Source organism: Lepisosteus oculatus, chromosome 23, assembly GCF_040954835.1.
Source record: "Lepisosteus oculatus isolate fLepOcu1 chromosome 23, fLepOcu1.hap2, whole genome shotgun sequence".
Classification (NCBI taxonomy): domain Eukaryota; kingdom Metazoa; phylum Chordata; class Actinopteri; order Semionotiformes; family Lepisosteidae; genus Lepisosteus; species Lepisosteus oculatus.
In genome coordinates, this window is record NC_090718.1 from 12,699,334 (window position 1) to 12,937,607 (window position 238,274).

General features: G+C 44.1%; 12 protein-coding genes and 6 long non-coding RNA genes across 31 annotated transcripts; 11 read left to right on the forward strand and 7 right to left on the reverse strand.

Moving 5' to 3' along the window:
• Nucleotides 1-1,548: 1,548 nt before the first annotated feature.
• ilvbl (ilvB (bacterial acetolactate synthase)-like) lies at nt 1,549-14,333 on the forward strand. Its single transcript, XM_006642231.3, has 15 exons — nt 1,549-2,090; nt 3,314-3,515; nt 3,994-4,121; nt 4,850-4,988; nt 5,591-5,702; nt 6,045-6,144; nt 6,629-6,726; nt 7,523-7,659; nt 7,911-8,045; nt 8,828-8,942; nt 9,598-9,767; nt 10,645-10,715; nt 11,457-11,528; nt 11,778-11,883; nt 12,280-14,333. Exons 1-15 carry the CDS (start codon nt 1,977-1,979, stop codon nt 12,456-12,458), a joined length of 1,878 nt encoding a protein of 625 aa, XP_006642294.2. The 5' UTR covers nt 1,549-1,976; the 3' UTR covers nt 12,459-14,333.
• Nucleotides 14,334-14,759: 426 nt separating this feature from the next.
• ei24 (EI24 autophagy associated transmembrane protein) lies at nt 14,760-24,017 on the forward strand. Its single transcript, XM_006642230.3, has 11 exons — nt 14,760-14,899; nt 16,329-16,462; nt 17,534-17,679; nt 18,625-18,685; nt 19,131-19,197; nt 19,953-20,077; nt 20,164-20,283; nt 20,970-21,081; nt 21,696-21,807; nt 22,158-22,232; nt 22,551-24,017. Exons 2-11 carry the CDS (start codon nt 16,421-16,423, stop codon nt 22,711-22,713), a joined length of 1,023 nt encoding a protein of 340 aa, XP_006642293.1. The 5' UTR covers nt 14,760-14,899; nt 16,329-16,420; the 3' UTR covers nt 22,714-24,017.
• A 2,123-nt stretch (nt 24,018-26,140) lies between these two features.
• stt3a (STT3 oligosaccharyltransferase complex catalytic subunit A) lies at nt 26,141-36,799 on the forward strand. 2 transcript variants are annotated; one of them, XM_069182707.1, is made up of 18 exons: nt 26,141-26,247; nt 27,990-28,111; nt 28,438-28,498; nt 28,676-28,797; nt 29,479-29,624; nt 29,861-29,951; nt 30,059-30,165; nt 31,027-31,191; nt 31,486-31,666; nt 32,218-32,373; nt 32,617-32,708; nt 33,391-33,546; nt 34,022-34,210; nt 34,586-34,702; nt 34,852-34,954; nt 35,317-35,505; nt 36,213-36,328; nt 36,462-36,799. In XM_069182707.1, exons 2-18 carry the CDS (start codon nt 28,024-28,026, stop codon nt 36,498-36,500), a joined length of 2,118 nt encoding a protein of 705 aa, XP_069038808.1. In that variant the 5' UTR covers nt 26,141-26,247; nt 27,990-28,023; the 3' UTR covers nt 36,501-36,799. The 2 variants fall into 2 exon arrangements, with proteins under 2 accessions (XP_069038808.1, XP_069038809.1); XM_069182708.1 differs by lacking the exon at nt 26,141-26,247 and adding an exon at nt 26,262-26,370.
• A 7,004-nt stretch (nt 36,800-43,803) lies between these two features.
• fam118b (family with sequence similarity 118 member B) lies at nt 43,804-56,624 on the forward strand. 2 transcript variants are annotated; one of them, XM_006642229.3, is made up of 8 exons: nt 43,804-44,313; nt 46,184-46,267; nt 46,627-46,879; nt 50,220-50,447; nt 51,020-51,148; nt 51,561-51,858; nt 54,902-54,964; nt 55,334-56,624. In XM_006642229.3, exons 2-8 carry the CDS (start codon nt 46,191-46,193, stop codon nt 55,345-55,347), a joined length of 1,062 nt encoding a protein of 353 aa, XP_006642292.1. In that variant the 5' UTR covers nt 43,804-44,313; nt 46,184-46,190; the 3' UTR covers nt 55,348-56,624. The 2 variants fall into 2 exon arrangements, with proteins under 2 accessions (XP_006642292.1, XP_015192881.1); XM_015337395.2 differs by lacking the exon at nt 43,804-44,313 and adding an exon at nt 45,602-45,687.
• Nucleotides 56,625-57,877: 1,253 nt separating this feature from the next.
• Nucleotides 57,878-69,482, reverse strand: srpra (SRP receptor subunit alpha). 3 transcript variants are annotated; one of them, XM_069182576.1, is made up of 14 exons: nt 69,109-69,482; nt 67,973-68,056; nt 67,140-67,303; nt 66,397-66,554; nt 65,554-65,740; nt 64,979-65,132; nt 64,487-64,617; nt 63,990-64,108; nt 63,452-63,538; nt 62,373-62,545; nt 61,185-61,401; nt 60,146-60,309; nt 59,609-59,707; nt 57,878-59,121 (listed from the first exon to the last, which is right to left on the reverse strand). In XM_069182576.1, the coding sequence occupies exons 1-14, from the start codon at nt 69,229-69,231 to the stop codon at nt 58,993-58,995; spliced, it is 1,989 nt and encodes a 662-aa protein (XP_069038677.1). In that variant the 5' UTR covers nt 69,232-69,482; the 3' UTR covers nt 57,878-58,992. The 3 variants fall into 3 exon arrangements, with proteins under 3 accessions (XP_069038677.1, XP_069038676.1, XP_069038678.1); XM_069182575.1 differs by having other exon boundaries at nt 64,979-65,135; XM_069182577.1 differs by having other exon boundaries at nt 64,979-65,129; nt 69,109-69,481.
• Nucleotides 69,483-69,520: 38 nt separating this feature from the next.
• foxred1 (FAD-dependent oxidoreductase domain containing 1) lies at nt 69,521-80,962 on the forward strand. Its single transcript, XM_069182580.1, has 11 exons — nt 69,521-69,946; nt 70,961-71,181; nt 72,377-72,487; nt 73,202-73,320; nt 73,847-73,941; nt 74,901-75,002; nt 75,394-75,431; nt 76,286-76,446; nt 77,509-77,638; nt 78,193-78,297; nt 79,066-80,962. Exons 1-11 carry the CDS (start codon nt 69,796-69,798, stop codon nt 79,318-79,320), a joined length of 1,488 nt encoding a protein of 495 aa, XP_069038681.1. The 5' UTR covers nt 69,521-69,795; the 3' UTR covers nt 79,321-80,962.
• Nucleotides 80,963-81,167: 205 nt separating this feature from the next.
• cry5 (cryptochrome circadian regulator 5) lies at nt 81,168-89,526 on the reverse strand. 2 transcript variants are annotated; one of them, XM_069182579.1, is made up of 11 exons: nt 89,156-89,526; nt 87,921-88,146; nt 87,083-87,277; nt 86,666-86,784; nt 85,784-85,938; nt 85,438-85,578; nt 84,847-85,014; nt 84,343-84,483; nt 83,562-83,713; nt 82,866-83,086; nt 81,168-82,618 (listed from the first exon to the last, which is right to left on the reverse strand). In XM_069182579.1, exons 2-11 carry the CDS (start codon nt 88,133-88,135, stop codon nt 82,527-82,529), a joined length of 1,599 nt encoding a protein of 532 aa, XP_069038680.1. In that variant the 5' UTR covers nt 88,136-88,146; nt 89,156-89,526; the 3' UTR covers nt 81,168-82,526. The 2 variants fall into 2 exon arrangements, with proteins under 2 accessions (XP_069038680.1, XP_069038679.1); XM_069182578.1 differs by having other exon boundaries at nt 87,921-88,160.
• Nucleotides 89,527-89,539: 13 nt separating this feature from the next.
• Nucleotides 89,540-93,632, forward strand: tirap (toll-interleukin 1 receptor (TIR) domain containing adaptor protein). Its single transcript, XM_015337403.2, has 4 exons — nt 89,540-89,867; nt 90,680-90,724; nt 91,288-91,875; nt 92,656-93,632. Exons 2-4 carry the CDS (start codon nt 90,718-90,720, stop codon nt 92,955-92,957), a joined length of 897 nt encoding a protein of 298 aa, XP_015192889.2. The 5' UTR covers nt 89,540-89,867; nt 90,680-90,717; the 3' UTR covers nt 92,958-93,632.
• LOC138224624 (uncharacterized) lies at nt 92,303-93,831 on the reverse strand. 2 transcript variants are annotated; one of them, XR_011183087.1, is made up of 2 exons: nt 93,742-93,831; nt 92,303-92,970 (listed from the first exon to the last, which is right to left on the reverse strand). It is a non-coding gene; the product is annotated as an uncharacterized lncRNA (long non-coding RNA). The 2 variants fall into 2 exon arrangements; XR_011183086.1 differs by having other exon boundaries at nt 92,303-93,013; nt 93,742-93,829.
• Nucleotides 93,832-94,251: 420 nt separating this feature from the next.
• dcps (decapping enzyme, scavenger) lies at nt 94,252-112,364 on the forward strand. Its single transcript, XM_069182581.1, has 6 exons — nt 94,252-94,455; nt 99,110-99,260; nt 106,967-107,112; nt 108,433-108,546; nt 110,547-110,657; nt 111,986-112,364. The coding sequence occupies exons 1-6, from the start codon at nt 94,252-94,254 to the stop codon at nt 112,250-112,252; spliced, it is 993 nt and encodes a 330-aa protein (XP_069038682.1). The 3' UTR covers nt 112,253-112,364.
• A 3,720-nt stretch (nt 112,365-116,084) lies between these two features.
• st3gal4 (ST3 beta-galactoside alpha-2,3-sialyltransferase 4) lies at nt 116,085-150,997 on the forward strand. 6 transcript variants are annotated; one of them, XM_069183126.1, is made up of 11 exons: nt 116,085-116,444; nt 128,999-129,070; nt 135,465-135,537; nt 135,851-135,928; nt 138,583-138,680; nt 139,750-139,813; nt 140,242-140,337; nt 142,102-142,291; nt 143,123-143,266; nt 147,005-147,157; nt 148,040-150,997. In XM_069183126.1, exons 2-11 carry the CDS (start codon nt 129,049-129,051, stop codon nt 148,127-148,129), a joined length of 1,008 nt encoding a protein of 335 aa, XP_069039227.1. In that variant the 5' UTR covers nt 116,085-116,444; nt 128,999-129,048; the 3' UTR covers nt 148,130-150,997. The 6 variants fall into 6 exon arrangements, with proteins under 6 accessions (XP_069039227.1, XP_069039223.1, XP_069039224.1 ...); XM_069183122.1 differs by lacking the exon at nt 116,085-116,444 and adding an exon at nt 117,212-117,679; XM_069183123.1 differs by lacking the exon at nt 116,085-116,444 and adding an exon at nt 117,223-117,679 and having other exon boundaries at nt 135,854-135,928.
• Nucleotides 150,998-164,373: 13,376 nt separating this feature from the next.
• On the forward strand, nt 164,374-198,843 carry LOC107075620 (uncharacterized). The gene is made up of 5 exons (XR_011183123.1): nt 164,374-164,545; nt 170,987-171,121; nt 174,826-175,003; nt 185,767-185,874; nt 198,290-198,843. It is a non-coding gene; the product is annotated as an uncharacterized lncRNA (long non-coding RNA).
• kcnj5 (potassium inwardly rectifying channel subfamily J member 5) lies at nt 173,082-192,126 on the reverse strand. Its single transcript, XM_006642223.3, has 4 exons — nt 191,690-192,126; nt 185,021-185,103; nt 182,605-183,484; nt 173,082-174,468 (listed from the first exon to the last, which is right to left on the reverse strand). The coding sequence occupies exons 2-4, from the start codon at nt 185,087-185,089 to the stop codon at nt 174,062-174,064; spliced, it is 1,356 nt and encodes a 451-aa protein (XP_006642286.2). The 5' UTR covers nt 185,090-185,103; nt 191,690-192,126; the 3' UTR covers nt 173,082-174,061.
• Nucleotides 198,844-199,329: 486 nt separating the features above from the next.
• LOC102692378 (potassium inwardly rectifying channel subfamily J member 1) lies at nt 199,330-206,592 on the forward strand. 2 transcript variants are annotated; one of them, XM_015337389.2, is made up of 2 exons: nt 199,330-199,524; nt 204,107-206,592. In XM_015337389.2, the coding sequence occupies exon 2, from the start codon at nt 204,131-204,133 to the stop codon at nt 205,250-205,252; it is 1,122 nt and encodes a 373-aa protein (XP_015192875.1). In that variant the 5' UTR covers nt 199,330-199,524; nt 204,107-204,130; the 3' UTR covers nt 205,253-206,592. The 2 variants fall into 2 exon arrangements, with proteins under 2 accessions (XP_015192875.1, XP_015192876.1); XM_015337390.2 differs by lacking the exon at nt 199,330-199,524 and adding an exon at nt 201,578-202,695.
• Nucleotides 206,593-208,424: 1,832 nt separating this feature from the next.
• On the forward strand, nt 208,425-227,123 carry LOC107075616 (uncharacterized). 2 transcript variants are annotated; one of them, XR_011183113.1, is made up of 5 exons: nt 208,425-208,711; nt 225,826-225,982; nt 226,123-226,174; nt 226,398-226,452; nt 226,876-227,123. It is a non-coding gene; the product is annotated as an uncharacterized lncRNA (long non-coding RNA). The 2 variants fall into 2 exon arrangements; XR_001477121.2 differs by lacking the exons at nt 225,826-225,982; nt 226,123-226,174; nt 226,398-226,452; nt 226,876-227,123 and adding exons at nt 212,260-212,416; nt 212,545-212,596; nt 212,835-212,889; nt 213,285-213,530.
• Nucleotides 214,423-215,921, reverse strand: LOC138224876 (uncharacterized). Its single transcript, XR_011183335.1, has 4 exons — nt 215,835-215,921; nt 215,298-215,350; nt 215,105-215,155; nt 214,423-214,685 (listed from the first exon to the last, which is right to left on the reverse strand). It is a non-coding gene; the product is annotated as an uncharacterized lncRNA (long non-coding RNA).
• Nucleotides 222,057-223,916, reverse strand: LOC107075622 (uncharacterized). The gene is made up of 2 exons (XR_001477135.2): nt 223,525-223,916; nt 222,057-223,368 (listed from the first exon to the last, which is right to left on the reverse strand). It is a non-coding gene; the product is annotated as an uncharacterized lncRNA (long non-coding RNA).
• Nucleotides 227,124-228,018: 895 nt separating the features above from the next.
• On the reverse strand, nt 228,019-230,679 carry LOC138224744 (uncharacterized). The gene is made up of 3 exons (XR_011183165.1): nt 229,429-230,679; nt 228,538-228,745; nt 228,019-228,284 (listed from the first exon to the last, which is right to left on the reverse strand). It is a non-coding gene; the product is annotated as an uncharacterized lncRNA (long non-coding RNA).
• Between the last annotated feature and the right edge of the window lie 7,595 nt (nt 230,680-238,274).

The window sequence follows — 238,274 nt, forward strand, 5'->3', positions numbered from 1 at the left end:
CATCTCAAGGCTCGACTGGAAACTCCTGGACTCTATTTCCGCTCGATGCAAACCCACTCACTCCCCACCAGATAAGGATTGGCAATGAGAGCAAAATAAAAGCAACGCAAAGGTGAAACGCAAATTTTCACTGCCAGCGAGTCCAGATCTCCGTCAACTACAGTATACAGCAGCTCTGCTTCTTTGCATTTAATCAGACACACGGGGAACATCAGATTGCTAAACAGCCCAGTTACACAAAGCACGGCTTCAACCTTCTGATGTTGCCAGTGGTCAGAAACAGAGCGAAACCGGGCTTGACCCACACTGGGACAGGAAACCGGGTTGCGGTTGTTCATGGTCTGAGTCGACCACTAGAGGGTGCTCTTCTCTTTTAAGCAGAATTTCTACTCCTATTCCCATTAAGGTGCAAGGGAGTTTTTAAAAAGGACACAGCTAGGAAATACTGAGACATGCTAGTTAAAAGCCTCTTTGAAAGAACAAGTACAGTAGTTGCTTGCTGATGTTCGCCTTTTACGGCTACATCCAGAACTCTTCTGATTAGGGTATGATATTGGTGACAATTTGGTGACATCCAGGTGGATGCTGCACATTGGTGGTGGTGGAGGGGAGTCCCCATTACCTGTAAAGCGCTTTGAGTGGAGTGTCCAGAAAAAGCGCTATATAAGTGTAAGCAATTATTATTATTATTATTATTATTATTATTATTATTAATAATAATAATAATAATAATTTTAATTTCCTTTTCACACAAAAGCACAGAAGATACTGGTATTAAATGCAAAATCGCCCCCCACCCGGCCAAACAGAGAAACACAATTGCAGAACTGTTACTCTCGCACCAGTAACAGAGCGCTTGAACTCGGCAGACGGGGTCACTGCAGGTCAAAGGCACCGTGCACGGTCATGTGATCACCCGAAAAACAAGGCGCTATATGATATAGTATATCTCCGGAACGAAAGCAGGTCAAACGCTACTTTCAACGGCACAAACAGCACTAATGAATGAGGTGGACTTAATTGTTTGTGCTGTCTGGGGGGGGGGGCAACTTCACGGAGCTAGATAAATGTGTTAAAATACTGTTACTCTTTAATTTTTGAATCAGGAAAATGAGTTTTATCTTCTCGTCTTATGGGTGTATTTGTATCCACTTTTAAGTTGCCGTTTTTGGGGTGAACGACTACGCACTCAAGTGTAGCTATTTTATTTCTAAATGTAACGTTTTACCAAGGGCTGTGTATTAAAGTACACAATACTTGTCATGAAAACCGTCGGCGACGTTTATGTTTTTATCATAACTTTGACAACAAAAAGAGAGACTCACGAACCACATTCAAAGCTTGTGACCTTTGCCTCGATTTCACTCGGAACCAGGAAATACATCCCCGTAGAGCCTGCCCCTCCACCGACACTAAACCAAGCCTCTTTCTTCCTATTGGCCACAGGTCCCATCTATCACCGCAAACGGCGCTACGGCTTGAATTCACAAAACACTTTAGTGATCACAAGTCCCATAAGTGCTTTTTCTGCGAAGACCTTTACGGAAATTGCGGAACCCCCTGTGACAGCTGAAGGACTTCGGTCTTTCCAAATGGAATCGGGACCAGCGTGCTGTTGTGACACTTTCAAGAAGTTCTGAAGCTTTCATTCATATTTGTATTTAAAAATCCTCTCCTTTCGCCCATGTAATCGGGCGCGTTGGGATGATCTAACTCTAGGAAAAGCATGGTGTTGCTTTAACTTCTGAAGAAGCTGAGGAAATAATCATGAACGTACCATTAGGTTGCTTTTAAGTTAACTTTTTATGACATTTTTTCACTTGACTTAAACTACGTTTTTGCAGTTTGTGTCTATCTTGGGTTGTTTCGATGTATTATTATACAGAGTGCCACATGGATTGCAGTATTTGACTTTGCATCGGCTACACGTTGCCTTTTCGCTGTTCCTATACATTTGATTTCTCCGAGCAGTTGCAATGGATTACTGGAGTAGTATTATTACAGCGCTTGGGTGCCTCTGCGGTTGCGCTTGTGCGATTTTGGCGTTTGCAGTATACAAGCTTGGAGTCATCTACCAGTTCTTCCACAAGGTAAGTGCCTGTTCTGCTGGCTTCGTTTAGGACAGCGGGTTTGTCCGACCCGTCATTAAATCGTTTCTTTCTGAAACTCTGAAACTGTTTCTCACTGTGACCATTTAGGCAGGCCATTTGTTAAACTAAGACTAAATTAACAAAGCCAGAGAATGTCTGGTACCCGAGTTTGAGAATACACCTATTTTGTGAATACACAGGAAGTGTGCTCCTCCACGACCAGGATTAGAAATCCCTTGACTGGCCCTTCGGGAATGGAGTTCTATGAATGGAACAGATTACTTTATCTTTTGTCTTTAGATGTAACTCTGCTTCTTAAGAAACAGGTTACCTATAGGACTGACTGGGTTGGGGGTCTCTAGCAGGCCCTTGCTTTGGAGCTTAGGGGGTCAGTACAGTTGAGAAGAGATGCCTGAGTTGGGAGAGTGTAGTGGTTTCCATTCACTGGGGTGTCCTGCCAGGTGCGGATTCACACATGCTCGACCAGTTTAGCAGGTAAGGGGAGCAGACTCAAGTCTTTCGAAATCCTGCTCTTCGCTCCCTCTTGGGTGAGTGTGTGAGTGGTTTCGGCAGTTTGGACATGAAAAGTTGGAAAGTTCTTTAGTTCTTTCGCCACCTAGGGGGACCGCGTGTCTCTGTGGTCATGAATAGAGCAGGAGACACTTCTTTACCCAAAGTGGTGTGGGAGTGTGGAACAGGTTTCCCGCCTTGTTGCTGAAGCTGATACTCTGGCTTCTTTCAAGAAAAAAAATAGGATGAGATCCTCCACTCAGGACAGGAGATGCTTCTTATCACAAAGGGTGTCCGGAACAAGCTGCCCAGCTGTGTTGTTGAAGCCGATACCCTGGCTTCCTTTAGATTTACTTAAATTACCATTCATTATTCAGGTAATTGGAGTAGGAGCCTCCTACTCCTAGCATCACCTTTCACGAAAACCTGATCAAGTCTCAGAATCAAAGGGTCAACAACTGGAAGTCATTTTCCAGAAGGTCAAAGGGCAGTTCCCTCTGCTATAGGGCAATCTGCATCCTGTTTCATTGGCGTTCCTCAGTAAACTACCTGAAGAAAGGTTTGGGCTTAGTTCTGCAAAGCAGTGCAAAGGGCCAGGTGAGTTTCCATGGCCCGGCTCTATAGGCTTTCCAGAACTAAGACTTTCTAGGACCTGGGCTGGCTGCTCAAGACAAGCCTAAAAACCCGGTCTGCGTGTCCCTGCGGTCTCGTAGGCGGAGTCAAAGAGCCCGCGCCATGGTGGCGAGAGTGTGGCGGAAGTCCTGCGCTCCCACGGCGTGAAGTTCGTGTTCACCCTGGTGGGCGGCCACATCTCGCCCATCCTGGTGGCCTGCGAGAAGCTGGGCATCCGCATCGTGGACACCCGGCACGAAGCCACCGCCGTGTTCGCCGCGGACGCCGTCGCCAGGATGTCCGGTGAGATCCGCACTGGTTGCTCGGTAACCCCACCCCCGACCCCTGACCCCCGACCTTGACCCGGACCTGTATCTGCGCAGGTTTCCCTTTTCTTGGAATTGTCCCACCCAGTGCCAGCTTTTAAGCAACCCGCTGCAGAGATCGTGCTGTGCTTGGTTTGGTAGATTTTGCAGGAAAGCACAAAACGCCCACCTCATCCGTTGTTTCTGTTGGATTTCAAGCTTTCCTGCGCTCTGTCAGACTGCAGACAGGTGGAGAGCGCTGCAGGCCGAGAAACAGACCAAACGTCAGGTTGTTCTTGCACGTTTCTTTCCCACTTCAAGCTTTAATTCAGCTGCTTTAGGAGAATCAGAAGGCCCATCCCGCCCTAGATCCTGCAGTAGCAGGAGGCTATACTGTGTCACTGGCATGCGGGAGGACTGTGTGTGTAACGAAGGGTTAATTCCATCGTCTCTGTATCTCTCTCTCCCTTGGCCAGGGACCGTTGGCGTCGCCGCGGTGACTGCAGGACCAGGCCTGACCAATACCGTGACGGCAGTGAAGAACGCACAGATGGCCGAGTCTCCCCTGCTTCTGATAGGGGGAGCAGCAGCTACTTTGCTGCAGGTTAGCTGTTGACCTTTCCTGTACCCGTGCAGAAACAATTTCGAGAGCCGGGACTCGAGCATACGGTCCTGTATTTGTCTGTCAAAATAAAAATGGAAGGTGTTAACCGGCCTTTCTAAGTCCATACCCGTCGGTCACCTTTTTCTCTGGGGGGCGGGGGGGGGTTGTAAGGGGTAGTTATTTCTTCGACAAATGATTTTACACTTTGCCCCCACCGTGAACCTTGTCTGAAACGTATACTGTAAAACATCCTGTCCCTGAAGCCTGGGATACGAATCCCTGTAGTCAGCACGTTCTGACGTTGTGATTGCAGAAAACAGAAAATCAGACACTTTTTACATGTCTTTTTCTGCACCTTACAGCTTCAAAAGCATGTACGATTACTATTAAATTAATTTCAGATTTTATTTCGGAATTGTAAAATCCTAACTCTGTACGGAATGAGCAGGAATTTGCATTGCAAAGCCGGCTGTTCCCGGAACCAAAGATATTTTACTGGAGAGCCCAGGAAAAAGTGACATGATCGTGGTTTTTTTTTTTCATTCAAAAGTTTTCCATCGAAAGAACAGAGGTGTGTGTAGTGGTTTGAGATGAGAGCTCGTAGCTGACGGCATGTTCGGAGTGGCGTGCGTTGCTGATGGCAGTCTGTGGATTTCCCCAGTGGGTGCTGCGTGTGTGGGGTACTGTACCTCCTCTCTGAGTAACCCTCCCACCTCCTGTGTTCGCAGGGTCGGGGGGCTCTGCAGGACATCGACCAGCTGTCGCTGTTCCGCCCGCTGTGCAAGTTCTGCGCCTCGGTGCGCACCGTCAGGGAAATCGTGCCCGTGCTGAGGAAGGCCATCGCTGTCGCCCAGTCTGGAACGCCAGGTGAGTGCCCCCTATTTCAAGAGCCACTTCTTCGGGACCAGCAGGCCCAGAATCCCACTGCTGCACCCCTGGAAATGAAAGAAGCACCCTGTAGGCTGTTACATTATCAGCATGGAAGACGTACGTGTTGGTGTACAACCTCACTGTTATTGTGGTTTCCTTAGACAGGGAATACTCAGCTGGTGCACACTTAAGGATGGTGGCTCAATGTCTTTGTTTTTCAGATATACATCTATCATATATTTTCATGAACTGTTACAGCTGTGGGTCGCAGTTTTCTCTGCTTGAGGGTAGCAGGCCTGCAGGACGCGATGCCTATTAAGGCTGACGTACCAGGACGGTGCCAGTGTGTGTTAATCTGACGTTGTTGCTGTGTCAAAAGAGTCGATTGTCTTTAGAGTGGAGGAGTGGTTAGGCCTCTGACTGGTTACTGAGAGGTTAGAGGTTTAGGCACTGGAGCCAAGTTCTTCATTCAGATTGCTTTAGTCAAATATCTGGCTCTATACAGTGAGAATCTGCTGCTTCAAAAGGCATCATCCAAGTAAATGAATATTTGACGGTTTTGTAAGGGCTGATTGTTGGCTTTCTCTGTGTCTTTGTAGGCCCCGTGTTCGTGGAGTTTCCCATCGATACTCTGTACCCCTACCATCTGGTGGAGAAGGAGTTTGCTGTCAAAAACGCCCCTAAGGGATTGGTGGGCAAAGCTATCGCCTGGTAAAGAATGTTTTCAGGAGCCATTACTAGTCACTGCTTTCTGTGTCGCAGTCAAACGATTGCTGCTGCTCTCCTCCTCTGCTCTTCGCACTCCCAGGAATCTATTCAAGTTACTGTAGCGAACACGGGTTCTCGGGGGTCTCTGCTCTTGCCCCTCCTGTCCCAGTTCGTCCCCCGCCTCGGGATCGGACCCCAGTCTCTGACGTCGCTCAGCAGGGATATTGCCGGCTGAGCTAAAGAAGGTCTTCCTCAGCCCGGGGGGCCAACATCATCTGGTTTGTGGAATCTGTAAATCTGGATTTCAGATCATGTGAAAAGCTGGCCTTTCCTGTCTCCACTCAGGTATCTGCAGAATCATTTAAATAACCTGTTTGCCGGAGCCTGGGAGCCTCAGGACACCTCCCCCCTCCCTGTACAGATTCCCACGGCAACCGACCAACAGGTACAGTCGAGCTCAACCTCAGACAGCTCACAGAGGTTTAGCACCTGTACAGGTGCTCTTGGTGAGCCAGCCCAGTACAGAACACGGCGTGTGGGATATCTCTCTGGGAATTTATTCAGTCTTTTTCTTGGATCATTTATAGGTGGTATGAAAAGCGCTTTGACAGCCCATTGACAGCGTCATGTGCGTACTAGTCTTTATACAGGACAAAGTCATAACACTAGGCCCTTCAAGTGTGATAATTCCTCACTGTTGCCTTAGGCTTCTCTTAAGATGTACCACATGTTGTTCCTATGGGTTTATGTATGACTGGAAAAACTTCAGTTCAGGAAAATGGCCTCTCCCCTTGATAATGAAAATAGCACACTGAATGCATAAGTAATGGAGTGACTTGTTCACTTTGGGGAGTTGAAAGGGCAGGGAAAGGAAACGCCCATGATGTGCTCGTGTACAATAATGACGCCAAGCCCCCCTGCGCACTCAGGTCCAGCAGTGTGTGGAGCTGGTGAGCCGGGCCAAGAAGCCGGTCATTCTGCTGGGCAGCCAGGCCACTCTGCCCCCGACGCCGGCAGAGAAAATCAGGTGGGGACCCCTTGGGTTGGCTTTATGCGTAACAGGCTTTCCCGTTGAAATGTCCCCTTTTCCTCTTCAACTCAATTCAACTTTATTTGTCATTATACTTACACAGGTGCATAGTACAGTGAAAAGTGTTTCTCATTAGTCACTCAGGTGCACTATATAAATAGAACGGAAGATAAGACAATAGACAGTAACATAATAACAATAGCAGTGTAATCAAAACTGTGCAAATACACAAACAGAGAAAGAATACAACAAGACAAAAACAGTGCAAAAGTAATTCGGGGAACAGTGCAAAAATAGTACGGTGATTAAAAAATATTGCAACTAATACAGTTTTAAGTACAATTTCGGCTTACATTCAGTTGTGTATGTAGTGGTGTTGGAGTACAGTCCTTGTGGGTACAGGAAGAAGTGAGGAGAGATCATAGTATGATGGGAGGGAGTGGGGGCGTCACCAGCTTGACGGCTCTGGGGAAGAAGCTATTTTGGAGTCTAGTTGTGTGCGACTGGAGTGTCCGGAACCTTCTGCCAAATGGTAGGGGGCAAACAAGTTATAAACACTCTGAACGGCCGCCTTTGATTTGGGCAGTCGTTTGTTGTTTGGCCGTTTTCGAGTGAGAAGCATTCCAGGAGTCTAGTGGCAAGTCTAGTCAGCCTGGTCAGGAGTCGTGCAGCGGGACGGGGGGGCTTTTTAGGGGTGCGAAGGGGCGCCCGCAGACAGTGGGCCTGTGGACGCCCGTGCGCAGTAAGACCTAAAGCAAAGGTTCGGTCAGCCGTGTCCGTCCGCCACTTTCAGGGCGGCGCTGGAGTCGCTGGGCATCCCCTGCTTCCTGGGTGGCATGGCCAGGGGCATGCTGGGCCGCGACAGCGGTCTGCACATCCGCCAGAACCGCCGAGACGCCCTGAAGGAGGCCGACCTGGTGATCCTGGCAGGTAGGGCTCCGCTTGCCGGAGGGGTCACGTTCTCCACCAGCTTTGGCAGAAACCTCCCTGGCCTGGATAGCGTCTCGCCAGCGTAGCTGCAGGAGATATATGCGGCCTGGCCTTCACGCTGGGCCTCCGTACGTTGTCCCAGCTGGTTGCTTGTATCATTTTGTTAAGCGGTGGGAAATGACGGGGGCACGGGGTCAGGCAAGGGGCGGCAGTGATTTTTTCTCCCGAGTGTGCTGTTGTGTCCCCCCCAGGCACAGTGTGCGATTTCCGCCTGAGCTACGGCCGTGTCCTGAGCCGGCGCAGCAGGATCATCGCGGTGAACCGGGACAGGTCTCAGCTTCTGAAGAACTCGGATATGTTCTGGAAGCCCACCGTCGCCATTCAAGGTACGGCTCACTCTGTCAGCGACGAGCATTACGCAGGGATTGGACGGAGAATCGGGAAGAGATGAGGGGCCTTTGGTGACACTGCTGTACACACAGCTTTTGAGACGTGAACGAAATGCACACCGTTCACAGAGCTTTTCACATGCAATGTTTTCATTTTTAATCGACTGAACCGAGAGGGTTTGGGCAGTCATTTGATTGAGTGAGAGGACCCCGGCTCTTTATCAGCACCCCTGAATGAAAAGTAGACCACAAGCCCGAGGAATCGAAGGTGAGGTGCGTTTTAAACAGGCGCATCCTCACACAAAGGATTGTTGGAGTCTAGACCACACTGCCGAGCTGTTTTGGTCAAAACTGACACTCTGGCTTCTTTTTCACAAAATGGCAGTATTGGATTCTTGAATTGTTTGGCTGCTAACTACTTAATGAGCTAGAAGGGTCAAATGGCCTCTTATTTGCAGCCTTTCTTACAGACGTGTCTTAGTTTCACTGAAATTAAATACTTCCACTAAAATACTTTTTTTACCCAAACGTGGTCTTTGGAGCCTTTATGTTCTTTAGAACCAAATCCTAAAACATGACCAGGTTACCTTGGACGGCAGAATGGAGTGTTTCAGGTGGTACGGAGGGGCTCCAGGGTTCTGTCCTTACCGGAGCTCGGTACGGAAAAGAATCAGGCCCCCATTCTGATCATCTTCCCCAGACCAGTGTCTCCAGTGGCCTCGGTACGATCGGTAAGACCAGGAGTCCTGCAGCCTTCTCATGCAACTCTTTGCTTCCAGGAGACGCTGGCTCCTTCCTGCTGCGTCTCTCGGAGGGCCTGAAAGGTCACAGATGCCCTCCAGATTGGCCGCAGAGCCTGAAGGAAGGGGACTTGGCCAAGGAGAAGGCAAACAGGTACGCTTGGTCCCAGAAACGGTGCCGTGCTGGAGCTGTTTCTGCTTGCTCTTCACAGTTCATTGGCCCGAACTGAAACGCAGCAGATTTGTAAGTTACCACACTTGCCTTGGTGAAATGCCAAATATTGGCCTAGCCAAGCAGGGGGGGTTACTTTTTCTGTAGAAGGGTCCTTACTGAACTGTTTCTGTTCTTTACCCCTCTGCTCCTACTGTACTCAGTACCCCCCTCTACTGTCTCCCATCATTGTGTATTTTCATTGTGCATTTCTTGTGTATTTTTTCTTGTTGTTGTCATTCTATAAAGCGCTTTGAGAAACCACCTTTGAAGGTGCTATATAAAATACAGATGATGATGATGATTATTACTGCCAATGGGGCTAGAGAGTGCCACCTGTCCCTAATATTTTGTTTGCAATTGTGGTAACCATGTTTTTCAAGTCTTGTACTCAAGACTTTGATAAAACTAAGATCAGGACTGTTAACGTTATCGTGAATGCCAGAGTTTCCTCTGTTGTGCAGACCTGTGACAGGTGCCAGCCGAAGGGTAGGCAGAGAAGATCTTTCCGGTTAATATTCCGCTTCCTGTGCTCCGAGCCGGGACTCCTGCCCTCCTGCCTGTCCTAGTGCTTCCCTGTGTGTCCTGTCCCCCGCAGGGAGAAGGCGGCCGAGAGGACCGAACGGCACTTGAACCCCCTGCGGGTCCTGCACCGGGCGGAGGAGCTGATGGCGGAGGACAGCATCATCGTGGCCGACGGGGGCGACTTCGTCGGCAGCGCTGCCTACATCATGAGACCCAGGGGACCTCTGCGCTGGCTCGACCCAGGTCGGTCTGGAGCCCTGAACCCACCCCGCCACAAACCAGGGGCTGCGACAGCCTGTTCACACAGAACATTCCTCTGCCCTCTCCTCCACATGCTGAATCAACAACTGCGTTTATAGTGATATTCCCTTACATTTACTGTATAAAGCCCCTTTCCGGACACTCCACTCAAAGTGCTTTACAGGTAATGAATACTCCCCTGCATCCAGTGTGCAGCCCATCCTGGATGATGTGATGGCAGCTATAGTGCGTCAGAATGCTCCCCACACACCAGCTCTCAGTGGGGAGGAGAGCAGAGTGATGAAGCCAGTACAGAGAGGGGGGTTATTAAGGGGGCATGATTGGTAAAGGCCAGGGGGAAATTTGGCCAGAACAGTTTGGTTTGTCTCTGTCTTGCTGCATGTACCCCTAAAGAAAAGTGGTGCTCAGTCAGCCAACACTGAGTTCTGCTTTGCTTTTAGTGGAGAAATTTATTTTTTTGTTGTTTTAACTACGAGTGTGAAGTATGAAACGTTTCCTAAGTGTCCCGTTTCCTCTCCTGAGTCCAGAAAGGTTTCAGCTTTTGTCAAGGCCAGCATGTTTGTTAGTGGCGGCGAGGAGAGGATTATTAAAGGACCTTTTTGCTCTGATAGGACCTTTTTTTTCCATTTAAAAAAAAGAAATATCGAGCTACACTCTGGCAAGCAGTTTTGCATCAAATGGAAAATCAGACACTGTTACAGAAGTATAACTTTTCCAGGACCTCCTCAAGTGACTAGGATCATTATTCTTGTAACGTGGCTATTAAAAATGATGGGGAGGCAGTCCTAAGTCTCTTGCACTTCTGGATGATCCCAGCAACAGAATACAATGTTTTTCTTTCTTCTGTCCTCCTCAACAGGTGCTTTCGGAACCCTGGGTGTTGGTGGGGGCTTTGCACTGGGAGCGAAGCTCTGCAGACCGGAGTCAGAGGTGCAATACAGCTGCTATTTTGCCGAACAAACACCTGTCACTCTTGTTTTCTCAACAGCAACTCACACAGCAATCACGCAGTTAGCTGCACATGACCGAAAGCTACAGTGACTATTAAACACACAGAACTTCTATTGCTTGGAAATGAATGGTCCAGTGAAGAAGCTGTAGTTGTCTAGAAAAAGTCGTATCTGGGGTGATCTGCTTTTGTAAAAAAATCGAGCTAGATTTTGATCATTCGTGCCCCAAACCTTTTATTCTTGGGTGAGTTTGTTTCTTTGGTTTTTGTTTTAGAGCACTTTAACCTGTAGAAGTTCAAGTAGGGAGCTGCGTCGGCACATTTAGGATGCAAAGGAACAAGCAAAGGTTTATTCCACTCTGAAAAGAAAAGACACAACGTTCAGGTGTCTTGCCTCCACACCCGAAACGTTGTCTCTTGTCTTCTCTTTTCAGCATGGAATAAACCTTTACTTGTTCCTTTAACCTATATTTCATTATGCGGCACTTGGCCATCCTTCCAAAAAAATGTTCTGGACAAATCCATCTGGACTTGGATGTGACAATGGAGATTAGCAAGGATCTGTTCTGAGGAATGTCGCAAAGCTGTCTGGGTGCAGCCGTCTCCTCACACGTCTGCAACTGTTTGGCACTGTGCTGAGACCCCTGAGTGGGCTGGCTGTGTGTGGAAGGTCACCCCAGGCTCGTCTCCCAGGGGCTGCTTAACCAAGGCGACTCTTTCAGGTGTGGATCGTCTACGGAGACGGCTCTCTGGGGTACAGCGTGGCCGAATTTGACACCTTCACTCGCCACAAGGTACCCTTTCGCCCGACATCTCAGTTGCTCACCGTCTTGCATCCTCCCTTGGGATCTGCAGGAGTGAAGGGAATTTAAAGCACACAGTCTGTGGTGCTGGGACACACAAGGGGGGAGGTGTGGGTCCTGTTGTCCCTGCCTTTGAAGTCTTAAATGGGGAACGATGCATTGGCCTCAGTTTCCTCCCCCCGCGGACAGGTATTTTCCAGGTAGCTAGCGCACTCTTTTCTCCTCTCTTCCCCCACACAGACGCCTGTTATCGCCCTTGTGGGGAATGACGCCTGTTGGAGCCAGATCTCCAGGGAGCAGGTGCCCATCCTGGGCAGCAACGTGGCCTGCGGCCTGGCCTTCACAGGTCAGTGCCCCAGCCCCTCCGTCCTGCAGCAGCATGACAAACGGTTCACTTCCGGAAGCCATTTTTTGTATGACGCTGTCCTGAAAGGCTTTCAAGCAGATAAAGCGGGTTAAAAAAAAAGATTAAAGCTAAAGCTCATATACTGTACAACTATAGTAAATAAAGAACAATGAGTTATTGTGCCACGTAAACAAATGTAACTATTATTCCTTTACACTGCTGAGCCTGTAGGAAGAACCCCTATTTTTTTATGTTGGTACCACTAATCCAATGATTGGGTTAGTGCCCATCATCAGCCAAGAAAGAGTGTTCAAACTGTTTTGTTGACAGGCCGCCCCGTTTGAGCGGCGGGCTTGTAAAAAAAAAAAAAACATGGCTTCCGTTTCTTGCGCGCAGATTACCATGTCGTTGCCGACGGTTACGGCGGGAAGGGGTACCTGATTGGACGCGAGGAGGAGGGCCGGCTGGATGAGGTCATCGGGAAGGCGCAGCAGGAGTGCCGCCAGGGCCGCGCAGTCCTGCTCAACGTTCTCATCGGGAAAACCAACTTCAGGGATGGGTCCATCTCCGTGTAGGGCTGTGGGCAGAACCTGCACTTTACTTTTGGTTGCTTTTGTTGTCTTTCCTCTTTGGTGGGGTTTGTGCGCTGCGACCTTCTAACTAGGAACCCAGAGCTCCCTAGACAGCTACAGCAGGTTAGACAGCCTGTCCATGTCTTCTTGATGTTCCACCTTTTCTGAAATGAAGACGAAATGGCCTGGGGACTTTCCAGGATTCAGTCCCTAATTCCAGACTCCAGTGGGAAAGAAACATCTTCAGAGGCAGTGTCATGATTAATTTTCCTTCTGTAATCGGCCGCTTATTTCTGAAACCCCTTGCTACCGTAGAGAAGCACACTAAAAATGGTTGTACTTTTGACCAAGAAAAAGGGAAATGACTACACAGTACAGAGACTTTAAAAAAAAAAGACAACTGTGAGCCTGGATTTACTGTCATTTGAAGTTTTAATCTAGTTCATTGTTTTCCGTGATGCATTTATTTATCAAGCGAAAATGTCATTCTCAAAAACAAACACGCTGGCTTTAAGTTGGGGTTTTGTGTTTCTTCATCACTTTCTGGCTGTCCTTTCGCCTTTATTATTCTTAAAATAATAGTGAGAAGAGAAGTGTGTCATTGTGGATGCAGTTTAATTGAACCGAGTTTAAATTAAATCACACTGTAGTCCTATCTCATGATGTTTTTAGTGTGCTAAATGTCCCTCCTGAATACACAAAATACATAACGCAAGAAGGCTTAATGCCAGTGAAATCTCTTTCTGTTTTAATTGTTTGCTTTTAAAAAAAGATTATGGGTGTTTGAAGATTGTACTCTTACCTTGTGCTTTTACCTTCTGAATGTAAAGCTCATGAACTGTGTAATTATGGTTGTCCACTTGCAATAACAAAGGTTATAAACAAACTTTTCATCAGTTGCTAGCTAATTACCCTCACAGGAACAGGGTTATTGTCCGTGCTGTTTGCTGGCGCTTAAAACACACGGCTGAAGTTAAAATTGTATCCTAGTTCAGATTTACAGGACGGAATTGGGTTGAAAATCTTCCGAAATGATGCAGAAGCATTTAGTTCATGTGCAAGATTCCAATTCTATGCATCGAAGTGGATACTTTACTGTACTCTACTGTGCAGGCTAGCGTGTGCCCTTCATTTATTTAAATGACACTTTTTTTCCAAGGAGGGTGATAAGATCAGATCACTTTATTAGCCATATATACTTTCTTGCATTAGGAATTTGTCTAAATTGCTCTCCATGAGAAACAGATGGGGAGAGAGAAGCTTGGGGTCAGAGAGCAGGGTCAGCTATTGTACAGCACCCCTGGAGCAGTTGGGGTGAAGGGCCTTGCACAGGGGCCCAACAGAGTAAAATTCCTCTGCCGGTTGCAGGATTTAAACCAGCAACCTTCCAGCCACAGGCACAGAGCCACACCACCCAAAACCTGGCTCTCGCCTTCCAGCTAATCTTCACTGTAGTCTGTGATTTTTGGGATTGTCATTGTCATCGTTCTATATTGAACAGAGAAGAGTCAGAAATATGAAAATACAATACATTAATCCCTCTGTATTGGCTGACACAGAGAAGGTTCTTGAGTTTGAACTACCACATCTTGATGGGATCTGTTATGCTAGCAAGTATTCTGAATAGACCTATTTTTTAATTTCATTTATAGCTAATCCACCTGGTGGTGAAGGGTACTAAACAGGTTACTGGATAACTGGGAAACGTTAGGTTTATTTGTGGGGTGACAAAGCACTGACACCTTACCAGCTTTATCTTCTGGGGGTGGGTTTGCCTTCTGCCTTAAACAGAGCTGACCACAGGGTTTCAAAAAGAATGTGAGAAGTATTGGGAATAATTTGTACTTTCTGATATTCCAATAAAACAAAGATGTTAAATCTTTTGTGTCACTCTGTTTAAAAAGTTTGCCATTTCGGTGAAAAGCTGATCATTACAGTTGTAACACTGACTGGAGGAAATCATGTGGGCGGGTTTTTGAATGTGTTAGATCACAATTTTCCACTTAGATTTAAAGATATGGAAATACATGCCTTTTGGCATATTAAGTAATGTTCTACAACGAAAATGGCACATCCACATTATTTTTTACATTCATAATTTAGTGCACCGTTAAGCAGTTGAATATGTTTAAAATGTACACTCTTTAGTGCCTCAGCAAAAAGAATAATATATAAAATAATGTAATATATAATCCATATTTTTAAACAGAAGTAGACTACCGTATTTCGTATTTCCCGCTCCGACCACCTTTCGGTTCTATTTTGACTACATATCCCATGAGCCTAAGTATCCGCTGATATGGAGCATGCGTACTGCTGCACGGTGGCGGGCCTGGTCGCGCCAGGCTGGGGGTTGTTTTTGTAAATGTGAGAATCGCAAAAGGAGTAAATTAGAGAGCTACAAAAAAGGCGAAGGGAGTCTTTAAACGAAGGAGTTACATGAGGTAAGACAGATCAGCAACAGTCTGATAAGTCCGGTGCCCAAAATGTTGCTTTTCGGGCTGTCGCTGGAAAAGGGTTTCATGCGGGTAGCTGTTGTGTGTGTTTTTTGAGCTTTGCATGATGACAGCTGGTTAATGTATATATGTAGAGCTGTTGAGAAATACGTGACTTGATCTGAACAACAGCAAGATATTGAGCTGCTGAGCTCTTAAAAGACAGTGAAGGTGGGGGATTAACATCTCTTTGCTTTTCGCGAAACATAAACGTGCAATGTGTATTAAATGTATGACAACTAATAATATAGATTGATCGATTATGCTATGGTGCCCAACAACAAAGACATTGTGTCAGGAAATATGCATCACTTAAAACTCCGCTAACTGGAAGCTTGCTAGCTGCTTAATGGCTTTAAATGTCTTTATTCTTGTCTGTGCTTTACTTTTTTCGTTGAATGTCATTCTCCCCTGTTGGACTTTTATTTTCTCGGTTTTTGGTAATGGAAGCACTTAACCTTGTTTTATTGTGAAAAGTGAAATCCTCTCTGATCACTACGTTATAACCGTTCCTTCTTCTAACCTTTACGTTGTTTTAACCTGTTAGACAACCATGAAATCGAAAGTTATTTGATGTTCATGTTATGGATTTGATGTTGGCATAAATGACCATTAGACTGCGTACTTTTGAAACAATGGGTTATAATACATATACACTGTAAATATACACACACGTGATCCCTATATCATAAGCCATAAATCAGGATCGTTAAACACATATTTCCGCGTCTGAGATTTTGCTCTATGGAAGGACCCAAGACAAGCGAGTCGCTCTTTCTGAGGACCCTGAGAAGGTTTTCCTCTATTTTAATGTGACTTTTAAAATGTTCTTTTAGGAAGCGATTCTACCCTTCTGTTACTGGTGAGCTTTGATACTAATAATTATAAATTCCTATTTAAGCCCATTTCTTAATGACAGCTTAAAGTTGTAGCAACTGTTTCCGTTTTCATCTTGAATTCAATCAACGAATGAAGTAGCAAGATAGCATAGTCCGTTCCACGTCTAACTAAAACGGTGCTAATGCCGAACTATGACAAACTATGAATGACAAACTAGCAACATAAACGGCGCGTTTGAGGCCGTTCCTTGTCACAGTATGGGGAATGAAAACTGCGGGTCATATCCCCATAACTGTAAGAGCCCTTCAAAGCTCATCTTTAAGACCTATTTATTTATACAATCCAGCCTGTACAGAAGGGCAGATCCCAATAGGCTTTGTATTTCAAAACCATGTGAATAAGTCTTTTCCTGGAGCAATTTGCACATGGGCTACTCGCAGAAGAATGTGGGGGAACTGAGCCTGCTAACTTTCTCTCTTAACAGTACCGGAGTCATGTTCTTTGCTCCTGAGATAAAGGAGTCTTTGCTTGCTTGCAGGTTCTTGGGATTTCTCCTGGCCAGCATGAGTGCTTCCCAGATTCCAAACCCCTCTTCCTTCTGCAGTTGATGACTTGGGAGATGAGCCAGTGATGGCAGACAGTGTCAGGACCTTCCTTTATGGTGTTGCAACGGTCAGGAATCACCCTCTGTCTTCCCGTTTTTTTTCCCACGTTTCCACCTTGGGAATGTAGCAAATACAGTAGAGAATGTTTCCTCTGTTAAGACAGTACTAAACAAGCTCTCAAGTATTATGTGAAGATCTTAATTCGATAGTACTGGTTTCTTTGATTGCTATTTTGAAAAGTGGTAAAGCTCTTTGGCTCTGGAATTCAGAATTCATTGCTCATTTCAAAAAGCAAAATCAGAATAAATTCAAGGCTGCACATGAGGCAAGTCGGAAATCTCGGCAGCAGTCAGGGCTGCACGGTTTTCCTTTTGCTTGAATGAAAAAGGAGGAGCTGCTTGTGTTTCCCAACCTTTAAATAAAAAGTTTGTACTCTTGAGTTGTGGCTTTGTGGCTGAACCGTTATTCTATGAATGTATCTCACTTGGCATTCTTGGAAAAAATGTATTAAACTGATGCCTTTGTATTGAATAAAACCAGATTTACATGCCTCATATAAAACATTCAGTTGACAACATAGGAACATCAGAATATTCACCATGGCTGCATAAACAATTTTGCAAGCTGTTTTGAGTTACTTTTCCATCAGAGGAGGCATTCCTACACCAAATGAATACTTTTTGTTTTGCCTAAAAACCCAGCCAATAAAGGGTTAAATTCCCGAGAAGCACTTAAAGGAAAATCCCGGTCAGCTGGGGTGTGAAGTTGGCTGTGAAATATTTGGAAACTCCAAACCATAAACTCCCCACACATCCACAGTAAAATTGAGAGACTTAAGCAATTGCTTTAAATGATAGCGGCCGTAGAAATGAACACAGGTTTTTAGTTTAAGGACCACCCAATGTTACACAAATATAAGGACGCAGAGAAAATGGCAAAATACCCAAATGATTGCCGCTTCAAAACTGTTTTCGGATTTTACGCATGCTCCCAACGGAAGTGTGTTCCTTGGCCAGCACAGCACCTGGCAGGCGGGAGAAACTGGGTTTCCGGCCAGCCGTTGAGAGACGGGGACCCCTTGGCCCGGGGTTGCCCTCCTTCCCTGTGTCACGCCTTGCCCGTTTCCATGCCTCCCCAGGGGATTAAGGATTCCATTCTCGGGATCGGGACCATCTCCAAGCTAGATGCCCGCATTCAGCAGAAGAGGGAGGAGCAGAGGCGGCGGCGGGCCAGTGGCGCGCTGGCGCAGAGGCGGGCGCAGAGCGAGGAGCGCCGGCAGGAAAGGTAACCCCCCCCAAACCCCGACGGAGAACGGCCGCCCCATTGTGGGGAAGAGGCCCAAGGGGTGTTTGTCGCACTGTGGTTCCACTTTCAGAGGCACCTTCATTGCACACCACAGTGTGTTTCACTTGAAGTCGGTTCTCTGCCCTCTGGTTCCCCCTTGAGCCCTGTGACGTGGCAGGTCTAATTCTTTAGCTACGTAATTGTATGACTTTTAACCAGATTGCATGGTGTTTTAGAATAATAATTGCTCACACTTATATAGCGCTTTTATGGACCCTCCACTCAAAGCGCTTCACCTGTGATGGGGACTCCACAGCCCCCATTATCAGCCCCCACCAGGATGATGCGACAGCAGCTACAGTGTGCCAGTCCGCTCACCTCACATCAGCTATCAGTGGGGAGGAGACCAGAGTGATGAAGCCAGTTCAGAGACGGGGATTATTAGGAGGTCTTGACTGGTAAGGGCCAGGGGGAAATTTAGCCAGGATGCTGGGGTTACACCCCTACTCTTTTCGAGAAACTCCCTGGGATTTTTAATGACCACAGAGAGTCAGAGTCAGTCAGAGAGCCTTTAACAGTATAGTGTCCCTGTCATGATACTGGAGCAATAGGACCCACACAGACTGCAGGGTGAGCGCCCCCTGCTGGCCCCACTAACACTTCGTCCAGCAGCAGCCTTAGTTTCTCCCAGGAGGTCTCCCATCCAGGTACTGACCAGGCTCACACCTGCTGAGCTTCAGGGTGATATGACTGCCGGCAATAGGTATATTATAGGTAACTGTGATTTTAATGAAGTGAATTAGCTTAATTGACAACTCGGGCTGGAACAAGAACCAGAAGAGACGAGGTCTCCCAGGAAGTGAGTTAGACAGCCCAGCAGTAAACAGCTGTAGAGTGGATAAAATTCTTCCTTGCCTGACTGTAGTGTTGTGTGTTTTCCCTCAGTGATCCCAAGTTAGCCAGCCGGATTCTGCAGTGCTGTGCGTGGAATGGAGGCGTTTTCTGGGTAAACGTTTTTTTTCGTTCTGTAATTTGTAGGTGCTGCCACTGTAGAACTGTGAACTCAAATCAGACTGCGAGCAATAAAAGTGAAATTTTGTTATCTAACAGTTGTGTAGTCATTTGCCATCATTGTGCGTGTACTTGCATGGCAAGATTATTTTCCTGGCAGTAACTATTCATTTGTTGAAAAAGTGACATTGTGTAAAATCTCAGGTGCATCTGTAATTGTGAACAGTTTCTGCAGTAAAATTACAATCCAGGAGTTTCTACTGTTCATTTTCAGTAAGTGCTCCATCAAGAGCTCCAACGTTACACAATCTGAATAGGAATCGAAACTTGCAAATGATTTTATGATGAGAATATGTTGGACGATGAGGGGTGTGAATGTCTTGAAAGAAATAGCAATATGTGTAGGATTTTATGACCGTTTGTTTTGTTTTCTCTCACAGCTCAGTCTATTCCTTTTCTACCGGGTGTTTATCCCACTTCTTCAGACTCTTACGGCAAGAATTATCGGTATGTGTCGCTTCTCGGGTCAACCTCCAACTCTTTTCCGTGCGGATTCATTGTTCCGATGCATCCCGGCGTGGCTGCGTGGAATCACCTGGACTCCTGTAGCTTACAGAGCGACGTCTTGTAACTCAGCAGTATGAAGTGGAGCCAGAGAGGAAGAGAACAGCCTGTGGGCGGTGCACGGGTTTTCATAGGAATAAGCACACGTTGAATACACATTGAGATATGTTCTGCCTACTTCCTGTGCTGATTGTGTGCAGATGTAATTTGGCCTGGATAAGGGCGTCTGCTAAACCAGTAATGAAGCTGCCTTTTGAATTCTATTTATATGACTTTTCTCCTCTTTCCATCTTCCTGCTGGGTGGTGTAGCTGCCTAGGCTACATTTTTGTATATACTGTTTACACAAGGCTTATAACCCTTTACGCAGCTTTTATATTCTAGATCCAGTTCAAGTTTATTGCCGTATGTACCTTTGTACAATGAAATGCTTACCTGCGTGTATTCCTGATTAATGACATGAACATTAACAGGGTAGCAGCTATCATTTTAACCAGCATTTAGAAAGCAGCTGTGTGCAAAAGTTCAGCAGTAGCCGTATTTTGAGTTCAGGGCACAAACTGAGGAGTGTGCCTGGGGGCGGATTTAAGAGGAGGAGCTGAGGAGTCAACAGGGGGTCTTGTTTTGATCGGTGTGATGCAGCAGCAGCAGCTCCTGTCTTGGCTTGTAAGATCTCCCAAAGTCTCTCATCTTTTTCAGGCGACCCCTCCTTACACGGCGACGTCTGGTCCTGGCTCGAGTTCATCCTGACGTCCGTGTTCAGTGCCCTCTGGGTGCTGCCTCTCTTCGTGCTCAGTAAAATTGTCAACGCCATTTGGTTCCAGGTGGGGTTTGAACAAACTTCGCGTTGAGGGCTTTATTGCGTGGGGGAGAATGCAGTGTTGAGAATTCTTCTGATCCTCTCCCTCAGGATATTGCGGATCTTGCGTTTGAGGTGTCAGGCCGGAAACCTCAGCCCTTTCCCAGTGTCAGTAAGATCATTGCTGACATGCTGTTCAACCTCCTGCTGCAAGCGCTCTTCCTCATTCAGGTGCTCGTCTCTGTTTATTTGGTATTCCAGATGCACTTGGCTTAAATTTGGCCAGCAGCTATATCACCCTGCAGCTCTCAACTGGCTTACCCACTGAAGCTCAGCAGGTGTGAGCCTGGTCAGTACCTGGATGGGAGACCTCCTGGGAAGCTATGGTTGCTGCTGGAAGTGGTGTTAGGGGGGCCAGTAGGGGGCGCTCACCCTGCGGTCTGTGTGGGTCCTACTGCCCCGGTATAGTGGGGGGAGGACACTATACTGTAGTGGATGCCGTCTTTCGGATGAGACGTTAAACCGAGGTCCTGACTCTCAGTGGTCATTCTCGATAAGAGTAGGGAGTTATCCCGGTGTCCGGGCCTAATCTCCCCCCTCGGCCTTTACCGTGGCCTCCAAATTGTCCGCATGTATGATTGGCCTGCACTGGCCCTGGGATGGACTGGTGTCCCATCCAAGGCGTACCCTGCCTTGCGCTCGTTGCTTGCTGGGTACACCGTGACACCTTATGGTATAAAGCGGTTTGGCCAATGACGTGACATGACCTGACATGACTTTGCTCAAATTGCTTAATCTCCATGAATGCTCCTTCCAAGTGTTGAGACTCTGCTTATTAAAAATCCTCGACCGGTTTACCCTGTGCAGTCGGGTGTCATCTGATTCTGGTGTGATGGCGTTGCTTCTGTCCTTTTCAGGGTATGATCGTCAGCCTCTTCCCCATCGACGTGGTTGGTCAGATGATCAGCCTTCTCCACATGTCCCTGCTCTACTCTCTGTACTGCTTTGAGTACCGCTGGTTCAACCACGGTGAGCGTGCACTTCAGGCCAGCAGCAAAAACAAAGAGCTGCCGGCCTGCAAGCCACCCATTTCATCTCTGGGTATTGCTCGGCCCTGCTGTTGAAATACACATTGTCAGTATGGGGGGGGGGCCCTCCCGTTAGCTTTTAGGAAGCTGATTTCCAGAAAAATCCCGTTTCAGGAAGAAAACGGGTCATCAATACTTAAACAATCAAAACAAAACCATTTGTTTCCCCGGTTTCTCTGAGATGTAAGGCTTTGGAACGTCTCCTGCAAGTGTTTGAATTGAGATGCTCGATCTAGATGCAGATTTGCCGCAGCCTGTGGCATGAATGTGTGACGTGTGGAAATAAATATTCTGTGTTTTTTGAGCTGAGGCCCATTACTGAGTGCGGGGCAAGCAGCAGGAAGGAAGCACAGCCGTGCTTTCTAAGTACAAGACATGCAAAAAATGCTCCTTAAGACATAGTTGTGATTGATTTATGTGAGTTACTTGTATGCATGTTCTGGTGATGTAGTGAGAGTACCAAGTAGTCTATAGCCAACTGAGTGCCAGGATGAAGTTGTGTTTCTCGGCTTCATATCTATGTACATTCATATCCTGTTTTCACCTGTTCCATAGGTATCGAGATGCACCAGCGGCTCTCAAACATAGAGAGAAACTGGCCCTACTACTTTGGTTTTGGTTTGCCAATGGCTCTTCTCACTGCCCTGCCATCTTCCTATATCATCAGGTATGACTGGAATGTTTTAAACCTTTAAGGCTGTTTTCGTGCCTCTGGACTTGAGTGCAAATAGAGCCACCCTATAACCCAGATGTTAGCAGCTCTGTGTTGTGAGACAAGTGTGACTGAGATTCTTCAGTGTGGCGCAGATTCGCCTGCTGGGGGTTTCAGTGGTGCCATTCGCTCTTGCCTCCATACCCAACAGCCACCTCTCTGATTTTCCAGAAATCCGTGGGCTCATGGTGAATTCAATGCCAATCGAAAGGCCAGTGTCAATTCCAAAGGGGGGAGGGCTTGTGGAAAGAGCTTTTCTTAACCACAAACATGTCGAATGATTATGCCTTTTCTTTCTCTCCTAGTGGCTGCCTGTTCTCAATCCTCTTCCCTCTCTTCATCATCAGCGCAAATGAGGCCAAGAGTCCTGTCAAACCTTAGTGAGTCCCACACTCCGTTCTTCCTCCTGCGCCTGCAGAAATCTACAGTTGTTTAGTCAGCTTTAAATCTTGAAATCCGCTGCATGTAGATTGTATCGGTTACCTCCTGGAATTCTAGATTCCCTCTCCTTGCATGTGAACCCTTTCATAGACGGTGTTTGAGAAGCGGCGTAGTGGTATTTAGAGAATGGTAAGAAACAAGGATGTTCGCAGTAGGCTTCCTTGAAGGTACTTTTACACTGTGGGTAGGGCTTGCTGCTGGTTTTCCAGTTAAACACCTCTGCCTCTTCGCCTTCTGTCCCCCCCCACCTCCTCCAGTCACTTTCAGCTGCGTCTGTTCTCCCTGGTGGTCCTCATCAGCAACAAGCTGTTCCACAAGACCATGAACCTGCAGTCTTCGCTCACGGCCGCGGCCCCCTGTGAGCGGCTGGCCTCTCCCCGCGCCTCCCCGGCCCGCCAGCGCCCCCTGCTGGCACAGTGAGGAGAGCAGGGAAGGGCAGCCTGGACAACGACACACTCCACGTGGCCCTACCGGGGGTCCCGGGCTTCAGACCACTCAGGCAAAACAAGGTCTCAATGGCTCTAGTTTCATTTCCTGGAATTGTTTGTTGTTGTTGTTGTTGTTGTTGTTTTTTAGACTGATTCACGCTGGAGGGTTTTCTCGTCCTGTTTGAAATGAATTAGGAGCAGACGTTCTTTTTTTTTTTTTTCCAAGAAAATGCTACGGTTTGGACTGCTCTGTGCCTGAGACCGCTTGTGTTTCGTTTTCCAAGGGGGCGGGTGGTCTGAGGAGTGTGCAGAAAATGTGCCATTATGCCCATGTTAATAGTATTGTTCCAGCTGACGAAAGCACAGACACCACTTGTGCACAAGCAGATGTGCAGACTTTTTGTTTTTCTTCCGTTTGCTTGTTTACATGCTGAAGCTTCTAACCTGCAAACTCCACCCGGTGGTCACAGCTAACCCAGGATCAAGCGGACTAGGAAATCAAACTCAGACGTCCATGTGTTGTGTGCAATAGTCTAGTTCATGCTGCGCTAGTACCAAGGAGCAGGGAAATTAGGTAAAAGCGAGCGTTACTTAAAGTACACCAAAAAAGCCATCCAGATGTCCTGTTGGTGGTGTCACAGACGGAAACACATAGGCTGTAGTATTACTGTGAAGTTGCCTCCAAGCATTTTCTTTGCCTGCCAAGATGTGTGTTTGGTGACGTGCTGTCTTAAAAGAGGAATGGATGCAAGCAGGTCTTTCCTTCAGTAATTTTAGGGTGGCATCTTTATGGGATGTCAGCGTTCTAAGTACTTTAATGGTCTGGGTGTTGATATGGCAGTTTTCTCTCTATTTGGATCAGACTGCGGTTTGGTTTTCTTTTTTAATACCATTCTGAACTTCTGCACAAATTCAGGGATTTAGCAACTGCAGTGGACCTGAAGTTCCCCAGACCATACTCTGTTCCCATGTAGTAAAAAAAAACTCCGAAGATGAAGACATCTTCTGTTGGCTCTGGGGAAAAAATCTTTATCCTCTTCAGCCCCTGGCGCTGATCTGGACTTGTGGAAGATGACGTTTTCCCTCCTTCCGACCCTAACGTTTGTGTAGTGACATGTGGAAGTACTTGAAGTGGGTGGTGATGACATTGAAAGAGAGACTATTTTCCTTCACGTGAGAATTACACTGTATGTTGTTATTTTAAATAAAAACTGTATAAGGATTGTCTTGAGGGGAAAAAAAACAGTTTGTCTGTTGTCCAGGAATAAGATTAAAGACTTTCAATGACCCTACAAACTTGTATTTGTTAGATATCTTTAGAATATAAGTGGAAGTCTGTAGAGAGATCAGTGATACATACCTTGAATGCTGTAACGTTTTTGTGAAGAGAATTGTCCACATTGGTAATTCTGTGTTGGATGCTTAAGCCTTTGTCCTTTTGCATGTCTGCTACTTTTGAGGCAGGGATTTCAGGTCATCCTCAGTGTAAGAAATAGAAAGTCCGAAGAAGCTTCATGTTTTAAGGAAAAAAAGTGCCTCATTTTGAAGTAGAAGCTCAACTGTTCTCAACATTGGGCTGAATGTTTTTTTTTCCACAAAGCCAGCCCTTGCACAGCAAAAATAACCATTTCCTCTTCAGATGAGCTTGCCTCCGCCATGTGCTCCACTTCGTATCATCGGGCTCGTTTCCCAGCTCCAAACAGCTGACTCCCATCTGCCCTGCTGTATGGGTCTGATACATCAGGTCAGCGTGGTAGTGTCTCGGTGTGGGGCAAGAACACAAGTAAGACGTGTCGTATGAACAGAAATCTGTCCGCAAGTGGACTTTCGTCTAAAATGTTATTTTTTGGCGTGTGAAGTTGATCTCAGCCTGCATGAGTCCAGGTGTTTATAGATATGGTCATGGTAAAACCTGCCTAGGGGGCAATGGGACCCTTCAAACAGACAAATAGGTACTGCAAACAAAACCGAAGACACTCTGCCAAACTCCCAAAACTGCTTCTGTGCTGCTCGGTCTTTGAGCCCAGATCAACTGCCCGCATGGCAGTGCTGGATAGTAACCACATGGTCCAAAGTTCAGTTTTAGCCTCATCCGAATAGTTCTCGGCTGTTCTGCTGCTTCCTGCCTTGCACATCCTGCAGGTGCTTGAGAAGCAATGGAGCCACTCCCTCTGGTCTTCGCCTTGGCGGGGCTCGGATGCCTTGAGTCTGTGTCTCTGTGTCCGTGCGCACACGTGAGGAAAGGCACAAGCGAGGCACCGGCAGCGTCTCGGAACACCGGAGCAAAGTGAGCTGGGACTCGGCTCTGAACCTTGTTTGGTGAAGTGGTTCTCTGTGATGCCCCAGTTTCCGAAACCTGGTGGCTCGTGGGACTGCGGCTGACCGTGACCAGGATTTCCCAAAAGGAAGCTCGCAGTTGGCTCGATATTGCTGTGGGTAGGTGTGGGATGAGTCAGTTGGCACACTCGGGGCTTGCAGTGAAGCGGCAATGCCTGCAACCTCCCAGGTGCCCTGCAGGCTTCGCGCGGCGTCGGAGAGGGAGGGACAAGTCTCTCCTCAGTCACTTCTGGACCTGCCCAATGTCTCTGGCTCTCAAAACATGAATGGCTCAATGGAGGGGTTGTCGGCGATACACAAATCCGCAACAGAAGAAAAAAAAACTGGTGTTTCTTAAATTCATAACAAAAAGTGTTTACCCGTTATATAGGTCTGTAACAGTTGTTAGCTCTTGATGGTACTGTTAAAGCCATTGAAATGACTGCAACAGGAGCATACAAAGCCAAGTCTGCAGGTTAACTGTTGTGAGTGAAGTTTTGTAAAAGTATTATGCATTTCTTTCAATAAACTTTATTACGCTACATTAACATAAACTGAAAGTGTCATTTATCGTCCCAGAGTACGTGCAATCAAGGTTATCTGGCTCGGGAGTGAAAACATGGCCCTGTTTTTGTTGGAGCGAAAATTAAGGGCAGACCATTCGGTGCTCCAATAATGGGAAGCTGGCCAAGTGTTATCTTTGGGTGCCGGATATGTGTGGGCAGCTGGGAATAACCTGGCGTCCTGAATTATTTCTTAAAGGGTTGTGCATGTTACTTCCCTTGAAGGTGTGTTTTCGGGGAAGGGGAGTACGTAAGCAATACTTCGGGAGGGGAAAAAAACAGTATTACTGTATTTCTGTACGATAAACCCTATGCGTTTCATTAGTAAATCGCCTCCAACGTCGCGGGGTCGCTGCAGTGAAAGCACTCCGCTTTGAATTCGCTTCCGCTCCTTACTAAATGGGACACGTCACTGCTGGAGCAGCAGAGAAACTTGACTAGTCTTCGTGGACGCGCCTGCCTGGCTGTTGATGGACGTCTGCCTGGCCAATCCAAAAGTGCCCAGCGTCCCGATCGCCGAGGAATAGCCAATAGAAGACTGCACCGGCCTAATGGGGCGGGGCGTAGCCACTTTCAGGGTAGTGTGAGTCGGAAAGGTTTAGTGTGAGAAGCTGGAGCCGTGGAGGGGTTAGAGGGACTGATAGAAGGTAATTAACACAACTAATTGTTCAGTAAGACAACATCAATTTTCACAACATCGCTACAGCATGTGCAGCTGAAAGCCCGACAGCGGCTGTTGTCAGGAGTCAAAATAGAGTATTTTTTTGCAGGTAATTTAGAAGCTTCTGTTCCATCTGCAAGCCATCCATACGTAGCTAACTATTCTAACCAGCACCTGGATTTGCACAAAAATTACCAAGCGCAATAATTAAGATAACCGCGAAGCATGCGTGCATTTAGCGGAGTTGTAAGAGGTTGTGGGGTGTGGGAGAACAGCTGCGGTTTACTTTAAAAACGTTTTGACAAAGCGATATTCGTTAACACTGGCATAATGCAACTTTCTTGCCTCGTATTTTATCGTTTCTATTTGTGCACTAAATTCTGTTCCTGTTCTGTTTTTTTTTAACTGGAAAATAGGCCAACAGAAGGTCACATTCCTGTTTTGGGGTTTGAGTAAACAGTTTACCGACTTCACTCCTGTAACCGCCTTAGTTTCTTGGACACGGGTTGCTTTTGTAAATCTTCCTGAATGCCGGAGCTCTTAATTGCTTGTAACCCTCAGCGGTGACTTCGATCAGATCTCTTCCTCTCTGCAAGTTAGTGATTTATTCTCAGGTGCTGTGAACGTGATCCCAAGAGAATCCTAGGGCCCGGACTCCTATCTCTAAACATCGTTTTCTAATGTTTCTTATCCCGAAGACCAGTGTAAATGAAAGCTGTTCTCAGAAACAAGCGTGAGAAACGTTTCGTTCGGGGTGTTTTAAGTCGTTGTGAGAGCAGTTACTTTGCTGTAATGCTGTTAATTTCCCATTTTTATTTAAAACCGCTTTTACTATCCCTTCAGTGTTTTATAGATTTGTTTCCCCCCGCCTTTTATACAGTCTATAAAGCCTGCATGCAGTCTGCTTTAGATTTTAAACAGCAGTGTCAAGTTAAATCAAAGTAGTCCAGTCCTGATCCTGGAGGGCCAGCGTGCCTCCAGGTCTTCATTCCAACTCTGCTTTTAACCGTGTAACTCGGGTTTAATTATTGGCTGAATTCAGCCCATTTAACAGCTTCCCCCAACTCTTCAGGTGCAGACAAACTTAACCATCCAGTGCCAGGATTGCACATCCCTGAGTTAAATAGTGTGGGGAAAAAGAGAATATCATGCTCTTTGTGTCTCTGTGTCTTTGGACTGGTGTTTTAAAAGGAGTTTGAACAGTTGTGCTCTGAATACAATGTGAGAATCTGCAAATCCTTAAATTCAGGAGGTGATGGGATGTGAAACCACATAACTGTGTATCGTACCCGACACCAGTGCTGTTAGGCAGCGGTGTGGCAGAGTGGATCAGGGTCTGGACTCCTCACTAGAAGGTTGTAGGTTCTGATCCTGGGGCAGTGCTGTTATAGGCTTGAGTAAGCTACAAACGTGCATCACTTTGGGTGTAGCCAAGCGCAAACCATAAAGAACGTAATAAAAACCCAGGCATCCATCTTGGAAGACTACACTGTGCCCCTCTATCTCTCTCTCCCTCCATCTGTCCCTGCACCCGTGTGCTTTGAGTGTATCATGCACTCACGTGAGCCACCATTTCACCTGAGCCTGCTGAACAAACAAGGTGCTTGGGATTGTCCTGTACATCAAGATGCAGGCCTGAAATTCTGAGGCTCTTGGCAAGAGGATGCCCAGCAAGTGCAGCTCTCTGTTCGTCTCGCCCCTCTGACCACTCCCTTCCCTCCTCTGCAGGTGTTAAGGTCGAGAGCCCCCTCCCCGTGCGAAGATGACGAAGTTGGGCTTCCTCCGGCTCTCCTACGAGAAGCAGGACACCCTCCTCAAGCTGCTCATCCTGTCCATGGCAGCAGTGTTGTGTGAGTGTCCGACCGTGACAAGGAGCGGGACGGTGGCGGTAATCAGCAGACGGTTTGCCCATATCCAGCCCATATTGGCCCCTGCCAATGTGAAAATGGGCATCGGTGCTCTGAGAAATGGCTTCTGGACTTAGCTGGAAGGCTGTGGGTTTGAATCCCTGATGGTGTTATGCCCTTGAACAAGGCGCTTCACTCAGTTTGCTCAAGTAGAATAATGCTCAGCTGTACAAATGATTACAAGTTTGGATAAAAGCGTCTGCTAAAATGAATAAGATGAATGTGCCGCAGTCGGGGTGACCTCTGACCTCTGACCTCGTGTTCTGCAGCCTTTTCCACCCGGCTCTTCTCCGTGTTGCGGTTCGAGAGCGTGATCCACGAATTTGACCCGTAAGTTTGTTTGTTTTTTTTCTGTCTTTTACTTGGTCTCCTTGTGTACCTTGTGTACCTTTTAAAAAAATAATCACGTCTAGTCCGGGGCTTTGGTCTTGAGGGGAAAATGCTTCAGTTCAAAACGGCAGTTGGATCACAGTGTGCGCACTTTGTGTTGTGTGTTTGCGTTCCCAGATACTTCAACTACCGGACCACCCGCTTCCTGGCAGAAGAAGGCTTCTACAAGTTTCACAACTGGTTCGATGACCGAGCCTGGTACCCCCTGGGGAGAATTATTGGGGGCACTATCTATCCAGGTTGGGCTCTAGAGGTTGACAGAGAAAATAGTGCTTTGGTATGCAGTCAGTCTGAATCTGGGATCCAGGAACTGCAGATTATTACACTTTGGCCTGAGGGGAAGGTTACATCCTAGTTTAAAAGCAGTTGACGTGACTCCTGCGTGACCAGGCATTTGTGGAAAGCACCTGGAGCGCACACAGCTATCCAGTCTTATCCACAAAGATAGTCGGTGCTTTTATTTGAAAGTGCTTATGCTTTGTCTCTCCTGATGCTCCTTTCTTTTTCTGCTGGAGAGCGGAATGCGATAAAAGCTTTCTGTCATGTAATTTTAACAATGGAAGGTAAAGCTACCAACTTTGTGAAGCCCTGTTTTGTAGTTGGGGGGGGGGAGAATTGTTGCTGTTTTCATCTGTTGGAGAGCTGCCACTGTGCAGTTAGTGCAGTCCTCGCATAAGGCATATCGGGGCAGGCCCGCGTGTTCATATTGTTTGTGTTCTTACACGCGATAATGCCAAGTGACGTGTTTGCTTAATTTATGGGGACACTAGAACGCCACCCGAACAATGAGACTTGGTTGCTATATTGGTTAAGTAGATTTTTTTTGCGCGTACGTCCGTAGTGTTTTGTTCACGGCGTCGTGCTCTCCGGGCTGCTCCGAGACGGGAACTGACAGCCTCCCCCTCTCTCCTGCCCCTCAGGGCTGATGATCACCTCGGCGGCGCTGTATCACATGCTGCACTTCTTCCACATCACCATCGACATCCGCAACGTCTGCGTGTTCCTGGCGCCCCTCTTCTCCTCCTTCACGGCCATCGTCACGTACCACCTGACCAAGGAGCTCAAGGTGAGGCACCCCCCGCGAGGTGGGCTGAGGATGGGCACTGCTAATGTGCACAGTGCAGACACAACAGAAGGAGGCGCAAGTACCCTGTAATATTTCTCCCAGCACATTTGACTCCAGCATCTGATTCATCTAACCCAGCAATTCGCAGGATGTTTTCAGCGTATAAGTGACAATATACCCTTTAAGAAAATCCCTGTGTCCTCGAGCCTGTGTTTGACCACCCGTCTTCTTCCCAGGATGCAGGTGCTGGGCTCCTGGCTGCAGCTATGATCGCCGTGGTGCCAGGATACATATCGCGTTCAGTCGCCGGCTCCTACGACAATGAAGGTACGGGGGGTTCAGTAGCTCATTGCACATTTCTTAGGGTCTCGCTTGCTTTTTTTTCCCCCCTGCCGTCAGCCAATGAAGACATTAAACGCTTTCTCATCCCACAGGTATTGCCATATTCTGTATGCTGCTGACCTACTACATGTGGATCAAAGCGGTGAAGACTGGTTCCATCTACTGGTCCTCCATGTGCTCGCTGGCCTATTTTTACATGGTGAGCAGCAGAGACAGTTTTTCTTTGTCAGGCCGATTTTAGAAGTAGGTCGCCTTGGTCAGTCTCCTGTGTCTGAAGCCCTTAATGTGAAGTGTAATGCCATGAGGGGTGTCTGCTGTGCTAGAAAGTGTTCCCGTTCTTGCACAGCAGAACTGTTCCCCTGCCCAGGCTGGAGCAGGGAAGGCTCTCTGCGTGAAGGAGTGACTTCCCTGTGATCTTGATTAAGTTCGGTTCAATTTATTTTTATATAGCGCCTTTTAAAACAAGGTTACCCCAAGGCGCTTAATAATGAAAGTAACCATACATTTTATGAAGACTGAACAGAAAAGACCAGAAGACAACGGAGAAGAGGAATGAAAAACTCCTTAGTAAGGAGAAAAAAAAACCTCTAGGGGTCCAAGGTCAACTGGCTGCCCAACCCCTTTGGGCATGGTAACATTATATAATTAAAACAAAAAAGGAAATAAATAAATGAGGGTATTAATCCATCCATCCATCCATCTATCCATCATGTCTTCTGTATGTCAGTACTTTATGCAGATCATTGTAGACCAGCAAAATCCTCCTAAACGATAGCTATATCCACGATGTCCCTCTTGGATCCATGGCAGTGATGCAGCATCCAACTCAGATGATGCCCAGCCTGGGCAACATCCGGACATGTGGGGAGGAAAATAGGATAGTTTGGTCAGAACAGATGTATCTACCTGGTGGGCCAACACAGAGACACACAATGGCATGTACAGCAGCACCAGCAGCCATGGTGGCAGCAGGCTGTGATGTAAGGTGTGAGTAGGCTAGGCGGAAGTAATAGGTCTTGATTTGAATTCAGTGCCTGAGCCGCGCTCCTGTTGGTTGCAGGTGTCCTCCTGGGGCGGTTACGTGTTCCTGATCAACCTCATCCCGCTGCACGTGCTGGTTCTGATGCTGACGGGACGCTTCTCCCACAGGATCTATGTGGCCTATTGCACCGTCTACTGCTTGGGCACCATCCTCTCCATGCAGATCTCGTTTGTGGGGTTCCAGGTAAGCTCTCTGCAGCAACTGTGAATCTGTCATTTAACTTCATTGCTTGGGAGGGGTAGGAAGAGTGTTGTTTCACTTTGGGGTTTTTTTTTAATGATTTTGTTTGACCACGCAAATGCAGGAGATTGATCTTGGTGGATTGGGCTCTAAATCAACAGTAAAGTGATCAGAAAATGGGATTGTGATCTATTTTGTTGTGTGTGGAACGGGTCCCCCCGATACGTTTCTTTTTTTTTTTTGTCAAAGTCGTTATTTCCTCTGTCCCACCGTCTCCCTTTCTGTCCCCTCGCTCAGCCGGTGCAGTCCTCCGAGCACATGGCCGCCTTCGGCGTGTTCGGTCTCTGTCAGATCCACGCCTTTGTGGATTACCTGCGCAGCAAGCTGAACCCCCAGCAGTTCGAGATCCTCTTCAAGAGCGTCATCTCTCTGGTCGGCTTCATCCTGCTTTCCGTGGGCACAGTGCTCATGCTGACCGGTAGGGGGAGCACTTTCATTTGTTGGCTTTCAGCCGGTAGCTAATAATAAGCTAATAAGCTAATAATAATGCCTTACATCTCTGTAGTGCTTTTTTGGAAACTCCACTCAAAGTGCTTTACAGGTAATGGGGAAGCCCCCCTCCACCACTAGTGTGTAGCACAGGATGATGTCACAGCAGCCATAGCGCACCCGTATGCTCACCAGTTATCAGTGGGGAGGAGAGCGGCCAGGACACTGGGGTAACACCCCTACTCTTCGAGAAATGCCATTGTTTCTGTCATATTCCAACTAATTAGACAAATGTTTCAGTACCTTTCTAATTCAAGTGGGCGGGTGATAATTTATGGACAGCTACAGAAACGTTTGTGAACACAGTGCACACAAGCTGGACGCTGTTCAGGTTCATCCGTTTTAAAACGGCACAGCCCATCCCAAGGTTGAAATGGGATTATTCAGCAGCTCATTCTTACTTACTTCCTGCTTGTATCTTTCTTTGTGGAATGAGGCTTTTTGGGTTCTTAAAGCTCCGTGGGATCTTGGTGTTTTCAGGGAAAATCTCCCCCTGGACGGGACGCTTCTACTCCCTGCTGGATCCCTCTTACGCGAAGAACAACATCCCGATCATTGCCTCCGTGTCCGAGCACCAGCCCACCACCTGGTCCTCCTACTACTTTGACCTCCAGCTGTTGGTCTTCATGTTCCCAGGTACAGTGCCAGGCTTCAGCCAGGAGCTTTTCACTTTGCCAAAGTCACTCAAAGAGTGACGGCACTAAATTTCACACAACACCTAATGAAGCCTCTCTTTGGAGGTGTAGTAACCTATGTTGTCTTCATTGACATATCAAAACATTGTCTAAGATCCAGCTTTGCACGTGGGCAGATTCATCAGAAGGATGAATCTCGTTTCTGGTCTTTTGTTCTGATGTGTTCATTTCCCTTTCCTCCCAGTTGGGCTGTACTACTGCTTCAACAACCTCTCAGACGCCAGGATTTTCATCATCATGTATGGCGTCACAAGCATGTATTTCTCAGCTGTCATGGTAGGTTGGAACTGCCGTGTACTGAATAACAATCCTTTTCCGACTCCTGATTTAAGTGGCGATCGTCTTGTTTTAAGAAATAAATGTCATCTAGCATCCCAAGGAGCATCTTTTGGGATTAGTTTGCACAGGGGTTGGGGTCCTTATATTCCACTGTAAGTCAGGTGCCTGCTCCAAAGTAAATGAATGAGATGGGTGGTGTACCCACAGTGTACGAACCAGGTCCTCCTCATGTCTCTGTGTGCATCTGCCTGTCTCTGTGTGTGACTGTCCGTGCATGTGCGGGCGTGCGTCTGTGTATGCGTGTGACTGTCCGTGTACATGTGTACATGTGTGTGACCGTCTGTGTATACGAGATAAGATAAGATCACTTTATTGGCCATATACAATTTCTTGCATTAGGAATTCGTCTTTTCGCATTCCCCAGCTTACTCTCCATGAGACACAGACAGGGAGAGAAGCTTGGGGTCAGAGCGCAGGGTCAGTTATTGTACGGCGTCTCTGGAGCAGTTGGGGTTAAGGGCCTTGCCGGGTAGGATTCCTCTGCCGGCCCCAGGATACGAACCAACAACCTTCCAGCCACAGGCACAGATCCTTAACCACAGAGCCACCGCACCGCGTGTCTGTGCGTGCGTGTGTCTGCGTGCACACACACTATCCCTGATGGGGCCGCTCTCTGCAGGTGCGGCTGATGCTGGTTCTGGCCCCAGTGATGTGCATCCTCTCGGGGATCGGCGTCTCCCAGGTCCTCACCACCTACATGAAGAACCTGGACGTCAGCCGGCCCGACAAGAAGAGCAAGAAACAGCAGGACTCCACTTACCCCATTAAGAACGAGGTGAGTCGGGTGTCCTGGGTCCGTAACATCTGTAACGCAGCGCTGTTTACGTATGATAGATAACACATGACAGACAGAAGCACAAAAGATACAAAAATCGCAAACTGCTGTGAGCATCTTAGCAATGCCTAGCCTGTACTATGTGAAAAGTTACAAAAATCTGCCTGTTGATGTTGCGCAGACACCTCATTGCTTGCACGTGTTTTAAAGTGAAGATTATGGAGAGGGAAAAGGAGGATTTTTCTGGGGTGGCTATAGTGTGTCTGCTGAGCCTTCATACTGTTGACACCCCAACAGCTACCTCCAATCTGTCTTAATTAAAAAGGAGACAATACACTGTACAGATTTAAATGCTGCATTTCGGGCAATCTAACAAGGTTGTGGCCAGCAGCACCTGGACGTAGCTTGCCCATCGAGAGACGGGGGTGCCTGCTTCTCTGTCCACGTCGGTCACTCTCCCCCTCTCTCTCGGCAGGTCGCTAGTGGGATGATCCTGATCATGGCCTTCTTCCTCATCACCTACACCTTCCACTCCACCTGGGTGACCAGCGAGGCCTACTCCTCCCCCTCCATCGTCCTGTCCGCCCGCGGCGGCGACGGCAGCCGCATCATCTTCGACGACTTCCGGGAGGCCTACTACTGGCTGCGCCACAACACCCCCGAGGTCCGCGCGCCCACCCGCCCCGGGACCGCGGTGTTGTTGCATGAGCCCACCTTCCCCCGAGTCTTTTTTCATAATTATTTTAGCAGGAAACCGTGACAGTTCCACAAGCCACTCCTCTTTTAGGCTAGGATTAAAAAAAGTTATCGTTCGTCGTACCAGACTGGTACTGCAGGGCTTAGTAGCAAGATACGTCTTCTAGTCGGGTGAAAAAGTTTTAGAAATGAGCCTTCTTCATTCAAATGGTAGATTAAAAAAAAAAAAAAACGTCCCCAACAGATCCAGCGAGAGCACTGTCCAGCGAGAAGGCTAGTTTTTGTTGTCATCGTTGGCATGTGCTCTTACCCTGTCGTTTGTTTTGGGGTTTGTTTCCCGCAGGACGCTAAGGTGATGTCTTGGTGGGATTACGGGTACCAGATCACAGCCATGGCCAATCGAACGATCTTGGTGGACAACAACACATGGAATAACACGCACATCTCCAGAGTGGGCCAGGTGGGCAGGCTCTGTCGGCGCGTTCTCAGATCTGCACCTCCCCTGTGTATTGTCGGCCTCGGGGACGCAGACCCGCAGGCGCAGGAGACTTCTGGGATGCGTCTGCGGGTTTCATATGTCATTAACCAGACGGGTGTCCTCCTTGCCAGGCAATGGCTTCGACGGAGGAGAAGGCCTATGAGATTATGCGGGAGCTGGACGTGAGCTACGTCTTGGTGATATTCGGAGGCCTGACCGGATACTCGTCAGATGGTAAGGAGAGGACGGTGCCTGTGCCGCAGTTCGGGGAATCTCTGCAGTGCGGTCATCTGGGCATGCATTTGACCCTTCCCTTCTTGATGTAGTCCTGGGCGGTGTCCTCTTTTTGATTCTGTAGACTAAAGGAATTTCAAAGAACCGCAAAATTCTGTACGTTTTGGTAAGCGGTACTGTTTAAAAGGAAATCCTCCTTACAAAAAAAAACGAGAAGGGGGTGATTGGGCATTATCTTTACTCAGAAGTTGGTTTTAACGATTTATTTCACGTTCCTGAGAAAAGAAGAGGTGTGTTCAGATTAGATTCGAGTTTGTTTGTGCGTAACCCCCAAGAGCCCCTCTCTGACGTTGCCCCCTCAGACATCAACAAGTTCCTCTGGATGGTGCGGATCGGGGGCAGCACGGACACGGGCCGGCACATCAAGGAGCACGATTACTACACCCCCACGGGCGAGTTCCGCGTGGATCGGGACGGCTCGCCGGTGCTGCTCAACTGCCTGATGTACAAGATGTGCTACTACCGCTTCGGGCAGGTCTACACCGAGGCCAGTGAGTAACCCGCGCCGGGGCTGGGTGGGGGCGTGGCGGGGCGCGTTCTGGTTGTATGAGTGACCATTCTCAATTGTATTGGGAACATAGAAAATATTTCCACTTATGGCACGGGGGCCGTACCTGGTTACGTTAACCCCATCTTTCAGTTATTCCCAAGATGTCGTGTACGACAGTGGGCATCTGTTTAAGTAGCACTCGAGCCAGGTCAGGAGTAATGACCCCAAGCCACTGTCAAATTTCCCAGGATCCCCCGCTGCTGTGTCTTGAATGAAGCCAGGGTATTGCTTCAGTCCCATGGCTGGACAGCCTGTTCTGCACTCCCAGAACCCGGTCCACCTGGGTGAAAACAGGCAATCCAGTCACCAGACCATATGGGAAGTGCCGCCTGGGTGATGTCTGGCAGCCATTCTGCACCTGCACCACACAATCGCCTTCCTTCGCAGGAAGTGGAGAAGCGAGCAATTGCTTCGGCAGTTCAATTAAGGAGGATTGAACAAGGCCCGGGTGGAGTTTAGCCAGGAGTTGAGGATCATCACCCCTACTTTTCCAAACCGCGCCCTGGTCTCTTCCATGACCAACAGTCTGAAATGTTCAGATGGGTCAGGGCTGTGGATTGATGGCTGCCGTACCTGTGCACAGACAGACAGACGGACGTAACGTTGTCTTCCTACTCTTTTTCATTCCCCAACCCCCTGTCCTTGCAGAGCGCCCCCCTGGCTACGACAGGGTACGAAACGCGGAGATCGGCAACAAGGACTTCGAGCTGGATGTGCTGGAGGAGGCCTACACCACAGAGCACTGGCTGGTCAGAATATACAAGGTGGGGACTCCCTCCGACGTCACACACCAGCCCCGCACCCGGAGGACTTCTCAGCATTGGAAGTCTAGAAGAGACTCACGATCCTGTTAATAAAATGGCATTTGTCTCTCTTTCTCTCTCTCTCGCTCTGCAGGTGAAAGATCTGGACAACCGTGGTCTGTCTCGGACATAATCCTCACCAATCTTCAGCTCCTCACAATCTCAGCACACAGCACTGAAGCCTTCACCTGTGAGACCTAGAACACGAGCTCAGTTTCTTTTTATACTTGCGTTTGTAATTGCAGAAAGAGATTTTTTTTTTTATTTACATGTGGGGATGGGATGCGGAATGGAACGAGGAGAATCGTGCGAAACGTCCAGCTTGATATGATTGATGCGGTTTCTGCCATCAGGGCCCAGGAGAACAAAATTGACAGTCGTGGGCTTAAAGCTTTTACTGTGGGCAAATAAAGGGAGAAAATGGGGTGAAAACCTTCTGCGTGTCTTTCTTTCCATCTTTTATTTTCCGTTATGTCACTCTTATGTCAACAAGATCAGGTTTAATGGTTAAAAACGTTTTTCTCAGGTATGTAGGATAATGTTGCATTTCCACCTAGAGACAATTCTCATTTCTCCCAGAATTTCAGATTTATTTCATCGAGTTTACCCTTGCTTCCTTACTTAAGTAAATCAAAGGCCAATGGGATAACATTTGAAGCTCTTTTGAAACTGTGCTTCCTTTATAGATCACAGCATATTTTTTTTTTCCTGTCTCACATCCAACCTGTTAACCACCAGCTGACTGGATACAAAATTTTCATTTTTATCTACCTCTACATATTGTGAAAATAATTCCCCCAATCGGCTTGGATTCACAGCTAGCACTGCAGAGAATTGTGAATTAGTTTGTTTGACGGTTTCTCTGGATTTTAATGGAATGTAACAGTCCAGCTCCAAAAGAGCAGTGAGCAAAACTGACGAGTGTTGGGGGAGTTTTAAATCTCTCAAATCCTTGACTGAATGGTTTTATCAAATCACAACTCAGGCGTTTGAAATACATTTATGGCAGTTTTTTGTGGCCAAAAATAGTCTTTATAAACCCCTACTGTATATTTATATATAGATGGATGTGAACAAAGACGAAGCTGATCACCGGCGACAGAATGCTTAATAAAAGAATAATTAAACGTCACCAACTGATTCATTGTGCCCATCAAGTGCCGTATTTCAGAAAAGATACCAAACAAAAAGAGATCCTAAAACAATGATGCTTGTAGTCTTATGAAGATGGTACAGGAACCACAATCCAGTGAAGGAGGGGGGGAGTGAAATAGGTCATCTTGCTCCTAGTGCTTCTTCCATGCACAGGGATTTTAGGAGATCATTGGTTAATTTTGAAGTGTCATTCTTTTTGTTTCCCTGCTCCTAGAGCTGTTGATGTTTATATTTTAATGATTGTATTCATAAATGTATTTGTTTTGTTACCATAAACCAGTGCTGCAAAGATTAGCTATTCTATCCAACTGGAAATGGTGTGGTACTTAATGTTGGGTTGCCAGTCGAGAGTTCCTGGCTGTAGTTCATGCCACTTCAGCAGATCACAGCAGAAAATTTCGAATGCTTTTGACATTATTATACTTGTTGAGTCTGCGAGTCAATCATGACCCCAGCTTCCTGACATTTGAATTCAAAAGCTTTTGAAAACCTAGGTTAGGGTTTTCTCAACAGCACTAATGTGGAATTAAGTGTTAGGAAAGGGTAGGCCATGGAACTCCAAAGATTTTCACAATTGTCTTTTAATATACTGAAGCTGCAAAACATGCATACAACACAAATTAATAGTGCAAAAATATCCCTCTTCTTAACTAAGCTTTTTTAGTGTAGCTCATCCCTCTATTGTTTATCAGAAAGCCACTCATAGTGCTGAAAATCCCAGTTTTCCCACCTTCTGCCCTGTTTGTATGGGATGCCAGAGCCACAGCGAAAGGCAATTTAGAACAGCCAGTTATCCCAGGCCAGCATGTTTTCAGGATTTGGAAGGAATCCACCCAAACCTGGAAAGAACATGCAAATTCCACGTAGACATCAAAGCCCAGAACCAAACCCGAGAACCTGGAACTCCGATGTAGCAGAGCTGTCTTGCTCATTTCTGGCTGTCAAGAGCACCTGTGTCTTGAACTCTCCGGCTTCTTGACGACAAGGAGTATTTCAAGTTGTTTAGACGGCTGACGGCTCCGGCGGGTAGAAGAAAACCTCAATGAAGAACCTTACGGGCCTCCAGGATCGATGTCGTGCAGCGGTGGGACATAAACAAGGAACACTTCTCTGTATTATCCACCAGAGGGAGACACTGAGCTAAGAGACCTTTTATAAGAATGATACTGGCTTCAAGAAGCCTTCACCGTGTAAAAGGACGAGTTCACATCGTTCCCGAGGATAAAAGCGGTATGACAAATTATAAAAAGCGATAAAACGTCCGATTTTCTCATTGTACGTTTGTTGAGATCGTGATTTCATTTCCGTGACTAGCCTATGTACATCTCTATAATATCGAGAACACTGTGTATCACGTATGCAAGTCCAGTAGGACCTGTAGCATTATGTTCACTATTTCACGAACTAGGGAAAGATGTCAAATTATTGTTACATGTTGGATACTGAGATCATTTTAATAGTCAAGAACTTAGGTTGAACGGCGATGGTCCTACAGCACTAGAGACACAGATTCCTGTTTTAAATCCAAATGAGAAGGGATTTAGCTACTGCAAACGTAGCTGTAGCTGCAAAAGATACTGTAATATACTGTAGCGATAGGTAATACATTAATATAGCGTCTATCGTATTTTCAGTTTTGTATTCTTGTTACGTACTATATCAAAAAAGCACTTAAAACAAATATTGATTGTTTTCCCCACCCCTACCTTTATCATTCACTTTGTCCATGCTCATCCAAGTGTGCGATAAAATCCTTACTTTACGACGAAGACTGTAATCGTCTAAAATGACATAGAGCCGTTTTTTTATTGCACTAAAAGCACCCTTCTTTGATCTTCGACACCCAAAGGCACCGCTTCGCCCTACTGTAGGCAGAAAGCGTGTATTGTCTTACTGGTAGAAAAGGTAACGCCGTCAAAACTCACGCTGGCTTCTCAAGCTCAATGCCAGGGGGGAAAATGAAACCAGGCGCACCGACAGTACGGGGAGGCGCGCCCTCCTTCTTCCCCTGCCTGAACTCCCGGCGCACTCGGTGAACCCGGGTGCTCCTGCGACGCGGCACCGCGCAGCGCTCTGAACTCGCCCGACCTCCCCGGCGCACCGAGGCTCCGCGGTGCGCTGCAGTTCGCGCGGGGGCGAACCCAGGACACGACCTGCCGTGACCTCGGTCAGGGAGCGCAGCGCCTCCGGTGCACTCGGGCGGAGCGAGGGCTCCAGCTGCCGTGTCAAACACAGAGCATGAGAAGCTCCCAGCGGGCAAAGCAGACCCGGCATCGCCCTCCCTCGGTTTTGGACAAAAGGATTTTTGAACACCTTCGCTTACTTAGCTTGCGCCCTGAAAAACAGTTTTACTTTTGTGCAACGGTCAGATAACGACACTAACCCCGAATTCACAGTTACTACATCGGACTGTAGTAGTTCGGGTGGGTAGCTGCGTCAGCATGCGTAGGCTGCAAAGGATCAAGTGATAGGTTTATTCCATGCTGAAAACAGAAGAAAGAAAACACAGCGTTTCGGCCGTGGAGCCTTCTTCAGGTGTCATACTACTACATCGGACTGTTTAATGTGCAGGAGGGCTATCCGTCCAGGAATGGCGAATAGTACATAGTGGCTACACTGCGTGTCAACATTATTACGATCTTGTTTGCTCAGGTGGACCGATTTCTTGCAGTAGTTTATCCTTATGCTTACAATCGTTATACATCTAGGAGTTATAGAAGTTTTTCCTTTCTGTTGGTTTTACAACTATATTTTATTAACGATTCAGAACCTCGTTACCGTCGATGTAGCTGCAAAAATAAACGTGTATGCTCTTTTGTCGCTTCGGCAGCTATATCACCCTGCAACTCACAACTGTCAGCCCCACTGCAGCTCAGCAGGAGTGAGCCTGGTCAGTACCTGGATGGGAGACCTCCTGGGAAAAACTAAGGCTACTGCTGGAAGAGGTGTTAGTGGGGCCAGCAGGGGGCGCTCACCCTGTGGTCCATGTGGGTCCTAATGCCCCAGTATAGTGATGGGGACACTATACTGTAAACAGGCACCGTCCTTCGGATGAGAAGTAAAACCAAGGTCCTGGCTCTCTGTGGTCATTAAAAGTCCCAGGGTGTTTCTCGTAAAGAGTAGGGGTGTTACCCTCGGAGCCCTGGCTAGATTTCCCATTGGCCCTTACCAATCATGGCCTCCTAATAATCCCCATATATGAACTGGCTTCATTACTCTGCTCTCCTCCCCATTGATCGCTGAGGTCCTCCAGGACTGGTATTTGTAGGAATCCTAATTTAGCTAGACGTTTGGGGGAAACTCTGGGTTAAATGGTGTGTTTCATCTTCAATAAAATAAAGCATTTAAAGTTTCCAAAAGGGATGTTGCATTATAATTATTGGGAGCTACAGTATGGCTGTAGCTCCAAATGTTTTAAATAGGCAGAACGCACTGCCCCCCTGGGATGGCGCTCTCCCGCTGTGCTCGGGGAGAAGCAGCTCCCCTAGCTGTAATGGTGACTGGAGGGGGTTGGAAGTGAGGAAGTGAATGGGTTAAGGGAAGGGCAGGGGCTGAAAGCACTGTGCGTGTGGAATTGTGTGAAAGCGCCTTTACAGTTTAACACATTTAACACAGAACATGAGGTGTTTCCCAAGCCTGTTCAGTATAGCAGATTGCCATTTGATTACTGCTGTGACTAAGTGACTTGGTCTATCAAGTCTTTTTTAAAATGACACTTGTCCCAGTCATGCATCTTGGTGCAGTGGCTCTGGGGCTCAGGATCTGCGCCTGCGGCTGGAAGGTTGCCAGTTCGTATCCCGCAGCCGGCAGAGGAATCCTACTCCATTGGGGCCCTGAGCAAGGCCCTTAACCCCAGCTGCTCCAGGGGCGCTGTATAAATGGCTGACCCTGCCCTCTGACCCCAAGCTTCTCTCCCTGTCTGTGTGTCTCATGGAGAGCAAGCTGGGGTATGCAAAAAGACAAATTACTCATACAAGAAATTGTTTATGGCCAATAGAGTGATCTTATCTTGTTGACTCAATTAAGGGATTTTTTTAAGAGCGTGGTGGGAATGAAAACCAGGACAGGAATGTCAGCTTCAAGAACCCGGATTGGAAATGCCTGGAGTTGAGTGGAGGGGGTGGTGCTGCTGCCTTGAGCTGTTAGGGAAGGTGAGAGCAGCCTTAGCTCTTCCGTTTCATGCAATTCCAGGACTTGCAGCCTTCCAGCCCGATAAACTCGTGCCTGACTGTAACCTTAATTACTTCAGATGTTGAAGATCGCCTTTGATAATAATTTTGTAGTATTATAGAATTATTTATTTTTTAATAATATTCCACCACTGAAAATTAAGTAAGACAATACTTCATCTCTATTGCCGATGTGTTTCCCCCCATAAAAGCCGGTTTTAGACCAACGTGATATGCTGTATCTGCTCTGTACTGAAGGCTGAGGACGATTAGAGGGCAGGCGCATGTGTGATTTATCCGCCTGCGGCGATTACTTTAATTTTCGAGTTGAGCGCGTTTATTCCCTAATAATTGAATCGTTTAATAGCGTAATCACTTCGTAGAGTCGTTGGTGATTGCTATTTAAGACTTGATTGTATATTAAACACGTGAAAATTATTACTTTAATTAAAACGGCGAAAAGGTGGTTTGAATTATTTGCGTAATTGACTGCGTCTCGCCACGTGCGGATGTGAAGCTCGGTTTCTACCTGAGTGGCTAAGAGTCACTGGTGACGTCAAACACACAGGCCTCTCGAATCGACTTTGATCAGTGGTTAATCGGTTTTTCCCTGTTTAGGCACCAGGTGTCGCCCTTTTCCTAGGTTTTGGACGGTTTTTGGTTTTCGTGCGCAAGCGACAGCGATGCGATTTGGTTTGTTCTGATCGGAGAAAATTAATGTTCGTTACAAGGGTGCTTCCGGTGGTTCTCTTGGCACTTTTTTCAAAATGAGATTTTTTGCGCATATAATTGAACATTCAAGGAAACGGCGTTGAAACTAAATGGTTTAAGTGCCTCCCAGCTGCTGAAAATTCCTAATTAAGGATTTGATTGGCTACCAGTTGATCCAGGGCTTTTCAATTCCGAGCAGGATTTCTGACATTTCTAAATTATTCAGTAGTAAAGATCCATGACTGCTAATTAATAGCTCTTTTTAGCAGTAATAGATGTATATAAAATAAATGATAAAAACGGGGGAATTAATATTTAATGCGTTCAGGATACAGAACTGATTATCTGTATCTTGAGATACACTTTGTCTACATAGAGATTAATCATACTGTATACAAGACGTCCAAACAAAAGATTTGCTGCCCTTAGAAAGAAAATCATATAATAAATTGTCCAATCAGAACTGAATATCGGGCGTGGCTTTTTTGGATTTTGCACTACTGCAGTCCACACACGTGCTCGAATAATGTAAGAAGTTCACGGAAAAAGACACCGTGATACATATGATACAGTATACTACAAAAATGTCAGTGATGACCTAACGTTTTCTTTAAAAACAGAAGCAGATTTTGATCATATTGATATTATAAATACTCCTGATCCCCCAAACACAAGCTCAACATTATATTATTATAAGTAATGGGTTTATTCCATGCTGAAAAAAAAGAAGAAAGAGAACACAACGTGAGATTGTGAAAGAGAACACAGAGCCTTCTTCCACGGCCGAAACGTTGTGTTCTTTTTTTCAGTATGGAATAAACCTAGTACTTGTTCCTTTGCAGCCCACGCATGCTGACGCAGCTACCCACCTGATTATATTATTATAATTATTATTGTGTTATTTTTCTATGTACTAAGGCCTGAGCGACACTCACTGGCAAAGCCTAAGGCGTCAAACTAGTCATTGAATCAGGCTTGGTATCTAAACTGGAATATTAACTTTGGGAAGATGTACTGTATTCCATACCGATGTACTGTATTATTATTATTATTATTATTATTATTATTATTATTATTATTATTATTATTATTATTATTATTATTATTATTATTATTATTATTGTTGTTGTTGTTGTTGTTGTTGTTGTTTGATAATATATAATCAGAGTAATCGCGGATAACGGATAAATCTTCCCTTTTCTGAAATTCTGTTGTATCCCATTCATTTAAGAAATGAAATTCTAGCTGACTCTGAACATGCCTTTATGACACCGGGTTGTTTATCTAGCCCTCGCGTCACAGTCCTATGTCCTGCTTTAATTGACAAGAACTATTGACTTTGCCTGAGTACTGTTTGCAAAGCCTAATTGCGCATGAGATGCGCTGAGACTCTGTTTCCATGACAGCTCCCATGAACAGTTTACGTGCGCTTCGCTAGGAAGTGCATCCAGTTGCACATCAACAAGTCGCTTTTACCACCACCTTGTAAGGTGATGCACCGGACACAAATCACTGGCTCTGGGTCAAGAAAGGGAAAAGCAAAGAAAATCCTTTCCCCTCAAGTGCAAACGCACGACTACTGAAGTCTATAACCGAAACTAAAAGAGCAACGTATTCACTCCGAGCTCCAAAGCCGTCACTGGGTTTTAAATGGTTTTGCGGGCTCTCGGGTTTGTCCCTCACGGCGGCTCGTAGTTGAAGTACCTGAACCGACCGGTTGCTGTTTTTTTAAAGGGACAGAAGCGACAGAGGTTGCGTGCAAAAGCTCCGGAACGGACAGCAACTTTTACCATGACGAAGGAAGAGAAACGCGGACTGCAGATGTTTCAGAACTGACGACTCAAAGAGGAGGGAAAGAAACCCCCGTTTTAACTGGGTTGAATATCTCGCACCTCTGGAGTTATAACAGGGGTGAGTGAAGTCCATTTATGCCTTTAAAAAAAAAAAAGACCAAAGAGGAATCTCAGCAATTATAAACAGCAAGAAACTGTCTCCCAGAAATCACTTAAATAAATTAAGTTAAACGTCTCCAAACATTTTACAATTAGCTAGCAGTCACTGTGCTAACTCTTTTTCCGCTTATTTTATTTAGCAGACGACGAAGGGTGAAGTGTTTTGAAGACGTCTAGCGCACACGATGTATAGATACAGTGCTGCGCTGGGTCACACGTCTGTGGTTTTGCGTCAATTTACTCTGAAAAATTAAACGGATTTACTTTCAGAGTTACGTCTCAGAGCCCCGAAAGTTCAATGGCTTTCTTGTGAGGAATAATTTCTATTTTCTTTTTTAAACAAAAAGAACATGTAACATGTAGCTCTTTGTAGCCACCCTGGTGTATTGACAACGCAACAGCTGTCGCTGAAGTCGGGTACGTCGCCTACATTACCAGTAACATCGGGGAGGAAAAAAAAAAACTTTTTCAGTATTGTTGAGCTCATGATACCCGAAAGGTAACCTCATCTCGGTGAAGCCTGAGCTTCGGGGGGCTTTTGCGTACCCGTAAATGACCGATAACACCAATACCAGCTGCAGCCCTTTATTGCAGCTGCTGTTGGAGAAAAAGATGGATAACCATGGCAACGGGGCCAGGGGGAACCGAGAGGGCTCCGCTGGAAGAGTTGACTTCGTCACCATTTGCACACACCTGTTGAGGCTCCTTTTCCCAGATTCTAGTAAAATACGGTCAGATAGGAGAGTAGTGCTTGCAGGCTTGAGTAGAAGCACTACTGTAGCAGCTGCCTCGGAAAGGGGAAGTCGGCTGTAGGTAGGCTTACTGAAGCTGTAGCTTCTTTGAAGGCACAGTTTGCATGCTGCTTGTAAGAAAAAAAAAACATTCCGTTCCACTTTTAGTTTCTTAGATTTGAATTGTCCACGTTATTGCTCTATTTTGTAGCGAACGGTTTCGTATAAAAATCTCTCGGTGCCACAAGAAAAATGTGGCATTTGACATTTGCTATTGTGTTTTAAAGCAGTGGGACAAAATGTGGATGCTGCCGTAATTTTCAGTGGTGGATGGAAATATGAGAAGTCAGTGCCCCCCCCCTTTCCTTTAAACAGGCCTTGTACTGAGATAAAGATGTTATTTGTGGTTGATAAGCACAGGCATGAAACACTGGGTACTGGAACAGCAGCACATCTTCGAAGGAGGTCTTGTTAGTGTCACATAGACTCGGGTGCCCTGTCCTGACGTCTTGGAAACATGTGGCCTTGAAAGAATTGAACAAGTTTCAGATTCTTGTCTTATATGTGTTTGCCGAGCTGCTGGAGGAATCCAAAGGCTGCAGGTGATCATCTTATCTGCTGTTTCTGTTTGCCTTGCTTGTCCTTTGTGTGTGGGCCCACTGAGGGGGGGGAGAAGTGTGTTTTTTTTGTTAGAAATGGAAACAATTATTGGCAAGGTCCTCGACAATTCCATTTTGTGGAAAAGAAACAAAGAACGGAATGGATTTTCATCTCAAATGTGTATCAGAGTCGTTCCAGCGGACACTTGAGTTCCAGAAATACAGCGGTGCAGAGAAACCCTCGCTTCATTTCCTGCTCCTAAAGTCCCCCGGGTGGCTTAGAGATGTACAGATTGGCGTTCTGGGGAAAACAAATCAAAAGTCAAGATTATGGGAGACATTTCTTTCCAGCCATGGATTTGGGTTAGACCTGTCTTGTCCCGTCTAACCCCATCCTACCCCTGTGTGCACGGTTCTTTGTGCAGTCGGCTGTTTGTTGTGATGACAGGGGCTGTTTCCAGCTTTATTTCATGGTGGTGTGACTGCGGTTGTGTTGCAGGAACTGGATGGCCTCGGTAGCACCAGTCAAGACAGAGAAGCGACCTGCCTCTGCTGATGCAGACTCCGCTGCCAAGAAACCCAGGTAGCCGCGCGCCTCTAAGCGGTGCTAAGTCACCGTTCTAAGACTCTGTTGCGTTTGCCTTTGGGCTTGCGTTTCTTTGTGGTGTCGATCATTTTGCAGAAAAATCTGCTGCTGATATGACAAAGGAAGTCTGTCAGCTGTTTCTTTTTTTCCAGGGCCTTCCCACTAAAGTCGCAAACAATGTTGCGTCTTTAATGATTTTTTTAAAAGCAAGCCGCCATAAGTCTCTTGTCAAAATAAATCTGAGAAAACGATACAATACTTGCCCTGTCTAGAGTCTTCTTTTGAATCATGGCTCAAGAACCGATGTATTGCAGAAACGCTCAGCTATGCGTCTCTTGCCCCGTGCCGCCCCGCAGGAAGCTCCTGCCCAGCCTGAAGACGAAGCGCGCCCCCGAGCTGGTGCTGGTGATCGGGACCGGGGTGAGCTCGGCCGTGGCGCCCCAGGTGCCGGCGCTGCGCTCCTGGAAGGGGCTGATCCAGGCGCTGCTGGACGCCGCCAACGACTTCGACCTGCTGGAGGAGGAGGAGAGCCGGCGCTTCCAGCAGAGCCTGCAGGAGGACAAGAACCTGGTGCACGTAGCCCACGACCTCATCCAGAAACTGTCGCCGGTAAGCAGGTGCCCGGGGGGCTCCCGCACGCTTCCTGCCCCGAGCTCCTTTCGCTCTCGTTGTTGCTTTCGGTCTTTCTGTCGTCGTGGAGAACGAACGTCCCTCGTGCCTGGTCAGTCAAATTTGAGATCAGGACATTTCCAGCTGCAAGGTCACTCCCTCGTCTAACCACTTTATCCAATAGAGGCTTGCGGTGGAGCTGGAGTCTATCCCAGCAAGCAATGGGCGCGAGGCAGGATACCCTCTGGACGCGACACCAGTCCATTCCTGCGAATCCTTATGGATTTGTTTTTTCTGATGCGTTTGCCTGTTCCATATATCTAAACCGTCAAAAAGTCTTATTGTAAGGTCGAAGAGCAACAGAAAGATGCCTTTATGGGTAACTCCTGATTCTAAGTATTTACGAGATGTATCGCGGTCCTCCTCGTGGCACATGTTACAAAATTATTTCTAACATGTGACAACAAAACTTGATCTATTTAGATGTTTTATGAATTATGTTACTGAGTTTACAGAAAAAAACTGCACTGAACTGGCCTCTGCAGAGAACCTGAGATGAACTTCCAAAATAAAAGAGAGTCTTGGGGTTGTTACAAACTGATCTACTATTAGGGAACATGGAAATGCAAAGTAATACTGACTTGTCATAGGTGCTAATGTAGAGATGGTTTTAAAAAGCCAACTGGGTAAACACTGCTGTGCTATGCTGTGCCTAGAGAACAGAAGCAAGGAATTTAGAAAAGGCATTTGTTTTGTGATTTCTTGTTTATCTAAAGCCAAACTATGTGACCTTTGTTCCTGTCGCTTCCTGTATCGGTCTTGTCTCTCTGTTCAGTTGTGGTTCATTTGTTTCATCACACTGCATTTTCCAGAGCAAATGGTCCACTGTTGCTTGGCAGCAATTTGCTGTCTTTCCTGCTTTAAAATCAATTAAAGCATAGTTTAAGAGGCACAGTCATGAAAAGGGACTCTATAAAGTACTGTTCTGTAAAAAATGTGACAAGGGGGCATTGCAAAGGCCTTGTAAGAGCTGTAGAAAAGAGAATGCATATATAATAATAATAATAATAATTGCTTACACTTATATAGCGCTTTTCTGGACACTCCACTCAAAGCGCTTTACAGGTAATGGGGACTCCCCTCCACCACCACCAATGTGCAGCATCGCGAGTAGAGTCAGCTTTTATGCTTTCTAGCATTTACACAAGGATTGTGTATTCACTAGAAGGTAAGGTTTTCATACCAAGATTGGAACACAAAACATCACATACCTAGTTATCGTTGCAGTTATTTACATTGGTGTGAATCCAATCACGGTGAACAGGAGACAGATGCCATGTTGGTCATGTTATGAGAAAGCCAGGGAAAGAGTGGATATTTCCAGTGAGGATTCGAGTAAAGAAAGGCTCAGTGTTTCTGTTGCAACTACTTGTAAAAAAATATCATTTCTGGCTGGTTCAAGGCTGAAGTATGTTTGTGTGGTAAAATCTATATTTGGGTTTAATCTCCTTGACTAATATGGATGTGATTGCCCGGAGTTTCTGGTCTGACAAAGTAGACACCTGTGCCCTGTGGTTATGTGAACTCGGCCGTTAAAAAGGTTCTCCGGTAGGGCTTTACTGAATTGCAAACTGTTTGGCAACAAGAGATTCTTGACTATTGGAATTGTCTTTGTGGGTTTTGAGGATGGGGAATTGTAACAGATGCACAATATTGTCTGAAGTTAATTTTGGATATGCTGTTATGATGTGCTTCAGTCAAATGAAGACCCACAGGGGTATCCAGTCAAAAGAGTGTTTTTCTTGGATGTGTCAGCAGTTGTCTTTGACCTTGCAGATGTGATTATAGCAGTTTTTCCATTATTTTGTTAGCTGTGCCTCTCTTGTTCATTCCTGCTTAACCATAGCATTAGGGAAATTAACCTGCTGAGCTGAGCAGCATATCTTCAAAAGGGGGAAATTGTCCACATGAAAATGGTGTTATAATGTTTTGGTTTGTTTTTGATTGAGGTTAATCATGCTATGCTAAAGCTCTGCAATCTCTTTCTCTTTGCTTTGTGCTGAAGAAGCATTGTGAAGCTGCCCCGCTGTGCTGAAATTCTCTCAGCTGTGTGTTGTGACCTGAATCTTTTCAACAAGCTGATAATGCACACTAGAAAAGTACATGCTTCCTTAGCCCAGATTATGCCTGGAAGGTTTCACAAACAAAGCTAAAAAACTAAGAAAAATAACTTTTTGTTTTATAAACATGCTCCATGGCCTCTGACATTAAGCCTGCTTGTTTACACACACAACTTTTAAGACGCAAGTTGGCTTTCTGAATGGGAACCTCACGTCTCTTTATAATTTTGTCAATGTGAGTTTTCTGTTCACAGCACCCAGATCTTTCTTACCGACAAACATCCTGGGGTGATTTTCTCCTCATACAGCTGTCACTTTTAACGAACAGCCAAAGATTGACATGTTCTGGGTGACCTGAAGGCTCATCTTTTATAATCGATGGGTGATTTCCAGCTGAGATAATCTCAGACTTCTTCCAGATCAAGACAGGGTGGCTTGAAACCTTATTGTGACCTTGTGATAAATTCTGAAAGATGCAGCCTCTTCTTTTTTTTTTCTGTCTTCCTAGAATGTAGTCTTTATACCACTTTAGACTATGACATTTACCTGGTGCTAGTAGGCAGTGGTAAAAGTGGCTATCGACCAAAATTAATCTTCACTTTAGTCCATTATCTCTGACCTTTGTGTCTCTGTGCTCCTGTTGTCCTGTTAATTTGACAATGGATGAGGTTTTCAAAGCTATTCATGGAAGCTTCTCTCCTGTGCTTCTGAGAATTGTTACCAAGTGGGATCTGAATGCCCAGCTCAGTATAATGAGATTTCCCTTGGCCAGACGGTAATCCTGAGCCCAGTCAAATGGCTCACTTTAACATTTCCGCCTGCGTCGGTCATTCTGGCATTCTTTCCTGGGTGCTCATGTCGAAGATTCCCACACCAGGATTTTGTTCCCGCCCCCTCTCCCCACCCCCCAAGTTAAATATTTCAAATTGGTATAAACATTCAGTTAGTGAAACAAAGAAAGTTGTGCTAATAATTTGAAATAATTTAAATGAGTTGTGAATCATTTTGAGATGATTATACTATAAAAGGGCATTACAGCAGTAGGGCATGATTCGTATCCTTGAGAACACTCCTGTCTTGAAGTTCTCTTTAATCCCAGCTAATTAGGCTCATTAATTTGACCAGTTTACCACTAACGTTCCAAGGGTCTTCAGCTGCTGATGATAAGAAGGGACCCAGCTGGCTGATGACCCTGGACCGGCCCTCTCCTCTCTCCACAGCGCACGGGTAACGTCCGCTCCACCTTCTTCAAGGACTGCCTGTACGAGGTGTTTGACGACCTGGAGTCCAAGATGGAGCACGCTGGGAAGCACCTCCTGCGCTCGGTCCTGCAGCTCATGGAGAGCGGGGCGCTGGTCCTCACCACCAACTTCGACAACCTGCTGGAGATCTACGCGGCTCACCAGGGCACCAAGCTGGAGTCCCTGGACCTCACCGACGAGAAAAAGGTCCCCCCCCCCGCTACCTGCCTTCTGTTCTGTGGTGACCACACAGCTACAGCTACGCATGCTTCTCCAGAAAAGCCTCGTCCTCTTTGAGCAGCACCTGTTTCTGTCACTGTCTATCACTAGTGTGCTGGATAGTTATTTCACAAGTCGAGTCTGCAAGCCGTATGAATATAATGACAGTGGTGGTTACTGGGAAGCACCCATGAAGATATATATGCTCACAGCATAACTCATTGGTAAAAGTTGTGTGGCTTGTTAAAATATTGCAAGTTCAGTACTGTAGACTTTTAATAAGCAAAGTTACCAAAGATGCACTGTATAGCTTTTCATGAGGAGTGTTAACAAACCAACAGGGTTGCGTCTGGTTTTATACACAGGAAGTATGCTCACTTGACTGGCATGCAGCACGAGTGACTATTATAAAGCCGGCCTGTACCATATACTGTATGTGGAGTCTGCATTTCAGACAGAATGCGTGTTATTTTACACTGTGTCCCGTGCTGAGCGCCCTGCGCGGGCGAGGGCCTGGCTCACGCTAACGCTGGGCGCGTGCCGTGTTCTGTGTGGCACAGGTGCTGGAGTGGGCCCAAGAGAAGAGGCGGCTCAGCGTGCTGCACATCCACGGCGTTTACACCAACCCCAGCGGCATCGTGCTGCACCCCGCAGGGTACCAGAACGTCCTGAGGAACACTGAGGTCATGGTGAGGGGACTGGGGGGGCAAGCCGGGTGTGCTTCCATTTGAGCGATAGCAGCAGGCGCAGCTCCTCCGTTTCTTAGGAGTACAACATTCTTACACCAAGCTACGTTTATACCTGTTTTGTTATAAAGAATCGACTCTTTAAATGTGTGATATTTCTAAAATGTCACATTGATCTTCCACACTGCATAGGTGAGTCCAGAGTCAGTTTAAATGTTTCTCTTTGTCATGAAACATCAGGGTTTATTTATTTTTTGCTATGAATCTAGCACGAAGGAAACCGCTAGCACAGGAGGTGCCGTCTTACCTTGGTGTGAGTTCTGGTTCTGCGGTTTCTGAACTTTGCCATTCCTCTGTAATTGATGCCCGCCTACATGTGGTTTGTTTTGTTTTGTTTTTCGCGGCCCCCGCGCAGAGGGAGATCCAGAAGCTGTACGAGACCAAGTCGTTCGTGTTCCTGGGCTGCGGGCGCACCGTGGACGACACCACCTTCCAGGCCCTCTTCCTGGAGGCGGTCAAGCACAAGTCGGACCTGGAGCACTTCATGCTGGTGCGGCGCGAGGACGTGGGCGAGTTCAAGAAGCTGCGCGACAACATGCTGGACAAGGGCATCAAGGTCATCTCCTACGGCAACGAGTACGCGGACCTGCCGGAGTACTTCGAGAGGCTGGCCAACGAGATCTGCACCCGAGATGTGGCCGTCAATGGCTGGGGTGGGTCCTTTCTGCACACACTCTCCTCCGAGAGAGCCCGATGAGATCTTAGTTTAGCAGTGCTGGACTCATCAGTGGAATGAGAAGATGTATTTGGCAGTGTATTCACCTAAGCACCTAATATAACTTAATACTGTTAAGTAACTTTTAAGTTAACCTTTTCGTTTTTTAACGATCTGAAACAAACGGGAGATTTTTGTCAAAAGCTCACTATTTAAGTCGGCATTAATGGGGCTGATTTAAGGATATCTGCAGTGCAAACAACTGTGGATATAATATCAAATCAAATCAAAGTTTATTTATCAAATGCACAACAATACGGCCTGCAGCAGTAGTTGCTGGCAATGAAATGTCTTTTTCTGCGAGCTCACAAAAATTACTAGAATCACAAAAACACAAAAATCACAAAATTGAGGTTACATTTTTGAAATTGAATAAAACTCAATGTGAGTAGAGCTGTTATGTGTCCATGGTGTATGCAATATATACATCTAGTGCAGTTATGCTGAATATAGTGAGAATTGTGTGTCCATGTAGCCATTAGAGGTGATTTGCTAAGGAGCTACAGGTTGGCTGTTTAGCAGTCTTATTGCCTGGAGGTAGAAGCTGTTGTAGCAGGGCAATTCAGTGAAATGTGCGAAATTTCACACTGTGGAATGTGGAAGCTAAATTTAAATGAGCCAAGGTGCACAGTTTTATGTAGCGCAGTTAGGCTAAAGAGTGTAGCCAGTATGTTGGGTTATTTACTGTGTGAACAGCCAAGAGGTGAGGTGAATTGTGAATTCTGGTAGTATTAAGTAAAATCTGTGGAAGATTGGGAGGAAAGTACAGTTTAGCACTAAGATTAATCTCTAAGCAGGGAGATAAATCCCTAAGCATGAAGTATATTTTGTCTTGAAAGGGTTTAACCAAAATCAGGTATGCTACCAAAGAGGCCACATGATGCACACTGGTAGGGAAAGATGATGCCCTTAGTGCTACCAAGAAACAGTCAGCCAGGTGATGAAATAAGAACTGCAGTACAGGCCCCTGAGAGAAACAATCATCAGCATTAAAGCTGAAACCTCTGGCCAGGCATGTATGTCCATGTAAAACAAATGTGCCCAGTGCCTCAGATATTGGAATTGTCCTGGGGCACCAACACAAAGTCTTCAAGTAGCAATGCATGAAATATATGAAGTATATGATGATCCCTTGCAGCTGAACTATATCTAGGTCTATAAAAGAATCCGGTTCCTCCTAGAAAAGAATGAATGCCCTGTAATACGGATCTTGGGGAGCTGAGAGAACAAAGGGTGTCGAAGCCCATATTTTGGGTATAAGAACCCCTCAATCAGCAGAGGACCAGGAGAGTGGATCTTAGCTGGGGCCATCAAAGGAATGAGCATATATATATATAGATAGTCTTTCCTAGCTCTCCAGAGGGATTTTCTCTACTCCAGAATGTGGAAGCAGTCACAGAATTGTCAGAGTTTCAAAACAGAAGACAGATAAGGTCATGGGAGAGAACCTGTGCCAAAAGCAAGTCAATCAAAGTCTCGTCGTCCTGAGCAAGGGACATTTTGTACCACTCGGGGAGTCAAAAGCTCATGAGGATTTTTGGGGAGGCCTGGATATGAGGAGCTGGAAAACTGGGGATAATGCACGGTGTGCCTAACTCTCTGCTGTCCCTGTTATCACATTTTCCACCATTCACCAGTAGCTAAATTTCAGCAGTTTTGCTGCATGTTCCCCTATTGTATTAGGTCAGGGTGTTAGAAAATAAATGTGAAGCTAGATAAGACAAGTGTTATTCCTATTGTAAGGGAAATTGTGGTAAAAACAATAACATATAGAGTTGTATGATCTGTTTGGTTTCTAACTCTGGTCCTTGAAACCTACATGCCTTATGGTTATCTCTGTAGCTGACGTCTGTTACAATATTGAACCCTAAACTGACCTAACTATAGCGCTGATGAGATTTTTTTAAATCTGTTCTCAAGGAAGGTGCGGGTTTGCCTGATCGTCTTTCCTAAGTAACTTAGGCAGACGAAATTACATGAAAGTGCTGTCGTGCACTAGCGGCAAATTAAGCCGCAGGTGTGCGTCACTGAACGGTGTTCTGAAACTGACAACTCAGACCAATTAAAGAACAGAAACACTTCCTGTATCCTGTAAGGTTCTGCAGTAAGTTGAATTGCACTTTTAGGTATGCTGTCAAGATGCTAAACCTCCTTTCATTCCTGCAGTATATTGCTGCTGGAGCGTAACTGTCGCAAACATGAGTTTAGGCTGCTGAGGTTTGAAGGCCATTGCCGCAATCTCAATTGAAATAAGGAAGTTAGTCTAAACCTTAGTTCATGCTTCTGTCATACGTGCAAGTGTGTAACCTACCTATTGTAAATTTTATATTTGGATTGTAAGTTGCCTGGACGAGCGGGTCTGCTAAGAAAAAAGTAGCGCTACTTTAAGGAAACAAAGGGAGTTGATTTAAGCAGGGCTGCAATACAATTGCGCACACCAAGCTGTCCGCACCACCAGCTGAAGCTGAATGGAAAACAATGCTTATGTTGGAATGTAGTTGGGTTTTTTTTTATGTGTTGTATTATGTAATACAGACAAAAGAAGGCACGAAAAAGCGAGGGATAAAATGCAAAATGTTACACGTTTCAATTTGAGTTTGTGTTGTAATTGCAGCCTTTGTTATCAGTGCAGCACGATTTCTTCACATGCTGTTGGCGGATATCTAGTTTTTCCTTTACTGATTGTAATTTTCTTTACATGCAATATCCTTGCATTTCATTACAGTGTGTGCACAGCCTGGGGCTCCAGAACCCTGTTCAGCTCCATTCTCTTTTCTTGATATAAAGGCACATGTTGTATGGACTAATTAACCCATTTGAAAACGATGCAGACCACCAGGTGTGAGCATTTATTACTGCATTTTTAGCTGACTGGGTCAATGGTTGTAAGGATGCTGTCCAGTTTGAGTGTTCAGTATCTGAAGATCCATTTGTTCACAACCTCATATCAGTCCCCATTTTGCATCTCTCATGTCCTGCAGGATCCCCAGATCAGGAAGATGTAAACCAGAATGGCTTGAGTTCACAGAACAACCTCTTTCAAGGTAAAGAGAAGCTGCACTTACAGTGTGTTACTTCATTTGCCTCCCTTCAGAGATCGAGTACTTGACAATGCCAGTAGCACCTACAGCTGGACTACAGGCAGAATGTATCAAAAACAAATTACGCTGTAAGATATTGAAATTAGGATTCTAATCATCATCATCATCTCAGATTTTTCAGATGCTCCCATTAACTGCACCTTTTTTTTTTCTGTCCAACGCAAACTTTGCATTTTGCCAAAAAGGTGTTTGGCCAAGGTTACAACATTTTGCTTTGTCTGCACGTTCGCTGTTCTCAACGAAGGGAGGTTGTTGATTTTGATGCATGCTTTTTCTCTGCATTCAGGTACTTCTCTTTCTCTTTCCCTCTAGACTGCCATACCTGACAGAGGAATGGATGGGCTGTGGGGAAACAACATCTGCGCTCTCGCAGATCATTAACCTGCCAGCCTGAAACCGGAGCTTAATTCGATGACCAGGTCCAATAACGCAAAAGGACTGTGATCTGATCCACGAAAGAGACCCACTCTGGCTCTTCCAAGAAAGAAGAAAAATCATACCATTCCTCTCCAAAGCCACTATGGTTTTGTGTGGCTTCCATCATATTGCAAATAGCAGCAAGGGAGGAACAGCCTCTACACAGAGCCAAGTTCTAATCATGCGTAATTGGAAATGCTGTCCTCACAATGTCATGGTTTAGGCTCCCTTTCAAGAAAGAAAAGAGTAAAAAAAAAAATGTCAAGATCTGCGGTTAAGTGTCAGAATGGCCTTGCAGACAGGCTCGAGTGAGGTGTTTCTAGGATCTGAAAAGGGTGGAAGCTGTCTGGCATTTTGGCAAAATGTTTTATGATCTTTGATGTAGCACCAGACTGAGAGGCTGTGATAGGGGAAAAAAAAGCTAGGGATTGGATCCCCCTTTGGAACTGTGAATCATCTTTGATAAGAAAGCCATCGGTCAGCAGCCATCATGCAGAATGTCAATATGGCCTGAAACCGCTTGCACAGGGAGGCAGGGAGGTGAGTGACGCCTTATTTGTAAGAGGCTTGTTTCCTCCATGACGTGAGGTTTGCTCTGAGTCTCTCTAGGACACACCAGGTTGTTTCCTTTTGACAGACCAGGATCATGGGCTCAGTTATCATTTCTATGATAGAGCCTCCAAAAAAAGCAATATCATTTCTCTACCAAAGGCCTGAGCTGCTTGTGACATAGTTGCTCTAACTATATCATGCTGGTGTATGGTTTTCCTGCACAGGCCCTGGATGTGTGCGTAGGAGTAGTCTTTTATTCAATTTAATTACCATTTTGTCTTGATGTCGAATCCTCCATTATTGTAAAAACAACCACTTATACGAAGTCCAGCGGGATGATCAGTACACAGACAGGTCCATCCAGTTCCTCTGAACTCTTCTGGTTTTAAAAGTAAAAGCTTTATTAACTTTTATTGACTTATTTTCTTAACAAAGGAAAGAGCTCTTGGTTTGTATACTTACACCCTAGTATGATGATTTTGTTTTGCAATCAAAAAGCCAGGGGTGGTCTTCTCTGTACTATGAAACGTTATAGCTTTTATTTCCATAAATTCTTTTTTTTATTTTTTTTTTGTAGGGATTGAAATTTGAGTCTTTATGTCACGACTTGAAATAAAAAGTTTTATTTCCCCCAGGTGATGTTACTAAAGAAGCATGTTGCTGAGTACTGCACAGTTCTGATTCTTTGCTGTACGTTTCCCTAATGAACCACAGGGGCAAAATGAATGTGATCGTGGCAATTCTGCAAAGAGCACTCCAATTGATAAAACCCCAAGAACAGCCACCCCATGAGGAAGAATGCGAAGCAGGAAGTGCTGATATCCGTCACCTTCACCAGAATTCTGTTCTGCTTCAAGTGCTGTGAACCACCACTATATTACCAAAAAAAGCCTTAACCACAGATCCAAGCAATGCCCCAGGCTTTGAGTGAAAAACAGACTAATTCCCTGAGTTTTATTCCCAACTACAGGACAACCAAAATAAAGACTTGGGTGCCCTGAGGAGCTGGCAAAAAGGAAATGCAGGGCTTCTTGATAGTTGATGAAGGGTCGAGACAAAGTAAAAGCAAGGTCAACGAAGAGGGTTAATACCTTTTGCATATCAAGGTTACTAATTAATATCTACTCCTTCAAACACAAAATTGAATTTTCTAGAATGTCTTCGGTGCAGGTAACATGCTTAATTTAACTAGGCATGGAAGAAAAGAATCCCAAGGCTTTATATGCAGAAATGAAATAGAAAGATTTAAGGCACCGTTTCCAGGAGACAATAGAAATGCAGACAATGGAGAAGACGTGGCTGCCTTCGTCCATCGTATTATAGTCCAACCTATTCAAAACTATGAGGAAAGCGAGACAGACTTCTCCAGTTTTCCACTGGAAATGTAACTTTACATTTCCAGTTAGCTGGTAGCCATGAAGATGGAACACTTCATAACACAGCAGGTACATGCTGTAAATAAATGTTAGTAAATAATATATTCATAACTAATAAATTAGTGGCTCTTTCACAATGCAATACTAGAATTGTGACTTTTGCAGGTGCCAACTCAACAGAAGCATGCCATAGGTCGCCAAAGCACTCTTTAGCTTTTCCCCCACATCAGTCTTGCTGTATAACATATTGCTGTATTTTAATGGCGCTTAAGTAAATTTTGTTCTATGCCCTTGCTTTTGCAATATAAAGATTTCTACCATCTAGTCAAAGAGCACATTGTCAGAGAAACAGCTTGTAATGTTCCACACAGCGTAACACAGACCTGGTCATTTCCAGCTTCCTATTGCTGTTTGACAAACTTCAAATAAGAGCCCACAGGTTTCCATATGTGCCCCTGAGATTCACCCTCCCCAACCCCCCCCACCCCCCAAAAAAAATAAGAGCCACGGGAAGGCTATCATAGCAGCTTTATTTTAACAAATGTATTACATTCTCATAAATTATGACATGGACTTTTCTATATAGCTCTCAATTCTCTTTTATTGCACTACTGCATAAAGGGTTTGGAAGCTTCAACACCTTTGTATTGTAAATTCTTTTAGACTAGACTAAAAAAAAATTCAGTCACTTAAACAGCCCACACCAAAGGTGTGTGGGTGCCTTTAGCCACTGAGAGTTACTGGGATAAAAGACCTTTTGTCATGTAAATGCCCACCCCCCCACCCCACCCCCAACAAAAGAAACAGAGCAGAGGACTAAGGCTCAAATCATGGATAAGTCATTGGAATTTCCATAGCAGGTACCTCAAGGTGCAACAGTAAAACCTACAGGCAGGATCCCTCACAAGATCTGAGACATTTCAGATTTCATAGCCGGGCTGAGATTATCTACTGCACAAAGCTGTGAATCGGTGGAGAGTAATACAGGCACTATGGTAACTTCTTTCTCCAGGGGTTTGACTTTGGCTGGATTCAGTTGTGGTTAAGACCGGATTTTCCAGACATAGGACTGCGTCTTCAGAACACCGAATAGAGTTCTGCTGTGAGCTGGACAGCTAGTTGTGATAAACAATAGTTCTGCCTCGCGATCTTCAAAAATGGACATCAGAACAAGAGCAAACAAAAAAAATAAATAAAAAACAATGCCACTTTAACCATTTGCCACTTTTAAGCGATTTCGTAAAAAGTCATCATTCCCTGAACTATGACAGAAAACTAATTTGTGTTGATAAAACATATTCAAACGGGGATACAGGAATTCTCAGCTTCAGGTCTCTTGCGTCTAGCCAGCCCCCAACAGCCGGAGCAGGGCTGAGGTAAACGTCAGCTGGACCCCAGGTCTCATAAGGAGAAGGGCTCAAACAGGAGGATCTCACAGTACAGTCTCTTCCCAACGACGCATGCTGTCGTGAGCAGGGTTCGGTTCCACCCCATGTCCAAACGGTGCCAAGCCTGTGTGTGTCATGTGTGCACATGGTCTGTGGATGTGAAGATGGAAGCTGCTGCAGGACTGGAATTCTCAAAAGCGGGCGGCCAGGGGGAGAGCGATGGCGGTCGCGTCTCCCTCTAGGCCTTCATGAGGGCGCCGACCACAGCCTTGGCGTTGAGGCTACGCAGGTCGCTATAGGTCTGCCCAGTGCCCACAAACACGATGGGCTGGCCGGTGATGTACGTCATCGAAATGGCAGCCCCCACCTGAGGAACCACAGAACAACAGAGGAAAGGGGTGAGAAACCCAGGATCATGCCCTTAGTGGGGACTGGGAAATCATGTTAGATCATAAGGTCACTAATAACTCCTTACACTTATATAGCGCTTTTCTGGACACTCCACTCAAAGCGCTTTACAGGTAATGGGGACTCCCCTCCATCACCACCAGTGTGCAGCCCCACCTGGATGATGCAACGGCAGCCATAGTGCACCAGTACGCTCCCAAAACATCAGCAGATTTTAACACTGCATTGCAATCACCCCATTACTACAGCCAGATCCATCTTTCTATGTAAAATATATATTTAGGGATTCTTATTTTTTCCACCCCATTTAAAAAGAAGCTCATGGTTTTATCTTTCCCCTCCCTTTGAACCGGGAAAACTAAACCCCCTTAACCACTTCATATAGGACTTCCATATAGGAGAAAAATGAGTTCCTGAACTGAACTGTTGCCTGCTGCTATACAAACCTTGTCGTCGATGGTGTCGAACTTGGTGAGGACGATGCCGTCGATGAGCCGCGGTTTATCAGACATGGAGTGGTCAGCCAGGGCCTGGTTAAACTTGACCTGCGGGGGGACGCAAAGCCACAGCCTGACTTGTGGGGACAAAACGCGCACCAGATGCCCACAAACCCGCAAAATGACAAAAGCAGCACGGTATATACTGTCCGTGCTGAAAAAGACCAGCATTCTTAAGATTCTTGGATCCTGAATGAGCCTGAAACAGCGACTTGCGGACAAGCACAGGAGCGCCCTCTCCTGGAATGTTACCGGTAATGGCCTGCAACTTGAAATGCGCCCCTCCCGCTTTTCAAATCAAACAAATAAAACACACCAATCAAAATGAATAGCACAAGGCAGCAGATACATTTCATAATATAACTCCAATAGTTCCCCCCAGGTAAGTCAAGTGGGGAGGGGAAAAAACTTGAAAAACGTCTCCCACTTAGCCTGCTCTCTCTCTCTCACTCACTCACACAGAGCAAGGACGCGGCGGGCACTGACCAGCTGGTCGACGGCCTCATTGCCCACCAGGGCCTCCCCCACGAACAGCACCAGGTCGGGCATGTTGACGGCGATCAGCTTGGCCAGGGCGGTCATCAGGGGGGCGTTGTCCTGCATGCGGCCTGCTGTGTCCACCAGCACCACGTCAAAACCCTGGTTCCGGGCTGAGCGGGGAAAAAAAGCAGGTCTTTTTTTGCTTTTCTGCAAACAAGATCTCGGCCTGGCAAAGCCAAACAAATCTGCTAATGGCACGTTTGAGCCGTAGTCTATATGTGACAGCATAACATTAAAAAATAGGAAAAATAATAATTCCTGATAAGCTTTATAGCGCTTTTCTGGACACTCCACTCAAAGCGCTTTACAGGTAATGGGGACTCCCCTCCACCACCACCACCAGTATCCCCACCTGGATGATGCACCAGTACTCTCACCACACACCACCTCTTAGTGGGGAGGAGAGCAGAGTGATGGAAGATTTCGAGAAACTCCCTGGGATTTTTAATGACCACAGAGTCAGGACCTTGGTTTTACAGTTGCAAGAAAAAGTTTGTGAACCATTTCCAACATTAATTGCTCATAAAAATGTGGTCTGAAAAAGTAGGGCTACTAAGTCACAATAAAAGACAAACACAATTTGCTTAAACTAATAACACACAAACAATTGTACTTCTTGTCAATATTTAACACTCGTTGAGAAAGGATTTTTCTTGCAACTGTACGTCTCATCCGAAGGACAGCGCCTTATAATAGTACAGTGTCCCCGTCACTATACTGGGGCATTAGGACCCACACAGACCGCAGGGTGAGCGCCCCCTGCTGGCCCCACTAACACCTCTTCATGCAGCAACCTTAGTTTTTCCCAGGAGGTCTCCCATCCAGGTACTGACCAGGCTCACACCTGCTGAGCTGCAGTGGGGCTGGGAGCTGCAGGGTGATATGGCTGCTGGCAAATAATCGTGTCTCTTCAACGACACTGAAGCAGTCTGAACGTTTTGATGTGTATTTAACTGAAGCGAAGGGGCTGGGGGCCTGCGGTTACCGTAGGCGATGGCCTCCATGGCGATGCCGGCGGCGTCCTTGCCGTAGCCCTTCTCGTAGAGCTGCACGCGGGGCCGCCCGCCGGCCTGCGCCTCGGGCGGGTGCAGGGCGCTGAGGCGCCGCTGGTGGGTGCGCAGCTGCTCCACCGCCCCGGCCCGGAAGGTGTCGCAGGCGGCGATCAGCACCGTGAAGCCGTTCTCGATGAGCCAGAAGGAGATCTGCGGAGGACGGGGGAGCAGTGAGACCGCAGCTACCGTCCTCTCAAGCTGCGACGGGCTGATAAGGACGTTTTCTTCCCCCAAACGTCTGCCTTTGGATTTTGGCACATACCCTTGGCTGACCACCTCGAGATGAATGCAAACGGCCCGAGAGACTGAAATGTCTGGGATCAATTAACTCCGCACTATCAAAACGACCTAGAGGGGTCCAACGGGGCCTTTGTGACCGTTCTTACGCTGGGGCAGGCTAATGATGACACTAAGGCAGTGTAGTGTAGTGTATTATGTTCACACTTGTTTTTTTCCACCTTTTTTTTACATTTTTGTAAATTACACCTGGCGTGTGACCAACTTGGGATGAATTTAACAGCTCCAGCGACTGAAACGTCTGGATGAAACCCTGGGATCAATTAACCACTCACTACCAAACGAGCTAGAGGGGGCAAATGAGTATTTTAATAATAATTCCTTACACTTATATAGCGCTTTTCTGGACACTCCACTCAAAGCGCTTCACAGGTATTGGGGACTCCCCTCCACTTGGATGATGCGACGGCAGCCATAGTGCGCCAAAACGCTCACCACACATCAGCTATCAGTGGGGAGGAGAGCAGAGTAATGAAGCCAATTCATAGATGGGGATTATTAGGAGGCCATGACTTATAAGGGCCCATGGGAAATTTGGCCAGGACACTGGGGTTACACCCTGGGGTTTTTAATAACCGCAGAGATTCAGGACCTCGGTTTTACATCTCATCCGAAGGACGGCGCCTGTTTACTTTTGTAACCATCCTTGAGTTCTAAAGGCCCCGGCCCATCTCAAGGAGCTCGTTTTTGTACTTCGCCAACTCTGAACTCCAGCTCTGGTTTCGCGCTCCCCAGAAGGGGCTCCGCAGTTCCTCAAGGGGCTCCGCCGTTCGGATGGCCGAAAGGCGTCTTTGGGTGGTGCTGCCAGCTCGGCGGCCGCTGACCTTGGCCAGGTTGGTGGACTTGCCGACGCCGTTCACGCCGCAGAAGGTGATGATGAAGGGCCGGCGCTGAGCCTGCGCCTCCAGCACGTCTCTCAGGATGTCCACGCGCCGCTTGGGCTGCAGGATCTGGACCAGGGAGTCCTGGAGGGCCTGCTTCACGGTGGAGGTGACGGCTGAGGGACACACACACACACACGTCACGCGCCGAGAGGGAGACGGCTTTCCGCACAGAGGACAAGCCCCCACCTCACAGCTGCATCCCATATAAGCAGCTTTCACACAGACGAATAGGTAACAGGCTGGACCAACAGCCAAGCACCCAAATCTGTGCTGTTCGGTGCCATTTACTGTCTTTGTCTTTTTTCAACCTCGAAATACCAGCGGACCGGCGCGTGAGTGCACCCTCAGGCCTAGAATCGGACTGAAAAACAATAATTGCTTACACTTATGTAGCGCTTTTTTAAACACTCAGCTCAAAGTGCTTTATAGGTATTGGGGACTCCCCTCCACCACCACCCGTGTGCAGCCCCACCTGGATGATGCTCCAGTACTCAGTCGGGGCGGGGCATCATCATGACCACAGACCTAGGTTTTACATCTCATCAGAGGTTTTTATGGCCTAGTGTCCCCATCACTATACCAGGGCATTAGGACGCACACAGATCGCGAGTGAACGCCCCCTACTGGTCCCACTAACACCTCTCCGAGCAGCAACCTTAGTTTTTCCATCAGTACCATCCAGGTACTGGCCAGGCTCACACCTGCTGAGCTTCAGGGCGTTGTCAGCTGCGAGATGCAGGGTGACATGGCTGCTGGTGATATTTCAAAGCGATTGAAAAAAAAACGGGCGCTGTGCCACACTGTGTATCGGATGCTCACCACAGACCTGGGCTGAATTAGCACATTAAGTATGGCACCTCGTTGTAAGCACACTGTCTCTTCAACGATGCGTGAAGATCCGATCAGACTACATCAGCGCCAGTCCGCCGACCTCTGAAGCCGTTCACTGTCAGCGCTGTCTGGCATCAGACCCTACGACGCACACTTCCGAGCTCAGAGGCGTCGGCAGGGGTACTCACTGGTGAAGGTGCCCATGGCTTTGCCCTCCAGCTTTTTTGCCACAGATTCGCAGAGCTGAGAGGCAATGTCGGCTGCTACATTCTTCGCTGCATGAAAAAAAAAAGGGGGGCATTTGACAAACGAGTTTTAGCTTTGTTCAGGTGCCATAGCAGAAATTTTGAACAAAACCTCCAGCACCATTCCTGTTTTGTAGACCTGCTGCACAGTCAGCTTATGCCTCATAATATGGATATACAAGTGACCATTTGAGATAAAGAATAAAACTGCAAACAGCTCTTACGCCCAATCACCCCGAAGCACGTAATGACGAAACGCACTTCTCATTCTCAAGCCTCAACATAGCGCCTTACTGAGTAAAGATGGGGTTTTTATAATGAGAGGGGTCAAACAGTCCTGTACACTCTTCATTCCCAGCTAAAATCGATGTGTGGCTGAACCGCCTTAACATTTTCTTCAGCCTGTTAGCAATGTTTTTTTTCCTGCAAATGCAGTTCCTGGACAGGTCAATAGTGCACTGCCCGCCGCAGTCTGTCATACCGATGAGATGGTCCCTCATCTTCTCCAGCACAGGCTCCATGTCCTCCTGGGTCAGGCTCTTGGAGCCCACGAGACCCTTCAGCATGCTGAACATCCCCCCGAAGCCTCCTTTCTTAGAGCTGGGAAAAGCAGAGAACGATTAGTCTGTCGCAGATTTCTAAAACACCTGTTTCTACACTCAAGGCACAGGGTTTCACATAATAACAGAAACTGCACCCGCACGCGTCTCATCTGCCTGAACACCGAAGGAGCCACTCCACTGTGTGCACTCTGCACGCGTCTCATCTGCCTGAACACCGAAGGAGCCACTCCACTGTGTTCACTCTGCACGCGTCTCATCTGCCTGAACACCGAAGGAGCTACTCCACTGTCTTCATTCTGCACGTGTCGCATCTGCCTGAACACCAAAGGAGCCACTCCACTGTCTTCATGTGCTCTTTCATGCCTAAAAATAAGCAACATCTGTTTTTGCTGTAAAATGACAACCCCTGCCTCACCTTTTCTTACTGGCACTGGAGACCACCTGCTCCTCCTCCTCCTCCTCTTCCTCCTCCTCCTCCTCCTCTTCCTCGCTGGACTCGTAATCCACCGGGCGCAGGTCTCCCCCCATGGTACCAGGCTGCACCCCCTGATGGAGACGGGGAGTCTGGGGGTCAGAGCGAAGTCACGCAGCAGGCTGCCACCTCCCTGACGCCCAGCTCCCATTTGACTTGACAAGCTCAAACCCCCGTTCGGCCAATACGAAAAAATGCCGATAATCCGAACGCCTTCGTGCCGAGAGAAGATTACTGTGCTATTAAGAGCAGGGATGACAAAAATCAGTGGGAGTTAATGATTCCATTTCATTTCCACCCCGTACCGATTTCCCTGCATGGAGTCCCAAGCTTTGACTGCAGTATAGATTATTATACCCGACACTGAATCTAATTCCAAGACAGGGTGGACGCTGACCCGACTGTAACCGGCCCCCCCCCCAGCCAGGCACCTACCAGGTCGGCAGACGTGTCTTCCAGCGTGCCCTCCCCGTCCTGGGTGCCGTTGAAGCTGCTTTTGCTGTAGTCCAGGTCTCTGCTGCTGCTGCCCCCGTTGTCCCACACGCGGTTTTCCTTGCCACGCGGTTTCGGCGGCCGGGGGGACTTGCTGCTGCCGGGGGAGAGAGCGGAGCAGCCCTGAGACACGAGCTGTCTCGCCCCCACCTCCCCGAAACACATTCCTGCTGGCGGCTCAATGCAAACGTGAGCCGAAGTGTCTCAGCGAGACTTGCATGAAGCAAAGTGACTTGGTCGTAGAGTTCTAGGAGAAACCTGGATAACCGTCTCAGATCAGAGGAGGGGAGTCCCCCTTACTTGGAAAGCGTTTCGAGAGGAGTGCCCAGAAAAGCGCTATACCAGTATATGGAATTATTATTAGTCATCGCCCCATCTCTGCCTAGGAACTCAAATCAGAACGTGATTTTATTTTAAAGAACACATTTTACTGCTGTAAATGACGCTGACGAATGTCACCGGCCAGTCCTATGCCATCTGCCAACACCCCCCCACCCCCTCCCCCGCCGGCCCCTCACCTCTGCTTGTCGGGGGCCGTGGCCTTTCCACGCTTGCGGAAGAACTCCTCGCGGTTCCTCTGGATGATCTCCTCCGAGCTCAGGCCCTGGCTCCCGTTCTCCGCGGCCTTGAGGGAACTCTTGGGGGCACTCTTGGGGGCCCCCCCCCTGGGCGAGTCGCCCGCCGTCTCCGCCGCGGGAGCAGGAGCTGGGGAGACAGTTATCAGGGAGTTAGAAAGTGCTTTATACTTGGCATGGCGCATTGCGCTTTGAGCATTCTGAATGGCTGGACTGGCATGTGCAGTAAGTGCACCAGCATGGTCCCATGAACACAGAATGCACTGAATGTATTAGTGGCTAATTGTATTCTAATTAGTAAAGTGCTGTTTGCTCGAGATCGAGAGCATTGTAGCTATGCATCAGTCAACAGTGATTCTTTCTGATTGGTGAGATTCCTTTAAAAGACCCTTTTTTTCTAATATTTTGGATTCATAAAAATATGAACTGGGGAAAATTAAAAAAAACTGGTGTCTCTCCCCCTGCCAACGCGGGGCTGCAGAGCTCATGCCTTCCTCTTGCATTCCAGAGCTCCGCTGTCAGAAGGCTCCTGATCTCCCCCCCCCCCCCCAGGACATTTTAAATAGCAGGAAACTAAGAATCCAGCAGCAGCAGGAAGCACAAAGTGAACCGTCACAACTGCCCTCCAGAAATGATCTGAAACCAAGAGTGTCGCCTGAGACCAAAGCAGCACAAAGCCTTTTCTCTGGGTGTCCTACTGTGATAGGACCAAGATGCCCAGAATGAAAACTGCCATCGGATCCCGACGCCCACCCCTGCCGAGCCTCCGCAAGCAGAGAGCCTCACCTTCCTTTTTGGCCGTTTTGTTCTTCTTGCTGCTCTCCTTTCCTTTGTCCCCTCCCTTTGTCTCGATCATGGACTTGACCGTCTTCTGGGATTTCTGGGACTCCTGGAAGGTCTTCATGGCGACAGGGGCGCGGGCCTTGCTGCTGTCCTCCGCCTGCCTGCGAGAGAGAGAGAGAGATCACGGCGTCGGGGCAGGGTCGGGAAAAGCCGGAGAGGAGGGGCAGCGCCTGGGTTTGGCCCAGGCTGGCACAACAAAATCAAAACTGCGCTCTGAAAGGTTACAGAAAGCATATCGGTGTATCTTTTACTGGAACGGAAGGATCACAGAAAAGAGTAGGGGTGTTACCCCGGCGTCCTGGCCAGATTTCCCCTTCGCCTTTCCCAGTCATGACCTCCCAATAACCCCCATCTCTGAACTGGCTTCATCACTCACTCACTGATAGCTGGTGTGTGGTGAGAGTACAGGCATACTTTGGCTGCCGTCTCATCATCCAAGTACTGCTACACACCGATTGGGGTGGAGGGGAGTCCCCATTACCTGTAAAGCGCTTTTGAGTGGATTGTGCAGAAAAGGGCTACACAAGTATATGAAATTATTATGAATTATCATCCCATCTCTGCCTAGGAACTCAAATCAGAATGCGATTTTGTTATTCCAAAATTCTTAACACACTATACGGCTGGATGCGGGACTTCTGAACGCTATAAATGACTCTGACGAGTGATCCTGTCAAAGGGCGTACCGAAGAAGCTGCAGGAAGTCACTCCCGAACTCAAAAGTGTAGCTGAGCAGCATTAGGGCTCCTCTGTGCTCCAGCTCGTTCTTGTAGCGGTCCCGGAACAGCAGCTGCACGTCGTCTATGAGCTTGTCCACATACGTCAGCGTCAGGATCTTCTGGAACCCAACCTGCACCGCACAACCAAACAACGCGTACTGATTCGGAGCCCGGGAGCTCCGAACGCACGAGTCACAGCGAGCAAACAAAAGGAGGGAAACTGCTACCGAAACTCATTCTGGCCCCCTGTCAATCGCATCTACTGACAGAAAGATCTTGGAAAATGGAGGACACCCCCCAGGGGGATTCATGCTTCGAATTCACAGAGTGCAGGTGTGTCGCACTACGTTTCCCTTTCAGATTAGTTACCACCAGCGTCCTGCAGGGTGGTCACCCGGAGTTTGAGAGCCGATCACAAGAAAGGGGCAACAGATGAACAAGGACAACGAACAATCAGAGAAAAAAAGATGTCCACAGCGTCATGCTGCGTCAAGGAGAAAAATGACTTTGAGGTAATAAGATCTCCATTGATTTTGCAATTCACTGCCGGGGGTGGTGGGTGGCAGATGCTGACTTTAGGTCTATGTACTGAATTGATCTGTTTTGGTTTTCTTTAAAAAAATACAAGTCTACGCCAGTCTGTTAGCCAAGACATTCCAAAATAACCGTCTAAATATTAAAGACATTGTTTCCCTGTCAGTGAAGACCAGAAAAGCATCAAAGGGGGAGATTTTTAAACCGATTTAAAACCTTTCCCTCGGAATTAAAATGAACCACTTGTACAACACTAAATTACTTACAACGAACACCAGCTCAAACTCATTGTCCAGTTTGTACTTGAGGCTTAAGGAATCGTAGGTGAAGGAATTGTTCCCACTGCGCTCCTAGAAAAAAAAAAGGCTGCATCAGTACTAGAAGGTTTTATTATAGTCCACTCTCGACAACCAATTCTCCCCAACAGCACAGTCTGGCGCTCAGATTGCTTCACAACACTATGGGGCACAAAGCACACTTCAAAGGAACAAGTAAAGGTTTATTCCAGGCTGAAAAGAGAAGAAAAGAAACACAATGTTTCGGCTGTGGAGCCTTCCTGAAGAAACATCGTGTCTCCTTTCTTTCTAGCACGGAATAAACCTTTATTCGTCTCTTTGCAGCCTCCGCATGCCGACACGGCTCGCTACCTGCACAAAGCACGCTTCTATGTCCATGTTAAGCTCAAGAGTGACAGACCACACAGAGCATGCTTCTGATCCACCTCATCAGAACAGGAGATCACAATAAACTTTTCAAATGAGAGGATCTTGCTGGGGTTCACTAGTGCCACCCATTTGTAAAGAATCGAAGCTTTTACTTGAAAACAGCCAAGGTCAGCTTCGACATCGCCGCTTGCTCCACACTCCTACCACTCTTTGTGTAAAGGGCCACGGCTATAAGCACTGCTTACGACAGGCGCTTGCAGGCTTACTACGATTACAGCTCATTTTCTTCCCGATATTTGTGACACGAACACACTGGAAAATATTTAAGGGATCTTAAGACCCTGCTCAGGCAAGGCGTTAAGAAGAGACGACAATTACCAATTAAAGAAGACCTCGCCCATCTACCATAATCAGCAAAAGGAATAAACTAATGATAATGAGTTGCTGTTGTTTTGTTTGCATAAATCAAAGCACGTTCAGACATGCAACTCCATAAAGCTGTCACTTGGAAAAGCCATAAGGAACGGAAAACATAAAAACAGGACTCGATTGCGAAAAAGCACAACTTGCTTTTTAAAGGACCAGGAAAAGGGTGCGCATTTGTTGTTTGCAATCAATGTTATCTGGGGCTCGTTAAACGATCCCAGCTCGCTGCAGCCAAGCGAACCTCGCCGCCGGCCGGCTCCCCCGGCGCTGACAGCTGTCACGCTGGGTCCGTCTCTCCGCGTCGCCGTTACCTGCAGAATGACGGAGCGGATGAGCGCATTGACAGGCCCCGTGAAGGACCCGCTGGCGCCGGCCCCCTGGAAGCACCACAGCACGATGCCTCCTTTGCTGAAGATGGTGAAAAAATCCAACATCTTGCCACACAGCGGAGTCGAGTTCAGCAATAACACCACAGGGAAGGGAAAACAAAGATCGGAACGGCACAACAGAACAATAAATAATAGATACGTGCTCAGACTGGCCGATAACACCGTGCCCCGCGGAAAGCGGGCGACCTGATCAGATTAAATTTTGTTTTAAGAAAGTAAAAAAAAAAAAAGAGCGAGGGACTTTCCCCCCTGCCTTATGCAACTCGGCTACAGACACGTCACGTCAGTTGCACGCAGGGAAATGACGTTTTGTTTCCGGTGAAGCCCGTACCCACCGGACTTACACACCCTCTTGTCATGTGATCAGGGACTTCGGTTTTACGCTATTAAGACGCGACCAACAGCAACCTTGTAACGTGATCCGGGAATGAACCTTAAGAGTCTGGCCTGTTGGCTTCTAACATCTTAAATCACGTGTTTCTGGCTCCGCCGACCTACGGTACCAATGAGAGGGCTCCCCTCTGCTTCACTCGGGGCTGTTTAGCTAGAATACGATATCTAGTACAGCTGTACAAGTCATTTACTACTTATCCAGCCTGTGCGTGAGAAATGGCAACGTGGAGCGGTTGTTTGCGGGTCGCCAGAGCCAGGACTGGCACCGTCAGCCACGGCTGCAGGTTCGTTGAGCATGCCCTCCGGACACCTGTCAGCCCCAGGGGCTTCAGCACCGGCAAAACGACCCGACAGGACTTCTTTAAAGGTGACTTCTGTTCGTTTTTTCCCCCTAAGTACGCCATGCATTTGCTTCTAAGATAACAAGAAATCATCTTTGCTGGCAATACATTATTATTACTAAAAACACCAATACCTTTTCATGTTTTATGTGCTTACTGTTAGATTATTAACTGTAGTGTATGGTTACTAACAAATTTATCTTTGAGCTATGAGGGGCTAAAACCCAGCAGTGAAGAGAATCGCGGTCAAATATTTCATGCATAGTTCAGTTTCCACTGAAATAGCCGTGTGTCATAAAATGAGATTTCTGTTAGAATGAGATGGAATGAAATCATTCATTAGCAGTTGCCATTTTATTTAAAATACTGGGGCAAACATTTTATCCAAACTAGTGACAAGTTGCCCGCCAGGTGCATGTTTGCACTGGGACAGGTAAAGGTTTATTCTGTGCTGAAAGGAAAAGAAAAAAAGAGACACAGCATCGTCACACACCTGCTCCACAGCGATGACTGTTGTCTCTCTTTTCCTTTCCATACAGAATAAACTTTTCCTTGTCCCTTTTGCAGCCTACGCATGCTGACCCAGCTGTTTGAAGTCAGACCTGTAGTCCCCAGTTATATCAGACATGACGTCCCGAAAGCACTGGGACACGGTCTTGATTCTGCAGTCCCACTGCGTGTCCTGGGCTTTGTGGAGCGGTGCTTTTGCTAAATGTTTGACTCAACGAATTAATCAGTCATTTCCACATGCAAGTCCTTGGTGCTGATTAGCTCAGACTTGAACCTGGTTTCCAGGACGAAAGATGAAAGGTGACTCCCCCCCCCCCCTTCCTGGGTGGGCCTCCAGACTGTGATAGGGATGCACCCAAGCCCACAGGGCTGATCCCCTCTTAGACAGCTGGGGGGGACTGGAGCAACTGGTAGAGCGGCAGTGTCTGCAGCAGGTACTCGAACCTGCACCCCCCCCCAGTAAACACCGCAGCTCAGTAATGTCACCGTCACTGAGCACAGCCCTGTCCTGTCCTGTTCCTCCCGCGCAGATCTGGAGGCGCAGCTGAAGGCGTTCCGGGAGAAAGCGGCCGCGGTTCTCCCCACCAGCGGCTGGACCCCCCCGGAGATCAACCCCGACCCGCCTCCCGAGCGGGCCGACGTCGTGATCGTGGGCGGCGGGGTGGTGGGCTGGTCCGTGGCCTACTGGCTGAAGAGGAAGCAGAAGTTCCCGGAGAGGTTTGAAGTGGTCGTGGTGGAGAAAGACCCTACGGTGGGTGCCGGCCGACGGGCTGGGGAGAAGTGGAAGAGAAATGGCCTTAATCTATATATTAATAATCCTGCTTCCTATACATTGCTGCAGTGTTCGCCTTAGGGTGGGCGAGTCGTACTTGCATGCACAGTTAATGTTATACCTTATATCCAACGTGTCGTCTGTGTACAGTACAGACCCCTGCATCGGAGGGGCTGATAATCTGGTGAGTGGGAACACAGCCGCTGCCGAATGGTTACAGAGGCACTTTTAATTAGCATGGCCGCCATTCCTCCCCCAGGGGGCGCCCCACTACTCCTGTCATTAGTTCCGGGATTGTTGCCGTGTTCCCCAGGTCTGGCCTGTTGTCTACTGTTATTTAAAGCCTAGCTCCAGTCCTCGGGGCTCAACATTAGGGTACGGGTGTCATGAAGGCCGCCTAGCACCAGGAAACCCTACGTCCGTCTCCTGAGGGCATAGGCCTCATCCCCGACACCTCCCGGGGTCTGAGCCTGGGGTCTGGAGGATCTCCCCCCGTTATCCCAGGATCTCCACGTTTTGCGGTGTGTTTTCCCCCTACCAGGGGATTTTAACCCTACTCGCATCAGAGGATGGATTCATTGTTAATGGACTTTTGGACTGTGCCCTGACCTGCCTTTGGACCTGCTCGGATTTGGATGCCATTCTTTGTCTCCCCGGCTCACTGTCTCATGGACTGTCACTATTCTTTTGTGCACCATTACCCAGTTTTCCCATACCGCGCCTCCTGTTTCCTCCAGCTCTTACCCAATCACATAGGCTCCACTACAAAACCCGACACGGACTGCAGACGACGTCCGTAACGCTGAAGGGGTTTTTTCCATGGATCTCAAGCTCAAAGAAGTGCTGTAATCGTGATCTCCTGAACCCAATGTGTGGAAATAACAGCCTGAAAAGGTTTTGCAGAGGAAGGAGCAAGGCACAGCTCTAGCAGTGTACCTTATGACAGGGTTATCTAATAAATAACTCAAAACTGTACTATATTATATTAGGGTCCTGTTTCAGTTAGGAATCTCAATTTTTGTTTCTGTTTGGTATCACGAAACTGATTGAAAAAGGAATTCCTTCATTTGCAAACTGTATTGGCATTGTCCAGACCACAAAATACTACTATTTCGGCTTGTAATTTTTTTTTTTATTTTGGAGTCATTTCTTTCCTTTCCCTTTTCCGTTGCAGTATTCCCAAGCTTCCACTGTGCTCTCTGCTGGAGGGATCCGACAGCAGTTCTCCATGCTTGAAAACATCCGCCTCTCTCTGGACTCTTCCATGTTCTTGAAGAACATCAATGTAAGAGCATGGAAGGTGTTAGCAAGCAGACCAAGGCTATAAGGAGTTCATATGCCTTTTCTTCCTAGCATGTTACTCGGATTAATTGCCAGGTACATTCGTTGAGCATCGGGAATTGGGGTAACCAGCTGTTCCTCGATAAAGTGTTGGGACAGGAATTGACAATCAAGGAAAAGGCCCACATTTTGTATAGCTTATAGCACAAGGCTGGCTGGTCCTGGTCCCGGAGAGCTGGGAGAAATTATTTAATTGCTTTCGTAAAGTTGATAATGAGCTGATGAGACAGAATTAATATCTGTAGACATGCCAGCTCTCCTGGATCAGGGTTTACTGCCCCTGCTAAAGCAAGTTGCCAGTAGTGTCTCTTAACTGTCTCCAAAACTTGAGCACATTGCTATTGCAAGTGGTACTGGCAGACCAGTAGGTGGCTCCACTTCCTCCAATCCAATATTCCAGTATAGTGAAGCAGAGTACCTTGCTGTAGGAGGTATAGGAGCTTCTATTAACAGGCAGACTGCTTAAAAAGAATTAAAATACAGCAGAATACAAAGGAAATCTTAGTTTGTGATTTGTGCTATCACTGCACTGTGTCAAAATTGAGCATTTTTATTTTAGGAAGCTTCCCTTTATGCTTTGGTTGAATGTGTTATGGGGGTAAAACGTTTGTGCTCTGTAACATTTTGATAACCAAGGTAATTTCCTTTCACTCTCCAGGAGCATCTTCATGTGTTGAATGAAGATCCAATTGACCTGCAGTTCAATCACTCGGGGTATCTGTTCCTAGCAAGCGAGAAAGGAGCTGAAGTGATGGAGGAGAACCATCTTCTCCAGAGGTGATTTGAAGAGTGGCTTCTTAACCTCCCAGATGCTGAAACATCTGTCCGCCTTGGCTCCATGCAGAAAGAGTGCTTTCATATGTGTATTGGCCCAATGTTTTGTGTCAGAGTTCACTATTCTTGAATATGTTTTATTTGTACACCTAAGTTCAAAAAGGTTGGCATCCAACCGTTCAGTTGAATCTCAGGTGCTCATGTCTACGAAGTCCTTTAAAGTTGTGACAAAAATCAATGTTCTTACCAACTAAATGTTCAGTTTGGTTTTACCTTTACTGAAAGTGCTAAAATGATTGAAGTGATTTGCCTTAGTGCTGCAGGTGGCATTCTGTGGGAGTCCTTTGTCAGTACACTGGTTTAAAAAAGAGTCCAGTGAAAGTGGTCGGAAAATCACTCTCCTCCGAAGCAGCCGGAGAAATTCCTCTTGCACTGCAGGGCCGATTTCCATCGCGACGGGACTATAATGAGGTTTTCGGTCTGAAGCCAGGATGGCCGGTATGAAACGATGTGGCTGTTTGCCTTTTAGGAACGTCGGAGCCAAAGTTGCTCTGTTCTCACCAACGCAGCTGAAGGAGAAATTTCCGTGGATCAACACGGATGGTGTGGCCTTGGCTTCATACGGTAATTCAGAGTTCAGTTTTGCCCTTCTCAGAAGTTGCCGCGCACTGTCCTAAAGACCATGGAAGTGAGACGAGTACAGGTCTCCCTGGCCTTGCTGGGATTGGCTCATGGGCCCAGAGCCACGTGGCGCCTCAGCTGCAGCAGAACTCTACAATGTCTGAGTTGCGGGGGGGGTGGAGTGATGTCACTTCTGCAACATGCTTGGTGCGTTGAGCCCTGTTTTACATAAGGTGATGCCCGTGACCCATGACGCAAACGTGCGAAAACCCCCAACCTTTCTTGACTGAGCTGCTGTCTGGATGGGTCACAGTGGCCCAGCCCCTGATTCTGGTCATTCATGTCAAACCTGTCACTAAAGGCACCCAGTATTGCTGCAGTACAGGTTTCTGGACCGATATCTCCTGTGGTCTTCATTCCAGTCAGCCTAAGTCTGATTTACGCTTGCTCTGAGCTGAGGGTTTTGGGAGAACAGTGGTTATATGGTTCTGACCCTGTTAATTCATAGACTGCAATACTGTTCCGCCACCTCTGCACAGCATTTGCCATTTACCTAGTGCTGTGTGTGGTCTGTTCTTGAGCAGGTAGGAACTCCACGCCCCATGAATTCAGGCACTGCCTTTTCTGATCATGTGTGACCCATCAGTCCAGATGCCTCTCAAGCTGCAGCCGTTTTGTCCCTGGAACAGTATTTGCATTCGTGGTATGTGAAGACTACGTTGTCATAGGTGTTGCATGGGAACAGTCACTCCCAGTGGTACTCCTGAGATGATGCACCTGATAGTTTGCACAAACTCTATTGAGGAAACGTCAAAAGAAAATGCATTTAGCATTGTTTCCACTTCATGAACCTAAGGTCACATGCTTGCGATTTTGCCAGCTTGTTGGCTTGCTTAAGAGTCTTTAGCTCATAGATGCTGAAACGTATCATACCATAGAGTGTCTTTGTTCTTGCATTGCAGGCTTGGAAAATGAGGGCTGGTTTGATCCCTGGACTCTGCTGAATGCTTTCAGACGCAAAGCAATGTCTATGGGAGTCCACCAGTGTTTTGGAGATGTCAAAGGTCAGTGGGTACTGTCCTAATTAAATCCCGCTCTTTGGCACTTTATTCTTATCCGTAAAGCTGTTTGCATTCAGAACAGAAGTTAATGTTGTACAAAGGAGTGCCAGTATTGTGATCAGTAGTAGTAATGCCATTTTATGTTCATTCATATATACCAAATCTTAATATGAATCCACAATTAATTACCACCTCCCAGTCCATCTCATCAGATCACTTCCTAAATGTGGTTGAGTTACCCAAGTCTTTGCTTCTGTGCCACTCGGCACAAAACAAAATCAGTCCCTCAGCATCGCGATTTTTTCAGGAAAAGTCTTTGGTTTAGTAATATTTGCTAACCGACCCCAGTTATGTGGCCATTAAATAAGATGTCTAATGCTCTTCTGCACTGCAGGGTTCAAGATTGTCAACAACAAGATTCACAATGTCATCGTAAGTATTGTGGCTACAGTTGAAATTTTTTGAGTAATGAGTAATGGAAACGCTGCTTTCTCCCGGAGAATCATTGATTTCTTCGTGTTTGGAATTTTACAGAATGACCGTAAGACATACTGGAGGAGTGATCTAGCTGCCTTTGTTTGGCAAAAGCAGAAATACCCCTTGAGTTTCTCTGTATTACCGATTTAATTCCTGAATTATTATCGTCTTTTCCCCATGCAAAAATAACATTTGCACTGCAATGGAAACCTTTTATCTCGTCTTCGCTCTCTGAATGTGTAACATCTACTGTCGGATCCAGTTGCCTGAGGATGCGGTCATCTTGTAGTGTGCCAGAACAATATATTCCTGTCGTTCATTCAGAATGTATGGCTTTCCCAATTTTGCTTTATTGTTGACATTGCAGACGTTGTAAAACAGATTTGTAACCTCACAGCTTTTGTTTTCTGGGCGACATGTACTGCAAAGAAACCAAACTGGTTTTGTCAGAGACCCTTTCATACATGTCTTACTGTTTCGGTGATCTGGTTACTCCTTTTACATTTTCTGTCTTTCCTGCGCTGTGTAATGATTGTTAGCTTCCTCTTGACATCGCAGACTGCTAGTCAGGGCTGCTGCCATCAGTATTATCAAGCAGGTAGCTGCATCAGCATGCGTAGGCTGCAAAGGGGCAAGTAAAGGTTTATTCCATGCTGAAAAGAGAAGACAAACAGTGGAGCTTTCTTCAGGTGTACTATCATATCCATTTCCTCACAGAAGAACAAGAGCAGGCTCTTTGTGTGAAGTCAATGGAATCTCTGGTTCTCCATCTTTCTGTGGGAGCTCTTCCTCGTTCTGTACCCACTCAGGTCCGCATTCCCAACAGCCTGGAGCAGTACTCCATAAAGTGCAGCGCGTTGGTGAACGCCGCCGGCGCGCAGTCCGGGAAGGTGGCGGAGCTGGCTGGCATCGGCGTGGACCCCGCCAACACCACGAGCAATATGCCTGTCCCGGTGGAGCCCCGCAAGAGGTACGTGGCGTCGCCGGTTACCCACCCTCAGTCAGTCCGGTGTGCAGCTTGTTTCTTCCTTCTCGAGGAAGGAGGACGTAAACTCTACATATTTATTGTGTCATACAGGTGTCTGTGTAGTAGAAGTCTCTTTATTTCATATGCATATGGAAGAACAGCTAGTGACCACCAGACTCAAAAATAAGTAACTAAAGATGGTCTTTTATACCTTAAAACAAACAAGTTGCTACGTCACTTTCTGAACAAATGATAAGACAGCAACACATGCCAATATTGTAATTAATTATACCTGAGTTGCAGACTAGACAACAGTAAGTTCTTTTCATATGTTCTGGGCACACAGCCAGCTTACCAAATACATGCCCTTTATCTCACTGACCAAGGACAGGCAGTATATTTACATATTTGGGTGCAAAGCCAACGTCTAGCCACTAGACTGCATAGTTTACAAAAAATGATATTATTATCTCACTTCCCAGGTGTCTCCCTTATCTCTTCATATTCCCACATGAAGAGGACAGGAATTTAAATTCACATCATCATTATTACCTAGAAATATTGTCATATGCTCTTTGGCAGGGGAAATAAAAACACCTCTTGTTTTCTCGTTTGTATTTTCTGAATGTCCTCCAGAACATGGTGATGCAGCTGGAGCAAACTGAAAATTCTGTTTTCTGAACATGAGCGACAGATTAGCAGCTGCAGATGTTTCACAGGACAAAAAAAACTCTTTAGCAAGCGGAGACGTTCGGTTTGTCTCCTTGTGTAAAGACTGTCCTCAGTCCGCCGTAAGGTGTATCGCTAAATGAAGATTAATGGTAAGATGGCGGGTGCTACAGCTGAACTGAAAATAAATCATGTAGCTTATTCCCTCCTCCCCCCCCCCCCCAGTCACTGGGTGTAATGCTTCTTGATTCCCAAACTCTGGCAGATGTAGCCCAGTGTATCTGTCCAGATGCAGTATTCAGGACTGGTGAATCGTTGAAAGCGGAAAGGGTTCACTGGTGACTTCAGGGTTTTGGAAACGTGCTTATTCTGTGCACCCTCTCAATCCCCCTCCAGGTACATCTATGTCGTTCACTGTCCTGATGGGCCTGGGTTAGACATGCCCTTCGTCATCGACTACTCAGGCTTTTACATCAGAAGAGAAGGACTGGGGGGCAACTACATTACAGGAAAGTCCCCTGAGGAGGTGAGCAAGGAGGCTGGACTGGGTGAAGACTATGCATAGTGATGCAAAAACATAATTTAAGCAGACTGCCAAGTTACATAGAGAGTATCTTCTTTGAGGGTGCTCATCTGCAGCAGTGAGTTCCTCGGGTGGTTTTCCCAACGCAGAAGTCAAACGATTTAGAATCTCTTATGACACTCTTGGATGTTCAGGCGTTACGAATTGATCAGAAACAATGCAAATGAGATTTAACGAGAAGCTCACCCGTTTTAATAACCTGCTACCCGCCGTACAGAAGTGTTTGCTGAAGTTGTCAAATATACAGTAAAACACTCTTAAGATGGTTTAATTCATTTTTAATAAACTGCAGTCATTTATGAGTGATTTAATCCTACACAGTGAGATGCTATGAATGAGATGCTGGGCCTGATCTACTGTAGTTTACAGCATAATCTACTGTTTGGATATGAAATGCTTTCTTTCTCTTGCTTCTCTGAGGTAGAAAGTACAAATGCTTGACAATTTCTGGTCCAGAGTTTTATACCACACTTTGCCAAATGTTTGCTGTTGTTCAGGAAGAAGAGCCAGACACCAGTGACCTGGAAGTGGATCATGAGTTCTTCCATGAGCAAGTGTGGCCCAGATTAGCCAGCCGAATCCCATGTTTCGAGAGCCTGAAGGTGGGTCAGTGAGCAGAGTGTAAGAGATGAGGTTTTAGTACTTTCATTGACATTTGCATCCTGCAGCTTCAGTATATTATTTTAAAAGTAAGCTCTTTGTCAAAAATATGCTTTCCATCCATCATTGCTGCATGTTTATGATTCCTATATTAAGGAAAATTGATTTCTAAGAACAGAGGATCTCATTTAGACAGTGGCTTGATGGCAGTGATAAATGAGATCCACTGCATTAATAACCAGTGCCTGGAGAGCTTAAACTACACAATCTGTTTTCCTTTATGTAGCTATGACTTGGATAGCCCCTGCAGCTGCCTGAAAGTATACAGACAGGACTGAAACCAAGGAGAGAAAAAGAACATGGGATTAAGCTCTTCTTGTTCCTTACTATACACCATACTGTAAAAAAGGCGCTGTCCTTCAGATGTGACGTAAAACCGTGGTTCTGACTCTCTGTGCTCGTTAAAAATCCCAGGGCGTTTCTCGAAAAGAGTAGGGGTGTAACCCTGGTGTCCTGGCCAAATTTCCCCACTGGCCTTTACCAATCATGGCCTCCAAATCATCCCCATCTATGAATTGGCTTCATTACTCTGTTCTCCTCCCCACTGATAGCTGATGTGTGGTGAGCGTTCTGGCGCACTATGGCCTCCGTCGCATCATCCAGGTGGATGCTGCACATTGGTGGTGGTGGAGAGGAGTCCCCATTTCCTGTGTAATGCTTTGAGTGGAGTGTCCAGAAAAGTGTCCACTGTTTACTTGCCTCTCCACCAGGTGACCAGCGCGTGGGCCGGTTACTACGACTACAACACCTTCGATCAGAACGGCATCGTGGGGCAACACCCTCTGGTCGAAAACATGTACTTCGCCACGGGCTTCAGCGGGCACGGCCTGCAGCAGGCGCCCGCCGTGGGCAGGGCGGTGGCCGAGCTCATCCTGGACTACAAGTACACGACCCTGGACCTCAAGGCGCTGGGCTTCATGCGCATCCTCACCAGCTCGCCCAAGCTGGAGAGGAACATCATCTGACCAAGCGACTGTGGACGGAGGCGGAGGCGGTTCGAGAGAGTTGTACGTGGGGTGGCAAGGGGGGGGTCATGACAGATTCATTATTTTGTTGGGTAAGAAGATATCAATAGACTTTTAACTTGTTCAGTAACAAAACGGTTGTTTTTGATGCTTAATACAGGAAGCTTTTTTAAAAAAAATCTGATCATCAAGGTTGTGGTTTTAGTTGCATAGACCACCCCCCCACCAAGGGTCACTTATGTTTTCACAAGAGAAGGACACATCCAGCATCAGTGTAGTCATCGCCAAAAAGTCGCCAAAACTGGTCAGTTGTTTGATGAACACCAATCCTCCAAGCAGACAACAAAGTCCTGAATATAACGTTCAACACAATTTATTTTGCAATATCTTGACGTGTTGCAATAACGCTACAACGGCAAGGTTAAACAGGCTTCTCGTGACTATGAGAGCTGAAGGCGGCGATTGCCGTGGTGTACGGCACATCGCCTCGCAAACTCGTCCAAATCCAGAGCTTCGTTGAGACTCCATGCTGAGAGCCGCTGTACTTGTTCAAGGAAGAGGGCATGGAAGTGATTCTTCACTAGCTGAAGAGCTGGAAAAAAACTCCCTTCACATGTTGCACTGCTGGCCGGCACTACCACAACTGTTTTACATAACCGGAACAGCTCAAGAGAAAAAAACCTCTTTGTACGGATCCAAAAAGGTCAGAAGTTCGATCAGACAGGATGGATGGTCTTTCCCACTTTTTGTTTGTCGATCCAATGATCTCCAAGTTTGATGCACTTGATTGTTTGAGATCCTCAACATCTGCTCCCAATGCATTTGCCAATAAGAGAATAGCCCCCTCATTTAAAAAAAAACATGCTGCTTGATGGATTTAATGCCTGGATACCCTTCATGATCTCACAATCTTTTGAGTTGGAGAAACACCTTTTCATTTCACCAATCATACAGTCAATGCCGGGGGGTAATGTACTTTGAACTCAAAAAACTTTAACTGAATATTTAGGCATTTTTAACAATCTGCTAAAGGCATTTCATATTATATTATTATAAAATAATTTCATATTATATTATCAGGTTTTCACAAGCCCTTTGTACCAAGGCCAGAGATTGTAGAAATCTGACTGCTTGTGGTTGAAGCCACCATGAGCTGTGAATGAAGTGGCTGTTACAGGAGGTGGGTGTCTGATCTGCCTCACCTGGAGCAGCCAGCAGGTGGAAGTGTGCCGCTGCAGTGCAGATATTCCCAAGGGAATTTTCACTCTTCCGGCAGGGCTCATTCCCGTTAATTTGGGCTGTAGCTGAGCATCAGTTTTCTCTGCCTCCCACTACATTCCTGCGTCTTCAGTAACTTGCTTCAAATATTTTGCCTTTCCTTTTGTTACACAAAATTGTATACTATTAAATTGGTTTCAGTGCTTATTAAATTGAGCTAGTTTAGGAAAATGTGTACAGTTGGGCTTTTTTTTTTAAACTTACTTTCTTTGTATTTAATGTTTTAAGTCCTACACTAGAGTGAATAAGGAGCCCCCCTCTGGGGAACAATGTGTAGAGAGAGAAAGACTTCAGGAATCACCAGTTTTGGGGAGCGCAGGTTCCTTTCGACAAAGGCACATTAAATTCAATTTTCCTTCAGAAACGACAAATCTTGTTTGATTTCTGCTGTCGTCTTAACCAGATCTAAGTATTGAAAAATGTACCGAAAATGAGGACATTAATTTTTGAGGGTCCAGTGAATTTGGGGCATCTGCTATAAAGGGTTATTATCTCATGGTAGTGATTAGGTATTACCTTATTCACTCCTGCACAGCTCCAATCACTACCCAAGAATGACAAGAGCATAATTATTCCCATCTTTCTTTACTGGCACCATTAGGAAGGACATAGCAAAAGACACAATTTTGGTTTGTACTCGTTACAGGCATGTAGCAAGAACTATAGAAAAAAAAGTTAGAAAAATCTACATGTGACAAAAACTTGTGTATCTACAGGATGCTGACATCTTCCTCTTCAAGGAAAGGTGGGAGAGCAACAAAAGGCGAACTGGCATGATATTCAGTTAAATGTGCAATTTCAACAGCTCTTGGGCTAACATTTTCACCAGACGCTGATAAGACCTTATTTAGAATACTGTGTACAGTTTTCAACACCAGTTACATAGCCTTAGTGAAAAGAGAAGACAAAAAAAAAAGAGTAGGCAATTCAAGTATTGAGATCAAAGGCACTGAAGACTGGACTTTTTCCTTAGTTAACAGTGAAAACGGACCGAACAGTGTGAAAACCACAAGGAACCACATTTAAAACACAACAGAAGGCTCTTTTCTTTTTTTTTTTTACACAAAAGGGCTGTGAATGTCTGCAACAAGCTACGCATTCAAGATGTCAAAGCCAACTGGCTTTTTTAAAGACAGTTGGTTGAGGTCCTTCGGTCAGTTGGTTACTGGCAATCAAATGACATTTTGGACCAAACAGCCTCCTCTCATTTGTAACCTTACTTAAGTGTGTGGTTAACAACTATTTTAAGTTATTTCCAAACCATATCAAAAACTTACAGCTCAGGGGTAAGCTAAATGTTTATTATTTCCTAGCACAATTACCTTATTTTTTAAATTGCGAACAGTGAGCTTGGTCTTCAGGGTTCACACAGCTGTCCTATGTACCTCAGCAACAAAACATGGCTAAAGATCCTAATAATAAAACAAGCAGTACTATTAGTTTACAAGACAGTTTTTAACCCCCAAGCTTTTATATATTTATACCAATATTTCCAGAAGACAACAGAAGGTATATAAATACCCCCATCCATCTAACCATTTCACTGAAAATGGTGTCACGGGGCAGCCGAAGCCTATCTCCAGCCTATTGCAGGCTGCACACACTCACACCAGGGCCAATTTTCCCAGAAGCCAGTTAACCTACCAGTATGTCTGTGGACTGTGGGAGGAAACTGGTACCCTGAGGGAAACCAGGTGAATATTGAAAGTCTAGAACTGGACCCAGGGCCCTAGCGCTGCAAGGCAGCAATGCTAACTACTGTGACACCAAGCCACCCTGTATATAAATACTCTTGCAATCTAAAATGTCATGGGAAAAAAAACTTCCAAGTAAAAGGCGTACAGCTGTGCTTTACGACCCTTCCTGCCTCATCGAACGCCCTCTCCTTCCATGTGCAGGACACATTCCTGGAGGCCCGCAGTCACTCGCTATCCACTTAGCGTCATCTTCTCTTCAACAGAATTTCGCTTTTGTTTCTTCGTCAGCAGGTCTGCCACTGACTGCCCTTTGCGTTTCATTCCTGGAAGAAAAGGAAATACACTTTATCATCATCATCCATTCTGAAGGGAAGAGTCAAGACGGTTAAATGCTTATTTTTCTTTTCACTTGGCCCTAGGAACCGCAGTTCAACAGGAAAACTGGTCAGGCTCAGAATCCGGCCAGTGGAAGCATAAGGAAGTACTCTGCTCTGCGGACACCTTCCGTACGAGAATGTTAAAGTTGCACTTGGAAACTGTTCCAATCCTTCTCCGTGTCCTCAGTCTCACCTTTCCCCGTGCCCTCTTGCTCGCCACCGAGTTGGGCACGCCGTGCGTATGCCAGCTTCATCCTCTGGATGTTCTTCTTGCTGACTACATCATGGTCCACAATTGGCCGGGGGTAATCTTTTCCCACAATGCACCCTGCTTGCTCTTGGACGCTGCGTGGCGCCTTCCAGGGCTCGTAGATATATGCCGATGGGAACTTTTTGAGTACAGGCAGGTACTTCCTATAACAGGATAGAGACTGTCAAGGAACTCCCTCCATTCCCTAAATCAGGGAATAAAAGCCATAGAATAGTGGGCACTGTTTCTGAGGCACTAACGTACCAAAGAAGGGATTTCTTATTCCTTTATATTAATATGTGAAGGTCAATTTGCGATTTTGTTTATATGCCATAAGACAATAAATCTTCAATAGGTGTCGTAATATCAACTTGACGTGAATAAACGAAAGAGAATCGAAACCCAGTTAAAGAATATTTACTTTGGCAAATGGTGCAACTGTAAATTTAAGAGCAATGAAGCCTCATATGAAATGTATTCCGCGGGTCTTCCTCAGATTGTCTGCATTAATTTGTAATTAAACATCCGTTATATAAAAAAAAATGCTTCCCAGTGAACAGCTGACCATGCTCTGGACTTCAGAATGTCCCTGCTGCTGCTCAGCGAGGCCCATGGGATGAAGTCGGGGCTCTGCGGTACCTGATGTAGTCCCCGTTCTTGTCCGTCTTCTTCCCGAAGGCGATGGGAGAGTAGACCCTGTAGTACTGGTGGAAGAAAGCGCTGGCTGACAACCACTGCCAGTTGCCAGCGTTCAGGGCCCAGTCTGCATCCAGCAGCAGCTCCTCGAACACCTGAAACAGGTACCAGACACAAGCCCCTCAGGCCCCACGTACGCGCTACAGAGGAAAGGGGGCGGAGCCAATCATCAAACTGTAATCTGTGACTGTCAAGGGGCGGGGGGGTGGAAAACCTATCTGCCTTCAAAACCTAGGACTATAATCTGCAAGGCCAACATTTGTCTTAGTAGTGTAGTGTTTGGTTAACACATACTCTTTGATAACGTGTACAATCACTTAAACGTTTCATTCAGATGAAGGCCATTAGAAAAGAAAACAGACTCTCAGCCTTTCCCTGCAACACATCTTGGAATATTTTGTGGAGAAAATATAACCTTCCGAGGAACGATAACAAAAGCAAAGCAAAGCAAGGCGAGTGGTTTTTTGTCCCAGAAAATTTCATTTATAAACAGGCACTATGCATCGGCGCCGACGCCAACCCCAGGCTGTGAACCTATCCCTTCATGGGCTGCAGTCCGTTTCCTTTTAATGGCGCTTTTCTATCCTAGGAAAAACCGATGGCGAGCATGTAGTTAAAAAAAACTTGTTCGATTAAGGAAAATGGAAACGGCAGGGGTTGGGGGGGATAGAGAACGAGGCGTTTGCGAACGGGACAGAGCAGCACAGACGGCTTTCCTCCTGACCTTCTGGCCCTCCTGCCAGCTGATCCAGAGGTCTCCGCGCGTGAGGAAACAGGCCACGGCGTGCCTGGCCAGGTGATGGACCCAGCCCTCGGACCGCAGCTGGGTCATGATGGCGTCGATGAAGGGGAAGCCCGTGCAACCCTGTGACACACACACACGCACGGACACTTGTGGGACAGAACGAGCAGCAGCGCTTGACGTAACCAGCCAGCCTGAAGAGCAGGCAGGCTGGGATAACCCATTTTCACTCGGGTAACTAAATTATTCAAAACGGGGATGTTCGAGGAGTTGGGTGGTGTTGGTGTGCAAGATGAAGAACCTTCCTTAGAGAGCCTACAGCTCGTGAGTATTGGCCATGGAGAGACAAGACCCTCTTGGCTCTTCGAGAGCACCTTTGGCATTGCTCATCACGGCCTTTTCACTCGCACTAATACGGGGGGGGGTCTTCCTTGGTTCTGGCGGCAGTGGGGGGTTCAGACTCACAAGCCCCTCCCGATCGCTCACCTCCCGCCAAGCCGCCAGGTGTTCTCCGTTCTCGTCCCAGTCGATCTGCACACAAACCGGGTTGCCCTCCATGCGGTCGAAGTTGGGGATGCCCAGGCCGGCGGTGTAGAAGAATTCCCTCCACAGCAGCTGGCCGTGCAGGGAGACGGGGGGCTCCGAGTGCTTCCGCTGTAGGAAACAGACTCCAACTGTGCTCAGCCTTAACAGGACACGGCACGGTGTGCCACATCGTAAGAGACACAAAGCAAAGCAGGTGGTGGCTTGACCTGCTTGGACGTCTGGAAGGAAGAGGCTTAGCTTACATATAATGGATGAAGCATTAAAGCCGTCCAGGGCCAACCAGGAGGCAAGTGCCAGTTACTTTTAAGAAAATGGTTAGATAAGGCTCCATTCTTGCGCCCAGCTAACACAAAGCTGACAAAATCTTGCGCGGAGAAAGCACCAGGGGTGTGAGCAGCGTTTTAGACGGCATCCCTCAGTTCTGCTTGTTCGTTTAGTTTTGTACAGAGCTGAGAGATAAGCAAACCAAGCAGCACGTCTTATGAAGTTCACGAGGGGCGGTTTTATTTCCAAAGTCGGGCAGACCCTCACCCCGCGGTACACGTCGGTCAGTCTCCACCAAAACGTGCGCGCCGACAGGCAGCCGAACTTCAGGTAGGGGCTGAGCACGGTGGTGCTGGGGCTGAGGGCGTTCGGCTCCGTGTTGGGCTTCTGGAAGCCACACACCCATGCCTGGGAAAGCAGACAATTCAGGTGAATTCAAGACCCAACCAAAAACTTGTTCGTGTTATCAACGGAGCTTCACAAGAAATAAAAATACTCTGGATGTGAGGCTTAACCAATTGATTCTCTCTGCCTCCTTCATTGTTTAAGTACAGCTTAAAGGGAGCCTTTTACAACACACATGTCCACCCTGCCCTGGACGCGCAACAGGTACCGTTCTCTGCATGTGTCGGTCCAGCCGGGACAGAGCCTCCGTCTCACCACCAGGGTACAATTCAGGACCAGCAGTCCGGGGATCCTGCCCCAGCTCCTCCAGGGTGGGGACCCCAAACTCCTCATCATGCCTCTCCGAACAGGGGGTGCACACACCTGTGGGGGAGTGGGGGGGGGAGAATATCAAAGGGAGCAAAATCCCCGTTCTTGGGTGTACGTACTAAAAAGACGCAGTAAACTGGATGACTACAGACACGTGAAGGTACAGTTAGTAGGAAATGTTGCACTATGCAATGAAGGGGTTATGGTACGTGTGAGGTAGCTCACTGTGCAATCACCTCCTGTCTAGTCTACATTTTTGAATGAATATTCATGAAAAATGTCATTGATTTTAAAAATGGGCATTGAGGCACGGTGGCACTGGGGCCTTGGGTTCAGCTCTTGGGGTGCTGTCTGTGTGGAGTTTGTATGTTCTTCCTATGTTCATGTGGGCTCCCTCCAGGTGCTCCGGTTTCCTCCCACAGTCCAAAGACATGCCGGGAGGTTAGCTGGCTTCTGGGGAATTTGGTGCTGGCGTGAGGGTGTGTCCGAGTTTGTTTCTGCGGGGGCCATGCAACAAACCGGCGTTTCATCCAGGGAGCGCCCTACCTCGCAACTGCTGCCTGCTGGGATAGGCTCCAGCTCCCCCGCAGGTCTGTACTGGATGTTAGAGAATAGATGGGCTTTGAGGGCGGGGCAGGGCCAGACCGCCTAACTCACACCTTCTCCACAACAAGCAGTTCATCAAAGTGAAGAAGGCTGCGCACACTTTCCGTGAAGCTTGAGGATGATAAACCCGCAGGTCCAGAAGCGGCCTGTGCTACTGCCAACGAACGCTCGATACCTTTCATGTCCTCGGCCGTCGGCGGTGGTACGGGTCTTTTGGGCGCACCGAGGGTTTTCAGCAGAGCCTGCAGCCGGTTATACGTCAGAGGAGCTTTCCCATTGTTCTCCACTAATATCCTGGTACGAGAAGAATGGGAGACAACCATTTTTCACACTTTACAAGGCTTTGAGCAGAGGTACCAACATGTTATAGACACCCAGGAGGAATAACTCCTGACCTTTGCGACAGTGTAGATTTCCCACAATGCAATCTTTAAATCTGTGATCCACAGACAAGCCTTCATCGATTTTTTTGCCTGGCCGTGAAACCCTTGGAGCCACGTGAGCCCTGGTGGACCCCGATATGCGAGAGCCTTCCTCGCCGTTTTTCGGAGACAAGACCGGGGATCAAGCCCCGGGTGGATGGCCGCAGTACCTCTCCGTGTCGTACAGCGTGTGGGAGACCTTCTGGATGACTTCCACGCCATGCTCCTCCGCGATCTTCCCCACCTGGGCGTCTCGCTGCCGGGCGTAGGGCTCCGTGTCCACCTCGAAGGTCAGCCGGGTCACCTTCCACTGCTCGAAGAGGCGAGGGAAGACCTCGGCCGGTGACCCCCGCACCACAAACAGCCTGATGAAACAGGACCGCAGGTCACCCTCAAGTGCGTCCGTTCATATACCATTGCAACACTTCAATTCCAAGTCTTCCTCCCCACCCGTTAACTGAATAATGGGGGCGATCTTCAACAGCAGGAAGAATTAAGTCAGGGGTGTTTAACACTTATCCTGGCAGAGGACTGTCTGCAGGTTTTCTCTGGTCTTGTCCAAGCTGCAGCACCTGAAGAACTGGGAAAAAGTGTCTAATGGGTTCAATTATTCCAATAATGAGCTGATTGATTTTATAAAGAACCAATTAGAATGGAAATCTGCAAACAGGCCACTTTGGAGCAGGACTGGGCACTCCTGAATCGAGTCACTAAAGAAAAGGATGGACATGGCCCACACTGGGTGTAGCGGAGCAAGTTTGGACACGGTGACATTATCGCCCTCCCTGCACGTAGCAGGGACCTCAGCCGCCTGGGCTGAGGGAGGTCTCCTTTAGCTCATGCAGCTGGTTCCCTAATGCGTTATGCCAGAGACCCGGGTTCGCGCCCCAGGTGTTGCGGGACTAAACGGGCGGGGTGGAGTGGCAGAGGGCACGAGCCCGCGCAGAACCGCGACGGTCACATGGGCACCCATCTCTGTTTAGCAGGCCGATCCAGCTCCCCTCTCACCTGGAGCCGAGCTTCCTCAGGTTACCGTCGAGGTCCTGGAGAGCCCGGAGGAGAAACCGCCAGCGGTTGACGCTCACCCGCGCGTTCTTGGGGAACCAGGGGTCCAGGAGGAAGACGGGCCAGAGCTCGGCGCAGTCCCGCAGCGAGGCCAGCAGAGCCGGGTTGTCGTGGAGACGGAGCCCCTTGCGGAACCAGTGGATGGAGCGGTGCATCATGGGCCTGGCGCCTGGGTGAAGGACACTGCTGGTAATTAGCGCGAGGCAGACCGGGAGCACAGAGGTTAAGACATCCATCCATCCACCTTCCAGACCGCTTCCTCTGGTTAAGGGTAGTGGGGGAGTCGGAGCCTATTCTGCCTAGCAACAGGCGCAAGACAGGGCACACCCTGGCTGGAACGCCAGTCCACTGCAGAGCAGCTACACACTCACAACAGGGACAATTTTCCTAGAAGCCAAATGACCTACCAGTGTGTCTCTGAGCTGCGAGACCCACTCGAACGCAGGGAGAAAGTACACATTTCCATACAGACAGCACGCCAAGTCCAGGATTGAACACAGGGTCCCAGTGCTGCCAGACAGCAGTGCCACTGTGACCACTGCGCCCAAGGTTAAAACTACACGTGGGAAAATTACAGTCCCAGCACTCCACTGACACAGCCTTATGGATGAGGCCAGCACAGTGCTCTATACTCTAGTGGGAGCACAACACAGTCACTCCAGTGTGCAGACTGGAGCAGGGCGTCATGCATGGGTGAAACCTATAGTAACAAGTATTAAAGTATATGAAACGAAATACGAACCGAATTAAAAAATGATAGAAAATAAAGTAATCTTTAAAACAATACCTTACGTATTCCTATGAATGTTACAGCCAAGAGCCGGGACATTATTGTCAGAAACCTTTTGGAGTACATCTAATTATTTTGAAAAAAACCATGTTCCATAGTGATTTCATACACATCTTTATTTTGTAGATCTTTGTACAAAGCAAGGAAAACGGGTGCATGCCTGATTTACTTGAAAATTGTTTGTTGTTTTTTTGGAGCTACACGCGTTGTGTAACGCAGTAATTACACAAGCATGACAGAAAACAGGGCACTTTTTTTTAAACCGTGCGTGGAGGAACCGGCAGATTACAGGACCGTGAAAGTGCAAAAAAAAGAGTTGATACAAAGAAAATGGTCAAGATTTAATAAAGCAACCATTTTAATATTTAAATATAATTAAATGGCAAACCTGGCAAATGCTTCCAGCCAAATCCAGTCAGAGTCCATATACTGTACCAGTACTAATTCCCAGATTCCACTTTAAAGACTGAGGTTCGAAGATTATCATTCAAAAAAAAAAAACCTGCCCGTGAAAACACGGTAGAATTGTTCATTTGCTTGACGTTTCCTTCTTCTTGTGCACCGACTTGCAAATTACTTAACCAGCATCCTGCAGCCTGAACAGTGTTACAAAACTCACCGCAACCCATGACGTCAGAAGAGCGAGACAGAAACTTCCAAGAGCCAATTAAAGCGCTCAATTCGGTGCCCATCTCATATGTACACTACATGCATGCACACGTGGTGCCGGTTCGATGCGATCAATCGCTGAGGTTTAGAAGCAGGCGAGAGACGCTTGAGGGTGCACAAGCGACGATACTGTGTGTGGAGGGGGTTATTGACAAGAGAATTCTGCGGCTCCCCACGATGAGTGAAATGAAAGCAGCAGATGACATTAAGACTCATTTACAGTGTGTTTTCGGTTGGCTGCCGCCCCTGTTGAACTGTTTTGCGGAAGGAAGCAAAAGGGGCTCAATGCCCGTCTCGGCACTGTTATTTCATTTGCTAAACACAACAGGAAGTAAACTTTGCAGGCTGCTAGGGGAAGTATAAACGTCGACAGTCCCGAAATCTCGGTTTGCATTGCTCATGATTCGGTCACAGGTAGAGTTTTCAACGCGGTGAGTTGCTTGTGCTGTGAACCCTCATCTTCTCGTTTTTTGTACTTTAGCAGCATTTTAATATGGGAAGAAACTGGGGGGGAAACTCCAATACGTTTTCGGTACCAGCAGGCAATAGGTGTGCTGAGGGTTCTAGTCCCTGTCATCACACGACTCTTTTTAAAATACAAAATGTTAAGTTCTGGAAGTCGGAGACTTCATGAACCTCACTTTTGGTATGAGGCGTCGGAAGGCGAGAGAGAAAAAAAAAGCAAAAGTATGATTTTTAATTGTAACGGATCTAAAAAAAAAAAGGCAGAAGGAATCCTGCAGGAAAAAACTGACACGTCACGAGGAGATATAGTTCTGAAAGCAACAGTCGGGTATACTCGATCCGTTGGTAATATTGCCTCGATATCCTATGTAGAAAACAATGGTCTAACGTTACTCCCTACTTTAATAAGATGGAAATGCAATATAATAATAATAATAATTGCTTACACTTATATAGCGCTTTTCTGGACACTCAACTCAAAGTGCTTATTGATATTGCCTGAACACTTGAAAAGTATCAAAGCAAAATATGTATGTGAACTGAGAGTTCTGATTTGTAGCAACCGCTGTTTATCTTTTTTTGGATACCTTTTCTCCCTTCTTTGTATTATGTGATATAAAATCCAGTACAAGTGCTTATTAATGAAGAAAGCTTAGTAGTCCACTTCTGTTTCTAGCGTGTGAGCAGGGAGCAGGTAATTGTACTGTACACTTGGGCTGGTGAGAGTTACGGGCCCCTGCTAGGAGACCTTTAATTTCTCTCTGCATCTGTCTTGCAGGAACAATTAACAACATACAGACGTCTCCCACTGGAAGCATGTCCTGTAAGTCACACGTATGCTCATTCTATCACTGCCTGGTATTTCTTATCCACAGAATACAGTTTTAGTCTTCCATCCATGAGCAGCAATATCAATAGACAGTTTTGATGGGCACGCACCCACTTCATCATTTAGCATTCAAATGTGCAGACTTCCAACAATTCTCACATTTTATGCACAGGGGTTCCCATGACTGTCACCATCTGTCACGAATGAGGATCAAGCCATTTGAAGGAGATCTTTAAAGGGCAGGACCCCAACTGATCCCCCCCCCCACTTCCTGCTGGACTGAGCTTTAAAGAATTTAGGAACAAGTAAAGGTTTATTCCAGGCTGAAAAGAGAAAAAAAACACAACGTTTCGGCTGTGGGGTCTTCTTCGGGTGTCTTCTCGCGAACGGTCGAAAGGGTGTGTTTCCTTTCTTCTCTTTTCAGCCTGGAATAAGCCTTGACTTGTTCCTCTGCAGCCTACGCACGCTGACGCCGCTCCCGACTTGAAATAATTGACTCGGCTGGGGATGGTTCGGCACAAAAGGGCTTCTCCCAACGCGTTCTTCCTTTCCACCAGTCAGCCTCTGGCGCATCCTCCCCCGCAGAAAGAGAGGCTCTGCTCCAGGCTCCTCGGCAGATGAGAAAGAGCCCCCCGCGGCATCACGCTCGTCCTCCTCCTCCTCCTTCGCGGACTACTCCTCCTTGGCTTCCCCGTCATCCTCCTGGTCTCCGATGCCGGACCTGCGGAGCAGCGCCCGGTGGAGCCGGGATTACGACGTGTGCGTGTGCCACAGCGAGGCCGACGTCTCCGAAGCCCAGCTCCTGGTCTCCCACCTCGAGGCTCGGCAGCCCCCGCTGCGCTGCTTCCTGCACTGGCGCGATTCGGCCCCGGGGGGCGCCGTCCCCACCGAGCTCTTCCGGGCGGTGAGCAGCAGCCACTGCTGGGCCGTGCTCATCACCCGCAGCTTCCTCGGGGACCCCTGGTGCAGGTACCAGGTGCACCAGGCCCTGGCCGAGGCGCCCATGGCCGACGGGAGGCTCATTCCCATCATGCTCCAGCTGCCGCGCGCCGAGTACCCCGACGAGCTGCGGTTCTACTACTACATTGACGTCACCCTGGACCGCGAGAGGGGCTACGGCCTGGTGTACAAGAGTGTGCTGAGCTGTGAGTCAGCGTAGCGCCGCGCTTTCCCCAACGGAGAGAGGGGGGGCCCCGCAGTCGAGGGACTGGCCCCGGCACAGAGGCGGGGCAGCGTGGTCCAGGTGTTCCTGGTTCGAGCTCGTGTCACTGGCCAAGCTGGGACCAGGTTAAGTGGCCAGCGGCACAGTTATCAGAGCACCGCCAGGAGCTCCCCCCCGGGCTCGTAGTGCACCAGCAGCTCCTGTGACGTCAGGCTTGGAGTGACGTCAGTAAGAGACACGCTGCCTCTCCTATTGACACTAACTCTCTTGTCCGGCGCTGGGCAGCTCGAGACGGGTGGGGGGGTCAGAGGAGTGTAGAAACGGGTTCATTCTCTCCCCTTGCAGGTGTAACCGGCGCCTCGAAATTGACTGTGCACCTTGATTATTACTTCTTTTTTGTGAAACGGGAATGACGATTCCCGTGTTACGTTTACAATTCAGCCTGGGGAAACTACCGTTAGCATTAAAATGTCGTGTTAGCACCCAAACGATAAAAATATTTTTTCCCCCAGTTGCGTACTAGTACAAGTAAGATTGTATTAACTATTATTTATTAAAGCAACCATTTACCGATAATATGATAACACTGAAATATTTAAGACATCTTTGCTAAGATGTTGCTGGCCAAAACATCGAACTTTTTAAAAAAACATTTCTGCGTGTATATTACCGTCTTACAATTTCACACGGTTTAGTGGTATGACGCGGAGGTCGTGTGGAAGCCATGCTCCTCTGTTTAAGAAATATCATCTCTTTACTGTAGACCTGCTGAAGGTGTGTAAAACCGACGGCAACAGTCGGAGCTCCGGCCGGCACAGCTGCCCAGACTCCCAGCGCTCCCTAGCGGTCGACGGGCTGTCCGACCTCGCCCCTCGCAGGGTGCAGCCCTGCTCCGGAACAGCGACGCCTTCCCCCTCGGAGCCGGAGCTCCTACACAACCCTGGGTCCCCCCAGCCGGGCGGAGATGCGGCAGGAGCCGGGGACTCGCAGGCAAACGCCTCTAAACGAGAAAGACCGAGACCGCCGATCTGCCCGACCCGGATGGCGAGAGACGCCGTCGGGTGATGGAAGTTACCTCCTGGGGAGACGGGAGAAGGGTATCGCATGAGAGAGCGTGGCTTCTGTGGGAGACAGACATATGTAAGGGGGATACGATTGTGGGGCAGATAACACGGCTGAGATTACCCTTTCTGCCTACCGATAAAATATTGCAGGCAAAGAAAAAAAAAACGGAACGAACTGTCTTTTCATATTTATTTCGGTTCCTCGCCAGGAGTTAGTTTGTGTAATGCACATGAAGACAAAATTAATAGGAAGACGCAATTGCTGATTAACACCTCATTTCTCGCAATTGTAACACTTAAGTAAACCTGACATTCAAGATTGCGCGTCTACTACGCACAAACAGTGCTTGTGCGAGTCTTGTTGTTGTTCTGGACATGCAAATATAATACTTAAACCTGACATTTGAGAATTGCGCGTTTCCTACAGGCAATACGACATGCGCACTTTGAAAGGGGATACAGATTTCCACGGCATACTGAATTCGACACGACACGGCTGAACTTGTACACAGCCGGAGAAATAAGCTGAGCAAGTAAAGGTTAAGTTCGGCTATTTCCTGTCGTTTTAAATATGGGCATTGACATAACCGTGTCGAGCGAATGTACGTTACAGAAACTGCCTTTGCTTAAAGGTATCACTGGTGACATTGTTTACAGAAATAAACATTGAAGTTTATTGAGTTGCACCTTTCTTTTTCAAGCATCGTTAGAGCTGTCGTTTATTTTGAGGACAAGCGACAGATTTGTAGAAGGAAAGAGTGGCTGGTTTTATCTAAAATACTTACAGAACATAATGTGTGGTTGATTTCTGCTAGTCGTAATGCATCACCGACTCTCATCTCAAACACTTTTTTGTTTTGTTGTTGGTTTTTTTTTTTTGTCCGTGTGACGGAAACCGCCACGACGCGCACTTCCCTTTATCATGAATTACACGGACTTGCAGTTACAATAAAATAGGGTTGTCACGTATGCATACAGAAAAGGCCCAGTTTCACAAATGATCAATCCGGACAAGTCGCTGCTTGCCGAGGACGTAAATGGGCAATGCGAGGTGCTCACGTCACATCATTTAAAAAAAAAAAGGGTAAAAGCTTAGTTATTGGTGCAATTAGGCATTGAGGATCAGAACTGGGCGCTGTGGTCTTGCAGAGCAAGATGCCGCGCTGTTTTCAAAGACAGGCCTGTGTGGGGCGCTCTTGCAAAGGGCCTCAGTGCAGCCGGAGAGCTCCCGGGTTCCTCGGCGCCTCTTTGTTAGTCGCAGAGGATTGGCTGTGTGCAGGCTTTTCAAAACCGTGATGGCGGACGCGAAGAAGCGGAGGAGGGACAGCGAGGTGGACTGCCCGGGCGCGGATGGGCAGGACGGACAGGAGCACCGCAGCGCCGAGGCCCCGGGTGACGGGGAGCCCGGGTCCGAGTCCGGGTGTGTGCTGGCCGGGTTCCGCACGGAGAGGGTGTTGCGGGAGTCGGCGCGGGAGAAAACCATCTTTCTCCAGGGGAAGGTACAGGACAAGTGTATTGCACTAACCATAAACAAGACCGTGTTATCATTTAGGACTTTTATTCATGCCTCGCAAATGTACGGCAGGGACCGAGGTGGGGAAAAAAAAGAGACTCTTCAACTTAAGAATGAAAGCTTCAGCAAAATCAGGCGAGGCGATGAATGTGCGGCTGAGACCTTCTTATCCTGGTCCTGGAGATTCCCAGTCGTTGGTAACCTGCTTTTAAAGTTTCAGCTCCCGTCCGATTAGTGATACAAGCCATCTGTTTAATTAAAAGCACTCTGGTGCTCGAGGGCAGAAAAGTTAGGTTTTGGTCTCGGATGATCTCTAAACTGTGCAGCACGGCGGTGCAGGGTTAAGCATGTACGACTTCGTAGTGCTGTGGCGCTGGATTCAATCCCAGGAGTTGTACTGTGTGTGGAGTCTGTTTGGTCTCCCCACGTGCCCCATGTAGTTAATTGGCTTCTGGAAAAATTGGCCCTGGTGTGTGAGTGTGTGTGTCTGTGTGTCCTGCGATCTAGTCCAGAGTGTATCCAGAAATCTGATCTTGGTCTATTAAGTGTTGACTGACTTAAATTAAGAAATGGTGCTTGCCTGTTGCCTATTTACCGTAGGTATTTACATGTACAGCACATATTGACAGGTGTATTAACCACTCTAGATTGCAGTTTCATATTTGCTTTCTACTACTCTACAAATTTCTTGGAAGTGAATTAGTTAAACACTTTGCACGTTATAAAAAAGCGGGAACAACTGGTTACAAGTTATTGCCTTTATTGCCATATTAGGTTAAAATAAAGAGTTATTTTAAGTAGCGGTCTGAGGCACTAGAGGATTCTAGTTGAAAGTTTTTGCTTAGAACTCATTAGGACCTGTGATAAGCCCTGTATTCCAAACATTGTTTAGTTAACCACTTTTTTTTTTCTTTGAATGCTTTTGTCCTCCTGGCAAGCAATAGCCACAAGGCAAGGTCCAGCCTGGATGGGACAGCAGTCCACAGGACACACACAAACACACTTGGGTTCAAACCAAGGTCAGTTTTTTTAGAAGCCAACCAATGAACCAGTATTTCTTTGGACTGTGGGAGGAAACTCATGTGAAGGGGGGGGAACATCCAGACTCCACACAGACAGCACCCCAGGTCCAGAATTGACCCCAGGGCCCTAGGGCTGCAAGACGGTAATGCTAACCACTGCGCCATCGTGCCAGCCTGAACACTTTTGTCATGAACAGAATTATGCAAAAAGAGCACAAGTCTTAGAACAGTATTGTAAGGAACAGATTGAGAACTGTTAAATAAGGTTTACTATATCCAATTCCATTCTGAAAGCAAAGCATCACTGCTAACAAAATGTCTGTTAAAATCCTGAAAAATATTTTTCTAAAATATGTTACTGTAGTTCAGTATTATTGTAGTGCAGTGGTAAAATAAGCTATAGTTTTTTTTTACAATAGAACCATTTTAACTGGATACATCTTATGGATAATATATACCTCTTCATAACATTCACCTGTTAGCTGTATGACGGAGACATTATTCAAAAGGGGTCTTAAAATTCAATCTCGGATTTTTTGCATCCAAAGGTTACATTCCACAAGATTTTGCAGGAAGAGTATTAACCTTCAAAGTAAATTTCTCTTGTTTTTGTCACATTCCTTTCTTTAATTTATACACGTCACTTACTATCAGACCACTGTAGAGTCTCAGAAGTTAGTTGTAATTGAGGAATAAAAAACTGGGAAAAGTTCTCAGAGAATCAGAGTAATTCAATAACTGTCTTCAATTTTGTGGCGCTTATGGCCAAATGTGAGTCTCTTTCAATTTCAATGTTTCTATTATTAAAGCTAGTATATGTATGTGGAGGAAAAGTGTTTGTACACAAATATCCACGAAACGTTCTCTTGTTTTATAAACTTAAAATATGTTTTTATAACAAAGTCACAATTTTGTTAGAATTCAACACAATAAACTTCCTGATGAACATTAAGGTTCCCAGTGGTTCCTGGTGACCCACACACTATTTTGATAATAATAATAATAATAATAATAATAATAATAACATTTCAACTGTTTGTTCCCAGCTGTGAATCATGCTGTAGCTTTGACAGTTTGTATTTTGTAAGTGAAATAAAATCCCAAACTTGTGACCGCAAATATTCCAGTGATGCAACTTTTTTGTTCAAATAAGAGCTGTGTGGGTCACCAGGGTCAGGACTGGGAACCACTGATATATTTTTTTCATCTATCCATCTGTGCCCTCCCTGCTTCTCCCAGTACGGGGTCGCAGGGAATCTGGGAAGCAAAGGGCGCAAGGCAGGGTACACCCTGGACAGGACGCCAGTCCATTGCCGGACACGCACACACAGACACACACTCACACCAGGGCCAGTTTTCCCTGACCCTGCTAACCACTGCGCCATAGCGCTGTTCTTTTTTCGGCTCTTTCAATATGAAAAACAACAGTTGAAGCACCTTTTTGTCTTGTAGGTTAAATAGTTTTTGTTCAGAAAATGACATGCCTTTTTGCCCCGTTAGTTCACCGTGAGGGACACCTAAATGAAAATGAAGCATCATCAGAATATTGCTTCTGTCTTTGATAAAAGTTCCTGACCAAATGAATTATGAGATAAATCTCCTAACTGAGAGCCACGTTTGTTTCTTAACTGGAATTAAAACTTGTTTATTCGTGGTGGTGGTGGTGGTTCTGAGGTGTGACGTGAAATGGTGTGAACGATTTTTTCCCCAAAGCTTTATTGAACAACAACTATTGCAGACAAAGGAGAAAATGTATCCAATAAGGTGAAGTGAACAAAAAAAAACTACACAGAAGACGTTGTTACCAGTTTGAACACAATTATTTAAAAGTCGTACATCCATCAATCGTTTTTGCCTCATTATTTATTTATATTTTCATACGCCGAAAACGAGACCCTGCAGTTAATTTAGTAACCGCCAGGTGGCGCTTGTAACTGTGCTATAGAGCTACCGGCCGGGATGCATCCGGTAGTTTTTGTGCCCGTGGGCATCCCTTTTGTCGAAGTAACGAAATTGCACATTTTGTGAACGCTTGAGTGGCATTTAAGCGGTACGAAATAAACAAGTGTTTAAGGGGACTCATCTGACGAACCTGGGTGACGAATGGGAGGAATTACCCCTGGGCTCTCAGAAAACAGATCCGAATCCCCCCCACATTAAAACATTTAAACCACTTTCATGTTTTTGTTTTCAGAATTTATTTTTCCCCCCACTATCGTTCCTGGGTGCAAATTGTTCTAATTCTTCACTGTTACTGGGGCAATTTACAGGATAAACTAAAACACGTCCGTTTAAGCCGTTTTCAGGTGCGTTTTTAAAACCGCTAATGCTTCACATTAATTTATATTAAAATTTAGTAACTTTTAACATTACTATGTCCTATTGAATTATGTCCAGCTACATTTTTCACAGTTATTGTTCTTTTCTACCTATTAATGGTTCTGTTTTCTGTGCTACAGTGATTTAAGGTTCCAGCTGAGTTCTACAGCTCCAGTGCTAATTGATAAGTTAATTGGTCTTCTTGCCTGTTTAGACTTTTAGTTGAACTTTTCTTCGGTCGGTACAGGGTTTCAGAAACGCTGAGTTCTGTTTTCAACAACTTTTCCTGCACTTGTTTCCCATCTCCCTGACCGAACAGCTGGTACTAGTTGACCAGTTAATGACAAACGGCCGTGAACAGACAGGTGGGGGTGAGAAGCATTGTTCACATGCAAAATGAGTGTTTTTCCTGCTGCAGTGGACAAACTGGTTGCTTACACAGGGCAGGGCAGGTTTCGGCAGTTCCGAAGTTCTGAAACTCCAATATTGCTTTTCGGGTTGATACGAGTGGGTTGAAATCACGTTTGATATTTTAAGGGTTGAACGCACGATTACAAATACCAATCGGTCAAAGTGCATTTATCATATGCACAACAATACAGCGTGATCTTATCCCTTAAATACGCCCTCTATAGAAGATTGGAAATGCATTGGCCCGTCATTAAGAACTGGCCTGGAACAGGATCCAGAAGACATGGTGTTCATTTACATCATTGTAAAAGGGAATTAGTTTACAGCTGGCTTATTTGGTTAAATAAAGGAATTTTTTTTTGACTGAGTAATAAACCTGAATCTACAGTTGTGGCAGGCAGGGTTGTGTGAGCTGGCTCTCCTGTGTATATTTACATAGCTGTCGGTCTTCTCTAGTGTGATTTCTCTTGGGCTGGCTCTGTCGTCTTAAACCCAGGGTGCCTCTCTCCAGGTCCAGCGTGGGTTGTAGGTCTGTTTAGAACAGCTGCAGTCCTTGACAGCCATCGAGTCCACTTCGCGCAATAATGAGCTCACTGTGCTCGTTAGGAGCCGAGCTGGAATAAAAGCCTGCAGACACGTCCACACTCCGGGGTTAAAGTTGAGCAACACGTTGAAAAGGCTCTTGTTGTCTGGTAGGAGGCGAGAGATGAGATCAGGGATGACTGCAACATGAAACTTGATCTCTAGAATCAGAATCGCAGAGGCATGAATTTCACAGAATGAACACCCCATGAAACGGTCTCGATGGGGGGGTCAGTACATACTGAATACATTTTTTTTGTCCCCCTTGTTTCTTCATCCGCCTTGCTGTTGGCCGCGTCCCCAAAGTTGGCGGAGCAGGAGGCGGTGGTGATCCTGGAGAAGACCCCCATCCAGAAGGACGCCCTGGAGGAGCTCTTCCGGAGCTCCCGTCTGGAGCTGGAGATGAGGAACGACATCTACAGCACCTATTACCTGCGGCCGCCCGCCCATCTCAGTGGTGCGTCTCAGAGAAAACCCTTCTCCGGCGGGGGGGATCTCTCGGAGTTTGATTATCGGGAATATTTCTCAGTCATTCGGGGGGGGTTGGAGTGAAGGGTAATGCACTGGTTAACTCTGGAAGGTGTTGAAAGAATATGTGCTCATTAACTGGGTGTGGTTTTCTCCGTGTTTATGCAGTTTCAAGTGGATTTGCCAAATGTACCCGAGCGCAGGGAAATCCTGGCTTGTGCATTTCCTCACATACCACATGACAACACAAATTGTTGGGGGCAAGAACATAAAACCATAGCATGCGATTAAGCGATTAAGCATGAGATTAGTACAGAATACAAGAGCAGCAGTCTACAGAAGGGTAATAAACTGATTTTCAGCAGCATTCAAATGGCAGCAGTGTGCAAAAACGAGTGGTGACTATTGTGAGTTCAGTGCAGAAGCAATGGGCAGTAATGTGAGGAGTAGGAGGATTAAGAGGTGGTGTTCAGAAATCTTACGGCTATGAGAAAGAGGCTTTCTTTAAACCTGGAGGTTCAGGCTCCTAAGCGACATGGCGCCGGAGAGAGCCGATGTGTTGGCGTGTGGCTCCTCGCAGATTGTCTCTCGTGTCGTAGTTTGTGTCACTGTTGTTCACTTTTAGAACGCTACTCTGAAGTATATCAAGCCTTTCATCTGCTTTGCTAATGTTTCACACTCGTTCGTCACACTTTTCCCAGGGTCTCGCGAAGTTTCCTGCACTTCTTTGCCAGCTTTGCTTTGCTTTTACCGTGGTACAGTATTCCTGGCTTTTTCAAGAGAAAGAAAAGTCTCAGTGGAGATTGGGATTTGGTTGGCCAGGAGATGTTATGGCCGGTTGGGGAGAATGTGATGTTCTTAAGTATTGATGAAACCAGGTATGCGCTCTCTTTCATAACAGCAAGAAGAAGTTCTGGGAATATCTGTATCTTATCTTTTCTTATTTGGCAGTGTCCGACAATATTTAGAGTTTTTCTTGTAACAGAAAATAGAGCTACATACTGCACGTGATAGGCACTGTGGTAGAAATATATTCTGTTGATAAGCAAATGTTGTCCAAATTGTTACACTGATTTTGTCGTAATGAATCAATATGCCTTTAAAATAACAAATGTGACAGGCAGCGCACGGAAAACCTTTCTCCGAATGAGTGTGTGCCATTTCCGATAACTGACTCCTCTTCAAAATGCTCACAGTTGTGTTTATTTCTTTTTTTCCTCTTACTTATGTGTCTAGGCTTGGACGGTTACGCCCTGGTATATCTATCCTGCATTCCTTCTCTGTTTTGGACGAAAGGGCCTCTGGATCACTTTGGGTGTTTTCTAAGGACTTTCTGGGCTCTGTTGTGGTGGTTCAAGGTTGGATTTTCACAGTGTCCTTTGGCAGAGCTACATGCTTTATTGCTGTGTACAACCGACACATGGAACAGAGCTTTACCACATTGACTTTGTGCAACAGATGAATCATTTGAAACCACTGTGGTTTTTGTGTGGCCCAGGTTGAAGTTGTGGTAAATATTAAAGAACCTCAGAAGACCAGAGCTGAAAATCTGATGGAAAGCTTTTGGCCATGATGCTCCATATCGCTGTGTGTTGAGGGGGGGGGCGGGGTACCACTAATATTGCTTAAATGATACTGAACGTTAAACGGCTATTTCATAAACCATATTGGTATGAGTCAGTAAACAATGAGTAAGCACAGGTGGCTACAGGCCATCTGCTTAGAGACTCCATTATGCCGAGTTATGTTCTGGTTTGGAGGGTGTTTAGAGTGTCCACTGCAATTTTCCATCAGTAGGACGTCTGTCTGTGAGGCAGGCCTGTGATTGGGGTTGGCCTAACGACTAATACCTTCCAAGAGGCGAAGGACTAATGTAAGATGGCCGGCAAGTATATGAGAAGCAAGGTAGGACATAGCTCGGATTGCCCTTAGCTGCACCCAGGGGGAAATGTGGGCTCAGGCACTGCCTGTCCTTGGAAACCATTTGGAAATAGAAGTTCGTCAGTGTTGCGAAGAAATGTTTGAGTTTGCACCTCCTTCCTGGTCTGTTGTCTCACTAGTTCGGGAAAACAACTGGCCTGCTTGATTTCATTTCCGATTACAGGTGACATGTCATCTGGTTATTTGGAATTGCCATTACTTTTTTTATTTACTATTTTATTACATCTGGCAACAGTGAGGATATTTGGGTCGCATAAGACCCATTGCTGTTTTACAAGCAGAGAAACTGATAATAAATGAACATGGGGAAAAAAAAACAATTCTAGCCTGATTCGAAAGTATGGATATATCATATATGCTTTCTGTTTTTTTGGTTTTATTTTAGGCTTTCATTTAAAACCATTATAGCAGTTAAATGAATCAAATAAGGTTATGCTGATAAACAGTGTATATACATACGGTAAATATGAGAAAGGAAAACAAATTCAGATTGAAATGGAAATAATGAGGTATCCTTTAAAGGGCAACTAAAATATCTTTAAAAATAACCAAACTGCTAGCACATGACAGTAGCTGCTGTGATGGAAGGGAAGGACTCAAGACTAAAGAGTGATAAGATAAGATCACTTTATTGGCCCTATACAATTTCTTAGGAATTTGTCTTTACACATACCCCAGCTTGCTCTCCATGAGACACACAAACAGGGAGAGAAGCTGAGGGTCAGAGCGCAGGGTCAGCCATTTATACAGCGCCCCTGGGGCAGCTGGGGTTAAGGGCCTTTGCTCAGGGGCCCAGCAGAGCAGGATTCCTCTGCCGGCTGCGGAATTTGAACCGGCAACCTTCCAGCCACAGGCGCAGATCCTTAGACACAGAGCCGCCGCTCCGCCCCCCCCCCCAAACGAATCGAACTGCTTGGAAGGCAGCTCTGCTCACCACTCTACAACCAATGCACACAGAATACCTCAACATGAAGTGTTCATGATCTTGTGTTCTGTAGTGCGTAGTTGCTGGCTATTACAGGTTAACATTGCTGGAAAAGCTGAACAGGATCAGTGGCCTGAAGAGTGGGGTTCCGAGGTAGTACAGGAAGTTGATCAAGGTGATGTCCGTGATCAGGTGGTTCCAGCACTGGGGGGTACAATACAGGTGAAGGCACAGCCTGGGGTGAACTCATCCAGGCAGCCAGCAGATGAAAGGGAGAGAATGACCTGCACTTTTCTGTAATGTTGCCTTTTTTCCTCTTTGCATTTTGGATCTTGTCCAATCTCTTACTTCTCCACGGGTTTTCCCTGTCCATGGTATAAAACTGTGCCATGGGAGCATCAAAACATCTGAAAGAACAAAGACGGTTTGAGAACACTGAGTAGGCTGCAGATCACTGTGTGCTTGTAATCACCCAGACCTCTGTGTCTCATTCAGAAACCTTGATAACTGATAAGCCAGAATGAGACACAGAAGCGATCCTTGCCAGGCAATTTTTTAAATGTATCCCTTTTCGTATCTTTTACTTCTGAAATGATCGTCATAATGGATTACGGAGATTAACAGGCATTAGAAATTAATCTGCCCCAGAATCGGTCTGCACTCAGACTGGCCATGTTTTGTCTGCACCGCCTGGCTGTTTTTTTAATACACGTGGAACTCAAGATTAATCTTGGGTAGGTGAGGTTGTTCTAAGAGGCTTTTGTTGCTCAAGTTTTTTTTTTTGAGGTTAGGGCTTTGCTGCCACAGCGAAGGCTATGATTCATTGCCCGGCCTGAAAGCTCGCTTTGTTTCTGCACAAATGTGACACCCTTGAAGGTAAACAGAGAATTTTGAATAAAAAAAATAATAAACTGGAACAAAACTGAATTAAATGGAAGGGACAGGTGGAGATTCTGTTGAAAGGAAGAAGGAAGTACAGTAGAGTGAAAAAGAGAACTTAAGGGAAAAAAATGTTTAAATACCAGAAAATTAAATGCTTACACATAAATGCCAGGATTATGAAGGAAACAATACAAGAGAGAGAAGCTACTGTAATAGCAGGCAATTGCAATGATTTTGGATTCACCAAAATATTTAAATTAGTTAGATGTGGCCTCATCTCATTGGTAACCTTCCCACGTTTTGTCGATTTGACCCTTAATTGGAGTTTAGTTCCTCGTCCAGCAGGTTGGCAGTCAAAACTGCTGGGAAGGGTGATGCACAGTTTTCCTATGCTTTCCTTTCAGGTTGGTTTGAAATTGCTGAAGATTAAGAAATAATAAAAAAAAACACTTCCAGGTGATTCAGTATCAATGCAATCTCACCTTGCAGGTGTGAAACATCTTAAAACGGCCTTACTTTGGTCAGGCAGGTGCTTTGCAAAGGGAAATGTTTGAAGAAGGATGACGTCAGACTGAGCAGGAACTGCTCCTTGAAGACAGTTTCCAGCTGTCATCGTACTGCCTTTTCACATTGTATCTCTGTTGAGTGAACTTTCTAAGCATGGCATAATGCATGGTCATTTTTCACTTCTTTGTTCATGTTTGACATTTTATTGTTTAAACCCCTTTGAGTGTATTACTACTGGATACTGAGGTCTCCTTCAACAGCTAAGCTTTTTTGTTCTGCAAATCTAAGATGTAGTGCCATACGGGTTAGTAGGAATTGAGGGATTTCATCATTCTGCTTTGCTTAGACATTTCTGTCTCGTGTTGCTGCCATCGCCTTGAACTGAACAGCATTATAAACGACGGAACTCCAAGCACACTAAATGTGAACAGCTTTCGACTTTCAGAGACGTGTTTGTGGGACATTGCTTTGACTGGTGGAGCATTATGTCATTCAGTGTTTCTAGTGAGGAGCCTCCCTGTAACAATAAGCTCTTCAGGGGTGATTAGTGAAGTCAAAGTGCAGTATGTCTGTAATCGCAGAAGTATCATCACCGCCTGCAGTTGTGAGGGATTAGGATCCTGTGTTTGGAGAGGCAAATGAGAAGTCGAGTGTGGACCCAGATTGTGAAGAGCCAGTCTCTGCCACTGAAGACTGGCCTTTCCAACTAGCAACAGCTTTTTCAAATGATGTTACATCACATCTGTCCTATTTAATGCACTGTATTGAGTGTTTGTTTTATTATAATGTATTGGTGGTGTATCTAAATCGTTTTTTGTCATGTTGCAGCAATGTTCAGAACTCCGCTGCTCTGATGTTAACAGAATCTAAAATCCATGAGCCTGTACCGCCTGCTTTAGTCTTTTTGCACTGGCTCCCTGTAGATTTCAGAATAAGATTCGAGATTTTGCTGCTTGCCCGTCTGAACTTGAATGGTTTGCCAAGTGAGTACATCAGTGAACTCTTAACTCCCGACACACCTACAGACCGTAAGAAACGCGTCAGTCTCTGGCCTTCTTTCAGTTCCCAGTGCTGAAACTCCAAACACGGGGAGACTGAACTTTCTGTTCTGTTACTCCAAGAATGCGGAATGACTCCCCACTGCGTATCACATTTCTGCAAGTCAGTCAGCACTTGAAACCTGCCTTAAAACTCATTTTATGGTCTTTTATCCCCATATAGTTCACTGTGTGGATTTGTGTATACCCCTCTCCTGTTTCATTCTTTTTTTTTCCATAGCATATTGAAATGTTGCACCATAAAAGGCGCTATATATAATCAGATTTATTAGTAGTAATTCCCCATGTCTATGTGTTATATATAAATAATTCAAAAAATTTTACACTCAACACAGATCGCCCAGAATGAGTAATAAATAGAAAAAGAGTTTTTCTCACTAATTTGCCTTGAAAATATCCTTTATATCATACAGGTGTTAGAGGAGGATGACGCTGCAGATTAATGTTTTGGAAGGGGTTCTCTTAAGATGTGTGAAACAGTGGGGCAGAAAGTGAGAAGCAGAGGTGTGTGAGTGGAACACTTATCCTCCGCCCTGCGAACAACCAAACTCTCACTTTTTCACGCTTTGCATTGCATTGCCTGGACAGACACGCACGTGCTGTGACTGAACCCACCAAAGGGTTTATCAGCAACCCCCAAAGCGGCCTGCAGCTCAGGCTCTGATAAGATGTTGTCACCCCACAACCACCCGGGAAAAAAAATATGCCATCCGGCGACCTACGAGCGGAAGTCGTGAAGCTTCAGTTTGGTTTGCCGCTGATGATGCTCGCTTGGCGGGTCCCGGAGCCGGCAGAGGAATCTTACTCCGTGGGGCCCCTGAGCAAGGCCCTTAACCCCAGCTGCTCCAGGGGCGCTGTACAATAGCTGACCCTGCGCTCTGACCCCCAGCTTCTCTCCCTGTCTGTGTGTCTCATGGAGAGCAAGCTGGGGTATGCGAAAAGACAAATTCCAATGATTTTGGATTCACCAAAATATTTAAATTAGTTAGATGTGGCCTCATCTCATTGGTAACCTTCCCACATTTTGTTGATTTGACTTTTAATTGGAGTTTAGTTCCTCGTCCAGCAGGTTGGCAGTCAAAACTGCTGGGAAGGGTGATGCACAGTTTTCCTATGCTTTCCTTTCAGGTTGGTTTGAAATTTCTGAAGATTAAGAAATAATAAAAAAAAAACACTTCCAGGTGATTCAGTATCGATGCAATCTCACCTTGCAGGTGTGGAACATCTTAAAACGGCCTTACTTTGGTCAGGCAGGTGCTTTGCAAAGGGAAATGTTTGAAGAAGGATGACGTCAGACTGAGCAGGAACTGCTCCTTGAAGACAGTTTCCAGCTGTCATCGTACTGCCTTTTCACATTGTATCTCTGTTGAGTGAACTTTCTGAGCATGGCATAATGCATGGTCATTTTTCACTTCTTTGTTCATGTTTGACATTTTATTGTTTAAACCCCTTTGAGTGTATTACTACTGGATACTGAGGTCTCCTTCAACAGCTAAGCTTTTTTGTTCTGCAAATCTAAGATGTAGTGCCATACTGGTTAGTAGGAATTGAGGGATTTCATCATTCTGCTTTGCTTAGACATTTCTGTCTGGTGTTGCAAGAAATTGTAAAGGGTTAATAAAGTAATGTTAAGACACTGTGAACAAGGTACACGTGTTTTTTTATATAACACATAGCGAGATGCAGGTAGCATATTGTGATGCCATGTCATTTGCGCTGTTGGCAATGTTAAACTCTTGTGGGAGGCTCTGATCAGTGGCTCTTATTACATCGCACTGTAGGGCTTCTGTGGGGAGGTCTATGGCGCGAAAAAAAGACACCCGATCTCAAGTAGAAACAAGGCACTTCCTGTTTTGAAACTGCACTCCCTTCACCTTTCTTTGCTTTCTTCCCTGGCTTATTGTTGTCTGCATAGACAGGACAGCGCAGGCAAAGTCAAGTCACCTTTGAAGTTCCTGTTTCACTCCGGCTGACAAGCGACATGGCGGCATGTCAGTCTTGCACGTCTGGCTCTGCGGCCTATCGCGTTTGCGAAATGTTTCCTGGAAGTGGTCAGGGCACCCGGCTGGCTGTCGCTCTTTTTCCCCCCAGATAATTCAAGCCTTAAATGGGGCGAGGTACCGACGGCCGAGAATTCAAACTGTTGAGAACGAGAGAGTGGCGCGCGCTCCATGTTAGAACCGTTAAAGGGCAGAAGGCAAGTTGTCGGGGGGGTGGGTGTGATAGGGCATTCCTAAAGTTCTTGTAGGATATAAAACAGACAAGGGCTGAATATGAGACTCACTCATGTTTACTGGGTACTTGCCAATCATGTACGGGTTTTGTTTTCAGTTCAAGTAATTGGAGAGGGACTCTGCATCTCCTTTTTTTTTTAAACCCCAGAAATAAAGACGACGGTGGTGTGCCCGGCCACCACAAAACATGTGAAGAAGTACCTGCAGCAGGAGCTGTTTCTGATAGAGGAGAGTGGAGAGGACTACCGCCGAATCACCTGCCCCTACATACTCAGCCAGAGCTTCAGTGTGCAGGTCAGTGCCTGCCTCTCTATCTGCGATATCGAGGCCCTCCTCTTCCCGTAAATTTAGGCACCGCAAAGAATGAGGATATTGGAGCCAAAAATAATAAAGAGATTTCCAGGTGTTTGTCTTGATTGTGTAACTGCATAGTTTTTGGTTGTGCTGGGCATCAAGAGTTATTCATTTCTTGGATAATGTAAATTCATAACATCGTATTGGCAGGTTCAGCGTAGTCCTGACTTTCTCCCCAGTGCCAGCCTGTTAAACCTAGACGATGACTGCAATTGTTTCAGACAAACCTTTTTGTCCCCTTTCATTATCCTTGAAGCCGCTGACCATTAGACAGTGTGTGTTCTGCATTTTGAGAACAATGCCTCCTTGATCCATCACAAAAAGTTACCTGGAAGTTGATAGAGCAGTAATTTCTAACTGAGTCGCATAAAGTAACGCAAATGTAGCCTGCCTGGGAAATGTATTTTTATTCCATTTCATTATTCCGTGTATGTGTGATTGCGACGGCTGTCTTAACTATATTACAGTGCTGAGAAAAGACCTGTCAGTCCCCTAGGTTGGTCTGTATTTTCGTATGTTTTAGGCCATTTTTTTTTTGAAGCAGGTGTTGTTTTTTTGTGTGACCCAGCCTCATCTTTGCCCTCATCACCTTCCCTGACAGATATCCTGCGGTCCAGCCAGTCAGTGCTGGGATTGTCATTCTGTGTAGCGATATGGTCTTTTTATCCAGTGAGACGGAGAGACCCCAGCTCAGCTTGGCAGGGGGGGGCATGAAGTCCCGTCTGTACATCTTTGGGTGGGTCCTAGTGGGTGCCAAAGTTCAACTACATGGGCAACTCAAAGAAGAGCGATGGCTGCCCCCTACAGGTCGATCGTGGTAAAAGCAGAGGGACCGGGTCATTGGTTACACAGCTTAGGAACAAGTGATTACAGTCACTGCATTAGCAAAGCGTGGCTTTTAATTGTGACCTTGCTTCTCCATGATTTTTAAATCTGATCTGTGCTTTTTTTCCCCCCTATTCTTTATAAAAATGATAGATTTTACCCAGCATTACAATATTTTATGTGTGGTCTATATTAGGTGGCATCACGCTGGTAACCCCACACTTTGTTCACTTCAGAGTAAACCAGAGCAAGGCACGCATGTACAGAAATCACCACAACAGTCAGAATATAAAGGAAGTGGACATGAGTGGGGCAATATTGTCCTGCATCTCTAGTATGTTGAATTTCAGTTGCTGAGAACATAGCAGTTGAAGGGTCCTGCTCATTTGCAAGATTAATCCTGATGTTTAAAGTAGACATTTGATTGTGTTGCAGTGGGTTTACAATATTTTGGAAAAGAAGGCGGAAGCTGACAGGATCGTTTATGAGGATCCAGATCCGGACGTCGGCTTCGTCCTGCTCCCGGATTTTAAGTGGGACCAGAAGCAAGTAAGTGGGGTCGTTCTTGGGTCTCGGGTCTGCAGGGCAGAGTCTCGGGTCAGCCTGTTCAATGTCCACCTGCAGTCAGTGAGCAGTTGCATCTCAATGGACTCGACCTGGGAGTCCATTGAGGACAAGTGATGATGATGACAAAAATCTGGTGAATGTAAATGATGATTAGAATCTGGAATAAATAAATAGTGGTAGACCTGTAAGTGTGTAAGGCGGCTTACAAACAAAACTTTCCTCTACATTTGGTAGCAATTAGCTAATTAATCTTTGTCAGCCAGCTGCTTTATGAATGGTTTCAGGGCCTCATTTTCTACAGCATTAGCCAGCAGCCATATCACCCTGCAGCTCCCAGCTGGCAGCCCCACTGCAGCTCAGCAGGTGTGAGCCTGGCCAGTACCTGGATGGGAGACCTCCTGGGAAAAACTAAGGTTTCTGCTGGAAGAGGTGTTAGTGGGGCCAGCAGGGGGTGCTCACCCTGCAGTGTGTGGGTCCTAATGCCCCAGTATAGAGACGGGAACACTATACTGTGAAAAGGGTGCCGTCCTTCGGATGACACATAAAACCGAGGTCCTGACTCTGTGTGGTCGTTAAAAAAAATCCCAGGGTGTTTCTCGAAAAAAGTAGAGGTTTTACCCCAGTGTCCTGGCCAAATTTCCCTTGGCCTTTACCAATCATGGCCTCCTAATTAATCCCCATCTCTTAACTGGGTTCATCACTGTTCTCCTCCCCACTGATAGCTGGTGCGTGGTGAGAGTACTGGTGCACTCTGGCTGCCGTCACATGATCCAGGTGGGGATGCACACTGATGGTAGAGGAGGGGAGTCCCCATTACCTGTATAGTGGTTTGAGTAGAGTGTCTAGAAAAGCACCATGTTACGTGGAAGGATAATTAACATGGTTGGACATTTTGTTTCAGACACCCTTAGTGTATCTTAATTTGACTTTCCAGTGCATCTCTTCTTCGTCTGCTGCTTGTGACCTCACTTTGTTTGCTCCTTATCTAGGGCGACATACAATGTAGGCAACTTTTCTAATGTGTCACAGTCCAATCAAACAGATAAGATAAAAGTATAATAAAAAGACCCAGTGGCTTGCACAAATCAGGCTAGACGTGCAACGCAGCGCAAAGCAGAGATGGCTCTATGCCTAAGGATCTGTGCCTGTGGCTGGAAGGTTGCCAGTTCGTATCCCGCGGCTGGCAGAGGAATCCTACTCCGTTGGGCCCCTGAGCAAGGCCCTTAACCCCAACTGCTTCAGGGGCGCCGTATAAATGGCTGACCCTGCGCTCTGACCCCAGGCTTCTCTCCCTGTCTGTGTGTCTCATGGAGAGCAAGCTGGGGTATGCAGAAAGACAAATTCCTAATGCAAGAAATTGTATATGGCCAATAAAGTAATGTTATCTTATCTAACTGTTCCACAGAACCATCTAGGTAGGCACACAAAATAAATAGGAATGAGACAGTATCAGTTTATAGGTAGAACTCACACTGCCATCACCATGTCACCACCTTTTCATATTCTGAATAGTTGTACCTCGTCCCCAATCATCGCCCTTGTTTCAGAGCTACAGTGAGCCAGTGCCTTCAGTCTGCACGAATGACATCCACGGCGCCTCTTCAGGTTTTCCTACTTTTTTAATTTGCCGGTGACTCCTCTCATCCCGGAACACTTTTGCCTCAAAACCTTGTCCGGCGGGGTCACCACCGGTCGATCAAAACCAGATCAGATTCCTTGTGCATGTAACATGCTTAGCAAAATAAAGTGATTACTGGTTACACCTACCGTACACCACGGATTTGATCATTTGCTAAGTGAGTGTGCCACAGTGCCATTGCGTTTGTTCGGGCCACTTGTATCTGAAGCAAACTGCAGTTTACGGTGTGGGTGTCGTAGATGGGGGGACGGGGCATGAGAAAAAAGACAAATGCTACCGGCTGAAAAAAAAAATGTTCAGATCAAGTTTCAGACGGGATCTGTGTTCCGTTCTCCCTTTGCAGCTGGATGACTTGTACCTGATAGCTATCGTGCACCGACGGGACATCAGGAGCCTGCGAGACCTCACCGCGGCGCACCTGCCTCTGCTACTGAACATCCAGCAGCGCGGACAGGTGAGGGAGCCCAGGGCCAACCATCCTGATGTGCATTGGTCAGAAACTCTTAGCCGTGAGACTCATTCCAAGAGGTCCCATCAGCGGGTGGCTGGCTCGCCCCTCAGCAGCATTAGTGGTAAAGGTGGCCAGGTCAGAGGGTCGGGTCACGGCTCTTCTGTTTTATTTCTGTTTCTGAATTTGGGCCCAGCCACTAGTGCACTTCATGAACACTCGGGCCCTGAAAACGCAAATCATCGGCTGCGGTCTCACCGAGATTAAACAGCTCTATGAAGACCGCTGCCGTGGTAGAATTCTGGCCATCACAGAGGACAGTCACCACCCCGGGCATGAGCTCTTCACCCCACTGCCCTCAGGCAAGAGATATAAGAGCATACGGACACTTACCACTAGATTCTTCAATAGCTTCTATCCACAAGCAGTGAGACTGGCGAACACATTTAGCCACCCCCCTCGGACCACACCTACACCATCACCATCTACCTCATTGTAATTTATTTATTGTACGTCTCCAGTCATTGTTTACACGTCTGTATTGTTTACATTCAAACTGTCTGCATGTTTACTTGCACATTGTCTGTTGTTTGTTTGTACATTGTCTTGATGCACTGTTTGCACTTTGTTTTGTTTTTTTACACTTGTTTTACAATCGAGAGACTTTCTGTAAGTAAGAATTCCATTGTACCAGTACCGGTTACATATGGCAATAAAGTTCAAGTTCAACTGCCTTAACTGGCCTAACGCATTCCATCTTGACATTTTGAAAGCCAGCTCTCGTCCGGGGTGTGGCGCCTCCTATGGAAACCAGGAGTGCCACTGGCCCTCGGCAGAGATGTGAAAGGTCAATGTGTTCCATACGCTGCAGAAATTCTAGAAGAGTCACGTAGAAACTCTGAAATGGCTTTGTGCGGTGTCCAAGAATCGGTTGCTTTCCACAAAAGCAGAAAGCAGAGCCAAGTCATTTGGAAAGGTAATTGGTCCTATTCCACTCATTGGCATTCTCCTCCTTACTGTAAGGGTGTTTGATGATTGTCAGAACGATAACCCAGCCCATAAAAAAGTATTTTGTAAGACGCACATCTGCCTGCTGGACATTTTGGGAGTGTGCTTTGTCGACCATTCCACTCTGGGCGTAGAATATCTCGTTGTGCAGCACACAAACAAAATTCGCCTCTTCGCTCATGAATCACGCAGGGCTAAATGCGATCTCTAAACTAGATAAAAGCCTGTTTGTCCTGCATATGCGTGTGCGGAATACAAAAGTCGGCTAATGGGAATGTTGTTGGCTGGAGATGAGTAACAGGGAAAAAAAAATGCTTGTCCTACAGGCCGCCATCTTGAAGAGCTATGGGATTGCTGGGAACAAGCTGCGTGTTTATTTGCACTATGTGCCCACTTACTACCACCTCCACGTTCACTTCACCGCCCTGGGCTATGAGGCGCCGGGCTGTGGGGTGGAACGGGCCCATCTCCTCTCTGATGTGATCCAGAACCTACGGGCGGACTCCCAGTACTACGTCTCTCGCGCCCTGGCCTTCGCCTTGCGCGCAGACGACCCCCTGCTGCAGAGGTTCAGAGACGCGGGGAGACTTTAACGGAAGGAGTTTTTAACGTGCAGAGCAACTTGTCACGTTTGCCGTACTGCACTTTTGACATTTGATGTTTTGATATCTATTTTTTTTTTAAATAAAACTGGTTTGAACACTGTGCGGTTTGTGGTTGTTTTTTTTTTCTAAACAAGCTGGGGTAACGAGTAACAAGTTACAAAGCTCAACAGGTCTTGTGATGTTCGCGTGATTCCCAGTCACCATGAGATGCTAATACGATTGTCTTTTTACCCTTTGAGGAGACAGTGACACAGGGTTAGACATCATAAATCCTCCCTTTCACCCAGACTGTATGGATATGCATCTCCTCTCCCTTGTAGATAATTGTTATGGATTAACAAGAATTCTGTACCAGAAAAGTTACTGCTGGGAGGCCTTGAAGATTAAAAGTGTGATCCGAGTGGAGTTTGCATGTTATTCCGTGCGTCTATGTGCGAGAGCTACCTCTCGCCGTACGCAGACCTGCTCGCCCAGTGACGAGCGGGCTAGTTGACGTCTTTTAATTGAGTCTGCGTGTGAGAGCTCTGCGACTGCTGGACCAGCCTCCGAGAGCATAATCTTGTCTGCTCTGGAATCCAGGTTATTCATAGCTGCAGAAAACGAGGTGTGGTTCTAAAAAAATAAAGCGAGTTCTTATTAATAGGTACATTTCTCAATAGTGGAGTCTTTATCTTGAAGCAGATAAGATGAAAGAAAAACAATTCCAAGAAACTGTATGCACTGTTGATTTAGATGTTAGCAGTCCCGTTTAGAAATTTCAGTCTGGCCTATGTTTTATATCCATTTTCTCCAGACCTAAGGGAAAGGTACTGGACTGCATCATGCCACCTAGCAGCCTTTTTTGTAAGAAAGAATGGGGTAAAATTCCTAAAAGCTTGTGCTATGAAGGAGATTAATGCACAGTTAAAGTCTAGTTGAAGACTGCTGAGGACAGGTGACACCAGTTACTGAACTGAGGGTTCCACACACTGTATGGATTCAGTCCTGGTCCAGAGCCTGGTCAGTACCTGGATGGGAGACCTCCTGGGAAAAACTAATGTTGCTGCTGGAAGAGGTGTTAGTGGGGCCCATAGGGGGCGCTCAACCTGTGGTCTGTGTGGGTCCTAATGCCCCAGCTTAGTGATGGGGACACTGTACTGCAGAAAGGTACCGTCCTTCAGAGGTCCTTACTCTCTGTGGTCATTAAAACACCCAGGGTGCTTCTTGAAAAGAATATGGGTGTGTCTTGGCCAGATTTCCCATCGGTCTTTACCAATCATGGCCTCCTAATAACCCCTGTCTATGAATTGGCTTTATCACCCCTCCACACTGAGAGCTGGTGTGTGTGGAGCGTACTGGCAAACTCTGGTTGCTGTCACATCACCCAAGTGGGGCTGCACACTGGTGGTGGTGAAGGAGGGTCCCTCATTACTGTAAAGCACTCTTGAGTGGAGTGCCCAGTAAGGTGCTATATAAGCGTAAGGAATTATCATTTATTAATATTAGATCTAATTGCAGTAATTTTTGCGTCTAAATAAATGAGGATAAGGTCCAAACTAGTGGGCTCAAAAAAGTTTTCTAGGCACTGTATCCTTCCTTAAAAACTCATCTAAATAGGCAAAACAGTTGTACTTGTCATAGTGAAAGCCTGTTCCCAATTCTTGAATAAAATACTATGTTGACAGATGTGAGTCAGATTATAGAAATCTTATCCGTATATGCTAAAAATATTAATCGTTGCAAGGTGTGTATAAAGACGCAAAACAGTGATGAGTCACTGACAGTTATGGGAAGAATGAATTCTAGGGTTGGCTCTGTCAAGGAATAGCTTTAGCTTTATTATTTGACAAAATGAAAGATACCTAGAAAAACAAATAACAATAAAATAAACAGCTAATTGAATTCCACTGCATCATTCATTCAAAATTGTAATAGCTATTTTTCTTTCTAGCTAGTAAGTTTCATAATTAACCATTCAATTTGAGGTGGCAGGCTGGGCTTTATACAGAACAAAACACAATTTTTATTTTGATCCATTTAACAGATAATGTAGGAAATTCAATCAGTAGATCCCTGTCACATTTTGTTAACCTGGTCTGATTAGGTTCAGAATATTAGACCGATGGTGATCAATTATCAAATTTTTCTACCTGATCTATATACTAACTAGGTGCGAAGGTCTACCAAATGATCCACAGTTGTCAAAAGTTTGTTATCTGATCCATGTACAGTATTAGCCAGAAGCAGAAGATTTCCATAAAAGATTGAAATACCCATGTCTTGCGTAGAAATCCAATGTGTGAACGTTTGTGTTTGCTTAAATGCTTGCTTAAATGTTGTCCAGTGAAGTTTTTCATCTTACATTTCCATCTGATCTGGAATATGTAAATTTGTAGTCAGCAGCCATGTCACCCTGCAGCTCCCAGCCCCAGCCCACTGAAGCTCAGCAGGTGTGAGCCTGGTCAGTACCTGGATGGGAGACCTCCTGGGAAAAACTAAGGTTGCAGCTGGAAGAGGTGTTAGTGGGGCCAGCAGGGGGGTCTATGTGGGTCTATGTGGGTCTTAATACCCCAATATAGGTATGGGGATGCCCTAAAAAGGTGTTGTCTTTTGGATGAGACGTAAAACTGAGGTTCTAACTTTCTGTGGTCATTAAAAATCCCAGGGTGTTTCTTGAAAAGAGTAGGGGTGTTACCCTGGTGTCCTGGACAAAACTCCCATTGGCCCTTACCAATCATGGCCTCCTAATAATCCCCATCTCTAAACTGGCTTCATCACTCTATTCTCGTCCCCACTAATAGCTGATGTGTAGTGAGAGTACTGGTGCACTATGGCTGCCGTCGCATCATCCAGGTGGGGGCTGTACACTGGTGGTGGTGGAGAGATTCAGAAAAGCACCATATGAGTGTAAACAATTGTTAATTATTATTATTACGACTACAAGAAAAAAATCATTTATGTGTTATCGAGATGAAACTGAGACTGATGTTGGGACAATTAGATAGCAATTATTAGTCATTACTCTGGCAAGCGCTCGGGAGAACTGTGGAGGACTGGAACGCTGTGTAATATTTGTGAAGGTAAACTGGCTTTAGAGATCGCTTCTTATATTTCTTTGGGGTGGAAAAAAAAGCTCAACGGAAATGTATTCCACTTTGTTTTTGCCCAGACGTTCAAGGCGATGGAGAGCTAAAGTCATGCTACAAGCGCAAAAGCTCAGCTCACAAAACAGGCTGTGCCACTACCTCTGAAGTCTTTTAAGTGTCTTGCTCAGAAAGGGTCAGGTGTCATCTTCAATGTGGCTCTGAAGTGTTTGTACCTGGACAGCACACGCCGGAGGCTGATGAATGTTAAAAAAAGGCAGTTTTCAAAGTTTTTCTCTTGAGTCTCCATCTGCTTCAGTTTGGTCTCGTCAAAACTGGTGACCTCCTCTCATGTTTGGCTTGTCAAGAGATTTTGGCGTATAGCGTAAGTATATTGACTATACTTGACATGAACTTTTTATCGAGCACTTGTTGTGTACTTGCCGCTTCTACATAAACTTTCTCCAAGTTGTCTTCCAACCCAATGGTTCATTCTTTAAACACTACAGGCAGAAAAGGAATCTCATTCAAGTTTTCTAAGGTGTTTTTGGCACCATTGCAGTAAAGTGGAGTTTATCCCCCACCACTCTCCAAGAATGTGTATAGGATAGTGTTCAGCCCCTTGTCACGCGTGTGAAAACAATTGTGAATTTATAGCCTGTAAGACGATAGAAAACTGTGTGCGTCAATAAACCATCCATCATCTTCTGTTTAAGGGCCGCAGTGAATTCTTGCGTGCGCATGCGCTTTGCTTTCGGGCGCATACCAATGGAAACGATCATCCTCATGTGATGTTCCTGCCTCTGGTTCGCTCTATATTACAGATCCCACTCGTATTGCAAAATACAGGCTGCACTTTTTTTTTAAACGTAGTGTGGACGACGTCCTATATAACACGGAGGAGTGTCAGCACGGAGAGCTGCTTCTCATTGCGGTCTCTATATCCTGAGCATAACAGCACGCATTGTTTTTTTTTACGTGCACAAGTATCTCTTGGTGTGCGGTAAGAAAGGAAATACGGGATAATTGAATTACTCCCTTTAACGAAATCTGTATTTTATTTCTAATGACAATATGTGGATTTGAAAACAGACGAGATTTCACTCAAAATATTTAAGGTAAGCGGTGTATTTTTCCGTTTGCATCAAAGATGTTTTTTATATAGCCTCTTTCCTGCCGCCTCAAAATGAGGTAGCACAGACACTCCGGACAAGAGGGTGGGGTGTTATCTCATGTGTTTCTCTTTAAAATGTAACTTAATATTTTCGAAAATGTTAAATTATAAGTGATAACGGAAAAACGAGTTTTAAATAATTTCGGTATGATACCCGTTCTGATTACAACGGCATACTGTGATGCTTGAAAACATTCCGTTGTCCCTCGATACAGGAACCAACTGATAAACGTGCTACAATATTAAATAATAAAAAAAACAATCCCCGCAAACCAAATGGCAAACAGCCCTATATCCGAAACCTGGTTTGAACAACGGGCGTCTCTTAAATAAACTTTCCGTTTTTGTTTTGTTTGAGGTTGAGTTACATTGTGTAGATACAATTTGGCAATAATGTAACTGTAAAATCCGATTTTTTCCTCTAGCGGAGTGTGAGATCTGGGGTTTAAATTGCAAAATGGTCGACAGCGCAGGACTTCTTGGATTGTATGGATATACAGTATGAATATGTATTCCGTTATTCGTTCTTTAACTCTGACCGTCTGTGCTATCAGCACTTTCAAAGATCAGACAAAACAATTCAACCTTTGTTAAATATCCTTTCGTGAAATACGGCAGTAGCTTCTTAAAGTCTTTTCAAGTGTAAAAGTCGCGTTTTCTTCAGTGATTTAGCACATATTAGCAGCTCTCTGGTAGCAGTGTTCAAATCAAGTTTATCTGTTCCATAACCCCCTTGTACGGCTTTGCCGCAAAGAGGCGGTATGAGCTGTGGGTGTCTTGTAGTTCTTTTTTTATTTTTCGTGCAAAACCCGGGAGAACGTCCCTATGGTAACAAACCAACATAGAGAAGGCTCCACAGCCGAAACGTTGTGCTGTCTCTCTTCTCTTTTCAGCGTGGAATAAACCTACTTCTTGTTCCTTTGCAGACTACGCATGCAGACGCAGCTACCCACCTGAAATACGTCAAGGGTCTGTTGTATAGCTTCCGTTGAAAAGTGGTCTCCAACTAAATGTCACACGTGGCCTAGTGTCAAAACTGCTATTTTTAAAATAATGTAAACTTTTGTTGAGGCGATGACAGTTGTGTGTGAAAATATGAGTTTCGGATATTGTCATACATGTTCTACATGTACCGAGCAGCTGTTAGGGAAACTGACTCTTCATGTGCCTGTAGCAAAGGTAGGACTATTCATTTGCACAACTGTTAATTTTAATAACCACAGAGCCTTGTTGTTGTTGTTGTTGTTGCTTGCAAGGCCCTTAATCGGAGAACTTCTTGAGAAGAATCGGAGAACTCACTCCTAATAGCAGAAGTATTATTTAATATTATGAATTTGTTTACTTTATGATGGTCTGTTTATCCTGTGTATATATAGATAGAAACAGTTTTGATAAGAAGAATAATAAGCGACATCTTTAATAGCATGTTAATAGTTCAGCAGTGGTGTATGTTGGATAATGAATCTATGTTTAATTAACCGGGGTGATATTACTAGCAGTACAAAATTTATATGACAGGAAAGTATTTAGCCACCTGAGACTAATGGCACAGAACACCATCTCCAACAAGGACAGAGTAAAGGTTGTAATATCACCGACATACCAATGCTTAGGCCGAAACTAAGGTACTGTATCTTTTTACTTTTCGACTCTTTATCATCCGTGCACAAAATTTCAACCTCATATCTGCCAGGGAATAACAGAAATAACCTGTCCACAAATGGTAAAATTGTTGTCTTGTGTCTACTTTAAGATGCACATATGTTTTTAAAAGCTTGTAGTTCAAGTTCTAACCTTCGACAGTAACCACTGTGACCTCTAAAAATGGACTGTTTCTGGATCCTGACCAATCTTTTGGGCTAATCTGAAAACAAAGGGTAAGATTCCATTTTTTTTTCTCTTGTTCAGACTAAGGAGCGTTTTTGTTCCCCTATATTCTAGTTTTGTTTCAAGTCCTGTTGTGCAACTCATTTGGCATGATGGAGATGTCACCACACCATAGTTAAACTTATAACAAACAGTGTATTTACTCCCTTGTGAAAGTGTCCCGTCTTGGAAGTTTTCCAGATAACCTTGGCTGAAAGCACATACAGTATGTGTCTCTGTTTTACCCATCAAGATGCCAGTCAGACATTTTCATGTAAAAAAAAAAGTCTTTAAAAGGAATGTTGAAAAGGAAGGATTTGAAAAGTTATTATTTTGCGTCTGGTTTGTCGTGTTGCGGGTACTTTTTAAGCGACTATTTCTATAGTACCGCTTTATCTGTGAATGGTTCATCCTTTTTTCAGACCTACACGAGGAATGTTTCAAGCTGATAAGCAAAGCAAATATGTTTATTTTTTCTGACTTGAGGAAAAAGGGAGACTTCTAACTTCAGTGCATTTAATAGCGCTGGGTTTTTTTCTGCCATACATTTTCCGAGTCCCTTATGCATTTCTCACCAAACTATGGCAGGACAGTGTGGTTTTCATAGTAAATTATCATCTGTTACTGCCATTAACTGGAGAAACGGATTTTCATTTTTGATAATTTAATGAAAATTATAATTAATGTTAAATTAAAATAATTAATGTTTTTAGGCAGACTGGAAAGCTTGGCTTTCTCGAAGCTGCCAGTAATTGAATCGTGTAACCTAATCATTACTACAGAATCTACACAGCCTGACTTTCTAAGCACGTAATCACGAAATGAAATAAAAGTAAACTGTGAGGCCAAATCATTATTTCCAGATCATTGGTATTTTTTTTAAATAGAGACAGATGGTGTCATTTTAAATATTGTTGATATGTTTGAGAGTATTTGCTTAAAAAAAATATTCGTCAGCAAAATTGCTCTTCTACGATGACTTAAAAATATAGGGTACCTATTTTCTTGTGTGGGGGGGTAACTGTTCTTGAATATTATATACATTAATTCGCTAACATGTTAACAGTATATATCTTTCAAAAGATGGATGCACAGTTAAATTGTGATTTATTTTTTTTAAAAAGTGTTGTTACTTGGTAATGGACTTTTGTGTGTAATTTAATAGCATATTACTATAAACAACCTGGTAAATGTCAGTCATTTTGCGTTGGTGTACTCCATGCAATCAATGCTTTTCCTTTTTGTATAGGAACACAATTCTACGGCGGTCTTCAACTGAAAATTTAGCCTTTTTGTTTGTAGATTAGTAAGCCTCCAAGATCTGTATTTTGTAGCTTTTTTTGCTTTGTGGAGGTGTAGAGTGGAACAAATAAGCTAGTGATGACAAAGTCCTGCCGACACGTCAGAAGTGTTAAATGGAATGGATTAGACAGTACAGTATTTCATATTAGTTGTTCATTTCTAGTCTACCTTAAGGTGGTGTGATCAAGTGTTTGGAGATTCTGAACAATATGAATTAAAGATTGCTAAATGACACTTGGATTCTTTTCACTCAAACTAAGCTTTTAACACAGCATTGTAAAACGAAGCAAAAAACTCAATTTGTGAGTAATGTGTGATTACTCATTTTATTTATAGTATACTTTTCATAGGTCAATCTCAAAGTGCGGTACAGTACAATTGAATATACTGTATTCAACTCAAATAATAAACAGGATACAATACGGAATAAAATCAGACACCACAGCATAAAAAAAAAAACAATACTGTAATAAAATGGACCCAAATCAGTACAGCAGTATAAAATACAGGCTTTCTTGTACAAATATGTTTTTACTCTTGATTCAAATGCTGTCAAGAACTCGACTGCCGTAATATCATGGAGCAGGTCATTCCAGTGACAGTTCCGCCACGGAAGACTAAGTCTAAGGAATGGGAAGGAGATCTGGGAGGAAGTCTGTAGTTGGAGCAGTCCTTTAAAATAGGAAGGGGCTGGAGATCTGGGAGGAAGTCTGTAGTTGGAGCAGTCCTTTAAAATAGAAAGGGGCTGTTCAGTGATCATATTTAAATGTCAGAAGCAAAATCTCAAGCCAATTCTGAAAATCACAGGCAGTCGGGGCAGGGATGCCAAGACAGGTGTAATGTGTTCCTGCTTTTGCACCCTTAACAGTTGAGGCATGTACTGTACCAACATTCCTTGTTTCAATCCACACGTAAGAGAGGTGTGTGCTTAAATCGCATACCTGCAAAAAAAGTAAAAGTAAAAGTAAGTATCTTTCACTTAAGCCATTCGTGCTGTGTTTGTCGCACAAATGTAGAGGGGGGTGGGGGGGGGAGATGGCTCTGAAGATCTTTGCAGTTGGCAATAATTCTTGTTACTGTTCAACCCACAAGGTCGAATGATTTGTTTGTTTGACACTGATGATTTATATGTCCTGGTACTGTGACATTATCATTCAGTGGAAAAAAAAAAAGGTAAAGTCCATACCAAAGCCACAGGGGTATTATTTTTCAGTGCACAGGAGCAGCTGGGGTAAAGTACGTCGCTCAAGGTACAGCAGCAGGAGCATGAACTCGCAACCTGTCAGCCCTGAGTCCAAAGGCTTTTTGTTTCATAACCGCTTTGAGGAAAAGAGGAAAGCTAAAGCGTTCTTTAATTCACAGTCCGGATCTTCATAAATGTTGACATATTTCAAGAGCTTCAATATGAATACGTGGCTGAAAGATTACTCATTGTGGTACCAAAATGAGGATTAACTGTTTGCTTATATCAAAAGGGCTAGAATTTCAGCATAAGGCTGCCCAATAATTGATTTTTACATAAAGAAGGAAAGAAAACTTGGAGTGAAAAGGGCAGAAAAAAAGAAAATGTCTGGGTCTAGAGTATGTGCTCTTCCTTTTAGAAGAATCACTGACCTAGTGCCCCTAGCATTGATTTTAAGCAAGGGTGTGCTCCATAGAACAGTGTGTGTGAAGCCATTGATCAGGTGGTAGAGTGACTCTTGCATCATCTGTGTTTTTTTATATCATGCACTTCAAGTTCTTCTTGTTTCTTCTTTTGCGCGTAATACATTCTCAGGGCCAAAAGCTGTGGCAGTTTCCTTTGTGATCGGCATCGCATTTCTGCTTGTCACATAAGTAGCATAACCGAGAATTGTCAATTTCTGTGTAGTGATATGTCATACATAGTGATCTCCGGTGCAGTTTGTGTGGCAAACGAGTCTGTGTTTTCAAAGAAATGTGGCAAATGCGTATTACTGGCAGGTTTGTTCTGTGCTTGTGTCCTTGAGGGGGGGCATCTTCTACTGTGCTGATTTTTTGCAGAGGAGACATTTTGGGGTAATGTGTTTGTATTGATTTTATTTTTCAGAACAGGCCCCCCCAACATAGATAGGTTCTATAAAATTGGTTTTATTGAATCATCCTGCATACTGGGGGTGCTCTTGTTCTTAATGGATCTTCTCCATTTTTTTCAATGTACAGCAAAGGCTCTTTCGGAAGTACTGTAGAAAGGCTTTTCGATTTCTTCTGCTTCCCGAAGCTTCCATGTAATCTATCCATTCTTGCGTTCACTATCATGTTTCAAGTGCTAACATTTCTGCTTCGTGCACAACATTCCTTGTACACCAGTGTCAAATGAAGTTTATCAGAAAAATTATGGGCTTTTATTCAAAACACATGAGAAGGAAGTATTTAAACTCCTCTTATGGGGATTAAAAACCTTAAAGGTTAGGCTCCAGTTCTGTGGGTGCTCAAATACTTTCTATATAATTGGATCATATTATTCTAAAAGCTTTGTTTAGTTCTTAAATACTTTTTTATTATTCTTAGTTTGTTTTTTTTGTAGGGAGGTTGCCAGTAGACTGCACATATGCAATGCCAAATTAGCTCTTGTAAACATCTTAACCGATTGTTATCATTTTGTAAAACAAGAAATCAACTGAGTCATAAATAAATTACAAAGTTGTAAACATAAGCAAGTGACATTTGGTGTGGAACAAATGTCTGCGCAGAACAGCCCCTGCCAGCAAATGAATGGAACAGGAAATGTGGATACTGTATTTCAGAAATAGATAAATCTGTAGATCTGATTCAGGACAACAGCCTCCTGGAAAAGAAAAAAAATAAACTAGACCAACTCCAGTATCTGCCCTTATTTTGACTTCTTGTTCCAAAAGCATGGGACACCTGACTTTTACAGCAAAGCTGTCAAATAGTTAACTAATGTAAAATTGTTTTAGCAGTAAAATAATGAACATTTTCTGACTGCTGTATCCAGTGCAGTGTTGCAGACTCAAACGCACACGCTCACAGCGGGACAAATTTTCCCCCGTAGACAATGAATCTACCAGCACGTCTTTGGACACGTGGGAGGGAACTGGTGTACCTGTGGAAAATCCGTGGGGGATGGGGGAGAACATACAAACTCCACACAGATAGTATCCCGGGAATTGAACAAAGGGCTCTGTGCCAACCACTGCCTCACTGTGCAGCCTGTGTAATAACCCCCACAAAGAAAATCAAAGCCCACTGTGGTGCTCCACTTTCATGAAGAGTCTGTATCTCTGGACGATGAAGTCCCAGAAATAACCTCATCTGTAGCAGAGCAATGCGAAAGGAACACGCTCTTATGAAACTTAATTAATGCTAAGAAATGCTTTACCGTCAATACAATGTTAATGGTCACGGTCTGTTTGATGTTCAAAGGCACAGTTCTCACAGTGTAGTGTGGCTTCTCCTCTGTGAGTCTCAATTTCCCTTTGTTGCTGTTGTCAAATTGTACAGGTTCTGTCATTTAAAAGATCCATGGTTTGTATAATGTATGTTTATTCAGATCTTATTGACGGAGCACAGTTCTCAGTAAGTAGTGTTTTTATCAAACTTGCTAGTGCATCTCTAAATGCAGGTGTACTGAAGTTTAAAAATTAAGTGTGGTAGATTTAACCACAGGTTCAGTGAGCTCGGAAGGGGCTGTAACATGCTTTTGTTTGAGCAAACTCTCTGCTAGGTGCAACTTTAGTTAGTCTCAAAAATGGCACCTAAGGTAGTGTGGCGTGACTTTTCAGATCAGAGAATGGAACGCTGAGCTTTGTGGTTCTAAAAGAAATTCAGAAAACTCCAAAAATCGAATTCCTTCTTGTGCCTCTTGAATGAGGTGTACACCGCATGTAAATTCAAGGTCATTCCCATGCTGATTAACCCTCGCTTCCTGTTCTTTTCCCCTTCCTGGGGGCTTAAACTGCTTAATTCAACACACTGTGTGTGGAGCTGGTTATGGCTACAATGTCTTCCAGGCCTCTAACGTTTACTGAATTAATGATGTCTGCATGCACCCGCTTTTAAGAGCTGATTTATGGGCACCTCTGCGAAAAATTAACTAAGTGAAATAAACATCACCCCTTTCATTTGGTGCTTTACAGTATGCTTAAGAGCAGATGTTGCCCATGCTGGCAGCCTCTCAAGAAGCACTGCTGGCTGTGTACATGTGTGTGGGCTTGGATAGTCATTAACTTTGTAGAAGATTAATTACCGGGTTCCTTTTTTTGCTCTAGCTCAGCGAAAAATAGTTTGCGATATTATTTCTTCTAGATTTAAGCTTACATGTATAGATGAAAGAGTTTGGAAGTGATTTTGAGCTTTACTGTATGAGCAGAATGTTTTTTTTTTACTTCCAACACCCAGTGGGAATGGTATTTTCAAATGTTCACAATTTGTTTTTTCCCCCCATTTCAAGTAAAGCCTTTCTTGCTATATACCCTTAACCGACTTCCAGGTTTTATGAAGTATTTTTCTGGTTCCATCCAAGGCTGATCCGCTTTAATCTTTGTAGGGAAAAAGGACTTTTTCCATTCTATTCCACTGGATTTGTCTGCCTAGGTTGATCTTGAATTATTTAATGATCTTCCCTACGGTGCTGGTTGGCTTGAAATCTAGCTTTGGCACATTTTTGGGACAGACCAGTCTGTCTCGCTGAGCTCTGTGTTTTTGTGGTTTTCACTGTTCGCCTGTGGGAGGAATGCATTCCTCTGCTCAATTATAGGTAGACTGTAACACAAGTGCAGAAAATGAAATATGTCCTTCAAACATATGCAAATCTTAATCTGTGTTGACAGTAATTAATACTGCGAAGGAATATTGGGAATGCACAATGTTGACATTCAACATTAGGAATTAGATTTCAGCACCGTAAAATATCAGGGTGAGACAAGGCTGCCTTGTTTTTTTAGGAGGTCGTTAAGAGAGTTTTTTGGACTTACAGTTAAGGCAAGATGGCTCTAGAAAATGCCTTATGACATTGAAATAATAGTTTGCAGTGTGTTCCTATGTCAACACGTCTGGCTATCCTAGTCTCATTTTCATAACTCGCATTGCTGTTTGAACATGGGAAAGGGATTACAGGCTGGAAACGCAGGTGTCGAATCCGAGACATTTCTCAGAATATTTTTTTTCCTGTAATTATTTCCCTGTGTCTGTGGAACACTTGAAGTACAGAGATATTAATATCTGCAGTAGGGGGCCACAGAATACGTACCGGCTGACTACATTAATAGTGAAGACACACCAAAGTGATGTGCACTCACTGAATTAAACACATTTTCCCTCTTCAGCTCATGGAAAACTGTGAAAATGCAGCAAACATTGGGCTGGGGGGTGTTATGCCTTTAAGGAATTCTGGAAATACAGAGGGGTGTGGGGAGTCTTGTTCATCTGTTTTCTGTTCTCCTCTTGTGGATGCCTATATTCTGCTGTATATGTTATATATAGATTCTGCTGTGCCTTTTTCTTCCCATGACTGTCTCATGGTATCAGTGACTGTCCACACAGAGAGAGATTGAAGTGGAATTCGGTAGTTTCTAGCAGCACAAAGATCGCTCAGTGGTTATAATGAAGGTGCTTTTTGTTCTGCATTTTCATATCATCATCACGAGGTATGATTTCACTTAAAAGAGGCTTATATTTCTCTTCTGATGGAAATAAAACGATCTGCCAGAGGCTCTGATTAAAAAAAAAATTGCTTGCATGGATTATAACCCAAGCAGAGGCGTGATTCCATAATTCTAGGATTTTGCTGGTATTATTCTTCGGTGGAAGTGATAAATATACCTTAAAGAAGGCTGGTGCTTCTCATTTATGTAGGACCAACATCGCAGTTTTTTTTTTGTTCTAATAACCAGGTTAAATGGCAAAGATACAGTACAAGTTAATAGGAGAATGAGCCAACTAGGATGTTTTGTTTTCTTTTTAAAGGAGGGGCCCCAAGTCTAGTGAGACTCTTTCTGGAGGCAGGGAAGATACGAAATCGAATCAGTCAGGTTTGTCAGTGATTTGCTCTTGTCCTCCTTCAGGATTGATTAAGAGAGCATAACCACGAGGTAAAGTCACATACTTCTGTATAAGCACAAACATGATTTTAATATGGATGAAACATAAAACATATCCAAGAGAGTGCATTAGAGTCACAACCTCTTATGCTTTGGTAATAGAATTATTAAGATATTGACTCTAATTCTGTGCCAAGGTAAGCGGCAAGTTGGGCCAAATTTATTTTTTTTATATTCTGAAAAGATCTGTATGAGTTGGGGATTTCCCATTCATACATGTAGAAACATTATACAGTTTACGGTGTTGTCTTTAGCAACTGTGGCATGTCTCTAAAAGGCCTGCTAGCAGTCTTTGAAAAAAGAACAAAAGTGAATATTACAAAGAATCGCAATTGCATTATTTAAATTTTCACTTTAAGAGCTGTCTTTTTTTTTTCTTAACCCAAGAAAATAAGAATAATCACTGATCCCCAGAATATGGGTAAAAATAAGGATTCTCTGTGGTCTTTTTGGTGACTTGTGTATTATGGTTTGAGCCACAGTCTGCAAATTAGCATCTTCTTGAATTACTTAGATTATAGAGAACATGGCCTCACTGTGGTCACATTATAATAAAGGGAAGAACCAGGATCTCTCTTCCCTTTTTCTGTGTGTCATCATGGTTTCAGTTTTTGTGACACTTGCTGTACGTTTATAGCAATCTTTAATTGCAATATAACATTATTTCACTGTAATTTGCTGTGCTACGGGCTTTGATATTGAAGATACATCAGCCTTGATTTCTTTAGGTGCAATGAAGTGCACAAAATTGGAAAAACAACACCTGACTGGAAGAAGTTATGCTAACATGCGCAGAAGATTGCTCATTTCACTTGAGGGTCAGAAAGTCGTCTGCGCTGCAGGTCATGTTCTACAGCTGAGATTGAGATGTTATTGAGGTGTGTGGCTGCGTCTGTCTTGAGAGGCACAGGAGATCGGTGTGATTGGCGAGACAGTAAGTTACAGTAAGGCACTTGCCGCATAACAAGATGAGGAAATCTCATCCAGCTGTTTGGCGGTGCTTTTGAGCTTTGAAGACAATCTCTGGAAATACCTGTGAAAACATTACATCAAAGACCAAATGTGGCCGTGATGACTTGCATAAAAAAAAAAGAAATGAGCACCTAGTTCCCAATGCAGAGTGAAAATACTGATTTTCTTTTATAGTCTGTTTGAAAGCTGTAGATTTACAAGATTGATATACTTTATCCTCCTGGATTTACATGTTGTATATATGCAGACATTTCTGTTATAACTCCTTGTAATCCGAAGTATTTCTTTTAACTATCAAACACATCTGAGCACTTAAAGAGTTTGGATTCCCACCTGCAGAATGCAAACAGGGCTGCTGTGATGGTTTCCCGACTTTATAACCGTACCATATACAAACTGCTAAAAGCAACTTTGTTTCTTCCTTTTTTCGCAGTGGGGATCTGCTATCAAGTACTTAAAAGTGGTTTTGTAATTTATAACTGGCAGACTGAAACTGTGGTTCGTTCTGGGTTTCTGGGAAATATGGAAAACCTCCTTCATACAGCGAGGTATCTCTATGAGGTGCTTTTCTTTTCAATAAAGTGAAACTAAAAGTTCTTAAAATAATCAGACCACAATAAAAGCCCTCCAAAGTATGTAATCAGTTAATATGCAGTGCAGTGGCACATAAAAATATGAGGTGCCTTGTTTAGGGCATTAGATTAATGCAGTAGACCATAATCCCTGAACATGAGCTTTGTTTCTCTTTCTTTATAAAGTGGTTGAAATAATTTTCATGTATATTGTCTCTCAAAATTAATCCCTTGGAAGGATTCAGGCTGGTAAAGCCAGGTGAATTCCCTGGCTTTATAAACCTTTTTAATGAAAGGTGTATAAATCAGTCGGAGAGATTTGTTGCACTTTTTTATACTGTTTTGTGAAATATCTGCAGACCACATCGGTGGTCTCATGTGCGTCGCCTAGAAATAAAGAGATTTCCTGGCTGTAATCTCGAAAACAACCAGCAGCTACAGTATGCGTGGCGTCAGATGTTCAGTAATCCTTTATAATCCCCAGGCCTTCGTTTGAGGTAAAAATGAGGGGCTTGTGGTTTTCTCCAGAATCGCGTCGTCTGACGGGGCTGAAGTGTGCAAAAGTCATGTCACCAGCAGAGCGGTACAGTCCCCCCTCCCCCAGCCCCCCCCCCCCCCCCCCAACAGCGCAAGAGCTGAAGCAATTTTCTCACTTCTCCACCTAATCCGGTGTGTAGTTGGTGCGTCCCGTCTGCAGGTGCTGCACTTCAGTGGTGGATGAAATGATCCCCTGCTGTATGTTAAACACTTCCTTTGGGGTGTAAAACACTGCATCGGTGCCGGGAGTTAATATTCTCAATTGTTGCAGTAAAGGTGTTTGCCAAGTTATTCTTAACGGTGATAATGAGAATACAAGGCCGGTATTCTCAACTAGATGTTTAGGCTGTCGAAATGAGGTGCATTTTGAAATTTGGACCATGAACGTGTTGCCCTTGTTGTCTGTGTGCCTGCCTGTCTCGTGGAGAGCAAGCTGGGGTATTCAATAATAAAGTGCTATTAAAGTGATCTTCTCTTATCTGAGTGAAGTCTATGTTCCGAAAAGGCTTCTTCAAGCCCAGAGGTTGTGAGGAACTTCATTAGTGGTGCAAAGTTACGGGCAGAAGAAGACCTGGCCCAGCACATGCTTTCTTCCTCTTAATGACTTGTTCTTGACACTTCTTCGCTGTAAGTGACCGCAGTCAGTAGACCGTTTATATTAACGCAGAATTTAAATACCACTGATGGTCTGCCTTAAAATAACTCCTCAATGGATGCCTTCTTTCCATAGCTTTGCATCACGCTCCAGTTGTGCAATACTGGCAGCTTCTGCTTATTTCCTCAGTTGAGGATGCAGGTCCTTTTTCTACACGGGTTTGGGGGGAGTCAGAACCTAGTCCTGCAAGCAAGAGGTGCAAGGTAGGATATGGGATATGGAAGCCAGTCCATCACTGGGCACACATGGGCACAGGCACACCCTCACAACAGGGCCACTTTTCCCAGAAGCCAGTTGCATGTCTTTGGACTGTAGGAGAAAAACCCACCTGAACATGGGGAGAACATACAAACTCCACCCAGACAGACCCCTGGGAATAGAACTCATGGCCCAGGCACTGCAAGACTGTGCCGTGATGCCGACCTGCTTCTGAAAGCTGCTTCTGAAAGCTGCAGCGCTTGCTCCTCCTGTCGGGATTATTTTTCTCATGTTGCCTTGTTTTCTTTCTCTCCAGGACAACAACATGCAACATTCAGAAACGAGAATGAGAAGGAACAGGTGAAGATGTCCCTCAAGACTGCTAAAAGTAAGCTTCCCTTCATGAAGACAACTTCCACTCGCAGTGGAATTTTGCTTCTGAAACAGTAATAATAATAATAATAATAATAATAATAATAATAATAATAATAAACTTTATTTTATATAGCGCTTTTAAAGGTGGCTTCTCAAAGCGCTTTACAGGGTGACAATAACAATAAATAAGAAGACTACAACAATAAATAAGAAGATTTCACAAGATAGGACACAATTATAATTACAACAATACAACAATAACAATAGAGGAGACCGTGGAAGGTGGTATTAAGAAGAGCAGAGGGGTGAAGAATGGAACCAGTTAAGTAAAGGCTTTTCTGAAGAAGAAGGTTTTGAGTCTGGATTTGAAGGAGTTTAGAGAAGGTGACTCTCTAATATCCTTGGGCAAAGAGTTCCAGAGCTTGGAGGCATAACAGGAGAAGGCCCTGTCACCCATACAATGAAGACGGGCTTGGGGGACAGTAAGGAGGGCAGAATTTGAAGAGCGGAGGTTGCGAGTTGGGGAGTAGGGCGATAAAAGTTCAGACAGGTATTGAGGTGTAAAGTAAAGGATAAAATCGCATTTGCCTGATATGATGAGTATTGGTGTGATATACACCACAGTAGCGACATTGTAAAGGATTTACAATAAGAAAGGGTCGTAAGTCCAGCATAAAAAAAAATGAAATGCATTATGTGTGGCAGAGAAGTCGCAAAGTGTGCGGAATCTACAAAGTGTTGTCCTGATTTGTTAAGAGGTTGTATTCCTTATATTTCCCTGTCAATTGGTGATATCGGCCTAATGGAATAAGACCTTTTCAGTGTTAAATATTTTAAGTAGGCAGTTTCTCATGGCATGAATTCCAGCGTGTTTAACAGTTCCAAGCAATGCTTTTCAAGTGAGATTTACACAGAGTTCAAGACCGGTAAAATATGTTATGCAACTGGCCACAGACTCTGTTATCTGTTGTTGACAGTTCATGTTTTGTAGAAACTTAACCTGTAGCTACAGTATGTGGCTGTGTGGGTATTGCCTCACGATTACAGTCTTTTTTTAAAAATGTTCCCGTCTCAACCTGCTTCTAGAATAAATGGGAGATCCGCCTGATCCTTTAAATACCGGGTAGTGGATTGGCCAAAATATGGAAAACAAAAAATGTGGACTTGGATTGGAGAATATTTTCTCCGTTCACGTCAAGAGGGGAGAAGGCATGCAGCTGGTGCAGATGGCAGGCGAGCGCTTACTTCTGGGCTTTACAAGATAGATTTTTACACAGCAAAACGGAGAACTCGACTCTTCTCGGCATCTGGGGCGCCTGTGCGTCATCACTCCAAATGAGTCTTTTCTTCACAAGGCTGGTCTCCATGTGTGAAAGAGGTGTCTCATGAAAGTGAATTCCTGAGGCAGATGTACAGTATGGACGGAAGATCTTGGATTTGGCTTCAGTGTTTCTCTCTGTGACTCTGGTTTCCCACTTTTTATAAATGAGCAGTGTTTTTGGAAGGAGCAGGTTAAAATTCTCTTTACATTTTCAGAGTTAAGGATAGTTTACTTATGAGGATTAGAGTGTTTTGACAAAATATACTAAGGATATTCTAGTATTTTTAGTAATGTGAACTGGGGGAAAATGCAACTCAACCTTTGTGTGTTTCAGACATAGAGGGCTGTGTGCTGGGTATGTTGGTATAAACAATGTACCTGTTTTAACAGGTATTTTGCATGGTACCTATTGGTTTCCTTGCAAGGTAATGTTTCACTACTTCTCTTTGCCTTGAAAAACCAATCCAGAGCTCACAAGACGGCAATTAATTTTAGTTTAATTCCACATGCTAAGTAATGAATCTTTTAAATGGGATTGAATTTGTGTATGAGGCCAAAAATACCCAGGCATGCACACTGTTATGCAGTTTTGTCTTTTTTGATTCTTCCTTTGAATTAAAATGGTTGTTGGAGATAAAGAGATGAAGGAGACACCTGGGAAGTGAGATAATAATATCAATTTTCTAGTGCTTTGTAGTTGGCTTTGCACCCCAATTTATAAATGTGCTGCCTGTCCTTGGTCAGTAGGATAAGTGGGCATATATGAGATAAGATGGCTGTGTGCCCAGAACTTTTGTCTAGTCTGCAACTTAGATATGATTAATAACCATATAGGGATGTGTTATTGTCTTATCATTCGTTCAGAATATGTTGTAGCTGTAGAACCTACATGTATGTAGATATGTAGAACCTGTTTGTTTCACGGTATGAAAGACCGTCTTTAGTTGCTTATTTTTTAGTTCGGTGGTCGCTAGCTGTTCTTCCATATGCATATGAAATAAAGAGACTTCTACTACACAGACACCTGGACTTTGTCATTTGTATGACACAATAAATTTGGTAGGGACTCCTCTTTTCTAAAAAGTCCCTTATCCTCTCCATGTTGCTGTCGAGGGTTTTTCTGAAGCTGTAGCGAGTACAAAAGAGAAAAATGAGTTTGTGGTGCTTGTAGTCGTCTGATAATTGGGGATATAGCTCAGTGGTAGAGTGCACAGTTAAAGAACATGTCAGAAGCTGAAATGAAAGCTTTGCGTGAAATAATTGATTTTAACTATGAAACCCCTTTGTAGCCTCCTTAAGTTTATCTCAGGATTTAAATAAAAGATAAATAATCTTCCAGTGTGCAGTTAATGGTGTCCAGATTCCCCTGTTGGGGGACACACGAGCACAGTTGTACTGTTTATTGTTGCAGATTCCAACAATGTACTGTATAATATAATAATATGCAGGAACATTTTTATAGTAATTGTTACAATGAACAACTTTACTTGGTACTGGCCACAGTTATTGTAACATTTTAGCACATTACTAATGCCGCAAAAATAATAACTCAAAATAATGCATACAGTATGTCCGGGTGGCTGTAAGTGCACCTCTTCGTCTCCCAGACTTTTTTAAGGTAACAACAACACGCCGAGCTCAATGAAAGGTAACATATTTCTATTTTACATGGCATCTTAGGAAATGTTAATGCAATCTAGTTGTTATACATGTACAGACCAGTACATGGGACCATTACGTTAACCAGGTGACCCATTGCTGTAATACAACACAAGCGCTACAACCGAGCAAGTGGCTCATTGCACAGAAACGTCGAATGTCGGAATGCTTCAGTCTGAAAAATACGTGGCATGTAAACTGGCCAATTTGCACAGACACCTGCAACTAGTTACAGTATATCTAGTTACTGGTTTGCATGCACAGCATTTTTTTTTGCAGAACGTGGGCTAAGCCAGTGCATGTTTTTTTTTTCCAAAAGTATGTTCTAGTATACTGTGTCCTGGGACTTTTTACTGTGATTCTGTTTAGTATGAATAGGCTGCATTGTTTCATTTTTAATTCCTTCGCTTCAGCTGACCTCCATTGTGCAGTACCATCGCAAGTTGTAGATTCTTGCAGATCATGTGATGTTGCATGATGACCCCCTTGCAGCAATGTGACTTTTGCTTCATGATCTTCAGTAAGTTTGTCCTAAGGTATTTCCAGAGACTTAATATCTTCCCTTGCATAGTGATCATGCAGCCCAGTGTCAGAAATGTCAGTCACACCTCATATTCTCGTGACCAGCACCGTTACTGTCTACGAAAAATCTATTATCACCTTATTATTAGTGATGTTATAAACAGTTACGAGATGCACCTAATGGATGTGTGTGTTTCAGGCTATGGCCAGGACTAGGGCTTTGTTACTAAATTTCAATTAATCTTCAAAAGAGGATGGTTATTATTTAAATGTAGATATACTTCCATAATGTATTGCATTTAATAAAATGTTGAAAATCCCTTTTATAAACTCAACCTGGAATATGACGTAAAAGTTTTAATGTAGGTAGTGTTCTCGTCTGCAAGTGAATGGGCTTGATGGTTATTTCACTTTTTAAGTTACAGACTAAAGTTCCAATGCAGCTCATCGTGATCAACTCGAGCCAGAGGACTGTCCCTGACATTTAAACATTTTAATACTTCCCTTTAATGCTTTACTTTGTGGTCTTGTACTGTTAATGTTTAAAAATGAAACATTGATGTTTTTGTCTTTGAACATAGTCTGAGTGGAGTGCAGATCCATGCCTGAAATTAATAAACAAAATGCCAAATGTCACAAAGACGTTTACAAATTTTGCATTTTCCAAAGTGGTTCCCAAAATGCAAATCTTACTATGTAGAATTAATTCATTTTGTTCTTTCATGTGAATGGTTGCAACATTTTTCGATTTGATTTGTACATAACTTTGATCCTGAATGCCTGTTGGCAGACTTAGTGGTCTGTAAATAGTATCACTGTGTTTATTTAGTACAGTTGGAGAACGGAAAAGACTGTTTGGCTGAAATAATTTTAGTCCCTCTGAATACTTTGTGCAAATATTGTGAAACAAAAAAAAATGTTACAGCCTTCAGCAGTGTTTGTGGTTTGTGTTTGTTCAAATGTTCCTTTGCAATAGTGGAGTTATTTTCTAAAAAGGTGCAAAGGGGTTTTTGAAAAAGAAACCCAGGTTGCTTTGACCGAACCAGCAAGTCAGATTAGACTCCTTTTTAAAAACTGGCAGATCATAAAAAACATATAGTTAAACCATGGTAAAGTCAAACTTGAAAAATAGGGGGCTTTCATCGAAATGCCAGTCTTTTCTTCAATTAATCCTCAAAAATCAAAACTATCAGGAGAAACCCAGTTGAAGTAATTAAGGATCAATTGGGTACTTAAGGGGAACTGCAGTCCCAATTTCTCAGACTAGGTATGAAATCTCAGTAATTAATTGATGGTAGAGCAAACTTTTACAAGTTTCAGATTATCATTAATTTTTAGAAAGTTCTGTATGGTTGGCACTGTCGCAAACCTCTGATCTCACCACGGGCGAGAGAGAGAGATTGCCAGAGTTGTGATGTAAAGCAGCCCTTCCTGCTCACTAGTACCTGCAAACAAAAAATGGAAACCTGGTCTACAAACATCATTAATCCTTTTTAGGCCAAGAGATGGGTAATAAACACAGGCACTGATGCTGTTCCTTAACGAGATTCAGCGTGATGTACAAGCGAATAAGTACTGGTTGTGCAGCAGACAGTTCTCCACAGAAATGTTCCAACGTGATCTGCATTCAGAGTTAACAAGGTAACAAATCGTATTTGTCAGCAAACCATCTGAAAGTCAGTTATTTTGAATTCAATTCAGTTGCACTCATTCAAATTGGCAGTCTGCTTAAATTATTTAAAAACATATTGCCTTTCATGCATTGGTTTAATAACATTATACTTTAAATGAATTAATACAGTAGCATAGTTCACTTTGTCTGAAGCATTCGCTTTTTTGCAACAGAAATTCGTTTTCAAATATTGGCTGTTTAGAAAGGCACATGTGTTGAATTTATTTCTGATTTGGCGTTTTACATGTTTAGGAACCCTGATTATTTCATAGTTCATAATATGAAATACATTTTTATTTTAGATACTAAACCAGAACTTTTCCTACCACTATTGCCAAAGCAACTGACGAATAGAGAGCGCAATGAGAGGGTGACATCAGTGATTGATAGAAAAATACCAAACAATCTTCACAGTTTAAGATCATAACTATGATTAAGACCTAAGTATAGACCTAAGATGTGCATTGAATATGGCTCTACAACTAAGAAGAGTATTTCAATTGGCTTAAAAGAGTTGTGTTCACATACCTGCTTATTTACAAAGCACTGTAATGGTGCCACCTCATGTCACCAGAAGTTTTGTTGCCGCGTTCTGAATCACAGGTAATGATGGCAATATGCAATACGCATACCTGGAAATTTTCTCTGTTTTGTGATGTAAAATTGGAGGTTTTGCACCTTACATGTACCTACATTGAAGTTTGAAATACCGAATTTAGAATAATGTTGCAGTTCCCCTTTAAGCTCTTGGAAGGTTCCAAGTCTTGTGATAGCAACAAAGGCATTGAACGTTTTCTATTTTTAATTATTTTTCACGAAAAATCTGTTTTTTACTTAAATATTGTTGGTTATAAAATCTGATTCAGTGTGAAAAAAGGGCTGACGTGATTTCAGCCTTTACATCAACAAAAACGCTGAAATCTCAGTAAGGGTGTGTAGACTTTTGATATCCACTGTATTGTCAGTGTGGGAAAGGGAAAGAGCACTCTTCATGGGTTAAAGCATGTAGAAAATGCGGCAATGTGAAAAAATGGTGCCTTTTAAAATGAAAGCACAATCTTTGTTATAATTATCTACATGTACAGTATACTGTACATATTGTTTTGGGCTTCTAGTTTTTGATTTGGAGTTTGAGTAGTCTTTTTCAATTATAATAAAATTGTAAACATGCATATACCTGTATTTAAAAAAATGTCTGTGATTAAAAGTGATTTTTCTTCTGTTTCTACACAGCATGGTTCATCAGGCTGATACCATTAGTACTGCTCTTCATTTCGTACTGCTGCACTCAAGTGTACATGCACAGGTAAAGTTGTTCTGCGCCTTTTTTCCAAAATATGGCTCTCTCGCCATAGGCCTGGTGTCAGGGCTGGTGTCCGGGGACATTTTAAAACTGTTATTCCCTGCCAGTGCTGGTATTGATTTTCAATTTGAAGTGATATCTTGGGTTTAGTGGAAAATGGTTACTTTAGCTTGAAAGTTTTCTCTGTGTCTGTCTGTGTGAGGTTAGCTGCTGTCCATGTTAAAAGATTGGCCTTATCATTGTAGAATTTGCTGGCAGTCTCTTGTCTTTTCAACATGTATGGTTATCATTGCTCTTTTCTCTGTTATGGTTGAAGCAGCAAAGCTACCATCCCCAGCAGACCACTGTGTGAAAGTTGGTACACGTCAAAGAAGTACGAGAGTCTGGGATTAAAGTAAGTAATTTACCTTAAACCCAATTTAAAGGAGTGAATGACTTGAAGAATTTTTTGGTAGACATTTTTAAATTTAATATCTGTTTGTACTGTATTACCATTGCATTCTGTCTCAAGCCCTTAAGATCTGTGGATGCATAGACCCCTAGAAAGAACAAACGATGAAATATCTTGCATAGATAAAAGTCTAAAACTATTCTGTCTAAATCTCACATATTGTATGGGTGCCAGATAAGTACATTTTTCATTTTATTTAAATTTTGTACACACAAAACATATATGTATAAATATGTATATATTGATACAGTTGCGCAGACAAATAGCATCATACCATGCAAATGACCACACAGCAGCTTCCATACAGAAAGTGCATTTTCCCCATCCTAGTAAATCAAGAAGACATATTTAATAATTTCTTTAAATTTGTTTTTAGAAAAGTGTTCATCAAGTGTCCCCAAAGATGAGTCCAGCAGGGATATTTGAAGCACACTGAGATCTTTCCGATATTGATTATAATGATTGATTATTAAGAAATGCATTTGGTTGTGCAAATGTGTAATATATGGGATCCTGTGGGAGACTGTACAATGTTGCAACAGGGAGAGGGAAGGGAATGAACTAGGGCAAAGGGCAGTTCAATACTGGTGCTGGTGTGTCGGTGGATTTTCAGGTCTGAAGCACTGGAAGTTTCTGTTACACTCGTCCAGTTAAACCGGTAACCAGCAGCCTTTGCTCGTTTAAGAGCGTAGTTGAAATAAAACAGTACAGCACACTGGCCCTCAGGCATCTGAACCAGCAGATTATATAAGCATTCTGCCAGCCGGAGATCTTGTGTTCATCTAAGAGTTTGTCAGCCTTTCCTGCAAACGCGTCTTGTCAGCGAGATGAAGGAAATATTTTTGTAGTCTTTTACTAACACTGCAAATGTGGCAAGTGAAAGTCTTTGTATGGGAACTTAAACCCGAAAGCCCTTCTGTGCCAGTAGGTTCCACTACATACACAGCAATTGGAAAAATTGCAAGAAAGGGCAGATTGTGGAATTTCCTGGAGTGGAAATTAGTCAGGATATCCGAGGGAACTCCCCTCTGTGAGCAGTGTCTTCGGATTTTTAATGACCTGGAGTGCTGTTTTTGTTTGCGTTCTGAGTTTCTTAATTGATGGATTAACTGGAGAGATTGAGCAAGCCTCTTTCTAAGATTCAGCAAATCCTAGAACAGCTAACTGCACCTGGGGAGGCAACGTAGCTCAGCTATTAGCATTGCTACTTGACAGTGCTGGGTCACTGGGTTTGATTCTGGGCCTGGGGTGCTGTCTGCGTGGAGTTTTTAATCCCTTTAGTCTCTGTGTTTGTGTGGCTTTTGTCCAGGTATTCCTGTTTCTCCTCTCAGTCCAAAAACATCCTGGTAGGTTCATTGCCTGCTGGGGAAAATGGGCCCTGCTCTGAGCGCGTGCTGGTATCCGTTTGTGCTCCGAGATGAACTGGCATCCTGTCCAAGGTGTATCCCTCCTTCCACCCATTGCTTGCTGGGACAGGCTGCAGTTCGACTGGGACACTGAATTGGAAATAGCACTTAGACAATGGAGGAGTAACTGTACCTTCAATGAAATGCGCTTTTTTTCCCAATGACCAGATACAAAACGTCTTGGAAGATGTCTGTACTGTACAATACCATTTAATAACTAAATACAGTCCTTGAAATCTTTAGTTTAAAGAAAACCTAAGGACTTCAGACGTTTTGGACTTAGTTTCCTGTTGTGCAACATACTATCCTCCTGGGAGGAAACCTGTGACCTGTACTGCAAGAAATGAAACTTGAGACAAACTCAAATCACATTGGGGAAAGAGCTCTTGGGAAATGTAGACACATTTCAATTAAGCAAAGACAACACTTTTATCCATCCTTTTCCTAAGCCAGACTGCAACCTTTAAGTTTTAGTACTACACAGATCATTATGTCAATATTCTGGAATTATGTAGTATTAGTGCAATTCTATTAGTATACTAATGTCAGTAGTGTATATTTGTCCATGGGTTGTGGTTTGCGGAAGGTACAGTATGTTTATTTTTAAATGGGTCCAGGAACTGTGCTGCGGTGTAACTTTTTATTGTTTTAGGGATAGGGGGGAAGTTCTGTTTAAGTTGTTTTCATAGAGAACAGGTGCCAGACTGTGTATTTCAGATCGAAGTCTTTTTTTTTTTTACAGATCATTTGAATCATTTCATGGGTCTGTCTTTGGGGTGTCCTTTGAGTTGTTTGAATTTGGCTGGTCGCTCATGTTCCTTGTATTCAAAGACACGACCGTTTCTCCTTATTAGGCTAAATGGTTGTTTCACACCTTTTGCTTCCTTTCTGTCGTAAAAAAGGCAAACAAAACACACTTCGATTTGTTCAGGTGGTGGTAGTAGATTTTTTTAAAAATCGGCCATACACTGATTTTTGGTTCCTACAATGCGGCTGGCTCGTGGGAATGTTTTTTTTTAAATGTTACTATAAACGTGGCAGAAGCCCGAGACCTTCTCATCTGACAGCGCATGTACTGTAAGTGAGGGCTTTTGAGAACTTCCAGCTCCAGCATTAGATAAAACACGTGGTGACAGGATTACTGGAAGGATCTGCATTTATTTTTCTTGTATCTCCACATGTGTCCTGCAGCATCACCAGGAAAAACAAATTGTTCCTGAATCTGGAAGATTTCTTCTGGAAAAATGTTTCGGCAAGTCTGCCATTACCTTATGGCATTAAAGGGAGTGGTAAGTTTCAATGTTTTTAGGGCTTCTCACTAATGCATGACCATATCTAGGCACTGGGAACAAGTCCTTCTGATGGCTGTGAGCCCTTGAAAAGTGAAGTGGTCTGTGCTCAGTCCACTGTTTCTGGGGATTGCATTAACATTTGTGCGGCTCCTGTTTATTTCTGTACACACACAACCTTCAACGAATCCCCTTTGTGTGTTTCCTGCTGCTCTGTTCTCTGGGCTTGGACCTTCCTCTTCCTTTGCTGTCGGTCTCAACATCCTGGTGCTCCCATGTCTCCTGTAGGAGCACAAGCGTGTTCATTCCCAAGGATTTAAAGGAAGCCGCTCTATGGGGCGTCCCTGACAAAGGCTCCTCACTGGTTTCTCCCCTTCCTTGGGTCGAATTGGTCTGATCTCTTAAAGACTGGATGGCTCTATTTACGCTGCAAACTCAGCTGTAAAACCGCAAACTCAGTTTCTTCCTCTGCAGTGTCGTCGCATTGTGTCACGTCACGTGTCATGGTGCTCATCATTTCTCTCATCGGCAAAATTAAAATGGCATTTTAAATTAAGAATGTTTGTTGTGAATGAAACCATCAGCCAAATGAAGCAGCGACAGATTCAAGTTTTTGTTCACGTATACGGCTGGGCGTTTTATTGACCCAGTCGGAGTGAAATATTCCGCCCCAGGGTATAACAGTGCATTCTCAGCTGAGATTTGAACCCACAACCTTTGGCCTTCAAGCCCACAGCCCCAGCCGCTGCTCCACACTCTTAAGTTGGAATGCCTTATCCCATGGCTACTCATCCTGTGCCCCCCCCCCCCCCGTCTTCTTAATTGCATTGTTTTGCTACAGTGAACTCCTAAATTATATAATTGATGATTAGAGGGAACCCATGCTTTAAAGAACTGCAGTAAGTAAACTTGGCAGACATCGGCTTCTAGGTCTACTGCAGCATGCAAATAAACGTTAGTGGACACTTACAGTAAGTAGCCTTGAATTTTTCACAGCACAGCTATGGGATTTTACATTGATATTCATATCCATTGATAGAACAGTAAAATATTCTTTTTTTTCCCCCAGAACTGCTCCTTCTGAAGGTTTTAGCTGTCATAGCCAGTTATGAAATGCCACAAAGTATTGAAAGGTAAGTGAAATGAAGAGATTTGCGTTAAGTTAGTTTGTGGAAACGTCGCAAGAACTTCTTGGTACAGTTATTAATTAACCAGTCTTGTGTATACAGTGGGTTTCCAATGTGTAATGTCACATCCTGAAAGAAAATGTGTTTGTCAACAGAGACTAAAAGGCAGCATTAGTGTTTCACAATGACAGTTAAGACGAGGTTTGAAGGGGAAATGTCAGACTGGGACAGAAAAAGTGAAGACTGAAAAGGGGTGTGTGTGTGGGGGGGGGGGAGGGGCATTAATTAAAACCGCTGAAATTCAGAAACACAAGGGGCGAAAAGATTAATATGGGCTTGTAGGAAAAAATCAATAAATAGAGGAGAGGTGTTGGGTCTTATCTGGAACACAATCCGAACATCCTGAAGAAGCTGTTTTGTTGGTGTCTCCTCAGCTTGGACTGCAGAAGGTGCGTTGTTGTTGGAAATGGGTTCTCGATAAAAAACACCTCTCTAGGAGGGACCATCAACAAGTACGATGTCGTAATCAGGTAAGAATTACCTGTGCGTCGTTTTCCTTGTGCCCGCTTGTAATTATGCCAAGCCAACAAACCTCCTTATCAGCCCGTCAACCTGTTCCCAGCAGGCCTTAAAGAATTTCCCCTCAGTACATTTTTCTTTTTCTTCTCCTCTCGAGACCTTCTGCCATTGGGTTAGGGTTCATTTAAAGTTTGCTCTTGACAGACTTTGGTGGATATGGTGTGAATAGCTACAGAGTAGACTCGCCACTCCTTGCCAAATGCACAAAATCATATTGGAAATATGGTCAAAGGTATTTGAATAATACCGTTTGAAAACCACGAAACTTCAGATAGCAAAACTAACCAAACTACTGTTTTGTCATTTCTTAAGTGTGAGTGTACTGTATGTATCAAACACCCCTGATGACCTCTTATGCACCTTGTGCACAGATACTTATTGAAGCCCTGCAAAATACCTTATATTTAGTTTGTAGTAGTTCAGGTCGGGGGAGCTGCGTCAGCATGCGTAGGCTGCAAAGGAACAAATAATAGGTTTACTCCATGCTGAAAAAAAGAAGAAAGAGATCACAACGTTTCGGCCGTGGAGCCTTCTTCAGGTGTGAGGGAGACAAATTAACCTATTACTTGTTCCTTATTTTTAGTTTGTTTTATTGGTTTGTTGAGAATGTTCACTGCAAGGTAAGAAAGCATGTTACAGCTAATGCTGTACCGTACGTGCCAGCACCAAAACCACCCGCATACTCTCCTTCTAGTAAGAATTCAGCACAAAAATGAATTGTTCAAAATCATTTAGCAAGGGATCTTAAATTTGAGAGAAGTCAGGTGGCCCTTATTTGCATGTTGAGAAGCTGAACTATAGTAGGTCACATTGTTTTTTATTTAAGTCAAAGGTTCCATTAAGGTTTTCATTAGAATTCGATTTCCTTGTTGGCTAAAGCTCAGCAGTACATTATATTGTATTTGTTTAAACAGCAGACAGTACATTTAACCTTACTCTGTAATCATTCTCATCCCTCTAAGTGAAATTTGCATTTGCCATATTATAATGTGCAAAGCAGTATTTGCCTCAGCAGCTTGGTGTCGGTATGACTACTTGTTTTTGTAAAAACCTTTTGGCCGGTGAGCGTTGCCCCTGTCCTGTTATTTACAGTAATTTCCTCATTCACTTCACAGCTATAAAAGTACTGCATCATTCATGTGTACTTTCCTTCCTTAAACCTCATGACTGTTGTGGGTTTTCTGTCATCAATGAATCATTTGATTGGGGCTGCCTGCAAAAGGGGATATTTTTCTCCTGAAAAATATTGGTCTCCTGGCTTAACTCCTTGTTTAGGTACCAGTAGTTGCCTTTGAATTTTGGGACAATTATTTGTACTTCAATTCAGGGCCAAGTGGATTAGTTCCTTATCTTGATTCTGCTTTTTTTTTGGTCTGTTGATGGTGTTAGTTACACTGTCACTTAAAACTCAATTCCTTGGCGACAGGTTTAACGTAACTGGATACGCAACAAAAGGTACAAAGCCCATATTCTTGGATATACCGAAGCCTTGCATTAAAACTTAATTGTGGAGTTCGAGTGTTGTTGTTGTTTGTTTTTTTTGCCGTTTGCTTGGGAAAAGTAAACGTCACAGAACTGAAGAACTGCTACGTTACCTGTCTTGACGTTTATTCAGGTGCATAAAAACTTTTAATATTAAAAATCAGTGTAAAGAAGCCAGGTTTCAACCATAGTGCTGTGCCTGTGAAGTTAAATTCTGCTTTCTGCTTGTCCAGAGTAAACGACGCCCCGGTGAGGGGCTATGAGGCAGATGTGGGCAACAAGACCACCATGAGATTCTTCTACCCAGAGTCGGCCTCGGTGAACCCCTACATTCATAATGACCCTGACACTGTTATGGTCTTAGTGCCTTTCAAGCAGCAGGATCTGCGCTGGATGAAGGAGATCCTGTACGATGAGAAGAGGGTGAGTATCCTTTGCTTATGTAAATGTGAAGAGACAGCGAGTCTCCTTCACAGTATTGTGTAATTCCAGCCTTCACTCTGTCTATATCGGAACAGATTCTAGTCACATCTGCACTCCTCACTCTATATTGCGACACATGTCCTTTTTACTCAACCATTCTCTAAAGTAACACATCCCAGAGTCCTTGATTAGAAAGTGAACAGAGAAGATTCAGAGCAGACTCAAATGACAGTAAATAGATCCCTTTATTGTTTATTCCATCAAAGGAACAACGTTTCTAAGCACCATGATATTGTTAGGATTCATTTTTCTCTTTATATTTATATTATGTTTTTTAAAATCCATTGTGATGAAAGAAAGACAAAAAAGTACTTTATTTAGTTATGGGCAACCCAGGTATACAAACCACACAAATCTCAGACCTTCCTCTTGGCTGCTGGTCATTTATGCTTGAAGCCATGGCTTTCTCCCATTTCTCAATAGAAAGTTAATAACAAAATAACATAAAATCATAAAGCCACACTCTGTAACAGCTGAAGGGATCGTTGACACTGTTTTTGTTTTAAAGGACAAAACAAAGGGATTTCCAAGGAAACTAATTCTGGCACCAAGTTTGTAGAGAATACGAGTTCCTGACAACATGTGGAGTGATTGATCCTGGGTCTTGAGCACCCACAGAGAAAAGGGAATATGTAAACGCTCAATTTGTCCTCAGAACTCCATCAGTTAGCACAGGCAGGCTCATAAACCAGATTTGGTTGAAGGATCATGCTGCTTTCCCTCAGTGTCAAGAATCAAGATCCCTAATCAACCCCTCCTCTTCCTTGTAAGGTAAGAAAGGGATTCTGGAAGCCCCCTCCTCAGATCTGGCAGGCCAAAACCAGCCAGATCCGCATCCTGGACCCTTTCTTCCTGCACGAAACAGAAACCAGGCTGCTTAACCTCACGGTGAACGTCAACCCAAAGAGCCGCGAGGTGAGTGAACGAGACCAGCACAGCAGAACATACTGCACCCGCAGGACCACAGACTGGGTCTGCAGGCATAGTGTACTGAAGGAGAGAGAACCATTGGGCTCTTTGGATATTACACTACCATTTCAGTTTTCTACAGCACTATTGCGATGCATTCTACAATCTCATTGGTAAAAATACACCGGATACATTGGCTTATGTTATAAAAGGCGGCTGTCAAGAATCAAGACGTTCGAGGCTCCTGATGTAGATTAGGAAGGGAGTTCCTCAGGCAAGCTGAGCTGAGCAGCCAAAGGCTTCAGCCACATCTGACCTAGAGAGAATGTCTTGATTCAAAGAAACCTCAGATCTGGAATTTGTGATCCTAAATAATGATTAGGAACATGGAAAAAATCCAGTTGTTTTTAAAAACAAAGAACTTCCAAAGTCAATTTCGGACAGAGACCCCTTTGTAGCTACTTTGAAATTGTTTTGAAAAGTTGCTGGCAACAGGTGAAGGGTCCTGAACACTGGAGTAATATTTCCACAGAGCTTTATCCGGAGTATTCTGTGTAAGTTGTCATTTTAGAGACTGTTAGCTATATTTTACAGTTTGCATTTGTCTGGAATGGGGTCAGTTTGCCCACCTAAGCATAAGGATACTTGTCACAACTTAGTAGGACATAGCTTTGAGATGCACAAGAGTTGCATTATGCTTTATGTTTAACAGCAAGTTGTAGTATTGAAGGATGCAGGAGAGTCTTCTTGCAGGCACAGCTGCACCATTAGCTTTTATTGAAGCAAGATGCTGTCGAGTTTCTGTTGAGCTGTAAGCAAGCCCTTTACTTGGCAGTTTTTCACTGTAATGAATCTGGCTATCAGCAGGCTCAGATTTAGCCTTGCCTAAAGGTACAGTCTGTGTTAATTTAGATAAGGGTTTTACGTTTCTGGTGCTGCTCATCATAACTCTCTTTTACTGTCTTTTGCTGTGCTGCTTGATTTTTATTTTAGTAATGGGAATGCAGATATGAATTACTCCATATAAAAAGACAGAGCCTTTGTTCTTTTGCAGTTAATTCCTATCTTATCTCTGTTCTATTTCTCTCTTCAAATATCTTTTTTTTCTCTTTTGTTACGCATGCAAAAGTGAGCCTTTGCATACTAGAAGACCAAAGCAAGTCCCCTTGCACATGTGATGCCACCCGAGATGTTGATTGTGTGGCTGATAATTTCACCCTAAGCTTTGTCCCAGGGGGACAGAGTTTAATGCCACCTAAGATATGCATTGCAAGGGCCCAACTTCTCCTCAATCTATGTCCAAGGGAGAGGTAATGTAAGGCTAGAGAATGGAATGGTGAGAGGTGGACCTTCTCATGGAGAAGCTTGTGTCTTTAAGGGCCTGTAGCTGTCTCCAGTCAGTGACTTGGAGAGTGACAGGTGTGAGCAGCCCTGCAGTGGCAGGGCCTGCCTTCCTGCAGAGAGAGAGAGACAGAAGAGAGCTGACAGGACAGAGAGTGCTTCTTCCATAGCTGTGAGCCAGCAGGCTTGCTTTCTGTATGTAGCCGGTTATTCAGTAAGGCTGGCAGCTACAGGTGCAGTGTAATCTGGGAAGCTAGCAAGCAAAATGGATTGAAGTCATCTTGGAGGGAATAGTGAGATAGAGATCTAGGAACTCTTTTTGGAAAGTGCACAGGAGTTCAGTATATCAGCTAATGAGCATTTCCAAGAGTCTTTTCTAGAACCCAATGTAGATCTAGGATCCTACCACAAAACTTTAAAAGAAGTTCTGGAGACGTGTCAAAGGAACAGGACTCTGAAAGCTGTGGTTTGCTGAGATGTTTGCTGAGATGTGCGTCATGCCCATATGAGTTCCACTCACACTTTGTGAATAAAGTTTAAGTGAGTGAAGTCCAGGAAGCAGAGGTGCAGCCAGGAAGATCATCGCTCTACTTGAAGTACAGAGTGATTTGAGGGTCTGTTAACTGCTGACCTCTAATAGTGTTACAGAAGATGGGTGTGCTAGTAGCCCTGAGATGAGTGAAAAATTTGCCTGGCAGTCTGTGGTGGGCGTGCTGACAGTGTGGATCAACGGCCCTAAGAGCGAGCCACCCCCATGCAGCATCACAAAGTGCACTACACTCTCACATTGATCTTCCAAATATAGCAACCCAATGAGTGGCAAAAGGGATCTGAAGTGTGAACAGATCTACAAAATTCATATACCAACTAGGAGATCTGCTGTATAGCTTACAGATCAGCACCTCAGGGTACCCGTGTTCAGCTAGTAAAAAGAATAAAATCAACATTTTAACAGTTTTGTCTCACTCAGTAACAACAAATAATTAAACAAATTACGTAATTGGCGTGCTGCTAAAATAATTCCTTTGGTCTCAGTAGAAAATCAGGAGTGGGGCCCAGCCACGCGCTGTGCCAATCCTGATCTGGCGTTCCTATGCCATTATGCAGTGATTGTCAAGCGCAGCTTGTTTATTTAAAAAAGTCCAGTTGTAAAGTCTTGAACGTTTAAACAGTGGTCACACTAACATCTCGCCCAAGGAGCAGTGGCCACCTGCTTTGTTGTGTTGGCAGCCCTTTACCACGGCCCTCTGTGCCAGCTTGGCAGCGCTCAGCTAGCTTAGATAATGTCTGCTCCGAGCAGAGTGACCCGCCTGCTGAAGAAACGCACGGAGCAAAGCAAGCTGAGGTTGGGAGGGGGAACAGCGTTGTGCTTTTTTTTGTTCCACTTTCTAAATTAAAAGCTGGTTTGATGCCTGTGAAGGCCCACAGTATCCCCTTCCCCTCCCTGTGCTCACACCTGTATCTGTCCTTAAATCCGTGTGAAGCAGTTGCACATGGATTTAGTATATCAGCTAATGAGCATTTCCGAGAGCCTTTTCAGCCATTGCTGTTACACATACTGTAGAGGAAGCAGAACATTCTTCTTCTGGGGCTTCTGGGACCCTTAATGTGCAAAAATTGGAAACCAGTTCTTTTATAGAAAACCTGGGAGTGTCTCGACAGGAAATATTACTTAGCGGTTCTTTTTTAGAACCATCCAGCCCTGCCAGCACCGTGGGCTGACGTAGCACACTGTTTTTAAACCACCTACTGTAGCTCCCGCCTGGTATTGCACTCGGGTGGTTAAACACAGATTGTTTTTGCTCGTGATTAGTGCCATTTGCCAGTAGTTTTCATCCCTACATTACCCAAAAGGTACAGTGAATTCGTAGTGTTTCGTCAGTACTTGCCATATGGTCAAGGTTGTTTTTTGTATGAATTGTTTGTTTAGTAAAACCTGACTGGAACACAACAGTATGTTCAAATAGCTGGGAAATAGCCTGAATCAAGAGGAATGAAGGTAAAGAGTAGGTTGCCAAGTATAGCACTGCTGCTCTGTCTGACTTTTTCATTTAGTGTATCATATGGAAATTATTTTTCCGTGCTCTTATGCAGCCAGTAAGCCTTGCCTTCTTCAAAGAAAAGAACTTGAAGGGAACAAAAAAAGCTACTAATGAGTTTTTTTCGTCACATCTTGTGAGAAGGCAGCTCAGTACATATCTTTTCAGTTAGATAAAACGTGCTTTACAAGGACAGAGGTTTGTCTCGATTTTATCGTCAAGATTCTTTGGAAGCCATGTAACTTTTTCCAGTCTCTGAAATGACCCTGAATGTAGACTCTGAAATGTGCAGTCCCTGCCCCCTTGTGTTAGAATATATCATGACATTTTAAAAACGCCTGTCTCTGTCTCTCTCTTTCTACAGAAATTAACCCAACCTACCACAGGGATTTTAGCCATTTATGTGGCCCTTAATTACTGCGATGTAGTTCATGTCGCGGGGTTTGGATATCCTAAGGTTTCAGAGCAGAAGCATCCTATCCATTACTATGGATATGACACTATGAAGTCTATGAAGGTGAGTGAGAGCTACTTAAGCTTATCGAAGCTGGTTGACTACAGCTGACCAAAACATGTTTGTTTTTAATCATAGTTGTAATCACTTAAGAGTGGGGTTTCTTAGCTGTTAACCCAAGATTTTAATTGTCAGACTTAAAGCAAGTAAATAACACAGGTCATTAATGAAGACCTAAAGGATACTGTATATGCACTGATTTATTTGTGTTTATTAATCTGTTAGTACAAGCTATTGTTTTAAACGTATGACAAACATATTCCTGATAACTGCATAAATTGCACAAAACAGTGGGTATTTCTGAATGTTGTCAGTCCATTTTTTCCATTAGGATTCATTAGTGTGTAGAACCTCAGTTCCTTTCTTGCTCTGAAGCTCCAGAGAACGTCAAATGTTGCCAGTAGCTAGATAGTGCCCATTGTCTCTAAATTCTTTATATTGTTAGCCTTAACAATATAACACAAACGCAGCCGTGCCCAACTGCATAGCGTTCGAAAATAAAATCCTTCATATTGTCATATAAAAAGAGCTGTCTTCCCTGTTTTTAACAATGTCTTATCACTAAGGTTGAATGCTCTGAACCGAAATGACTACTGACCAGGTGACCATGCTGCAAACTCCATCTCCCTGCTGTTTCTGCCAGCTGGCTTATAACTGCAGTGGTGACGCCAAAGCTTGTGTGTCTGCTGGCAGGGCAAAGCCCTGAAACACAGCTGGGTGTGTGGAGGGGAGAAGGAGCTCAGGGGGTTTGGCACTGACCGGGAAGCTACATGCTACTGGAGGTGTCCGGACTGGGGTGAGCGAATATGGCTGACTGAACTGAACTTTTTTTTTTCCCTTTTTTTTTCTTCTTCCTCGGACGGCTGTTTTCCTCTGTGGCCGCAGAATTCCTACCACGATCTCACGCGTGAAGCGAAAGCTCTGAAGAAGCTCGAGGACTTGGGGGTGATCTCGTACCTACACCCGCACTCCTGACAGGGGCAGGGAGCCCGGCTCGCTCAGAGCGCTGTCTTTTCTTCTACAGGACCTGTGCGGCATTTTATATGGAAGCTGGCTGACCCTGTGGTTTTTCATCACTGGGTATTTTCTTTTATAAATTAAGGAGGGTTTGTAACAAATCTCCCCTAGAAATTTTAAGTTTTCTTTAATTTCTGTTAACGTCCCTGGTTACCTTGGAATTGTTATTTTCAATGTGCTGGCTATGTTGTATAAATCATGTTTTTTATGCTTGCTTCTTTTTGCGGGGCTTGGCAGATATCTGTGGTGAAACAAAATTCCAATGACTACCCAAACGTCCATGAATACCTTTCTTCCTGGAAAGGATCGGGCTATGATGGGTTAGCTTGAATATGAGCTGTTTTGATGATCCAAAGCTGGAATAGTACAGACTCGACTCGACTCTAAGTGTTTTGGAGCCGATCCCTATAGGCCCAGAAGGCATGTTACAAAAGTGTATAGTAAGAGATGACAGCTCTGCTAACTTTCACATGAAGGCTTTTCATCTGGGTCTTTCACATGCCGAGCCTTACTGGAATGACTCCATGTTAGTAAGGGCCCAAACATATTAAGAATGAGGACATTCGTTTTTGATTTGCCAAGTATTTGACTTGTCAATGCATTTTATATAGTATTATTAGATAATTATAGCTAATCTCCAGTAATTAAAGAGGCTGAAAGGTAGGGTAGTCTCTTGGAGTGCTCGTGTGTTTAACCATCAGAGTGCCATTATAGTAGAACCACGGGGCAGAATTTATTGATAAAATTCTTTAGCATGAATGATCAGATTTTTGTGGCATTGTGGACAAATTTATTTGAATTTCAAATCCCAATATTTGGGGAAAATTGAAATTTTGCGAGCAGATTAATTTAATTCACAACGAAAATGTTTTGAATGTGTTACTTGATTGTGCTGACACATGGGTGTGAGTCAATGCGCCCTTTGTCTGCCTTTTTTATAGTTTTTTTTTTGTGGTTCATCAAGACACCTACAACAATAGAAGTGAGAACTTATGATTGAAGTAATTACCCATTTTCTAAACATCATTCAACCACGGAGCCACTTATCTGTTGATGCAAACAAATAGAATGATTAAGAAGGTGGGGTTATTCAGATACGGTTATCACTAGATATAACCGATTTGTGTTGACAACTGTAAATAGCAGAACCCTCTAACAACCCTCATACGGTTCTGACCTGCGTCATCTATTATTTCATGTTTCTACACTATATGGGCTTAGTTCCAACTAAATCTTGGTTTTATGCAGAAATGCCAAATATGTACAAATTCTGAAGGTACTTGTTTTATTTTCAGCTCGCAAAAATTGACAAGAATAGTTCTTAGCTTCCTTGTCGAATACTTATTTTAAATTGTTGTTTTTCCTGTATAACAGCACAATTTCCAAAGAAATCAGACTGTTGGAACTGCGTATCATCTCATTGTGTGTTTTCTGTGTTCCCACAGCACTTAAAGGTGTATTTTCCTTAATGTTTAACTGCATTATATTATTCCCAACGTGGACTTGAGATGAACTGATTCACAGGTGCCAAGCGGGGTGATGTGATGCTGCAGCTGTTCATTTTTAAGATAATGTCAAATGAAAGCCAAAAGGGGGAAAATCCGAGGCAGTGTGTGAGCAAAGATTACTGGCATTGGGATTTGGTTGAATTAAAATCATTGTTTGGTTTTGTTGTGGGACATTTTGTAGGAACCTTATTTGGAAATTGTCCTCGGGGCAAGTGAAGTTGCGCAGGGAGCAGGCTTTAACCCGTTCGAGGCAGGGGTGTGTCAGGCAGGTGCTTCAGCATTTTTATGAAAAATGCCTGGGGATCTTTAATGTGCATTGTAGGGACAGGAACTCTAATTCAGCTACTCATACATAGCATAGTCCCTTGTACAGAAAAAGAGCCTTGTTGTGGAAAGCTGTGGTCAAGAGAGAAGGACCTGTAAGTACTGATACGCCAACTCCACTTCCAACCACAGGTGGGCTTAACTGGCTCCCCGAGGCCTAGCTGTGCTCTGATTGTATAGTGTCTGGAGGGAGCACTTTCAGGTGAATGGAAAACCGAAAAAGAAATTCTCAAGTGGTCTGCGACGGACCCGATGGACTTTCCCTACACACCTCCTTTCCGCCGGATAGTTCGTGTTCTGGCCAGGCTGGGCTGGGCCGAGCATCAGGATAGACCTCCTGTACCTGCAAGGGAGTGCAGCTTCTGGTTGGTTCGGTTTATCATAAGGAAACACATAGGGAGTTGGGGGAGGTGGGGGGGGGCAGAAGGAGTTTGTAAGGAGGTGTTTACATGAAAAATACGATTGAGATCTGAATGTTTTGTGAATAAAGTGTAATATAAATAGTCTAGTATCCGCTGAAATTCCTGGAAATGGCAGTGTTTTCCCCATACTATTCTGTTGCAAGGCAATTTTTACAATATTGCTCCCGGTTGTACATGTGGATACTTGAACACAAGTTCTCACTAGCATCTTGTGAATGTGCTGTTCTCTTGAAAGTTTTTGTTTGTATGGCAGTTATTTAAAATGCTTTCTGAATGTCAAACAAATGCATCCTGTCTCGAGAACAATCAACAAGATTTGCACAGTTCAGATCGCTGCGCGGCCTGTCTCCTGCAGCAGGGGCAGCCCGTGTCTCACTTGAATCCTACCCGTCCGTCTAGTTCACAACACTTGTCATTGTTTTTAAGATTTTTAAGATTCCTAATTAAATTGTAATGTTTTATTTAAGTGAAATAGTTCACAATAAAATTTATATATTTTGTAACAAAAATAAAATGACTTTGTAAAGTTTGTTTTCAAAACGTTTTAATAAATGTTTTGGGAGTTTTCAAAAGAGTGTCTTTATTTGTACTCGTCCTTTGATAGATCCGTTGGAAGTTTTTCATTGTACCTCCTCTGGGTGTGTGCCCCAGGAAGTTATTTTTTTCCCATTATCCAGTATTGAGAGGACTTGGGAAAGGAGATCCAGCAAGCACCACTCCGTGGAGACAGCCCAGCTCCGAGAGAGGGAATATGGTAGCTGGTGACTGGCATGGATCCCATTGGCAGAAATAACTGCTGGTCGGCACCTGTCGTCGAAGGTATAGAGGACAAAACATTAAGAAAATGACCCAGCTGGGTTGGCAGCTCACATGACATAACTGCCCTTCAGGCAGAAATATGGGTGGTTAATAAGGGCATAAAGTTATGATGGTTTAGACTGTACCTTCACCGTGTGTACCTTACCTTAATCGGACTGGGCCACCCTCAAATGATGAGTTTGCTTTCTGTTTTCATTGACACGCAATGAAAAGCACATTCTGGAGAAAGTTTATTAAAAAAAAACCCTCTAGAAAGCCAGCTATCCATGGCACCTAAAGATATTGTACAGGTTGAATCTCTTCAGTTTTGAGCAGAGGAGATTGAGGCAGCCTAAGTATTTTGAGTCCAGGCAGGCTAACAAAGATATTCAAAGGGATCAGTAATACAGAGGACTGGAGCCACGAAAAGACATTTTAAAGAAATTAAAATGTATTTAAGGCTGGGAGCTGGGAGCTTTTACTCAAAGGGTGGTGGATATGTGGAACTAACTGCCCAGACAGGTTGTCCAAGGGGATTATTGATGATCTTTCAGGAGACGTAATGGGATGAGATCAATTAGATACTAGAAGTCAAATGAGCACATGGGCTGAATGGCAACCTTCTGTTTTAATCTAATTGTGGCTAATTGTGAAGAGCTAAAGGGAAACCCCATACTATGCTGAGAAACCATATCAGTTCAATTTGCTACATGAAGTTGGTCAACTTAGGGCATGAATGAAAATCAACAGAAGGCTTTCCGTTTACAGAATAACCGAAGAAATGCATGCTTCTATCCACTTGTGCATCTTCAGTAGACACATTGGTAAAGTTTGGTAAAGAGAGGACCTGCGGCCGGGCTGAGTAGGAACTTGGCCAGATTGATTAGCGAGATTAGTACCCTGAGATCGCGTGACAAAAACCAGTCAGGACCATAGTTTCGTGTCTCGGGTCTTTTATCACTGTAACCTGGACTTCTCAGCTTTCTTTCAGCCCAGCTCTCAGTCACTTAACCAAATAATTAATCGAGCTGATAAGGATTAATTAACGACCTAAATGTTTTAAACTCTTAAATAACCCGTTACAATCCGTTACAATACCTGAATAACCAGTGGGAATTTGGGCTCCTGAGGACTTGAGGATATTTCTGTGAAATATTGCATGACGCCCAGCAGAAAATAATTTTTCTTTGTATTCCCAGGTCTGCATTGTACTGTTTTCTTCACAGCAGAGCCACTTTAGATGCACTTTATATATTGCCAGAAAAAGAAATCTAGGCATTGTTTCAAATTTGAATGTGGGGTGGGGGTGTTATGGAATGAAACAATGCATTAATTTGTTAATGAATGAATCTAGCATCCACTATAACAGAGTGTACTTCCTAGTGATCTCTCTCGAGAGGGGATGTTATGTAATGTCTTTGTGGCCCACATGTGTACTCACAATAAAGTCACACGTCAGCAGAGAAACAAAGCACTACAACTGTAAAAGAGTCAATAAGAGCAGAATACTCACTGGATAAAGATGTATAAGGGCTTGCACGTTGTGTTTGTCTTGTTCCCACAGAAGTCTGCTGTCATTTCAAGTGTAAATATATTTGGCTTTTCATTCTCAATTTACAGTAAATTGTGACTGTTTTGACAAAGCCGGTTGTGTTGTTCCACTAAATATTTACAACAGAAAAGAATATGCTCTTGTTTTATCCAGGGTTTATGAATGGAACGCTTCCCTGAAATAAGCTTTTTCAGAATCAGCCCTCAGCATATTTTTTGTGGGTGGGAAAAGTGAGAATCTCCATGGAGATTCACAGCAGGCCCGCTGTTGGGCCTGCTGTGTTTAACTGTCACTTGTCAGTCAAATTAAACGTTTTGGTGAAAAAAAGGGCAGCATGATATCTGGAAGGCTGCTGAGTCAAATCTGCCCTTTCTGCAGTGAGGCCAGATACAGAGATTGTAGTGTGCTGGGGGACCAAACTGAGCCGGGGCTCATGATCAAGGCCTGAGGCTGCAGGAAGGGTTTCTGGTCACTGATGACAATATCAGAAAAGGCCGGGGGCAGGGCCTGATCCTACATTTCTGTCTTTGGAATACACTATATCTGTAGAGGAAATGTCTTCTTGAGTGGGGCGCATGAGCTTCCATGTACGTTCTCGATAGATCAGCACAATTACCCAAACATTATGGCTCATGGTGAGTTATCACACTTTCCAGCAAGGCTGGGTCAGTCCTTCAAAGGGAAGCCTCTCAGGAAAAATCAGTCTACAGCTGGAAAGAGCACATTTGTAAGCCAGTAGATGACACTCTTACCTCAAAACCAAGGCTTTCAAATTAATAACCCAGTAAGAGATTTCCAGTTCTGCTTTCCAGAGATCGAAAGTCTGTGAAAGTCTATGATGCAGCTCTTCCCTGAATTAATTGTACTCTCTGAATGTAGTGGCTCTCCACTTCTGAAAAAGCAGAGCACAGTTCAAGACTCTTACAACAAATTACAGTTAACTTGAAATCTCTTTGCTGTTTAACCTCCTGTTCAGTTAAGTAATTTAACTGAGTGTTGGAATGGAAATTAGGGGAGAACATGCAGACCTGGAATCACACATTTGTCTTACATGCTGTGTGAAGAAAATGGATCTTCACTGTAATACAAAACTCACAGGAAAAACCTCTAAACTTGAAGAAAAAAACAGGTTTAATACTCATATTACAAATTATTTAGGTTTTCCCCTGTTGTACGTATATATCACAGTCCAATACGCCAGGGCCAGAACCCAACAGGTTTTCACAGTGTCTTTAATTTGTCAATAGCTGCAGGCCAGACGAAGTGTGAAACTGGGTCGGTGACCATAACGTTCAGCTCAATGAGGTCTTTAAGCACGGAGGTGGACCACAGACTGCATGTACTGCAGCTCTCCATGGCACAGTGCAGGATGAGCTCCCCCTGCAGTGGCCGGTGAGCGTCACTAGATGTCAGCCTTAAGCTCCGGCTTGCTGATCCCTCTGCTTTCACGCAAGGCTGATGGAAATGAGTGCGAATCAGCCTCCGAAAGAAAAACGGATGGAGGACACACAGGCTTCGGAGGACTGTAAGTCAAGAGAAGCCGGTTCAGGAGGTCAGGTCCTGCGTATATCAAGGTGTCATTTGCCTTGCTTGAACAAAACAGAAGGCTCCTCTTGATTCTCCCCAGTTGGCAGTTTTATGTTCCACAATTTTGTTATGTACAGAGTGTTAGTCACAGAATCAGAAGACCTCCACTTGGACTTTTTTTAAAAAAAGATCAAATTTGTAAATATGAGTTCTAAAGCATAGTGCTTTTTTTTCCCATGCAATGCAGGTCTGCTGTAATGGGGCGGCACAGTGGTCAGCATCACTGCCTCACAGCGATGGGGCCCTGGGGTGCTGTCTGTGTGGAGTTTGCATGTTCTCCCCGTGTTTGCGTGGATTTTTTCCAGGTGCTCCAGTTTCCTCCCGCAGTCCAAAGACATGCTGGTAGGTCGGTTGGTTTCTGGGAAAACTGGCCGCCCCGGTGTGAGTGTGTGCGCGTCTGTGGTTGTGTCTGTGCCCCCAGATGGACTGGTGTCCCCTCCAGGGTGTACCCCGCCTGCGCCTGTTGCTTACTGGGATAGCTCCCTGTGAACCAGTACTTTGCAGAAGTGCTCAGAAAAGGGAGGGCTGGAAGGTTGTGGTGAACCTGCACCCTTCTGGACAGGAAAGGACTTTCGACCAGACCTGTGTGATGAAAGATGCTGCCGTTGGGATTACTGATGGAGGGCGGTGTTTTATCTCTTCCCTGCTCTTGACCGTGAGCGCGTGGGTATGTGGGGCTGTGTGTCTGCATAGATGCACATGGGGGCCAATGAGGGCTTAAGGTAAGTCAAAGGCATGCCGTGACAAACATTTGTTGTCAATGGCCTGGCCTGCAATGTTTTGGCCCTGACTGGCCACCCCAATAAACAGTTAGAGGAACTAGCTTGACGGGGATGAGGGTTTCAAAAAACAGACCAACGGAGTGTGCCGAGTTCGTGTTTTGCATCCATGCATTCAGTGGAACTTGTCCGACAGAACTGTCGCTAGCTAGAACTTTGAAATCGAGTTTCAGTCCAATGTGTTTTCCCCGAGTTCTGTTACATGCCTGCCATAGAAAAGATATATGACTTTAATTAGCCAGTCTTGTGTTGCCAGTCATTGGTCATTGCCTGTGTTTTGATGCCTTCTGGGAAAAAGAGGCTTTGCAGAATACGGAAAATGTGGAAGGGAGAAGATCACTAGACACTGTTGGTAACCTCTTTTTCTTCCTTAGCTGCTTCAGTGGCACACGGTAAACTGAACAGACTTCAGAGCATCACAAATGCCACCTCTTTTTCTAGGGGGCAGCAAAGGGAATTAAATGCTTTTCACCATTGAGGAATTCTCTAATCCTTAAAATCGTAGGTGCAGGGTGACTTTGCTTTGAGAAAATGTGATGTAATCCCTTGGTTTGCGTCTTTGTACGTATTTGTCAATGTGCTTTCCACAGTTGCCCCAAAGGGCAAGCATCAGTACACGCAGATGCCTTCTTTTTCAGCGCTGAAGAATAAGTAACCAGAACTCGGAGTCCGGAAGTGCTACAAACACAGTGGAGTGGCTAGGGTCATATTGCACTATGGAAGAGTAAAGAGGAGGAGGTGTAGTGTGGCCACAGCTCTGAAGTTCAACTGTTTTCCTCTGCCTGTAGGCCCTCTCTGTGCCCCCTGTCAAGATGGAGGTGTCACTGCCAGCTCATTAACATTCTTCTCTGCTCTTATCAGAGCTGTGGCTGTGCGTTGTGCTCTCACCCCCAACCCCCTGGTGACCAGTTTAACCAGCAGGCAAAAGTGTTCAAAACAAATTGCTGCACTAAAGTTAGTTGGCTGCATGGAGGAGAATCTACTATAATATCAGAAAAAAAGCTATTGAGCTGTGGTTGTGCTTTAATCTTCACACTCCTCCTCTGCCTTCTCTTCTTAAGATGACTTTCCACATTGTTCGGAGAATTGCTGCAATCAGTTGCATCCATCAGTCCCTTCTGGTGTCTCTTCACTCCTGCCAGAGTCGGGCTTCAAAGCCGAGGCGTTTTCAGTTTAAATTAATAGCTCTCAGAATCAGTCACAACACAAAACGCAATGGGAAAAAAAAAGGTCTTGGAATTGAATCAGAGGTTGGGGAGGGCTGAAGGGGCTTGTTACCGGAGAAGAAAAGGATGCGGAAGATGATTTTTCAGTGAAGGGGCTGAGTGTCCCTTCGGACTAAGGAAACCCTCTTAGCTGGCTGAGTTAATAACTTGGCAGGGAAGTAAGGAGAGGAAGGGGAGGGGGATTGAGCAGAGTATGAAGTAATCACCGCAATTCAGATTTTTTGACTATTTAGCTTCAGGCTACGTTTGCATACTTGGAAGGGAAGGATAATTGACTTCATTTTTTTTTTGTTTTGAAGCTACACTGCACAGTAGATAAATTACCCGTGTAAATTTAAGAACTCCCCCTCGACTGCTCGAAGGAAAGGTGTGACGATCAGGAAAGAGAGACAGAGAGATGGCTGCCTCTGGGATATTTGCCTCTTAAATGATTATCTCTCTTGGTCTATTGAATATCTCTCCCTCGAGCCTGATTGCCTACTGTTCCTTAGCACAATTACAAAGAACTACTTCTACACATGCGCTGCAATGTTTGTCAGTTATAAAGCATTTTTCCCCTTTGTGTCTTGTAAGGAATAATACCATGGGCACATTAGAAAATCTGTCTAGTATAATTTGTTACATCCAGAAGATCAGTAAAAGTGTTTTGGACTACATACTACCACATACCTATAAGTATTGGCACTCTGTTCCTTAAATCTTGTTAATTCACTGTTTGTAGTTCAATTGAATGAATGTTCTTTCCACTAGGTACATTGGAGCGGAGTTTATTTCAAATGAATTCCAGCCATCAAACACTATTTGATGTCAGGAGTTCGGTGGGTGTCAATTTTCAAGCACCGGTGAGACTTTAGAAATCTTTTTGATTAGATTTGTTTATATTAGCGTATTGCGGGGGTTTTTTTTTTTGCTTCTAGGAATTTCATTTGGGTTAGCCAGCTCTGAGTCCATAGCTCCTCCAAAGACAAAGAAGTACTACATCGCTTGGTGGTAATGTATTCCATATGCACTTAAACTAGTAAAGGTGACTTGAAAAGGGACCTTGTTCAAGCCTCCCCTGGGAATGTGATTCCTTAATTATTGCCTCAAGGCTCGTTTAAACGTCGGAATCAGCCAAGAAATATGGTGGCTTGATTAAGCAAAATAATTCAAGTGAATGCCTCCCATTGCCCTAAAAGGTTGGCGATTTTGCACCCTTTCGACCAGACCTATTAAAAGGCAATTTAGCTCAGGATATTTTATTGAAATCCCTCGAGGAAGAATTATTCCTATGGGACAAATCTGTCTGGAAGCTCACAATCTCCCTGACTGCGTGTCCCAGATATGGGTAGGTAAAAACAAGCCCATATCCTTTGACTCTAGAGATGAGCAAAATTTACAAGGCAGAAGCAGCGTAGAGCAGGAACAAATTGAAATCAGGGGTCGGCGCCGCTGAGAGTCACACCATCTGTTGGCCAATTTGACCTTTCCCAACTTTTCAAATGTCGTAGTATCCCTGAAAACTCAGTTGCACACTTCTGCTACAAAGTTCTGTATTATTTTGCTGAGCTATTTCTGGCTGAAGAGATACATTTCCCCATTCAGTTTTGATCTTTCTGAAAAGATATATATTTACCAGATTTTAGCTGTTGCCAACATCTCAATGAAGACATGTTCGTGTGCGTATATGGTTTTAATGATAATGTTTGTTGACGGCGGTTTTGTAAGATGGATGCCTTCACCTCTCTGATGTGACGACCCAGAATAACAAAACCCTTCTTTATTTGGAGCCTCTCAAGGCTACTGTTTGCCCCCAACAGTGTAACAAGATTTAGAAAATTGAACAAATGAAAAGGAAGAAAAATGTTAGTGCGCACAGTGCTACAGTTGGTTTGGATTTAATTGAATTAAAATAATGATTAACTGAATAATTGTTAAGGACTGTGAAATGCTGATCTCACAGAAACAACTATCATTCTGCATGTCTTGCATTTCTGCAGGAAGCCCCAAAACTATTGGTTTCTTCACTCAGTCATTTCTGCTGAACTGTTGTTTATCTAATTTTTACTTCAGAAAAGAGAACTTGTACTTCAAGATATAGGTTAGGTACAGCAGGGAGTTTCTGATGGTAGATGATGAGAGACTTTGAACATTCAAATACACTTAGCCTGGTTTCAGATATTAGTTGATTACAGATACCAGCAAGAAGTTGGTCTAATGCAGTCATTCTGCATTACGAATGTCTTATGCATCGCTCAGTAAAGCGAAGCTGCTGTCATCTTTGCAGCAGGAGACTGAGCTCTGGCCTCGCAGCCAGTCATTCAGTTTTACATCACCCTGTGATCGATACGGCTTTTCACAGTTTCACAGTTTGGCTCCAACATGCCGTGGAAAAAAGACTGCAGGCACAATTATGCTGAGGACACAACAATCAGAGCAAAGGAGTCGGCTAGCTAAGACTCACAGCCTTTTAACAAATACAGCTGCACTACTTTCACAAAGCTGTCAGTCACACAATCCAGTGAAGCAGCCTGCCTTTCCTCTTGTAAGACTTCCTCACCCAGAGGTGGGGTGATCTGCAGCTTGCTGTGACAGATACACTGAGGCCTCATCCGAAGGACTGACATGCATTTGTCAGTGCTGTTCCCCTTTAAAGATAATTGACACTGGCCATGGGCTGGGAATCAGCTCCTGGCACTGACTGAGAGGTATTGGAAATGCTTCCTCTCCAATAGAATGTAATAGCAGCCACAGGAAGATAAGAAATGTCACAAGGATTACTTCTTCAGGATCTGCTGACTGATCAATGGATCCAATGGATCTAATCTGTTTAGAACTTGATGTGTAATGTAGTCATCCCTTCTTTTACACACCTGTCCTTAGCTTCCTTTTGTGATAACCCATCAGAATTTTGTGCCAGAGTTTGAAGTGGACACTTGCGCTTTCTTACGTACAGTATGTCGAGGATGATTTTGAACATTTGAATCAGGTCCCTTTGTCCTATCCTATCTGCTTGCTTCAAGTCTATATGATGTCTTCCCTTCCAGAAAGCCAATAGCTCTTTTGTAATGTGGTGAACCCAGCTAATGTCATCTTGGTTTTGTAAAGAGGGTGCTACAATGAAAGATGAGCTCTCAATGGATACAAAATGACATTGTATTTGACTGCAGATGAACACATTGAACACAATATCAAGGATCAGGGCAATTGCAGGGGACGTTTTGTTGAGTTTACTTGTATTTTGCTCAGCTGTGGGGAGGAACTGAAGCAGAGGCAACCTTTCCTTTGCTTTTATTTATTTTTTGTGCTCTGAAATTCCCTGAGTCTGTTTTTGCAGAGTTATCCTGGTCACCATGGTCTATGGCTTCTGCCTTGTGTGTCCTTTCCTCTCATTAAGATAAATGAATTCCAAACCCAAAGTGTGCATCAGCACAGTATACACCCAGTAATTATCCGCTAACCACGGTCCTGACAGAGCTTTTCCTCAACATGAAAAATTGATGCCGTATTTCCAGGAAATTAATTGCTTTTCACAAATAGGTGCCGTGAATAATTTTACTTCTTCCCCCACTTTCTTTCTGCCTGTTCTGGTGCCTTTCTGTCCTGCAACAGCTCTCTTTATCATACCTGTCCAGATATGTCCTGCAGGAAGTCTGAAGATGAAACATGTACCTGTAGCTATGGCAAGACAGTCATGTTAACCAGTGTTTTGTATCTTCATGAATGTCATTGATTTTCTATTCTGAATGCAGTCAATGTATAACCTGAGGCTTCCTGCACTTGATGCACTTGTTCTTTCTCCCCTTCCTGCCCATAGCTTGTGTGTCAGTCCAGCAGCACAGCTCAGCATGTGAATGACCAGCTGGACTCCTTGTTTCTGACCTGGCAGTGCAGGGTCTCCACCGTGAGAGGTGCAGGTGTTTCGCTGTTGTCTGCCTGACACTGTCACGACCACCAACCCGCCCAGACCAGCCCCCAAGAGAACTAATCAGTACCAGCAGCAGGGCGATCATTACAAACGCCGCCGCATGTGTTAACTTAACATCAGACGTCCTACCATGCAGCAGGCTGCACTATTTAAGCCTCTCCAACCCGCATATTGCCTATTTCGGTATTGAGTATACTCCTTGAGAGCTCTACCTAGCAATTTCTATACCCTGTGACTACCTGGATTATCGACTACCCTTTTCGCCTTCGGACTTCGGATTGGTAAATTGGTAAATGGTGGTAAAAAAAATTGGCATGTTGTCTTTGTGGACACTAAGCTTAGAAACATTTTACAAGATGGTATTTATGTCAACTTACCTATTTAAAAAAAAGTTTTTAATATAGGTAAGTATATTGTTTTGATTGCTTAATGATCTTAAAGATTTGATTAATTTTGCATTTAGACATTTAGTCTTCTTTTGGATTCTTGATTATCTGTTGCGTAGTTGCACAATGATTGTATAACTACATGACGATTGCCTTACAAACATGTTGGTCTATTTTCCAGGTCTTGGCAGATACTCTGTTCTGGGCATTGCTAGGGTTCGGACTGAAGCAGCAGACATGGTAAGTGTTCCTCATGCTCTCAGATTTGGATCTCCAGTTGCAATCGCATTTGCAATTTGCCTCTCCCGTTTGGAGTTGCTAAGTCAGCCTGGACGTTTCTGCATGCCACAGCTCTTTTCATGGCTTTGGCTTTTTCTCCACACTCCAGCTTGCTTCTGGGGAAATTTAAATGCATATTTTCCCAAGGATGGCATGACGCACACAGTGTACACACAGTTAAGTTGCTGAGCATTGTGACTTCTTTGCTTCGGTGCTTTTTTGCTGAGAAATGTGTTTTACATGTTGGGCACGTTAATCACGGGGAAACTCATGGCGTTTTTATGGACAACGCACAATCCGTCTTGCAGTTTACGGTAAATGCAGATCTGCTCGATGTGCGTGCTTGTGATCTATGTAACATGTTGAAGCTGGATTTTAGAATAAACTGGAATTTACTTTCTTGTTACATACTGTATATTTAATCCCAGGGTTTAAAATGAGGCAGCTGAACTGCATAATGGGTGACCTGGAAGTAGATGAAGATCCAGATTCCAGCCCCAGATTTTCAGCAGGAGAGAGAGTTTGAGCGACACGAGAGGAGTTTGCGAACCCTGTGGTGTCCGATACCGGCAGGGCCGAATTGGACCCGGTCCGGGGCAGGAGTGAAAGTTTGCGAGAGAGTGCGTGTTCCGTTGCCATAGCGCAAATCGTAAAGCAGTACCGTGGTCAGGAAGGAGGGCCGAGATCCGCAATCCAGAGAGCAGAGTCCCGAAAACCAAACCTGATCGGTGAGGCAGGTCCATAGTCGGTGGGAAGGCAGTATCCATTAACCAAGAGTCGGGAGAGATCTCCAAGTCCAATTCGTAAGGCAGGTTGGTAGTCGGTGGGAAGGCAGTGTCCATCATCCAAAATGCTGCGAGACAAACAGGCGGGGAATGGTATACCTCAGGTGAGCAGAACTCAATAGTTAGCATGGAGAGGTGAGGTAGAAAGGTTTAAGTAGAACCAAAGGGGAAAAGTGGTTGGATAATATGTTAATTTTAGTGAATAGAGCACGTTGGAACACTCTTATCACATGGTGTGTTGGCTATCTCAGGCACCACCCCCCCCCCGACGTGCTCTGTCAAATCCGAATGCCAAAATGTGTGAACATAATTTTAACAATCGTTATTCTTTCTAAACGCGTAGGGGTTGGCAACACACTGTTTGCAGCATCACGCAAATAGTGAGACTCAAGCCTGGAGTTGATTGGAGGAGTCTCAAGCTTGCTGGGGGCGTTCTACAAACAGTTCGGGATTTGGACAAAAGCAAAATAATGACAAGTCCGCAGAACATTTGTTGTATGTTTTATTGGTTTTTAAGGAGTACAAATACAAATGACTGTGGACATAAACTAGCATTAACACATGACAATAAACTGCATAGACAAGTGTAGTAGGTATGGATAACCATGGTCAAGCCTTAGGGAAAAAGCATCAATTTTACCATACAGAGCCATCCAAAACATCAATTGTCCAGCCAATGGTCTTGGTAACCTTTCAGTTATCCAGTGAATTTTACTTAGGGTGCTTGATCCCATTTCTTTAACACATGGGATAGTTTATCATGTTAAGAGCAGGTCTCATAGATCGTTATTGTCAAAACTGTCTGAGAGACATTATATATGATTATATTTTTAAGGCGAAATGTGTTGGAAATTGTCTTTCGATAATCATTTTGCACTTACAGTTTTTCATTTCTAGCCAGCTTTTTCATTGGAGTCTGAAGTAAAAATTCAGCGTTTTTTTGTCAATGGCTTGATTAATATAACATTGAAAAAGATTCTCCCCTGAACTTTAAATTACACTGCACTTTTGAAAGTTTTTTTTCTCATAACAAGCCACAAAATGTTTTAAATGCTCTCAGTCAGCCAAAATCCAGTCCAGTCCAGCCGAGCCAAGGTGAGAACTGAAAGATTCCCTCACCTCACTGTAACATTGAAAAAGAGTAATGATTAATGCACTCACTGCAATTTCTAATAGACAAAGGGTTTCATGGATTTATCAAGGGAGTAATAAATTAGCATGCCTGGCAATATATCATAATTGAACCACACACAACAGAAAGCTAAAATTATACAATTATTTCTTGATAAATCATCAGCAATATGACAAGCCTAATTTAAAGGCTGTTCAGTTCTTTATTGACAGAAGGCTTAGAGCTTCCCAAGGTCAGGGGGAAATATTATCATAAAACTGTGAAACTGCCCAGTTAAAAGAATGAAGACAGATTTTTTGTTCAAACCAGTCTAAGTAAATACTGTATATATATATCCTGTATTTTCTAAGGGAAATTGTATGATATGCTTGTTTCCTGTGACAATGCTTCAGTAAATTCATCTAGTCATTGGAATGCTTATATTCTGCAATGTAAACACAGACTATTGCCTATAACATATGTAATAATCCATGACAAATTACATTCGGATTCGGGTTCGGATTGCGAGGCACTCTTTCAAGTGCAAAGAAGAGGATTGGCACATCTTTTCAAACTGGTGTCTTCTTAAATGAGAAATAACTGCATGTTTTTAGGATGATAATTACAATGAAATATGTTAATTTGTCCTCGTAATTTTAGTTGTAAAAGACAAGGAACCAAATCCTACACTGTCTTTTTCTTAAAAGCTCTTTACAAGCATTGATTTGTTAACTCTTAAACAGTAGGACTGTAAAAAGATCTTTTTGGACAGTAAGCTTTAGAAATATTTTGACAGACTGGATTTATGTTTTTTAAAAACCTTTTAAGTATTAATAGTATACTGTAAGTAAGTATTTATAAAGGTTAGAAAGGAACAATAGGTTTATTCCATGCTGAAAATAGAAGAAAGAAAACACGTTTCAGCCGTAGAGCCTTCTTCAGGTGTTTGAAGATTTATAAAGGTTAGATTGCCTCATGACCACAGAGCTTTCACAGATTTGGTTAATTTTGATAGACCATATAAATTCTCCCCTCAAGTTTACTCAAGACATTGCTTTTTTTTAAAAAAAAGAAATACAATGCTTTTATAAAGTTTATAATTGCTTGATTGCTTCTGTCCATGTGTGAAAATACTGTTACCTATTTCAACACAGGTGGGCCCTTAGCTGACGTCTCCACTACCAGATACTGTAATGTTTTTATTGCTGGCTTTTAAAATATTTATGAAGAGCGCTGAGTGTGCTTGTCTGAAAAATGATGCTTTTATGCTTATTACTGCAAAGGTATCATCCATATTTTTGAAATATAAGGTTCAGAATACAACTAAATTAATATACTGGAATTATGTGTGCAATTAATTATAATCTCCATTATTTTTAGTGTGCAAAAAAAGCAGTGCTGTTACTGTATGATGATGCAGCTTTTCAATATACCAGATTGTCAAGAGTGGTTTTAAACACCGTTTGTCTCTAAAACTTTCATTTGACGGTTTTGTGCGGTCGTTGTGTTGCAAGACGTCATGGTGTTAGAACCTGGAAGTTGCTTAAGTGCTATAAATTACTGTCGGCAGGACTGCTTTGAGCTACAAACACTGCTACTTTGCACGTTTAAGTGTCGTAAACAAGGTTCTGGGGTTCGAGAATTCTCTACGACGGGCCGCTGCACTCTGGATAGCGGGTTCGGATCGCGAGGCATCATCACCCACGAAAGGTAAAACGGGATTTGCAAGGGCTTGTTCTCGCTATGTGGGTCTTTGGGGAGTTGCTGTTAGCTTCCCAGAACGCAAACTGGTGGGATTTGTTCAAAACTACGATAGATTTTCTGAATTAAAATGCTTAAATTAAAATTAAAAACGTGAACGTGTTGTATGGACGGACATGTACTGTAGATACGCACATGCTAAAGAATGCGTGAGCAGATGCAATGATCGAAACCGGCCGTCGGTAGTTGATGACTGAGATCCCAACGTTTCCTGTCGACGCTCAAGTGTAGACAAACACAATATGGAACGGTACGTTTTTAAATTACATCTCTTGTTCATAATCCTTATGTTTGCTTCCCCCAAAAGTGTGAATTGGCTTTCATTTAAAAAATAATTTTAAACACACCTCTATAATATTATATAGGCTACTCATTCCTTATTCGTGTTTGAAGTAAAATTTTCACATTTTTGTCGTTGACCTGCATTCATTTGCTTAAGTAAAATCACCCCTTTTGGCCTGGTTGTGTCATTTTCAGATCTTCTAACATGATGAAACAATTCACAGAGTAAAATCATTATCTCGGACTGGGGGTGCCACCATCATTTGGCATCACTTTAAACAAAGTATTTTCTTTCCAAAATTAGTTTGATTGAGAATGGAGCAAGTTTGAATACTCAATTCAAGCAGACATAACTGGGACAGTTAGGATATCATCTTCTTTGAATGTACAACTTAGGAGGTTCTCTTCTTAAGGAGAGGGATTGAAACACTTGCAACAGGTCCTGAATGTGGCTTCATTCCTGTACACAGTGCAACCTCTGCTCGGGTTTAACCAGTTAATTAATTGATGTTACTGTCCTGCCACATTTCTGAAAAATCAGTGCATTTTTAAGAAAAGAAGACCAAGGCCAAGACACTCCTAACCTCATCATGAGCTAGTTACCGAGTCTCTGACATCTTAGAGAAGCTCAATCAAACAATGAACTTGACTTTCTTAGGGCTTGTTTATTCTGTAAACACTAGGATTATTATTGCTCAAGCTGAGCTTTACAGGTGTTTACCTTTCCTTTGTTTACACACAAAGAGTAAAGACCGCAAAACCTCTTCTAAACTGAACGGTCTTGTTCAACTAAAGGAAACTCTAAGGAAGGCGACAGAGTCAACATCACTTTCCAGTCTACAGCAGGACGGCTGTGCATGTATTCGGACAGATTCTGACTCACAACAAAAACTAAGGATGAAGTAGTCTTCATCCTCCTCTGTCCTCCAGTACCTTTGAGTGATATATGCTTTGCACGGGAACTTAGGCATATCTGCCTCTTGTATGTTTTTCAGGGCTCTGTATAAAATTCTCTGCTGTTTGTCTTTCTGTTATATGAAGATGTGTAGATTCATAAACAATACTAACACATATACAGGTTCTGACAGAATCCTGAGGAGAAAGAGGCGGGTTTGTGCATTTAACCTCCAATTAATTAAATTAATTGCCCCCTCCCGTCCAATTTTATTAGGCTCTGTAAAAGATTTTTAGAAATTAAACTTTTGTGGTACGAGAAGCAGTGCCATGGTTGCTGAAGACATTTTTAAAAAATCTAAGCGAGTCATTAATAGTTCAGCGCACAATTTACACTTGTAAATGACAGGCACGTTGCATCAGAATAAATATTATCACACATCTCAAGTCTTCCATGAGAGTAACCTCTGTGGGCCCATGCCCCCTTACTAGACCCCTCCTGGACTTATCAAAGTCAAAGAGTAATGCAAGAACAGCCACTGGTGAATTGGAGAAGGCAAGCTGTCTTTCTGAAATGCTAAATTTGTAGCAGAAGCCCAGACGACCCAGATGACACACGGAGTTCTGCCTGAGGTTTTGCTAAATCAAAGCGTTTCCATTAATAAAAGAAGCGGCAGAATCCCCAGGATTTTTTTTTAAATATAAAATCAGCATTATAATCTCATGGTCAGCAGCAACCAGGAATGTGTTGACAGGGGCTACGCTGTGAACTCTAAGGTGAAAATTTAAGAGCCCATTTTCTCACTCCTGGTGAATAATTAAAGAATGTCTAATTCTCCGTGCTTCCTGGGTGTGCAAAATAACCTACTCAGAGTGAGAAATGACACCCTTAGAAGGGTAATCGATTCAATTGGATGATTAATAAATTCCTCCAGTCTGGAGTGGATATTATTCACGTATTTCAGTGGTTTTCATGTTCTTAAGTCCGATTAGCGTTGCGGTTGAGAATGGTAAAACATCGTCTGCGATTCATGAGTGCACATAACTTATGAAAGCACAAATTGCGTTGTCACCTCCTATTAGGAACAACAACCCAGCAGAGACACTGAGAGTGCAGCATTCTTTTATTAATAATGCAGATAAACATGCCAGACTGAACTCGATCTGCCTTTTCGGCACTTACCTAGATGCTGTTAGTCCTGTCCCAGGCGTTCTGTTTGTTTTAACTGAAGCTGCCTGCTGTGCTTGTTCTCTGATCCTGTATTAACAACTGCTATACACAGCACAAGTTCCTTAAATTGCACACTGTCAGACATCAGTTCGATTTTTCATTCACAACACAACATGACACATTTAGACAGGAAGCTATGTGGCCCGTTTTGAGTGAGAATAGTTTTTAATCATCATCAGATTGACCCCTTAAACCTGCTCTTCAAGGTCCTCAGTGATTCTGTTTGCACAACCCTTTTTTTAATAGACACCTTCAACTGCCTGTGTAATGAATTATAGGCTTTGGGGACTGCTTGATTCCCCTTACAGACCCCTTGGTGTAGACTTCTGTGTTGTGTAAAGATCCGAGTTGACCCTGATACTGCCATGACAGTCCGGCCGATTGCACCACTGGTCTTGTGTCCCCGCGCAGAAAAAGACTCGTTTTCCTAAATGAAGTATTAACCGCCCCGTATCCCGTTCCCATCGTCAATTAAAACTGAGTTGTCTTGTTACGTCCTTCTGCACTCGTGAAGTGGAAACTGTCTGGGTCCCTGAGTTCTCTCAAAGTTCACTGCTTCATTCACAACTAATTATCTGTCATTAAAAATGAACCATTTGTTACCCATTTATTGTATAGAGTTTGCTGTCTGTCCTGTGTACCACAGGGATGGCCGGCACTGAGCCTGTTCCAGAATGATGATATGTTACTCAGTTCTCCTGCAGCAACAAACTTGGGTTTCTGTCACAGCAAAATTCTTTGCTATCTGTAGCTCACAACGGAGTGACTCGTGCATCTGAGTTTGCCCCTTTTCCTTCTCTAGCTGTGGTTGTGCAAGAACAGAGTTCTAATCCCTGTGTGCTGGAGCTAAATGATATCAAGCAAGAAAACAAACTTTTAGAAAAGCTAATATGTTGATTTATTTTATACAATTTGATGTGGCTGTGATAATTCTTGGTTTAAAACGCAAAAAGATTTTCTGGGACTCAGAACGAAGGTCTCTCAACTGATATGCTCTGATCCAATTGTGTGAATTTAATTCCGAAGGCTGCAGCAAAATTGGATGGTTTTGAAAACTCAAAAACGCGTCTCTTTTATTTTTCTCACCTCTGCATTTGAAAGCCAAATTTCCATGTTATGTGGACAGAATTGATAGTTGCAGCCGCGATTCAAAGAAATGTGCCGCACTGCATTTTGTGTGTGCTGGTTTCCAAAAACCTCATTAATAGAAGTAAAATGTTCCACTCAGTCTAATGTATGCTTCTTGTGTCCGAGGTCCAAATATGCAAACCAGTGGGAATACTCAGAAATAGATTTTCAAAATGCAACAGAACGTTCCTTTCTTTGCTCCAAATGATAAATTCCTCCGCATCCGTTCAGAGTTTTAAAGCTGTGCAGAGCTGAAATGGATTGCATTCTGCACACTGGTTTTAAATATGATAATGCTGGCTGGAGTAAGCCTGTTTACTCTTATACTCTTCTAATCATTTTTCAGCATGTGCATTCTGACTGCCAGCCCCATTTTCTCCAAAGAAACCTGCATTTATGAATAATAATGATGAAAGCTTTTATTCCACCACTAATTCAAGCAAACAGCTTTGGAAGTGAAATACCTGCTCTGACTTTCATGTCTCCTCTTCATTTGACTGGTAATTCCAGGCACTCGCCAGATGTGGATTTTATCTCTGTATTTCACAAGTATGATGCTAAAACGATAATAATAAGTCAAGAAAGGTTTCTCAAACATTATTCTTCAAGGGGAGCATTAAGAAACTATCTGGCATACAAACATGCTCAATTAAATATATACGTATTTAACTGAACTCAAACATTCCTTTCGGGTGTTGGCAATTTCAAATAGTTCCATAAAAGTAGAAATCATTTACCAGTAACTCCCTCCTGGACAGACACTTGTACTGTGTTTCAATTGGGTAAAAACAAAGCAAATGATGTCACTTCTTCAGACGAAAGTTCTGGAACATTCGGGGACTTCCTCCATGCTTTCCTCACATCATGACAGTTGTGATGTTAAAACAGATTGGGGCGTGCTCGGACACCAAACTTTACACTGCTCTTTTCATCACTAGAAGGTCATTACTGTAGGAGCAACTTCAGCATGCCTGTAATCTCCATCCTGATATCTCCAGTATCCCGTGCTGCAGTAGTAGCAGATCTTTGAAATCCCTTTGCTTCTCAGGAATGGATTTTTTTACACACGTCTGAAATATGTTTTATGGATAAATGTACAGTAGATACTCCGGTTTCTGAAATTATTCAACCCCCTTAGAGTACCCGACAAAAGTTGATGCACTTGTATTTGTCACAGAAAGGATGATATTACTTGTCAACAAGAACGGGTGTTTTCGTGCTTTTCTAAAAAAAACCAACACATTTGTGCTTCATCCAGCCATGTTACTGTATGTGGTGTCATTTGACTCAGAAGCTAGTTAGTTGCTGTTTGGAAAATTCATGTCTTTATCTGTTTATGTTACCGTGTGACTTAGCCACAGAAACCAGTCATAAGGTCTTGCTCGGTTGTTATTGTTAAAGACACTGCAGTCTTCAATAATTCTAGAGTTCTCTAATATTGCCAGCAGTTGCCCTGGGCCTTTAATGTGCAGAATAAACAGGTGTCTTACAGGGTGTTTTTCTAGTCACTGCTAGAGCTATTGGAATGAATAATCCTTTGTATGAGATCTTTGCCTAACGTTCCCTAAGAGTACATTGTACTGTATTTGTTTTTTTACCTTCTCTTCAGCCTCCTGTAATTCTCAGTCATAATCAAAGTAATTTCCACAATCTTTCTGAGTCTTTTTGAAATTAACAGCATTTACAGTATTTTCAACCTATTTAGACCTATTAGACTATGAACACATTTATACTTTTTATCATTTTTTTTAGTAATATACTCAGTATGGGTAGTTTGATATTTACACGCTCATAATTTGTGCATTTGTTGTTTAACACAAGCCTTGATAACAGGTGCTACTTCTTAGTTAAGGACGAATTAGTTCTGGATTTAGCAAGTCTTGGTGCAGCCAGCACTGGGCACTTCCTTCGGGTTCAAAACAACGAACTCGCAGGAAATGAATGGTATTGCTTGGGTGACACACAGACAGCTGGGCATTCTTTGTCTCCACGTTTTTTCCAGCCACTGTTCATCTCTCTTACTAAATAAATCGAAAAGGTCTCTATTGTTTTAGTCCATATATTTTATAAATATTTCGTTTATGTAAAATCTGAAGCAAAAAAATTCAATCAGATCGGAAATGTGAGGTACCCAGTGTGAATTCGCAGTAAGGACACTCCGCGCAAAAGCCTCACAAGATAAAACGTTGCTCAAGTCATTGAAAAATACTGATGAACGTCATAATCGTCAGCCTTCACATAACACAAATAAAACAATACATCAAAACTGTCCACAATTAATTAACAACCCAAGTCAGGAAAAAATATGTGTAATGTGACTTACGAGACATAAATGACATTTACTAAAATGGTCATTGAGTGTGAAAGGACCAGGAATGCCTGCACAGATGTACAGATGCATTTACATCCCATCTCTACCAACAGTCATCCTAGATTGGACCTATAACAACCCCCCCCATTATAATGGGAAATGTTTATTTCAATTTACAGGATTTTGAGATGTGTGGCACCTCAAATGGATGGTATCCAACTTGTAAACTGAGAACGACCTCTACTCATGTAGCCGCATCAGCGTGTATAGACTGCAAAGGAACAGATAAAGGTTTATTCCATGCTGAAAAGAAAAAACAGGCAGCTGAAGAAGGCTCTACTGCCGAAACATTGTGTCTCTTTTGTTTTCCTTTCAGCATAGGATAAACCTTTGCTTTGAACTCGTGTTCATACACGAGTAACACAAAATCTTGATGGACACCTACATTTTATTTGCTAAATCAGTTTCTACAGTATGTATGTTTACATACAGTATGTTTCCCCACAGTGACTTAACAAAAGCTTTCACCTTCCTGTCTGAACAGCAGCAGAGTTCCAGCAACTGAGAACCACATCGTTTTCCAGCATTGCAGTGACTACAAAGCTGTTCCTGTGACTTGGAGAACTGCTTTTTTTCCATTCAGTCCGTCTCTGGTCACTAACTCCCTGAACTCGAAAAGGTTAGTAGAACTGTATTAAGTGTATGTTGGAAAGGAATTCAGAGATGCACTTGCTTCCAAAACACCCTCTCTGACATTTTCCTCCCCCTCTAACGGAGCGCAAAACACAATTCATTTTCCAAATCCCTTTGTTTGTTGGACACTACAGTGTCAGTTATCGTTTGCCATTCCTGAGTGCTAAATGAACACACACTCAGATTCAAACAGCAACAGAAAAAATAACAGTATACAATATACACAAAACAGTGTCAAAGAGGTTTTACAAACTTGGTTTGCACTGTTTTAGTTGAAAGGTCTTGGAGGAAAAGACTAAGACAGCAGCGAGGTCACTGAGTTGATAGGCTTCTCGCTCAAGGTTTAAAAGCTTTCAGGGCACCATTTGTATATAAAAAGATCTGTACTCACTTTTCCATTACCACCATTCTAATACAACATTATTTTACAGTGACAGACTGCATTCGCAATCATCATGGCCCATTTATTGAATCCCCCGATGACTTAGAAACAAGTCTGTTTTCTGTTTGAGAACTGTAGGCTTGAAGCGGTTATCATGAATTGAGTTACAAGCTTTGAACTTTCCTTTAAATTATACCTGTGACTACCCATGTCAAAATCAATAAAACTTTCTTCAGACAAAAAGTTCCCACTTTAGAAAAAGCTCCGATTTGCCAAAAACAGCATTTGGAAATTAGTGCAGGTGTTAAAGACTCCTCACACTATAGTATGTTATGACCATTGATAAACAAATTATTTTTGATAAGATATTTATCAGAATGATTTGATAAGCTGGCCATTGATAAAAACTTGACCCTTGAAATCAGCATCCAGGGTTTTTCCTTCCTCATACCAGGTAACAACGAGTTTCTAAAACGCATGTATTCTTGGGCTAGAAGTTAATGAATACGTACCCTGAGTAAGTAATTCATGAATATGTATTCTGCACAAGGTAATTAACGGATATCATGTTGCATTAATTCAAGGCATGGGCCTAATAAATTAAAGAGAGCACAAAAAATCTGTTTGTAAAGGGCAGTGGCTTATCCTTGTTTTTTAAAGCAGAAGTTTGTGTGATTTCCACACATTTCCACGGTGCGTCAGCTGTATAAAGATATATATAAATGTATATATATAGTTGTACTGTATACAGTATATACAGTATAAAGTCTGTACATGCTGGAAAATGAGCAAAGTGTAAGATCAACAGAGTGAAAAAGGTTTTATTTTGAGATTTTCATATTTGATATTCAATATTTGAAAAATACGAGGATTTCCCATGACCCTTTTCAGTCCTGCATGAATACACACACAAAAAGAAGCAATCTTGACAGAGTTCGATGACTGCTTTTACTTTAGTTTTAGGATCCCGAAGGCTCTAGCACAAGGTTCTTAAAAACCCAGTTTTCAGCTGGGTTTTAACTGGAAACAAGCTGACCCTGGCCTGTGTCCTCCATAAGAAAAAAAAACAAATTTCAAAGATTCTTCTGGTGTTTAAGAAAGCTTTACGCGCAATAAAATGTATTGTTCTTTAAAAACATATCCAGTAGAGCAGTGTTAACAAATTTCTATTGAAGAAAAACTGGTTTCACAATAATTTCTGACCACACATGAGTGGGGATATTTCATAAGACTGAAAACAGCCCACCAAACACAGCTGGCCTAATGGCTCATAAATATCCTAAATATTTTATCACGTAATGTCAAACTATTTTTAATCTGTTTGTTGAGCACTCGGTCTGGAGCTTGGATACCTAGAGAACAGACATTCCCTGTATTTCTTTTACCTTTTACCCAACCCAACGTGAGGATGGACCGTTAAAACTTTCATCATGCAAGTTTAAACATGGTCTGGAAAAGTTTCCACTGACTGTGAAACTGAATAAAAGCTGTGCAAGTTGTAATTCGAAAAGGCCTGACGTGGAACAATCCAGTGAACAACAAGGACAGCACGCAAGAGAGGAGCTGTGGCAAACTGCATTTTAATTTACCCTAAAACTGGATGAAAATGGTGTGAAAAACAACAATGGTGAACAAATACACTCCCCAGACGTACTGTATATGGATTGACCGACAAAGACCAACCTCCCATCTCCTGCAGAACCAAACCTTTTCTCCTTTCCTCCGGAAACTGACCATTTGCAGGAGCCCTTTGGCAGAAGAGGATGCTGACAATGGCCCAACAATTGTCAGCTGTTCCTCATTAGTAAATACCGCATTTATCAATGGGGTACTGACAGTATTGCGTGGCCCTGCAACACTGTCTGGGGTCTGGGAACAGCACTGTGTTTTGAAAGGCTTGGCTCATTCCTGACTGGGGAGATCTGCAGAGTGCAAGACGGCTCTTTACAGTGATTATGGTGATATATTATACTGTATACAAAATCCATTACCATATTTCCCTACTTCCTTCTTGAAAACAGTCCCCAAAGAGCCGTGCCTCTCCTCCATTTCAGTGCACAAGCTTTCTCCCCCCTCGAAAAAAAATACTATACATTTAACACCTCCTTCTTTTAAATAAACCCGGGATTCGAAGAGCCTCTGTGGTATAGAAAGGAAAAAAAAAATCTTTTGAATCAAATAAATAGGATTGGGGAAACTACGAATGCAGTCCACATGCTGAATAAAACTGCGCCCCGCTTGAGGGATGACTGTAGAGGTGTATGCAGTCCCCCCAAAACACGGATACAGAGGTCAAAGTGATTAGTGAAGAGCTGACAGCCTGTGGTCTTGAAAAAGAGGGACTTGAGGCTAAACAGTTTCTGTTTCTGGCAGCACACAACCCCAAAACCCCCGTCCTTCCAGCCCCCAAAACAAACTGAGACGAAAAACAAAAAGCCAACCACTTAGTGAAAAACGAAACATAAATAGCCAAAAAAGATATATTTAAAGCAGAGGTAATTTGTAAAGGCTGCATATTCCTCTTGGCTGTACTTCACATACTGTCTACGTCACTGTGTTTGGTCGAGGGCTTGGACAACAAACTGATTCGCCGGTCTCCATGGCTACGCACAGGCCTCCTCTCCCGGTGGGCCGGTGGGCCTCTCCTCCCTCCCAGTCCTCCGCCGGCTCCCGCTCCACTCTTCCGTTCTCCTCCTGCTGCCCGGGGCCGAGAGCCAGGGTGGGTGTGGGCTCCAGTGGGGGTAGGCAGAGCTGGGGGAGAAGCTGGCCCTCTCGGACGAGGGTGGCCAGCTCCCTGGCGCTGCAGGAGGGCGTGGGGGTCTCGTAGATGTCGTGGAAGGTGTTGTAGTCGACCTCGTAGAAGCCCTTCTCCAGGGTGAGCACAGGGGTGAAGCGGTAGCCCCACAGCACCTCGGTGTCCTGGTAGGAGCTACGAGCCTGACAGGTCATGCCTGTGAGCGAGAAGGAGGCGCAGGGCATCAGAGCCAGAAGGGACGCCCCACAATTCTTTGAAATGTACAGCCACCCGGATCTTGCGAAAGAAAAATGGGTTCAGCAATTGACACTGTGTCTAAGTGTATGCTTCAAAGATAACAACAACAAAACAGGTGAGTGTTTTTTCATAAAAGTTCCTGAATTTTGGAATGGTTTCTTGATTAGACACTAGCCATTTTTAAAATTCTTCAAAGCCACAGTAAGCAGTTCTTGTTTTTCCGAAGAGGTATCAGTTGGCCGACACCAACGGTGTCCAGTCCCGGTTCTGGAGGCCCAGGGTCTGCCAGGATTTCTAAGTCTCTTTAAACCTGCAGGTCGGGAAGAGCTGGGAGAAGCTGTCCAATTGGTCCAGTTCCGCCAATAACCAGCTGACTCAGCGCCTGAAGAGCTGAGTTGGAATGAAAACCTGGAGGAAGACCAGCTCTCCTGGACCAGGACTGGACCACCCCCGTTTAACACATTTAGAAAACTGAGGATCATGCTACACCAAAGGTACTTTGCAGGGTCTATAAAATATTGGATTTCACCTCTGGCTAAAACCTGCAAATGGTTTTGTTTCGACCCAAAATCTGGTTGGTGTATTGACATTTGGACATCATGTTGGTCCAAAAAATGTTGCTTACTTCTCATGGAAGGCCGGTTTCTAAATAAAACTGGATTATCATGCTTCAGCGTTTGAGAAGCCAAGTTCCCGCAAAGACGAAACCTACCTGTTTCCAGATGAGGCCTAGTGAAAAATGCGATCTGTAAATGAACTTTCTGAGATCAAAACACCTGGAAGTCAAACGGTCTAACGGCTTCTGTCATATCCTGCGGGACACCATTAATATGCAATGATTGAAGCCATTTAAAAAACATTTCTTCCTCTTTTCCTACATATTTAACTGACAAATATTCTCTAACATAATCAAATAGAAAGAGGATGCCTTAACTTGCTAAGCTGGCTTGTCAATGTTTTTTTCTCCCTGGAGTAGGCCTAATTAAACAGGTGAAAACAAATCGCTCCTTGGTTCCTTCTGAATTTTGCTTTGCACACAGTGCAGACTCAGGACTTCACCCAGCTCTCCAGGGGGGAGGAAGAAAGCACAAGACAGCCCACAGAATGAAATGAGCAAGCGGAAATGAACCTGCAGTGATAACCCAGTCCACAGGGGTGTGGAGTGAATGGCCAACAGACAAGCAGATCTTGAACGTAGGTGCAAATTCTTTTCCACATCTTCTTTTTAAAAAACTATACTTCTGCGCTTGGCCTTTCTGCAACATCTCTTTGAATTTTTACCAAATCAAAGAAAATGTGCTCAAAGAGAAGACAGCGCCTCTTACAGTGGTCTGTATCTCAGACACACAAAGGCGTGATTCTGGCACAATTTGGTTCACACCCAGGGATCCAAGTTTTGAAATTCTAATACCTGCAAACATGCTAAAGGTGTACCAGACCTAATGGGCTCTATTTCACTCTAGCATAATTAGAAATAACTGGTGCAAGCTTGAAGACATTAGAGCTGGGAGCCAAATAAAGATTAATTGCAATTCCGGGCTGAAAAGTAGAAAGCAGAAATACAATATTTCTGTAGCTGAGCTTTCTTCGGTTGGCTGGCTTGTTTGCCAATTGATCCAAGGACCCCTTGACTTGTGTCCTGAGGTACATGTCTCACTGTTAACATCAAGAAGTCCATCGGGTCCGTTGTCAGATAACATCAAGTCCAAAACACTTCCTGAATGGAATGGACTTTCAAAAGGAACTTGTAGCCCCGAATCATGTTCACACAAAACTGAAAATCTGTGTGCTTACTAGGGCTCAGATGCCAAATGCTGATCCAAAGATCTCACTAAACATCAGGACCACTGGTAACTTTCCACTCAATCCTTCTAGACCGAAACATCAAGAGCCTTTATCTCTTTCACTATCTGAATGCAGTTTCGTTTTTGGACTATTCATTTTAATAACCGTGAAAGAAGTACAGCCATGTACTGTAAGTAAATGGCACAACACTAAGAGGAATTTCTGTAAAATAGAGCTTTTTTTCTGGTTCAGGCCTTTCCTGGAGTACATATACACATTGACAGGCATATAAAGAAACAGAGGGAAAACTCTTTGAAGAAAATGCATTAGCACTTCAACATTAGATTTTCACAGGCATATACGAGTAAAGTTTTTTTTTAATTTACTTGCAAGGCTTAGTTTTCCAGATCCTGTAGGAATAATTATGGGGTAAAAAAACTACTAGCAAGGAGATTGTGTTGCTCTCTGAAACGGATTTTATTTCTATATCAATTTGCATTCATTTTTTTGAAATAGCATAATGTCTAAAAATGTGGACTTCAGAGCAATTTCATAGTCCCCGGATACTTTGCTTCTATCCTTTCAATGAAAAAAGAAGAGAACATTGCAGAGCTTTCTTGAGTGTAGTGCGCTACAAAAACTCTTGGCTATTACAGAAATGTTTTATCTTTCAGATTGCTTTTTCGATTATTTTAGTTCTGTATATATGAGAGAGAAAGAGCTATAGAATATAAAAAATGGATTAGGAGGAAATTTAAAATGCAGCACATTCACAATATGGTACAGTACCTGTGACATGCTACAGATACAAATGATATTCTGTATTTCCTTGAAGTTTCATATATTTCTGTGGATATTGCACCCAATTTGTGCATATAAGAATGGATACCAACAACAGGCGGCCGATCAGCCTATTTGGTAGTACTGTAGCAAGAATCTTGTCCATCAAATTGTTAAAAAAAACAAGGTATAAGCTTCTATGACATACAGTACCTGGGTAGTCCGTTCCATACCCCCACAAAGTCTTGTGTATATATGACGAAGAAGAAATATTATTCATTGCTTTAAACACCCCTATGTCAGAGTCCACAAGAAATCTGAGAAGTAGAAATTGTCAGTATAAAAAGGGCTTTTCGGTTCTGGTTGGCAAGCATGGATTGGAATGGCCTTTTAAGTGACTTGCTTTGCAGCAGCATTGGAAAAAGGGGGCATCATTTCAGGGGAGTGAGGGTGCCTAACCTGCAAAGGAAGAGGAGATTTTAAGAACATACACTATAAAACGCCTCTCCAAGTTTAGGCGAGCAGTTGTCACGAAAGGCAAAGCATTCACACAAACCTCATGAGGACAGCAGGTCAATTTATTTAAGCTCTAATTTAAATGGGGGCGCAGGGGAAGTAACGTCCTCCTACAGCCAAGGAAGCCTTCATTTAGTGTGCCTCCATGGCTTTTAATAAACAGACTGCTCTTCTCTATTACCAAACAGAAAACTGCAGAAATAGAGTAGCTAAAACTTCATTTAACAGGATAACTGCTGTTTGTTAATCTGTATTTATTGGAATACAGTGTATTAACTACTGCAAAGTTTCTGGAACACGCTTTCAATATAGCATGTGACAATTAAAATATCCTAGTAGAATAAAACACACTGAGTTATATTAATAATCATGCTAATTTATACTAGCGTCTAGAGCTGTATACAAGAGTCCACAAAGGCAAAAAAAAGAAAACCTCACTGTTTTCACCGGCACGCAACAGCAACAAGAGCAAGAGAGCAGCGAGTTCAGTGGAAAATAACAGGTCTGAGTCGCATTCCTGCCCAGGAGTGCAGGAGTGCAGGAGTTCGCGATGGTTCAGCGGTCGCCGAGCTACGTGCTGCCGGGCTGCCCCCCCCCCTGTATTTAGAAACTGTTCCAGCACTCTGCGACGCGCTTTCTCCTCCGGGATAGGCGGGGCAGGCTCTCGAGAGGGCCCCATGGGCGCGGGGGTGTGTAGAAAGGTCGATCTGACGCTAGGGCAAGGCCATGAGAGCCTCCCTGAGGTACTGAGCCATCGGCTTAGCTTCTACTGGGACACTGTAGAAATCTGGCTCTGGCCTGGGGTCATCGACCGGGTCTCTTGACCTGGCATTAGCAAAATCTGAGCCGACACCTGCTGTTGCGCGTGACACCACAGACATAGCTGAAAGGTGGGATGACATCATCAAGAATAGCCACTGGACCATAACTAGACTGGAGACTCCTCAAATCCCATTCATACAAATGGCTAAAATGCAATTCGGGGGGCACTGTGGGAAATACACCTCGTGTGTGTCTCCTTCAGTGTTCTCCAGAAGTGGCCATTCTTGCTACAATTAAACTCGCTCAAACCTTCACCGGACGGCGCTGTGACTCCTTGCATCCCTACAGCATCTAACATCTCGCCACTGTACCGCTAAACCAGCCACTTCTTTTTTATGCAGTAGCATGACGATGGTCCGTCTTCCGGCAAACAGAGTTGGCCGTTCTCATTTTCTAGTTCTTGCCCCGGTGCCCCGAAGGAAGGCTCACCATTGCGTTTTTTCCCCTGCTTTCCGCTGCGCAGTGGGGAATGCACTGTTAGCTGCTCCACACACGCAGTGCGGCACAGTAAAGCAGAGTGTTGGGGGCCTGTCGCGCCTGCAGCTCTCATCAGGGAAGTGGAGCAATAGGACTCCCTGACCAACGCTGTCCGGGAATTTTCAAGGAATGTTTTTAGGGGATTCTGGCACGGATAAGCTTCTAGCAACCAAACAAGAGCAAGAGCAGCCTCTTCTCTATGAATGGAGCTTTCCAACGTCCTGAGGTGGAATTAATCCCGTTCCTCCTTGTCCCAGAACTTCAAACAGTAGGTGGACACCAATGTTTTTAAACAGTACTGGAATGCTGCTGGCCCAGATGTTGAAGTGACTTGTTTTTCTGGGTACCCATACAGGCTTTTTCAATGACTGTGTTATCTTTAGAGAGTACTGATGAGCCACAGCCTAACCTGACAGACACAGACAGGGCACGAGGAGGGACCACACACAAGAGTAGGATGCCAGTCCACCACAGAATTATAAACTAGAAGCCATAAAACAAAAAAATGACTTCCTTTATGGGTATATTTGTATAAAGAATAATACTACTTTAAAAGATTGAAATTGAAACCATCATGATTGCCTCCGTACTTCAGAGGGGTATTTGCAGTGTGTGGCCACAGGCAAAAGGCTGCTGTTAAAAAGGGAAATCAATGATTCTTCATGGAACTACTGTAATTGGGCTTTCTTTTTTTAAAAAAAATAACGGGCACACAGATAAAATGTCTCTGTGAAGATTGCTGATATGAATAAAACATTGGGCATTCTCTAATTTATAAATATATAATAAGCTTAACATATTTAAGAAACATAAATATGCTATTTAAAAATACAGACCCAGCGTTTAATTGTTCCTTTTCCATTTCCGTCTTTAAAAGGCCTGATTTCAAACTCAGGAAGAAGGCATTAAAAGGATGGATTTGCATTATTTAAATATGATTCCTTCTATCGTGTCTCCTACCCTTTGACTCTGTTTCATTTGCCCAGTTGAAAAATTGACATTTCGCCTGTACACACCACTTCAGAGTTGAAAAAACGGTGTGTGTGTATTTGGGGGGGGAGGTTAGCAATTAACTCTCGTGGTTAAGCCCGTAAATGTGTTTTTATTCTCTAGGCTCCTCTGACACAAATACCCAGATTTTTCAATCAATACCACACAAGGACCCTGAGAAGCTAGCTAGCCTCGGTGTTAGATTCAGGTGGCCGGATAATCAATCCGGGATCCTTGAGGTCTGTTTATAGGAGTGAAAACCGGCTGCTCTGTCATTAATCACATTATTTTACTGGGCTGTAACTAATGGCACCACTCAACACAATACTCTCTCTTTCCCACCTGCACACGCATACCAACCCAAAACTTGTCTTCCTGCCACTGCGGCGACTCTTTATTGATTCTCATTTCATTTTTATATACGGTTTCAAACTCCCCTCTAAACTTCACACAGGGTCAAGAGTGGGCCAGAAACAAACATCTCTGGCACGTTTAGATTTCAAAGAAAAAAGTAGGTTGGTTTATGCAAAAGATCGCTTTAAATTGTAGGGGATCTGTTGGCCCCAAAGATCCGACCATTGTGGGGACAGGTGCACCAATATGGTTCCACATTGACAAAAATACAGTAGATGACTCCCCTCCCATGTGCATACAAACAGACAGGTTTGACTTTGGAACCATTCACCGTGTCACACCTCAAGCGCGAATGTCCAAGGAACCACAAGACATGCATCTATACAAAAATACTGTATAGAAATGTCATTCATGATTTTAATAGCACTTTCTATCAGTGACATTGTTTTAAGACCCAAGATGAAATGCACTTAAAATGCACTCTTTTTTCATCAGCAGAGGATACCCCACCCGTGTTCCTGACAGGGCCCTCACCCAAGCCAAAAACAGCCCTAGCACCTTTCGACACAATCAGAAATTCCCATGTTAACAACTGCATTCCTTTGGTGCTTCCCTTCCACCCTAACACACTTTCTATCCCCAGGGCCATTAACAACAACTTTTCCATCCAACAGGCTGATCCCTCCACTGGGACCCTCTTTTCTAACTGCCCCATCATCTCATATCGCCGACCATCTAATCTGCGTAACCTTCTTGTTCACAGCTCCCTTGACCGCCCTCAGCAATTATCCACACCAGGCACCTTCCCCTGCAACAGAGCTCGCTGTATCACCTGCAAGTACATATCTAAGACCACACTCATTCAAGGCCCCTCAGGACAATTCTGGATCACTTAAATGACATCTGCAACCTTATTTACTGTATCTCTTGCAGAAAATGCCCAGACTTCTACATTGGATAAACAGGAGACTTGGAGACCGTTTCAGAGAACATGTCAGGGTTGTGAAGATGAAAGATTTCTCCAAGCCCATAGTTTCTCATTTCAGCTCTGACGGCCATGATCACACTGATCACTCCGTCTGCATTCTCAAAGGATTTCTTCATTCCTATAGCAGAAAGACATCAGAAACTAAAATTATCCTCAAACTTGGTTCACACCTTCCCCCCTTCTCTCAACGACAGACTTGTTTTCTTCTAATCCTCTCTCTTCATTTTTAGGTTTCGACTGCACATCCGTCTTCCCCACTCAACTTCGCCCACCCGAGTGCCCATTCTCCCTCTCTCCTGCTCCCACCTCCTTTTGTTCTCCTGTACTTTAGAATTTTTGCTGTCTGCCCTGTCTTCCTCACACCCGAAGAAGGCTCCACAGCCGAAACCTTGTGTTTCCTTTCTTCTCTTTTCAACATGGAATAAACCTTTACTTGTTCCCTGAGACCCGAGATGTTCTACATCCCAAACCGTACACACACAAGTGCTGCTGCTTGGCATCTCCTTGCTGCCTCTGTGCACATGAGCCCGTGGTTGGACTTCACTGCTGGGGCTCAATGGTAAATGACCCAGGGCGCTTCTCTCACAGCTAAAGCAGTCTTTGGAAAATGTGAATATGTTGTTGTTTAGCCAACAAATCTTGTGTTTGCCCATGAAGAAAGACTAGTTTTCAAAATACCAGAGAGATATTTTACTAAACTAACCGATGCAACAGAAAAATGGAATTCATCATTACACAAACACAAAGTTGGCAAGGTCTGCGTGTTTGTGCAGGGTGACAAGGGCTGTTATCGCTGGAAAAAAAGACAAACACAAACCCATCTCTTCATAACACTACTGTATGTATTCTTAGCTTTTGAGTGTTAACATACTTTTAAAAAATACAAGCCCAATAAGATGGAAAGGTACTGTAAATGTGCTCGTGAAGGTTTACGTTATCACAAGTAAGATTAGCATCCTACCTGTGGTCATCTGGCACAAAATAACACTGAACACAGCACTGTGGCATGAGCTGTTGCGGGAATCATGCCTTAGCAGGAAGATAACCAACAGCCTGCCCCAGAAGTGATGGATGAAAGGCAGGAGTATGTCTCTGGACAGGATGCCAGTTCATTGCAGGATCTGCACAAACACCCACCAGACAATTTCGAATCATCAGTTAACCTAGCCATTTTATCTTTAAGAGGTAGTAGGAAACCAGAGTTTCTGGCGAACAAATCCAGGTGGATACAGGGAGAAATCCAAAAAGTCAATACAAACGACAGTCGGTAATTAAGAGGTATGAGGCGGCAGTGCTGCGTCTCAGTGCCAGTCTTTACATAACACCTTCTCTCTAGATAAATGAAACTGAAAAATGGAAAAATCAATAAAGAGGAAATTTTACCTGTGGCCTCCACCATGCCTTCTAAGATGACGACAATTTCAAACTCTTCCTTTTCCATCTGGGCCTTGGAGAGCTCCCAGAATGGGCTCTTCTCGTTGATCTCGTGTGAGATGATGAGGGGAGATACCAGGAACAGGCGGTCGTCCCCAGTGTCGAAGCCCACGTTGATGTCTGTCTGGTTGAGAGGGATGAACTCACCTTCCTTGGTCTGCTTGGATTTGATGAGCTTGGCCCGGATGGAGGCCTCGACGATGTGCGAATTTCGGAGGTCCCCCACCCTGAACATGAGGCACAACTTGTCATCCCGCACCGATATGACCGCTTTGTGGGAGAACATGAGGGTTTCCGCCCTCTTCTTGGGCTGCGAGATTTTCACAAACATGCACCCCACCATCAGCGCATTGACAATGGATCCCAGGATGGCCTGGACCAACAGGAGGATGATCCCCTCCGGGCAGTTCTCCGTGATCACCCTGTAGCCATACCCAATGGTGGTCTCTGTCTCTATGGAGAAGAGGAAGGCGGACACAAAGCTGTTGAGGTTCTCCACACAGGGAGTCCAGCCTTGCTCATCACCGTGCTCAAGGTCTCCACGGATATAGGCGATGAGCCACCAGATGAAGCCGAAGAACAGCCAAGTTACGCAATAGACTAGGGTGAAGATGAAAAGGCTGAAGCGCCATTTGAGGTCCACCAGGGTGGTGAAGAGGTCACTGAAATACCGGTAGGTCTCTTGCACGTTGCCGTGGTGCACATTGCACTTGCCGTCCTTCTGAACATAGCGCTGCCTGGGCTTCTTGACTGCCTCGGCTATCAGATGGGTCCTGTCCGTGGAGACGTGGGCCAGGCCTTCTCTAGCTCGCCTGGGAAGCTTCTTAACCTGGAGGGGGATTCAGAAAACAAAAAAAATGAGGCACGTAAGTTCAGAGGCAATTCTGCTTCTACGTACAACAGCCTTGCACAGCTGTCAAATCTGAAGCATTTTACGGAAAGCAGAAGGGTTATCCTTGCATTTATACAGCTGCAAGTGTTTGGCAGCCTGTGAAAACTCAAACGTCCAGATTTTTAGCAATATTAAGCAGCGATATTTTGCTGGACAATTTCCCTGGGACTACCAGGTGTTTTCCAGCACAACCCTCATTGATCATCCAAACTAGAAATGTAGAACACTAAGAGAACTCGCATTATCTGCCAGCATTACATTTGTCTTCTTTACAAGTTATCATGAAGATAAATTCCTATACCCTTGTGACTGGACTGTGCAGAATAAAAAAAAAAGAATCCTCTTTATTTCAGCCAGGCCTTTACTGCTTAAAAACAACAGCAGAAAGAACTCAAATCAGAGTCATGGCTTTATCAGAGTGATGCATCTTACTGTAAACATGTAACTGGGTCCCCCAAAGAATAAAGTAGGACATGAGGGGATAGTGTTTCCCAAAACCCTGGAGAGAGAGGCTGTTTCTGCAGATGGTACTGTGCCCTCGGTGTTTTTCTACTCCCACTGGAATATGGGCACGCCTGGCTGGTCTTAGCATCAAATCGTACCCACAGAGGTCACCGTGAGGCAGCTCAGGATGTCTGTCAGCCTCGTGGAAATAAGTCAGACATCAGACAACACAGTGGGTCATGACTCTCTGAAAGAGGCTTTCTTTTTCCATCCTCACACATGTGACAACAACAACAAATGCGATAACTCAACAAGTGTTGAACCTCAACATCTCCACAAAAAGGTTAGCAAGGTTAAGGTATGTCAGACCTAGTCTATATGTGGTCACTTTAGGCACAGATCTGAGAAAACAAGGGGACTGAAACGCTAAGACTTTTTTTCCAAAGCCTACCAAATAAAACCACTTTGGATTAAATTTATCCTGATATGACAATAGCTCAGCAGCTGTATGCAAAATAAACATGCTATATCACTGAAATGCACAGTAACAAGATTTATATATGAGAATACTCTAACTTTTACTGGAAACATGCCAATTGCTTTGTTAATATATTCCAGACTATAAAAACATTTCTAATCTTTAATCTAAACATTTTTCTTTTTTGATTTCTAAACTAAGGTACACTTCCATTTGAAAATCATGTATTTTGAGTAACTTTCTGATCAGCGTGTTCTTGGTATTCCAACCCTGGTATCTTTTTGGTACATAGTAATCTTAGCGAATGGATGTTTCCATGAGTGTCTTGTAATAAGTTATTGAAAAATTAGAATGAAAAAGTATTATAATCATAAATACATTATAATGAAATGTATTAATGATATAATATAAATACAGATGGTATATGAATACAAACGTATGCATTAAGTTATTGAAAAAATAGTAATAACTTATTGTAATCGGTTATTTATAAATTGTACATATTGTGAGTGAAAAACTGGTTTTACAGTCTTATTAATGGCAAACCTCACCTCTCGGGGAGCCACTCCTATCTCCATGTCATGGTCCATGTGAACCCGCAAGTCTCCTGCCATTTTCATCTGCAATCACAGACCTAGAAAAGATGCCAACAGGCAGTCAGTCACCAGCTGTCCTCTTACCCTTATGCCTTTGTACGGTTGATCTGAGGGGGCAAATGAGGACCAAAAATGAAGGTCTGTTGGAAAATGAAAGGATGTTCTGCCCAGATGATTTTTTAAATTTAATTTGATTTTGTCTTTTAGAACACCGCACATCGACTGTCGCCGTTTCACAGTTGACAGCAGTTCCCCTTGGGAGCCGAGCACATCCAGTGCGCACGTGGTTGTGACCAATCGCTAACAACCCTGCAATTAGGGCGACTTACTTTCACCCCTCTCCACACACACACACACCTCGAAAAAGTACAAACTTTAATCGGAGGTAATTCAGCACTAAAACCAAATGATGCAGATGAGACCATCTGGAGTGCTCTATCTGGGAGGAGGACAAGTGAAGCCTTGCAAGGCATTCCCTGCCAGGCAAAGAGTATTACATCACAAAGGCACTGTGTTCAGATGTGCAGAACCGGAGAACAGCAACAACCAAGTTCCTAAACTCTACCTGCTGTCATTTCACCATGAATTCTCGGCTGAGGTTTACCTACCGCTCTGTGGGTCAATGTTACAGCAGCAGACGTGTGCTTAATAATAATGTGCATTTTTACATTTTTTAATTGAGCCCCTTTGTCTTTTAACAGCTGTCCCTGGGTTCTGTTCCGAACGCCTGTCTTGGAAGCGTCGCATCTTCTCCATGCGGATAAAAAAAAAAAGGAGTGTTGGGCCAGAGAGACAGACTCCTAGCTCAGGTTAGCGACCCCTCTGTTAAGGTGGCATTGAACTTGAACTTGAACTTGAACTTTATTGCCATATGTAACCGGTACTGGTACAATGGAATTCTTACTTACAGAAAGTCTCTCGATTGTAAAACAAGTGTAAAAAAACAAAACAAAGTGCAAACAGTGCATCAAGACAATGTACAAACAAACAATAGACAATGTGCAAGTAAACATGCAGGCAGTTTGAATGTAAACAATACAGACGTGTAAACAATGACTGGAGACGTACAATAAATAAATTACAATGAGGTAGATGGTGATGGTGTGGGTGTGGTCCGAGGGGGATGGCTAAATGTGTTCGCCAGTCTCACTGCTTGTGGATAGAAGCTATTGAAGAATCTAGTGGTAAGTGTCCGTATGCTCTTATATCTCTTGCCTGAGGGCAGTGGGGTGAAGAGCTCATGCCCTGGGTGGTGACTATCCTCTGTGATGGCCAGAATTGGGAGTATTCCTACGGGTACCTGAACACGTGAACAGTCCCTTTCAGAGGGAGAGATGGGTCGAAGGAGAAGGGCCTACAAATATCTGGTGTCTCACTGCAACACAGTGCATCATCGCTGGTTCCCGTTTCATGAATGTATTTTGGAATCATGCATGCCTGTGTTTCTGATTTCCTGATCGGGCGCTGGCTGTGTCTTGCCTCAAAGTGGCCTGCGCAAAAGGTCCACACGGTCACACACGCACTCACCCATTTCCTAACTTCCTTTGCGACAAGGAGCAGGAATTTCTTTTAGATAGCAGGTTTTTAAAAAACGAATCAGATACTTATCTTGGTGTGCTAAGAACGTAGCAAGCATTTATCTTGGGGCTGAAAGACAAGACAGGATGTTGCAGCAGTGGCGTACTGGGGCACCCAGATAACACTGCGAATCTATTTCACCCAGCATGCTATGTTTTGAGCGAATGGAGCAGCAAAGCACTGTCTGGAAATCAAATCTGATTTCCTGTGAACTCCTCTGGTCCTATAACAGGCTCCCCAAAGCTGCCTGTTGCTGATAAAAAATAAACGGTGCAATATGTAATAGATATATAGATTTTCAATCTATATTTGATCTGTACAATCGCTTTCCAGTTAGACAGTTCCAGAGACTTTCCTTATTACAGAGCTCTAAAACATCTTGTCACGTGACAGCTTGCACGCTTTTCATTTTGTTTAGGGTTTATTTTTTAAAATCGCCTTTTATTTTCAAATTAGCGTTGCACATCTGTTCTCATGGCCTCGATTATCTAGCACTCTCTTTGGCACATATTATGACGGCCACTACTGACATCTAATCTATTGTACAGCTGGTATTATGTTTATTATTATTAGCTTCTTCACGTTGACCTGTTAAACATGTTATTTCTTTCAATTAAGCCATTTAATCACACTGCACTGCAACCCACAGCCCTCCACCAAGTTTGTCGCCCCAATCTTCACAGCGCTAGCAAAACTGGGGAAAAAAAATGGCGTTCTGCTGCTCGTCTTTAAAACAAAGCAAGACCTAAGGGGATCTCTGATTGGATAAGAGGATACAAATCAGCATCATTAAGCCCATGTTTAATAGTTAGGAAGGGCACACGAACACAAGGCTCCTTACTAGACTGAAAGGAATACAGGTTCTGCGACTCTTTCCAGCACGACTGGGACTGTGGACAGGGGTCGAGGTCCAAACTTTTTATTAGGCTAATCACATGGTAGGCACACCACTAGAATATCACCCCCCCGCCCTCCTGCCTTTTCACTTTGCTGAACAAATGTCAGTGTCACTCGCTGCATCTTGGCAAGTGGGCTGCATAGCCACACTTCAGTCCTATCTCTTGTCAGTCAAGACACCTGAAGGTCACTCGGAGCAAATAACTTAAAATTTCCCAAAGCCAGCACCAACTTTGGTATCCTTCTGAAATGATTTTTTTTTTCCAAGGCCGACGGCAAACTCTTTCAGTTTCAGAAAATGCAAGGGATCATCTCCAATGCAGGACGACGCTTTCCAAGACAGCCTTATCATATTCTGACTGGACAGACCTGTTTAGCCCAAAAGCAAATAGCATGGGCCTTGTAATCAGCAGTATTTGCTATATATAGGAATAGGAACATTAGTATTCTCAGTTCATTCCAATCCATTGTGACACAAATGCTGACCAGACATTTTTAAACAACCTGGGTGGTGCGTTCACAGCTAATTTAACATAAATTAAAAGATTGATTGAGAAGTAATGGGGGACCCATTGAGACCCGTTGATGTCTTTGAGGTCTGCCTTCATGAAGACAGAGGGCGAAACATTTCAAACCCCTTATCGAGTCGCTGTTAGCTCATTACCTTGATTTATGATTGGGAGGTGAAAGCAATGCATCACAATTTTCTAATCCAAGCCTCGCTGTTCAATCACTGTCTGCCAGAATGAGGCTTTTACAACAAGGACTGATACTCAAGCAAACACTGTGTATGAGCAAGAGGCCTCAGCACTTAAATAAGATTTAGCAAAAGAATGATACAGCATAGCATGACACTTTAGAATCCTTTAGCACTGCCACGCAGTACTAAATTGGGTCTTTTCCAAGGCAACCAGGTAATTCAATCAGCCCTTGTAAACAGCAGTGTTAAATAACAGGAAAGACTCCTTCTTTAATTGAGCTAAACTGGAAAGCAGCCATAATTTATTGAAAGGAGGTTTGATTAACTCCTTTAAGGACATTAAGGAAGTTAATGTACATGGTAGCTGTGTACTTTGGCATGATTTCAACATGCTGAAACTATGCTTTTCCACTGTTTTGTCTCTCTGTGCCCTGCTTCACCAGGTTTACCTGTGCTTTATTGCAGCTAGCCACAGCAAACCTTCAGAAGGCTTCAGGAAGCTCTGATTAGTGCACTGAGACCACAGGTTCTTAATCAGCAGCTCATCGCTGCGTTGCTCAATGTGCACTACAATGCAGGAGCCCTCCTGAGTGCATCTTTTTAATTAAAAGCAGCATATGCAAAATGAACAAAGACACCGTTTAATTCACGTTTAATTTGAGTTTCTCCGGCTACTGGTTTTGAAATATTTGTGGAACCGAAAGACAATGACACCTGTGAGCACTGTACCAAAGGTTTCATTTTGTTTTTTTCTGCTTCTTTGCGGTTATTTGTAGGCTTTCCTCACACCCTCAGCCAGACTCTTCTGCTCAGGAATCGGGAGTATGACAGGGAGAGAGCAAAACGTAATGCCCAGGGGGTGCGTAAGCCCACCTTTCCAGCACCTCTGACAGCTGTGTCTCCTTCAAGCCCTTCAGCTGTCTTGCCCCTGAATGAGATGAGGGGACTGAGCCTCAATAATGCAGGTCCCTCCTTATGCAGTGGTAAGAGTCCTGGGGGAGAGATGACCCACACATGCGAAGTAAAAGGCTTTTACTCCTCTTCATTCGGGAAAGAGAAGTGTTCACTTATTTAGGACACAAGCCTGACTAGAAACAGTGACGACAACAAGGCAGTGGGATACAGTCTAAAATCTAAACACTAAAGCTGCTTATACATTCAAAGAACAGCAAGAGATATTTCCTTAATTCTCTCTTTCACCTCTGGCGATCGCTGTGGTATTATGTGGCTGCTGGTGCACCTAGCTAACAATGTGTCATTTTTGCTTCATGTGAGCTCAGAATTTCTAAGGTGGACTTTCTTCCCCGATGGAAAAAGGTTAAGGAAAAAAAGCACTCATTTCAGATACACGCTGATCTCCATATCAATAGGTAACGCAGAAAGAAAGAGAGACGCCATTTGAAAAGCTGTCAGCAGTTTTACAGTATTTCATCAGCTTTTCTGATCTAGAAAAAAGAATTATATGCTGTGTCGAGAACAACGTCAAGAGAAAGTCTTAATATAGAAGACGTAAGTTCCGATCAAACTGTACAAAGGCAATAGTTTAAAATAGAATATGATAAAGTATGGTAAAATACAGTTCCACTATCATTAATGGAAATCTTTCATCTTAGATTGCTCTTCTGTCATAGTGTGCTATGAAGGTACAATCAATGTAGTCACCTCTGCCAGTTTTCAGAAACGTAGAAATATCTTCAATTGGGAAAGCTTGCAGAAACTCAGAGCTAATCTTCCATGCATAGCCATTATCACAGGTCAGTTACCATGCAGTCAGCCTAAAAACTACTACGAAAGATTAACAGCGGAAGAACAGGATTTTAAGGAGCAGAAAAAAATAGCAGATCTGTAATTTATTCCACAGGGATAAATGAGCCTCTGACCAGAATGTACTGTTGCAAAAAAAAACCTGTACCACTTTAAAACAGACGTACGCTTTCCCTGGTGCGTCCTTCTTATCAACTAAATATCTTCAATTAATAATTTATGAAATAATCTGATTTTCGTTCCCCTTTTAGAGCTGTTCCTTTTTGCTTGCAGAACAGGCTGGGCACTGTGTGTTCTTAACCTGAAAAATCACATTAATATCTGTTCCCCGCAACATGGAACTTCAATTTTACGGGAGACAAATCCCTTTTTAAATTAAGTTGCTTTAACTGTAACACAATTTATGGTCAAGAGGAATGGCCTTATGTTGCCATAAGCTGCTTCTGTGCTACTTTAAATTGTGGTCCATTGACTTAGTGGTCAATATGGGTTGTGCTCTTCCCAAGCAGTCGAGAATCCTTATCGTTTGTTTAAATCTACCGTTACAAATGAGGAATACAATGACTTTGAAAGCACACACTGACTAAAGCTCTTTATAAGAATGAGTTCATTAAATTCTGCTCTTCAGCTCAACTCAGATGGGCTTCGCTGACACAAAACAAAAATGACTTCTGAATAACCGACATGATATCATACTTCGACCAAGAGAGGGTTAAAAGACGAACGACTGCAGTTTGAAATATGTCCCGAGAGACTGCTAGTACAGTATGTACAGCGTAAAATTATTACTTTCGGAGCTGCAAAACAGGACGAATAATGACAATTTGCTTTTCCTGTAAGATAAGAGATGTCTTTTTCTTCTCTCTTTATACATGATAACAACATCCGCTTAAAAGTGGCTCAAATGAATTATGTATGATTGTGAAAAGAGATCTGATGTGAAATCCAATGTGCTCTGAAAAAGAACATTAACATTAAAACATATATACTGTATATTCTAATTTTCCTGTTTATAATGCTGGATTTAGATTTGTAATACATAAAGACACTGCCTAGTTCTTCATTAAGGAGGTATTTTATGAATTTACACTTTTTCCCTTAAGAGGTCCTTTGTAAAGGTTAACTATGGCAAATGCACAATACAGTGTAGTAAATCCCAGTGAAATCATGGTCAAGTCAAAAGACATGCAAGTACAGCCCTGTACGATCACATTAATATTGTAGAATTGCCACGTAAATTCACTGCGGTAAACTTTCAAAAGGTAAAGTTGAAGGACGCACGCCCCACCAGCCCTACTGAGCTACAACTGCATCACAAGGGAAAAAGATGTATTTAATAAGGTTTAAATACCTTTACAATGCTAACTTCCAAGATGTATATATAGATTATTTTCAACTGAGCCCCCTCAATGAAGTGTTAGATGTTCCACAAAGCACTCTTCGATATCAAGAAAGAAAGGAAGGCACATTTATACGGTAACAGCAAGAAGCATTAGAATATCCCATCTGGACATGTGTCTCTGCTTCTTTTTCATCTTCAAAAACGGGGCTACTTTTCTGTCCTGGAGCTGAGCGCCGTTTCCCTACGTACCCTGCACGGTGCAAGACAAGTCGAGGCACCGCATGTGGGGAACAGAGACGCACTCTTTCTCTGACCGGGGGCAGCTGAGTCGCCCAGGGCTTACCTCCAGTTCCCGGCAGAGGAAGCTTGCAGGCCGCGCATCGCCGAGTCTGTGTGGCACTGACCCCCTTCATCCACGCACTCTCTCCAGCCTCTGCGTTCAGCCTCAGGATCTCCTCTGCTGCTGCGGCTGCTGCTCCCGGCTCCTCTGTCCCAGTCCTTCTCTCTCGTGTGTGTGTGTGTGTGTGTTCACACACGCGTTACAGTACTTGGAGTGAGGTGGGGGGTGGGATTGCCTCAATTTGCAGGCAGAGAACAGAAAGTAGGGGAGAAAGAAAAAGTGCAGATGGAGGAGAGAGAAAGAACAGGGGGGGGAGAGAGAGAGAGAGGAGATGTGCTGTTTAATCAATCACCCTGCCGCGGCTGTTGTGAAATAAAAAAGACCAGGAATACGTTTGAAAAAAACTTCAACGCAGGAGCTTCTGTGGAGCGGGGGTCCGGGGGGGCTCCAGGGCTGGGCTCAAGATATCCATGCAGTTTTAAATAGCAAGGTTATCAAACACTTGCGCATCATCCGCGGAATAATTGAGATGGCAGCGATGAATTTATGAAGCGTCATAATGCACATCTCTGAGCTGCAGCGGGAGCAGAATTTCACAGGCGCAAAATCTGGACAAATGCCTCTAATTCCCACTCGTCAGATCTCCCACCAGCCCGGGAGACAAGACTTGAGTGTCAGGGTAGCTCAAATGTTATTTGCTCAAATGTCATCTGCTTAGACTTGTCATCGGAAAGAGGCCACCTTGATGATTGAAGAAGTAGTCGCAGTAATTAGTGGCTGGAGTTGGCTTATTGATTGGGAGGCTTTGATGGGTAAATTAGTGTTCAGCTCTCCTTTGGCCTTAGTACTCTAGGGAGAACCTGCCTGTTGAGTACAATTTAAAAAAAATCTTCATTGAAGTGGTGCCTTTTCTTCATTCTGAGCACTGTGCTTTTCCACCCTGCTTCTGCGGGGAAGTCCAACAGACGAGGGGCACGTGTGCTGCTTTTTTCTCTGCGTTAGTTAAACACCTCCTCCAGATACCAGGGAGCTGAGAGGCAGTTCGAACTGGTAGCGTGGGAAAGGATATCGATCATCTCACTCTGTCACTCCATTGCGACCTGGAAACGTTCAAGACTCGTCCATCCTTTTGCCCTAATCAGACAAAGGCCAATATTAATCTGAGCACAGCGGGGCGCAGAATGACTCGCCATCTCCCTGAGCGCTCCCCTCAGTTTGGATGAGTTTGTTTTTCCTTTAAAAGGCACCGACTTCCCCTTTTGTTTCGTTGGTCGTGACTGATCCTGCTGTCAATTTACCCGACACTTGGAATGAACTGACAGGCACCTAAAGAGAGAGAGAGAATGAGTGAGAAAATCCAAAGTCCCTCAAGATCTCAAAGGAAAAATATGCTGAGTCCACGTATCATGAAAAGAAAACCGCAGCATCATCGCACTTTTTAAAAAGCCAATGAATTGAAGAGCTTTTCCTTCCACAGAAAAGCAGTGAATTGGATCTGATTTATGTGCCTGAATAATATTTCCTACAGGTTTGTATGGAACATGACGGATCACACGTTCATTACATTTTCTTTTTCACAGCTAAAATTTCTTACACACAGGACAGGCACCTGAGTTATTAAGAACACGAGGAAGTTCAGCACACCTAACTTGTCTGGTTACGAGTTGATTGGTGATCTGAGAGTCCCGTCCAGCTTCTCCTTCAGTTCTTTGGTTTCTTCTATTACGACAACATTGCCGAGCAGCGTGTAAAAACTGGAACAGACCCCTACTTCCCTCTGTGCAAAGAAGCACCCACTGTTCTCAGTTTAAATGCACTTCCCCATACTTTATGGAGTTTATAACGAAAGTTCGGGAGGGATGACAACAACCAAGTTCAATCAGACTCAGCCGTCAGTAATTAGCAATCGCGTCTGACATCCATTGCTCTTCCAAAACGCTATAAATACCTACGAGATCCCTATCTCCCTCTCTTGCATGTCTCTCGCACCCCATCTCCACCTCTACAGCTCTGGCTGGGAAGTCAGCCCTCAGCCAAGCAGGTTAAGCCAAAATTTCGCTCAACAATCCTTTCATGACATTTTAATCTTGGGTGTTGTCATTTCTAGTGAACCACTTGTGTCCACTGGTTCAGGTGTTTTTTACTGATGCTGCTACTTCCCACCCACATTCATTACAAACCTGTGCTGTACTTGACCACTCTTGGTGCCTTCTTGTTCTTTTCTTGATGAGCTGTTGATGAGTTAAGATTGGAGGTCAAGCCTTCAGTTTGACCAGTGGCTTGAGTTTTTACTCGTTTCTGCATTTTTTGGTAGTTCAGCTCAGCTATGCTTCCCCATAGCTTTATACACAACCAGTTTCGTACTGGTTATCAGTTAGTGCTGTATTTACACAAGTTGGAATGGCATTGTGTCAAATACAGGTAATACGTGCATTCTTATAGACACTATTCCTTATATTTCATCTGGAAACAATGACCCTGTAGAGGTGGAATTGTGAAATCCATTTTCTAGAGAAATGTCAATACCAGTTTATAACATTTGTTTACTATTCAATGGCTAAAACATATTTTAAGGGCAAATATCTCAAATAATCTGTAGGCTAAATTAATCAATTGTCCCCATTACCTGTAAACTTCTTTGAGTGGAGTGTCCAGAAAAGCGCTAGATACAGTAAATCTAAGGAATTATTATTACTTTCAAAGTGAGTGAATATGACATTTCAGAATCAAATGGACAACACAGTAGCATGAGGATAGACTGTCGTTCGGCACTGAACCTGGCTTTCTGCTTCTGTTGCAAGCAGCCAGTGTCCCTTTGCCTGTGTGGAGCCACCATGTGCACAGACTGCAGAGTGACGCTTCCTGGAGAGCAGTGGTACAGCATGTGACAGAAGAGGAATGGGGGATAGAGCAGTTTATACATCGTCATAGAACATGATCTACAGGGAAAAAAATCAACCAACCTAATATCGTGTATTTCTGCGTATTTCGTAATAAAACCTCTCTGGACGGCCTGTCACTCTACAAGGGGGCTGTAAAGCTTAACAAATACTGACAGCGGCAAGTGATGATTTCATTAATGAATAACTTGGTCGCATATTCAACTTTTTGTTCCGCAACAGAGATCGCATTGAGAATTCCCAGTGCGCTGTGCAAGGCTACACATGGGCTGCAATTCGAATGTGCAAGGGAAGCTGCTGTACTGCCAGTGCGGTCCGTGAAATCACTGCCAGGAGATGACTGCGCACGGAGAATGAGAACACTGTGATCCAGGAGCAGGAGCTGCCTGTTCAGACGTTTGACACTTTTTTTTATAAAACCCTCTGAAGGCTCTGTTCCAGCCTCTATCAATAAAACTCTGCCCTGCCGCCTGCCTCCGGAGAAATTAATGTTCTGCCACTGAAGCAATGTCGCTCGTGAGAAATGTGTTCAAAAACCTACAACAAAATGTCCACCGTCAATGTTGGCAGACGAAATAACGTGGCTTATTTCTGTTACCAAGACCACTGTGGGTTAAGGTTGCAAAGTTGGATCTGAATGAGAAAAGAACAGCTCCTGTCTAAGACTATAATCAGTCTCCCAGCACCCGAGTCTGCCTGCAACGTGCTTGCCTACTTAAGTTGCTTATCCTACTCATAATTCCATACAGATGGAAATGCCAATATCTGCACAAGATGACACCACAACAAAGAAAACAGGTCACTTCAAAGCTCTTCAGATTTACCTGATCCAGCACAGATGGAGTAATACCTGAAAGGATAACAGAATTTTTCTGAGGTACGTCTACAAGATTTATCAAGAGGGAACAGAAGAATTGTTCAGAAGAAAGTGGGTGTAGAAACGGCAAATAACGAAATCTCATGTTGTCTTCTCATCAGCTGAGACCAGAGTGTGTCACCGCAGTGGCTATTAAGAACTACAGAACCCTTAATGTCTCCTTTTCTTCTTGTACTTAGGCAAAGGACCTGACACCCACCCTGCTGCTATCTGATTTAATTTGCTGCAGTAAATGTGCTGGCTGTACCTCGACGTCACCACTGTTCCCAAGGGTGCTGTCCTATGTCCTGCGACATGTCTGTGTTCTGCCGTGTTCAATTCACAGAGTCCGCACGGCCCACAGTGTTCATACAAAGGCGGTTGTTGGCATCACGCATTCCTACTAAAAAGAGCTCCCATCACAATGAAGAGCGAATCACAGACATTCCACATTTTCCGTCTGTTTTCTTGGTTTTCTCTGTTCACTTAGCTGGGTCCTGGATATCTTCAGAAGATACTGAACCCCCCCCCCCCCCCCCTCACAAAATGTGTCCATTACAGGGAGACAATAAGCCTTCGAAATCGCCCCAGCACCATTCCCCACAACCAGACGCAACAGCGCTGTATTTCACTGTGAAGCCCTGAGAGAGACTGTACAATTTTGCAATGAAATACTGTAGAGTTTCATATTTGATCTAAAAGTGTGCCCTATCTGTACAGGCCTCCCGGGGCTACGAGTGACTCTGTTCCATAATAACCAGTGTGTGGGCTTTAAGAAACGGGAGCTCAGCAAAATGTTTTCGTCTAATCCCTGCCATCCCCACCTCCCCGACCGTAAAATAAACCCGGCAGCACCACGAAACGTTCAAAACCTTCGACTGCTGAAACTGCCAAGGTTAAATGCCAGTAAAGTTCACTTAAGCCCTCGTTTAAATTAATTAAAACAGATTTCACCCCCTTTCCCTTGTTTTCTGAGCGGGCATCCATCAGGCATTTGTTTGTGGCAGCTATGTCTGTTTTAAACCTTCACTGGGTTGTTTGTTTCCTTTTAAACACACTTTCCCAGTATTACCCATGCACCCTGATTCCCAAAACTCTTTGAACCACAACCGCCCCTGTGGATTGCATGTCTAATAGCGCACTTAAAGTACCAGAATGCCCTTCATTCGGGAATAATGGTAAACTAACATTTTACCCTGCAGCTCAGCAATTCATCTCCTGCCTGACGTGATCTCATTAAGCCCTCGTGTTCTAGCCGATACGAAGCTTCTGAGACGAATGGCGAAGCATCTTCTGACCAGGGCAATTTGGCAGCACGGAGCTATAACGAACCTAAAAGAATCCATTTTGAAAATTGAACTGCCCTCATATTGGTTAATATATATTTCATACCTATGGATGTATGCATATCATACATCCGTCATCCAACAAATATTGACTTAAAAGAGTCTTGAGATAGTTAATCATTGACTCAGCTAAGTATTTTACTGGAATCTGAGACATCTCACTCAAGGGGACAACAGCAGAACCCCAGCCAGGAATCTAACCCACGACCTCTTGGCCATGAGGCCAGAGCCCCTGCCCACTCACCCAGTCTGCTGCAGCAATCCATGTGGATTAACCATTAACGGCAAATCAGGTGATATTTCTATACATGCCTGTACGATCTACCAGGGTGTATCAGTGGAAAAGGTAACAGGAGCTCCACGGAAATACATCTGATTTGTACACAGCGACAGGTCCAACCTGTGACAAGGCCATGATGCAGGTCCCCTCTTCCATGGTTTTCAAACCTGTAGAGGCAAAAGTCCCACCATCACAACTGGGCAATACATATCTGTAGCCAAGGTCTGAGAGCCTGCAGGAACACGGCTGCTTCAAGATTTCATTTCATTGTCCATCCAAAAGGGTGGAAATTGGTCTTCGGCATCATCACACACTCTACAAAAAACAACACTCAACATAAAATAAATACACTTTAGAAACAAACAATAGTCCTAGGCATGCAACAATACATATACGCACACACCTTGTAATCCATATTACACTACCAGCCAACTAAATTTGGAAAGAATGCCTTTCATAACAGCCCCTGATACAGTTCATGTAAAAATGTTTTATACTGGCTGCTTCTCTCCAGAAGTTGTGTATTTTTCTCTGACGCAGAAGCCTCACGATAACAGACATCCACTGTTAAACTTATTCCAGCTCACCTGGTAGTTCTGCACACTGCTAATTAAAAGACATGTTATTTTTAAAGATTATTTGAGGATTAAAGATTACTTTATTCAAGAACGTAATGTGTCAAAAATATTTATTCTAGAAAGTTACAGTAAGTCAGGGACTTACAGCTTTGAAACCTATTGTTCATCAACCAAAAACACATGATTTTGAGCACAAATCTTCACAAGAACAAGAAATACGTATTGATGAGAGTGGAAAGCATATTTAGAATAAAGGGAGTCTTTAAAAACATGAACATAAACCATGAAACTGTGTTTGAAATAATGCAGTATTGCACGTTGTATCGTTATTTTTTTTATTTTCTAGCAGTGTTTAGGGAAAACTACCTAATACCACTGACACAGACCTGAATCTGGGCAGAGAAGACCTCAAAGACTGGAAATATGTAGAAATTATAGGATATGTGAAAACTAAAAAGAGTTTGGATCTTGAAACAGATGACATACTAAAACACCAGCCTCTCTTTCATCACCTCTCTCTCTTTTCTCATCTCCTTCTTAATAACATATGTCTGTATGGAGGCACATACGTGACCTGAATTTCTTATTGGGGTGCGTTGCCGAAACTCACTTTTTAACTCAATACTCTCCTTCTCCTTTTCAGAACCTGTGCAGCAGTAACAGACCATGAAAGTGGATGCTAGAAGCCGGCAAACCCAACACCTTCACCTTTCAAATTCTTCTAGAGACACATGTGGCCCCAGAAGACCACTGGGTACAGGGCTCATTCAAGGGAAGAAAATCCCTGCAGAAAGGCTGTGTGCAAACTTGAGAGAAACTGAAACCTTGCTGGTAAAGCTAGTTTTGGTCTTTTACGTTACAAGAAGACGGTGGCGAGTATTCTGCCCTTGTGTTGAACTGTGCTAATTTTGTGACCTCTTCTCCTTCTCAATGTTTTTTCTCTCAGTAAAAGCTTTCTCTTTTTTCTCCAGTAGCAGTAGTACTATACCACCTCTGAACGCTACACAGTAAATGCAATGCCACTGGCAGTGTGACAGTCTCTGGCCATCTCAACCATTGATGACATTTCCTTGAGGTCATGGGATAACAGCACTGGAAAATCACTGGAAATTAGGAGTGATCCTCTGCATCCCCCTCTGTACAGCTCTCTCTTCACTGTCCCCACATACCTCAGATTAAAAAAGTTCTTACTGAAAATCTAAACAGAGTGCTGTACTTGTCTCCTGTTTTTCAAACCACATAGCTGCCAGCTTTCAAACTGAATAAAACCATGCTGCGCCTGTAGTCGGTCAGTCCCTGGTTAAGTTAAATGGAACTTTATGGCCTTTTCTCCTTTATCATTCCACAAACATTAGCATAACACAGCCGGAGGCTCCATCTGAATTTCTGCCCAGGTTCCTTACCTGTAGCACGTGGCAAAACTTGGCTACTTTACAAAGTCTTTATTTCATTATTTTGACAAGATACCAGCCCAAAGTCACTAAACAGTTATCTGTTGTTTAATCTCAACCTCACCGCATCCACCCTTGAGATGGACAGGGGCATCAGAGGAAAACCACAGCAGTTCTTGAAGCTGGCTGTCATGCGTTTGTGGCGTAAACATCAAGATGATTGATAGGGAGCAGCGATGCGCGTATAAATATCGCTAAAACTGGTTCAAAGCCACTTTGGGGCCTTATAAAAGCCACAGCTACTCAGTACTCTGACTCTGCACTTCTGGAAACTCAGGTGAAACACATCTATTTATTTTCCTGGCCGGGACAGACCCAGTGACCAAACCAGCTCACAGAGGCTCAAGGAGGAGAGAAGTAACTTCTGCTGCTGCCACTTTTGTGTCCTTGACATTATCTGTTTGGGTTTGTTTTTTTTAAAAAAAAGGTAAACCAATTTCTGAATTTTAATGACGTTTGCGTTGGGTTCATTAGAAGCCAGACTTCTAGTTTAGCTCGGGACCTGATCTGTAAAATATCCCTCTGTTTTTGCACAAAGTGTTTTGAGTTTTTAAATGACTTACGGGGATTTTTAAGGCTGCCAGTAAGAGATGCAAAGCTAAACATAGAATTCAAAACAGGAGATTCTTCCTTGAGTGCTATGACAAAATATCATACATTGTTTTTCAGTCAGTGCCTTACTTGACTTTCAGTGGTGTATTATATGCTATTATGATAGTATATAAAGTATATTATAATATTGGTGCAACAGAATGGTGTTGTATTGTTTAATTTCAATACATTCATGATCATCAGAATTAATCTATGATGTATATGCTAAACCTTTGGGAGGGATTTCTGTAGTCACTACAGCTGATCTCACAGATGTGTGTGTTGACCCTATAGTGGAAAACACCCTTACTGCCGTGGTCTAGAAGAATCCTGAAGGATGCACAGGCTAATCCAGAGGTTTTTTTGGAAACAGAAAAGGATTCATGTACCATACATTTCAAAAAGTGATCTAAGAGGACAGTAGTGTTGTCTGTTCAGCAGCTTTACAATGTACCCACTAGTCTTTTTGTTTAATCACACCTATCTGTTACTCTAAATACATTCTTGTGTAAGTGTGTTGTATGTAAAAAACAGAATCCAGGCTTTTTATCCCTTTTCTTTCAAGAGACTAGTGTCTTCTTGAGCAAGGATTTTACAGAAGTAAGTGAGGCAATTTGGGATTTTGCATCCAAGGTAGGTAGCTGAGTAGGTGGCCAAATCAAAATCATTTAAGTGTGCACAAAAGCAGAGGAACGCGGATTGGAGAAGAAGGACAAGTACCCAATGTGGAAAAGTAATGTGACTTAGAGAGGACATGAAAGTATAGGTTTTTCCAGTAAGATGAGCTGGAACAAGACGTACTGTACGTGAAAGATCTTAGCTTTTTAAACTGAGATAAAGAGATAAAGCAGGTTAAACATTTCACTTTGGCTACATACACGCTGAAAGTGCGTGTTCACCAGTGCTTTTATATTTGGATATAAAGTAGTCGCGTTTCTTCAAAAATGACGCACTTACCTCCCACCTGCTAAAACAACAAAAAGAGCTCTTATACAGAGCGGGTATAGAAACATCCTGGAAAACAAAGGTCCTGCCGTTCGTATACAGATGATTGAGTCTGAAAGCTTGGACCCACAACTTCACTCTGTCTTTCAATGTGGGATTCTGTAAGAACTGGTGAAGGAAAGATTTGTGCGCTGTCTGAGTCTGTGCTAAAACGTGCTGTATTCAAGATCAAGTCAAAAATTGATTCTGTTATTTTAGTTTAGATCACTAGCCCACACTATTCTATTCAATTTGTGATCCTATTATAAAACACGGATTTAAAGCAAACAAATAAACAGGAACTTAAGCATTCATTACAGATTTCCGACAGCCTACTGCAATCCCACAAATTCAAATAAAAGCTTCCAATTAATGTTACAATAACAGATTAAACAGAAGATAAGAATGCAATGGTTTTAGTAGGCAGTATTAACTCCCACAGGGCAAATTCCTTTGACTACCATTGTAAGAGCACACAGTGAGAACTGCTGGCAAAGTTATGCAGTGGCAGACCTGATGCTTTGATCTGGGTAAATAAAATCTTTAGAGTATCTGTGTTGTACCCAGTCTTGGGGTTGACACTCTCCTGCAAGCCTGGTGTTTTGCCATGCATCCCAAATACAGTATGTCTTCCATTCCATTAACGACTCAAGTCGCAAGGACTTACAAAGGTTATACAGTACCATTCATCCAGTCTTGTGACTTAATTTGCAACCATGCCAATTAGCACCCACCAACTGGCACTCATTAATTCGTGCCCTGAACAGTGATTCAGTAATGCCAGCTCTGCATTCAGAAGAACTTTTTTCTGATGCAGTTTGCAGTCTAACTGGGGTTGAATCTTCAAGATCATAACCTCCCAGTCAGAATTGGATGCAACTAACATCTCTTTCATATTTTTATAGAAAAATGAAGCCACTGACATGAAAACTCTAAAGAGCAACTATTGGCAACAGCTCCTTCTGTGCCTCCGTTTTCTAGCATTCGTTGTAAAGAAATGGGCTGAACCCAGTTTATCCATTTCAGTAGAGAAATGTTGCAGACAATGTTGGCAGAACCATTGAGAAAATATCCAGACGTTTCTGCTGCTCAGGCTAACTGAGGTCTGGCCTAAAATACAGCCAAATTAGTTATTTGGTTTAAAGAACAACAATAAAAAAATCAAATGATATGAACACGCTGAAGAAGCAGGAAGGCTGTTTTCAGACTTGAAAGTCAGCCTCATAAACGTCGCCCGAGGTCATTTTCCTTCTGAATTCTCTCACAGGAAATTAATTGCTTGTGAAACGCAATCGACAGACTCTGTCGATGAGTTGGTCTGGTCGGGTTGATGGAACTACGGAATAATAAAAGACACATCTAGGCATCGCAATATGGGTGTAATTTCTTTCCATGAAATGCGATGTGTCAGAAGGTAAAGGAAAGAAAGGGGATTTACGGGAGATCTATTTTATTCCTTTATTCCTTGTACAGCTTGTTTTATTAAGCCTTGTACAGAAAAAAAGGTAAGAAAACTCAAGTAACTGCAATTACCACATCGTCCTTTTACAGGCTTAATGAGTGCAAGGTTTTCTAGCTTGGCACTTTGAGGCCTTTGACAGAATTGTAAAGTATGTTTCGACCTACTTCTGCTGCTAATCTCCTCAGAAATACGTCAACTGCCCAGTCTGATCCCAAGGTGCTGCGCTGTTCTCACCTGTGTGCTGCCAAGAAATGTAGATCTGGGAAACACACTGGAGTAGGTGGGGTGCTTGCGATCACGGAGATGGTGAAAAGGAGGGAGGGCGCATTTGCTGGATTCTGGTCTGAAGTCCACGCGGCTGATGGGATTCATTTTAAACGAGGTCCGTCTTTCGGTGCCGGGGCATTTAAACTGCGGCATGTGCCCTGGATTAGAGGAATTTCACTGGGGATTAAAATATGCAGCACATGCAGCACCCCTGATTGGGGGCAAGAAACCGAGAAGCCCGAGCAAATTAAATCAGTCGCTGGAGAGAGCTGCTGAGTGGTTCTCAGGCAGCAGGTATGTGAAAATGCTTCAATATTCGCTTTTACCCTAGCTCACCAAATAACGCTGATCTGTGTTTTTCTGTTTCTGTAGAACGCTCGTGAAAGTTGCACTCTTTTTTTGTTGTTGTTGCTGTTGTTGCTGTAAAAATAACTCTGACCCCACAGTACTTCAGTTTAAAACCTCCTGAACAGGTCAGGGAAAGAACAGCCCAGTTTAATTCTATAACGGGTTTTGCCTCATTAGTTTTATGTGAAGTTCAGTGACCTGCGCTCTAGTTTCACTTAGGGTTTAATTTTAATTTAAACTCATGGTCACAATGCTCAGGAAATACCTCTCTGGCACTTTTTTTGTGTTTCAAGAATTCTTACAGCATAATACTTTACTTGTGCGTAACGTCCGGCTGTTAAGAGGCTCGATTGCGTTATGTCATTATCAAAAGGCAACTTTTAGCTTCCCACCAAAAGACCGTTGAGTATTTAAGATGAGGCATCGTCTCTTGCTTTTCATCGTTAAGTGCATGTCTTTTGATAAATTCCACAATAAAATAGCCTGAACAAGAGTAAAATCAAGTTATTTTTCAGTTTGTGAATCTGCAGAATATTTTCTACACAATACACATTTAAACATTACTTTGGGAAAACAAGTTGATGTCTGATCAAATAATATTGGCTTGCACAACCTCATGGAAATAATGTGAGATGCCATGATTTTCCACATTGTCATTTATTAAAGTAAAATCAGATGGCAGTGGTGTTTAATCCAAATAACCTCAGGGCTCTTTCAGTTAAATATAAAAACAAATAGCACAACCATTCATAACACCAGAAGTTCTGAGTGATTTTAAATTAAAAAAGCACTGCATCAATGAAAAAGCTTACTGGAGTAATCTGAATGCAGGCAAGACAGGATGTATGTAGTTCTTTATCAGTAAAAAGTGTTATATCCCTTATTCTTTTATAGTGTAAGGCATCGGGAAAGAATACAGCCAAATTCCTTGGCACCAAACTTCCCACTTTCCATCCATCCATTTTCTAACTGCTTCTTCTAGTTCAGGGTTGCAGGGGGAGCCACAGTCTATCTCGGCAAGCAACAGGTGCATGGCAGGGTACACCCTGGGTGGGACAACAGTCCATCACACAGGGTAGACACAAAGATACAGACACGTACAAACACTCATACCAGGGCCAATTTTCCCTGTAGACAATTAACTTAGCTGTATGTTTTTGGACTGTGGGAGGAAACCTATGTGAACACAGGGAGAACATATGAACTCCAAATACCACCCCAGGACCAGAATGGAACCCAGAACCCCGCACTGCGAGGCAGCAATGCTAAGCCATGCGCCGCCGTGCCACCCTACTTCTCATTCCGACGTGATGAAAATGCACTGGACCTCACCTGCCACCTCTCTTCTGCTTCTTAGGCCGAGACCCCTCCCAGGCTAAGGATGCTCCGGTATTTCCAGAAGTGCTTGCGCAAGCAGCTGGCTGAGCACCAGGTCAGGAAAACCAGGCTGGTGTCCAAGGATGGGCGCTGCAACATCGAGTTCGGCAACGTGGAGTACCACAGCCACTTTGCCCTACTCAAGGACTTCTGGAACACGATTGTAGAGATCCGCTGGAGGTACGTGCTGTTCATCTTCGTGGCGTCCTTCACCGGCAGCTGGTTCCTCTTTGGGTTGCTTTGGTACGGAATCGCCATGAGTAACGGGGACCTCACGGAGCAGAATCCCCCCAGTAATCATACCCCCTGCGTGATTAACGTCTACGGCCTCACCACCGCTTTCCTCTTCTCTCTGGAAACCCAGACGACCATTGGATATGGCTACCGAGCGACTACAGATCACTGCGCCCTGGCAGTCACACTTGTCATCATCCAGGCGGTTGTAGGCGCGATCATCAACTGCTTTATGTGCGGCATTATCTTGTCAAAGATATCCCTTCCCAAAAAGAGAGCCAAGACCATCAACTTCAGCCGCACAGCCGTCATCAGCAAAAAAGCGGGCAAGCTGTGCCTCCTCATCCGTGTGGCCAATCTGAGGAAGACCCTCCTCATCGGGAGCCAGATTTATGGCAAGCTTCTCCGGACCACCGTAACTCCTGAAGGGGAGACTGTGATCTTGGACCAAGTGAACATCGATTTTATGGTGGACGCCGGCAAAGACAACCTGTTCTTCGTCTGCCCCCTTACCCTCTACCACGTCATTGACAAGACCAGCCCGTTCTTCGAAATGTCCGAGGACACCATCTCCAAGCAGGACTTCGAGCTGGTGGTCTTCTTGGACGGAACAGCGGAGAACACGAGCTCCACCTGCCAAGTGAGAACTTCCTTCATCCCCATGGAGATCCAGTGGGGCTACAGCTTCCTGCCCATCGTCTCTCGCACCAAGGAAGGAAAGTATCGCGTGGACTTCTCCAACTTCCACAAGACCGCGCTGGTTCCCACACCTCACTGTGCCTACTGCCTCGACAATGGGGACCGGCACAGCACCGGCGGGAAGAAAGGCATCGACAACCCCGGGTTCGAAGCGATCGTCGTCAGTGAGGCGGCGGCTGCCACGAAGATGTGAAATGCAGCCCCCAGGGTGGGGGGAGGGGGTCAGGACCGAAACAAATTGAAGCTTGAGGTGGACCCAAAGTGCTGGGAATAGACGGAACTGAACTTCCAGCACAGCCCCGGACTCTCCAGAGGAAGTGAACCTGAGACACCTTTCACGAATGTCTGTCAGCATCGAGGTCTTGGCTGTGGGATTTGACATGCGAATGTAGAGCCCACCTGAATGGATGCAGGTGGCCTGATAGAGACATATGTGTGTTTATGTGTGATTAGGGCAGGCTTGGGGTGGTAGTGTACATTACATAGAATTTAGATCAGATTTTAAGTTACCATTTCTGCACAAAATAAAGTGTTCTGTGCTAATGAAGTGGAGTACTTAATTATTATAGCAGTCTGGAGACTTATTAAAATAAAGAAGCCTTGTGAATTTTCATTGCTCAAGAAACAGACACATTGCCATGCATGCTAAAAACGCAGAGACGATCTGATTTCATTCACGCACAGTGCCGTCATTCACAGCAGGTACTGTACGCTAACTGTGTTGTTCTATATTGTAAAATCTAGGTTTGTCTATGGAGATAATTCATCCGGTCTCTCTGTCTTTTCTGATTCCAAAACAGCTTGCAAGTCGCCTTGACAACCAGAGTAAAATGTGTAAAAACTACAGCAGGAAAGGGAAAAAAACAGGACACTTAACTAAATCAATGCTTTTCAAGTCTGAGAAATCTGAAGGTTAAATCGGAAGGGATTAGGATTTAAGTCCTTTTTTATGAAATATTTAAGACAGCTGGAGAGGTAACAAAAGGTTTGATTAAGAGATTTATTCTTAACCAGCTGGATGGTAAAACAGAGCTTTATTTTTCTACTTTAAAAAAAAGATTGAAAAAGGAATCAGCAATAATAATAACAACATAAATGTACATGTAAACAGCATTTATTCAGATTGTGAAAAGCTGATTTTCTTTTTCCATTTGGAGGAACCCTGAAACCTCTGATCTTTTCCTGAATAGTTTAAAGTGTATATATTTCAATAAAATGAATTAGAGCAAAACATGGTTCTTTACCTGGTCTAGGAAGGGCTTTTTCATCAGGAAGAATCATGAATATGTGATCATGCATGATCAAAAAATCAAAAGCATATTTTCTGTTCTGAGCCTTTTTTGTTCATCTTATTTAAATTGTCATCATTAATCCATTGCAAAAGAATGATCTTTACACTGCTTTGTATTTAATGTATCTTTATATATGAGATTAAAATGTCATTTATTTTTCTGATACAAATAAGGAGTAGGTACAGAGCTGTAAATAGCAATGTTAGTGTAGCAACACAATATTAAACCAGGTAAACTCAGACCAATGTGCGGGTGAATTCTTTCAATCCTGTAATTAGTATAAGAAGCCAGTATAACCTACAAAATGATTTGCTTTTGACTACTTGGGGATTTCTCAAGCATAAATCAAGAATATCTCTTCTTGGAAATCCCTATGACCATGAGAGTAATCCTCAACTGGTACAGAAGCTGTCCCTAAACGTGATTTTTCTAAATCAGACAAACTCTTTTATTCTCATTAACCTTTCCCAGAGATTTTTGACGTCCAGTGTGGTAAAAAAAAACACCAAGCAGAAATTGAGACAGGGCACACTGACTGGCCTTTCTGGTGCACTTTTTCCTGTTATGTTCCTACAAGCGATTTGACCATGAATTACGCTGGAGAAACAGATGAGCAACTGCGTATAAAGTTATCAAGGGTCTTGGCAGATCCTCCATCTGCAACTGTGCATTATTTACATTAAAACTTGATTGAGGAAACCAAAAACAAAACAATGTCTTAGAAAAGTTAAACCCCCATATCCGTCCCCCACCATACACACATGAGTTTTCACAGCAAACCTGAGACACCAGCTGCACAGTTGCCCTGCAGCTCCGTCAAGACTATCCTCACCTGCATGTGCACAATGCTAAGCTCCAGGTGTCTTCAGGGAGGAAGTGTTATGTAATGTTATGTGTTATGTGTTATGTTATGTAATTAGTCACACTTACATAGCACTTTTCTGGACACTCCACTCGAAGAACTTGACAGGTAATGGGACTCTCCTCCTCCACCACCAGTGTGCAGCCCCACCTGGATGGGAAGGTGCACCGGTACTCTCACCACACACCAGCTCTCAGGGGGGAGGAGAACAGAGTAATGAAGTCGGGTCAGAGATGGGGATGATTAGGGGGCCATGACTGGTAAAGAACAGGGGGAAATTTGGCCAGGACACCAGGGTAACACCCCTAGTCTTTTCGAAAAACCCTGGGATTTTTAATGACCACAGAAAGCCAGGACCTCGGTTTTACATCTCATTCAAAGGGTGCCGCCTCTTTACAGTAAAGTGTCTCCGTCACTATACTGGGGCATTAGGACCCACACAGACCACAGGGTGAGCGCCCCCTACCTGTCCCACTAATACCACTTCCAGCAACAACCTTTAGCTTTCCCAGGAGGTCTCCCAGACAGGTACGGGCCAGGCTCACACCTGCTGAGGTACAGTAGGTGACAAGTGATGAGTTGCGGGGTGAAATAGCTACTGGTGTGACTGGCTGACATGAGCCAAACCTGCTATTGCTGAGGCCTGGAGATCACTGTGATGCATTAGAGAGCATGCCCACTACTCCACTTCAGTGGGCAATATCACTGTGGCATGCAGAGATCATACCAAATGATCCTCTTTGAGAGCATTCAGGGTTATTGTGGTTCTTGTCTAGAAAAGTCCTGGCACCCTTAAAAAAACTAAACTTGCAAGACATTTCCTCAGACTCTCTGTGGTCATTAAAAATCCCAGGGCGTTTCTCGAAAAGAGTAGGGGTGTAACCCCGGCGTCCTGGCCAAATTTCCCATTGGCCCTTACCAATCATGGCCTCCTAATAATCCCCCTCCATGAATTGGCTACATTACTCTGCTCTCCTCCCCACTGAGAGCTGGTGTGTGGTGAGCGTTCTGGCGCACTATGGCTGCCGTCACATCATCCAGGTGGGGCTGCACACTGGTGGTGGTGGAGGGGATCCCCATTACCTGTAAAGTGCTTTGAGTGGAGTGTCCAGAAAAGCGCTATATAAGTGTAAGCAATTATTATTATTATTATTAACGTATACAAGGGTCTGTTCCCTTGTTTGTCATTTGCATTCTGAAGATTAGGAAAATTTGTGTTCGTCTCAGACTGCGAACTGGCCGAGACACCAGGGCCGCGAGACTTGATCGGAATGATCGGATCCCATCAATCAACACACCTGATCAGCAGCACGGCGGCGGGCGGGCAAAAGCTTGTGAACAAAACTCGGGGTTTCCCCGCAATTGGATAGAGGCCAGGGGGGACGCCTGCCCAGAGTACCGTGTGAGCGCCGATAACCTGTTCACAGAGATCCATGATGAGACACTGTTTCGGAGAGGAGCGGACCACAGGCTGATTTGCCAGCCGGCTGCCGCGATGGTACGTTAAGTCTCATTGGGAGCGAATCTCCCCCATTTGCATAAGGTCGAGTTTGAAAAAGCGAAGTAACGATTGTAAAACGTTAAACTTGCTGTCAAGACTCGCGTGAATTCCGTTAATTAACCGTTCGTTCGAGAATAAAAGAAACCAGAAACACAACTAGCATGCGATCGCAATTTTCAACCGCATATCTCACGCCTTAAGAGTTTTGGACCTTTGAGAGCTACAGTACGTTAGTAATGAACATAGAAAAAAACGCAGTTTGCTTGCAGGTGAATCATCGGTTCACAGACAAATACGAAGTCTCTTTTGTGGCTTGCCATTTAAATTTCAAAGTGAAAAAACGACTTACTGCCTCAATTAGCGCAAAAAAAAAGTATCAAGGTTTTTTTCACATTTTTGATGACTCGTGTATAATGAAACTAGTTGTTATGAATAGCTATTATCCTCCATACTGTAGGTCTTGTTCGGGATAATATTGTTTAGCTACAATAATGAGTTAACTAGTTCGTTCTCCAGCTAGTACAGTAATGTAGCCGTTAGATAGCCAGGGGAGTAGGTTACCACCTGGCCTACGTACAGTATTTTCCTCCGGGAAACTAGATTTAGACCTATACATTAACTAGAACTCAGTCCTAAAATAAAAGAACATGAAATGGGGGACAAAAAGCACTTCTCTGGGATTCACAAAGTCCCGTGGTCCTTATCTGGAAACCTTATCGAGACGAGCACGCATTCGGGGAATTATTTAAAACCTGTTTTAACTTGCCACTTTATTCGGAACTACAAGGGGTTTCAAAATTGTTAAAACCTTTATGCGGAAATGTATTGTTAGTTTTATCGCTTCACGAGATGATGCAGTCTAAAAAACGAAGTTATGGTGTGTGTACTAGAAAGAATGAGCCCACAATTATTCCTGCGTGTAAAGTAATTGTATTCTTATTGGTTACACATTTACCGAAACACTCTGCATTCAAAAATACGCTGAAAAAGCTCCGTGAAGATGCCCCCCTACAAATCGACACACAACGAAACCCACCGCGTTCGTTAGTGCTGCGTTTGTGCCGGTGTGTGACTTTGTAAGGTGCGTTTGTGCTGCTTTTCTTTCCGAGATACAGCGCCTTATTTATTCGGGGGTGTGAGGTCACTCTGCCCCCCCCCCTACAACGGCGTCTGAGTAACGAACAGGTCTGATTAGTTAGCGCCTTCTTTCTCGAGTGATCCTTGTCCGGCGACTGTGCCCGCTCTAACCCCACTGGAAGTTCAAGAACTAAATTACTGGATGCGAGGATAAGAATATCTGCAATTTTGTTTCTCTGTTTGCCGGGGGGACGGTAGCTTTTACATTTATTACCAGTATTTTCTGTGCCTTTGTGTGAACAGGAAAATTAAGTTGGACTCCCAATATCATACTGTAATCACAAGAGGTGCGGGTTTAGCCTTAAAAAGCGAACATTAGCGAACAGTTGCATGTTCTTAAAAAAGGCTTTAACGAGCACGTTTTTTCCCAGCCGTGTCAGTATTTTTTGTAATCTGAAGAAGTAATCAGTTTCACATTTTGTCCGTTTTAAATATGCAAATCAAGGGCCATTTAAAGATTCGACCCGTCTTTCGACCCACATTTTTAAAAAATATCAGAATTATTAACTTCCTGTGTTCGTTGTTGTAATATCTTTTTTTTTCAAATTCAATATCAAATTCGGAAATGTGAAAAAAAACAGGTAGCACTATGTACTACGTTGACCTAGGTAGCTCATGACAGATCTGCAAAACAACTTTGGAAACTCTTACTGTCTCACACAGGCGGACCTCGGAAGTATTTTAAAATATTTTTATTTTCATATAAAATAATTTAACACATATCCGTGTTTTAAAAACGTCTTTATCCATATTTTTGTATGGAAGATGTGATCAGATAAACTTATTCTTCATTCATCCCTAGGGATTCAAATCATGAATAGTAAAAGGTCAGATATTAACGTCAACCTTGCAATGGGCGCAAAGCCGCTACTTAAATACAAAGACGCAACACAGGTGCCAGAACCAGTTTTAATGGAGACCAATTGAAGGCTGATACAAGATTAATCACACCTGACTTTTAATTAGTTGGAAATAACTAAAACACGGACTGGATCCTGGAGTTGGCCGTCTCCGCTCTGAACACACAGTCTTTCAAAGACGAGTCATTTGGAGTACAATCCCACTCCATACTTTTAAATGAGCCGCTGATGAAGTAACCGTGAAACTTTAACTTGACATTGACGAATTGATTTCAACTCAATTTACAGATAATTAATTCACCCAAAGGGATTCAGAACATGAATAGTAAAAGGTTAGAAATTAGCGTCAACCTTGCGCCAGAAACAGTTTCATAATTCCCGTCTTTTACAGTAGCTTTGAATAATGGAGTACGAATTTTACTGCTGCTGTCTGACAGCCAGTCTCACCTGTGATTACTGTACTGTACATCACTCATTGACAGTGGTACCCCCACCTTTCACTGCATAACCTGTGTGTACGGTGTATGACACTAAACGTATATAATACAGTATACGGAACCTTGTCAAAAGCCCGTGGAAATATAAATGGATCATGTTGTGACAACTATTAGTATAAAGGAACTAAAGGGCTACTCTACCCAAACACCAGCTGGGGTATAAAACATTTAGATTAATTGAATCGCTCGTTTGTTTTAGAAAACAGTTGTTTTAGAATCATTTCAGACGTATTGTTAAAAGAATAAAAGAAACATCAACATCTTAACCTGTCAGGCTTCTCGTCTGACACACGACATACAGGCTCCTCCAACTCTACTGCACATTGTGATACTTTGTTTTTCACTATTATTAGAAAAGATAAGCAAGTCGTGACCAGTTGCACAAAAAGGCTAGAAAAATACATTACAACGGCGTCTCATTAGCCTTAAGGCTTGAACCGCCTCGTCTCGGAAGTGTGACTTGGCTTAAGACTGAATAAGAGAGTCACATGGGCGGTCTTCAGCGTGGCCGGCCTGGTGGCTCCGTGGGCTAACCCATCGGGCACTTTCTAAAGTCCAGACAATTGGATCGACTCCCAGAGACGCTGGGGAGTTAAAGACGAGCCCCGAGCCTCCCCGTCAGTCTGAGATCTAAGCCCCGGGTGTAGCTCTCGTGCTGTCGGGGTGAGTTTGTGTAGGTGGCTGTTCTCTACCACGCCGGCCGTTTTGGGGGGTTCCATTTTCGGGGCCCTCCAAAACAGGGAAAATGGGGGGTTTAAGTCCTTTATGAATGAATAGTAATGAACTGAATTCTAAAAAGCAGCCCCTTATACCACTGAGACACCTGCAGGACGGGTGTGGCACTAGCAGTGAAAGAGAGGTGCAGTCCTAACTAGGAGCGGCAGGGGTCCCTATCCAGCACATTTATCTTGATTCGGTCAGCTGGCCGCAAGCTAAACGACCCCGACAAACCTCGTTGGGGGAATGTCGCTGTACTAGGTCGTCCGAAAATTCTTAGCCAATATATACTTTATGTATGATTTGGTGAGCTGAAGTTTCTATGTCTCTCCAGTAACGTCAGTGTTGAAGCCCTCGTAACAGAATCCGCAGCTGTCCGTCAGGACCGGAGCCCGCCTCCAGAGTGACCTTCCTCAGCGGACACGCCCCGTCCACCTGTTCCACAGGTGCGCTCGGCAAGATGGCGGCGGGACGAGCTGCTGCTGCTCGAGGTGCGTTTGCGTTTTATTTCGAATTTTCTGATTTTAAGTGCAAAAATTAAATTTAAGTTTTGGGAAATCAAGATGAAAGTATTTTGTTGTTAATTGTATTTGTTTTTCTCTTTTTTTTTGTGTTTTAGGACGCCGAAATGAGTGCCCTGTCCGTTTGGGCGTGCTCTGGAAGTTTGAAAAGTTTGTATAAAGTTTCTTATACTATCATTCATTGTACTTTCATTGTATGTTTTTAAAATATGGTATTTCTAGGTGTCTGGGGCTGTAGTTTGTCTTCAAATATTTGCTTTTTAAAGTCCTTAGCTGTGTAATGTCCTTTTGCGGATTGGGGTATAAGAACGTTTTTCGTTATAACAAAAAAAATAACAAAAATTGTCAAGATGAAACGGACTAATTCGTTAGCTTTTCATTTCTCCAGGTGCCAAAAGGATTTCAAGAACGGGATACCAGTTATGAAAAAGTGTTTTTTAACGGTAAGTTTTATTCCTACCTTCCGCTATTCTGTTAATATTTGTGTAACTTGACACGATTTGCCTGCTTTTTCACACATTCTTGCCCGGAACAGGCATATATTAACTACATTTCTGCTTTTCGTTTCGTTGTGCTTTTGTTGAATGGAAAAGCAAACTCTTAAGAGGCTGGTTCTTCAATGGAATTGAATTCTTATGTGGCTGAACGTATGTTCTGGAGTTTTTTGGAGCGGCGGGACAGGGATCTATCTTTGTTTTCTCATTGCTTTTCATCGTGTTTGTATTTATCTTTATTCAAGCACCATGTTTAAAAGTTTCACTTTTATTTAGCACATCAAGTGAATCCATTCTGCAAAGCCCGTATTTTGTTAACTTGGTGTTTTTTCTTTTGTCTTCAGTTCTGCGGCTCCTGATCCTCAGCGCTCAGTCGAAATCGTGTCCACTCCAGCAACTCGTCGTGCGTTGGCAAGTTATTCTTGACAATGTGTGCTTTTCCTTGAATGTTATTTTTGACATCAGTGCCTGTCATGTACCGATTCAGTGTTGTATCGTGCTCTTAATGGCGTTATGTTGTTAAACTGTTCCCTGTTGACTGCTGCTACTGTATGTGCTGTGCATTGTGAAATAAAAACCGTTGATTTGCATTTTCTGAATTGTCTGCTATTTTTTCAAGGTGTGTTGGAAGGGTTTGCTCTGGGCTGGTGTCTCACTGCTGTAAGTTTTTGGCTGCAAAATCTGGAGAGAGCAGTTTCCGAGAAGCGATGCGATGGGTTGTTTTGTCCTTTGCGCCACGGCCGCAAGGGGACACCCTATCGCATCGTGACTTGGAAACTGCGGGGGCTACCCCCTTTTTAAGTCGCTCCAGATTTTCCCGCCTTTTTAGATAGTCTCTGGGGGGTTAGGGTCCCTAGGAGGGAGCCGAGGTACAGCCCCTAGGGGAGGAGAAGGGAGGGAAGCTCTAGCCAAGCCCCCTCACTCCCAGCTGAGAGGAAGACGGGCTGGAGGTGGCTTTGGCCCGAGAGAGAGGAGGCACCCAGGGCGGACTCAGCCTATCAGTCACAGCTTGCAACCAACAGACTTCTAAGTCCACACCAGGAGCCCTGCCTCTCTGCAGGGACCTAGGCCATCACCAACCTGCCTTCCTCTGCTGCTGGGAGTGAGTGGGCTTGGCTAGAGCTGCAGTCAATCACCCAGCCCGTCTCTCCAAAAAGAGGAGTAGCCGGGGCTGGGTTTGATTGATGGGAGGAGACCACGCCCTGCAAGAGCCCCGGTATATACTAAGTTTTTTGGCGGGAAAATCTGGACAGACTTAACAAGGGGGTAGCCTCTGCAGTTTCCAAGTCACAAAGCGATAGGGTGTCCCCTTGCGGTCAGTGACAACAAGGAAAAAACAGCCCTTCGCATCGCTTCTCGGAAACTGTTAGTAAAGTCTCTCCGCCAAAAAACTCACCAACACCGGGCTTTTTCAGGACCAAGGGTGTACAGAAATCTGCATGAGAACAGAGACAACAAAACACATCAAACTCCAATCAACAATTTATTGAGCGAAAGTTGCATACAAAATCACGCATTCCATTACAGATGCACAGGATTTAAAGTGAAAAGCAACATGCATATACATTACAAAGTGTCAAAGCACGGATACATTAACGCTACATGCGTTTACAAGTAAACATTGTACGAAAACATTGGCACTCAGCTACAGTACACGGAAAAGCACAGAAACATACTGTTACTGTTTCTCCAAGGGATCTGTCGAGGCAGCGACCAGAATGAAGACTGGAACTTTGTTGCATTTCCTGCAAAACAGCAGAAATCCGTGTTAGATCAAGCTTCTGTATTGACTGACACGTTCAGAAGACGAAACAGTTTAAAAACAATTACCACTGGAATAAAGCGCTTAGCCTGGTGTAACGGGAAATGTTCCTGTGCTCGGATTTGCATTTAAAGTGTGCAAAATACCGACGGCACAATACAATCAACACAGCTACAAGTATATCGATTAGATGGAAACTACCACATTCTAATGCTCTTTTATGATTTCCATTTTGATTAGCAACAATAAAAAGTAAGTCTACAGTCGGGTAACATCGGAACAAAATCTGCTGTGGAGATATGCTAGTACCGCCTCGTTTTCCAACAATAGTTTTCGTTAGGTGCAGTATATAGTGTACTCCAGTATGATACGAATAAAACGAATAAAAAGGTTTATACTTACATAGATAATTCCAGCAGCTGAGCCAAGCTTGTCCTGCCCGAAGGCACCAAACTGGAAAACACAAGAGCACATTTAGAAGTTAATTTAAAGCAAGGTTTCTGAGAAGCAAACAGCCGTTTTCACCACGACAGAAAGCGCAATATATATTTCAATAAGATACGTGTAAAGGAATTAACGAAATATTTATACTTGCATTTATACTCCATTTAGTGCGAAGCGTGCCCTGCCCGAACATGAAAAAATGAACTGAAAAAAAACAGCGGAATTGAGACGTTAAAGACCATTTAGACTAAGAAGTATTCTTTTCAAGCGAAATTTGTACCACGAATATAAGCACACAATACCCTAGAAAAAACTTTACAATTCTAGGTAGGCTATTTTCGGGTTTGGATAATTGCACACGCTCAATTTTGTGAGTAGAAGTTTTTGATAAAGATTAGGATAACGAAACATACGGAAAAGCGACGTTTTCATTCTGCCAATACAACCGTGCATTTACTGCTACAACAGCGCTTTTGGTCGGTGTAAAAGAAATACACGCGTTATCTGTGTAACACAAGCGGCTTGTTAAAAACGAGAGGAGCGTTTTATAAAGACGCTATTTAGTTCCCAACGAAAATAATGTTTTACCCCCTTTCTTCTGCAACGTTTAGACTACAAAAGTTCAATTTTATCTACCTTAAAATAAAGGAAAAGGAAGACAAACCTAAAAAACACGGAACAAACTCACCCAGCTCCCTTCTCTCTCGCAGAACCTGGCGGACAGGTGTGCGGGGCGTGGCCTGCGAGAGATGTCATTCGAGTGGGCGTGGTTACAGAGTGACGGGGCAGGCAGCTTTTTTTTCTTAGCTTTTCCAACACGTGTGGGAGTAATCGAACATGTTTTCAGAATCCCCCATGAGTCACACCTTTCAAAATCCTTTTTAGTCCATGACCATTAGGATAATCAATCAGTACATCTAATCCTTATTAGTATTTGAGGGCCGCAGGAATGCGAATGAAATAATTTTGAAATATGAAAGCAAGCTGTGGGGTCTAACGTTCTTAGTAGGACACCTACAGTTCTATTACCTGATTTATCTTAACATTGCACCGAGAAGTCAACATTTTCATCTATAAACGTTTACACTCAATGTACAGCCATTGTACTTTTTATTAATCATGCTGCTGATGTGTTCATTTAAGACGTTACAAGAACATGACAAGATTCAAAGGTGAGGACAGTTTTTGATCCATGTAGCCCCTTTGGTTACTGGTGTGAGGTTGATTTGAACCAGCAATTGCTCACAAGAAGACAGGCTGCTGGTTTCAAGACAATGGATGAGTTATCTATGCCATTCTCCCACAACTCTTTGTGTAGGCAGCATTTCAATACACTTCCCCACAACATGGTTTCATGTCTCCCTTGGTTCACACTGTTTCACTGCAACCTAAATGACTTACCTGGTTAACTGCATGAACAGGAAGTACTTAGGTTATTAGCATCATTTTTAGCACTTGTGCGCTGTACTGAAGTATGCATTATATCCAAATAAATTCAAAATTCTCACCCTCAGTTTCCTAAAAAGGTCAGGAGCAGAGTCAAATGGTATTCCATGCAAGGCTCACAGATACTGCGAGAGGCTCAGGTGGAGACTCTGGAAGCTGTTGAGACCAACACAGAGGAGGAACTAACTCAACGAAAGCTGGCTGATTGCAAAAAGGTGTGTGACACCAACAGGTGTGGGCACCAACAGTCTTATGTGATGCTCCAGACACGCCCCTCAGAGCCTGCTGGGGAACTTCTTCCCACACTTTTTCATTCTTTACACACACTCTCCTCTGAGAGTGAACAGTGGAAAGGACAGGTGGGTAGCTGCGTCAGCATGCGTAGGCTGCAAAGGAACAAGTAATAGGTTTATTCCATGCTGAAAAAAAGAAGAAAGAGAACACAACGTTTCGGCCGTGGAGCCTTCTTCAGGTGTGAGAGAGACAGGGCAGTAGGCAAAGGTAAAGTAGCGGGAGAACAAAGGTTGGGAGGGAGGAGGAGTGAGAGGCGGGAGCAGGGGACAGAAAGAGAGGCCAATCAAGAGGTGTGAAGTCAGAATGGGTGCAGAGAGGTGTGAAATGAAACTTCCAATGAATGGAGAAAATTTAAAAGAACAGTAGTCTGTCGTTAAGGGAAGGGAGAATGTGTGATCCTAACTGCAGAATAATTTTAGTTTCGGTGGTCTTTCTGATGTATGAGTTCGGAAAACCGTCTTTGAGAACACAGACGGAGAGATTAGTGTGGTCGTGGCCGTCAGAGGTGAAATGAGAAACAATGGGCTTGGAGAGATCTTTAATCTTCACAGCCCTGACGTGTTCTCTGAAGCGGTCTCCGAGTCTCCTTCCTGTTTCCCCAATGTAGATGGCTGGGCATTTACTGCAAGAGATCCAGTGAATAAGGCTGCTGGAGGTACAAGATGCTGTCTGGGTGATCCGGAATTGTCCTGAGGGGCCTTGAATGAGTGTGGTGGTGGCTGTGTACTTGCAGGTGATACAGCGAGCTCTGTTGCAAGTGGAAAGGACGCCCTGTGGAGAGTGAGGAACACGGGAGTGTTCAAAGACGTCAAGGGAGCAGGTAGCCTGGCCCCGTCCATTATTAGGGAGAGCTAAATCCCCAGGGGTCTGTGGAGAGAAGGGAAGGAGGAAGCAGAAAATCTGTGGAGAACAGAACGCAGAGGACAGTATCTCAAGAGCCTATGATATTGATTATCTTGTAAAGGGAAAAAAATGGGATTTGTCCTGTTTTGGAAGTGAAAAATGCTTGGAAAATGCACCTGAACAGGAGGAACTATTGTAATGTAACTGTTGCCTAACTGAATTCAAGGGATTTCACAAAGCTTGCATTAGTGTCACAAAAGCAGACATTTCTTGGAAGGAGCTCCAGACCAGAGCTGTACCTCAGCATTTCAGGACCTAAAAGTCTCAAACTCATGGATTGAAGGGTTCTATCCCACTGTAGTCGTTTCATTGACTACGTCCTTGCAGATCAGTGTTTTTCAGAGTAGCAGGGTTCCATGTTATCTGTCATGGAAATGCAGCAGTACCTGGTGAGACACACCAACAGATCTCTACCAGGTAGAGAAGTGAGAAGTTAAATAAATGAATGGGAAACTTTAGCAAGCACTAGAAGTTAGTCTAGACTGAAATTAAGCCATGACTATAGGGTTAACACACCTACGTACACTTGAATCATTTTGGACCCAGATGACTGAACAGGGGGTAAGATGAAAGAGCACCACTGATGGGTCTCTCCAACTCCACACACGACTTATAATGGTGAACTGGATTTTCAGGTTCTGTACCAGTCCTGAGTAGGTTCAAACTTGCTTAATATGAGATCGGTCTACAAGGTAGCAATACTGTTGCTTATCTAGAGAAATGAAAAATTAAATGAATGGGAAATATTAACATTAGACTAGAGTACAATTTAGTCAGGACTCCAGGATTTTATACTCCTACACTTTAATTGTTATGGACCTCATAAAGAGCACGGCCAACAGGTCTCTCCTACCTCAAACATCACTTGCAATAATAGCCTAGATTTTCAGTTTCTGTACCAGTCCTGAGTAGGTTCAGACTTGCTTAATATAACATCAATCTACAAGGCTGTTTTTTTTTCAGATATGCTGCCTGACTGATGAAGTGAAGAGTTTCTATTGAACAAAGCTCAGAAACCAGAGACAAGCTCTATTGTTATCTGGTGGAGGAGCTGGAGTACCTACATTTCCTATTGGTCAGTTGCTCATATAGTGAAGAGCTGTTTCTATTGGTGGATAAGAGGAGGCATCTTTTAAATTCCTATTGGCCAGTCATAAGGAGCTGAGCAGCCAATTATATTGTTTTCCACATAGCAGGTGGCAATGCTAGATGACTTCTTCGTACACAATGGTCAGTTTCTCATATAGTGAAGAGCTGTATTTATTGGTCGATAAGTTGAGGAGATATCCGGCACACTGAGCTCATTTGAGGACACAGCTGCCACAATGCAGGTAAGAGAATCTCTGCTCTGCTGGCACTCACCCTGTGTTCTATAGTCCAGCTTCTTTTGCACAAAGCCACTTGTCTAATGTAAGGCACTTTGTAAAATTACAGCTTTTTCCTCTTCTTTACCTGTCTCTGACATGATCACGTGTGCCACCGTCCTTCTCCAGCATGGTTGGACATGGGCTGCATTCTCTAGCTGTAACTCTGTCCAGCTGCTTAACTGGTAGATTGTGTGATTGTTCTTGATATTCAGGACTGTAACACCTTTGTCCAAGTAAGGTAAGCTTTTTATGTTTTTAGTTTCACATTACTTTGTTCTGAACTATGAAGTTCTGTTTTTATAACTTTTGTGATGCTGCTAGAGGCACAGTACTGAATTGGAGGCACATCAGAAAGAGTGTCATACATTTCACTGAGACTTTTGACCACAGATAGCAGAACAGAGGTAATGCAACATAGATCGCCGCAATGACGTCACTAGTGGAACAAGACACAGGTGTGCTCCTACCTGCTGGCCATATAAATCAAACCCAGAGATGGCAGAGAGTAGAAAGTACAGTGCTTACTGAAGTCAAGCTGCACACAAACTACATCTGACTGTATTCGGTGAGTATGTGATTTTCCATTTGAAAAAGGACAAGAAGAGAATGTTTTGGAAACAGAAAAGGTAAAGAAATAAGCAAGAGACTCGTAGATAGTAAAATATCAAATTAACGTCACCAGACCTGGAGCTCCTCATCTGATTCTTTAAAACCTAGGTACCTGCCATGGGAGTCTGGGCAGGTGTTTGTAGCTCTTGTGTATATTCCTTCTAAAGCAAAATATGAAACTGGCTCTGAAATTATTTATAGTTATTTAATTCATAGTTATCACCTGATGCCCCAAAATTAGTTTGGGAGATTTTAATGGCTGTTTGCTTAAGACTAATTATTATCAATATTTAAAAGGCTACACAAAAGGTTCTAGAACTTTAGATCTCTGCTATGAAAACATTAAGAATGCCTATAAAGATCTTATAGGATGACCTGATCTGTTGACTTATTACCATTGTACTGACAGACTTTAAAAACAGTGAAAGCCAAGACAAGAGTTGTACATGTGTGGGATCATGAAAGTATCCAGGATTTGCAGGTTGGTTTGATTGTGCAGACTGTTAGGATATTAATGACCATATTAATGTGACCCCAAGGCTGTGTGTTGTCCCCATTGCTTTTCACACTGTACACTGATGATGGTATAAGCCACTATGACAACTGTTTGCTTATCAGCTATGTCTCCTTGATTGGACTTTTGAACGCTGACAAATGCATTTTCATACTAGAGATACTGTACAGTAAATCCTTTTTCTAATTGGTGTCAGAATCCCCTGTTTTTAAACACAAAACAAAGGAAATGATTATTAATTTTAGAAAGAAATGTTCCTCTCCTCTGAACTCTGTAACTGTGAATGGAACAGATAGTGAAAGATAAATGTATATAAATTCCTTGGCCCTCTTATTGATTGTAAAGTAATTTGGAGGGCCAATACAGAGGCAGGGTATTTAAAGGTGCAGCAAAGGATGTATTTTTTTTAAGAGGAGCTTAAGGAGTTTTAATATTGAAAGCACAATGCTGACACTTTTCTGTAAGAGTTTTGTTCAGGGCATCATAACTTTTTGTATTCAGAGCTGGGGAGATGTCTTATCTTTGTAGAACAAAAACAACTTGAACAAAGTGATCAGGACTAGTGGTAAGATTATGGGTGAATCCTTGGACTCCATATCATCTTATGGAGCAACATATTAATATGTTTACACATAAAATCTTAGATGACCCCTCTCATCCATTCGTTTTAGAATATAATCCCCTAGACTCCAGAAGGAGGCACCAGATCCCCTGTATAAAGACTAAGAGAGCATTTACTTCATTTATACCTAAAGACATCCAATTGTTGAATAAGGAAGAGATTGTTTGAAAATAAAGATCCTATGTTGTTGTTTTACACTATTTACTAGTAATTGTCTGTTTTTAATCTTATGATACAGGATTGAGTTCTGATTCAACAATGTTGTTAACATGTTGTTTAGTACCATAGTATTGTACCTTTGCTGCACTGTATTATTGTCATAGATGTTAAATTATGAGCTCTTGATGTGCAAGACAATTGCCCTCTCCTTTTGGGGGTGTGGTGAATTTGCTTTACTGGCTTCCTGCCATGTTATGAAAAAGCATGTTCTGTTTTTCTGTCATATCTACTTTGTGTGTGGATATAATATTTTCCAGTTTACAAAGTACATTTCTTAACTCCTGAGGTATATTACACTGTATATCCTGGGTTATGCAGGGCTCAGACAGGACACTGCCACTCATCCTCTCGCAGTTTTATCTGGGTTCAGTATTTCCAACAGGTAGTTTTACACGCTCCTTGACTTCTGCACTATGCAAGTTAATTCCAACCTTACTTATGCAGCCAGACAAAAGCATGTTATGAATTTCAATTGTTTGAGTTGGGGGCCACTTTATCGGAACAGAAATCCATCACTAGCATGTGTACTGTTATTTTAGACTGCTTTAATTACATTTGTCTGGCAATTTGTTTTATCACAGTCATTTGAGCTCATAACATGCTTTTATCAAAAGCAATATAATTCATCATAGATAATGATTAATCAGTAGGCTTTATAGTGATTATAATTTCTTCTGTAACTTTCCCTCCCTGCTGCTGCAACCCCATTTCTCAGAAAACCTGTCAATACTTGTTTTGATCTCTGAGAATTATATTAGTATCTGTAGTTAAACGTGTGTGTCTGTATGTATTGAATACAATAGACTACAGGTGCTCTGGGTCAGTGAACAACCAGCCTGGTGAAGCCCAGTAATGATCTGAGTAATACAGACTGATGTCAGGCAGGTGGTTAACCTTTACTTGTGAGAAACAGACTGAGTTTTAGGCTCATAATTTTCAGTATCAATTTAAATTCATTAAATGGACACAAAATGGTTACATAGCAGTTATGTTCCAAGTAGACTTGTCACATGGTGAAACATGTTTTTATATTTATTAATGGAAAATTGATAGTATTTTTCAATTCTCAGCAGTGCCGACGATCACAGGCCTTTCCCCTGAGTCCCTGAGCTGGGAGGATCATGAGGACACCTGGACAGTCAACACATTCTACAGCTTCACCTGGATAAGTGGTCACTCTTAACAGGAGCTTCTTTCATCATTAAGAGGGAGTTATGTTTTCTTTTCAGGGGATTGATTTTGTCAAACATTTATACAGAAAAGATTGAGTTGTTAGGAAAACAATACAGTGATCATTTTATTACTTTATACACTTTTTCTGTTTTCAGCATATAAACATCTTAATCACAAACAAGTGTCAAATGCTTCCATTCTTGAATCTGTTCACAAGATGTCTGAAGTGTAGAACAGCGTTCAGAGCAGTAGTGATGCACAGCACATTGTGGGGGATGTTACAGTACCCAATAGGCTCATGATTAACCATATAATGCTCCTGCAGAGGACAGTCTGACCTGTTCCTACAGTACTGTGAATTTCTCTCATGGTATGTTCAGCTTGAGGAAAGCACATTAAGAACCCCTTACTTGTTTTCCTTCTCCCAAATTCTTGATAACCATTTCCAAGCAAAGCACTTTGCAATTAACAATGGAGTCTCCAAGTCCTTCCCTCATTTCCACATGGAGCTGGATCTACCTACAGCCTAGCTCAAGGCAAGTGCTGCTACACCAGATTATTATTGCCAGCACCAGTATTTACCAAGAGAGGGCTGCAGGATTAAGAGTATACTTAAGTTAATATGCAAGATCATTTTATGATCACAAAACATTTGTGGGTTCATAGAAGCGACAGACGGAGTTTCAAAGCCAAGTTACAGGAAAGAAGCGTGTTTAGAAACTACTACAGCGGAAAACAAAAGCACCCTAAATTCAGGACGGAGAGGCAGCCTGTAAGAGCAAGGGAAACTCGAGTACGCTCTTCTACAACGAGCTAGTCTCCACGAATGTTACCCCGCTACAGGTACCCGGATCCAACCCTGAAATTCATACAGGAATTAATTCAAGTACCATGAGTTTGAGAAAAAAAAAAAACACGAAACAGTCCAGGTGTAACCCGGCCGGCTACTGAAGATCGCAGAGGCGGTCCGCAGTCTGGAGCCCCGGGAGAGGAAGCGCTTCTTTTCAGGACACAGCCGGAGAGACGGTGGGTAACCTGGGACCGCGAGGTGAGTCCGGCTGCTCTCCGGGATCAACTGCTGGAGAAAAAGCGTTTCGCGTTCCCATATCTTAGTCACGTTTCGGCCTCACTCCTTGACCTCGATAAATTGAGCACCACATTAAGTGGGGGGGGTCTTAATCATGAAAGCAACACTCGATAAGCAAAGTGCAGACCGGTCGGATTCTCTCACCTTCGAATTCGCCGCTCACCCAGTTTCACGCTACACCGGAGCTCTGCGCTTCGGCCATCAGGCGGTTGTGGAGGACAGGAAGGCTGGGGAGCTGGAGAGGAGAAACTGCATTAAATAAGAGGCCTGTCGAAACACGAGTAACGGACCTGACAAAGCATTACAAATGTAGGTGGCAGGATTAAATAGGAACAAAAGATTTTGCATTCCACCCTTTTCGATTTACGAGAGTTGATGGTTTAGCTTTAATTAAATGGTTATTGGACAGCTAGAAGGCGTTTCGTAAAAATCCAGTTAGTGGACACGACAAACTCGCTATTTTAATTACTCAAGCTCCGATTTAATTTTGAACTGATCCTGTGCGAACACAGAGAAACTTCATCCGAAATTCTGCTGCCCAGATTAAACGAAACATTGCAATGGGCGCAAAGCCGCTACTTAAAGGCAAAGGCTCAATACAGCTGCCAGAACCGGTTTTAATGGAGACCAATTGAAGGCTGATACAAGATTAATCACACCTGACTTGTAATTAGTTGGAAATAACTAAAACACGGACTGGATCCTGGAGTTGGCCGTCTCCGCTCTGAACACACAGTCTTTCAAAGACGAGTCATTTGGAGTACAATCCCACTCCATACTTTTAGCTGAGCCGCTGATGAAGTAACCGTGAAACTTTAACTTGACATTTACGAATTGTTTTCAACTCAATTTACAGATAATTAATTCACCCAAAGGGATTCAGAACATGCATAGTAAAAGGTTAGAAATTAGCGTCAACCTTGCGCCAGAAACAGTGTTTCATAATTCCCGTCTTTTAGCTTTGAATCATCGAATAAGTATTTTACTGCTGCTGTCTGACAGCCAGTCTCACCTGTGATTACTGTACTGTACATCACTCATTGACAGTGGTACCCCCACCTTTCACTGCATAACCTGTGTGCACAGTGTATGACATTATGTAGAATTGTGATGACTTCATTCATGAAAATGAATTTGCAAAATCTCTCTTAGAGATTTCAGTTTTGAATTAATATGAAACACCCGGATACCTGCCACACACTGCTTCCACTAGTTCACCACCTGAACTCCTTGCACTTTACTAAAGTAACTTTCTTCTAGCATATCAGATGAGAGCATATAGCATCTCTAAAAGTAATAAGGAGAGACATGATGCTCCACTGATTGCAAAACTACTTATGATATCCTATTCTGTTTTCAATCCATACACTCGTTCCCATTGTATTTATTGGCATCGCTTTTGATTTTTCCGTCTTTCCTCTGAGAGACTAAACGTATATAATACAGTATATGGAACCTTGTCAAAACCCCATGGAAACATAAATGGATCATGTTGTGACAACTATTAGTATAAAGGAACTAAAGGGCTACTCTACCCAAACACCAGCTGGGGTATAAAACATTTAGATGAATTAAATCGCTCATTTGTTTTAGAAAACAGTTGTTTTTAGAATCATTTCAGACGTATTGTTAAAAGAATAAAAGAAACATCAACATCTTAACCTGTCAGGCTTCACGTCTGACACACGACATACAGGCTCCTCCAACTCTACTGCACATTGTGATACTTTGTTTTTCACTATTATTAGAAAAGATAAGCAAGTCGTGACCAGTTGCACAAAAAGGCTAGAAAAATACATTACAACGGCGTCTCATTAGCCTTAAGGCTTGAACCGCCTCGTCTCGGAAGTGTGACTTGGCTTAAGACTGAATAAGAGAGTCACATGGCCGGTCTTTAGCGTGGCCGGCCTGGTGGCTCCGTGGGCTAACCCATCGGGCACTTTCTAAAGTCCAGACAATTGGATCGACTCCCAGAGACGCTGGGGAGTTAAAGACGAGCCCCGAGCCTCCCCGTCAGTGTGAGATCTAAGCCCCGGGTGTAGCTCTCGTGCTGTCGGGGTGAGTTTGTGTAGGTGGCTGTTCTCTACCACGCCGGCCGTTTTGGGGGGTTCCATTTTCGGGGCCCTCCAAAACAGGGAAAACGGGGGGTTTAAGTCCTTTATGAATGAATAGTAATGAACTGAATTCTAAAAAGCAGCCCCTTATACCACTGAGACACCTGCAGGACGGGTGTGGCACTAGCAGTGAAAGAGAGGTGCAGTCCTAACTAGGAGCGGCAGGGGTCCCTATCCAGCACATTCCTCTTGATTCGGTCAGCTGGCCGCAAGCTAAACGACCCCGACAAACCTCGTTGGGGAATGTCGCTGTACTAGGCCGTCGGAAAATTCTTAGCCGTTATATACTTTATGTATGATCTGGTGAGTTGAAGTTTCTATGTATCTCCAGTAACGTCAGTGTTGAAGCCCTTGTAACAGAATCCGCAGCTGTCCGTCAGGACCGGAGCCCGCCTCCAGAGTGACCTTCCTCAGCGGACACGCCCCGTCCACCTGTTCCACAGGTGCGCTCGGCAAGATGGCGGCGGGACGAGCTGGGGCGGCTCGAGGTGCGTTTGCGTTTTATTTCGAATTTTCGGATTTTAAGTGCAAAAAATCAAATTTCACTTTGGGGAAATCAAGATGAAAGTATTTTGTTGTTGCTACTGTTGTTAATTGTATTTGTTTTTCTCTTTTCTTTGTGTTTTAGGACGCCGAAATGAGTGTTCTGTCCGTTTGGGCGTGCTCTGGAAGTTTGAAAAGTTTGTATAAAGTATCTTATACTATCATGCATTGAACTTTCATTCAACTTGTTTTTAAAATATGGTATCTCTTGGAGGCTGTAGTTTTTCTTCAAATATTTGCTTTTTAAAGTCCTTAGCTGTGTAATGTCCTTTTGCGGATTGGGGCTATAAGAACGTTTTTCGTTATAACAAAAATTGTCAAGATTAAACTGACTATTTCGTTAGCTTTTCATTTCTCCAGGTGCCAAAAGGATTTCAAGAACGGGATACCAGTTATGAAAAAGTGTTTTTTAACGGTAAGGTTTATTCCTACCTTCCGCTATTCTATTAATATTTGTGTAACTTGTTAAGACGACACGTTTTGCCTGCTTTTTCACACATTCTTGCCCGGAACAGGCATATATTAACTACATTGCTGCTTTTCGTTTCGTTGTGCTTTTGTTGAATGGAAAAGCAAACTCTTAAGAGGCTGGTTCTTCAATGGAATTGAATTCTTATGTGGCTGAACGTAAATTCTGGAGTTTTTTGGAGCGGCGGGACAGGGATCTATCTTTGCTTTCTCATGTATTTTGTTGTTTTCTCATTGCTTTTCATCGTGTTTGTATTTATCTTTATTCAAGCACCATGTTTAAAAGTTTCACTTTTATTTAGCACATCAAGTGAATCCATTCTACAAAGCCCGTATTGTGTTAACTTGGTGTTTTTTCTTTTGTCTTCAGTTCTGCGGCTCCTGATCCTCAGCGCTCAGTCGAAATCGTATCCACTCCAGCAACTCGTCGTGCGTTGGCAAGTTATTCTTGACAATGTGTGCTTTTCCTTGAATGTTATTTTTGACAACAGTGCCTGTCATGTACCGATTCAGTGTTGTATCTTGCTCTTAATAGGGAACGTAGCTGAACAACGTCACGCTGTTGACTGCTGCTACTGTATGTGCTGTGCATTGTGAAATAAAAACCGTTGATTTGCATTTTCTGAATTGTCTGCTATTTTTCAAGGTGTGTTGGAAGGGTTTGCTCGGGGCTGGTGTCTCATTGCTGTAAGTTTTTGGCTGCAAAATCTGGAGAGAGCAATCAGTTTCCGAGAAGCGATGCGATGGGTTGTTTTGTCCTTTGCGCCACGGCCGCAAGGGGACACCCTATCGCATCGTGACTTGGAAACTGCGGGGGCTACCCCCTTTTTAAGTCGCTCCAGATTTTCCCGCCTTTTTAGATAGTCTCTGGGGGGTTAGGGTCCCTAGGAGGGAGCCGAGGTACAGCCCCTAGGGGAGGAGAAGGGAGGGAAGCTCTAGCCAAGCCCCCTCACTCCCAGCTGAGAGGAAGGCGGGCTGGAGGTGGCTTTGGCCCGAGAGAGAGGAGGCACCCAGGGCGGACTCAGCCTATCAGTCACAGCTTGCAACCAACAGACTTCTAAGTCCACACCAGGAGACCTGCCTCTCTGCAGGGACCTAGGCCATCACCAACCTGCCTTCCCCTGCTGCTGGGAGTGAGTGGGCTTGGCTAGAGCTGCAGTCAATCACCCAGCCCCTCTCTCCAAAAAGAGGAGTAGACGGGGCTGGATTTGATTAATGGGAGAGACCACGCCCTGCAAGAGCCCCGGTATATACTAAGTTTTTTGGCGGGAAAATCTGGACAGACTTAACAAGGGGGTAGCCTCTGCAGTTTCCAAGTCACAAAGCGATAGGGTGTCCCCTTGCGGTCAGTGACAACAAGGAAAAAACAGCCCTTCGCATTGCTTCTCGGAAACTGTTGGTAAAGTCTCTCCGCCAAAAAACTCACCAACACCGGGGTTTTTCAGGACCAAGGGTGTACAGAAATCTGCATGAGAACAGAGACAACAAAACACATCAAACTCCAATCAACAATTTATTGAGCGAAAGTTGCATACAAAATCACGCATTCCATTACAGATGCACAGGATTTAAAGTGAAAAGTAACATGCATTTAAATTACAAAGTGTCAAAGCACGGATACATTAAGGCTACATGCTTTTACAAGTAAACATTGTACGAAAAGATTTGCACGCAACTACAGTACACAGAAAAGCACAGAAACATACGACACGTTACTGTTTCCCCAAGGGATCTGTCGAGGCAGCGACCAGAATGAAGACTGGAACTTTGTTGCATTTCCTGCAAAACAACAGAAATCCGTGTTAGATCAAGCTTCTGTATTGACTGACACGTTCAGAAGACGAAACCGTTTAAAAAGATTCAAAGCTGGAATAAAGCGCTTAGCCTGGTGTAACGGGAAATGTTCCTGTGCTCGGATTTGCATTTAAAGTGTGCAAAATACCGACGGCACAATACAATCAACACAGCTACAAGTATATCGATTAGATTAAACGACCACATTCTAAATCTGTTTTATATGATTTACACTTACACAATAAAAAGCAGGTCTACAGTCGAATAACATCGGAACAATATCTGCTGTGGAGATGGTAGTATCGCCTCGTTTTCCAACAATAGTTTTCGTTAGGTGCAGTATATAGTGTACTCCAGTATGATACGAATAAAACGAAAAAAAAGTTTATACTTCCATAGATAATTCCAGCAGCTGAGCCAAGCTTGTCCTGCCCGAAGGCACCAAACTGGAAAACACAAGAGCACATTTAAAAGATAATTTCAAGCAAGGTTTCTTAGAAACAAACAGCGGTTTTCACCACGACAGAAAGCGCAAAATATATCTCAATAAGATACGTGTAAAGGAATTAACGAAATATTTATACTTGCATTTATACTCCATTTAGTGCGAAGCGTGCCCTGCCCGAACATGAAAAAATGAATTGAAACAAACAGCGGAATTGAAAAGTTAAAGACCATTTAGACTAAGAAGTATTCTTTGGACCACGAATATAAGCACACAATCACCTAACATACCCTGCAAAAAACTTGACAATTCTATGTAGGCTATTTTCGGGTTTGGATAATTGCACACGCTCAATTTTGTGAGTAGAAGTTTTTGATAAAGATTAGGATAACGAAACATACGGAAAAGCGACGTTTTCATTCTGCCAATACAACCGTGCATTTACTGCTACAACAGCGCTTTTGGTCTGTGTAAAAGAAATACACGCGTTATCAGTGTAACACAAGCGGCTTGTTAAAAACGAGAGGAGCGTTTTATAAAGACGCTATTTAGTTCCCAACGAAAATAATGTTTTACCCCCTTTCTTCTGCGACGTTTAGACTACAAAAGTATAGAAGTTCAATTTTATCTACCTTAAAATAAAGGAAAAGGAAGACAAACCTAAAAAACACGGAACAAACTCACCCAGCTCCCTTCTCTCTCGCAGAACCTGGCGGACAGGTGTGCGGGGCGTGGCCTGCGAGAGATGTCATTCGAGTGGGCGTGGTTCCAGACTGCCGGTGCGAGGCGGGTTTTTTTTTCTTGGCTCCGCGTGAAAACGTGGAAAAAAAATCGAACATGTTTTCAGAATCTCCCATGAGTTACAAGTTTCAAAATCTTTAAATACGTAAGCAAGCTGTGTGGTCTAAAGTTCTCGGCAGGACACGTACTGTTCTAGAACCTGATTTACCTTATCGCTGTGCAAAGAAGTCAGATTTTTCATCCGTAAACGTTTATCACGCACTCAGTTTACTACCTTATCAGTCATGCCAGTGATGTGTTCATTTAAATAATTACAAGAACATGAGAAGGTTCAAATGAGAGGACAGTATTGGATACATGTAGCCTTTTTGGTTACTGGTATCAATTTGATGCCACTGCTCAAAAGAACAAAGGCTGTTGGTTTTAACAAGATGGCTGTGGCGCCTTCTCCCACAACCCTTTGTGTAAATAACTTTTTAAAATACACTTCCCCGTGACATCCTTTCACATTTCCTTTAGTTTGTGTCAAAGTGCTTTACACTGTAATAGTGCAGGATGAGCTCCAGAGTCAAATCATATCCCACAGAGACTGCGAGAGGCTCAGGCGAGACTCTGGGAGCGGTTGAAAGCAGCAGGGAGGAAGAACCAACTCAGAGAAAGTTTCAAAGAGGCGTGCGTTGTCACGCGATAGGAGCTGGCACCAACAGGTATACCCCCCGACACTCCAGACACACCCTCCAAGAGTGGTGATGATCAAGGCCCGCCTCATCGGGCCAAACAGGACACATGGAGCACATACACCTACGCCAAGATGCCTGGGCCCCCCAGCTCGTGGACTCACGGGCCCAGAGTCTACAATTCGCCTACGTCTCCGTCCTCTCCGATCTCCTCCGAGATCATGTTAGGTTCCTCGCATGCCGAGCCCTTCACTCGTGGTTTCCCAAGCTCAGTGAGCTTCCCCTCGAGCTCTCACCCTCTGGCTAGTCCCTTTCAGGGAGGGAGCAGCAGTGGAACGCCCTCGACTCAGCCAGTCTCGTGTGACCAGACCCACTCTACCTCCTTCTTTTGCCTAACTGGCAGGCCGACACGGCAACGACCAAGGCCGATGCTCTTCGAGACCCTCCTTGCACCTCAGTGACACTACTCGATCTCTCCAGAAGCCTCCCTGCTCCCAGATGATTCATGGAGCCTCCTGCTCCCTCACTGTAGCCACTGTGTCCTCTCATGACCAGCCAAGCTCTTGGACTTCCAGGTCCACCTCCAGCTGCTGACATCATCTCCTCACACCACCAGGCCGGGTCTCACACACCTCAGAGTCTCAGAGACTCAAGACAGCGTCTCAGTCTTACACTCAGACTCAACTCATCCATTAAACCCAGTCTCCAGGACCTCACTCTCAGGCTTCACTCACTCACGTTGAAACCCACACAAGCTCTCAGAAGCCCCACTCTCATGTCCCTGGCTGTGCACATGCTCATCATTCCTGTGTCCAGCCACCACTGCTAACTAACTAACTAACCCCACCTCCCAATGGAGATTTACCACTCTCTCTCACAGCAGACTTATTCACACTAAACAGGCTTCTATCTCTTTGAATAAACACACCTTTCACACTGGATAATTCCCCCGAGAACAGCTGCTCTCACTTGCTCTCTTCCAGGATCCCTTTGATATTCTTCTCCACAGTTTCCTCCGACAGGTGCTCTCATGTCTCTCCCACTACCAGGGTTTCTTAAACTGCAGCAGCTAGTCTGGATGCTAGGCAGGTCTCAGGACATCCAAACGTCAATACTGAGCGAAGGTGAATCAGTGACCCGGAAATATATAGCCCCAGAGAGAGAGACACCGGAAGGACAGCAAAGCACAGGAAACTAGAGACTGGACAGAGTAGGAGCGCCCTCTGGCTGTAGAGGGCTTGACACCGTGCCTCAGCCTGCATGTTAACAGGAGACTTGACCTCATGTCTCCTCTGGTCTGACATTAACTCAGGACTTACATCCTGGCTTCAGGGAAGTTTTTAGCCTGATCTTGTAATCACAGCTGAATACACCAACTGAATCTCCTTAGCTCTCAAACCCTCTTCAGCGGTGGTCACTTAGCTACATGTAGTTCTCTATCAAGTGCTCTGCCTCCCCACTAAACACACCCTGTATGATACCACAGGTGCTTCATACCAAAAGAGCAGAACTCAACAAATCTCAATCAATTCCAAAACATTTCACTTTTAAACGGGGAAGGTACAATTTGTTTCAGAATTTTGGCAAGTAGATTCACTAGGTTCACGTTGAACAACAATTATATCGATACAGCTCCTCAAAAGGGTGGTGTTTCAGGAGTGTCTGCCTGCCTGGAACACCCTAGCTTCATTTCTAAGATCACAGGAAGTGCAAAGCAAAATTGAGGAGACATTGCAGTCCTATGGTTAGATCTAGCCAGTAGCTATATAACTATACTGTATCTTATAAGCTGGTTATCACCGTGTTAAAGAGCTACTAAGTTCCAGCTAGTATTTAGGAGCTCCTTCAAGGCTACTTCAACTGTTTTAAGATGTACGTCATGAACAAGGACTTTATCACCACCTAGCTGAGACATTCTATAAGTCCAGGAGGGGAGCAGTTCTGGCAGGTGGTATTCAGCAGGCTCTTATAATAGCATTTACACATGACCTTACCATTACAGCTATGTCAGTACCAGTCAGGTGGGTTTTGGAAGTCCTCATAGAGCTCATCAGCTGGGCCAGAATGAAGTTCAAGCCTGCAAGATCCAGGAGCTTAGTTTTGAAAAAGGGGCGAGTTCAGGACAGATTCTGTTTTAAGAAGATACTATCCTCACTGTGTGTGAGAAACTAGCTATGAGGTGGGGAAACGGTACAGAGCTGACCTCAATTACAGGCAAAGTGTGAAGGAAATACACATCCAAGCTGATATTTGGATGACATCTCTAGAGAAGAGTAGTCTGCCTGGCACGTTTAAGGCCTGGAGTTATTATCATGGAGTTCCTCCTGGTACCTTTGTCAATGATGCTGGAGAGGAAAATCAAGAGCTTCCTCAGGAAGTGGCTGGGATTTCCAAGAAGCTTTTGTTGCATTGGCCTCCACTGCACAGGTAGCAAGTTACAGCTACCCATGGGATAAGTGTAAGAAGGGTCTGAAACAACTACACCAATTCATGATGCTGCGAGATTGATGAGGATATTTGTCAGGCAGAAGTAGGGGTTAGAACTGGTCTGAAGAGGGCAGCCAGTGTGGCACTATGCTGCAGCACTATGATATAGTGGAGTTAGTGAACCAGGGTAGGCTGTTCCTGGGGTTGGGCTAGTTGGAAGAGAGCTGACCCAGGACAGGGCATGGTGCAGATGGAGGTTAGGAAGGTTGAGGAGAGCTGGCATGTCCAAGCAGAGGAAATGAAGAAGTAGGGCAGCTGGATACACTGGGAAGGTATAACAGAGTGGTCATTGACCTGGCAAAGACATCTGGAACATGAAAGAACAAGGTATCAAATTTCTGACTTACTCAGTTTATGAAATTCTGCCCACGTTATTCTGCCTCTATACACATGGCCTGGTAGAGATCCCTTATTTCACACTGTGTGGAAGGCCAGCTAGGCTAAAGCATGTGCTCTCCTCTATCAGATCTGTTCTGTCAGACGGGAGATGTAGGTGGCGAGAGGACCAGTTACTGACACGGCTGATAACCAGACCAGAATGGCAAAGAGGAAGCCGAGAGGCCTTATATCCAGGGCCCTTACTTTACCCACTTTGTCAGGTCAGGAGTGGGTGTGACAAAACGTGGCAAAGGACAAAGGGATCTTCATAACAGCAAACAACAGGGAGATGCAAGCAGATCTTAAGAGGCAGCTCAAGTTTCCAGAAGAAATAGTCCACACGAGTTTTAAGCCATTTATTTGTCCTTTGGTCTAGAGACACAAAGCAGGGAACTCTCATTGAATTGACAGTGTCCTTGGGGAAGAGGATAGAGGAGGCACATGAATGAAACCTCAGGAAATATCAGTCCCTCCTCCTTGAGTGTCAATGAAAACGGATGGAGAGTATGGAGTCTTCCAGCTGAAGTTGACTATAGGGGTCTTACGGGGCAGTCAGAGCCTAGGGCTGCTGGGTGTCGAACAAGCAGCAAGGAAATAGTAGCCAAGGTACTGTAAGTGAGCAAGCAAATGCAATATCCCTATGGATCTGGATTACAAGGTATGAGCTCTGGCAATCTAAAGCACGCTGTAGGACCTGAGCTGACCTAAGCGGACTTCAATAACAGCAGGTGTGCCATGAACAATCAAGTGAATCTCAGAGAAAATGAGGGTTATATGTCTTCACAGCTCTGTGTTAGTATATCATACTGTAAATGCTTTTCTGGCAAGAATTACAATAACAAGACATCTCCTGTGAGTTTCTGCCCCCTCTGAGAGGGGATATGTGACCATTTTGGAGGAAGATGTTCATTGTCAATTTCCCATCCCTGGATTTTTAAAAATGGTAGAAGCAGTAAGAGCAGCTAATTATTAAACAGGTTGGAGAGACCAGGAGGAAACAATGATAATGCCACATTTTTAGGAGAAGAATTTTTACAGGTTCAAGGGAATCAAAATGAAAACTGACAGGTGACGGGGCTGTTCGAGTACATGAGGAAAAACCAAAACCACAAGCAAAAACAAATAAAATTTCAGACTCTACTGACAATTAAAAAAAGTCACCCTGCTAGTTTATTTAAATGCCTACTTACCAAACCACCAGACCAATTCCCAATGAAAATGGAAGGATTCTGTTCAACAGGAAAAAACAAGAGTTAAAAAATGTCTCAAAGTAATACCACAGTCTCCTTAGCTAACTGAAATTACAGCACACTTTACAATAATTATTATATTTTAAACACAAAGGACCCTAGCAAAGCATGTTTGATTTATAATCGGTCTGCAGCACTGACTTTCTCGTTTGCGATACATCAACTGAGAACACCATTCCAGTGATAACAGGCAAGTGTTCTGATGCAGGAAGGGAAATAATATTGGGTGTTGAGGTGATTTAAGAGTTAAAATCACACATTTGTATATGTATAAAATAATATAGATATATAAACCATAATCAATCTATTTCTGAAATTGATTGAGGTATGCTCAATGTTCACTCAATGTTCAAGGAAAAGTTATTAAAGCAATATCTACTGTCCCTAGAAGGCTCCTGTAGGAACCTTTCATTTTGGCTCAAGCCCAGGCTTCGGTGTTTTTCTGAGCCAACTTGGCTTCTGAGCAGAGGGCGCGATTCATTGAGCTAGACACACCTGGGTATATCACATGAGGTTTTAGGGCTTGTGGATAGATCCCCACAGAATTAGCCAAGCCCCTGAAATTAATGAAGAGTGAAGTCTGAAAGGAAAACATTTATATTGTGCTTTGAGTTGGAGACTGTTACTGAAGCCAACCGATCATCTGTGGGACTTGACAAGCTGTGCTGTGGCTTGGAAATGCAGTAAGTGATGTTGTCCAGCAGGGAGTTCTACATGTGCTGAGATGGTGTGTAAAAGGATGTGTTGGGCAGCTCATGAGTAAATTTTCATACTGAGGTGAGCTGAAGGTGTTGCAAAACCCCTCGTCAGTGATGCTGAGTGTAGATGTTCAGGGTCTTGCATGCAAAAACAAAGCACAGATTGTCCACATTGCTTAGTGTCTCAGTTTGCTAAAGACTTGCTTTAGATAAGGGTTAGCAGGCTGCTCTTCTTTACTGCCTCTGGAGGCAGTACAGTCTTAAGCACAGGATTAAGAAACTGTCTGCAGAATTGAGGCTTTATTGGTATGTACAATACCTTGCATTGATCCATTTTAAATGGAGACTTGGAATATCCATCTTGTATGTCTTGTCAGCACACTATTCTGGAATCGAATCTTTGCTGCAAGAATCTTATTCCAAGGGATTAGGTTTGTGGGTTCCCAAGGAAAGCTGTATACCAGGAAGATGCCAGTTGTGGTGCTCCTGTCTCTGGGATACAGAAACCCAGCTTGACAGTGCTGCACAGTCAGTGAGGAGAGATTCCTACACTGAAATCCCAGGAAGGGCACTGATGTGGCTGTTGAAATGGGTAGAAATTGAAGGAACTCTGTAGAAAAGCATCAGTCTAACAACCCAGTCCTTTTTGTAGTTAAGTGAGCTTCCTCACAGCAGTGTCTTAACCGAGTATGTCTGTGGTGTGGATGTCTTTCAATGATGTCTCATGATCTCTCCAAGCTTGGGAATCCACTGTGTGACTGGTGTGGGTAGGAATGTTGTTGGTATTGACCTGTTATTCTTAGACAATGCTACAATCACTGAGTGTCAGGACTTCAACGTCATGTAACATCTTTCAAGAGATAAAGGAGAGGGGTGCTGTGTTTTTTTCCCCTGCCTGGCGCCCCTTTGGTTATATGGGAAGAATGGAGACTGCAACTGAAGCTCTACAACAGGAATGGAATATCCTCAACACTGTATCTTTAATGCGGGATGAAGATATCTGGTTTGTATGGTGATCCTCTGACCTTCTGTCCTTGACCCTGATCTTGTAACAGCTGTATCATGTCTGTGCATTGAAGTGTCACTGGAAGTCTTTCTTTGTATACAGAGAGAGCCCCAGCTTAATCTAGAGAATGTTCAGTTTTGTTCCTAAAGTGCAGAGATAGTATACATCTATTTTAGTAACTTATTAGATTTAGTTGCTGTCTGGTACATGGCTCAGTAACCATTCCTCCTTAGATATTTTGCATAACTACTAGCAATCATAAACCAGCACAAAAGCAGGCCTAACGAATGTGGCGGGTTTAATTGTTTGTGCTGTTTGTAGGGGGGCATCTTCACAGAGCTCACCGAGCACACTAATCTATCAATTTATGTAATAAATGTTTGCTGCCTCTCTTTTATCTTTGCTGTAGGTTCTGCAAAGATTTCTGATGTTAAGGTGTGCTTTGTTTAATAATGAATCAAGATGATGCTTGATTAAAAAATAAAATGGGTGCATTTACCTCTTGAATCATCTTGTCAGTTTCAGCAGTTGAAGCTCCTTGCGTAGGTTTAATTAAGGATCTCTGCCTTCTGCTTGCACCTGGTGAACTATATCTTCATTATTATCTTGTTTTCACAAGTGTATCAAAATGCTCTCTTGCAGCCATCCATTTTCTTAGCCAAGTTTAGTTTCTCTCCCAGCAAGCAACTGGCACAAGCACACGCTGAAGCCTAGGGACATTTTTTCAAGAAACCAATTCACCGATCGCTGTGGTCTTAAGAGTCTAGACTGTGAAGGAAGACTTACCACAACCGACCACACGAGGGCATCGCTGCTTCCAGAACGCAGATTTCATTTTTTCAGACGCTGCATTTCCCCCACTTCTCCAGCAGAGGGGGGTGTTTCTCCTGAATTCGATTAAACCCTCAGGTCACTGCACGGCGGGGAAACACCCCTGGCGTTTAACCCAACAATATAACTCGGGTTCACGGTCTGTTGTGGGATGTTCAATAAGGAACTGATGTTTACATGGATTTGTACATAACCTAAAATTAAGGTTGTATATAATAATAATTCTTACACTTAGGTAGCTCTTTTCGGGACTCTCCACTCAGAGCGCTTCACAGGTAATGGGGACTCCCCTCCACCACAGAAAATGTGCAACCTCACATCAGCTATCAGTGGGGAGGAGAACAGAGTGATGACGCCAGTTCATAGATATGTAAAATCCACAGGGAAAAGCAATAGAGCGCTTTTTACTATTTAGAGTTTATAAATATAGAAGCCATCTGGCTTCTTTTTGTTCGATTGCTAGTAGCTAACTGGTCTGAGGCTCTCTCTGGTGTCTGAGGTCTAAGCTGGTCCAGTATGTGAAAGCATGGCAGGGCAGCTCATTCCACACTCCCACGGCTCTCTGTGAAGATGAGCCTGCTTTTCTCAGCCCCGTAGTCTGCACTAGTGCCTCCTGGGTCCCTGCTGATTCTGAAGAAGTCCACTGAGTAGACTTTATCAATGCCTTGCCCTTTCAACATTATCGATAGGTGCATCTGGTCTTCCCCCCACTGAAAAAGATTCAGTTTTCTTTGATTTGCCAGTGCAGGTTATTCCTTTGAGTCAGGAGTCGGCATTTTTTTTTCTGAGAAAGTTGGTGACAGTTGTAAACAGTATTCTAAATATTTTAATGCACTTCGCGCCAGAAATACGTAAAAGAGGTTAAAGGAATAAGAGCTTAGGTAATGGAAAGGTTCCTCATCTCTATGGGAAACTGCTAATGTTTCTGTGTATATAATACCTTTTGTTTTCTCCTTTAATTAGACACCGATGTACAGCGTAATACTGGGTTTCTCCCCAGAAAGACTAAACAGTGAAATGGCAGTCCCTCTAGACTTGCAATCTAGCTGGTTTTAAAAACACACAGGTCATCCAACTGCTTTAACTGTATTCCAGGTATTGGGACTGAAGTTAAGCCAGGCATCCCCCCGTCAAGCCGGAATAATGAGCTAGACTTCACAGGAACAGGCCGGGACACCGGGGACGACCTCTGTGCTAATTCTCGTCAGGCAGCACAGCTGAAGGGGGGGATTTGTTTTTTAGCTGCATAGCCAAAGCAGTATGACGAACGGGTTTCCAAGGGGAATAAACAGATGCAGGCAGAAGGAAGCCACATCCCAAAGTCACATCCCACGGGGACTGGAGGTGAATGTGCGGAATAAACTGTGCCGCTGTGCGTCGCGTCTCGACTCGCTCTCCGCACATCCTGCTGCCTCTGACACACAATCTCGCAGAGAGAGAGACTCTCCGATGCCAGCGGCCG

Excerpts from the sequence above, each read along its gene's own strand:
- tirap (XM_015337403.2), top strand. Across the intron at positions 91,876-92,655 it reads GTACAAGAGTGTGCTGAGCT|ACCTGCTGAAGGTGTGTAAA; the intron begins GTGAGTCAGCGT and ends TCTTTACTGTAG.
- cry5 (XM_069182578.1), bottom strand. The coding sequence starts at position 89,193 with ATGGACTCTGACTGGATTTGGCTGGAAGCATTTGCCAG. Across the intron at positions 85,939-86,665 it reads GACGGCCGAGGACATGAAAG|GTGTGTGCACCCCCTGTTCG; the intron begins GTATCGAGCGTT and ends ACTCCCCCACAG. Across the intron at positions 85,579-85,783 it reads ACCGACACATGCAGAGAACG|GCATGGGTGTGTGGCTTCCA; the intron begins GTACCTGTTGCG and ends CTGCTTTCCCAG.
- dcps (XM_069182581.1), top strand. The coding sequence starts at position 94,252 with ATGGCGGACGCGAAGAAGCGGAGGAGGGACAGCGAGGTGGACTGCCCG. Across the intron at positions 94,456-99,109 it reads CCATCTTTCTCCAGGGGAAG|TTGGCGGAGCAGGAGGCGGT; the intron begins GTACAGGACAAG and ends GCGTCCCCAAAG. Across the intron at positions 99,261-106,966 it reads GCCGCCCGCCCATCTCAGTG|AAATAAAGACGACGGTGGTG; the intron begins GTGCGTCTCAGA and ends TTTAAACCCCAG.
- ilvbl (XM_006642231.3), top strand. The coding sequence starts at position 1,977 with ATGGATTACTGGAGTAGTATTATTACAGCGCTTGGGTGCCTCTGCGGT. Across the intron at positions 6,145-6,628 it reads CCACGGCAACCGACCAACAG|GTCCAGCAGTGTGTGGAGCT; the intron begins GTACAGTCGAGC and ends CTGCGCACTCAG. Across the intron at positions 9,768-10,644 it reads TCTGCGCTGGCTCGACCCAG|GTGCTTTCGGAACCCTGGGT; the intron begins GTCGGTCTGGAG and ends CCTCCTCAACAG.
- kcnj5 (XM_006642223.3), bottom strand. The coding sequence starts at position 185,089 with ATGAAAATGGCAGGAGACTTGCGGGTTCACATGGACCATGACATGGAG. Across the intron at positions 183,485-185,020 it reads TAGGAGTGGCTCCCCGAGAG|GTTAAGAAGCTTCCCAGGCG; the intron begins GTGAGGTTTGCC and ends ATCCCCCTCCAG. Across the intron at positions 174,469-182,604 it reads AGGCATGGTGGAGGCCACAG|GCATGACCTGTCAGGCTCGT; the intron begins GTAAAATTTCCT and ends TCTCGCTCACAG.
- foxred1 (XM_069182580.1), top strand. The coding sequence starts at position 69,796 with ATGGCAACGTGGAGCGGTTGTTTGCGGGTCGCCAGAGCCAGGACTGGC. Across the intron at positions 69,947-70,960 it reads CCGACAGGACTTCTTTAAAG|ATCTGGAGGCGCAGCTGAAG; the intron begins GTGACTTCTGTT and ends CCTCCCGCGCAG. Across the intron at positions 75,003-75,393 it reads GTGTTTTGGAGATGTCAAAG|GGTTCAAGATTGTCAACAAC; the intron begins GTCAGTGGGTAC and ends TCTGCACTGCAG.
- LOC102692378 (XM_015337389.2), top strand. The coding sequence starts at position 204,131 with ATGCTCCGGTATTTCCAGAAGTGCTTGCGCAAGCAGCTGGCTGAGCAC.
- fam118b (XM_006642229.3), top strand. The coding sequence starts at position 46,191 with ATGGCCTCGGTAGCACCAGTCAAGACAGAGAAGCGACCTGCCTCTGCT. Across the intron at positions 46,268-46,626 it reads TCCGCTGCCAAGAAACCCAG|GAAGCTCCTGCCCAGCCTGA; the intron begins GTAGCCGCGCGC and ends GCCGCCCCGCAG. Across the intron at positions 51,149-51,560 it reads TGAGGAACACTGAGGTCATG|AGGGAGATCCAGAAGCTGTA; the intron begins GTGAGGGGACTG and ends GCCCCCGCGCAG.
- stt3a (XM_069182707.1), top strand. The coding sequence starts at position 28,024 with ATGACGAAGTTGGGCTTCCTCCGGCTCTCCTACGAGAAGCAGGACACC. Across the intron at positions 31,667-32,217 it reads CACAGTGCTCATGCTGACCG|GGAAAATCTCCCCCTGGACG; the intron begins GTAGGGGGAGCA and ends TGGTGTTTTCAG. Across the intron at positions 36,329-36,461 it reads GGCTGGTCAGAATATACAAG|GTGAAAGATCTGGACAACCG; the intron begins GTGGGGACTCCC and ends CTCGCTCTGCAG.
- ei24 (XM_006642230.3), top strand. The coding sequence starts at position 16,421 with ATGGCAGACAGTGTCAGGACCTTCCTTTATGGTGTTGCAACG. Across the intron at positions 20,078-20,163 it reads TCAACGCCATTTGGTTCCAG|GATATTGCGGATCTTGCGTT; the intron begins GTGGGGTTTGAA and ends CCTCTCCCTCAG. Across the intron at positions 21,808-22,157 it reads CCATCTTCCTATATCATCAG|TGGCTGCCTGTTCTCAATCC; the intron begins GTATGACTGGAA and ends TTTCTCTCCTAG.
- srpra (XM_069182575.1), bottom strand. The coding sequence starts at position 69,231 with ATGTTGGATTTTTTCACCATCTTCAGCAAAGGAGGCATCGTGCTGTGG. Across the intron at positions 67,304-67,972 it reads AGTTTGAGCTGGTGTTCGTT|GTTGGGTTCCAGAAGATCCT; the intron begins GTAAGTAATTTA and ends TGTGCGGTGCAG. Across the intron at positions 62,546-63,451 it reads AGCCATGGGCACCTTCACCA|CCGTCACCTCCACCGTGAAG; the intron begins GTGAGTACCCCT and ends TGTGTCCCTCAG.
- st3gal4 (XM_069183122.1), top strand. The coding sequence starts at position 117,619 with ATGTTCTACATGTACCGAGCAGCTGTTAGGGAAACTGACTCTTCATGT. Across the intron at positions 142,292-143,122 it reads TCCTGTACGATGAGAAGAGG|GTAAGAAAGGGATTCTGGAA; the intron begins GTGAGTATCCTT and ends CTTCCTTGTAAG. Across the intron at positions 147,158-148,039 it reads ACACTATGAAGTCTATGAAG|AATTCCTACCACGATCTCAC; the intron begins GTGAGTGAGAGC and ends CTGTGGCCGCAG.